At 46.1% G+C, this 288,358-nt stretch overlaps 2 protein-coding genes, 1 long non-coding RNA gene and 1 other non-coding gene across 9 annotated transcripts; 1 reads left to right on the plus strand and 3 right to left on the minus strand.

The window, feature by feature from the left end:
• Positions 1–1,493: 1,493 nt before the first annotated feature.
• WASF3 (WASP family member 3) lies at positions 1,494–135,102 on the plus strand. Of its 5 annotated transcripts, none has more exons than XM_042937545.1 (11): positions 1,494–1,558; positions 62,503–62,599; positions 64,651–64,800; positions 91,000–91,142; positions 112,290–112,424; positions 114,544–114,697; positions 118,639–118,756; positions 123,744–123,919; positions 128,249–128,515; positions 129,918–130,285; positions 132,859–135,102. In XM_042937545.1, the coding sequence occupies exons 4-11, from the start codon at positions 91,010–91,012 to the stop codon at positions 133,014–133,016; spliced, it is 1,509 nt and encodes a 502-aa protein (XP_042793479.1). In that variant the 5' UTR covers positions 1,494–1,558; positions 62,503–62,599; positions 64,651–64,800; positions 91,000–91,009; the 3' UTR covers positions 133,017–135,102. The 5 variants fall into 5 exon arrangements, with proteins under 5 accessions (XP_042793479.1, XP_042793378.1, XP_042793639.1 ...); XM_042937477.1 differs by lacking the exon at positions 64,651–64,800 and adding an exon at positions 17,677–17,899 and having other exon boundaries at positions 1,517–1,558; XM_042937444.1 differs by lacking the exon at positions 64,651–64,800.
• Positions 33,810–33,913, minus strand: LOC122202436. Its single transcript, XR_006194669.1, has one exon. It is a non-coding gene; the product is annotated as a U6 spliceosomal RNA (small nuclear RNA).
• LOC122219502 lies at positions 81,636–82,784 on the minus strand. 2 transcript variants are annotated; one of them, XR_006202429.1, is made up of 3 exons: positions 82,739–82,784; positions 82,109–82,224; positions 81,636–81,770 (listed from the first exon to the last, which is right to left on the minus strand). It is a non-coding gene; the product is annotated as an uncharacterized LOC122219502 (long non-coding RNA). The 2 variants fall into 2 exon arrangements; XR_006202420.1 differs by lacking the exon at positions 82,739–82,784 and having other exon boundaries at positions 82,109–82,294.
• Positions 135,103–183,662: 48,560 nt separating the features above from the next.
• GPR12 (G protein-coupled receptor 12) lies at positions 183,663–185,073 on the minus strand. Its single transcript, XM_042903545.1, has one exon. It carries the CDS (start codon positions 184,665–184,667, stop codon positions 183,663–183,665), a length of 1,005 nt encoding a protein of 334 aa, XP_042759479.1. The 5' UTR covers positions 184,668–185,073.
• Positions 185,074–288,358: the final 103,285 nt, after the last annotated feature.

A 288,358-nucleotide genomic window follows, 5' to 3' on the forward strand; every position in this document is an offset into this window, starting at 1 on the left:
GAGGAAAGGGGAATGCGATTGTCAACTCTGAAAACACACTTTGGGTATCCTATAGCTTCATATTTTTGAGTATTAAATCAATGACCTAAATATGGACAGGAAAGCTAGTGCCTGGGTAAGTGAAGACAAAATGAAGAAAAGTCATTTTAATTTGTATACCAATTCAGCTTTGAATTCAGAGGAAATTTATCACACTAGTACCAATATTTCAAATACAGAGGACTGTAAATAATTCACTAAAATTCTATTTACCTTATTAATTGCCAGTATATTTCATGTTGACACGAAATGGAAACTGAGTGTATGTTATCTCATAATAGAGTTTTCCCAACCCTTCCTTTGGTAGGTTAATGGATTTCACCCGAAGAGGGGCCCATGCTGTTTCTTACGCGTTTCTGGTGGTGCAAATTTTGCTAATACTGTTAGCAACTGCTATTCATTTTTCCTAGCTTGTGGTTGCCTTAAGGTGGATAGTTATCACACGTCTGTACAGACAAGAGCAAGGCAATCTGAATTAGTTTTTCTTGGGACTCTTTCCTGGGATTTGAAATTTTTTTTCTCAAGTTTTTCAATTTCAGTGATAGAAGAATAAAGGCTTGCAACTAAAATACAGATGACTTCTCTATCTAAAGTTTTTAAACCCCTTTTCTTCAGGACTTGGGGGCACGAGGACATACTTGGCTTTTCTTTTTTCTTCTCTTCCTTTCCTCTTCCATTCTTGAGTTTACGCCTGAGTCATCAAGTCAAGTCATCAAGTTTACGCCTGGCTGTGCTTCATTGCCACGGGGCTTAGTTTCAGGGTTATCAGATCTTTAATGGGCACTGTGGATTGTCTCACATCTGGGCTGGAGGGCGACTGGAGATAGGGTGAATCAAAAGGGAAGAATCTGTAGAAGGATAGGAGAATGGGCAGAATGTTAACGGATTGGAGAAGGGCATGGAACCAATAGATGACAAGAGCTATAATCCTCTCAAGGTTGCCTGAACTTAACCCTGTAGGACGTCTGACTACCTACAGGTAGATGGGACTTGTTCGCAGGGGCCCTCAAAACCCGGGTAAGGTTAGGGTACGGGTGGAAACTCAAAGGGACTGCAGTGGGTCCATCGGTAGCAGAGGCGATGGAAGGGCCCCTGATGATAAACTCAGCCGAAAGTAACCCCACCTCTCCACCCCGGGGCCGACTCCGGCCAAATCCTCATCCGGAGCCGCGGGCGGAGGACTGATCGTGAGAGCCACCTCCTCCGCAATCCCCCGCCCCTCGGCGCCGACGCTCCGCGCTCCTTCCATTTCCCCATTGGCTGAGGCGCTCGCCAATCCTGGTGAAGCGGCTCGGCGAGAGGCCTCCGGTTGGTGGAGCCGGCGCTGAGCCCCCCTCTTGCTCCGGCCGGGCCCCCGGCCGAGAGGGGGCGTGGCCGCGGCCGTGGCCGGGCCGGAGGCGGCGTCGCTGGCGCCGCTGCGTGCGGTGTGGTGCGGGGCGGGGGCGCCGGGCGGCCGCGGCGCGGCGGGACCATGGAGCTCGGAGCGCGGCCCCGGCGCCGGCGGCGGAGCCGCGGACCGGTGAGTGCGGGCTGCGGCCGGCCGGACTCCCCGGTCCTGGCCCCTTCGCTGCGCGGCTCCGGGCCGAGGGGCTGCCCCGGGGGAGGGGCGGGCGCGGGCCGGGTCCCCGCAGCCCCGTGGCCAAGTGAAGTTGCTGCATCGCGCCGGGCGCTCTCGGGCGGCCGGCGGGGCCCACTGCGGGCCGCGGCGCCGCCCCGCGCCTTGCCCTGCAGCCCAGCCGCATCCTCCGCGCCGGCTCCCGTGCCGGCCCGGGCTTCCCGCCGTCGCGGCGCGGCCCGGCGGCCGCTCTCCCCCGCGCGGTTCCTCGGCCCTCGGCCCCGGCGCTGCTCGGTGCGCGCTTCCCGGGCTGCGGGGCAGGCGCCCGCCATCCCGGCCGCAGGTGGCGCCCGGGCCTCCGCTCGCGCCCCACGCACGATGCTCGGGGCTGCCCGGCGTCCGGGACCTTCACATCCCGTGGCTCTGCGCGCCCTGCCGGCATGTGGCCCGGTCCCCGCGTGCCTGCCGCCCCGGGTCGGGCCCTCCCTCCACCCCCGGCTTCGCCCTCCCCGCGCCGCTGCGCCGGGTGCCCCCTCCCCCGGGTCTGCAGGCCCGCGGGGCTCCCGGCCTCCGCAGCCAGGCTCGGCTCCCCGAGCGCAGGGCAGGGGGGTCGGGCAGCCGGCGAGGGGGCGCGCTGCAGGGCAAGGGGAGAGGGCTGAGCGCCCGGGAGCCGCTTCGCGGGCATGGATCGTCCCCGGGAGACTTTGCCTGCGCGGCGGGCGGGGGCCGCGGCGCCTGGCTCTCGCCCTCCTCCGCGCCCGAGCTCCAGCGCGTGGAAAACCTTCCCCTCTCCGGCCGTGGTACTTACGGGCAATGGCGATTTCTTCTTGCTTCAGCCTCCCTGCAAGGGATAGTTCCGTGGCGGAGAGCAGAGTTCTTAATTATTAAGAAGCTAAGCGATGGGCTTAGGGATGAATGGGAGCATCTCATTTTTCTTAGCCGCCGTCGGGCGTATTAGGAATTCTTTCTCATTTGGGGGTCAGTTGAAATCGTACTTAACTACCAGCAGTAATTTCTCAGTGTTTAAAAGACCGAACATTCAAAGGTCAGTTTTTGCTTTGTGCTTGCTTCTCCAAATCAAATGCATACGGGGGCACGAAATTTTAAGATTCAGAATCCACATTTTTGGTTTTTCTTGAGGGGAGGGGCTAGCCCCATTTAAACAAATCGGTTTGTCGAAAACTTAAAATGCCTGCGTCTCTATCAAAACTAAGTTCAAAGTGTTATAATGGACTTCTTTTTCTGTCGCCTCTAGGGCAAATTCTGTTGAACCTTGGTTGCTTCTTTTTTGTGCATGCTTTCCTCAACTTTCCTTTTCTAGCCGTGAAACAACGCAGTGATTCTTTAAAGCTAGCTCTTTTATCTACTAGAGAGGTTAAACAAAGGAAAGCTGGGTTTGACCTTTCCCATAGGCAGTTCTTATTGTGTATCTGGTCTCTTTTCTAATAGCCTCCACCTAGTGCTCATTTTTCTTCATTTTTGAAGATCTTAATTTATATTCACAAAAGTTGTGTCCTTTCGGATGTTTAAAACTCACTAGGTTGGGAAGTTTGCGTGACTTCATCATACATTTGCAGTTCGACCTGTATTCACTGTTGTCTTAAAACCGTGAAAAGAAGCTTGTTCTGGAACTGTCCAAGTAAAAATTGTTCCTGCATTTCCAGTTGCTGACGTGAAGTTGCTCTATAACAGCGTTTTATCTGTTTCCTTGAAACTTATGACCTAATAGCCAATGGTGTACTACTCTGTTTTTAAAAAATTCTGGAAAAAAAAAAGAAAAGGTGAAACTGCACTTTACTAAGTGGTGGTGTCGGCATCGTAGCCCCCTGTGTGTTCTCAGCGTGTCTTTGTACACCTGCTTTACCCTTCCCAGAGTAACCTGCATGTGGGAAGTCACTTCTTGCTTATTGGAGTGGTTTCATTAAAACAGTTGCCTGTTTATCAGTATTAAAAGAATTCCCTGTCAGGGCGCCTGGGTGGCTCAGTCGGTTAGGCAACCGACTTCTGCTCAGGTCGTGATCTCACGGTTCGTGGGCTCGAGCCCCACGTCGGGCTCTGTCCTGACAGCTCAGAGCCTGGAGTGGAGCCCGCTTCGGATTCTGTGTCTCTTCCTCTCTCTCCCCCTCCCCTGCTCATGCTCTGGGTCTCTCTGCCTCTCGATAATAAATCAACGTTAAAAAAATTAAAAAAAAAAAAAAAGAATTGTCTGTCCTAGGAGGCCAGTACTACTGGTTTCATTTAGAGTTCCCAGAACTTTTCTTTGAGAAATAATCGCCGAGTATATTTCCCACTTCTACGCTGTTATCATTCCTTATATCTTCTTGGGCCTGCCCCCCACATGGTCGTACAGACTGTTGATGCTCACCTCAGTCCTTTTTGCTCAGAAGCCTGCTTTCCTCTGCAAGGTCAGGTTTTCTTGGGACCTGCCCTGGGGCATTTGGAGCCCAATGCTCAGGGCTGGGTCTTCACCCATGGTGCCTTTTACGCTGGTAATACAGGAATAGTGTATGCCATTCACATGTAAATAAGGCATTATTATAAAATAAATGGAGTGTCACTACGGAGAGGAGATATGTGGAGTAACAAGTCTCGGTCCCCTTTTCCTCTTCTTCTTGGGTGCCCTTGCCCTGTGTCTTTCTCCAGAGGTAACCAAACCTGATCCTATGGGGTGTGGCCTTCCAGAACTTTTTCGATAACTTTTTTTTTCTTCAGAAGCCAGTGAGTGGATGCCCGCTAGGCGCCTAGCGCTATTTTCATACCGGGAGCGCAGAAATAAGACAGAAAAGCTCTCAAGATGTTGTTAGTCCGCCGAGACAAACGATTTCAGTGCGGTGTGATCAGTGCCGTGATGGGAGTTAGTAAGCAGAGAGGGATGCGGAGCATCACGTGAATGGCCTAGTCCATTCGTTTGCTTGCTTTATTCATTCGCTGTACTTGAGCTTATTCCACGTGCTGGGGATACAAAGGCAAAAGGTAGATGCCTCTTTTAGCGTCTGGTCATCGGGTTCTCGGACAGTTTTACAAAAAAATTTTTTTTTAATGTTTGCTTATTTTTGAGAGCGAGAGAGACAGAACATGAGCAGGGGCAGAGAGAGAGAGAGAGAGTGGGAGACACAGAATCCGAAGCAGGCTCCAGGCTCTGAGCGGTCGGCACAGAGCCCGACGTGGGGCTCGAACCCACGAGCTGTGAGATCATGACCTGAGCCGAAGTCAGTTGCTTAACTGACTGAGCCACCCAGGTGCCCCATCGGACAGTTTTAACCGATGGGGCACACATTTAGTTAAGCAGTGTGGTATATGGAAAGTGCTCTGAAAGGGCTCAGCTGCTGGAGCTTAGAGGGTGACTGGGAACCGAAGCTTAGGGACTATTCAGAGAGATGAGAAAAGCCTCCGGGAGAAATACAAGGGAAGGAATTGGTCGGAGTCTGGGTCAAGGAGAGGCTTGGTAAAGGCTGTCAGGGACATGGTATATTGGAGCACCTGACAAAATTTAGTCTGGTGGCGTGACAAGGTGTGGATGGGCTCAGGGAAGCGGCAAGAAATGGGGCAGGAGAAGCGACCCGGGGCTGTGCGGCATAGGGCCTTGCGATTCGTGTCGTAAGGGGTTTGGACTCTTCTGTGGACGAAAGGAAACAGTTGCGGAATTCTGAAGCAGAAGGGCATGATCAGATTTGCCCTTTGCAGAATGGATGGAAGGGAGCAAGGGTGGAAGGAGGGAAGGTCGAGGAGGTAGAATTCCTGGGACTTGGTTGTCGGTTGGTGGGGGTACATGTGGGGGAGTTAGGAGAGGCGGGAGTTCTGGGCAGTGCTGAGTCCTGGGTGGCCAGCCGGGTGGATGATGGTGCCTTTCTCAACGGAGCAGCGGCCGGTTTGGAAGAAACGATGCCCGGTGCACTTGCCTTCGTGAAGTTTCAGGTGGCCGCGGGACACGGTGGTCAGTCGACTGCGTTAGGGATCCGGCTGTTGGGGGATGTCTGGACTTGAGACAGACATCTGAGAGTCCTTAGACCACAGTTCCCAGACTGTGTGCTGATGTGATGCAGTGAACTCACAGGGAGACTGCAGGATATTGAATTGTGGAAGGAAACTCAGCAGTCCATAACATCTGTCCTGCCCTGTGGGGAATACTCGCTCAGAGGAGTCTACGCTTTCCACCGTCAGTTGCATTACTCTCTTTTCGTTGATAACGTTTGTAACGCTGGGCGTTCAGTGGTTGGGTTCCCTGTGAGATTCAGTGTGTAGTAGGACATGCACGAGGTGGTATCCAGTCCAGCTCCAAGGTTTGGGAAATTGTGAGGTGCCCAACAGGTGCACGCGTACCATAAGTAAATACTGGTGGTTTATTCAGACATAAAAATACTGATTTTTTTTTTTTCTCAATTGAAATGTGCTTTTTAAAAATAGGTAGTAAGTTGTTAGGGCATGAATACTTAAGTTATTTGAACTTGTCCAACAATGCAGCAGTCAGGCGTTTCTTTTGGCCCGAGACGCTAAGGGTGCCGTGAACAGAGAAAGTTCCAGAACCTCTGCCTTTGCCCGTATTTGTGAACGGAGGCTGTTGGAGTGGATGGAGTTATTCAAGAAGCACGTACAGAAAAAAGGAGTGTGTCGAATGTGACCTGGGGAGCTCCTGTGTTCAAAAGATACGCAGGAGAGGGTAGGCTCTCACTGTGAGACCGAGAAGGACAGTTGTGGGGGGAGGGGGGCACGAATGGCGTCCGGAAGCCGTGGTCCAAAAGAATGTCAGCAAAGAGGGGTGCTGAGAGCCAGGAAGTCATTAGTGATATAGGAGGTGGCAGCGGTGACACGGTAATGGGGACAGGAGCGGGATGGCCAGATCGTGAGAGGGTTTAACAGCGGGAGCCAGGAAGTATGTGGGGACGGTGTGTGGGGACAGCTCTCGGGCGTGGTGGTGGTGAAGGGTGGCTCCAGGAGGCCAGGGAAAGGGGGGACTTCTTTGTTTTTTAGTGCAAGGATTTGAGCATGTTGAGGAACCAAGGGGAGAGGGTGCTAGCTAGCACGAGATCCAGACAGACAGTGGGTACAGAGTGTCCATTGGCTTCCGCTCTGGGATGTCATTACTGGTTTCACAGGAGGAGTCCCAGGGGAGCCTTACTGCCACGGACCAAGGATTGTACTCGGGTGGGGAGGCTGGTCGGGTTACGCGGTGCTTCTAAACCTTGGTTATGGAGAGGAGAGAAGGGCATTCGCTAGGGAGGCACGTCTGGTTCAAGGGGAGTTGTTTTTTGTTGTTTTTTTTTAAACATTGACTTTATTTTCTTTTAACTTTTTTTTTTTTTTTTTAAGAACGCCTTTCTTTCTCTTCCACTTAAGACATGCTTTTCTTAGGACTGGTTGGGCCTTCTCAGGGTGGCGTGCTCTGGGCATGGCCGTGCCTTTTTCTAGGTCCTGGCGTCCCGTGAAGGTCGTATGGTCCGCGACAGTGCTGTCCTGTTTTGCTTTGAGTGGACGCTTTCTGCTGTCAGTGCTGTGCTGCTTACCTCAAGGTCAGTTTTGTTTGTTTTGTGTAAGAGCCTATCCTCCTGTCTTAGCAGATGTCCCTAGATTAGGATAATTTTTCCACACTCAGATTTCGGCCTTAATCTTTGGAGCCACCCTGTTCTGGTTCTTCTTCCCTGGATCTGTGCCTCTTCTCTTTGAGGTTAGCTCTTTTCTTCTCTTTTCTCCTGTTGATGCTCTGTTTTTTTTTTTTTTTTGGGAGGGGGGTAGGTTTAAACATCCTGAATATCCCAGGGTGATTTCTCCTCTTTCAGGTCTAGTAGGAGCTTCTGAGCCTCAGCTCTGGGCTCAGCATCTGGGATGGCATTTTCCCTTGGGCCTGTTCTTAGGGGGCCCTCCGACCTCTGGGAGCAGTGGTCTTGTATTGATCTAAAGATGTCTTCTGCTGCATTGTATATTTTTGGACTTTTTCAGTGTTTTATTAACATTTCTCTTTAGTTTTTGCTTTATGGTTCTTTTCACATGATTGAATGCCTACTGTGGACCGTTCTGGTTATTGCTGATAACAGCATTAATTGGACAAAGCACCAGTCCTCAATACCTGGAGAGGGAAAACAGAGGTAAATTGTCTTGCAAACTAACTGTAAGCTCCTTGTGGGCAGGCACCAGACGGCATGGCGGCATGGCACGGTGCCTCGTCCACAGCCGGCTGTTAGTAGATGTGCTCCAGCTTTGTTAAGTAACCTCTTAAACACTGTGGCCACTTACAGACTGTTGTTTAGGTCATAACCTTACTGGCCAGTGGTAACACCCAGTGCCTCCTTGGCTTCAGCTGGCCATTTGCCCAAAGCCTTTGTGATCTTTGATCCTTGAATACTTCCTTTTACTAACGACTGAAAGCCATCTTGGATTAAAAAAAATTTTTTTTTTAATGTTTATTAATTTTTGAGTGACAGAGAGACAGAGCGTGAGCAGGGGAGGGGCAGAGAGAGGAGACACAGAATGTGAAGCAGGCTCCAGGCTCCGAGCTGTCAGCACAGGGCCCGACGCGGGGCCCGAACTCACAGACGGTGAGATCGTGACCTGAGCCGAAGTGGACACTTGACCGGCTGAGCCACCCAGGCGCCCCCATCTTGGATTTTTAAAGCTGTGCTCCAGTGCGTCCTGGAGATGTTATTACCCTGCTGCTGTGGTTCCTCTCGCGGAGCGCTGTCATCCATGTTGTGCACACGGGCAGCTCAGTGAAATTGTGTTGCACATAAAAGTATGGATGTGATTGACCGAACGAAGAGCCCATGTGGCCATATTTTATCAGCTAAATGGAAGAAATGGTGTCTTCCTTGCACATGGCAGATACTCAACAAATATGTTTTCATTGACTGAATGTGTCATGGGTTTTGATTGAGGACCATAGGAAAAGCAGAACACTATCGCTACTTTCTAATTTTAGGAGTCCGGACTGAGTCGTTTTGCTCTACTCATGTTGCACTTTTGTTTTAAGCCCCCCGAAACACGTGCATGACACTCCCTCCCCTCTTGTTTTGTCATGTAGTCCTGTGTTAGAGTTATTACCTAGGCACAGTTCGGCTCTGAATTTGACTTTGTAACTCCTTTCGGGGCCATATTCTGTGCAGTTTAGAATTAACACTTACCATGGATTTAAATTGCTCCCTGCGGTGCATGGAAGGAACACTGTCTAAACACTCAGGGAGTGAAGTATCTAGTCCAGTAGAGGGATGACATTAACCAGAAGAGTGGCAGGAAAGTGAGGGAGCAGTTTATGTTTGTGTTTGTATCATTCTGAGAGAGGCTGTTCACAGCTTACAACGAAGGGGAACTGACTTGCCTTCCGTCTCTTGAAAAGTAAGATTTTAATTTTGGCGGGAAGACTGTAGTTTTCCAATATAGGTTACATGCCCATTTTCAATAGAAACAGAAAAACACATTTTGTTTATAACCAAACCTATAGAGTTTGAAACATAACTTGGTTCTCGGTTTTCCATAGTACTTATCTCCTGTTTGTGTACATCTTTTAGAGTTAATTATCCGGTTTTTGATTTAAAAACCGAAATGCACAGAGACCCCTTAATTCCCCAATCACCTGTCTTCAGGTTTTAATTACACACTGCAAACAACATTGTTTCCAAAGGCTTTACTAAAATGTGGATTGTCCTTTGAGATATCCCAGGGAGGAAGATTATTAAAATGTTACTTCTTTTTGAAAGCTAGCGTTGTAAAATTGGAGGATTGCAAGGCCTATCAGTGATAATGAAGTTCATACCTGAGTTTGCCCGTTCTATTGCATGGATTAATTAAAAACTTCTTCCATTTCTGACATGTCCAGCATATTCCATACTACCTGTCCAAAAAAAAAAAAAATGTGCTAACAACAAAACCTCATGGTATCATTTGATAGAATTATAGAGGCATTAGGTATTACAGGGTCTAGAACAATTTTCGTTTTAAGCTACATTTATAGTTACTTATTGTTGCTAGACAGGAGTTTAGAAACGTGTGGTTTCATTTCTTAGGCTATTTGGTTTCTGATGATTGTCAAATTACGTTTGAGATAAAACATATTGCCCTGCATTTTAGTATTCACCCAGCATGCCCTCTGGTTCTGGACCCTGATACAACTTAGACCAACTGTGTACAAGTGAATGTTACAAGTAGGGTTTTGTTGCAGTGTTTATGTTTTATCCAAATACATTTGTTCAGATTTTGTTGTTTGAGATGCTTATGATTTTATTGAATGCAAACAGTGGAGGCTTGTCCCTCGTCCCCCATTACATAAAGATTTAAATTAGCTTATAGGAAATACTCATAGTGATGAAGCTGAATATAAATAACGAGAATCAAAACCATGTGAAGATCATGAATGAAAACAATGAAACCTATTCTTTGAACAAGGGCCCAGCCTCCCAGGTGGGTGTTTTAGTTGTGGAGGGCTAGAATTTTACTTGTGCAAAGCGTCAGTGACTCAGCCCCAAAAGCATCTGTTGCTTAGTGTTTGTGTTCCTCATGGGGTCGTCTTCCACGGGACCCTTCTGGTAGGCCAGCTTTTTCCACCTGTGACTCAGCCTCCATTAGGAAGTAGGAACTTCCTCCTGCTCGGTTCAGCTGGTGGGCCGGGAGAGAGCCAAGTCCCGTGGAGGTTTTATGGGCCAGCACACATCACTTCTCATCCCCCTGGCTGAACTCCGACGCGGCCTCATTTAATGTGCTGAAGGCTAAAAACGTCGGCTGACTCTGAATCCCGTAGGCTGACTCTGAATCCCCGAGAAGAGAGGACGTAGATATTGGTGACATAACTAACCAGTCTGCAGACTGGGAACTTGGCCGAGCATCCTGGTGGTGAAAGGGGGAAACATCGTTAGCTCTACCCTGCAGCTTTGACCATCTGTAGAAAACATACCAGTTTCCTTTCCTTAATACGTTCCCCAAACCCTCACTTGGGGTTCGTATTGGTTACACTGAGAGCCACAGTGACGGGTGTGCAGCCCATAGGACGTGGTTTTTCTGAAGCTGATTATATTCTGTTTTTTAGATGAAGGGAAAACACACCTTAATAACAGCGTTTCTGCAGAGGGTTAAACTCACATGGTTCATGTGCTTTCTGGTGGCAAGTGTGAATGCACTGCATCTCTGTCAAAACAGCCATTCAGGAATATAATGAGCCTCAAATGGATTTTTTTGGTAAAAGGTGTATAGAAGCTGGTTTGAAGTTCTCTTTCCTGATTAGGTTGGAGTGCTGGTATTTTATGTTGTCAATTAGAGGTAGACTTTTTAGAGACCAAAAATGGAGAAATGATTGATTAATTCAAAGTCAATGTACAGCATGCCAAGCGTGTTCCAGAACAGGGGTTGGTAAACAATAGCCTTCGGGCCCAGTCTGGACTTTTGCCTGATTTTGTAAAGAAAATTCTATTGGAGTAGAGGCCTGTCCATTCGTTTACATACTGTCTGTGGCTGCTTTTGTGCTATAAGGCAGAGGTGAGTAGTTGTGACAGGAACTGTCTAACCTGCAGAGTACAAAATATTTACTGGATGAGTCTTTAGAGCAAAAAATCCCGACCCCTCTTCTAGAGGGTAAGTGCCCTTTCTCAGATCCCGTTCGAGTGGGGGGGGAAAGATAATAAATAAGCAGCATAAATACATGTAGTGATAATGGCCATGGAAAAAGTACAGGAGCAAGGGGACAGTGTATCGGGGACTGCCATTCTTGATAGTGTGGTCAAGGAAGTGGTCAGGGAAGGTGTCTCTGGGGTGACAGTTGACAGAGGCGTGATGAAGGTCAAGTGCACCAGTCCGGCAGATATTTTGGCCAAGAGCCTTATGGGAGGAGGAACAGCAGGTGCAAAGACCCTTGAGGTGGTAGGAGGGTAGTATGAGTAAGTGGGGTGTGTGTGTGTGTGTGTGTGTGTGTGTGTGTGTGTGTGTACGTGTGCAGTTACAGAGGTAATAAAGGACCAGATCATGTAGGGTCTGGTAGACTGTGGTGGCACTTTGGATTTTATTCTGAGTCAAATGGAAAGCCATTGCAAGTTTTTGAGCAGGGAAACGATACCATGTGGCTTAGATTTTAAAAGGGTCGCCAGCAGTGTCGTGTAGAGAATACATTGTAGGGGACAAGGTAGAAAGACAGTGTGTGCACCTGCTAGGCATTGCTAGATGCTGAGGGTGTCAGGATGAATCAGATGGCCCTTTCCTCCAGGGGCTGACGGTGTAACCGCTGAGAAAAACAAGTGAAAAGATCACTGTCGTGTGTAGCTGTAGGTGGGAAAGTGTAAGGTGCCGTGGGATTGGGCAGGAGGGGTGCTTGATCCAGAGTGGGAGACGACACCTGCCTGAGAAAACGGGAGGACGCTAATGAAGACTGATCGGAATAGGTGCCCGTTGCATACCTGAGCTCTGAGAGTTTTGGAAGAACCACGCGAACAGATCGTCAGAGATTCTGCCATCGAGCAGAGGTGGCGGTGGGTTTCAGATCCTAACGATTGTTCTCTGGAGCACTGTGGGAGAGTGATTCTAAGATTGCGTCGGGCCCCGATGGGATACGATGCAGTGGGCGCTGAAGGGGCATGGATGATCTTTGCCAGAGAGCAAGACCAAGGTAATATTGGTCCGGAAAAATTGTAGAAAAGTCTCTGTAATTTATCTGTGGAACGTATTGTAGAGCGTTGATAACCTTTCCCATGAGCCCAGCAGCATGAATGAGGTTGCAAAATATACCTCTAAGTAGTTAAACAAATTGATCTGCTGTCTGCAGTTACTGGATCTGACCCAATGAAACTTTGGAGGATGTCTATAGCGATGGTTTTTATTTTTGAGAGAGGTGATATTATCCCATTTTGGATAATAATTAGCGGAAAAAATTGCTGCCATTTTTATTGGTGTAGTGAAGGTTATTCATCTTTTTATTTTCTTTAATAGAGTGTCTAGATCATCTGAAAATAATTTCAGTGATTATAAAAGAAATAGGGAGATGAAATGGATACATTCACAATCGTAGAGGGAGTTATTTTTTGTACTACCCTGGTATTGTAATGAACAGAATTTCGTAAGGATATAGAAGATTTGAACAACACAATATTTGAACAATAAACTCGCCTTGCATGTCTAGACATTGCCCCTAACAACTGCAGAATACACATTATTTACCAGTTCATGTGGATAAGCTGTCAGCTTATGGGATATTTCAGAGGATTGAGGTCAAACAGTACAGTATTCTTTGCGTTAAACTAAAATCAATAGCAAAAAGTAAAATCATTTCTAAATACCCACAAATTATGGAAGATCTTTAATTGCAATGAGAATTTTAAATATTGACAAAATATTTTGATCAGAATTAATATGAAAATACTTCATATCGAAATCTGGGGGATGCAGCTAAAGTTATACTTAGAGGAAAGTTTATAGCCATAAATACATGTTAGGAAAGAAGACTGAAAAACATTCAGTGATCTGTACATCCATCTCACGGAGTTAGGAACAAAACAGCAAACTAAACACGGAGGAAGTACAGTTGACCCTTACCGTGGGGGTTAAGGATGCTGACCCCTGGGCAAAGATTCACATGTAATTTTCGGGTATGGATTTTAAGTCAAGGTCTGAAAACCTTTCCCTGCACCCATGTTACAGAAGGCTTCACCAATAATTTCCTTAAGAAGTTCGGTAGCTTTCAGCTCTTACATTTTGATTTCTGCTGCACTTGGAGTTTATTCTGGTGTGTGATATTATGAATGGGTCTCATCTTATCTTCCACGTGGCTATTCACTTGCCCCAACATTGATGAAGCCCATCTTCGCGCAAGTCATTTGAGATGCCACCATTGTTATATATTACTAGGTTTCCGTATATAGGTTGGGTCTGTTTTTGCATTCTCTGTTTCATTTCCCTGGTCTGTCTGCCTCTTTGAGTGCTACCACCACAATTTTAATCATGGAACTTTGTTCTCGTATCTGGTAGGGCTACTTCTCCCTCGTTCCAGTTCAGTGTTAACTGAGCGTCAACTTGTCTAGCTCCATAAAGAAGCTTCCGAGGAATTTTTATTGCAGTTGTGTTATATTTGTAAATTAGTTTAGGGAGAACCAACTGCCAATCTACTGAAGTTGCGATATCTCATCCATGAATGGTGGATGCGGAAGTCTCACAGGGTGTGCCTTTTCAGGAGTGTGAGTCTGTAGATTTCTTCATGGAAGTTTTGAACATTTCTTGTTAAGTGTGCGTTCTTTTCTCTTGCTGTTACAAATGGGGTTTTCTCTTCCATTACATATCCTGACTGGTTATCGGTTGTGGACACGAAGGCTATTGTTTTTTTGTTTGTTAATTTTATATCCTGCTGCCTTGCGGAATTCCCTTTCTTGAGTTATTTTTTATCACTGATTCTTTTGATTTTCCAGGTTTACTGTCATGCGATCAGCTAGTAGAGAGTTTTATTTCTCCTTTTTCACTGTTTGTGTTTTTAGTTGTTTTCTCTTGGTGAATGCCTCCAGATTAATTAATGCTTACAGTGTTAAATAGTAGACAACGTATTGGGCATCCTTGCTTGGTTCTTGGCCTTAAGTGGGCATGCCTCTAGTTTTGACCCAGTAAGATGTTGGCACCCCCGCTCTCTTGTGTGCGTGCTCTCTTGTGGGTGTACTCTCTTGTGTGGGTACTCCTACGCACATACTCTCTCTATATGTATCGGTAAAGTCATGTTAAGATTCCTATTTATTCAAGAGATGGTTTTCCAGAATTAGGAATGGATACTGAATTTTGTCAAGGGTTTTTTTCAGGCCTTTTTGGAGGTTATTATGTATTTTTTCCTCATTAGATTTATTAGTATGGTGAGTTGTTATTATTCAATTTGCTAATACTGAATAACAATAATAATAATACTGGTGTTGTTTTTTTTTTTATTCCTTTAAGTTTATTCATTTATTTTTGAGAGAGAGAGAGAGTATGTATGTGTGTGAGCAGGGAAGGGGCAGAGAAAGAAGGAGGGAGAGAATCCCAAGCAGGCCTCACACTGTCAGTGTAGACCCTTGACATGGGCCTGATCCCACAAACCACGAGATCATGACCTGAGCTGAAATCAAGAGTTGGACGCTTAACTGACTGAGTCACCTAGGTGCCCTGGGTTTTTTTTTCTTTAATATTTTATTTCATATGTCTGCATCGGTGTTCCTAAGTGCTATTCGTTTGTAAAGGTGTTCTTTTTTTTTTACTATCTTAATTGGGTTCAGGTATTAACGTTACAGTTTTTTATGTTATACTTGATTCATAAAAAGAATTTGGAAGTTACTCTTTATTTTTCATGTTTTAAAACAATTTAATATTGGAACTGTCTGTTTTTTAAGGGTTTGGTAGATTTCCTCTGGGCTCTCTGGTTTGGTCCTCTTTCAGTAAGGTAGTTCTTTGGTAACTTTTTCTGATTCTTCTAGGGAAGTTAGTTGGTTTAAGCATTGTCTCTGCTGGGGTCCGTTTTGATACGCTGTATTTCCTAAGAAATTATCTATTTCATCTAGGTTTTTAAATGTGTTTGCATGCAAGGGGGCAGGGTACTCTTTTATGATTTATAGATTTTATCTTTTTTGTATTCGTGTATTCGCTTCTTTTTTTCCTTTGCTGAAATTAGTGTATGCTTTGTTTTGTTATTTCAGCTGTACAGGTCTGTGGCATTACGTCCTTTAAGTGCAACCATGAGCACCATTCAGCTCTAGAGCTGCTTCACCTTCCCATAATCCAAATTCTGTGCTGGTTGAATATTCACCCCCCGTTCTTCCCTTCCCCCAGCTCCTGGCAACCACCGTTCTCCTTTCTGTCTATGAATCTGATGACTCTAGGTCCCTCATATACGTGAACTCAGTTTTTTTTTTTTTAAAGAATGAGAATTTTTATTAAGTTAATTTCTGCTTTTGTATCTTTACAGTTACCATCTTTAAAAAAATGTATTTATTTTAAAGTAATCTCTAGACCTAACATGGGGCTCGAATCATGACCCTGATCTTAAGAGTTGTAAGCTCCACCAACTGAGTGAGGGGCCTTCTTTGTACTCCTTTTGGTTTACCTTGTTCTCCTTTTTAGCTTTTTGAGTTAGGAATGGAATTCATTCATTTTCTGCTCTTAAAAAATTGACATAGGTGGTTAAGGCTCTGGATTTGTTTCTGATTAGGACTTTAAATTCTTCCATGGAGTCTGATATGTAATATTTTCATTATCATTATTTTTTAGGAATTCTGTGACTTGTTTGTATATTCTCTTTCTTCCAAGAGTTGTTTAAGGTTTTCGGTGGGAAGGCTTTAAAAAAATAATTTCTAGCTTTTCTCTGATTTTTAAGAAAAAAATGTTAATTTTATTGATACTGATAAAAATCACATCAGAAGTGTGGAGCTTGGTGCATTTTCACAAAATGTATTCCATCACCCATGAAACTAGCACCTAGAACATTCCAGTGTCTCCTTTGAGTCATGACCACCCTGCTCTCCAAGGGCATCCCCTATGCTGACTTCTAAACTGATGAGTTTTGCCTGGTTTTGAATTTTGATCATTATAAATGGTTTTGTATTTAGATCTTTTGTTCACCAATTTTTAAAAATTCGTCCATGTTGTTGCAAGTACTCTTGGGTCATTTATTCTTCTTGCTGTGTGTGATTCCATTGTGTGTACCATAATTCATTTATGTTTCTCTTCTTGTACCATTTTACATTGTTTCCAGTCTTTCAGTTTTCTTTGCAATTTTGATCACTGGTTATTGTTGGTAATATTGCTGTTTCATCATTACGTTCATGATTTATTTGTGCCTTATCCTGGGATTAATGTTTTGTGTTTGTTCAAAGGAGGTATATTCTCTATTCTTAGAGCATGGCGTTCATATATGTCCAAAAAAACCCTTCTTTATTGGTTATGTTGTTTAGATCATTTACTTTTTTTTTTTTTTAATGTTTATTTTTGAGACAGAGACAGAGCATGAACGGGGGAGGGTCAGAGAGAGAGGGAGACACAGAATCTAAAACAGGCTCCAGACTCTGAGCTGTCAGCACAGAGCCCGACGCGGGGCTCGAACTCACGGACCGCGAGATCATGACCTGAGCCGAAGTCGGATGCTCAACCGACTGAGCCACCCAAGCGCCCCTAGATCATTTATTTTTAGTCTTTGTTTATTTTCCTTCCTGATCTGTTTTGGGTACTGAGTAGTGCGTGTCTCTTATTTATAGAGATTGTATTTTTTCTTGGATTGGTTATAGTTTCTGTTATTTGATTCATAGATATTAATACTTTTTTTGCATTGTGAAATAATAGCTTTTAGCATTCATCCGCTTGAATACTTTTTGTCTTAACTTTTATCTTGTCTGGTATGATTGCCACCTAATTGCTTCCATTTGCCTGATAAGTTTTTGTGCATCGCTTTATTTTTAGCCTTTTTGAATCTTGCATCTTAAATCTGTCTTCTCGTTACTACGGTACAGGGTTGGCCTTTGCTCTCTGAGGAAGTTTGAAAATCTTTTAAGTAAGCAAGTTTAGTTCATTCACATGAATTGTTATAACTGAGATACTTGTTTTCAGCTCTGTTGTTATCTATGATACAGTTACCGTGTGTATCGAACTTACTGTGTTCACTCATGTGTATTTTCCTTGAGCTTGATAAAGACAACTTCATATCTAGGAAGGAATAAATTTTTGTTCTAGCGGTTACTTTTCAATTATGTACCTGTATAGTACACCCTCCCCCTTTTTAACCATTTTAACCCATTTTACTCTCTTGTATGTCACCTTGACATGGCTTTTTTTGATTCTCACCTGTTACCAATACAGTAGTGATTTTATTGTTTTTTTCTTTCTCTTTTACCTCCCCATTTTACTTACTTACTTAACTTATTTATAGTGTATGCGCTCGCTCGCAAGCCGGGGAGGGGCAGAGGGAGAGAGAGAATCTTAAGAAGCTCCATGGTCAGTGTGGAGCCCTACTTGGGGCTCGATCTCATGACTGAGATCACGATCTGAGCCGAAACCAAGAGTCAAGACGCTTAACCGAGTGAGCCACGCAGGGGCCCCTTCCCATTATTTTTGTTGCAATTTTCTGCTTTGTCACAATGTAGGTTTATATACTTTATCCGTGACCCTAGTCTCGTTTTTAGTTTTAGTTCTGCTGTTGAATACACAGACTGGGCACTTCTTCATCAGTCCTCTTCAGTCATCCTGTGACCGGTGGGAGATTCTGCATTGTGTGAACGGAGGTCTCAGTTCTTGGCTTCCCCAGGAGAAGATTTATGTGCGGATCCACACTTGCTCTGGACTAAAGGTGGCCGGACGGAAAGTAGCAAGCACGGAGCAGTTTATTAAGGACAGTACATCCTCAAGGTGGGAGAGTGGGCAGGCCCAGAAGTGGCAGCTGCCGGGGTTAGAGGGGACATTTCTTTCTGTGTTTGCATAGGTCATGGGTCACAGCTAGGGCCATCTCCCACTGAGGGCTGAGGTTGCTTCCAGTCATCTACGGGACTACTCCCACAGGTTAGGAAGGGGAGCTTTTGGCCCTATACACACACGGTTCTTGCCAGAACTGTCATGGCCATCTCCCCCAGGGAGTGGGGGTTGAAACCACAGTGTAAATATATTAAAATGAATCTACAGGTTACCCTGGGACAGAGGTTGAAGAGGAGAGCCATGTTCTACACCTGTGGCTCTTGGTCTATCAGCCCTGTGTGTTGGAAGCCACAAAGTAAGGGGGAACCTGGGTGGCTCAGTCGGTTGAGCCTGACTCCAGCTCAGGTAATGATCTCAGGGTTCGTGAGTTCGAGTCCCACATGAGGCTCACGGCTGTCAGCTCAGGGCCAGCTTCACATCCTGTTTCCCTCTCTCTGCCCCTACCCCACTCATATCCTCTCTCTCTCTCTCTCTCTCTCTCTCTCAAAAACGAATACACATTTAAAAAAAAAGCCACAAAGTCAGGATGTTGTGCCCTCAGGCTTCTTATGTGTCTCCTGTGTATCACTGCCTTTGCCTCTTACTCATGTCTGACTGCCTGTTCCATTCCTTGGTTAGATGGAGTTCAGTGTCTAGTGCATCCATTGAATATAATGGATTAACTTCTCTCCCGTGCATGTAGAAGTGTGTTAGTTTTGTGTCTTTGGGAGAACTGAGAAGATAGTCATGCCGATCATTCTGTGTCTTTGATTCAGATGATGAGCCTCAGTTGAGAAGGGTGATTGGAATCCTTAGGATGCGTGCCTGTGTAAGCATTTTTTGAGTTCTTGCTTGTTTGAGTATTTTTCATGGTCCCGATAGTTGAAGGACAGCTTGGCTGGGTATAAAAACGTATGTTTCACTAAGTTTTCAGGCTGACGCAGGGCTCCATCTCACAACCGTGAGATCATGACCTGAGCCAAAATCAAGAGTCGGATGCTTAACCAACTGAGCCACCCAGGTGCCATCCCTCTTTTAGTATTTTAAATATCTTTTCCCAGAGTCTTGACTCTTTGTACCCTGGAATACTTGTGTCTTCAGTTACATGATGTTTGACTTTCTTTGCCTGTTTTCTGTTTCATTCACTGTCTGCATACTCATTTCTTTATCTTTTTCTTTTGGTTGTTTTCTCACTTTTTCTTAATGCCTTTTATTAAATTTTCATTTGAAGTTAATTTCCTTTGGGCACCTTTTCATTTAATCTTCTGCAACAGGATTTTTTTCTTCTATTTCTTTCCCAATTAAGTTCAGCTTGCTTTTGTTTCAGTTTCTTTTTCAGTCCATTTTCATTGTCAGCTTCTGTACTAGATTCACATGTGCTTGTTTGAGGGTACTCAGTTCGGTTTTGAGTGTCATACTAGAGTTTTCTTTGGTTTCACAGATGCTTTGGGGGAGAAGTTTTGTTAGTGAAATGCTTTGATTTACATTTTCTGTTTTCCTCTAGCAGTTTTGTGTGGGTATGGACTTCATTTACGTTTTTGAATCCCTGTTTATTTTGTGAGTAGGTTTCTTGGTTGGAGAGCACTCTTTCCAGTTGTTCCCTAAATTCTTTTAATGATGTCAGTTTTGGTGGGCGGGTGGCTTGTCTTATTTTTGCTTTCATTTCTGCAGTTTCTTAATTTTCCTCTTCTTTCTTTCTTTCCCCTTTCTGCCATGTCTCCAAGACGTGCCAGTCTCTCTAAATAACTGACCCTTCTTCACAAACGTTGCTTCTCCAAGGCTGCGACTTCTAGTTCCACTCACTTTCAAGCCCCTCTCTTGTAGCCAGTTCTGTGAACTACCAAGTCTTGATCTGTGTTCAGTGACGTAGCACTTTTTCTCCCCCCAGGGGGTTGAGGGTCATTTAAGTCTTCCACATGTCTCTACTCTGTTTTATATAACCTTTCATCTCTCCAGCCTTGTTCTCTCCAGCCATAGGCTTTCAGTGGTGTAGGGTGGAAGCTCTGTTGGAATGCAGTTTATTTATTTACAGCTTATTTGAAGGCTGTTGTATTCTGCTTCCTATTCCGGCACGAAGGCATGGGTCATATGTGGATATTTTTGCTCTTCTTATAGATGTTTCGGGAAGAGGATGTATGGGGAGATTTGGAATCAGGGTGGCCAAACTCTTGCAAGCCTGGAAGTCCTGCCAGAGAAGCATAGTCTTAACATCAAATATTGTCAAGGAATAAATTATAGGACAGTCTCATTCATGAACATACTTGCAAAAATCCTTAAGCATAACAATGAGATCTACCAGTGTAAAAGGGTAATATGAGCGTTTTGTATTTATTCTAGAATGCGAGGTTGGCTTAATACTCAAAATCAAATGTATCTCATCATATTAATGAAGGAGAAAAACTAGTATAATCATTATGAGATGCAGAAAGCACTCAAATTTAATATTTGTTCATGTTGAAAAACTGTTAAGCAAGCTAGGAAAGAATGATCTCAGGAAGAGTATCTACAAGGAAACTTACAGCAAATGTCATATTAATGGTGTTCAGTGATGAAATGCTTATCTTCGGAAATTGGGAATGAAATAAGAATGCTTGTCCTTACCACATTTATTCACCATTATGCTGTAGGTTATGGCCAATGCAGTAAGAAAAGAAAAGTAAAAGGATACGAATTAGAAGAAAAAAAAAATTGAATGTATGTAGGTAGTACGATTGGTTTGTGTAGTATTGTATATAGAAACATCCAAGAGAATCTACACGTAAGTTATTAGACTTTAGAAGTGTATTTAGCATGGTTGTTGAATTCTCTATAGCAACTGGAAAATGAAATTAACAAAGACATTGTTCTGGCATTAAAGGTCCCAATATATAGGAGTAGAAGTAGCAAGAAATTTATAATACCATTGTGCAGGAAACTATAAAATATTTAGAGAATTTAAGGGAAAGGTAAGGAAAAGGGGACTATATCATGTTCATGAAATGAAAGCCTTAATATCATGGAGATGTCAGTCCTCTCTAAATCAATACATGGATTCTGTTCAACCTTAGACCATAGCCTGAAAAATTTGGGGAGGAATGGAAATTGACTATTTGTGTCTAAAATTTATGTGGAAAAATAGAGGGCCACGAGTTTCAAGACATTCTTGAAGAACAACAAATCCCTGGGCTTATCAGATACGTAGAGTTATTATAAAGCTATAGGATTCAAGCAGCGTGGTATTAATGCGTGTAAGCGTAGGCAAACACGATTAATGAAGTGGAGTAGAAAGCCCTAAAGCAGGCCCAGGCATTTATAGATGTCTGATTATGTTAAGTGCAAAACAGTCTGGAAAGAATGTTTTTTTTTTTGATAAAAATTGTTGTGTGATTGTTAAGATGGCTGTCCCTAATTGACATTTGACCCCTATCCTGTATCATACTCAGAGATCAATTCCACACAGACTACAGGTCTACAGGTAAAAAATAATATAGAAAATCCTCATGGCCTGTGAGCAGGAGAACCTTTCTTAAACAGGACACAGAAGGCCCTGACTATAAATAAACAGATGCTAAGTTGAACTGAGTATTAAGAACTTCTGTTTATTAAAGTGTACCATTGAGATTCAAAAAGTAGTCCATAGGCTGAAAAAGAATGTTTGAATCACATGTAAACTGACATGTCTCCTACCTCGAAAATTTGAAGAGCTGGCAGAGATCAGTAAGAGAGCCAGATAACCTAACAGATCAATGGGCAAGAGACTTGAACTTGCACTTTTCCAGAAGATGTACAAATAGCCAATGAAGATACGAAAAGAAGTTTAAACTCAGTAGTCGGGAAGTGCAGAATAAATAATACTGAGATATCGCCACAGTCTTCAGATGGGCTAACGTTGAAAAGACCGGCAGTCTGTAGCGTGGAGCCACCGGAATGCATATCCCAGCTGATGGGAGTGGAAATTGGTACATACGCGTTGAAGAGCTGTTGGGGGTTGTACCGAAGTCGGAGGTCCACATTCCTCGTGAACCAGTATCTGTCTTCTACATATACGCTCCATAGCTATGCGTGCACGATTGCACCAAGATACGTGTACGGTGGTGTGCATAGAAGCATTATTTGTAATACCCCATTTGGATACATCCCACGTGTTCGTCAGTAGCACAACGATTATGTAAAGTGTGGTGGATTCATCCACCACCCAGTGATAGAAGTGAAAAAGTTGAAGCCGTGTGCGACAGCAGTAATAATCTCATAAATTTGACGTTGAGTGAAAAGATGCTAGACAGCAGAATCCAAACTGTATGCTTTTGCTAAATACGGTTTTAAAGGGGTGTCAGGAACAGGGGAGGTGATTATCTTTGGGGAAGAAGAAGGGATTCCAAGTGAGAGAGGCACGATGGGTACTTCTGAGGGTGCTGGCATGGTCTTATTTCACGATCTTGATGGTGGTTCCCTGGATTTGTCCACTTTGCGTTAATCCTTCAAGCTGCAATTTCTTTAATAGCTAGATTTATTCTATATACGTCACGTTTACACTGGTGTTCGGATATAGATTTCCTTCACAGCTCGTGTTCGGTTTTGATTCAGTTCACTTATAAGTGTTAATCTTTTCATCGAAAACCAATGTGGGTTTTGAGCCAGCTCTCTCCCCCTCCCCCTGTCTATTTTTTCTAGCGGAAGTCCTGCCTCTCTGACAGCTGCAGACCTCATTAGTCCTCCTTGCTTCTATACTCTCGACCAGCAGTTTTCTCAGTGTAGAATGGGACCTCGGGGAGTCTCCAGCACCTTTTTAGGGGTCATTGAGGTCGCACTTACTTTCAAAATTAGGCTAAAATATAATTTGCCCTTTTTACTCTCATTATTTCAGAGCATACAATAGGGTTTTTCAGAGGCTGCATGACAGAGCTAACAGTTACTTGAAAAGACTATTAAAAACTCCTCTTTCCAACTAGATATCTGTGTAAGACTGAATTGTCTCCACACACTGCAGCCAAAACAACGTGTTACAGTGGAATGAATTCAGAAAGCAGATACGAAAATCCAGCTGCCTTCTTTTAAGCCAGATGTTAAAGAAACTCGTAAAAATACAATGGTGCCAATGGTTTTTTGTTTTGAGAAATACAGTTATTTTTTAAGATAACGTTTGTTCACACATAATGAATTTATTTTGTGCTTTTCAGTGCTTTTTTTTTTTTTTTTTTTTTTTGAGAGGGAGAGAGAGAGAGAGAGAGGGAGAGTGAGCGCATGTGTGTGAGCCAGGGAGGGGCAGAGAGAGAGAGAGAGAGAGAGAGAGAGAAAATCTTAAGCAGGCTTCATGCCCAGCATGGAGCCCAGTGTGAGGTTCTGTTTCATGACTGTGAGATCTTGCTTGACTTGAGCTGAAATCAAGAGTTGGGCGCTTAACTGACTGAGCCACCTAGGCACCCCAGCGTTTTATTTAAAACATTTTTCTCATAATTTCTAATATGGTAAATATTGATACATACAACTCATGAACAATCACAGTTTGGGGTTTCAGATGGTAAGAGGTCCTGAACAAAAATTTTAGAGGATTATTGCTTCATACAGCAGTGGTTCACCCAGGGAGTTTTAAAGATACTCATGCCTGTGTCCTGGTCCCATAAATTGTGATTTAATTGGGCCTGGGGTGTTGCATAGGTTTGAAATTTCTAAATGACCTCTAGAGGATTCTGCCGTGTACACAAGCTTGGGAATTCTATTGATTTATAGTTTGGGATGGTGGTATATTGTATGCTTATGTGACTTCTGCTCTTGAGGTCTTGAAAAACAGATAAGGTGCTGGACCCCAGATTTGTACAAACACCTTACCTTGGGGGTCTTAATTTCATTTCTGGTTGTTGCTGTTATGTAGAAAAACAACCGATTTTTCAGAAAATAATTTTTAAAAAGTTGTTTTTTTTTTAACATTTATTTATTTTTGAGACAGAGACAGAGCTTGAGCGGGGGAGGGGCAGAGAGAGAGAGGGAGACACAGAATCTGAAACAGGCTCCGGGCTCCGAGCTGTCAGCACAGAGCCCGACACGGGGCTCGAACTCACGGACCGTGAGATCATGACCTGAGCTGAAGTCGGACACTTAACCGACTGAGCCACCCAGGCGCCATTTGACCCTGAGCTTTTCTTTGTGGGAAGAGTTTTAATTATTAATCCAGTCTGTTAACTTGCTACGACCTAATTCAGCTTTTCTCTTTCTTTTTTAGTTACTTTTGTTAACTTATATGTTTCCAGCAACTTTCCTTTTCATCTGAGTTGTCCAGTTGGTGGCGTACATTTGTTGGTTATTCCTTTATAATTGGTTGGTGGTAATTGATGTTTTCTTATTTCATAACGATTTTGTGCTCTTCTACTCTCTTTTTATCTTGGTCAGTTTCAGGGTTTGTCAGTTTTGTTGATCTGCTTCCATCTAGGTAGGATTTAACCTCAAAATCGTTTAAAAAATGATAATTATCTGATGTCTGTGATTGGACTATGGAATTTTAGGATGATGATTGTCTGGGATTGTTTTTTGAACATGAAATGGATACTTAGTCTCTGTAAAAACAACAAGAGAGAAACTAGATTGAAATACATAAGTAGAGGTGCCTGGGTGGCTCAGCTGGTTGAGCATCTGACCCTTGATTTTGGCTCAAGTCATGATCCCTGGGTCTTTGGATCTGTCTCTGTGTGGGGCTCTTTGACTCTGTCCCTCTGCCCTTCTCCCCTGCTCTCTCTTAAAAAAAAAAAAAAAGTAGTAGTAAGGTGTCTAAGCTAGAGAAAGGGGAAGGATACTGATGATTGATTATAAGTAAGTTATTTAATTATAATCCTTATTTTTTTTTGCTTACCTTTTATTGGGTCATTTCGGGTGGTAGACAAATGAAATTCAAATATTTCAGTGTTCCATGGATTAAATAAGTGAGTAATCTGGGTCCGGACAAGTGTCGAATTGAAGTGCCAATGACAGAAAATAAGGTTGAAAATAATATTTCTCCTCTTCTGAGGAGACATTTCTGTTTGGGTTATTTTGCACATATAACATAATCTCACATATATTGTCTCCTTGCCTGTTTTACCATTATTTATTTATGTATTTTTGGTCTCTGTGAATTTCTGATAAAAACAAAGGAAAAAAAGAAAAACGTAGACCATCTTGCAGTCCCCCCTCCGACCTCCCGTGCAGTGATGTATAGACATGATATGTACCCTTGCAGTGACCCTTTTCTACCAGGGGGTGACATTCCTCATGGTTAGTGTGAACCCTGATTATGCATGGTCATCAGAAATGAATGAACTGGTAACGCAAAGGAATGGATGAATCCAGAAAAAATGAACCACATCATGCTGAAAAACAGACGATTTCCAGACTGACTGCGTTTCTGAAACCTCAGATGTCGAACATTGGAGATGCCTGCATTTCCAGGAATTTCTTACTGTGTATTTTTGGCTTTCTAGTATATAAGATTTCATTAAAAAATAGCCTCTTAAACTTTTCCTTTTAGAAGAGTATTGGGGCAGATCCATTAATATGAATGTGTCTAGAAGTGGGCTTTTTCAGAGGTTCTGTAGCATGACATGGGTTAAAAGTATGTGCACTTTCCGTTTCTGTCAGGAACATTGGAAAGAATCTCCGTGAATGGAGTTACTCTCTCAATGGGCTTTGTATAAAACTGGCCAAGCATTAGATTCATATTCTTTCATAGGTCCAATTAGCATTCAAATATTATTTCTGAAGTGTTGGATTTAATATATTTTAGAGCTTCTTGACCCTCGCCCCCCAACTTTCTCCCTCCCCCCCCCCCAATTTTCTAATTACAGCCTCAAATTATTTCTAGTAATTTTAGAATTTCTTTTCTTGAAGATGGCATTTGTTTTTACAGGCAGTGATGGTTAATGAAACCCTTCCTTCTCTGGAGGAATGGAATATGATTTCCTAAATTGAGTAGAATTTGATTTATCCTAGTCTTCTGATTGAAGTGCTAAAATAAATCAGAAGATTCAGCAAATTTAATTTGAAGCTCCCTGAATTTTTGAAGTGGTAGGCATACGAATGATTAACTAGAAAAAGCAAATTTTTGGAAAGTTGAATGAATAGAAGCCCAGAGTGCTTTGAGTTGACCAGAGCATTTTGATCGGTTTCCCTTCCCTTTCCCCCAGATGCAGAAATGATAAATGCTACATCTTAAGGTTATATTTTACTGCTTTCTTTCTGGTTCTAGAGTACCGAAGTTAATCTAGCATAGTTTTGTAACTTTTTTTAGGCACTGTTATTTTCTTGCTGCTGTATGTAAGTTTCTTCGGTTAGCTTCAGTTTTCTTAATTTGCTGTTTTTCCTTCCCAGTGAGGTTTCCTACATGTATGTATATATTTAATAGCTTTATCACCCAGAGTTTCACTTTGGTTGGTAATTGTTCCTTTGGGAAGGAAAGTAAGGGGGAAACTTCATAAATTCATATTGTGATAGAAGGAAGCAGTAGGACACGAGTTAGCTGTAAATGTCAGAGAAGGACGGGGAGTAGTCACGAGTGACAAGTTAGCGTGGAGAAATCAGTCGGCACCCTTCCGCTCTCGTTCCAAACAGACTCATTCCCTTTGCAGCTGCTTGGTGTTCTAATGAGAAGTTACTGTTAACCTAAAAGAATTAAAACAGCCAATTATATTACCAGCAAAATGGGTTTATCCAGGGATAGTGGAGAACTGCAGTCTGAGACATGCAATCTGTGGAAGGCCAGTCCCCCAGACGAAGGAGAGGAATGTTAATTTATTGAGAAGGAGGAGGAAGTTGGGAGAGGTTGTTGGGAACAGAAAGCCCCTCGGAGAGAAGCAAGAGTTCAGGGTGACAACGGTTTCTCTTTGGCTGACTTGAAGGGGTAGCACATTCCTTGTAGGAGATGCGGTGTCCCATCTTTTCCCGTTGGGACCTGTAATTGACACTGCTTCCTGTAATTGATGTTGAGTGGGCCAGGCTCCCCTTTCTGGCCTCCCTGGTCCTTTTTAGTGAGGTTTTCCTTCGCTCATTTTCACATTACAGAACCACTGCTTTTGTGGGTAAGGGGTCCCAAGTTGTCATGTTTTCAGTGAAGATAATCAGAATTCCTTGGCTTTTTGTTTTTAATTATCTTGTACTAGAGATTCTTTGACAATCGTTTGCTACAAACTGGGCTTTGGTTTCGGAAGAACACAGGGGGGCTGTTTGGGATATTGAGGAGGAAGGGATATGTACTGGTACTTTGGGATAGGATGTTAGCAGGTGTGGATTGAAATATGTTTGCTTTCGGGACTTCGAATCGGGAGTAAAGGCAGTTTCCGTGAGCATTTGGCAGGTTTGTGGCTGTAGACACTGAGTTCTTTAGTATCTCAGATTTCCCTTTGCAAGTCCTTTGACCAAACTTGTTTCACCTGTAGCGGATGTACAGGGTTTAGGGGCTGCCTTCCGCACTTGTTTCATTTCTAGCTCACATGATGCTTCTAGTCTTTTTTTTTTTTTTTTTTTTTTTTTTTTAACTGACTTCCATCATCTGTTGTCTTTTTGAACAGGGGGATGTACATAAACGCAATCATGTAGAGATGGTTCCTGACTAGACCTACCCCTTTGTAGGTTTCAGGCTCGGGACTGATGACTGATGGCCTCTGAGACCGGCTGAGACAGAATTGCAAGCCAGTGGAGCAGGGGCTCTGGGGGCAGACTCATTGGGTTCAAATCTTGGCTTTGCCATTTCCTAGCAGCGTGGTTTCTGGGGCACTTGCCAACTTCGGGGAGCCTTGCTCTTCTCATCTATAAAACAGTAACTACCCCATAGAGTTGTAAGGAGTAAAGGAGAGCATGTAAATAATAAATAAAGGGTTGAGAGTGATGTACCAAGAATAGAAACCTGCCCGGCAGCCGGCAGAATAGAGGACGACAGAAAGAGTAAGAACATTCTTGAGAAAGTTTCAGACCTGCGTGTGCAGCATTGACCACACTTTTGAAGAGAGGGACACAACCACCTAGGTGTCCTTTTTAGCTGTTAGAAGTAATAGGGGAGAATTATGAGGGGATAATTTGTCAACCAGAAAGGTGATGACAGGCCTCTTTGTGGATGTTTAGAACAGGGCAGGAGGAAATTAACGCCGAGTTAGTGATTTGGGGTCTTGGTGCGAAGAGAGTGACAACTGCGGTGTTGTGGTTTGGGCGGAGTTAGTGTGGATAACTTGTCACCAGTTCTCATAAGACTGCATGCTTGTCTAGTGATTTATGGTGTTAAGGGTCTTTACGATCCGGTGGAATTTGATGAGTACGCTCAGAAGGTAGCTTATTGTTCAGATGATTCTCGTTTGCACGGGGGCAAGTTCCAGAGGCACTGGGGAGCAAGCAAGGATGAGAAAAAGTCCAGCGATTTTCCTTCGATGGGTGAGAGAGAAAGATTCACGCGGTCAGTGAGTGAATGCACCAGGCCTGTAGAGAATTCCTGATATGAGCGTGGGGCTCTTTCTCCTAGAGGTCGGGGTGGTGGCTGTCTGTGCCCAAAATGGGAGCGCTGAAAGATACAGAATAGTTCACAGGGGAGGTGAGGTGGAAGCTGGACCCCAGGGGTCCTTCAATCCGAGCGGGAACTGTTTTCTGCTGGATGGTATCTTCGTAGAAAATTCCTTACCCTATTAAAAAAAAAATGTTTACTTTTTAAATTACTAATTTGATTATAGTCTTTGTTTTTGTTGTTTCTTTAGACAGTTTCTCAGAAGAGTGTCCCCCTGAATACATGGTACCCTGGGGTTGGGACTATGTTTTTTTCATTTGTTAATTCATTAAAAAAAAATTTTTTTTTAAAATGTTTGTTTATTTCTGACAGAGAGAGCGACAGAGCATGAGTGCGGGAGGGGCAGAGAGAGAGGGAGACACAGAATCCGAAGCTCCAGGCTCCGAGCTGTGAGCACAGAGCCCCAAGCGGGGCTCGAACTCATGGACCGTGACATCATGACCTGAGCCGAAGTCGGACGCTCAACCGACTGAGCCACCCGGGCGCCCCTAATTAATTCATTTAAAAAAAAAATTTCTTAATAATTTTTGAATGAGCCCGATGTTTTTATTTTTCTTTATTTTGCTTGTTTTACTTCAGGTTTTTTAATTCCACATATGAATGAGAACATACCGTTTTTGTCTTTCTCTGACTTATTTTGCTTCTGCTCTCTAGCTCCATCCATGTTGTTGCCCATGGCAAAATTTCCTTCTTTTCGCGGTTGAGTAATATTCCATCGCTCGTGCGTGCGTGCGCGCACACACACACACACACACACACACCCCACTTCGTCTTTATCCATTCAGCTATCGATGGACACTTGGGATGCTTCCATAATTCGGCTACTACAAATAATGCTGCAATAAACATAGGGGTGCATGTATCTCTTTGAATTAGTGTTTTTGTATTTTTTTGGTAAATACCCAGTAGTGCAATTGCTGGGTCCTAGGATAGTTCTATTTTTATTTTTTTGAGGAACCTCCATAGTGTTTTCCACAATGGCTGTTTGTATTCCTACCAACAGGGCCCTAGGTTTCCTTTTTTTCTACATCCTCACCAACACCTTTTGTTTCTTGTGTTGTTGGATTTTAGGCAGTCTGGCAGGTGTGAGGTGATATCTCTTTGTAGTTTTGATTTGCATTTCCTTGAAGATGAGTGATGCTGAGCATCTTTTCGTGTGTCTGTTGGCCATCTGGATGTCTTCTTTGTGGAAGTGTCCGTACCTTCTGCCCATTTTTTTTTTTTTTAATTTTTTTTTAACGTTTATTTATTTTTGAGACAGAGAGAGACAGAGCATGAACGGGGGAGGGGCAGAGAGAGGGAGACACAGAATCTGAAACAGGCTCCAGGCTCTGAGCTGTCAGCACAGAGCCCGACACGGGGCTCGAACTCACGGACCGCGAGATCATGACCTGAGCCCAAGTTGCCCGCTTAACCGACTGAGCCACCCAGGCGCCCCCTCTTCTGCCCATTTTTTAATTGCATTATTTGGGGATTTTTGGGTGTTGAGTTGTATCAGTTCTTTATGTATTTTGTATGTTAACTCTTTGTTGGATATGTCATTGCAAATATCTTTCCCATTCTGTAGGTTGCCTTTTTGTTGGTTGATTGCTGTGCAGAATCTTTTTATTTTTTTGATGTACTCCCAATAGTTTATTTTTGCTTTTATTTTCCTTGCCTCAGGATACATATCTAGAAAAATGTTGCCATGGCTGATGGCAGAGAAATTATTGCCTGTGCTCTCTTCAAGGATTTTGATGGTTTCATGTCTCACATTTAGGTCTTTAATCCATTTTGAGTTTATTTTTGTATATGGTGAAAGACAGTGGTCCAGTTTCATTCTGTTTCATTTGGCTGTCCGGTTTTCCCAGCACCATTTGTTGAGGAGACTTTTCCCATTTGATATTCATTCCTCTTTTGTAGAAGATTAATTGACCATATAATTGTGGTTTTATTTCTGGATTTTCTATTTTATTCCATTGATCTGGGTGTCTGTTTTTATGCCAGCACCATACTGTTTTAATTATTACCACTTTGTAATATAACTTGAAATCTGGAATTGTGATAGCGCCATATGTTTTTCAAGATTTCTTTGGCTATTTAAGGTCTTTTGTGATTCCGTACGAGTTTTAGGATTGTGTGTTCTTGTTCTGTGAAAAGTAGTGTTGGTATTTTGATAGGGATCCCATTAAACGTGTAGATTGCTTTGGGTGGTATAGACATTTTAACAGCATTTGTTCCAATGGTTTGGATTAACTTTGCATTCCCCTTTTGTATTACATTTATACAGTATCCCCTTTGCTCTTTACAGCCTTGACAGCCTTTTGAAGCTACTGTAGCTTTGTTGTAGTTTGCTCTTGTCATTAGGAGGGTGCGTAAAAACCAGGTCTGTCTCTCCAAAGAGCTAGATAGTAATAGGAGTCAGGGGTGTAGGTCGACACTTTCATACCCTGGAAAGGTTGGGAGTGCAGGAGGGAAAAGGCTCACCGGAAATTTGGTGTCCTGAAAACTCAATTTCAGTAAAGTACATTTTGGGCTCAGTGCATTGAATCTGTGACCTCCTGTAAGATCCTGCATTTTTGCCTAATGTTTACTTAAGCCTCTAACTTTTAAGAGGTACCCCTCCCGCTCTCCTACCAGGCTCAAGCCCTCCCCAGAAGATACTCACTTGGTTTTGCAGGATTATGGAGATCCAGCAAACGTAACAAAGGCATTTTCTTTTTTAGGTGCCTTTTTTTCTCTGGCCTCATAGCTTAGTTACTTATTGGCACGGGACCCCTAAGTTAGAATGCTGGTGTTTTTTTTTCTGTTGCTTTCTCTTGAGGGCTAATGATTTCTGCTGGAATGCAAATGAAGCATCTCAAATTTTCCACATCTTTACTATGAAAAATCCCAGACTGTGGCAAATGAGAATATTTTATTAATTCCTGGAAATACTTGCTAAGAATACTTCTCTAGAGTGCTTATTTGTAGAGTAAAAACTGTGACTTCAATTTCCGTTACCATGCGGTGAACATAATTTTTGTGAAATAGTGGCTGTAAGGATCTAGAATTAACACTATATGGCTCGTGTTCACCAAATCTGTATTTGATACATTCAGTGCAGTATTGCGAGTTCTGGCTGTTTAACCAGCGGAATTATTCATTACAGAAGTTGATTTTAAAAAAAAATTTTTTTTTTTAACGTTTATTTATTTTTGAGACAGAGAGAGACAGAGCATGAATGGGGGAGGGTCAGAGAGAGGGAGACACAGAATCTGAAACAGGCTCCAGGCTCTGAGCTGTCAGCACAGAGCCCGACGCGGGGCTCGAACTCACGGATCGCAAGATCATGACCTGAGCCGAAGTCGGCCGCTTAACCGACTGAGCCACCCAGGCGCCCCTACAGAAGTTGATTACGGACAGCTTATCGGAGTTGACTTACAGTTTCATTCATTGTTTTTCATAATTAACCAGATAAAAGGATGACAAGTCAGTCATTTTCTTTTTAATTAAAGTAAGGAACTTACAAACGATTCTTCGGTTTTATGTTCTGTTATGTAGAGAAGTTCACAGGCAACCAGGACATGGGGTAATTATTCAGGAATTTCATTTGCTAGTATTTGTGTGTTGAAGGTACAGAGGGGAATGAGAGGTTTTACAATGTCTTTGCCAAGTCAGAATTGCCTTGTAAAGGACCTTACAGAAATTCCTAACTGTTTCTGAGCCTTTTAAGCGAAGAAACGGAAAGTTAGTACTCCTTCGATAGTTGTGGTAGGGTGGCTCATGCTAGCTGGCCGAAGGAGTGGAGGGATGCCACTATCCCCTACTCCGGGAGAAGAGAGGAGTGTTGGTGACAAAGCCCTTCCTCCCAATTGGAGCTTCCTTGTTAAAGTACATAATATAATTCTCCCAGGCAATAGTGCGGGAAGCAAAAAAGGGAAGAGGGACTTAAAAAAAAAAAAGGACTGAAGTGAGTTAGCACATGATTTGTAGTAAGTAGTATCTCTAGGTCAGCAAGGCAGACTGAATGAATGGGTAAGAAACTGGGAGATCCGGATACCAGAAATGGATAAAGGGGAGAAAGTGCATGGAAATAAACACAACATGGTTTTGGGATCAAGGTGATACCGGACTAATGATCTGAATTTGCATAGCAGCTGTTCTGCTACCCTGCAGGAAGATACCTCACCCAGCTGACAGGCTCTGACTGTAGTGCCTTCGGGTTTTGAGCCGAGTCACTTGGGTATACCCATAAACTAGTTTAAAAAACGACATGGTTGATTACGATTTGCTTCTAGTAATAAGTTAGAGAGGGGTACTTTTGCTTCGTCGGGCAGCCACCCGGGGAGATTTGAGATGGAAACAATGTATGTTACTGCCCTTGGTGAGCAGATACCCTTTCTTCATGGTCTGACTAGTAAGCTGGTTCCTGGAAGGCAGGAGACTGGTTCTTTTTCATCTCAGAGTTTGACATACCACCTTACATACAGTAGGAACTCAGTTAGTCTCTGTTGATGCTATACATTTGGTAAGCATTCACTGTTGAACCTGCATGTTGCCCATCTGGCCACATACCCCAGAGCAAGCTTATTCTGGGAAAACTATTAACCTCGTATTGCTTTACTGTGTGTGCGTTTTGTTGAAATTAAGCTGTGACCCGAAGATGCCTTACGAAAGACATTGCCTTATTGTAGGTTGGATGGTTTCTAACACGAGTGGAGGATAGTAGCTGTGGGTGGTGCTGTAGAAATCTCAGGTCAGGGGCCTAGGCAAGTTTGAGATTCTCACCGTGCATTCTGTTGGATTTGATTTTTTTTTCTTTTTTGTATTGTTTTAAAACCCCTAGCAACTTGGGATCGTAGGAAAGACAGAAAGAGTGCTGTACTTGGCATGGCATAGAACCTGGGTTTTGTGCTGGTTGGACTTGTGCTTGGACTTCATGCCTAATCTTGACCTTGTCGATGAAGTTTTCTGTAAGGAAGCCATGTTTTATGTTTTTTTCTTTCTTTCTTTTTTTTTTTTTAATATATGAAATTCATTGTCAAATTGGTTTCCATACAACACCCAGTGCTCATCCCAAAAGATGCCCTCTTCAATACCCATCACCCACCCTGCCCTGCCTCCCACCCCCCATCAACCCTCAGTTTGTTCTCAGTTTTTATTTTTTTTTTTTTATTTTTTTTTTTAAATTTTTTTTTTTTTCAACGTTTTTTATTTATTTTTGGGACAGAGAGAGACAGAGCATGAACGGGGGACGGGCAGAGAGAGAGGGAGACACAGAATCGGAAACAGGCTCCAGGCTCCGAGCCATCGGCCCAGAGCCTGACGCGGGGCTCGAACTCACGGACCGCGAGATCGGGACCTGGCTGAAGTCGGAGGCTTAACCGACTGCGCCACCCAGGCGCCCCTCAGTTTTTAAAAAATATGGAACGCTTCACGAATTTGTGTGTCATCCTTGCACAGGGGCCATGCTAATCTCTGTATCGTTCCAATTTTAGTATATGTGCTGCCGAAGTGAGCACCATGTTTTCTGTTTCAAGTAGTTTCATGGTTTGGCTTCTGTTGTTTTTTCAACCATTCTTTGAAAGACCTTCTCCACTACCAGATTGTTAGAAAAAGATCCTTTCGTGTTTCTTCTAGTCCTTTAGTGGCTTCATGCTGTATATTTTTGCTGCATTTAGAGCTTTGCGTAGTATATGGGCAAGGTAAGGACTCAGTTTGGGATCTCCACCCCCCCCTTACTGTGTACTCATTTAATTAATAGTCTTTACCCCAGTGATTTGAAACGCCACCTCCATTTTATACTGAGTTCCTTGGTATATTCATTAGTTCCTGCACTTTCTAATCTGTTCAGTTATTAGGTTTATTTCCTCAGATGTCAGCACCACACTGTTTTAACTATTGTAGCTTTATAATGTTTCAGTATTCTATAGGGATGGCCCCTACTCTTTAGTCTTCTTTTTCAGAAGTGCCTTGTCTATCTTTGCTTGATTTTCTACAAGAACTTTAAAATCGCCTTGTCTAGCCCCTAAGGGAATCGTTGGGGGTGCTGGAAAGAAAACCTTCCTCTGTGATGAATGATCCTGGATTCTTAGAGCCCCATCTGCATTGTAAATCTGGAGACTTGGTTTCAGACTTCGTTCTGACGTTCACTGGTGCTGCAGTGAAAAATTAGATTTGTGTTTTACAGCTTTGCAGATGTGTACAGGTGCTTTTAAAGAATTACTGTGTACTTGCTGTTTTTGTCCCTTTTTCAATCAGTAGATATAACCATTAGAACACTCCTCAATTTTTTAGCGTTGCAGAAGGGCCCTCATACTTGCAAACGTTGGAGACAACTGGTTGAGAGTTCTCTAAGCTCTTCTCTGTTCTAAAATTCAGTTCTAAATAATAAAAGGTGGTATATCATCAATCCAATCAAGGATTGAATTTAAATCTTTGTAGCCACTGAAAGGGCTACTCTACCAAGAGAAGCTGCAGAAACGTTTCTTGGCAAGATCATTTGTCTGTGTCTTTCTTTTCCTCTGTAAGCAGTTGGTGTTTTGAAAGGAAGCATATTGTCTAGATTTTCAAAGTTCTCTAAAAACAGGATGGGGGAGTGCGTTATTTTCGAAGCTTGTAACACGATTGCATTTTAAGCGGAATTAAGTGCTTTGAAAGCTTGAATTTGTGTTGTCATAGTTGAGTATTTATGATTGAAATAACTACGCATATGTCTTCTTCCCTTTCTGTGTGATCATTGTTAGGTCTAGCGAGAGCCTCTGGACAGAATGGTTGGTTTATAGGAGAAGACAATCAAGGCTGTGGTAATTCTCAAAAGTAAAGCTTTACATTTTGAAGGGCAAGTCACATCTATAGTTTGTATGATTCTGTAACAGATGGGGAAATCATGGAACAAATGATGAGAGAAAATTGGCCTTTATCTGTTGGCAAATGGCAGTCAATGAAGAGATGACAATTTTTTTGGCTCCTTTTGGAAAATTACTTTCAGGATTCATTGATTTAAAATTGCTACAGGACTTGGGGCGCCTGTGTGGCTGAGTCGGTTCAGTGTCTGACTCTTGATTTCAGCTCAGGTCATGATCTTGCTGGTTCATGAGATCAAGCCCTGAGTCGGGTTCTGCACTGACAGTTTGGAGCCTGCTTAGGAGTCTCTCCCTCTCTGTTTGCCCCTCCCCCACTTGCTCCCTCTCTCTGTCTCTGTCTCTCTCTCTCAAATAAGTAAACATTTAAAAATAATAATAAAATTGCTACAGGACTTAAAACTCTAAAAACATTTACCAGAAAGTCTAGAATTGTATACTGAATAATATTCTGAAGTTAAGGTTGAGGTTCGGGATATGTTGAGTCTAATTAAACCAGACTCAGTCTATTTAAGATAGGTAAATAATGTTCTTAAGGAGGAATAAACATAATTAGATAAGCTGATCTAAATTACCATTATTAAAATTAGAAAGGTTGGAGAGGGGAGTTTAAGAAAACAAAAATATAAGCAGAAAATAATCCTGAGAATGAAAGTCAGTTTATTGAATCTTCAGATGTTGTTTGTGTGCTGAAAAGGAATAGAATGTCCCAGGAATGTGAGACTTCTTCAGATAAAGCTCTTGAGTTTACATTTCCTTTTTTCAAGAGTACATGTGACTAGAATAAATCAGAATCCGAGCCCCAATTCCACATTCCTGGGAGGGAAACTGGCCCCTTTTGGGTAGCGCCTGTCTCCGTCCAGTCAGCCGTGGCCACAAGGTGGGGGTGGGGGTCACAAAGCCCAGGGTTTCAAAGGGTCATTAACCCCTCACGTTCCTACTAAAGTCAAACGGCACCTTAAAATGGATTTGTGTTTCAGTTGTCATCACAGATTATGTTTTGGGAAATAGGTATTTTTTTCCTTGGAGTTCAGTTCGATCTTGCGGACTCTTTGCAGTCTTAAAAAGCTTTAATTTACAGTCTATTAGAGTGCCCGTGTAGCACCGTCCTGGCGAACACTGGGGTTTTTCATATGTTTTAATCTCCACTAATCTAGTAAGTGAAAATGGTGTAACACATCGTGGCTTCAGTTTGCATTTCTTCAGTATTATGGAAGGTTGGGCATTTTTGCGGATCTGCTTTTTCCACTAGCCATCAGGTGGATGGTAACTTAGTTCCTTTCTGTTCTTGTTCAACCAGATTGGTGGGCTACAGGGCGTCTTTTGTAGCGTGCTACTTTGGAGGAAGTTTCAGCTTGTTCTATCAGCCATCAAATTAGCACTAAAAATGGCTCATCTCAGGACTGGCTCAGGTGGAGTGAAGTGCCGGCAGAGCATTAAAGGGAAGTGGTCACAGGGCAGGTGTCATGGTGGGAACCGTCGTGATTGGTCGACAGCAAACCGTCACTGCAAATCGAGCTCAGCGTGGACGGAGGACTGTATGGTTTAGAAAGTTACTTTATGTAGGCAAGCGACAAAGTCCTCTGAAGGCTTAGAGATCTGGGTCTGGCGTGGCGTTGTCAGTAGGTGCGTTTGTATGAGGGGTCTTGCTGTTTAACATTAGGTGAATGTTCCGAATGAAATCGTACCATGACGCAGCCTTTGGAAAGATTTTTGCACGTATCTCGCGTTTAAACCTTTCCTTTTGTTATTTCTTCAAAGCTCAACAGAGCTGGGCGGGCCGATAACGTGTAATTCTCTTGAAATTTAAAAACAATCACATTACGGTAGGTTGGGTTGGGGTGTAGGGCGTTTTCCACCTCTGAGAATGTTAGAGCTCGTGCTTTGGATTGTCTTGAACATATACTCCATTTGGCTGGATGTTTCTTTAGATTTTAATATTCATGAGCACTGTCATCATGCTTCTTAACATTGAATTAAAGCCAAGGTAGGGCTGTCGAAGGCATTTTCGCCTTTCTTTTGCATTACTTCCTTGACTGGGCTCTCTCCGTTTCTGGGTTTCTGCCAGTGCAGATGAAGGTTGACTTCATTAGCTCTCAGTGTACAACAGTGAATGGAAAACATAAACATGCGTCTGTTCTCGCATGTCGAACTTTCCCCGTCCCCTTTGCAACCAACTCCTTTGGGGAAGCTGAAACTGAAGACCCGTGGCTGAATAGCATTTTAACAGTATTTCTCATTAATATGCTTTGTCAGTCCTCAATTTGCAAGAAAGGCGCTGTCAGGATGTTCTTGGTTTGAAGCCTGGATGCTTTGATTTCCGTCCTGTTAATTTCTTATCCGTGACCCTCTGCTGGGAAATGCCCTCCCCCCCCCCCCTTCCCGTTTGATCACATTCAGGAGAAAAAGTAAAACTTCTGATATCTTTTTAAAATTGTTCACGTATTAATAAGATTGCCACCTCTTCCTCTCTGTGTGAAGATGTAATATAGTATATACTTTTGCTTCAGTAGTTTTTCCGAATTTTGACCTTTTTTATTTGAGAAAAAAACCTAAAGGAAGGCATAAGGTGGAAAGTTGTTGATTATTCTCTTTAAATGTCTTTCCTCTTACAGATGTCATCTTTAAGTGTAGGTTTTAAACCAGAAATATCCCCTACAACTTGACTCACAGAAAGTAATTTGGAAGAGATTTAAGTGCACATCAGATCTACATGAGATCACTGGATGAGGTCACCAAGGGAAAGGTCCAAATAAACACATCTAAAATCTGGTAATCTCGTAATTCTCTGGCATTTTGGAAGATGATAGGTACTATAGAGAAAAAGAAACCATTAAAGATGTTGCAATTTTGTGTGGGGTGGGGTCAGAGAAGATAGTATTTGAATAGAGATTTGAAGGAGGCTCGAGGGGTGTGGGGTGGGTGGGGAGGGACATTCCAGGAGAGGTCATAGCAAATGCAAAGGTCTTCCTCTTTGGAATGGCTGCTCCCTGGTGTGTAGAGGGAATTGGCCTAGGAAGGCAGCCAGGCCTGAAGTAGACTGAGAGAAGGGGGTGGGGGTGTGAGAGAGAGGGGATGAGAGAGATAGAGAGAGAGAGAGAGAGAGAGATGAGGACAGAGTGGTAAAGGGAGGGAAGGAGGCAGGTCAGGTAGCTATCTTCTAGGTCATTGTAAAGGTTTTGGCTTTGACCTGAATGAGGTGAACAACGATTAGAGGGTTTTGAATAGAGGAGAGACATGATCCAACTTCCCCTTTGATAGAATTGCTCTGGTTTCCATTCAGAAGAGAACAGGAGCAAAGGGTAGAGGCAGGAGACCAGGGGGAGTCCTCAGGTGGGAGCTGCCTGATGGTGGCCCTAGGTTGGGATGGAAGCAGTCGAGGTGGGAGGAGTGTTCTGATTTTGATATGTTTAATTTTTTTTAAATGTTTATTATTGAGAGACAGAGAGAGACAGAGCATGAGCATGGGAGGGGCAGAGAGAAGGGGAGACACAGAATCCAAAGCAGGCTCCAGGCTCTGAGCTGTCAGCACAGAGCCTGATGCGGGGCTCGAACTCACAAACCACGAGATCAAGACCTGAGCCAAAGTCGGACACTTAACTGACTGAGCCACCCAGGCACCCCTGATTTTGATATATTTAAAAGGCAGAATCACCCGTGGTATTTGCTGATGGGTCCGATGTGAGCTATGTGAGGGAGAGGGGGGAGAGAAGTTAAGGATGCCTAGTGTTTTTTTGTTTTGTTTTTTAATATTTATTTTGAGAGAGAGAGAGAGAGAGAGAGAGAGAGAGTGAGTATGCGTGTAGGGGAAGGGCAGAGGGAGAGAAAGAGTCCCAAGCAGGCTCCGCATTGTCAGCTCAGAGCCTTCTTATTTTAGATACAGAGAAATTATTTTCCCAAGGTGTTTCTTAATAGGTTGCACAACTTGTGTCCGTATTTTCAGTGCTTCCCTTCAGTTTAGTCTTTTCACAAATTGAACAGTCTGATACTTGCATAATGGGGAGTGGTTTGTAAATTTCGATGGCATTTCGGGTCCTGTTTCTAGGGCCTGTGTGATTTTGCTGGAGTCCCTGCCATGCTGCTATGCGGTGTTGATTCAGTGAGTGAATGAACTTAGGTGAATGTGTGTGTGTGTCTGTGGGGGCGGAGGGTTGTACTATAATGAAGACAGGAAATGTGAAAAATACCATCTTAGCTGGTAGACGGGAAGGATCACTTGTCTTGTGAGATTTTCTGCCTTCAGCGTTGCAGACTTCATCTTGGCTCAAAGCAGCTTGGTAGAAGCACAGGCTTCCATAAGTATGTTGCTTTCCTGTCCTTCCTGAGTTTCCTGGTTCGGGAGTGGGAAGGTACCAGGTTTTGTAAAAGTTCTGCCTCCTGGTGATGCTAAAGGAGAAACCATGGAGGGCCCACGCACTTCCTGTTTATAATTACACTTTGATTTTCCTAGACCATTTACTAAGCCGCCTGAAGTTTGCTTTGTTTTAAACTTTTATTTTACATTATTTTTACTATTAATCTTGAGGCTTCTTTTAAAACGATTCCAGGTTTTTTTTTTACATAGTTTTTTATACACACACACACACACACACACAGACACACACACACACACACACACACACATTGTCTTATTATGTCACCTGTTAATGTTTGTCTTACTAGCATTTATTTCATTCCTGATTGTCTTGCATGTTGATTTATCTACCCTTCCTGGCTCACTTTCCAGTAGAAGCCGAGCTTCACAAAAACAAGAAATTGTCTTTCACTGCATTTTATCCCCAGTACCTAAGTGATAGTAGATAATAGGTATTCAGTAAATAGTCTTGCGTAAAAAAATACTGCAGACCCTATTTTGTATGCTGTAAAATATTCAGTGTCATAAGAAGTTTATCCCATAATTAAAAAGTCTTCTGAAATACTACCTAGGCGGTTGCATACTTATTTTATAGATCTAATTTAATTTGCTTTGAGTTAATTATTTTGTTTGGTTATTTAGTTTCTTCTGTTTTATTATTGGAAATAACATTGAAAGGAGGACATCTTTATATATAGATCCTTGACCACATTTGTATTTATTCCTTTCACGTATCGTAAAGAATTATTAGTTGAGATCATTTAGGTCTGAACATGTACTGACAACAGAAGTGTAATAGTTTACACCTCCATTGACATTTTGCAAGGGCCCCTTTCTTCTAGAATTTGATCTCCAATACTGTGTTCTTCTCGTTTTATACTCCTTCGCTTTGGCAAGCCCATCTCTTGCTGCTTTGACAGCCAGTGCTGGTGATTTGTGGCCTCTTAACCTCAGGCTGTTACTCTGTATGTGCTAGATCCTGGAGATCCCTCTGTACCTCAAGTTCACATTCCCCAACGGCATAATGATTATCTTTCCATCAGAATCTGCTCCCTGCTGCTCTGTTCCCTTTTGAGGTAAATGAAAGTAACATCTTTTCAGGCGCCCAAGATAGAAATGTGGGCATGATTCTCAATTCTTCTCTTTCCTCTTTATCCTTAACTAGTTGGTACAAGCCCCTTTATTTCCATGCTTTTTCCTCCTCCTCTGGTTTAAGCTTATTACCACCTCTTCCTTGGACTATTAGATTATTGCTCTGACTTCCTCTATCACTTTGCTCTAATGGATCATCCTTACTGCCAAAGCTGTCTTCCTAAAAGGCCCATCTTCTCTTGCTGCCCTAATTAAATTCCTTCAAACTCTCCTAGTTCCTTACAGAGTGAAGTTTGAGCAGAGACTTCAGCAGAGACCGTGCTCCGCTTGCCCTCCGCACAATCCGCCCTTCATCATTTCTTGTAATGAGGGATTTTCCTCCCCCTTATTCTCCAGGTGCGTTGCACCCTTGGCGTTCCACGTATGTGTCTTAACTCTTTTGTCCCTCAGTGGCTGGACTCTGTCTAGAATACTGTCCCTCACTTATTCACTTAACATTCATTTGTAAATTCAGCTCCAAGAAGACTTTCTTACTGACTCTTTTCTAGTGATAGCTTCCTTTTCTGTACAGCTGCGGGTGGTGTTTCAGCACTTCTGTGACTGAATATTCAATGTCATTTATAGGTTTGTATGCTAGGCTGTGTGATTGAGTCTTATTTGTCCTTGATTCCATGGCACTTACCGTAAGAGACTATTGTAGAAAAAATATTTAACAAGTATTAGTTGAATTAATGAATATGTCAATGGAAACATCCTTGAAATTGATATCTTTTTAGTGTTCTTCCTTTCTGCTTCTGTCTGGGAAGTATCATTTCCATTTAGTCTGAAGAACTTTAGCATCTTTTGTAGTATGGATCTGTTCAGCTTTGGTTTATTGGAAAATGTCTTTGTTTTGCTTTCTTTTTATTTTTAAATAATTATAGTCTCACAGGAAATTTCAAAAAATCACAGTCCCATGTGCCCTTTGCCCAGTTTTCCCAAATGGGGACATCTGGTATACCTGTTACTGTAGTAGCAAAACCAAAAAATTGATCTTAGTATATTTCTATTAACTATTAAGATTAAGATCGATTAAGATTAAGATCTTACTGTTCAGTGTATTTTCAGTTACACTGTGTGCGTGTGTGTGGTTCTGTACAATTGTATTACGTGTAGATTTGTGTAAGCACTGCCAGTCAAGATACGGTACTGTTTTCATCACCGTATAAGGTCTCCCTTGTGCTTTTTAAAAATAATCTCATCCACTCTACCCCCTACACCCTGTTCTCCATGTGTGTAGTTGTGTTATTTTGAGAATGTTACCTACATTGAATTGTACTGTACTTAGTAAAAAATGGGCAGAGGACCTGAATAGACACTTTTCCAAAGAAGATAGGCAGATGGTCAACAGACACATGAAAAAATGCTCAACATCAGTAATCATTAGGGAACTGCAAATCAGAACCACAGTGAGATATCACCTCATACCTGTCAGAATGCTGCTTTCAGAAAGACAAGACATAACTAGTGTTAGTGGGGATGTGGGGAAAAGGGAACCCTCATGCACTGTTGTTGGGAATGCAAACTGGTGCAGCCACTGTGGAAAACCGTATGGAAGCTCCTCAAAGAATTTAAAAATGGAACTACCATATGATGCGGCAATTTCGGTTCTGGGTATTTATCCAAAGAAAAAGAAAACACTAATTCAAAAAGGTATATACACCCCTGGGTTCACTGCAGCATCGTTCATGATGGGAACAGCCTCTGTGTGTGTGTGTGTGTGTGTGTGTGTGTGTGTGTGTGTGTGTGTGTGTGTAGGGATTATCACTCAGCCCTACAAAGAATGTGATCTTGCTGTTTGCAACAACATGGATGGACCTACAAGGTATTATGCTAAGTGAAATAAGACAGAGAAAGACCCAGGACCTTGTGATTTCACTTGAATATTAAATCTAAAAAACAAAACAGACAAAAGAAAACAAATAGACTCATAAATATAAAGAACAAACTGGTGGTTGCCAGAAGGGAAGGGTGGGGGGAATTAAGAGATACAGACTTCCAGTTATAAAATAAGTAAGGCACAGAGATGAAAAGTACAGCGAAAAGAATATAGCCAATGATACTGTAATAACTCTGTATGCGACAGGGGTAGCTAGACTTACCCTGGTGATAATTTCATAATGTATATAAATATCGGATCACTCTGGTGAACACCTAAAACTAATATAACGCTGTATGTCAGCTATACCTCGATAATAAGAAAGTTTCACCAAACCCAAGATAATAAACTAATTAAAACTATGTGGGTATGGCACTGTTTCTTTAGAAGAGCTGATAAACAAATCTGTCTTCACCGGAAATCATGTTCCGCAGCTGTGATCAAAGAGTGGGAATAAGGTGAAGCAAATCATCATGTTCAGGGTGTCTGAGTAATATCGTTTTGCAAGATGAGCTCCATTTTAATTTACAGAAACACTCTTAGGTAAAGTCAAGTGAATTAAAAATTTTTAAAAGCGAATTAAAAATAAACCGCATGAGTGAACGGATTCCCAGTTCAAGAAGTCCTCACAACTGAAAGCGAACTCATTTTTTTCATTGACTATATAATCTGTAAGTATTTGGGGAAGTTAAAATAGTGTTAATATTTTTTGTTTTATTGCTAAATATCTGTAACAGTACTTAGGTCCACCTAATAAAAAGATGAGTCAGATATATAGAATGTGCTACTGCGAGCGTGTTTTTAAGGCATTCATTATACAGTGTATCTCGTGTCTTACATCCTAGTAAAATATTATAATGAAAACAATCCAGAATGCCCTTACAAATCATTCAGATCGTTGTCTGTATCAATATTTCTTCCTTTTTATTGCTGAGTAGTAAAGCATTGTATGGATTCACCAGAGTTTGTTCAACCATCCGCCCGAATAACATTTGACTGGTTTCTAGTATTATGAATAAAGCTGCTGTGTTCACATACAGGTTTCTGTATGGAAATGGGTTTTCACTTCTGTGGAATAAATACCCAGGAGTGTTTATTGGCCCAGGGTCCAATGGCAAGTGCGTATTTAGTTTGGTAAGAACTTGCCAAACTGTTTTCCAGAGTAGCTGTACTATTTTTATTTTACATCCCACCAGCAGTGTATGGGTGATCTAATTTCTCTGGCTCCTCATCAGAATTTGGTATTATTACTGTTTTTTTTAAAGAACTTTTTTTTTTTTTTTTTTTTTTTTTTTTTTTAATTTATTTTTGGGACAGAGAGAGACAAAGCATGAACGGGGGAGGGGCAGAGAGAGAGGGAGACACAGAATCGGAAACAGGCTCCAGGCTCCGAGCCATCAGCCCAGAGCCTGACGCGGGGCTCGAACTCACGGACTGCGAGATCGTGACCTGGCTGAAGTTGGACGCTTAACCGACTGCGCCACCCAGGCGCCCCTATTACTGTTTTTTATTTTAACTGCTCCTGTAGGTGTGTAGTGATATCTCACTGTGGTTTTAGGTGGCATTTCCCAAACGGCTAATGATGTTGACCAGTGATGTTGGCCATTAATGTTAATGACTGATTGCCATCTGTCTCTCCTCTTTGATGAAATGTTTCCTTCTGTCTGTTGCTCATTTTATACTTGTGTGCTTTTTCTTTTAACTGTTGAGTTTTGTGATTCTTTATATATTCTAGATAGGAGGCTTTTGTGGCACGTTCGGTTTCCAGATATTTTCTCCGTGTGTAACTTGCTTTCATCCTCTTAACAGAGTCTTTGCAGCTCAAGACTGCAAAGTTTGATGCTTTTGTTTTTGAAAGTATTTCTGCTGGATGAAAAATTCTGTGTTGGGGATGCCTGGGTAGCTCAGTTGGTTAAGCATCTGACTCTTGATTTTGGCTCAGGTCATGATCACGGTTCGTGGGAGTGAGACCCACATCGGGCTCCACACTGACAGCATGGAGCCTGCTTGGGATTCTCTCTCTTTCTGCCCCTCCCTTGCACGCACGCACACACACACACACACACACACACACACACACACACGCATGCACGCACGCACTCTCAAAATAAATTTAAAAAATTCTGTGTGACAGTTTATTTTTTCTCCTTCCTCAGCATTCTAAACACGTCACTCCATTGCATTCTGATTTTCACTATTTTTGATAAAATGTCCCTTTCTTACATGTTACTCTTATTGTGGTTCCCTTTTTCCTATTGGTGGCTTTGGCTGTTTTCTCCTTATCTTTGGTTTTCAGCAGTTTGGCTATCATGTGCCTATGCGTGGTTTTCTTTGTATTTATCCTCCTTGGAATTGAGTGAGCTTCTTGGATCTGTGGGTTGATGTCCTCTATCACAGTCTGGAAAGTTCTTAGACATTGTTTCTTCAGGTATTTCTTCTGTCCCCTTCTGTCTTTCTCACCTTCTGGGACCCCAGTTACACTTGTAGTCGAGCCATTTGATATTGTGACACAGATCTTGGGAAACTTTGTTGTGCTTTTTAAATTATTTTTTTCTCTTGACATTTGTAGAACTGTCTGCTGTTTCCAGTTTGCTGTTAAGCGCATTGAAGTATTTATTTCAGAAGTTGTAGTTCTCTTTTCTCCCTTTTCTGTTCAGCTGTTTAGTTTCTGTTTTATTCTGCTGAGATCCTTCCCTGTTCATGTTTACTGCTCATCTTTCCTACAAGATTTTTTAGTACACTGAACATAGTTGGGTCTGCTGGTTGCAGTCCAGGGTCATATATGGGCTTACCTCCGTTGCCTGCTTTTTCTCTTTTTTATGAATCATATTCTTGCTCTCCTGTTCGATGATTTTCTTGTGTGGTGGTCACTGTGTGTAATGAACAGTGAAGCCTGTAGGATACCACACGAAAAGGGCTTGTCCCTCTTTTGGTCATGCTGCTGACACGAGGGACTGAGCTGGGCCTAGACTTTGCTGTAGCAAGAGTTAGGTCCACTTCATCATTAGCTGCAGATATTTTGGGAGTGGGATTGAGACATTGTTTTTGGGAGAGCTTCAGAATGATCCCAGGAAGACCTTGGAGATTTCTGTGCTTTAGAGCTAGGCTGCCAACTTTTTTTTTTATTAAATTTTTTTTTTTAACGTTTATTCATTTTTTGATAGAGACAGAGCGTGAGTGGGGAAGGGGCAGAGAGAGAGGGAGGCACAGAATCTGAAGCAGGCTCCAGGCTCCGAACTGACAGCACAGAGCCCGACGCGGGGCTCGAACTCACAGGCCGTGAGATCATGACCTGAGCTGAAGTTGGACACTCAACCGACTGAGCCACCCAGGCACCCCATAGGCTGCCAACTTTCTGAACAATGACGGACTCTCGGTTTTATAGCTTGGCTGCTAGTTTTGGGGACACTAATGAGTCCTCTTTGCCCTCCGGTCTGTGGCTTTCTTCTCTGGAGATCTTTCTTTGCCCTACTGTTTCTTAGAAGAAGTTTTCTCAGCTCTCCTTTCTTCCTCCTGGTGTTAGAGGGTGCCTGGATATGGAGCCTCTCAGCTCTTGTGTTCTGTCTGTACGTGTGCCATCTACATTATTTGGTAAAGGTCCCAGTGGAAGAGTTGGCAGGTGAGTGCAGACTTGCCCTGTGTCTGGGGCTCCTTGAGATTCTAACCCAACATTTCTGCTCATGTGTGGACATCAAAGGTTTATTAACAGTTCAGCTGGTATTTTCTTACCCCTGTTTACAGCAGGTTCTCCTTCCTGGCACTCTGCTGGGGATGAAAACAGTTGTGGGTCCTGTCTCTCCTAGGAAGGCCTTGTCAATATCTGGTATTTACTTCATTTAGCTTTCTTTCTGTTCTGAGCTTTTTTTTTTTTTTATTTTTTTTTATGGGTTTCTTTCTTTCCTTTTCTTTTGAAACTTTTGGTTTTGTAGCTTTCTTCAGTTTATACTCATTATTATGGAAATTTGCTTTATTAACGTTTCTTATGAATATGTTTAACATTTTACTGATGAAGCGCTGATACTGTGTCTTAATTTCTGATCCTGAGGCAATCTGTTCCCTTAAGCGGTGGTCTTAAAAACCATTTGATTATGTACTTCATAATAAGAAAATGAGCACAGAGTCCCAATATATGCATACCTTTTTTAAGTTTATTTATTTATTTAGAGAGAGAGAGATAGAGAGAGACAGTCAGCCTGAGTGGGGGTGGGGGGAGGTCAGAGAGAAAGAGAAGGAGAGGAAGAGAGAGAATCCCAAGGAGGCTCCACACTGTCAGTACAGAGGCACACGTGGGGCTCGAACTCAAGAACTGTGAGATCATGACCTGAACCAAAATCAGGAGTCAGACACTTAACTGACTGAGCCCCCTGGGCGCCCCTGCATATCTTACAAATTATAGATATATACTAGGTTATTAAACTGTATTTTTCCCACGTTTTAGGACCTTAAACATTATAAGATTCATAAAATTTAAAAATTTTTATATTTACCTGAAATTGTCGATAGTGGATATAAATTTATTTCAATTCATTGCTTTGATGACTGAAAAAATTTTAAGTTGATTTCTATAGATGTGTTCAGATTATGATTGTATTTGACTCATCTAGCTGACAAGAGGAAGTTCCCTAGACAAAGTGTCAACTTTGCCATTTTCTTTGTTAGCTGTGAGAAATAAGCCCACTGCTCCAGTCAAAGGAGGGACACAGAGACTCGGAGCACAGTGAAGCGAGGCTTTGATCAACGTTCTTGCAAGAGCAGGTGTCTGATGGACAGGCATGCTCCGGGCAGTTACAGCAGACAATTTATCTCCTAGTATGCAAGTCCCTCCCCTGGGTCCTCATTGGCTGAGCACTACAGAGGCAAGTCCCTCCCCTGGTGCCTCATTGGCTGAGCACTGCAGGGTTACAGCCTTCCCCGGAAGTCGCCTGTGCCCGTGTAAGGCAAAAAGTAGTCTGATGGGAACAAATGTACCTTCCTTGAGGTGACACACAGACTCTCAGTCCCTCCTCCCTTTGTTCTTTGGCACGTGCTCATTGCAGAGCCCGTGAATGCAGAGGGGAAGAAGAACCAGGAATCGAAGGGTCTAAGGGTTTGGGACTCCATTGTGTGTGTGTGTGTGTGTGTGTGTGTGTGTGTGTTGGGGGGGTTGTACATATTTCCAGTAGGTTGTGAACCTACTGTTAACTAGACAGCAGAGCTTTTATTTGGTATTTCTGAAAATAGATTATCTCTCTTCCTACATCAGCTTATTCTTGTGTTAATCAATATTTAATCCTTTTGTTGTTGTTCCAGGAGCCTCTTTTTTTACCCTCCTCTTTCATTTTTGTGAGAATTAGTTTTATTGAAACTGGTTAAAATGACTTGTAATTCCACTTTGCCTGGGCCCCTGTAGACTGAAACCCTGCAGAACATCTCACCTGCCAGTAGCTCTTGGGGCAGGGCTCTCCTTTCCTTATCCCGTAATTGTATACTGTTGGGAGGAAGACGTTCCTCTGCCCTTCAGGATCCTTCTACCTGGACTTAGAATCAAATTGACATGAGACAGATTAACAGGAGAAAATCAAATTTAATAGTGTACATAAAAGGGGAATCCACACAGACATGAAATTTTGAAGACAATGAGGCAACGTGAAGCTTCTATGAGCTATGGAGGGGGTAGGGCCTGAGGATACAAAGGAGAGGAGATCATTAGGGGGAAGGTGAGAGGAGCTAAGTTTGGAAAAACAAGTTGCCCTATGATACAGATCAGTTTTTTTTTAGGTAAAGGGGAATCTCCCTTAATAGCTCTCTTCCTGAAGCAGGCTCTCCTTTCCAGTGCAATTAAGCAGTTGAGGACCAGGGAGAGAGCTTTTCTTGCATCTGCTGGGTTTTGATTACTTTTAACTCAAAATAATGTTTATGCCCAAGTGGCCCATCCTGGGGCAGCCTCCCCCTGACCACCTCCTATAATACCTTGATACATGACCGCTGACCTGTCGTCCACAGGAAGACACGGTGTCTTACATATGTTAACTATGAGTAAGGCTTATTAATTCCTCTTCTGTCTCCCTATTCATTTTGTGTTTCCATTTCTCCCTGCCCATCGGGGCCCTGCACTTTGTAAATCATTGCTCTAGAAAACTAGAGCCAGTTCTGTATTTGGGGAGCCGCTCTTCCTTTCACATTCTTAGAGCGTTCACTGCCTCTGTTCAGCCAACTTTCCTGTTGATCCTGTTAGAGTAGCTATTCCCCAACCTCCCCCCTGCCCCTGCCCCTGGCAGGCACATCTAGAGCACAGCAGGATCCTTCTGGAAGTCCTAGGGCAAGCCATCTCTGTGTAATGTCATAGAACGGAAGTGAACAGTCATCCCACGGGATTCAATTCATTTAGGCCAAGTAGGCAAAATATTTCCAAAGGCATCATCTGCTGTAAGTGGGCTGGGAGTTCACCTTGCCTTTGCCACTAAGAAGCTGGTGGTAATATTCAGTTATTCCTACTCTCTGAAGAGTACTCATTTGTTAATTGGGGTTTATACCACCTGCCTTCTCTTTGGGCGCTAATGATTAAGTGATGTGCTAAACGCAGAAGTCCATAGTAGATTTTCCAGGGCTCGAACGGCTTTCGGAGGATTGCTGTAGAGAGACTGTGAAGTTTACCTTTCAGAGTGGAGTGCACGGTAAGGTGAGTGGAATGGAAATTCGATAGCTTTCCATTTCCTGACTTTGCAGTGAGACTCTTATTTAATTTCACATGAAAGGGGGTGGATAGTGGTTAACAGCATTGTCTCTGGAAGCAGAGACTTTTCAGGTGGTAATCTGCACTCCATTATGTGTTGTGTGACCCTTGGGCCATTCCCTTCTCTGTTCCCTAGTTTCCTCATCTGTAAAATGGGGTTCATGCTAGCACTTAACCTCATAGGGTTAGCATGAGGATCAAGTGAAAGACACAAGCTTGTAGAGCAGTTGAGCGGCGTGCCTGGCTTATTAGCATTGCAGGCCCAGGAAATGTTAGCTAGCCTGCTCCTCCTTTTTTCCTTTCTAAATGTCCTTGTGTGATACAGTCCTGGCTCACATTTCAGCCCAGCAGAGAATTCAGAACACAAACCCTGACCCAAAAAGATGTTTTCAGTAAGAAACCTCACAGTGTTTATGGGAGCGGGGGTTTTGTTTTGTTGGGTGGTTGGTCTTGGAGGCCAGATGTTTTCAGCTCCTTTCTGCATGAATTTAATCTCCTTGTGTTCAAGTCGTCAGCAAAAGAGGAGCAGGGGCACCCTCTCTGAATCACTTACTGCCTCGAACAAGATGCAGGGTCACCATTGCCACCGCTCTGGCGAATCTCGTCAGTTTCCCTTGCAGATTTCTGCACACCTTCCCGCTTCTGTCTGTCTTTCCTTGACTGTTGCAGGAATGTGGTAAATAGCGGATTGCTTCTGTCTGTCTTTCCTTGACTGTTGCAGGAATGTGGTAAATAGCGGATTGCTTTCTTGCGGGCAGGGTAGAGACTGTCTGGTTGCAAATTCTTGAGGTTGTGGTAAGGGAGGGCCGTGATGTATTGAAATCATATGATCTCGTTAGTTTAATAATATTGTCTTTTTAGTATCTCTGTTTTTTTCTTTTCAGTATTTTTAGGTACAACAGCTCATTTACTTGCCTTCAGAAGGATTTTAATATTGCTGGCCTCTTTGTTAATAGATTTAAGAGCCATTTGTTTTAAGCATCGAAACTGATGAAAATAGTATTTAATGTCTTTGCACTTGTGACACATGAAAATTGATACCATTATACGTCTTTGGTACCTGGATTATATAGTATTTATTTTAGTAAATTTCCATGGCGTTTCCTTTATTTCTGCAGTTGTGAAGGGAGAAAGTAAAACTGGATATGAAACTGGCTGAAGTGCATTGTGGTCTCATGTCTGCGGCCTGCCCCTGAATAGGTTGTTGTCACTTTCATTCTCTCTGTCCACTTTATACGTGGAGTCAGTCACGTAACCGTGACCCCTGTGCCAAAAGGCTCTATGGACTTGAGGTCTGCCTTTGGGAGAAGTGGGCTTTTCTCGACTTGGAGAGAAGAGTGATGTCAGCTCTTCGGGATTATGGTGGGTGGTGGAGAGAACAGAACAGAATCTGGATCTTGGCATCTTCATAGCCTTCGGGGTTGACAGATTCCGCTGGCATTTCATGCAGAATTCAAACCTAACAGAAAACTACACAAGTGAAAGAGCTTTTGTTAAGTAAAAAAAACCCCGAGGATTTCAAACATCAGAATACCTACTGCTGGGAATATCCACATTTCCATGCCTTTTCTCTCGGTGTGTAGATTGGCCATCATCTTCACTTGCAGAAATCAAGCAAGGGCTGGATGGGACACAGCCAGTACGTTGGCCACTTGCCACGGGCATCCGCTTTGTCATTTCTAGACAGGTGGGTTAACTACAGTAACTTGAGAATGAGAAAGCGGCACGTCCTCTGCCTTCACAAAAGCCACGGTCTCTGCATTTCCCCTGTGCCATAGCGGCCTAAGTAACCCTGCCCGATTGTGGCGGGGATGCTTCCGCCTCCCTGTTGGAGGACAAGGCCCCGCCAAGTGCGCGACAAGTGCATTTAGCTTCCTGTAGGAGGTGGTTAGCAGCGACCGCTTACGAAGCATCTCTGCCTCCTTGCTGTATTCTTTGACAGAATGGCTCATCCTCCCCTCGTGCTTCCGGGGGGGGGGGGGGGGGGAGGGCACTGTTGGCCTTCTTACACATGGGGAGACTGAGGCCCGGAGAGTCACAACTTCCCCAGAGTCCACAGCTTCGGGTGGTGGATCCAGGCATGGAGCGCCAGTCTCCGATGGCCACATCTCTGTTCTTTCCCCTTTGTCGTGCAGCCGCTGGTCCTCAGCGCGTGTTTTCTCCAAGATCACATTGGATGCCACTAATTACATGGTTACTACTTAATTACTAGGAGACAATTTAATGCTAGAAATATTTTCAGTGGCAATGAGTTACTTTCTAGGTGACTGAAATTTTATATTCATTTCTGGGTGGTGATAATTCCCCCCCCCCCCCCCCCCCCCCCGCCTTGTGTTTGCCTTCTGTCATAAGCTGTGGTATTCTTGTAGTCTGGTCTGCTGGTGAGCCATTCAGCCATTCCCCAGTTACTTTAGATACAGTGTCCATTAGGGTGACCAGAGGCTCAAGGGAATTGAGCATAGACGTGCCGTAAAATGTTACTGCTGTGTTTGTCCGTCTTCTGTGGACGCACAGGGTCCCCGGTGGGTAGAAGTTTATGGACCCATTTGTTATATTGGCTGGTACTATAATTTATCCTGGCGTGGGGGGGGTGGGGGTGGGAACGGGGGAAATGACTGAAGGTACTTGTTGAATGGCACGTGAAATCTTTCTGTCGGGTTTAGTGTTACATAGCTAGCTTGGAAATATATTTGGATTTGGGGATATGTAAAGATTGTCATGGGAATGAAGAAAAAAAAAAAAGCCTCTGCAATGCAGCACTTACATCTGCTGTTTCCATCTGATAATGCACAGATTTCCCAAGTACTTTGGTGCGGTTAGGTAAGAATTCTCTTTGTCCAAATGGAAGAGTCAGCATAGTTAATGAAGCCGAATGGTAATCCTGATTTGGTTATGATCTGTTTGGTTTCCAACAGGATGTTGATTGCTGACGGGGCTGCCCTAATGTTTAGGATGAGTTTGAAGAGGAAGGATATAAGGTCAAGGGGAGTTAAGAGTCACTGCCGCGGGTACCCGTGTTACTTTCGTCTTTCTCTCGAAATAGCTGTGGACATGCCGAATCCAGGTGCAGACTAAAGATAAAAAATAAGGCAATATCCCTCTCCTGACCGCTCATACATAGGAGGCTCAGCAGGTCCCTGTGTAGGGGCCTGCACGGTATCTGTGGCAGTGGGTTTGCTGTGGTTGATAGGATGGGTTCGAAAGTCAGGGTCAGGAGAACCCAGGCGGGGCTGGAACTTAGGAATCCTGGCGTGAACAGAAAGCAGGTGAATATGGGAATCAAGGCAGGTCACATCAAGGAGATAAAAAACCCAGACAGGCAGCCGGTGAATCAGGACCTCAGGAGCTTATGAAACTGAGCAGTCAGTCGGAAACCAGGGCAGTTTATAGTTACAGGAGAGCAGAAGAGACTCAAACCTGTTCAAGAGGAGAGCAGCTTTAATCACTGTTAAGAAAGCCTCTTTTTTTATTTATTTATGATGGCCTGGGAACGGCTTCCGGGATTTTCTAATCTAGTTGCAAGTGATGCCGTAGTTGGGAAGTAGGAGAAGAGAGACTTTGTCTACTCGATGATTCTTTGATAGGTGGTGCGATAAAAAATAGTTCAGTGTCTGCCCTTCATGTACATGATTCTAGACACTAAGAAATATAAGATTCTCGAGGGGATCCTAATGGAGTTGAGAAGACAACAGGTGGATCCCAAGGTCAACCACAATGGGAAGTAGATGTGTTGGGGAACACCCGGGTAGTACTCTCCGTGAGCTTTGTTGGAGTTGGGGGGAAGGGGTGACCTGGCAGGGCTGGGGTGGGGGAGGGTCCAGGAAGCCTGGTGAAGGTAACAGAGTGTGTCCTTGCAGGAGCTGAGTTTGGAATACAAAGTGGGATTGAAGGTGAGGAGGATGGGGGTGAGCGGCCCTCCCACCTTCATGTGCTGTGTCAGTTTTTGAACTGGTTCCCTAATTTGTAAAATGGAAGTAATTCCTACCTTTCCCGTTTGCGTGAGGGTTATTGTGGAGATTATGTATATGACGTGATTCATGTGAAAGCACTTTGTAAATGGCACCATGGGTTCAAATGTAGGTTGTTATTAATAATTGCCATTTGTGGGGTGCCTGGGTGGCTCAGTCGGTTAAGCGTCCCAACTCTTGATTTCGGCTCAGGTCACGATCTCACGGTTCGTGAAATTGAGCCCCGTGTGTTGCTGACAGCACGGGGGCCTGCTGGGGATTCTCTCTCTTCTCTCTCTGCCTCTTCCCTGCTCGCACGTGCTCTGTCTCTCTCAAAATAAATAAATAAACATTTAAAAAAAATAATTGCCATTTGTAGTAGGAGAGCCTGTTGGAACACGGCTGGGCTTTGTTTCAATTCATTTATCACATGTAAATGACATTGCATTCTTCAATCAAAGGTGTTTCATGAAGGTCATGATTAAATGTAAAGGGAAAGGAGCTGTTTTTAAGCAAGGTTAGTTTATGTCTGAGATTTCATGTTAAGCTTATAAATGCATAATTAATATTGAAAATTAATGTTTAATGTGTATCTGAAGTGTTTTACGTTTTTGGTTAATAAAAAGAGGAGATATATTTCAAGAGTAAGTTACTGAGCTGTGAAAAAAATAGAAGTCCATTTAGTAGCAAAATTACATGATGCTTCTCATTCTACATTCTGAAACAGACTATTTTTAGCATCTCTTTGAATCAGTGATGAATTCCAATTACAGGATTCAGTAATTAAAGCAGAGAAAAATATATAACATCGTTTAGGCAAGAAAATCTTTCACTTGAGTTGGATCTGTTTCAAGTTTTAAGCCATTATGTTCAGGGGCCTCCCCGGAATCATTGATTTGTCATCTTTGTGGGGTCACAAGCAACAGGAAAAGTGCCAGAACATCAGCCAAGGACAAAGTGTCCCACTTTTAAGAAAAGGAGTTTAAAAAATTCTGCGATTCTGGGATGTCTCAGCGGGTGCGTGTGTTGTGTCTCTGTTGTCCGCAGAATTCCGGAAGAAAACTTCAGGGGCCCCTCGGCCTCACCCTGTTTTCCCTCCCTCCTATGGTCAGCCCACTCCCCGACCAGGACCTCTGTCCCTCTGTCCCCTGCGTCTGTCCTGCCTGCTCCTTTCTTCCTTCCAATCTCTGGCTGCTTCTGAGTGTCTTGAAAGAAAACGGCATGATGGTACCACTCCACATTTGTATTTAATGGTTGTAGATTGTCCCATAATGTTGCCAAACAGCTTTTAAAAAGCTTGTTCCTAGTCAGCAATCTTTCCTCAAGCCGGAAGCCTTATTTTATCTCTAGCCAGTTATTATTTATCTTTTTATGCCCCTTGCACAAAAGCTCATTAACCATTTGGCTGAATTGAAACACGTGTTCTGTTGACCCCAATTCTCCTCTTTGCTTGGGTAAAGCCCAGCACTGAAGGTGGTGACCCACGGGGACAATACAGGGTCACAAGTCCAAATTTCCCGGTCAAAGTAGGTCAGGAAGAGGCATCGCGATTTTTTTTTTTTTTAACCTAGGCATTCAAGAAAATTCACTTATTTGGCAAATGATTTTTGAGTGTGGGCCATGTGCCAAGCACTGAGCTAGGTCCTAAGAATTTTAAAATGAAAATGAAAAAATGTTCATAGTGAAGAGTTCAGTTAGGGGTCAAAAGTGTTGGGGCTCACAGGTGGCTGTCTGGGGCCAGACCTCTCTGCCATGAGCATTAAAAACATGACAAATTGAAAATAAAAAAAACTTAACATTTGCATTAGGCAGAAATGTCATACAACTCGATAATCCGTTTTTCCCCTTTGAAATCGGATGCTGTTTATTGTGAATTTCTGAACATTTCAACCTCGAAATTCTTTTTTTTTTTTTTTTTAAACTCCTGTTTTTTAATGTTTGTTTATTTTTGAGAGAGTGAGAGACCAGGGGAGGAGCAGAAGGAGAGGGAGACACAGAATCCGAAGCAGGCTCCAGGCCCCGAGCTGCCAGAACAGAGCCTGACACGGGGCTCGAACTCAGGAGCTGTGAGATCATGACCTGAGCCCAAGTTGGACACTTAACAGACTGAGCGACCCAGGCGCCCCTCATATTTTTCTTAATCCTGTTTGCACATCTCCTTAAATAATTATTTTATAAAATGTCTATAGTTGGTATAAAATGTCTATAGTTGGTAAGTTTCATAAGGCTTTTATGTCTTAACATCATTTTTAAAAATTTTTTTAACGTTTATTTATTTTTGAAGGAGAAAGAGACAAGAGCACAAGTGAGGGAGGGGCAGAGAGGAAGACACAGAATCCGAATTAGGCTCCAGGCTCCAAGCTGTCGGCACCGAGCCCTACGCGGGGCTCGGGCGGGGCTCGAGTTCACAAAACGGTGAGATCATGACCTGAGCCGAAGTCGGACGCCCAACTGCCTGGGCCACCCGGGCGCCCCTGAATCTCTAAATTCTTTGATCTCCTGGCGGCTCGGTGCATTCTGTTGTGATAATTGTAGTTCAGGAAGTTTAAGCCCAAATAACCTGCCCGGAGTCTTGGAGTGTGTGAGTGGGGAAGTCGGTTGGAGTCAGTTCCGGCTTGAGAGCCCCCCCTGCACCCTGGCATCCTGCATGGCGCCTCTGGTTGGTGAGGGTGGAGAAGGGAGAAGGGAGAAGGGGACGCTACCGGGAAGCCGAACGATGCTTTGCAGGGGGCCCTGAGTCGGCCCAGTAGGAGAGCCAGTAACCGTGGAGAGGCAGGTGTGAAGAAAGGCAGGGGTGGACGGGTCGGGGCCCCATCGCAACTTGAGAGACGTGGAGGAGGTCACCTGCCAATGGGCTGCCTGGGAATCGAGCTCCGGAGGGGTGGGCCAGTCCTGAGCAGGAGTGTGCCCGGCGTGGCGGCGGCATCCGGAAGAGAAAACCGGTGGAGCAGACTGGCAGGCTGGCCGCCTTAAGGGGAGGGGTGTGCTGCCTCCCTCGGGCGGCATCTGGTGTGTGGTGTTCTGGGCACTGCACCTCCCGAAGCACCGGCCAGAGGGCCCCTGGGAGAGGCTGGAGGGACTGGAGCAGTTAACTGTCCCCTCCATGCTTGGAAGCTGGCAGAGCTGCGGGTGTGGTAGCCTCTGCCTGGGCTCGGCGGGCGGAGCAGAGCATTGGTTCGCGGTTAGGAAGATGCAAGCTTCAACCGAATAGAAAGAAGGCCTCGGGGGCTCCTGGCTGAGTCCGTTGAGCGTCCGGCTTCGGCTCAGGTCACGATCTCGCGGCTCGTGAGTTCGAGCCCCGCATGGGGCCCTGTGCTCACAGCTCGGAGCCCAGAGCCTCCTTCGGATTCTGCGTCTCCCTCTCTCTCTGTCCTGCCCCCTCCCCCCCCCCCCCCCCACTTGTGCTGTGTCTCTGTCTGTCTCTCAGATAAATGTTAAAAAAAAAAAGAAAGCAAGCCTCATGTCAAGTAGTGTTTCTTAACGCGTGGGGTTACGAAGTCATGGCTTCCCTCTCCCTGAGCAGCGTTCTAGTAGATGCGTTCACATGGGGTGGGGGGGTGCTGGACCCCTTCTGACGCTTGCCTGGGAGTTTCCCATAGCTTCCCTGGAGACGGGCAGGCAGATGCATACTTTTTATTTTGTGAGGAAGCTCTGGATCTGCTGCTCAGGATCCTGACTTCCTCATGATGTCCTGACGCTCCAGCGATGATACGGCATTTATCTTTATATTCCCTTTGCATAGTCTGTGCATCTCAGAAGACAGTAATCAGTCTCGTGGTGTCACTTTGAGCCCCAGGCGGATTTGAAGGCTTTTCTTGTCTATCGCAGCTGGCACTAGCCTTCTCTTCGCTCATAGCGTGTCACCCGTATCTCTCTTGCCACTTGGCATTTTGAACTTGCGGTGTGGTGTCTAGCCGTGTACAGCCTCACCTTCATCTGACTCATGGCTGTGTTTCTCATGCACAGCAGGAAGAGAGTAAATGTTTGGATGGATCGATGAGTGGTTGATGTGACCCCGATCTTTATCGGGGCTATTCGGTTCCTTGACCATCGTTAGCCCAGAGGTGTGGGCCCGCTGTGGATCGCTGCAGAAGTCATGCTATGTCAGGAATTGATCACTCCTCGTGGTTTCCTGGGTAGTTACGCTGTTCGTTAAGTGAAGGGGAAGAAGATGCTGTCTCATGACCCTCGTATTTAGGTCCGGGGTAAGTCCTTTCTAAATGAACAGATTACTCAAAAACGGGCGAAGTTTTCATCTGCGCTCATCGTTAACGTGGTTTTGTTAATTAACGAATGAAAGTGAACCTAGCAGAGAGTGCGATACACGTAGGTGTTCGGTGGATGGCAGTCGGCTACAGTTATTTTTGTTTTACTCATAGCAATATCTCTTGTGCGGCTTGTTTCACATTTTTTGTGTTTATTTGCTCTTCCCCCCCCCCCCCCCCCCCCCCCCCGATCAAGCTTTCCGGAGGCCGAGACCTTGTCTTGTTACTTAACGTTTTCGCTCTCCCTTCTGCAAAAGAGCCCACTAATACTTTGAATTGAATTGTGGGGCCAGCCAAGCGTGTCCCTGTTGGCTCTGATTTCAGAGACGTAGGACTGTTGTGGCGCTGGGACTTGGGGCACAGGTATCCAGCCCGAGGGGCCAACGAGGGGACGCACAAGACTTCTGTGTTAACCGTGTTGTTACACATACGATTCTAGCTAAAAACACTCATAATAGACATTCTGATGAGATCTGTTTCTTTTTTTTTTTTTTTTTTTTTTAATTTTTTTTTTTTTCAACGTTTTTTTTATTTATTTTTGGGACAGAGAGAGACAGAGCATGAACGGGGGAGGGGCAGAGAGAGAGGGAGACACAGAATCGGAAACAGGCTCCAGGCTCCGAGCCATCAGCCCAGAGCCTGACGCGGGGCTCGAACTCACGGACCGCGAGATCGTGACCTGGCTGAAGTCGGACGCTTAACCGACTGCGCCACCCAGGCGCCCCGAGATCTGTTTCTCTGAAGCTAACAGAGGCTACCGGTTCTCAGGTGCCCAACGGTCTTGTAAATAGAACTTTGTATGTGAGTGGTTATGAACATGGATGACGTGATCTCATGGAGAGGGAGGAACGTCGAACTGGAGTCTGCTTAATAAGGTAGCACGGGAAAATGCAGCAGGGAAACAGCTATCTGGAACACGCAGGGGTATTGTATACCTGCCAGCTTCTCATTTCTGGAAAACTGGAATTCGGAAGCTTAAGAGGGATGGCAAGGACCAAAATAGTAAACAAATCCTAGTACAATCAGATTAGGATAATATTGGCGGATTAACGTTAGTCATTTGGACACAACCTGTTCTCAGGTTTCTGAACAGTATCTGTTTTCGTGTCACAGAGTTATTTATCTCATATTGACTTGGATGTTGTGGATAGCTACGAGAAAAGGGCATGTTCCTAGGGACAGCTTTATTATCATTGACCTTTTAAAATGCTCCGTGGGACAAAATGAGGTGTTTCGTGAGATAAATTCAATCCTTTCCCCCAGCAGAGTATAGAGGAATGTAAACTGAATGTCAGCTGAACTGCGTAGGAGGTGAGCGGACTGTAATATATTTGTAATGACCTGAACTCATCATAAAGCTGTTTGGTCCCCTCCTCCTCCCCGCTTCTTTCTGTTTTTAGAAAAGGACACATTTTACGAGACAGTTATTTATCCTGGCTTGATTATCCTGGGTCTGGGATTATTCCCCAAGTTATGACTTGCTGTAATTTCATGATACCATTTTTCTTTCTTCTTTTTCTCTTTTTGTTTTGTTTTTTTTTATACTGAAGAGCATAAGGAATTTTAATTTAGCAGTATTTCAAGAATTAGACTGAGGTTTGGAGACAGCATGAGTGCATTTTGATATCACCATACTGAAAGCAGTATTTGAAACCTGAAGGAGCAAGGGTGGGTACCTCTTTGATGGGATTTTAGAGGGAGGAGTCCTTCAAGGTCACCCTGTTCCTCTTTTCATTTGCTGGTTCGTTCACCTATTCAACAAATATCTGAGTGTCTGTATGTCTTTCTCTTGGTATTCCTTTCCCCAGATACTGATGGTAACCCCTCAACTCAGTATCTCAAGCCTGAAGTGTTAAGAGCTGCACTGTTGAAGCCGTTAGCTGCTAGCCGCGTGTTGCTGTTTAAGTTGGGTTAAAATGAAATAAAATGACAAATTCAGATTCTCAGCCACACTCACCACATTTCAGGTGCCCCATCAAGTGCTCTATGTGTGGCTGGAGGCTGCCATATTGGATGGTGTTCATCTACAGGACGTTTCCGTCATTGCGGGGGGTTAAGCTGGACCGTGCTGTCTTAGCAGCCCTTGACTCTGCCTTCCGAGAGACATCCCAGCATCCCTTCTGCTTCGTCGCCTGATACCTACGTTTGTCAAGTTCGTTCCCTTTAAAAAATTCTCCCATCTTATTACTTCAGGTCCGCATCATCTGTCATCTGGATTAAGGCACCTGTGTTACCAGGGCTGCGGTGTCTTCCTGCCGCTCCCTGCCTTGCGCTTTCTTAATACCGTGTGTATATCTTGATCGCATGGAATGCCAATTCCTTTCTTGTGCAGTTTTCTTCTGGTGGACCAAGAGGTTCTTGGGGTTGCGGGATTGGGCTTTGATCTTCCCGGGGTGGGGACACACAGTGCCTGACACGTTACTACAACAGATGACTGTTCATTGAGCAGCTAGAGGGCTGAATGGATTGGTGAAGGAGGCTGTTGCATTCTGAAGGCTAGGCACAGTTGGGCTGCATGGAAGATAGAAAAGGGCAATCGTACTGGGGGGCCATCATGGGCGCAGGCCCATTGGGCGGAAATTAAAGCACAACTGTGCTCCTAGACTGTCGCCACGGAGAGGCAAACATTTTCAGTACCACTTAGAGCTTAACCATGGGACATAAATAGAATTTGAATTCTGGTGTTGCATATAAATGTGTTTCCCTGCGCTTGCTAATACGACACCTCTAAGTAGAGGTGCTGGCTTTCACGCTTAATAACCTTAAACGGTAGCTTCCGAGGAGTTAAAGATAGGCTCTCCTGTAAAATTAAGCAACACATTCACAAAGCCCAGTTGATTCTTCGAGACTTTTAGGGTTCCCGACTTAAGTTGGACATGGTAGCTGCAGAAGAAGAAAGAAAACTGCATGTGCGCGTGTTCAAAAGGAGGCTGTCCCCTACCGCAGTTCAAAAGAGTGACTGCAGCCAGACAGAACTGCCCTGAGCCCGCTGCTTCCAAGCTGGGTCATCCTGGGCACGTCGCCTTCTGGTCCTCGGTTTCCTCATTTTTTGATGGAGATGGATGTTACCTGCCTTGTGAGGATAAGTTAAAGTACCGTGTGACACGTGAGCGCTGTGCTGAATCCTGAGTAAACCATTCACCAAGTGATAGCTAATAGCAGATTAATAGTTACGTAGCATTTCACGCAAATGGGAAAATTCACGGTTGTGTTTCCCAAAGGAAGAATTCACACGTGATTGCGCTCATGCAGGAAACATGCATAGGGGACACTTTCCTTCCCACTTAGCTAGGTAGAACCATCTCTAAAGTGAAGCGCGTGGTTACTTTGAGAATCACGCAAGTAAGATGATCTGGCAGAGGTAAAGTTTGGCCTGGATACTCAGAAACCCAGGGGTGATTCTCCGCGTTTGGAAATAAGGTGATCGCCAGTGGAAACCGCTTGGGAAAAACTCACTTTTCTCTTTCGTTCTGCATAATCAAGAGCATGCCGTACAGCTGCTCCTAAGGAAGGAGAAGAAAATCATGTGCTGCTTTTAATTTTAAGTAAGCAAACCAGTGGGACGTGTCTAAATGAGAGTATCATTGAACGATCTCTCTATTTTCCCCGCTTTCAAAGCAGTGGTGACAGTCTCAACTGGGAGGACTCCGCTGGCCGACAGATCATTCTTGCACATCCAGAGAATCCTCTTTAGTGGATTTCAAGTTGCTTTCCTCCCACTCAGACATTGCACACTGCTCCTTCCCTGTGCCTACATGACCTTTGCCTGGCCTCACTCCTCCTCAGGACTCTTTGTCCTCGGAGAAGCTGTTTGATGATAAGCTCCACTCCCTTCTGGACTCGCTCTTGCTTTCATGTGACTATCTTATTGTGGCATAATTATCAGTATGTATTGGCCTCTGTGAGTTCTTTGACGAGCATTTCTGTATCTGCAGTGTTTTGAATTTTTTTTTTCAACATTTGTTTGCTTATTTTTGAGGGACAGAGAGAGACAGAGCATGAGCAGGGGAGGGGCAGAGAGGGAGACCCAGAATCCGAAGCAGGCTCCAGGCTCCGAGCTGTTGGCACAGAGCCCGACACGGGGCTCGAACTCACGAACCACGAGATCATGACCCGAGCCGAAGTCGGAAGCTCAACCCGACTGAGCCACCCAGGCACCCCTGTATCTGCAGTGTTTAAAGGGACACTTACTCATACAAAATGCTTCGTAAAGTTTTGCTGAATGAATCAATAATGATATTCACTAACTTTTTCTTCTGTGTGTTGTTCCTAAGTAAACCATAACTCTTGTTTGGGTGGGAAACTATACCATACATACTTACTGCTACCTCCTGGCTCTAGCACATTGATAATAAACAATATTAGACTGTTCTGTAGTCTTACGGCTCTGAATATCCATTATCCTGGAAACACTTTCTAGACTCGATTGAGCAAGTATTAAATTTGTGTTGTTACTATTTTATTCCCATACATTCTAGTAAAGTATTATAGGTGACCACCAGGATTTCTATTGAATTTAAATATTTTTGTGTGAAAAATTAATACAGGTGCTTTTACATTAGAGAGTTCTTTTGTGCATCATCCGTGTTCAGTTCATTGTAGGCATTAACAAAACCTTAAATGTATGTGTGCAGAGCCTATGAACTGAGCGGTTCAGTTGAATAGACTTGTAATATACTTGGCTTTTTGTTTTTCTGCCCTGTAGCTATTCACTGTGATTTCTTGAAGTTAATTTCAGAGTTTATTCCAGGATAGGGAGTTGGAATTATTCAGGAACTCACATACCTTATTAGCTCCTTGCTTAAACTCATTAAAAAAAAAAAACAAAAAACAAAACCTAGTTCTGGGAGTAGCACTCCCTTGATGAAATTGTTGACATGTGAAATTGAAATTTAAAACTTTCTCGAAGACTTGAATGCATTTTACTTACTGTTATTTAATTTTTTTTTTTTTTTTTTAGTTTTAATTCTGATTGCTGTACCATTGATATCTGAGCCAAAGTGGTGATGCGACTACCTGAGGGACATTTCTGCAACCCGTAAGTCAACACTTACACGGTAAGAATGTGTGCCTCTTACGCTTAAAGCCATTTAATTTCTGTAACATTATAGTTTAGAATTTTAATTTAAAATAGAATAGTATAAAAGCCATTTAATTTCTGTAACATTATAGTTTAGAATTTTAATTTAGAATAGTATAAAAGCCATTTAATTTCTGTAACATTATAGTTTAGAATTTTAATTTAAAATAGAATAGTATAAAAGCCATTTAATTTCTGTAACATTATAGTTTAGAATTTTAATTTAAAATAGAATAGTATAAAATAGTCTAAGATTTTAACATATTAAGTATTAATGTATATTAACATAAAAATTAACAGCAGATAATATTTTGGCGCTTCAGATCCTAATCAACAGTTGGATTTGAAAGAGAAAAATATAACTTGGTCTATCAATTTCATGTTAATTTTTGTGTGAAAAACACACTGCTATATAGTTTATGACTAAACTGGGGTCTCACTTTCCTCCCTACATGTTTTGTCCGTTTACTTGTTATTTCCTGGGGTTTAACCAGTTCTTTATTATCTGAATCTTGTTAATAATGAATGGATAGGAGATGTCAAGATAATCAAACCGAAACCTAGTTGGCATTTACCACAACTTACTTTGAACTAAAGTGGTGTTGATTCTAACGGTGGCTAAAATGAGGTTTTGAATTATTTAGGGATTTAAATGATCTGTATTCCTCTATCTTCAAGGGATAATTCAAGAGGAATGAGACACGGCCAACCAGGAAGGAGAGTTATTCCTTTGAGCTGCATTTTCCTTGTACTGAGTGTCTGTAATTTGTTTTATAGAGTTGTAAAAAGCAAATGAGATGATCTATGTGAAACTGTCCTTTTCTTCCTTTTTTTTTGGAAGGGTAGGGGGAGAATAACAAAAAGTCTTGATTTTGACGTGGGATTTAGAGAGAACACACTGCTCTTCTATCCTCTAAGTTTTTTTAATGTTTATTTTTGAGAGAGAGAGAGAGAGACAGAGTGCGAGTGGGGGAGGGGCAGAGAGAGAGAGAGAGAGAGACACACACACACACACACACACACACACACACACAGAATCTGAAGCAGGCTCCAGGCTCTGAGCTGTCAGCACAGAGCCCGACACAGGGCTTGAACTCATGAACTGCAAGATCATGACCTGAGCCAAAGTAGGATGCTTAAAAAACGTAGGATGCTTTTTTTTTTTTTTTTTTTTTTTTTTTTTTTAATGTTGCTCTTCATATCCTTTAGAGGAAAGGGTACTGGAAGACCCGATCTCCAGTTTGGTCTCAGTTTGACTGTGGGCATGTCGTTTCATTAATTTACAATCAGAAAATTGAATTTGATTTCCATACTTTCACCTCACAGGTGACTTCTCACGAGTATGTCTGTGTTTTTTGACTGCAATGAAACTAAGCTGGAAATCAGTATCAGCTTATCTGTGAAATCTCCAAGTATTTTGAAATTAAATACCACATTCTAAAAATCCCATGGGTCAAAGAGGAAGTCGCAAAGGAAATTAGAAAATATTTTGAACTGAAGCACCTGGGTGACTCAGTCGGTTAAGTGTCCGACTTCAGCTCAGGTCATGATCTCATCTCATGGTTGGTGAGTCTGAGCCCTGCATTGGGCCCTGTGCTGACAGTACAGAGCCCGCTTTGGATCTCCTGTCCCCCCGCTCTCTCTGCTCCTTCTTCACTGGTTCTCTCTCTGTATCTCAAAATAAAAATAAACTTAAAGAAAATATTTTGAATTGAGTGAAAATGAAAATACAACACATCTAAATTTATGGGATGCACCTAAAACAGTACTTCTAGGGGAAATTCACAGTGCTAAAGGCTTCTGTTGGGAAACAGAAGTTTTAAAACAAAAATCTAAGCCTTCACCTTACGAAATTAGAAGGCAAAGAGCAAATTAAATGCAGAACAAGCAGAGAAGATACGAAAGATAAGAGCAGAATTCATTGAAACAGAAAACAGAAAAACTAATCAGTGAAACCAAAAGCTGTTTTATTTTATTTTTTTTTTAATGAGATCAATAAAATTGATAAACTTGTAGTTTTTCTTTCAGGAAAAAAGAGAGAGAAGGCAGAAATTTCTGATATCAGAAGAGAGAGACCATCAATGTAGATTCTACAAAAGGAAGTTAAAGAGAATATTATGAGCCAGTTAATATATTTGATTATTTAGATAAATGGACATACTTCCTCAGAGACACAAGGTACTTAACCTTACTCAAGAAGCAGCAGATAATCTGCATAGCTCTTTATTCAAGAAATGGAATTTGTAGTTAAAAACCCTCCCCCAGAAACAAAGCTGTACGCCCAAATGGTCTACTGGTGAATTCTACCAACCTATTAAGAAAGAAATAATACCAATTATATACAAAATCTTTAGAAAATAGAAGGAATGGAACACTGATTTATTTTATGGGGCCGTTATTACTCGGATATAAAAAACAAAGACATTTCTCAACAAAATATTAGCAAATTGATTAAAGTTTATATAAAAAAGATGATACATCATGCCAAAGTACCATTTATTCCAGAAATGCAGGATTGGTTCTTCATTTGAAAATCCGTCATATAATTCACAGTATCAAGAAATTAAGCAGAATTTTTAAAACCTGTATAACCATCTTAATAGATACAGAAAGAGCATTTGATACTATTTATCATTTATTCACGATAAAAACTCAGAACAGTAGAAATAGAAGGGAGCTTTTTCAAGTTGATAAAGGTGTCTGTGAAAGACCTACAGCTAAGAATTATAATTATTGATGAAAGACTTCATGTTTTTGCCTGATTTTAGCTCACTCACCGTTCTTACTCAGAATTGTCCTAGTCAGTGCAGTAAAGCAAAATCAAAAACAAAAACACATATATATATATATCCATATACATATACACATATATATACACACACACGTATGTGTATATGTAATATGTATTATATATAATATATGTAATACGTATATAATATAGATGAAAAATAGATAAAATATATCTGTATAAATATATATATGAAAAAAATACATCTATATGAAAAATTAAGGTCCTATGGCAAGGGACCTGAGAAATGAGCTTCTAGCCTTCTAGCCTCTGATACAGGGAAGGGGACAGAGGAGGTGGGAATAAATGTTAATACCAGTAGACCGTATTTATTACATTTTGGTTTCTGTGATCACGATGTAAAAATCATAAGAACAAGGCCACATTTATATGACTTGTGGTTTTAAGTTACTGTTTTCTCTGGAGTCAAAAGTCAGCATAATCTGTTGAGGGAGCTGTGGTTCAGCATTTTCTTCTTTCTGTTAATCTAGCCAGAAAGCTTTGTGTAGTACTTGAAAGTTATGCCTTGGTTTCACCTTCATTACATAACTTACTCTTTGGTTTAACGAAAAAGACTGACACAGTACTAAGATGTTCTCTTAAATTCTAAGAGGGCATATAGAATTACTTGTTGAATCCGTTACAACTATCATATATCTTTGGATGAGTTAAAATTATTTTGTATGCTTGTTGTACATATCTTAGAATTTGTTGACATGTTTTGCATAATAACGTAAGCCACATATTATGCCTGTTGATTTCTGTTAAGTAATTTCCATACACATACTTTTATGATGGGTGGCAGTTAAGAATTGAGGGAACCCTGAGTCCTTGTCCCATCTGCCTGTTGGCAGACCGTTGTATGGCAAGACATTGTGTCTGTGGATGGTGTTACTGGAATCATTTCTAAGTCTCTTGCAATCAAATAGTTTCTCAGCCTTAGTGGAATGCTTATAAATGTAAACAAATATTTAATAACTGTGTGCATTTCCATTTTAAGTACAGTTGACCCTTGAACGGTGCAACGGTTAGGGGCGCTGACTTCTGCACAAATCCACATACAACTTTTGATTCCGCCCCCCCCCCCCCCCCCGCAGAAAAAAACTTAACTACTGGTAGTCTTGACTAGAAGCCTTCCCAATGATATAAATAGGTGATTAACATATATTTTGTATATTATATGTATTATATACCGTATTCTTACAATAAAGTAAGTTAGAGAAAAAAATGTTAAGAAAATCATAAGGAAGAGAAAATACATTTACAGTAGTACACTATATTAATTGAAAAAAATCCACTTATAGGTGGACTGTGCCGTTCAAACCCATGCTGTCCAAAGGTCAGCTGTACATGTTATTGGCCATATCAGTTGGCATGGCAGAGTGGCATAGTAGAGGGAGTGTAAGTTTAGGAGTTAACAGAAAAATTTGGGGTTCAGATGCTAAAAACATACAGGCTCTACGCTTTTGAGCAAAATCCACTTCAATCCTTGATCCCCATTTCCCTCCTCTGTAGAAGGAGGATAATCTTGACGAGCTGCTTGAAAATATTAAAAATAATACCCAGAGCTTCTAGCAGACAGTGGGTGCTCAAACGGTGATGCTAACAGAGGATCTTACTTACAGAAATGTTATAAGACTTCGGTATCTGACAGAGCTGGTTTTGAATTGGATTGGAAGAATTAATATTCAAAAAATGCCTATACTACACAAAGCATTGCACAGATGCAGTGCAATCCCTATCAAAATTCCAGTGGTATTTTTCACAGAAATAGAACCTGATTTTAAAATTTTCATGGAACCGTGAAAGATCCTGGATAAGCCAAAGCAGTCTTGAGAAAGAGGAGCAAAGCTGGAGGCATCACGCTCCCTGATTTCAAGCTATATTGGAAAGTGATCGTATTTGAAACATTATGGCACTGGTATAAAAGCAGACACACAGGTCAATGGAAAAGAAGAGAGAGCCTGAAAATAAATCCAGACATATGTGGTCAATTTATGACAGAGGAGCCAAGAATATTCAATGGGACAGTCTCTTCAATTAACGGTGCTGGGAAAACCGAACAGCTACATGCAAAACAATGAAACTGGACCGCTGCGTCTATAGCATACACCAAACTTAACTCAAAGTGGATTAAAGACTTAAATGTAAGACCCAAATCCATAGAAGTTCTAACAAGAAAGTATAGGTGGTCTCGGCGATGAGTTTTTGGATCTGAACTTCAAAAGCAAGGGCAACAAAAGCAAAAATAAACAAGTGGGACTACGTCACACTAAAAAGCTTCTGCACAGCAAAGGAGATCATCAAGAAAACGAAAAGGCACATCACTGAATGGGAGAAAATGTTTGCAACTCCTGTCTCCGATAAGGGGTTCATATTCAGGATATATATAAAAAAGCCATACAACTCAATAGTAAGAAAAATCTGGCAAAAAAGGGACAGAAGATCTGAACAGATTGGTTTTCAAAGAAGACATCTGGATGGGCAAGCAGGTATGTGAAAAGATGTGCAATATCACTGATCAGGGGAATGCATATCAAAACCGTAATGAGCTAGCCCCTCACACCTATTACAATGGCTGTTATCAGAAAGACAGGATGAGGTGAGGATACAGAAAAGAAGGAACTCTTGTGCACTGCTGGTGGGAATGTAAATTGGGGCAACCACTATGAAAGGCAGTATGGAGGTTCCTCAAAAAGTTACAAGTAGAACTCCCATATGATTCAGCAGTTCCACTTCTGAATATTTATCTGACGAAAACGAAAACACTAATTTGAAAAGGTATCTGTACCCCCATGTCATTGCATTTTCGATAGTTCAAGATATGCAGACAGCTTACGTGTCCATCAGTGGATGAATGGATAAAGAAGATGTGGTATATGGAAACCAGAATGGAATATTCAGCCATAAACAATAATAAAACATTACCATTTCTAAGTACATGAATGGACCTTGAGGACATTATGCTAAGTGAGGTAAATCAGAGAAAGACAGATACTGTATGATTTCACTTACATGTGGAATTAAAAAACAAAAACAGGGGCGCCTGGGTGGCATGTTGGTTGAGCATCGACTCTGGCTCAGGTCATGATCTCCCAGTTCACGAGTTCGAGCCCCGTGTCGGGCTCTGTGCCGACAGCTCAGGGCCTGGAGCCTGCTTCATTCAGATTCTGTGTCTCCCTCTCTCTCCCCTGTTCACGCTGCTCTGTCCTTCTCTTTCTCTCTCTCTCAAAAATAAATAAATATTAAAAAATTCAAAAAAAAAAAAAAAAAAACCACCCAGGGTTATAGATGCAGAGAGCAGATTGGTAGTTGCCAGAGGTGAAAGGTCAAGGGTGGGGGAAAATGGGTGAAGGGTTCACAAGGTGCAGACTTCCAAATATAAAATAAATAAGTCCTGGGAATGTACAGCACGGTGACTATAGTTAGAATATTGTATTGCATATTTGAAAGTGGTCAAAACAGAGTAGATCTTAAAAGTCCCCATTACAAGAAAAATATGTAATTATATATGGCGACGGATGTTACCTTATTGTGATGATTATTTTACAGTATATGTAAATTTCAAATCACTGCGTTGTACACCTGAAACTAATACAGTTGACCTTTGAACACAGGGGTTCAAGGTTAGGGGTGCCGACCCCCCAACACAGTAAAAAAATCTGCATATATAACTTTTGACTGTCCAGAAACTTTACTAATAGCCTGTTGTTGATTGGAAGCCTTACTGATAACATAAACAGTTGATTAACACATACTTTGTATGTTGTATGTATTAGGTAACTGCATTCTTACAATAAAGGAAGCAAGAGAAGAGTCAGTGTTACTAGGAAAATCATAAGGAGAGAAAATACGTTTACAACACTATACCGTATTTATAAACAAACAAAACCGTGTATAACTGCGCAGTTCAAACCTGTGTCGTCCAAGGGTCAACTATATAATGTTATAGCTCAATTAAAAAAAAGAAAAAAGACTGGCATCTGACAGAATCCTTTTTTCTTTACTTTACTTTTTCCTTTTGGTTTTGAATTTAAGTTCTTCTGCTTGCTTTTCAAGCCTTGATCTCTTTTTCTTTTAGTTGGGCGCAGTACCAGCCTGTAAAGTGGTAGTGGACATAAATGACATAATGCATACAAATGCTTACGTACGCAAATGTTCCCATTTGTCATCTTTAACCGGTTCACTACCATTAGCCTTTTGACTTGGTTTCTTTGGTTGGTTTTTTATAAAGTTACCCCAAAACCCTGCCTGCTCCTTTTGACGGCGCTCGTGATTTACTTGCTGGAATACGTTCCAAAGAATGAAGTTGATAGGTTGCCAGATTTGATGGTTGGAGACCAGGTACCTAGGTTGCAAATTTCAGAAATTTTGCTATCTCGTATTTCTCTTAATGCTTTCATGGCCCAAACAATTGGGAATAGTTAACTAAAAGAGCCATTTAATTGTTCTTAATTTTCTTTCATGAGCACAGTTTCCAGTTGCCAAAACTACTGCCGTCAGGATGCTTTTGTTTCTAAAAACACAGGAACTCATGGTTAGTACCATGTATGCTAAGGAACAGTTGGTAGGTTCTACAGCTTTATTGCTATTTTAATTTTATCTCATTTTATTGTATTCATTCATGTGAAATTACCAACATTTTGGCTGTTAAGACCAGCAAGAGTGGTAATTTCATACGGTTCAACTTGCTGTTTCGGGGTAAGGTGACAATGTGTGCAATTGGCAAATTCCCTAATTTTGTAGCTTATAATTTGTTGTTGCCTCTAAAAACATAAGTTTTAATTCATTTGGAGTCTGTAAATTTGTTTGGTGAAGGTCATTCTCACATGCAGAAGAGGAAGGTAGAGAAAAGTGGTAACTTGTTTCTTAACAACAACAAAAAAGGAGATGCTAATTTTTGAGGAGACTTTAAATTTATGGTTAACTGGATCATTAGAAGCAAAAACTAGGGGTGCCTGGGTGGTTCAGTCAGTTAAGCATCCGACTCTTGATTTTGGCTCAAGTCATGATCTCAGGGTCATGAGATCGAACCCCGAGTTGGGCGTTGTGCTGGATGGGCAAGGCTCTTGCTTCTCTCTCCCTCTCTCTCTGCCCCTCCCCAACTAGCATACACGCACACATGTGCTCTCTCTCAAAAAAAAAAAAAAATCTAAACCTTGAGGTCACAGGTGATACCAGGTAAATTCTGAGTACCTCAAAATTTTTCTTGAATTTTTTAAAAAAATACTTATTTATTTTGGGGAGAGCGCAAGTGGAGGAGGGGCAGAGAGAGGGGGACAGAGGATCCGAAGCAGGCTCTGTGCCGACAGGCTTGACGGGAGCGAGCCAGATGTGGGGCTCGAACTCAACTAACCGTAAGATCATGACCTGAGCCACCCAGGCGCCCCCTTCTTGAGTTTTAAAAAATTCTTTGACATCAGCACCGTTCAGAAAGTCATGTCTTTGGCAAGTGATAAAATGCTGTTGGTGGTTTTAGCTTCTGAGTGTTTATTGACGTATTTTATGTTATTAAAACAAGGCTAATTTCGCTTAACTTTTTTAACATTGTGTTCATAAAATGTGTGTAGGTCGCCTGTTGATTATACCTTGAATAAGGACCTGGCGATTTTGGTTTGAAAGAGCATTAACGTAACAGGTACTTCACGTGGGTTATAGGTTATAGTATCATGCTAAATAGCGTATGAGCACGTCATGTTCACCACAGTGTGGTACTGATAAATGGCTTCTTCCTCTTGCTGTCCAATTAAAGTGAAAAGGAGGTGGTTAAAGGTAGTTAGTTGGTCAGGTGAGCATTTATTTGCTGAAGAGGAACAATATCTAGGGGCGCCTGGGTGGCTCAGCTGGTTAAGCGTCCGACACTTGATCTCAGGGCTCAGGGAATGATCTCATGGTTTGTGAGGTCGCCTCACCCCGGGCTCTGTGCTGAGCGCGGAGCCTGCTTGGGATTCTCTGTCTCCTTCTTTGTCTGCCCCTCACCCCCTCGGAAAATAAATTAATAAACTTAAAAAAAAGATAGGCATAGTATCCAGTGTTTGCATTCTGCTTTATGGTTTTCAGTGCGTCTTCAGCTGGGCCTTCTCATCGCGGCCCTTTCAGGCCACCGGGCAGATGTTCTGGCTGCTGTGTGTTAACTAAGGACTTGGGTGTAGTGGGGTTTCAGTGACTCCCACAGGCCTCTCCGCTCCTGAGGAACTGGGGCTTCTGCTCGTGTGGCTTGTTTGGCTGTGCTGGAGAGAGAGGCCCCTGGAGGAGAGCCAGCCGTGCTCAGACTGTGGCACACTCCCTGATGAGGTTGGTGAGGCAGATTCCCTTCAGGTGAAGGAATTCTGTGGGAGGAGAACTTTCCTTAGGGAACTGAGCTCATTTCTGTTTATTACGCCACTAACCGGCCCTTTGTAAATACTCTTGGAGCGGTGGCCTACCTGCTAAATTTATCGCTTATGTCTGTTTCTTCTGCCGTGATGTTTAGTCCTGTGTCTGTGGCCAACAATAGAGTTGTCTCTACTAGGCCGTCGTGTTAGAACCTAAGCGGTGAAGAAATATTCAGTGATCTCCCAATTAGTTTTCCGCCCTTATCTCTTGTTCGCCTCCACTGATTGATTTTGTAAACGGTTGTATCGAGGCGTAATTGACATACGGTAAACTATGCACATTTAAAATGTACAGTCTGATAAGTTCTGACATGTGCACACACCCATGAAACCACCACCCCCAGCAAGAAAGTGAATCTGCCATTACCCACACAACTCTCCTCGTGCCCCTGGTCATCCCTCCCTCCTGTCCGTCCCCAGCCTCCAGGCCACCACTGATCTGCTTTCTGTCACTGTAGGTTAGCTTGCGTTTCCTAGAACGTTATTGTGAAGGAAGAACACTCCTCCGTGTGTCTCCTGTATTATAAATTCCTCACCACAGCACCACCTCACTTCTGATGATAGACGTGTGGGTTTTCCACACATCAGGCAACTTGACCACAGCAGCTGGATGTCCTGCAGTTTAACTCGTTTATTTCCCTGGAGACCACATCGGATCCCGCAGATGAAAGGTTCTGTCCCACAAGACTTCCCCCCTCGCTCCCCCCATCTGCCCAATTTCAGTCTCAAGCCCAGAATGTTCCCGGTGCTTCCAACCGACTGGCTGTAAATTGGGGGTTCCCATGCCCCCACTTCTTGGGTTTTATTAATTAGCTTGAGTGGCTTATAGAACTCAGGACACCAGTTCACTTAGTAGATGACTAGTTTATTATGAGAGATATTCAAGGATGTGGTTGAACAGCCACAGGCCTGGCAGAACACAGGAGCTTCTGTCCTCATGGAGTTTGGGCTGTGCCACTCGCCAGTACATGAATGCATCCCGGCTCGCCAACCTGGAAGGTCGCTGGATCGTGTCCTTTTGGGTCTTTAGGGAGGTTGATTACCTAGGGACAGTTGGTTAAATCACTGGCTCCTGGTGACTGAACTCAAGCCTCTCCTTTTCCCCCAAAGCTAGGGTGGCTGGGACTGAAAGTTCTAACCCTCTAATCACATGGTTGGTTTCCCTGGCAACCGGCTCCCACCCTTCTGACAGTAGGAGTGTCTTTCCCAAAGTCACCTGGCGAGGTTGAGAGGGATTTGTTATGAATATCAAAATTACAGCTCTTCTGACTTAGGAAATTCCAAGGATTTTAGGAGCTCTGTACCAGAAATGAGGATGAAAACCAAATATAGATCTCTTACTATAAATCACAGTATCATAGGCCCCTGGGTGGCTCAGTCATTTAAGCATCCAACTCTTCTTTTTGACTCGGGTTATGATCCCAGGGTCATGGGATTGAGCCCCATGTGGGACTCTGTGCTGACAGCATGGAGCCTGCTTGGGAGTTTCTCTCTCCCTCTCTCTCTCTGCCCCTCCCCCCCTCAAAATAAATAAACTTAAAAAAACATTTTTTATTTTATTTATTAACATTTTTTTTAATGTTTATTCATTTTTGAGAGAGAGAAATAGGGTGTGGGTGGGGGAGGGGTAGAGAGAGAGGGAGACACGGAATCCAAAGCAGGCTCCAGGCTCTGAGCCGTCAGCACAGAGTCCGACGTGGGGCTCAAACTCATGGACCGTGAGATCATGACCAGAGCCGAAGTCGGAGGCTTAACTGATGGAGCCACCCAGGTGACCCTAAAAAAAATGTTTTTTAAAAAAGATTCTCCCTCTGTCCTTCTCCCCCACTTGTGTACTCTCTCTCTAAAATAATAATAATAAAAAAAAATCACAATATCACAATTATGTAAATGGAATCGTATAGTATACACTCTTTTTTTCGGTCTTTTTTTATTTTTTAAGTTTATTTTTGAGGGAGAGAGAGACAGAGACAGAGTGGGGGTGGGGAGGGACAGAAAGAGGGAGAAAGAACGCAGAGCCTCATGCAGGGCTCAAACTCAAGAACCGTGAGATCATGACCTGAGCCGAAATCAAGTCAGACACTTACCCGACTGAGCCCCCTGGGTGCCCCTGGTCTGGTTTTTATTCAGCACAATTATCTTGAGATTCATCCATGTTGTTACATGAATCAGTACCTCATCCCGTGTTACTGCTGATTAGTAGAGTTTATTTATCTATTCGCTTGTTGGTGGATTTAGGGTGGTTTCTATTTTTGGATCATTTTGGCTACTACAAATAAAGCTGTATGAACATTCGTGTACAAATCTGCATGTGGGCATTATGCTTTTATTTCTTTTGCATAAATACCTAGGAGTGTGTGTTTAACTTTCTAAGAACGTGGCAAACTTTTCAACAGTGATGGTGTTATTTTACGTTTTCTTCAGGGCTTGAGCGTTCCAGTCGCTCTGTATTCCTACCAACAGTTGGTGTGGTTGGTCTTTTTGTTTTTTTTTTTAAGTTTATTTATTTATTTTGAGAGCATGCGAGCGAGCCCAAGCATGAGTGGGGGAGAGACAGAGGGAGAGAGAGAATCCCAAGCAGGCTCTGCCCTGCCAGTGCACGAGCCCCAAGTTGACCTCCATCTTACGAGCCGTGAGACCATGACCAAGAGTAGGATTCTTAATTGACTGAACCACCTAAGGGCCCCTTATTGCATATATTTTAAATCTAGATCTTTTTTTTTTTTTTTGTCATTTCTGGGGATTTGAAGCCTAAGGAGAAGCCTAGACTAGCTTAAGGAGAAGTTCTCACGTAGATTTGTTTTTCTTTCTTCAGTCGTCCCATTCAAATTATAATAGCTTTTGAAATGATTTCCTTTAAAGAGCTAATAACACCACACACACACACACACACACACACACACCCTAGTTCTTACAAGTTTCTCATTTTGATTGAGAGATTCACTTAGTATTGCTAGGGCCTAAGAAACAACAGTAAGTTACCTGTAATCCCAAATCAAGGAATAGGAGATGGTCACTTTCTCTTGTCCCAAAGGTCCTGTTAAACTGGGAAGTTTTCCTTACCGTACCCACACACAACAGCATTTCCCTGCTTGTCCTTAGAGGCTGGGTATATACTCATAGTCTCCTGCACACACCTGTCTGGCAGATGTCAAATGGGAGTTGAGTTACCAAGGTGTCATGCTGAATCATGCCCAGTAGAGGTGTAGGTAGAGTGCTTCCCTGGCCTGGGAAGTAGGATGGAACACAAATATCTGGGTTTCTGGAATAGTTAACCAAAAGCCAGTTGTAAAAGCTCACGTATTTCGAAAATACAAAACAGAATAAGATCAGGACATTTGATGCTTTATGCATCAGCAACAAGGCAGCGTCAGGAGCTGAGGAACCAGACAAAACCCCCTGTTTAGAAAAAATACTACAATATCTTCCATAAATGGAGCCTTGGAAAGACCAGCTTCTTCCTTTCACGATTGGAGTTGACCACTCGCAACAGGTGCGTGGTTCAGTGTTGGGAAGGTAGCAGGAAGGAGAGGGACTATGTTGAAGCATCATGTGAGAAGTCAAGGCTTACTTGCATACCAAGGCAGAGAATTTTTGCTGCCTTGCTGCCTAATACACTGATAAAACACAGAAATGAAATAGCCTTGGCTTGTTGGTATATTTACAGATGGGGCTTATAGGAGGAAGGCTTGCAAATGGGAATGCGGTGGGCAGAGCACCAGCAAAGTCAGAGATTGAGCTAATTTCTCCTCTTCCTTGGCAAATGTCCACGATGTGGGAGAGTTGGGGTCTCTTGGTCTTGCTCTCTGACTGTAAAATGAAGAAGTTAGTCTAGATCTCCCAGGTTCCATTCATCCACCAAAAGTTTATTTTAATAAAGAGCCGGTTTTGTTGGGCTGGTCAAAACAGGGAAGGAAAATAGTGTCTGGCGAAAGCATCTTCGAGGTTCCTAGAGTAGTAACATGCATGGGGATAAATTTGTATGCACAACAAAGAAATAGAAGACAGGCGTAGGCTCCAATATAAAATATATTCTCTAGTCCCAGATATACTGAGTATCTGGTTGTATGGACGCCAGGGCCATTATGGACTTGGAAGCAGAAGACATATTTTATTTTATTTTTTATTTTATTTTAATTATTAATTTTTAATTTTTTAATGTTTATTCTTGAGAGAGAGAGAGGGAGCGAGTGAGCACGCCAGCAGGGGAGGGGCAGAGAGAGAGGGAGACACGGAATCTGAAGCAGGCTCCGGGCTCAGAGCCGTCAGCACAGAGCCCGTTGTGGGGCTTTAACTCAGGAACTGCGAGATCATGACCTGAGCCAAAGTAAGCTACTTAACTGACTGAGCCACCCAGGCGCTCCTATTATTATTTTTAAATGTTTGTTTTTGAGAGAGAGAGAGAGAGAGCATGAGCAGGGGAAGGGTAGAGAGAGAGGGAGACACAGAATCTGAAGCAGGCTCCAGGCTCTGAGCTGTCAGCACAGGGCCCGACGCAGGGCTCGAACTCATGAACCGTGAGATCATGCTGAAGTCGGACACCCAATCGACTGAGCCACCCAGGTGCCCCAAGACGTATATGCTTTAAAAACATTTCATATCTAATAGGAACTTAGTAATTTATTTAAATAAAAAAAAAATCTAGACTAAAGAAGGATATAAAACAGAGCATAAGAATCAGTTTAGCTAAGTGTAGCTAAATAGAAATAAATGGTGGAAGGTTCTAGAACAGAGACTTTTTTTTTCCTTTTCTTTTTTTTTTGGTGGGGGGGGGGGCACTCATCACTCTTCCCCACAATAACCAGGAGAGAAAAGAGAGGAGAGGGACCTAAGGATTTTTCTTAGTGATTGTTCTTTGCCAGGGTCCCCACTCTGTTCTCTATATTCTCACTTACGATAAATTGCTTTTTGTCACCTGTACGGGCTTTGAGGTTTCTCCCCGAAGCAGAGAAACTGCAAGACAGGAGCCAATGGGGAGAGCGTTGGTGGGGAGAAATCTCAACCTAGACATCTGATCTCTGCTTTTTCAGTGCGAACCAGATATCAGCTTCCACCTGAAGTGTCTTTTGGTGCCTTTTTGTAGCCCACAAAAGGCAAAGGATCACTCTGTACCTCAGAATGTCCTCCAACAATAGGTACGGGACACACGTTTCAGGTACATCGTGTTATTCGGCAGACCTGGGTCTCCTGTTGCCCCCCGGATGCTTGCTTGTTGCGGCTGCTTGGCGGTTTTTAAAAATAATGCGATGCCTCCCACGGACCTGGAGTAAGACCTCTGTTCGTCCGCTGATGCTTGTTGAGTAGCGGCTCCTGCCTGCCGGGCATGGCGCTACAGGCCTGTGATGCGGGGCTCCCTCCTCCCCACCGCCCTGCTGCTGAATCCTACCAGTTGTGTTTAAATTTAGTTGCCCGGGTGTGAGAAATACCTATAACGTAGGGCTTGTCACACTGGGTTGTAACTTAATTTATATGCCTGGGTCTCTCACTAAGCCATTAATTTTTTGAGGAAAGGGACTCTTATTTTCGTCTGTTCTTCGTATTCCCACTGGCTAAAGAATAATAAAAACGCACTAAAGGTCTAGAAGATAATGTCACAGGTTGGGAGTTGAGGAATCCTGGGCTCTTCCTTCGGCCTTGGGAATGTAACATTAGTGGGAAATGCCTTCGGGGACTGTCAGTAGGCAGGCAGCGTGCCGTGAAACGAGGGCGCACACACATGGCCCTTGCCCTTTGGAATCGACAGGGCCCGGTGGGCAGTGTTGGTGGGAGGTGAGAGCAGGGGCTTGGAAGCAGTGTGTCACTTAGTTCTGTACGAGCGTGGAGACAGGACCACTCCTGCTTAGATCGCTCTGGAGTACAAATCTCATACATACAAGTCAGCGTGATTGAAAAGCCAGACACGGGCGGCACGCACACGTTGAGTTTGGCGTGTGTGTATCGCCCGAACGGTGTGATTTGGCTCTGCCTCGCGTGGCACTGATTGCCTGGCACGCGGCAGTCAGAGCCAAGGTTACCGGCGCATCCGGAATAGAAAAGACAGAATCATTAACACCGTCAAGTTCTGCAGGCCGTGCGTGCTCTCAGAACTCCCAGGATTGTCTTTGTGGCTGCGGAGTGGAGAAGGGAACCTGTCACGAAGCCTGTTGGTTCAGTTTTGTACACTTAACTCTAACGCTCAGTAATACGGTTTTAAAATCTGTCCTAAAGACTTAATGCAGTTACTAGAAGTTACTCTGCATCCGGTCAGCCCTTCCTACGATTGTGGAATAAGCTGGGGAATGATCACAGTTGTGGGTTTCAATTTAATTTATACTCCCCATGGCAGTATGTTCCACGCATGAAAGCTGTTGTCTGTACTCCTATGGTAGTGTTACTCCTTTGTTTCCAAAACAGTTTGCTCACTTTGGGGTCTGCGCACACAGATACTTAGAGGACCCTCAGATGGTCACTCCTCAAGAATGTCCGTTTGCTTTCTTGTCCCTTTGTGAGTATAGTTAGCCGTTTCAAGTCTTAACAAAAGAGGAAGCTGATGTGTTTGTTCATCTTGTCCTTACCATGCTGCCAGAGAGTTTCTTTTCCAGTTACGATATAAAAAGTTGGAAATGAGCATTGCTTCCATCAGTAAGAGAGAGAAGCCAGATGATCTATAAAGTAATAACTTATCTTGAATTATGAAGAGTAGCAAGCCCTCCTGAGGAGAGCAGGACTCTTAAACTGTTTTGTGTTTTGCAGAGCATGGGACGGGGGGGACAGGTGACCACCATCAAAGTGGCTAAAAGGAGCTCTTAAAGGTTGAGTGTGAGTGAACACATCCGTTCGAATAACCAGGAGCCTAGATACTCGCAAGCTGTTTTCTGCAGGCCTCCACCAGGCACTGGTAAGAAAGAAGAGGGACTAGACAGGACCCCACTGGTGGTGCGGCCATGCGGGGGATGGCCGTACTGGGGGACTGGTAGGCTGTAAGGTCCATTATTCTGCTCCTTCTCTCCTTTGACACAGAAGTTGCTGGGAGGGCAGCAAAGCCCCCAGGACCCAGGTAAATGTGAACAGCCAGATGAAGAAGTACATGGGATGAGGTCTCGAAGGGTCCCAGGGACCAGAGCTTCCGTCCCCAATTCCCACAGAGTTGAGATTTGCCACCCTCCTGGTACATGAATGTGTTCACCAACCTGGGAGATCTCCACACCCCATAGTTTGGGGATTTTTAATGAGGTTTCATCACATAAGCATGATTGATTTCCATTTCCCTTCATTTCCAGTCCCTTTGCCTCCCCCATGAGGGGGAGGTGCAGAGAGACAGGAGGAAGAGAGAGAGTCCCAAACAGACTCCACGCTGTCAGATCAGAGCCCGAGGTGGGGCTGGATCCCATGAACCCCATGAACCGTGCGATCATGACCTGAGTCAAAATCAAGAGTTGGAAACTTAACTGACTGAGGCACCCAGGCGCCCCCTCCAGTATTTTCCCTGGATAATACTTTCTTTCTTTTCCTTTTGGATTTCCAATTACAAGTATGTTACACTACTGATATTGTTCCATACTTCTTGGGTGTTCTGCGGTATCCTCTGTGTTTGTGAAAGCTCATGCTTTCTCTCTCTCTCTCTCTCAAAATAAAGACATAAATATTCTCTTTTTTCAATGTTTTTTTAACGTTTTTACTTATTTTTGAGACAGAGAGAGACAGAGCACGAGCAGGGGAAGGGCAGAGAGAGAGGGAGACACGGAATCTGAAGCAGGCTCCAGGTTCTGAGCTGTCAGCACAGAGCCCAAAGTGGGGCTCGAACTCACGAACTGTGAGATCATGACCTGAGCCGGAGTCGGACGCTTAACCGACTGAGCCACCCAGGCTCCCCAAACATAAATATTCTTTGAAAAGAACACCACTTAAAAAAAAATACTTGAAGAGTTGCTGAGAATTATCCAAAATTGGTGGAAGCAAAAAAAAAAAAAAAAAAAAATTAAATAAGGAAATACATACAAATCCAACAATTTCAGAGAGCAAGAAATGCGAACCCCCCCTCCAATTCTATAAACACAAGAACCAAGCTGCTGAAATACCAAAGATAAACAGGAATATCTTAAAGGCAGCCATAAGGAGAATGAACATTACAAATGGAGGAGCAAAGATAATAGTGGAATAACATCTGTAAAGTACCAAAAGACAAAATAAAAAACCCTAAATTTTGGCAACCCAAATTTCTATACCCATCAAAAATCTCTTAAAAAAAAAAAAAAAAGGACCATGTGAAGACTTTTTAAGACAAACAGAAGCCGAGGGAATTTTTTTTTTTTTTCTAGGATATCTGCCCCACAAGAAATGTTGAAAGAAGTTCTTTAGGCAGAAGGGGTGCCAGATGGCAGTCTGGATCTACACAGAGAAACGAATAGACCCTGATATGGTGAAAAATGAGGGTGAACATGAACGTATCAGCATTGGAGAAAGAAGACAAAAATGCGCCCTTCCGAGGTTACAGCCAATGTTCACACACGATGCACGATGTAGTTTAGTAGTAGTTGAAGGTAGGCCGTGATTATACATAGATCGTAAGACGGTAGGGAAACCACTTTAGAAAGGTTAAAAGTGAGTAAAAGCCAGTTATGGAGATGAGACATCAGAAAAATAATTATTAGAGGACAGAAAGATGGCAAAACGGAGCAAAATGCAGAACATAGAAGACCACTGGCAAGAAGGCTTAAATTCTACCTGATCGTTACACTTGAAAGAAAGTACATGACCTAACCACACCAATTAAAAGACAGAAATCGTCATTTTGGACAGAAAAGCAAGACCAAACCGCATGCTGTCTCAAACCTACCGTAAAGACACGGAAAGGTTAAAATTGAAAGGAAGAACTTACATTGCATAAACACTGGTCAAAAGAAGGGATGACTGAAGTAGACTCTGGGACAGCGATCCAGCTCGGGGGTGAAGGGAACGTTACGTAAGGACAAGGGGTTTATTTCACCAGGAAGACGTGATGATCTGAAATGTGTGTGTAGATTCAACAACAGACCTTCAAAATACATAAAAACTGATAGAACGCCAGGGAGAAATGGACAAATCTATTACTGTGGGCAGCCTCAAACCTCCTCTCAGGGATTCAGGGAACAAGCGTACTAAGAATTAGTTAAGAAAATAGAAGATCACAACATCATCCTCATCAGTCACCACAGCTGAACGCACGTCTGTTCGCCAAGACGTACGTGTGGAATGCTCACCAAGACAAATCATGCTTTGGGCCATAAGACACGTCTCAACAAATTTAGACAAGTCCATACAAATTATGTCTTCTGAATACAGTGAAATTAAACTGAAAATCGGTAACAGTAAGTGAGCTGGAAAGATCCACCAGTGACTTAGATTGCTGAGATGACAGCTCATGCCGGGTGGTTCGGTGTGGACGGGAATGGTTGGGAGAAGGGACACTACGAGAACTTCACACCGTTTTTAAACATTTGTTGAATTGCTTTTGTAACCTTTTTAGAAAAGACATTCCAATTAATCATTCTATAGGAAGACTTCAGAGTTTTATAATACGGAATTTCATTTTATGTATTTTTTTAAGTGTTTATTTATTTTTGAAAGAGGGACAGAGAGAGCGAGCATGAGTGGGGGAAGGGCAGAGAGAGAGGGAGACACAGAATCCAAAGCAGGTTCCAGGCTGTGAGCTGTCAGCACAGAGCCCATCGTGGGGCTTGAACTCACGCGCTGTGAGATCATGACCTGGGCTGAAGTCGGACGCTTAACTGACTGAGCCACCCAGGCGCCCCAGTGTATGGAATTTTAAAAAAGAGGTTAGATAACTTATTGGAAGAGAGAAAAGTTGCCTTTAAGTAGAAAGCACACTGATATTACTTGAAATTCTTTAATCATTTGACTTGAGTTAGAAGATTACCACTCCGGGAAGTGAAATGCCAGTGTTTGGACATTCAGCTGCCATAGTAAGTCAAGTTGCAGGAGAAATTCAGGTGTAGACTAATTGGACACTAAATAAAATTAGAGGGAAAAAATTAAGTATCTTACTTTAGGAATGAACGTTAGATTAATATTAAAATTTAATAATACCATCAGTATGTTACTTTTTTTTTTTTTGCCCAGCACACATTTTCATGTGAGCTGTAAGGAAGGCAGGGAAGGTGTAATCAGCACACACAGGGACTCAGGCTTAATTTGTTAATGCAGTTCATAAGTTGGAGTAAAGAATACGTTTTTGCTCTATATTCGACATTGTCTTCCCCATTGTTACCCACTTTACCCATATTATTCTCTGCTGGTCACCGATCCTTTCAGTTTTTCACTATACCTTGCCGATCGTTGTACTCACCCTTTCTCGTTCCACATTTGAGGACCACAATGGAGAGGGTTATAGGAACAGTGAAACGTGATGTGATACAGTGATGGAGAGGCTGGGGGGGTTAAGAGAGTCCGCATAGGAGACATCTACGAAGTGAAATTAGCCATGTGAGTTTCTGTGGACATGTACAGCTGCTGGGTAAAGTATAGCTGACTGTGTGTGAATTTATGTGTTTTTTTTTTTTTTTTAAACCTTGCCTTGTTGGAAAGAACACGTTGGCGGCCTGTCCACGGGTGTTAGAAGCCAAGGGGGTCGAGAGGGGAAAGGACACCAGAACAGGTGCTGGAGGCTAGGTTCTGATGCTGCCCATGGTACAGAAACGTGTGTCCGGCCAGCCTGAGGCAGCGAGCTGGAACTGGAGCCTCAAATGAACACTGTGATTTTCAGAGGGTTGTCAGATCCCTTAAAAATTGGGTGGAAGAACGGCTCGCCAGCCTTGAGAAATGGCTTGCCATCTGCCTGGGGCTCCAGAAATAAAAAACCCCAAGCTCTCGGTGAGAAATTAGAACCCTCGTCCTGTGCCAGGGTCTCTGTCAAAGCAAACACAAGGTTGCTGTGTCGGGAAACTCCTGAAAGGAGGTGCGGAGAAGAAAGCCCCACCGTGAGGAACAAGTTAACGCTGAGATAGATGCTCCAGGAAATCGGCAGGTGCGGCGCACACACGCGCGCGCACGCGCGCTGACCGAGCACGCTACGTAAGGTGGGTAATCAAGTACCCGGATCCTGCCGGAAGCGGGCAACAAGATGCGTGTCGCCTGGCTTGCACGCGTGCTCCTCCCTGCCCTTTGTGTAAACGCAGCCCTTCCTCCTGGTCACAGTCGGCTTCCTGTGCCCCAAGGGGACTCTGGTCCCTGGCCCAAGGGGTCCGGGGTGCTGCCCGGAGCCAGAACCTGCAGTTCCCTGGGACCTTGACCGTGGCCCCTGCCGGAATGAGCCCTTCCTGGCCCTCCAGAGTCCTGCGGGCAGGGGCGGGAACGCAGAACCCCTCAGTGGGCTCTTGGCAGTGATGGTAAGTGGGTCGTGGCAGCTTCCGCCTCCTGGCTCCTGAACCCGCGTGCCCTTCTTAGGGACGCGGTGCCACAGAGCGGTCTTCGACCTCGCAGACCGCATCGTGAAGCGTGGCACCCATCCTGTCAGACCGTCTCTCGAGCTTCCGTGTGCTTTGAGAAGGCGGTTGCGGCACTCGGGGCGGGGGGGCATCTGCATCTGGACGGTGTGGTGTGTGTTACCTACCACCCACCGTGTTGGGTCCAGTCCCGAGCCTCCCCGCTGTGAAGGGGGCCCCTGGTCAGATGCGGCGACGGAGGCGATCCCATCGGGCAAATCTGATGCCGCGGCCTCGTGGATCTTGCCCACTCGGTACTCCGCGCCTCTCCCGTGGGGGGCGGGAGGGGGGGGTTGACACGATCCAGGAGCCTTCCCACTGTGCCCGCTCCCCAGTGCCTGCCCCGTATGCTTGTATCCAGACTTCCTTGTCCCTGCTGCTCTCGTTCTTTTCCTTCTCGTCCCCTGACCACACAGCGGGCAGCCCAGGCATCTGGATTTTCAGCTCAGGCTCCGTCTCCTTTCCGCACGAAGTGGGGTGAACTGTCGTGTCGCACCTCCGCGTGCGGGAAGGTTTTCCTCTCCGGTGTCTTCAAGGGCAATCCCCAGTTGCTGCTGTAACAGAGCCATGGGCGCTCTTTGCTTTCGTCCCTGACGTCAGGCTGACCCGTCTGTCATCCAGGCTCGTGCCTGCCCCGCTCTGCCCGCTAGACGTACAAGTCGGCGTTTCGCCGGGGGCACGGGCATCGAGTGCGCCGGCAGCTGTGGTGGGGGACGTGGAGGAGGTCTGGACTTCCTGCTCGTGGGAGTCACTTGTGCCTTCCACGCTGGCTCACTCTGGGGAGTGCCCTTTCCATCCCCTGGTGGACCGGTTGACCTACAAACCCAGGTCACCGGTGGGGCGGCGGGGGCGGGGGGGCCTTGGATGCTTCCGCCCTTGCTGTTCATGACCTCTACCAGGGCCTGGTAATGCACACGCCAGGAGCTGTTCTCAAAGGGCGTATCATCCTCTGTTGTGATGGCGTGGCCTTACTTCAGAATCCCAGGGGGATACGCTTGATTCTCCATCTGGCGCTTGCCAGGGGCTCCTTACTGCACCTGTTCCCGCTACGGACCCCTCCGTACCATCCAGGGTCACTGGATCCTACAGCCTAAACATCCGGGCCGCTTGTGCCAAGCCCGGCCCTGCTGCAGAGAAAGCCTCTTGCTCTGGGCCCCACTCCCAGGTGGCAGCCGCTGTGCCACCCGGTCTGCGGGCCAGAGCAGCATCCCAGCTGCGTTGCCCCCACGACCCAGCCGAATGGGCGCTGCACTTCCTTCTTTGTGGATGTGTCTTTTACTCAGGAGGGGCTCTCCCAGCATGCCCCCAACTGCCACGCCCCTAGAAGCTTCACCAGAGTTGCCACATCCAGGGCCTTCCCACGCTTTGTCTTCCACGCTCCCCCCGAAGCTTGTGTCTCTGGGGCACAGCCACCCACCGCTTGCTGGTCCTCCCCGGGCTGCCTGATGTCAGTCTCCCCCGCCAGGCCCGGCACCAGTTCCCCCGTTGGCACGCGGGAAGGGACGTGTGCAGCCCGCGCGGGTCACCTGCCAGCCGTGGGGGCGAGGCCTGTGCGGCATCCCCCAGTGGTGTGCTGACCACTTCCGGAGGGAGCTGGGGGGTGGTGGGGAAGTGTTTGCGCCCAGCATCCTCATGGGCATCCGTCAGGAGTCCGTGTTCCAGTTCTCAGGATCCCTGAAAACCGCAGCCTGGATCTGCATACTAACAGGATGCTCTGACCGAGCATTCGAACATCTTGAGCTCCGTAGCTGTCACGCAGTCCAGTCCGCAGTTCCATTTCAGGTCACTACAGGTCACTGATGAGGACCGGTTTACACCCACCAGGAAGGCTCCGGTGTTCTCTCACTTAGCCATTAACGGCTTGTTAACAGCTTTCGGTCCCTCATTACCCTTACGCAGGCCATCAGTGCAGGCTAGCAGCCACGAGCCAACCCTGCTGTTGTTGTAGATGTTTTTTACCTTCTGGATCTTCCACGGGTCCACACTGTTATTCCTGTCGTGGCATTTCCCTCCACCGGACAGTTTCCAGGTCACTTACGGCTCAGTCCCGTAGCAGGTGAACCACAGTCTTGTGGCAGGACTCTTCACGCCTGCCCTTTCAAGACAGCCGCCTCCTCTCCTGCACAGTGGTCTGTGCACGAGGCCCGTATCCCTGGATTACTACCCGTTTTTCTTAAACCACTCCCAGAGCCGCTCCTATTTGTCTGGGTCCTCGAGAGAAAGCCATCAAGATGGGGTCATACCTGCGAGGGTTTGGTTACGGGAACTGTGGTGTGGAAGGAAAGAGAGGAAGCGAGAAGAGCCCGAAAGAGGCATCAGACCGGGATGCAAGCCTGACCCCCCGCCCAGTGAAGTGGGGGGTTGGGTAGGAGTGTCCTCTCCTCGTTGGCCGTGCATTCTGAGGATTGGGCAAAGCCTTGGGGTGTCCTTGTCTGCCTCTTGGCTTTGCCAGTTTGTCTGGGACTTCGTTCTCATTTCTTGGCCGTGACTGTGGCAGTCTCCACTTCCTGTGGCAGAGGGGTTACCCATGCCTGCTGTTCGAGAGAGCAGCAGCTGAGCTGGGTGTGGGGTCCCACTTCCGAATTCCCAGGGAAGGGCTCTGGCCTGCTTTCAGCCGCGTCTGGAATCTAGTTCACGGTTATGTGAACCAGGTTGTCTGTCTCTAAATTGAAACATTTCCCAGAAAGGTTGGGCGAACTACAGGTTTAATAGCAATACCTTACGTAACCTCTAATAATCCATAAACGTATGATTAGCAGTCTTTGATTTTTTTCTTAGCGCACAGGATGACTTTGAAGAATGCTCCGGATGCATCCTAGTTCTTCAAGCGAAGGAATCGAGAGGCATACTTAAGTGATTTGTTCGTGACTAATTGGGTTAGTTCATTACGTGTCCGTTTTTGTCATTGCGGAGCATTTTCAAGAGTAATGAGTGACCCAACGTTTTCCCCTGTACCTCTACCCTGCCGTTCAGTGTATTCAAAACTGGATTAGCGTCAGATAAAATAAAGGCCGGCCGGGGGAAAATTCACGTGTCAGGGAACTTCACCCTGAATCGGGAAGTCATGACAGTCATTGCTAGGCAATTAGAACTTTCCAAAGGAACTACAAAGCCATTTTTCTAAAGTTGAGAGGAGAGTAGCGTTTCCTCCCCGTTGTATCGTTTGTGTTTAGACAAGTGTGGGGGTGCCAAAGAGACATATAACGACCGTGAGAAGTGAAGGCTGGGATTCATTAGGGCTGAAATACTGGAACAACAACAGACGCAGTGCCCAAGGAGAGGGCCAAACAGAGACGTGTCTGCCTACACGTGTCGGCGTGTAACCAGCAGACGGTTTTTCAACGCTCAGGTTGTGTTGGGGACCCTGGAAGTCGGTGTGGGACACACAGAACTTGTAGGCTCGGTCCCTGAGTTCAGAAAGCTTCTAGTCCACTTCGGGAGGGAGTCCTTGCCTGGGGCCAGGCACGTAGACTCCTGCAGTTCGCTTGCAATGGTAAGCAGGGACACAGATACATCGCTGCCATGTTGCTTCCTTGGAATCCTTCTCAGACTTCCCTGTTGTCTTAAAATACAGTATGCTGGGGCACCTGGGTGGCTCAGTCAGTTGAGCGTCCGACTTTGGCTCAGGTCACAATCTCGCGGTCCGTGAGTTCGAGCCCCGCGTCGGGCTCTGGGCTGACGGCTCAGAGCCTGGAGCCTGCTTCCGATTCTGTGTCTTCCTCTCTCTCTTCCCCTCTGCCATTCATGCTCTGTCTCGCTCTGTCTCAAAAATAAATAAACGTTAAAAAAAAGATTTTTTTTTTAAAATACAGTATGCTAATCGAAAAGGTGACATACGGGCTGGCCAGCAGATCAGGAGGTGATACCATAAGGTAAACGTTACAGATCCCAAGATGAGGAGACTGCGCGGGGGGAAGCACTGGGTTTGGGGGGTACCTGGAGACAGAGCGAAAGAGGAAGCTGGCCTTTATCGCAGCTTCTGTGGGGAAGGATGGATAAGGCAGGCTGAGCAGGTTTGGGATTGGCTACTTTGAGTAATTTCAGCAGGCTTTGGGGCGTAATGTTGTCCCCGGTTGTCTGGCACCTGGTCCTGGGGTGACTGGGGCAGTTGGACGGTGGCATGGGGTGTGAGAGCGGATAGAGGAGGTGCGGGCTGTGGGTTGATAGGTTTGCATATGAGAGGCGAGCCCCTGGGTGAGTTTACCAGCTCTAGGAATTGGCTAATCCCCGGAGGACCGATGCCTCCAGGGACCTCCGTCTGGCTCCAAGATATCAAAGCATCGGAATGCAGAAATAAAAGATGTGGGTACTGTACCCGCTTAGACTTAAGCTTTTTTTCTTTGGTGCCCTAATAACGTCTTAAGCAAGCCTCTAGGTGAGCCCTTTCGGTGAGGCCGCAGTACCCATGGAGCCTCCCAGGACCCACCGTGTTGAGCCAACAGTTCACTGCGTGAACACAAGAGGGGGCTGTCTTAAATACGAAACTGAGGGCCTTTGGCGGGGGGAGGGGGGGGTGGGGAGGGTGGGTATCAGAGTGGGCCTTGAGCACCTCTGACTGAGAACACGGGGAAGATTCTGTGCGCGTTTTCAAGATTCCCTCGAAACAGACAGCCGGTGGTAGCTCCCACATATGCCCTGATGAATGGCAGGTGTATCCGATATTGGGGACCCAGTCCAGGGAAAGAGGGGAGGGAGGTATTACCTAGCTGTGGCCGTGTTTCGGACATGTTGGTGGGACCTCTGTGATACGTGGATGATTAGATTTCTATGCGTTTGAATAAATCGTAAGAGATGTGGTGGTGGGCTGGGGGAGGTGTACCGGGAAGGTTGCTGGGCATGTCAGAGGCTGAAACACACGGGTAAAGAGTCACATTTCATCCTGGATGAACACAGAACGAATGTGCAGGAGGGGCGTGTTATATGCGCAGCCTTCAGCTCCTAAATCTTACATTTACCCCAAACTCTCATAAATCCCTCTTTTGAGAAATTATTTAAAAGCTAATTCACACTTGGGCCAGTTTCACAAATCGGCGTTACAAGCAGGCTGCCCTCGAATTCAGAGTCTTCTAGAACATCCGGTTCGCTAGCTTATCTGTGCCGTCCTTAGAAGCTTTTGCCACCACATCCCTCTCCACCCCCCACCCCCGATCGCTCCGTGCTTCTTTATGGATATCATGGTTTTTGTTGCTTAATTTCCTTCTCGCTTCCCTGGAGTGAGTCCCCGTTTTCAGTAGTTTTCTTTCCCACACTCTATGCTTTTATTAAGTTTGTTAATGAGTTTTCTCTTTTTCCCTTATGACAAATTCTGGCTTTCTAGTTCATTTTATTGTGATTAGTTACCATCCTGTCCTGTTGTTCTAATGTGGCTCCAGAAAGAAATGACAACTCACAGTAAATCTTCTGTTTTTTGCCTTGAGACTTGGACCTCTAGAATTTTCATATTTTAGCATTCCTTCCTTGAGTGTGTACATCTTCTTTCACATAATTTCTATGCGGATATTGTTATCTTTTGTGGTTCAGCCTTATCGTCGGCTAGTAAACCGTTCCTTTTACTAGTATGATAGAAATAATAGTTAACATTATAACAACATGTAAGATGTCATTAAATTAATAATCAGTCACTTTTTTTTTAGTGCTGCTATATTTCAGGCTGTTCTAAATGATTAATATATGTAATCGTTCATTAGATTCGCACTGTCTAAGGTAGGGACTGCTGTATTCTCCCCATTTTACAAGGAGGAAACAGGCACAGAGAGGTGAAGGGGGGTGCTATAGGCATTGCGCCTGCGTCAATGGGAGTAGTATTTGAATCTGAAAATAGGGTCAGTGTGTTGAACGACCACCTTCATGGATATAAGGCAGAAATAGTCGATTAAACGTTGGATAATTGGACAGAACTTTTCCTTTACAGCTCTCACCCCCTTTTGCCTTCTTTTGCTTCATTCTCCACATTACCACACAGGACCCTTGTTCACCCTTCAGATTTCAGGTCCCGCGTCCACAGGAGCTTGTCCGTGACTCTAGACAGCTGAGCACCCTGACCCCACAAACGATTTTCTAACCCCGAATTCATTAACCTGCACGGTTGGGTCAATGTCTCTCTCCCTCGTAGAATAGAGCTTCAATGGGAAGGGGGGTTCCTTGTCTGCTTTGACTCCCCATTGGATCGTCAACCTCCTACACCGCCGGGTGGGTGGTAGGTGCTCTGTAAGTATTTATTAGATATATGAGCAAAAGTCTTAAAGAAAGGAGGAAGAAAGGCAAAGATTTATTATATGCTTACCACATTCCAGGATCTTTAGGTACAGCGTACCATTCAGTTGTTGTACCAGTTGGAAATAAGTTTCACACCACATAACAGAAAGCCCAACTACGGTGGTTTAAACAAAGAGGATGTTACTTGTCTCCCATAACAAGAATTCAGATTGGCACTTCAGGGCAGGTTTGACCGCTGACCAACATCCTAGGCTCTTGTGTTTCTGTACCTCCAAGCTGGCCAATATGATGATCTTGTTAAAATAACGGTTATGTCCCAGTCACTGGATTTTCTACTGTTGTATGAGCGGTAGGTTGGTTGTCTAAGTAGTAGGTTTGAAACTCTATATGCCTCCTTCAACAAAATGTTGAGATTTCATGTTATTTATAATGTACTTTTTGTGGAGAGAAGTGAAAGGGATTCCCAGGTTTCCCCACATTGGGGAAGGCTTTCCTGAAGTGTCTGGTGATCCTTCACTGTGCATTCTTATGTCCGGGGCATTAAAAGCCATGTGGGAACTGTGCGGGGAGAGATTATTGGCAGGTGTAACTGGTAGGTGACCCGGTCGGCATTTTCCATAGGGGGGAAGCCCTGGCCCAGTGTCCCATGTTTGTAGATCTCTCTTCCAGTATTCCCAGGGAGGGATGTCCCTGTCTCTTTGGGTGGGAGTGAAAACCAGGCTGCCAGGGCTCTGGGAGCCATGTGGAGAAGCCAGCCAGGGAACGAGGGTGTGGGGAGAAGCCCCATCTTACATTCAGTGTAGACTTTGATTGAATACCCCTGGTCTCAGTGCATTTCCTGCCCCAACCTTTAGCTCTGCTTTGTGTCTCAAGTCCAAATCCTGGAGTTCACCAGAAAGTAAAACATGCTGGGTAGGGTGGAGTGGAGGCAGCCCAGGAAGGGAGAAGGAACTTGTAAATGGATTTTTAAAAGCTAGTCCTCCTGTTGTCATATTCCTTCGTGTGGATCCTTGTGGTTCATCTAGTTCATTAGCTTATCCCACTTGGGAAGCCATCCCCTCCTCCCCCACCTCTGTCCGTTTCATGCATACGTGTCACCTTCTGTTCCTGAGCTGTTGTTGGGGAAGGTGGGCAGTGGGCTCACTTCCTTTCTCCCTTCATTGGCCTCCAGGGTATGGTCTTGTCTGTGTCTTCATCTGATTAGGCTCTGTCCAGTTTGGGACCGCTATGTCCTTTCCTGCCCTTAGCACTTCTGGGCTTATGCCTTTTTGATCTCTCATCATGTTAGTAGAGAGGGAGGGAAAGTATAAATGCATGCATTCAGTCATTCATACTTTACTGGAAATCTTGCTTACATTATCTTTCTATAAAAGTCGGGTTGTATGCTAAATATATCTTGGCAATCGATAAACTTTTATGAAATTAATTCGACATCTGCTGTGTTTCTAGCTGATTGTCTCACGTAGAAAGGATAATGAAAACTCTAAGTTTCTTAAAATGTGACTGTGAGCTTTTAAAAAAATGTCTTTTTGATTTTCAGATCGTGAGCCATGCCTTTAGTGAAGAGGAACATCGAGCCCCGGCACTTGTGCCGGGGAGCCCTGCCGGAGGGGATTACCAGTGAACTTGAATGTGTAACCAACAGTACCCTTGCTGCTATCATACGCCAGCTCAGCAGTCTAAGTAAGTCGTCTTCTGTCTAGAACACTTTTTTCTGATTACAGATGGCATGTGACGAACTTTAACGTCAGCACATTGGTTTCACTTCAGTCGCTAGTTTTGTCCCAAGAAGAGACCGCAGCTTTGAAGGAAAGAGCCCACCCCCGCCCCCTCCCGATTTTCCCAGAGTGAAATAACTCACTGGTCTTATGATACCAACTTTATGTGCTGAAGACGTAAAGTTCAAATTGACCCATTTACAGATTGTTAGATAAGACTGAATTGTGGATTCAAAGTAGTGTCGGTTCTTATTAAATGAGGATTACATGATTGGTACTTTTTTTAAAAATGTGAATTACTTTGTTAAGCTTGGACAGGACTGATTTTTTTCTTTTTAACGGGATAAATTAAAACCTTGTTAACACTTGTAACATGCCTGGCACAGAGTAGGTGCTCAAGTATTTGTTGATTAACTAATGCTCCAAGTGAATTGACGATTAAAGCCAAAAAATTGTGAGATTTGCTGATTTTCACTTACTAAAATGCAGGTACCAACTTCCAAATTGAGGTCAACAGATAAACTGTTACATATACAATACTGTGTATGTATTACATGTGCAGGTATATAAACGCAAGCAAATATAAGGAAGAAAGGACTTTCTATTATTTTAATTTTGAATATGAAGGTGAAACACCCAAGAAATAGTTCATTTCTTAAGACTCAGATATTCACGAAAATGCATTTTCCTTCAAAGTTTCTTGAAATCGGAATGTTTTCCCCCTAACTCTTACATTTAAATCATGATCTTATTATTTTACTTTGTCCCACTCCTTTTTGGTTTAGATGGTTTACACCGCATTTGGGTGATGGGTTTTCACAGTAAAATGTTCCAGAAGCTCTGTTAATAATTAGAAAATCCTCCATGATTTCACCTACTGGTAGCCTCAAGCATAGAAATATGCTTTTTAAGAACATTCAGGTACTTTCTGGGGTGCCTTGGGGGCTCAGTTGGTTAAGTGTCTGACCCTTGATATCCGTTCCGGTCACGATCTCGCAGTTCATGGGTTTGAGCCCTGTGTCCGGCTCTGTGCTGACAGCACAGAACCTGCTTGGGTTTTTTCTGTCTCTCTCTCTGTCTCTCTGTGCCCCTCACTCCCCCCCACCCCCCGGCTGGTGCTCACTTGCTGTCTCTCTCTGCTCTCTCTCTCTGTCTCTCTCTCTCAAAATGAATAAATAAACATTAAAAAAAAATAAAAACACTCAAGTAATTTTATTTAAATTTTGAAGAAGAAACATTCTGGAGAAGTATTTTTTCTTTAAAAGAATTGTACAGTGTTGTTGTATTTTTCATATATCTATAATCATTGGCTGAGGCAAAAGTAACTTGAAAATTACTTAAAATCTGTTTCAAAATAGATATCTTTTGGAATCTAAACTAATTACAATTGATTTTGAGTAGCGGTTGTTGATAAAATGTATAAATTGGTATAATTGCAGGAAAATAGCTGGTAAATTATCGAAGGCTAGAAATGTTTCTGTTTGAATTCATAATATTTTTGTAAGAACACTCTGGTCTCTTGTTTTTATGGCTGAAATGTCTATTGACGGAGAGTGTAAAAGATGGAAACCAACATAAATCGTTGAAGTTTCAGTAGTCAGGCTGCATCTCATGCTGTAATAACACTCAGCATAGAGTTGTTGGTCATGTTTATGGTGTCTGTAAGTAAACCCCACACGTTTTATGTTCTGTTCCCCATAGTCTGCTCATGGTAGGCAGAATAAGAATGGCCCCCCAAAAAGTCTGCGTCTTAATCCTTGGAACCTGTGGATACGCTATGTGACATGATGGGGAGATGACGGTTGCTGATCAGCTAATCTTAAGCAAGAGGTTAGCTTGGATTATCCAGTGCAATCCCAGGGTTCCTTTAAACGTGGAGGGAGGAGGTGGAACAGCCCACATCAGAGCGATGTGATGTGAGAAAGACTGAGTCAGCCGTTGCCGGCTTAGAAGATGGCAGAAGAGATCGTAAACCGCGGAACGCAGGCCACTTCTGGAAGGTGGAAAAGACCAGGAGAGAGATTCTCCTCTGGGGCCTCCAGGATGAACGTAGCGCTGCCAAAACCTTGATTTAGCCCAGTGACATCCCTTTCAGACTTCTGACCGCTCGGTTTCATTGCACCCACCTAATCCACCCAGGGATGGGCACCGACCGGCCTCAAGGACAGTCAGCCTTAGTTAGGCTGCCCCAGTGGCTCCCAGCCCTGTCCCTGCTAGAATCACCTGGGGAGCTTTAAAACAAGGCGCTAGCAATCCCCCCAGAGATGATGATTGGAGTGTGCCCTCGCAGTGTGATCTAGAGAATCTGGTACCGTGTATCCGCATTGAAACGATGAGCCGGGTCAGCCCTGTGCTTGCAGGAAGTTTGACCTAAGAAACACGGCGAGCTCGCTAGGTTGTTATGGGACCTGCTGCCGAAGTGTCCCCCAGGACCGAAGCAGTGATGGCCACCCGCAAGCTGAAGCTGGGGTTGTGGGCAGAGTTTAAGAGAAGGCAGAGGAAGCCAGCTGGTGAAGGCAGGCGAAAGCATGGGCAGAAACGGGAGCGGACTGGGAGAGAGACCGCAGGTCGCAGCCTGGCGGAGGCAGCACCTGGTCCCTACACCTGCGCGGGGGAGCTTTCCCTCCGGTTCAGGGGGCGGTGGTCGGGCATCCTCAGAGCACACCCGCTACCTTCCCCTTCCTCGTGATCCATGCTTGCGGCCCAAAGAGACTTCCGGAAAGGGGACTATAGTGATACGTACGCCAAGGATGTAATTGTAGGAAACTAATACACCTAGTTACTTACTGGTAGTAGAATAGCACGTTGTCGGTTACCAGTGATTTATTCATGAGTGATTGTTCACTCGGGATCCCCTAGGTGCAACGCACAGCAAATAAAATCGACTTGGTACCTGCGTGGAATTTTAAAAGCATATGTAATTGGCGGTGATGTCCTAGAACAGGAAGCATATGCACTTACCAAGACGATGCTCTAGCACTCACATGTGTAATAAATGACTGCTCCATTTGGGGTGACTCCGTTTTGTGGGGGGCTTGCACGGAGTCGAACTATATGACAGGAGATATTTTTTGATCTAATTTTTTATGATCTAAACTTGCTAGGAAGAATCAGAATTTTAAAATTACGTTTTTATATTATTTTCTAATTTTGTAATCCTTCATCAGGTATTTTTAAAATGAAGTTTTAGGAATGCATGAATCTGTCATTCAGAGTCTTCTAAAAAAAAAAGTCTTCTACTGAGTATTAATTCCCAAGATAAAGTCAAAAAGGAATCTGTTTTTTTATCCCACTAGGCAGTAGGCCCAGATAAGTCTTAATCTTCCCCGCTTCCCTACCCACCGTCCCACACGCCATGACCACCCCTCGTGGGGGTTCCCCAGGTTAGGAGCGGGTGATAACATCACCTGAACTTCTCATGAACCATATAGAGAGAGGCTGGACTCCGTCTACAAAGGCCACGGTGGGCGGAGTCCCATGGGAACTTGAAGGATTTGCCTTGACCCTACGCACACTCCTATGTGCCTGAACAGCAGAGACTTGCCCCGGGCGACCTTCTGCGATGGTCCAGGGTAACTGATTCTCCAGTAGGTGCGAGGGAGGAAGAACAGACCAGGAGTCCGCAGGAATTTGGTTGCTCTTTTCCAAAAAGGAAAACTTAGAAATCCAGGCCCCGTTTCACCAGATCATTCTGATTCTCATCACGTGTCTGGGGCAGTTCAGCATCATGCAGGTATCACTGACTTGGCATAATCAAGAAAAGAATGTGGTCCCGGATACCAAATAGACCTCTGAAGCCCCTAAAATGCTGCATAACTTTTGGGAAATCTGTAGGTTTTTACCAAGTACCGTGTTCCCATTATATCCAGATGAGACACTTGACTTTAAAGGGTGAGAAATTTTGTCCGCTCTAGATTCTTTTAACCAGGCTTTTCAGGGAATTGAAATCTTTTCAATGAGAAAATATTGATTATTGTAATGAGTTTAAGAACAGTCACTGAAACGCAAGAGCAGATTTGTAACTTGAATCGCCTTATAGTTAAAAGATCAAAGCTTTCTCCAATAAAGAATTAGTAATTTTCAGATTTTTTTTTTCTTTTGTGTGTTCCTGACTTCTAATAGGAGTGATCTGGGGGAAGTGGGAGGAGACAGGGAAGCCATTATTTAAAACAGTTTTGGTTAGGGGCGCCTGGGTGGCTCAGTCGGTTAAGCGTCCGACTTCGGCTCAGGTCATGATCTCGCGGTCCGTGAGTTCGAGTCCCGCGTGGGGCTCTGTGCTGACAGCTCGTAGCCTGGAGCCTGTTTCAGATTCTGTGTCCCCCTCTCTCTGACCCTCCCCTGTTCATGCTCTGTCTCTCCCTGTCTCAAAAATAAACGTTAAAAAAAAATTTTTTTTTAAACAGTTTTGGTTAATAGTGTGTTACTTGGTTTTCTAACTATGGAATATTGACTCTTTTTCCTTCAAATAATGACAGTTTAGTGTAGCAATTAAATCAGTGCTTTTTCATCATTTTGCTTGATTAATAATCTGAGTACTCTTGGTCCTATCAGCTAGTTGCTCAATTAAAATTACAGTATCTTGCAATCAAATTCCTACTGATATTATAATGTAATTTTAATATAATTTGCATTAAAAAGGACATGGGAATATAGGACATTTGTGCCAAGGATGACATAAATCCTCTTTAATACCTCTAGGCTGTTTTTTACTACTTCTTTTCTCTTTGTTCTTGTGATAATAATGGTCTTTCTTTTCCCATCTGAAGAAGCCTCCCAGGATGTCACAAAGAAAGGGATCAGACCTTTAGTGCAGCACCCCCCACCCCAAGATTTTTGCTTGTATTAGAGGGCATTAATGAGATAATACAGAGAACTTACAGAGCACAGGAAAGCACACAGGAAAAAAAAATTGCAAAATTTTCATTAATCAGAGAAGGTAATCGGTAATGCCTTGTATGCATCTTCATAAAAATTGTATCTTATTATACATATGGTTTTGTAGCCTGTACTCAATATATAGTAAGCATCTTTGTTGATTCTTCTAGGACATAGTTTTTAATGGCTAGAGATTATTATATTGATATACCATAATTATTTAACCATGTTTCTACTGTTGGACATATAAATTGTTTCTTTGTTAAGGGGTGACACTGTCATAAATTCCTGTATAAACCAGTATATACATCTCTGGTTATTTTTGGTATTAAAAATTTTTTTTGAGACACCATTCATTTTAAATATACCTCTCCTTTAAAAACTTATTACAAAATCAGCTGCCTGGGTGGCTCAATCGGTTGGGCATCCGACTTCGGCTCAGGTCATGATCTCACAGCTCGTGAGTTCGAGCCCCATGTCAGGCTCTGTGCTGACGGCTCAGAGCCTGGAGCCTGCTTCGGATTCTGTGTCTCCCTTTCTCTCTGCCCCTCCCCTGCTCACGCTCTGTCTCTCTCTCTCTCAAAAATAAATAAACATTAAACAAATTATTTAAAAAAAATTATTACAAAATCAATTTTTCTGTTAATTTCAATGTTTCAGGTAATTGCATGAATGAGAAAGATCTGTTGACCTCTCAAAGATTTTAATAAATGATTAATATTTTTACTAATAATCCTTGTGATGCATACTGTTTCATATCAAACCAAATGCTAGGTCAGCATAAAAAATGCTACCTATTAATGGGGAGATACCCGGGTGGCTCTCAGTTAGGTGTCTGACTTTGGCTCTGGTCACGATCTCATGGTTTGTGAGTTTGAGCCCTGTGTGGCGCTCTGTACTTACAGCTCAGAGCCTGGAGCCCACTTTGGATATTCCCTCTCTCTCTCTCTCTCTCTCTCTCTCTCTCTCTCTCTCTCTCTCTCTGTCTCCTGCTCCCCCACTTGTTCTCTCTCTGTCTCAAATATAAATAAATAAATATAAAAAAAAGATTAAAAAATACTACCTTAAGGGCTTGCTCACCTTTGGTTTATCTAATCAGATCTAAAATTTGGAGTTAGATTAATTGATTATATCAAGTGCAGTTCTACTCAGAATAGAGATCTAAATATTTTGAAGGCATGCACTAAATAGATCTCTAAGATGTTTGTAGGGGGATATGGGGGAGGAAGGGGAGATACCCAAATGCAGTAGGTACAAGAAATAGATCACAAGTACATTTCCATGCAGTGTAAGGCCAGGGTTAAAAGGCTTATGTTAGGAGAAAACGTACTGCTGTATCTGGATAGAGGTTGACTGGAAGAAACAGCAAGAACTTTAAAAATTTTAATGCTTCAAACTGAGATAAATGTTTGCATTTCTTGTGGACTCAAACAGAAAGCCAGTGAAGGGAGGTGAGCAATGTATACTTAGGAAAACTAGGAGATAAAAGTTCTGTCAGCAAATTGGAGGCAAGTGTAAGAGGCCCCTCTCCCGAGAGGCAGGATTGTTAGGAATTCAAGCACTTTGCGGACGCATCGTTTGACCTGAAATATCAGAAATACTTCCTTCCAGGCGTTATAGAAGTAATTATGACTTAGATTGTTTTTCATTTCTCCTTTTTCTAGATGGACCTCTACATAGCAGAGTTTAAATGTAAGATAATTCATAGGAACACAAGTTGGAGAGTCTAGCCAAATCTGTATGTTTAGTCCTATCATTGAACTTCTGGTTTATCATCTGTATCCTTCCTGTTTCATGAGTATGTAGGCTTATGTGATTTATAGATGGTTTCCTTTTTCTTTCTTTCTTTCTTTCTTTCTTTCTTTCTTTCTTTCTTTCTTTCTTTCTTCTCTTGAGAGTATGCAGGAGTGGGGGAGAGGAGCAGAGGGACAGAAAGAGAGAGAGAGGGAGAGAGAGAGAGAGAGAGAGAGAGAGAGAGAACCTCAAGCATGCTTGACGCCCAGTGCAGAGCCTGATATGGGGCTCGATGCCATGACCCTGGGATCATGGCCTGAGCTGAAATTGAGTCGGACGCTCAACTGACTGAGCCACCCAGGCATCCCTAGATGTTTTTCTAATTGTTTTGCCTTACTAAAGCCGACCATCTGAAAACTTTGAGGGAAGATTTTAAAGGTTTTTAATATTCTAAAATTTTGCTATGCTCACTCCCACATTAGGAACACGATTGTTATTATCAGCGGCCTAAAGTAGCATTCTTCTGTCAAGCGTGCCCTTGTATAAGACTAAACATTTGCTATCTCATTTCTGCTATTCTACATACCTTGTCCAGTGAAAAAATACAAGACATTCAGAAAAGGAGAAAAATGTGACTTCATAATTAAGAGAAAAAGCAACTGGTGGCCGCAGGACCCACAGATGACCCCAGTTTTGGAGTAGCTGAAAAATGCTATGAAAAATATATTGAAGGCGACTTCCAGGTTCCAGCCTGGCATTGAAGGGGCTCAGAAATGATTGGTGATAAAAAATCGCAAGAAAAAGCTGAACAAATTGAAAACCCAGAAGCTTCTCTTCAATCTGTCAGAGAACGGAGGTCACAGTTCAAACCACTGCCCCCACGTGTGGAGAGACTGGTGAATTGCTGAGGGCTCAGTGAGAACAAGTTTGAGAATTAAAAGCTCGGGGGGGGGGGTCCATTCTTCGTGGGGCTTCCACACTGCCGTGAGTTTTACTGTCAGGTGCCCTTCTGTTCTCACGGTAAACATTAGAGCAAAATCCCCGAGTTTCCATCAGAGGAAACCGATGGGCCACCTACTCCAGCCCCTTCTCGCCTTCCTTTCTCATCTAAGGGGGAGCGGAGTGAGACCCGGGGGCCTAGGCTCACTGAAAGACTGACACCGGGTCATAGGGCTACCATCAGCAGGTGAAGGGATAGGAAGATGGGGAATATACGTGGACACGATGGGGTATTTATTCAGCAAGGAGAAGGAAGGACATCCTGCCATTTGGAACATGGATGTACGTGGGGGACTTTATGGTAAGTGAAATGAGCCATACAGAGAAGACTGTATGATCTCATTTATGTGCAGAATCTTTAAAAAAAAAAAAAAAAACGAAGTTGAACTCCTAGAAACAAATAGTAGAATGGTTGTTACCGGGTGAGGGCTGTGGGGGAGGGGAAGCAGGCAGATGCTGGTCAGCAGGTACAAGCCTTTAGCTTTTGGTTACAGGATGACTAAGTTTCAGGGATCTGATGTACAGCATGGTGACCATAACTAAAAATACTGGATTGTATGTTTGAAATTTGCTAAAGGAGTAGATGGTAGGGGTTCTCACCAAAAAAAGAAAAAAAAGAAAAGGTTTGTGAGGTGATGGTATGTTAATCAATTGTGCTAATCCTTTCACTAAGTATATGTATTTCAAATCATGACATTGCACACTTTAAATATATACCGTTTTGTCCGTTACACATCAGTAAAGCTGGAACCAAAGGGCATAGGACTGTAGAACACTTTCCCTCCCCCCACACCTTCCCAACACGTCACCAAAGGCCTTCGTATCCCAGTTTCCTTTGACCCTGTACAGCATGTCTGGGTTTCACCAAAAAAAAAAAAAAAAAAAAAAAAAAAAAGAAATTAAAAGGTAAAAAACCCAGTTTGAAGAGGCAGAGTAAACCTCAGAACCAAAGTCAGATACGGTAGGGACATTGTAATTATCAGACCAGGAATTTAAAAGAGCTGATTCATATGTCAAGGATGCCAATGGAAAAAGCAGACAGGATTCAAAAACAGATGGGTCATGTCAGCAGAGATTGAAGTTATAAGAAAGAGTTAAAAAAATATATTGGAGGATAGATCAAAAAACTAGGTGACTGACATACATGAAGAAATAGAGAATTTATTTTCTAAAAAAATTTTTTTAGTGTTTATTAAAAAATTTTTTTTTAACATTTATTTATTTTTGAGAGACAGAGGCAAAGCATGAGCAGGGGAGCGGGGGAGGGAGAGAGATACAGAATCTGAAGCAGGCTCCAGGCTCTGAGCTGTTCGTCAGCACAGAGCCCGATGCAGGGCTCAAACCCGTGAACCGCAAGACCATGACCCGAGCTGAAGTCGGGTGCTCAACCGACTGAGCCACCCAGGTGCCCCTAGTGTTCATTTTTGAGATAGAGACAGAGCACGAGCAGGAGAGGGGCAGAGAGAGAAGGAGACACAGAATCCGAAGCAGGCTCCAGGCTCTGAGCTTTCGGCACAGGGCATGACACCGGGCTTAAACTCACGAACCGTGAGATCATGACCTGAGCTGAGGTCAGACGCTTCACTGACTGAGCCACCCAGGCACCCCAGAAATTTCAACAGAGAAATGGAAACTATAGAGAAAATAAATAGAACTGAAAATGCCAGTATCAGAAATAAAGGAATTCACTTGATGCTCCCACTTGCAGAACGGACACAAGCAGAAGTGGCTTGGGGACAAACCAGTAGAAATTATTCAAACTAATTCACAAGAGACACCGAATGATAAAAAAGAAAAAAAAAAGAACAGAACAACCAGAATACGGGCTAATACCAGAGGGTCTAATACGTATGTAATTGGAGTCCCAGAAGGAGAGGAGAGAGCAAAAATAAGGTAGACAAAATAACGGATGAGAATTTTTGAATATTGATGGTAGATATCAACCAGCGGGTTCAAGAAGCTCAGCAAATTTGCAGAAGTGTAAATTACACAAAATCCCCTGTAGTCACATCCTAGTAATATTGCTGAAAAAACGAAAGTAAAGAGAAAATCATAGCAAGAGGAAAAAAACACATTACGTATAGGGCGGGCACCGTGTTAAGAATGACAGCTGATTCTCATCAGACACAAGACCAGAAATGAAATATGAATGAAATGAAGGGAAATGGAAATGAAATAGACATATTTTATTTAGACAAAATCTGAGAGAATTCATCTTCAGTATATCTCCATTACCAAAAATGCTAGAAAAACTCTTTAAGCTAAATGAAAACGATACCAGATGGTAGCCTGGATCTGCAAGAAGGAATAAAGATCAACAGAAGGAGTAAATATGGGACTAAAGAAAAATGGGCATTAAAATGATATATTTGTATCTCTTTGCTCAAAGGCTGTTGACGGCTGAAAGTTTATTGTAGAGTTCATACCCCGTGAAATTAAAATATATGGCAGTAACAGCTATATGAGTAGAAGTGGGGAAATGGAACCTAAGTTGCTGTGTTTTACATTGGTTTTGAAATACTGTACTATTTGAAAGTACATTGTGATGAGTTAAGGATGCCTATTTTAATTTCCGGTAACCTCCAGGATAACACACAGAGGAGATAGATGGAACCCCAAGGTAAATCGTTTGGTTTTCCCAGAAGAAGGCAGGAGAGGAAGAAGAAAGGAACCAAGAACAGAAAGGACAAATGGAAAACCAATACCCAGGTGATAGAATTAAACCCAGCCATATCAAGAATTACATTAAATGGAAACATGTTAAATACCCCCTTAAAATTTAAGGCAGAGCTTAATCAGGTCAGGTAAAAAAGCAAGACTAAAATACATGCATTATTAAGGATGAAGACACAGATTTGAAGAAAATAATATAAAAACTATAGCATGTGAACATAAAGCAGAAGGAAGCTGATGTGGGTATATTAACGTCAAATAAAGTAAACTGTCAAACAGAAAGAAGGAATGTTCCATAGTGATAAGAGCTCATTTGTCAAGAACTCACAATTCTACATTTTAGTTTAAAAGAACGTGGCGTAACAATAGAACCAAAAGGGAGAAATAGACAAATGAAGAATGACAGTTGCAGATTTTAACAAAAACCTCTCGGTGAATGCTAAAAAAAAATAGACAAAAATCTGTAAGAATATAGGTGGTTTGGGGCGCCTGGGTGGCTCAGTCGGTTGAGCATCTCACACTTGATTTTGGCTCAGGTCACGATCCCAGAGTCATGGGATTGAGCCCCGTGTCGGGCTTTGTGCTGAGCGTGAAGCCTGGTTAAGATATATATTCTCTCTCTCTCTCTCTCTCTCTCTCTCTCTCTCTCTCTCTCTCTCTCCCCCTCTCTCCCTCTCTCCCTCTCTCCCTCTCTCCCTCTCCCTCTCCCTCTCCCTCTCCCTCTCCCTCTCCCTCTCCCTCTCCCTCTCCCTCTCCCTCTCCTCCCCTCCCCCAGCCCCTCTCCACTGCTTGCACACTCTCTGTCTTTAAAATATATGTAGATTTGTAGGTGGTTTGAACAACACTACTAAACAATCTGCTTTAATTGACCTTTATAGAACACTCAACTCCCAAATTATAGAATATACATTCTTTTAATGTTCACATGGAATGTTCACCAAGATGAACATAGGCTCAGCCATAAAATGCTACATTTGAAAGATTGACATCCTGAAGAGTATGGTGGTAATGAGACGGTAATTATAATAATCTTTTAAGAGAATTCTCACATATCAGAAGATGAAGCAGGATCTTTTAGAATAATCCCTGGGTCGAAGAAGAAATCAAAAAGGAAATTAGAAACTGTTTCTGATGTGTGATAATGAACCATGTATTTCTGGGATTTACTTAAAGCAGTGCTTAGAGGGAAATTTGCACCTTTAAATGCTTATGTTGGAAAAGAAGAGGGATTTAAAATCGTGGGCACATTGCTCAGGTGAGCCCTCAATGTTGCTCTGCGATCCTGCTGTAATTGCTTCGTTAATCCGTTTCCCTGCCCTTAGGGTGTCTCTTCTGTACCTTTTCCACCTCAGACCTCCCCTCTGAGCTGACGACTTGTTTCTTACTTCATTTGGAAAAGGAAAGCAGCCAGAGGAGAACCAGACATCCCCTTCTGCCGGCTCAGTCGGCCAATACCAGACAGAACCCGGATGTGCTGGTCACCCTCCTTTCAAATGGTGACTGTTGATGTTTCTTTCAGACACACCGGACCCGAGACCCTCCTGCTCGCTCCAGGACGGCGTTCACCCTCTCTTTTTCCTGCAGTATCTTTCTCCCCTCCCTGCCTCCATCATTTCTGCCAAATAGTAAAATATGGAGAAATCTCTCGACTTAAACCTCCAACCGTCCTCTACCCGTTTCCCCATTTCTTGGTCCCCTTCACAGCAGGATACGTTGAAAGGACCCTTCCTTCCTCCACTGCCTTCACTTCCCTCATTTTCTCTTGTCCCCATTAAAGTCTTGTCCCATCTACACTTAAAATTTGTGCTTGTCCGCACTACCAGGGGCCTCCCCATTGCCAAGCCCAGTGCTTAGTCTCGAGTCTGGAGCAAACTTCTTGACCTGGCTTCTGGGCCAGCGCGCTCTGGTGCTTCTCCGTCACAAGCTGTTCTTTATTAGTCTCCTTTGATGATACCTCTGCACGTGGGAACGCTCCAGGGCTCGGTCACTGACGCTCTTCTCTGGCTGTTCCCATTCACTAGGCGATCTCATGACTTGAAACACCGTCTTTACGCCGATGACTTCCAAACGTGGGTCTTCAATTCTCACCTCTTCCCTAGATTTCAGACTTGTGTACACAACTGCCTACGAGGTATCTGCGCTCGGGTTTTTGTTTTTGAAAGTAGGCTTCATACCCAGCGCAGAGCCCAATGCGGAGCTTGAACTCCCGACCCTGGGATCAAGACCTGAACTGAGATCGGGAGGCCGACACTTAACCGACAGAGCCACCCAGGCTCCCCTGATTCACTTGGCTTTCTGAGGCATCTCACACCCTACATGTCAAAAGCAGAATTGTTTCATTCTTCTTTCTTCCCTGCCCCCCCCCCCCGCCAGTTCTTTTCTATTTGTGACCCCCTTCTCTCCTACCGTGTGCCTTCGGAGTAGGGAGCACATCTCTACACCTGTTGGCACGTCCACAGCTGAGCCCCCATGGTGTCCCTGCTCAGTGCGCAGCAGCGGCCTCCGGTCTGGTCTCCCCACGCCACTCATCACCCCGCTTCACAGGGAAGGAACTTATTTGCCTGCGCTCTTCTCCCACTTTTCCCTCCATTCACCGGACTCCAGCCACATTGGCCTCCTTGAGGCCGCCCTCCCACACCAGCTGGGGTTCTGCCTTCCGCCTGGAAGGTTCCTCCCTGAGATGAGATCCGCGTACGTTTCCCTGGCCTCTGGTGACCGCCTACGGGGCACCCCCCTTCCTACCACTCTCTGCGCCCTCGCTGTCTTACTTTCTTCACAGCACGTGTCATCACGTGACCTGTGTGTGACGTCAGCTTTGTGGCTGTGTTCGCTGCCGCGTTCCTTCGGGCGACTGGGATGGCACCCGGTGCGGAGGGGGTGTTTATGGAATAGTTCCTGAGTAAACTGAATATGCTTAACAGTCAGCTTCTATTATCTTAGTTCTTATGAAATGCTAGAAAGAGTATTGTGAAGAAGTGTACAGAAAAGTTCACCATGGTTGCCTGTGGGTGACGTTTCTACTTTTCTGAGTTTTCCAGATTTTCTATCATGAGTGTATATTTTATACTCCCAGAGACACTTCAGTCATAAGGTGTTCACTAGGTTTTTTGGCTTTTCCACAGACTGGTCAACACAACGAAGACAGAAGAAAGAAATCGGAGTGTCAGCAGTAGATGGATTGGGCTTGGGGCCATTTCTTTCTACTGTTTACTCTTCCGTGTTTTCTGTATTTTTTATGATAAGCATGGATTGCTTTCATAGAAGGAAAATAGAACTTTAAAAGGGGGGAAAGGGGCGCCTGGGTGGCTCAGTCGGTTGAGCGTCCAACTTCGGCTCAGGTCATGATCTCGCGGTCTGTGAGTTCGAGCCCCGCGTCGGGTTCTGTGCTGACCGCTCAGAGCCTGGAGCCTGTTTCGGATTCTGTTGTCTCCCTCTCTCTCTGACCCTCCCCCATTCATGCTCTGTCTCTCTGTGTCTCAAAAATAAATAAACGTTAAAAAAAATTAAAAAATAAATAAATAAAAGGGGGGAAATCCTTAGGGCCCCCAAATTATAACTTGGTATTTTTATGGAACTCAATGGTCATTGGACTTCACTGCAAACACTACAATAAGGTTTCTTTTTTACCTTATTTTGAAATGACTTCAGACTTCTAAAAAGGTCAAAACAGTAACGAGTTCTCAAACTTTCACCTACATATTCTTTTTCTCAGAGACTCTTCCTCCTGCCCTCCCTTCTCCTATACACACATGTACACATATATATTTAATATTTTATGTGTATGTTTAGCCTTTTTAAAATATTATATATTTTATGTTTAGTATAATATATATATTTAATTCTCTTCTTGAGCCTGAAGTAGTTCCTCAGTCTTTCTTTGACTTGATGATTTGATATTTGAAAAGGGAACTGGCCGTTTCTTTTGTGGAATGTCCGTTGGTCTGGGTCTCCTGAGGTTTCCTCATGATTAGATTTAGGAAATTGGCAAGACTGTGACGGAGTGATGGTACGTCCTTCTCAGTACGTTTGTTCACAAAGCACACATTCTCTGCTTGTCCCATAACTGCCCATGGTGACTTCGCTCACGCTTTGTTTTCCATCACGTTGGCGTTTTGTCCGTAGATTTCCGTAGCTAAAGTTGTGTCTCCTTCTGTAATTGGTAAGGATCTGTGGGGAAACATACTGAGACTTTGTAATAGCCTGTTTTCATCCACTGCTTTCCACTAGTCTTAACATCCGTTGATGATTCTTGCCCCAAACACTTACTGTTGTGGTGGTTGCAGAAAGGTGATTTTGGTGGTTCCCTAATTCTGCGTTTATTAGTTGGAATTCTGCTGTAAGTGCTTTCGTTTCTTTCCTTGTCATTCATTCATTCAATCAGCTTGAACTCAGGGATTCTCATTTTATTCTGTGGGCTATCATCCATTATCTTTCTTATTTATTTTGATGCTCACATTTTCCCAGATTTGGGCAGTGGGAGTCCTTTCACGCAGACCCCTGTGTCCTTTTGACATGTCTCTGCCCCTCTCTGAGTACTCCTGTATGTTTTTAGAAAAGCACAGCAAAAGGTGTGCTAAGCTCCTCTTGGCCTTATCCACCCTCAGCCCTAGAATCATTTTTCCAAGAAGCCTTGTTATTTTTAGTGGTGAGTGAAAAGCCAGAATCTCGACCAATCAGGATCGAGGTGCTAGGGGTGCGCACTAAAATTTCTGAAGGACCTTGTTAGGACTGGTTTCTTGTTCTACAGAAAGGACTCCTATCAGACAACGGTGGTTGTTGCCAGTAAATCGTCGCTTTTGAATACAATTGAAAATCCATGCATAATTTTGACTGCTTCGGCAGCTTAGAGGCATACTTCCCAACCTGACATACCTGGACACGAATTCATAATGGTACCGATAAATCCATAAGTAGATCCTTTGTCAGTAAAGAATGAATAAATTACACTTAGCTCAGCGTGGTCTTCAATTCAGAATGATTTTAGTTTCGCTATTAATGGACTTGCCACTTCCAAGAGCACGTAAAATTAAGCTTTTCAAATAAGTTGCTGTTTGCAAAACTGAATACTGTAATTTGCAACATTTTAGTCTCGTTCATCAGGAAAATATAGTTTCTCCCATTTTCTTCAGTCACTTGTTGGCTTGCAGCAGCTGGCAAAAGATGAAGTATGCGGTCCTCAATTTCTGTGTCTTTTTTTTTTTGTTGATAAATTAAGAACCTCCGGGGCATCTGGGTAGTTCAGTCGGATAATCGTCTGACTCTTGATTGCAGCCCAGGCCGTGGTCTCACGGTTCTTGAGTTTGAGCCCCACCTCGGGCTTTGCGCTGACCGTGTAGCACCTGCTTGGGATTCTCTCTCGACCTCTGCCCCTCTCCTGCTTGCCTGCGTGGTCTCCTTTTCTCAAAACAAAACAAAACACTAAAAGAACTTCCTACAGAAGTATAGTCAATGGCATGGTTTTTGGTCTTTGGTTTTTGTTTTTTTCCCAAATAGGGTTAAGCATTAAAGGCAGAGGCCACATGTTATTTATCCTTGTCACCTTCTATAGTATCTAGCAGAACGTGGTTCTCAGCAATAGTCGCTGTGCTTGGAGAATGCTGGCGTGACTTTGGCAAGGGACGAGAGTATATACTCCCATATTCTTGGTGATACATGCTGTCCCTGTTAGATCTCTGTATAACGGAAGGGAAAGGGGAAGGATTTGGGTGGGCAGAGGTGGGAATCACACTGGAATATTTTTTATTTTTCTTTTATTTTTTAATGTTTATTTTTGAGAGACAGAGTGTGAGCAGGGGAGGGGCAGAGAGAGAGGGAGACACGGAATCCGAGCTGTCAGCACAGAGCCCGACATGGGGCTCAAACCCACGAACTGCAAGATCACGACCCGAGCCGAAGTCGGGAGCTCAACCAACTGAGCCACCCGGGCGCTCCTGGACTATTTCTTTTAAACTATGAATGGCCAGATGGAGAAACAAAAATTAGTTGGCTCTACTTGATCGTGTCTCGTATTCAAAATAAACAACTGATAGGCTTGGATAGATACCCTTTCGAACCTGGTACTTTGTCTACAGATCATCCAGCCTGAACGGGCGTTTTCCTGAATAGGTGTCATAAACCAGAACTTCCAAAGGATGTTATTAGGTGGTGCCAGGCCCAGTCCGTTTGAAAACATGGTATGCTAGATGCTTCTCTTACAGATTCCTATTGCATATGAGCATATTAAAGATTTGAGATACCCCAAGGCATAGAAGCACGTTTGTCGAATCTTTTCAGCCCAGCATTCCCCAAACTTACTTGAGCAGGGAGCATTTGTTGGTTGTGCACGTGTTAACAAGAAAACACTGGTAGAGATCCTGTGTTTTTTTTGTTCAAGAGGTACGTGCTGAACACTAACTCAGCACAGGCAATGAAGAGAGAAAAGGCTTTGCTCATACCCGCAAAGAACTTCTGTAAAGACAACGTTTGAGTTACGTGAAGAGTCCTGTGACTGAGGTATGCCTAGGGTATTGTGGGAACACAGAGGGAGGCATGATCTTCCCCCGGTCTGCATCCAGAAGGATTGATTTGGAGTTAACATGTTTTTATTCACTTATTCCAAAATCTTTTTGAGCACATACTATAAGGCAGACCTGCCCTAGACCTTGGAGATTGATACAGCAGTGCGCGGGACCCAGTAGAGCCCTTGTCCTCTTGGGTCATACATTCTGGCGGAAGGAGACAGGCAAGAAACACGAGGAATAAGCACACGTGTCCGGGGAAGCTCAGTCAGTTAAGTGTCCGGCTCTTGGTCACGATTTCGCGTTTCGCTTCGTGAGTTTGTGTCCCAAATCGGGCTCCGTGCTGATAGTGTGGAGTGGGATTCTCAATCTCTCCTTCTCTCTCTCCCTGCCCCTCCCCCACTTGTGCACGCTCTCTCTCAAATGTAAAAAGAAAGTACGAGGCTACAATTATAACATGGTGGTAAATGCTGAGGAGAAAACTACAGCAGGGAAGGGCCAAGGGCGTGTGTGTGCCTCTAGTGTGGTGAAGTGATTGCAATCTTAGCTAAGGTTGCTAGAGACGTCTCACTTCGAAGGTGACAGTTGGGTACAGGCCCGGATGAAGCGAGGGACCAAACCGTGTGAGTTTCTGGGACAAAAATGGTCCAGGGAGAAAGAACAGGAAATGCACCCCCCCCCCCAAAGGCAAGTATGATTGGCACGTCTGAGAAACAGCAGGAAGCCAGAGTAGTTGGGGGAGTGGAATATGTGAGAGGGTGGCGTAGTGGATGAGGCCAGCGGGGTAGGTGGTGTTCATCACGTGACCTGTGGCTTTTGCTCTGGGTGGGGGGACAAAGGGCGGAAGGGTTTGAAAGCAAAGAGCGGTGGCACCACCTGTGGGGAAGGGCCATGGGCACCGCAGGTAGTCCCTTCGGACCGGAGCACAAAGGGAGGGCACAAGTGAGGTGCACGGGGCCTTGTGTGGCCTGCCAAGAGGCCTAGATTCTATGTTGAGATGATGGGGAGGAGGAGGGACAGTCAGATCTTTCTTTCAGAGAGATCACTTGGCAGTGGTGTGATGAACAGGTTCGAGGGTGGGAGGCGAGCCTGAAAGCAGAAAAGAAAAAAAAAAACCCAACAACTGTCGCTTGTTTAATTCAGGAGGGAAACGGGAGAGTCGGAGCTCAGGGGCGCCGGGAAGAGGCAAGTGACAAGGTCTGGTGTTGGGTGAGCCGTAGCGGGAGGCAGCAGCCACGGATGACCCCGTTTCTGCGTGGGCTTCCCTTTAGGTGATTGATGCCTCTCCACACGGGCGTGCAGGTTTGAGTTAACGTGAAAATGAATTCCTGTTCGCACTTGTACAGCATTTTGGGATTCTGTAGGACGTCAACGTGGAGATGTTCATGAGCCAGTTAGGCACACAAGTCCGGCACTCAGCAAAGGGTTCTGAAGGCAGTGAACACACGCTAATTCTGGATATCCCATCTAGTTACAGAGTTTAGAAATATGTAATTTGTGAGGACTTTATTTCATTCCCTTGCCTTTGTCGAAACCGTTTTGTATGTTGTGGCAATGGAAAGTGTTGGCAGAATTTTAAGCGACTCTAGAGGATCATACACTAGATAACAGACTTTAAGAGAAATGATTTCTTGCTCAGCTGACATCAGTGGCCTTGGGGATCCCCCTTCCATTTTTGGCAGAGGGATGACTTTTTAGATACAGAATGTTTTTACTGATTCCTTTATTGCTCTCATTTTTAAAGAAAAAGTTCCACCCGTTAGGACAGTCACACTATGGGAATTTATGAAATTATACTGCTTTTAGATTCACAAGAAATGCTTATCTGGTGTCTGGGAGTGACCATTTAGGCAGCAAATATTTTAGTCCCTTTAATTAAGTAAACAGGAAATTAACGAGTGGCTTGTGGCCTGAAATAATTTGTGGAAGTTGCTAATTTCTAGGCAGGGAAGTTCAAGGAAGAATATGATAAAATCAGGAGATCAGAAGCTAGAAGACCAAAGTTCAGTTTCATCTTTTTCTGCCACTTACTAGCCATGAGATTTGGACAGATCACCTTTCTGGTGGTCAGGTTGGTCATCTGGAAAATGAAAGCAGTAACTCGCTATTGACCTCATAAGCCGATGCGTTCTTTGAACAGGCGTTTGTCAGGACTCATTGGTCTAGCTAGGGCTGGGCTGCAACACTGAACAGACAGGCTTCGTTCTTATTCTCACATTTTGCAGTGTCGTGAATTACAGCAGGCAGTCTGCAAAGTGGAGATCAGACTGTGTAAATTGTAAAGCACTATGAAAACATCACGGTTATTCTCGCTTTAAGTAAGTATTCTTTCCAGAAGAATTAAAATGAAAACCTTACGCTCTGTGAAAGATAGTCAGGAGAATAATAAGACCTACCACAGACGGGGAGAAAATGTTTGCAGAAGACATAATCTGATAAAAGGCTGTTGTCCATACTATACAAAGACCTCTTAAAATTCAATAAAAACTAACAACCTGATTAAAAAATGGGCAAAAGACCTGAACAGACATCTCACCAAAGAAGATGTACAGATGGCGGTCACAGCACATATGAAAAGGTATTTAATATCGTATGTCATCAGGGAAATGCAAATTAAAATGAGAAGACCACTTCACACCTTTCAGAATGGCTAAAATCCGGAACACCGACAACACCAGATGCCGATGAGGGTGTGGAGCAACAGGAACTCAGATACACGGCTGGTAGGAGCGCAAAGTGATACCGCCGCTTTGGAAGTGAGATCGTGACCGGAACCGAAGTCGGACACTTAACCCACCGAGCCACCCAGGCGCGCCCCGACTGCCTGTTTCTTATAAAAACAAACATATTCTTACCATACAGTCTGGCGGTCCTGCTTGTTGGTGTTTACCCAGATGAGTTGAGAACTTTTGTCCGCACAGAAACCTGCCCACAGCTGTTGATTCCTCACCACCAGACACGAGAAGCAACCCAGGTGTCCTTCAGTAGGTAATGGATGATCACACTGTGCTTCGTCCAGACAGTGGGACGTTACTCAGCGCTGAAGAGAAACTAGCTGTCTTGCCACGAAAAAGCATGGAACCTGAAGTGCTTATTACTAAGCAAGTACGATTAATTGTAATTAATGACGATTCCTACTATATGACATTCTAGGAAAGGCAAAACAAGACAGTAAAAATCAGTGGTTGCCAGGAGTTGAGAGGGGGTGGGGTGAGGGAGGTAAACAAGTGGGAGCATAAAGGATTTTCAGGGCAGGGAAGCCATTTTGTTGAAACTGTCATGGTGGATACATGTGTCTTTCATGCGTATGTCAAAACCCATGGAATGTGTGCCATCAAGAGTGGACGGACCCTCCTGGAAACTAGACTCTGGATGTCACGATATGTCACTGCGGGTTCATCAGTTACAACAAATGCATCACTCTGGGGTGGGATGTTGATCGTGGGGAGGCTGTGTGTGACGGGGTTAGGGAATATACGAGAACTTTTCTGTGCTCTCTGATAAATTTTCCTGTGAACCGGAAACTGTTCGTAAAAGTCAAGTCTTATTTATTGATTGATTTTTAAAGCGGTATCTCTGGCAGAGAGAAGATGCAGCTCTGCCTCGCACAATCAGGGTAGACGGTTATTAAGTGTTTGTTGAATGAATAAAGGAACGATGTTAGGATTTGGAAATTCAAGCAGGTACTTATTCCTGTCTTTTCAGAAATGTTTTTTATTACATTTTTTACAAAGTGGGAGTAGTTGTGTCTGGCACTCATAAGGATCCATGCAGAAAAAATTAACTCCGAATGCAAAATAGTGATTTTTTGAGAGTGCCAGATTTTTAGAGAGTGCTTAGATTTCAAAATATGGATTAGAACAATTTAATGCCACTAGAGAATGTTAGGCGCAGCATAAGATACCTAGTGTTTCTGATTGTGAATGAAGCGGGATCTTAAATTTAGAAACCAACATGATTTATTTAATTCTCACAGGAAGTAAAAGGAAGGTTAAGTTCCTGAGATTCTATTTATACATAAAGCATGCAAAATGTGAGCAAATTTTTTCCCAACGAAGTTTAATGGGAACCACGTTTCACGATAACTCACGTAGCAAATGAGTGAAAATTCCATAGTGTCTTAAAACTTTACAACTTTGGGTCAATTTCAGATATACATGAATTTCCACAATACATTTTCAAAAGTTGTAAAGGCCTTTGACCGTGACGCTTTAATTTTATAATCATTTGCACGAAGTCCCACGTGTCGACAGTCCTCAGCAGTGGCGAGAACGTGTGAAGGCTGCCTCAGCAGTTCTTAACAGATGGCCTTCTCCATTCATTCTCTCCTATAGGCAAACATGCTGAAGACATATTTGGTGAGCTGTTTCACGAGGCTAACAACTTCTACATCAGAGCAAATTCTCTTCAAGACAGAATTGATCGCCTCGCTGTCAAAGTTACCCAGCTGGATTCAACAGTGGAAGAGGGTAGGTAATGGCACGGAAGCCACGAGCTAGAGGTGATGTTGACAGGACAGCAGTAATTAATTGTGGTGTCATCACTGTTTTTTCCTTGGGGTAGTGTACTGATACTTCATCTTGTCCTTTCTGGAAGAATATTAAGGGGGGGGCGGGACCCCAACATTGGGTTACTTAGTAATTAAAAGATTCTCGTCTGCCTTATATATGCCATACTCATTTTAAAAATTTTACACATAGAGTATTTGTGTTTAAAGCCTTCTTTGAATGAATTCGGTATTAGAAACCCTAATTTAGGTCATTGGTAGTTATTCTAAAGATACTTTCTTAGCCAAAACTCACAGAATCACTCAAAAGATGTGGTCCAACTAAGAGGGAGGGTGATACGTACACAGCATGACTGAGCGAAGGCTTCTAGCTGCTACGCTTGTTGGGGTTGATGCCTGTAAATAACCTTGGTTGATCCTGCTGATTGCACACCTCAAGAAGTAGCATTTACTGAAGGCCTTTAGCGTCAGAGTTTTCAAATAAAGTCAGTATCGGTAAGCACTGTGTAGGTAACTGATCATCACTTGGAGGACTTACCGTGAACTTGTGACAGTTTCACAATTAAAATTCTGCAACTCCGCTTTAAAGATTTCACTTTCTGTAGCTTTCCAATGAGAGACTGAGGTTAGACTAGAAGGAAAAAAAAACTTGAAAAAAAGTGTAAGATGTGTCATCTCGTATTTACTTGAGGAAAACGTTCAGAGTAGCAATTCCTGTGGTAGTTACCGTGTCTCGTTGCATTAAAGTGATCTTAGCATCTGCTTTTTCTACTAGACCTATAATAGTAGTGTCAGTAAAAGATGAAAGTTTTATTTTTTTTTTTAAATGTAGCATTTTATGCAATCCATCCCTCATCATTTATGTTCGGGGCTTTCCAGAGGTCGTTATTAAATTAGTGAATTAGAAATTTAACAAAAATGCAGAGCATTGAAATTTTAATATCCACGATGAACATTCTCTAGTCTGATTTTTATGATTGATCTTGTTTGAAAAAGGAAAAACCTGGATAGCTATGCGGTCTATTCAAATGAGAAATTTTAATCATCTTAAGCCAGTCATTCATTTTTCAAATTGGTATCACAAATTATTTTTAATATTTATTCATCTGCCTTCAGTTTTGTTTTTCTTTTTTTCTTTTGTGGGCTCTTGCCATTGGAACACCAGTGATAAACCTTGGGCTGGAAAAGATTAATCTGTGCATTAGATTTCCTAAGATTTTGCAGTGTGTCTATCTCATAGCCTCAAAATCATTTCCAGTCAAGATTTACCTGATTACTGTCCTTGGCATGGATGTTATAGTAGAAAAAAACATTTGACCAAGTTAGGAAATCTGTGTTCTATCTCAGGCCTACCTTTTTTTTGCTGGGTCACCTTGGAAGGGTCACTTAACACCGTCATGACACTCCCCTTCATTGGCCAAGTGGTTAATGGACCAGGTTGGCCAATTCAAAAAGTTGACGTCACAGTTAGATGAGTTAATACATGAGGTACGGAGCGTTGTGCAAACGAGAAATAAGTATAGTCAGCCCTGATTTTCTCACCCCTGAGTGTAGTTTTTGTGTCCTGCTACTTAATTTCTAGGACTGTAGAAAAGCTTTGCTGTCTTTCTTTAATATTCGCGTCAAGAAAACTTAATGCGCTTTTTACACTTGTGTGTTTTTTGCAGACGTATTTCGTACATGTGTTACAATTCAACTGGTATTAACTGTTTGAATGTTTTTTTCCTTCTAGGATACCCAGATCTTTGTACTTACATGCCTGTTACACTCAACTGTATTCCTTGTGGTTTCTGCAAAGTGCTAGTATAAAGAATGATGCTCTAATGCTAGGTTCAAAGAAATAATTAGATCACTACAGAAGTGGGCAAGATGTGATTCGACTTCATTTTATAGAGATAACTATTATTTATAAGAGGGAAGGAAGGCACATGCTATTTAATGCACAGGCTTTTAAACGAACAATAAAAACATGATTTTGTTATCCTAGGGGATATTTACGATTATGTCTCAAATGATGCTTATTTCTGCACAGTGAAAAATATTTCTGTATAACTCAACTCGGGGGGCTTTTCTCTAAATAGTGTCACTACAGGATATCAACATGAAAAAAGCTTTCAAAAGTTCCACAGTCCAAGACCAGCAGGTGGTTTCAAAGAACAGCATTCCTAATCCCGTTGCTGACATTTACAACCAGAGTGATAAGCCACCTCCTCTGAATATTCTTACGCCGTACAGGTATGGCTTCGTGCGTTCCTGGTGCCGTTTTTAGTCTAGATAAGCTGAGACAGGAGGGCAGTGCTGTGAAACTATTTACGCTGTGAAAATAATAATTGTATTATATATACAACAAAATTAGTTACTGGTACAGAACTGTTAAAGGGTTCATATTTGAAACTGCAGATAAACTTACCGAGAGAAGCGTGAACTGTTGTGTTAGCTTTTGTATCTGAAGTAGACACCTGTAGTACCTATCTCCTTTTGTAGTTATCTGAGCGTAGATATCTGAAGTCGAAGCGGACACATCATATGGTATCGTGTGTGATGTTTTTCCTCATATCCAGAGTCAATTTTAAAGGAGCTGCCTAGTTCATGTACAATGTGGCAAAATGCCGGTCTCAGCATTTCAGCACTGCAGAAAAACGTATTCCGTGGCAGTAGGGGTTTCTAAGAGGGAAGAATATAGTCAACGAATTAACCCGTTACTGTCAAATGGTAGGACGCGTTATTAGGACCAGACTTCTGACAAAAAAGACTGGAGAATCAATGGCGAAGAAAATGAATATTAAGAAACTGAAAATGCTGTTTAAAAACACCTCTCCTAGCTGTTACCACATTCGTGTTTTCTTTCCATATTCTGTCACCTTGTCTCCCATCTCCCTTATCTGCAGACCTTCTCATTGTCCCTCATTGCACACAGCTTGTTCTTCTCCCACACTTACCCTGCTGGTGAACTCACTCCCTCACAGCACAGGCTGTGGTAGGTAGGGGTGGTCTTCACTGTCCTCGGGATCAGCTCCGCTGGGTGGCGTTCTTGACCGCTGAGGGAGTTCTCTGCTTCCGGTGCCGCCATCTTGGTTGGGCCTTTGGTGCTTCTCAGAGAGTGCTCAGACGTGTTTTGGTCTGAATTCCTGTCCCTTCTCAGGGTCCAAAAGGAGATGTTCGGACCCACCCTCCACTGAAGCTCTGCTCGTAAAGTAGCAGTTCCGACTGTACCCCCTTCTTTTAGCACAGACAGAAAGATTCTCTCAAAAAAGAAGTCCTAGAAATCCCCTGGAAACTGTGATGGGAGAGGGCCAACCTGTCACAGTTTTCTGGGAAATATGTCTGCTTTTCTGGAAGGTTTAGCACACGCGTCTAAAAACTGATGGTCTATATGACTAGTAGTATTGTAAGTCTAATGTTTTAACTTGTGTTTTTGCTTTTGTTCATAGGCATTTTTCTGGGGCAGTTTCAGTTTTACTTAGCACTGGAAGCCCTGAGGGCGGGCCTGTTAAAACTTTCCTAAGACACCTCACTAAATATTCTAAAGGAAAAAGCCCATAAAACTCAGTGAACTGCTTATATTTGATAAATCAAGATCATGATTAGATAATTTGTGGTGACAGAAAAATTCTAATTACATAAAAAATGACTTGTATGTATTGGATGTGTGCATTCAGTTTTATGGAAAATAAAAATGTCTCTGACTTTTTAAGAGTGTGTTTAAGAAGAGCAGTGCTGGGGCGCCTGGGTGACTCAGTCATTTAAGCGTCCGACTCTCGATTTCGGCTCAGGTCATGATCTCACTGTTGCGAGATCGAACCCCACGTAGGCCTCTGCGCTGACAGTGTGGAGTCTGCTTGGGATTCTCTCTCCTTCTGCCCCTCCCACCCCTCAAAATAAATGAATAAACTTTTAGAAAAATAGAAGGGGCGCCTGGGTGGCTCCGTGGATTAAGTGTCTGACTTTGGCTCAGGTCATGATCTCACAGTTTGTGGGTTCAGGCCCCACTTTGGGCTCTGTGCTGACAGCTCGGAGCCTGGGGCCTGCTTCGGATTCTGTGTCTCCCTCTCTCTCTGCCCCTCCCCTGCTCACACTGTGGTTCTCTTTCTCTCAAAAATAAATAAACATTAAAAAAAAATTTTTTTTTAAAAGAACAGTGCTGACTCAGATGTACTTTTTGATAGTAAAATAATATTTGTGGTATATAAAATACTAAATAAAGATTGTTATATGAGCATTACGATGTGACCAGAAAATGACGTATTCACTTGCTGTAAACACAGGATATTGCTGCTTATATTCTTGTGTTTAGATTACTGTTTGTTTATTTACATGAGCTTCTGCCTTCATTAAAGTATTAGCTCCCCTCTTCAAAAAAAAAGTGTGGATTTTGTATGTCTTAAATTTTGCAGCAAGTTACTGCTCAGTTTCTTCTGTATCTTCGTCTATATAGAAGGCCTTGTATCTTAGGGAAACATACATGTTTCACAATAACGTTCTTAATAAAATCTCTATAATGGAAGTCTCATACCCGTTAGGAAACTTGGGAAGGAAGCGAATTGCCATGATTAGTGATTTTCAGACAGTTGAACGGGCCAGAATAGCCCCTGTAGGAACTTGGGCCTTAGTTTGAGATGATGAGAAGTTCACCAGGAGCAGGGACTTCAAGGACAGGCAGGGTTTTCCCCTGGACTCATTCAGTTAGTTTTCTTTGACTGTTTAGGCAGAAAGTTTTTTTTTTGTTTTTTTTTTTTGTTTTTTAAATTCAAGTTACTTAACATACAATGTAGTCTTGGTTTCAGGAGCAGAACCTGGGGATTCATCTCTTACATGACACCCAGTACTCATCCCAGCAAGTGCCCTCCTTAATGCCCCTCACCCATTTAGCCCATCTCCCCACCCACCTCCCTCCAGCAACCCTCAGTTTGTTTTCTGTATTTAAGAGTCTCTTATGGTTTGTCTCCCTCTCTGTTTGTATCTTCTTTTTCCTTCCTTTCCCCTATGTTCATGTGTTTTGTATCTTAAATTTCACGTATGAGTGAAATCACAGATACCTGTCTTTTTCCACTGACTTATTTTGCTTAGTATAATACACTCTAGTTCCATCCACGTTGTTCAGCATAAACTTATACTCCTCTCACTGTGCCTCATTTCATTTTGCTTTTCTCTGTGCCTAAAACGACTTGTTGAAACACTAATTTGAAATGTAAATGTTCTGCTTCCTCTTGAAGGTAATCTACAGGCCAAATACTTTATGATTATTTTGAGCCTTACTGTTGATTTATATTACACCTTGGGATTTGTATTGGCTTTATGATAGGTGAATAACTCCTATAAACACCCGGAATATTCTTTCAGACCACAGTAGTTACAGCAGGACTCGAAAAGGAAATGCCACGAGTGAATTCTCTTTGTGGACTACTTCTACTTCGGTCACACTTACACACCTTGAACGTGTTGCTTCTTTCCAAATTGAATTTACAGATGTTGGGCCAACCTGATGTAAAAAAAAAGGGAAAGCATACTTTCTAATTTAAAAAAAATTTTTTTTAATGCTTATTTTTGAGAGAAAGAGAGAGAGAGAGAGAGAGACAGAATATGAATGGGGGAGGGTCAGAGAGAGAGAGGGAGACACAGAATCCGAAGCTGGCTCCAGGCTCTGAGCTGTCAGCACAGAGTCCGACGTGGGGCTCGAACTCACAGACCACAAGATCATGACCTGAGCCGAAGTCGGACGCTTAACTGACTGAGCCCCCCAGACGCCCTGTGTACTTCTTAATTTTTATCCTAATAATATTGAAACTCCAGAAAAGAGGTGAATATATATACACAAACCAAGAATCCATCCATCTGTGTGTATGGCCCCTGTTGGAATAAGCAAAATGTTTCCTGAAATAATTGAGGTATTAGATATCGTTGTTTATGAGCCATCTTGTGATTTTTAGGCACTTTTCTGTACTTAAACCTGAATTGGCAAGAGTACTTTTTGCCTGATTATTCTAGAAAACTTTGCCCTTCCTGCATGTTTGCAGTTTTTGTCAAATAAGGAAATCGGAGAAACGTAATGTATAGGACAGTTAAAATGCCCCATGCAGACGTTATCCTCTCATGAGTTGAAATTAAATTAGTATTAACCCCATCTGAAAATGTCTAACAACCTTTTCCCCCCCAACTTGTAATACATTGATTTATAGAGATGATAAAAAGGATGGGCTGAAGTTCTACACAGATCCTTCCTATTTCTTCGACCTCTGGAAAGAAAAAATGCTCCAGGACACGGAAGACAAAAGGAAGGAGAAAAGGCGTCAAAAGGTAAGTAATTCTAGGACGGGAACGTGCATACTTATGTGTCAGGGAGCTTCTTGTTTAGAAATAAGTCAGTAAGTTCTTTATTTAAATGGTTGAGAGGCTGGATTTAGGGCAGAAGTAGGTTGCATTTTTTACGTGAAGATACTGACCATTCAGTCTAACACAGTAATACTGTATTTCAATAAATGCTATCTGATTTGTTCCCTAATACTTGCATTGCTTTAACAGAAGTAGAGGCTAATATTTCAATTCTGTTTGTAACTGTGTTTTATAGCTTTTCTCCTGCTGCTCTTTAAATATATATCATGGAAACATCAGATACAATGATCTGTTCTCATCTCTTGAAAGCATTCCTAATTGGTGGGTTGGCACCTTGCTGTAATTAATACCTTGGTGAGATGTTCACGTTGAATTGAAAAGCATGTGTGATCTGTACATGTAGGGGAGAGTATTTACTAAAAAATGAGACTCCTTTTGGTGAGGTGGTCGCAGGCAAGAGAGTTGCAAGTCTGAAGGTTGACAAACATCCACATTATAAGCACTCTTAGAAGAATAAGCCACTCTGGTCAGGTGTAGGGACTTCTGGGTTTTTTTAATGTTTGTTTATTTTTTGAGAGAGAGACAGAGTGCGAGCAGGGGACGGGCAGAGACAGAGGGGGAGACACAGACTCCGAAGCAGGCTCCAGGCTCCACACTGTCCGCACAGAGCCCGACACGGGGCTGGAACTCACAGACCGTGAGATCATGACCTGAGCCGAAGTCGGCCGCTTAACCGCCTGAGCCACCCAGGCTACCCTAGGGACTTCTGTTTTAAAAACTGTCCTTTGGGGCCCAGAAATTAGACTTAACCCACTGAGAGTTAATTCTCCAAAGGCAAATATTTGCTAAGACTCATGTATATAAAGTATGTTTCAAAAAAATGAGCACCTGTTTTGCTTGACAAAGATTAGGGTGCTTTGGTGAGGACAAATTCTTGGTATCTTGTGGGGTGGTGGCATTAATGTTTGGCAGTATTTACATGTACTGGCCCCAGAGAAGTGACAAGTTTGGGATGGAAGAGAATCTGGGATGTGAAAATAGGATTTAAGAAAGGGACATGGAAAGAGTTTGCAGACTGCAAATGTAAGATGTTCTCACGGAATTCCAGGGAAGAATTCCAGAGGTTGGTTATTCATAGTCTCTCCCTGCACTCTCCCCACTGTGTCGGGGAAATCAATTGGGAAATTTGGGGAAGAGTATTCCAGTGGAAAAGTATTCAAGGGAAGAAATTACAAAGTATTCAAGTGAAAAGAAGAAAGACCCTAATCTCTTGACAGGAAAAGAAACATTTATCTAAAGGCCCATTGGTCTCAGTCCCTATACCTTTGTATATTAACAGAGGTTTAAGAGTATTTTCCTTTAAAACATAATGTCCTTTTAAATGGCCTTCTAGGTTTCCCTTCCCAGTGATATCTTGGCAAAAATACCTAATTTTTTCAGCATTGTTCTTCAGGGAAAAACAGTGTTAGTCTATGGATGACTATCACGTCTTCAAAATGACGCCATTTCCTTGGCTGTTTTGTCTCATTGCACATTCCTCCGACACATAGAATTCTGATAAGGACTTCTTATTCACTTACGTAATAATGCGTCTTGGATGCCTTCTAACTGCTGGATAAACAGTGGTGAAAAAGGATTATCGCCCTCAAGGAAATGACAATGTAGCAGGGGAGACAAACACGAAGTAATCATGCAGCCCGCTGGAACTCATAATGAGGGAAAGAAGTTTGAAAATTCCAGTACAAATCTGCTTTTACTAGGTAGGAATGTAAAATGAGGCCAGATAGCCTTCATTTCCCAGGGTTTCATAAGCACGGGTCGCTGCTTTCAGTTTTGCACTGACAAATCTCTCTGAAGAAAAGTTAGTTTAGAAAAATTTAGGGGGTGAGAAATCCATTGTTTCTGAACTTGGTTTCCTTAGTTTGCTGGTTTCGAAACATTTTTAGAATTGCAAATAAATAGGTAGTTGTGAGCGTGTCGTTACGGTGCTGTAAGCGTTGCGAAGGAAAAGTGTGGTGTGCGGTGGGGTGAGGGGACGAGGAGGGGACGGCGTAAGTGCAGTGGAGTGTCATTCATTGAGCCCCAGCAGTGGGGAGTTAGAAGTCAGCTAAGCAGAGTTGGGGGAGGGTGTGTGTGTGTGTGTGTGTGTGTGTGTGTGTGCGCGTGCACACGTGGAAGAGGGGTGGATGCTAGAAGAACGGAGGACAGAGGAGGTGGGGTGCATTTGGGGTAGAAGCAGCCAAGACCGTACTGGGCTAGGAGACAGTTGGGCACATTCTGGGACTTTAGGACAGTGTAGTTGGAGTATAGATGCGTCACTGTTAAAACTTTGTCAGAGTTTGTGCACGTGTGTGTGTGTGCGTGTGTGATGTGCATGATGGTGGGTAGATTTGGAGGCTGAACCGCTGTAAAGACCGTTGCATATTCGTAGCAATACCTGAATAGTCAACATACATCACTGAAAAGTAAGGGTGAGCGTTACTGATCAGTGCAGTGGTCCTTAATCAGGATGCATATTGCTTGAAGTCCATTGAAGTCTCCCTCCTTTGGGTTTCTACAGATATGCAGACAATACATGCTGGTTGTAAAATGCTCAAATTACACCGAAGTAAATACATCAGAAAATTTGGGGAGAAGTTTCTTCCCTCCCCAGGTGTCACTAATCAGTAGTAACAGTTCAGGGCGCATATTTTAGGTCTTTTGGGCATTCGTAAATATGTGCACACACATTTCACCAAGTATTTTTACGTGCGTAGAATTGTACCACTCTTGACGCACACACACACGCAGACGTGTACGGATATTGACATAATTAAAGATCTTCTTCGTCTTTTTAATAGTTGTATGGTACGCCGAGGTATGCCCACTACAAAGACTATTTACCCAGTAGCGTATTAGGAAATAGAATGTAAATAATTGCTTAACCGCAATACTGCCGTACTCATGTGTCGATATCTCTTCTCAGTAAATTCCTACAAGGCAAGGAGGAGTTTTACATTTTGAAAGATACCATCATATTGCCCCTGACCATTAAAAGACTGAACCAGTGTATACTCTTAACAGACTTCTTCTAGACCTGGATGTTATTATTATTTTTTGGATGAGCTCACCCCTCCCCCTCATCTAATTTGCATCACACATCCTTATTAACCATCTGCATGTGTTCTGTGAGCTCCACGTTCACATCCTCCGCCAGGACATCGCCTGTGCCTCCTGAACCCCTCTGCAAATAGTCCGGCTCCGCCTCGGCACCCACCGCGAGCCGTCAGCCGCCCCTTTTTCCAGGACCTGCCTGAGCAGCTTCTGTTTGCCATCCCTGCCCTTCCCCCTTTTATCTTTTATTTACTTTTATTTTATTTTTTTGCCTTCCCCTTTTTGATCCGTTCTCCACTACCTAGAGGGCCCTTCTCACATGCCTGGGCAGGGTGTCAGCCCCTCCCTTGTCCCATTGCTCTCGGGGTGAAGAAAAACACTTGTGACACAGCCATTAAGGCCTTGCAAACCTTTTAGATCTTGGAGCCATTCACCTTAACTCACCATTTCCCTTCTTTATTCCTCCTGGCGTGCCGCTGTCCGCCCTCCACGGGGCCTCTGCACGTTCTCTCCCCTGTGGGCATGCTGCTGACCCCTGCTCCTTTGCAGAATTAATGCCTGCACACTGCAGATCTGACCTCTCAGTCACTCCAGGACACTCCCTGACTTCCAGACTAGGCAGCATTCGGTGTATGACGCACTTAGTTTCACCACATTTCGTAGCTAGGCGTTTATTTGTGTGATCTTGTGGGCTTCGCCCACCGGATTGCAGGCTCCATGAGGGCAGATTCCGTGTTTGTGTGTTTGCTGTTTGTATCAGCAGCGCCTGACACGGTGTCTGGGACGGAGTAAGCGCCCTGAGCCCACCTAGACCTGGTCATATAGTCAGCCTTTGCCAAGTGCACACTGTCTGTAAAGCCGTGTGTGGAGGTGCTTTAAGAGGAGCGTAGGAGTTAAAGGCACACAGTTCTGATCCTTAAAGACCAGGACGTCTTACTCGGGAAGCAGGAAAAACACGTAAACACACGTAGAAATAACCGCCTTCACCTTTAAAGAAACACCTATGTAGGACCTGTGTATTTACTGGAGACATTTTTGCTGGCAACGTACGGCTGGCACAAGAATGATTCTTTGTATGTGAAGGTAAGTCCTAATCACGGTTTGCTTTGTGTTAAGCTAGTTGCAGGATTAGCTTAAATATTCTGTAATGATCTTCTAGAGACTGGAAATAGAGGATTTTGAGTTATTTCGTGAAACAGCATGGCCTGTTAACAACTCAGTCAAAATTGTGCAGTGGTGGGAAATGATTTCTCTGCATGTTAGATATTTCACGTGTATAATACACATCTGAAAGGTACAGCACATTTAAAACAAGCTAAAAGCCTAGTAAGGTGTAAATTCTCTTCTTTAATTTTATTTATTTATTTTGAGAGAGACAGAGGGAGGGCGCCAGCAGGGGAGGGGCAGAGAGAGGGGGACAGATGATCCGAAGTGGGCCCTGTGCTGACCGCAGAGAGCCTGACGCAGGGCTCATGACCCACGATGTATGCTGACCGTGAGATCATGACCTGAGCGGAAACCAAGAGTCAGACACTTAACCGACTGAGCCACCCAGGCGCCCCTTAAGGTGTGAATTCTCTACCAAAAATGATGGTTAAGCAATTCCTGTAGTTAGCTGCAGTACAGTCAGTAGCTTTTGTTTATTTAGGTTACATAGTGAAGTACCCGTTCCTTCTGTTGGGTCTGCGTTGGGTAAGAGAGTATATGCTTAGAATTTTCTTCACGTTAAAACCACCGGAAATGGGAATGTCTCTTGTTTGCACACCACGCTTGTTTCCTATGCATTACGACTGCATTTAACTTCTGTTTTCCTCTCCCTTCTGTCTTGGCATGCTTGCCCTCTCTGCCTGGACACCAGGAGCAAAAGCGTATAGATGGCACAACCCGTGAGGTGAAAAAGGTTAGGAAAGCCAGAAACAGGCGCCAGGAGTGGAGTATGATGGCATATGACAAAGAGCTTAGACCCGACAACAGGCTGTCTCAGAGTGTGTACCACGGAGCGTCTTCCGAGGGATCCCTGTCCCCAGACACTAGGTGTGTGTGCGTGTGTCGTAGCAAAGCCTCTGCGTAGTGCTCGGTTTTATTGTACGTTGGAGACGTACCAGTGGCTTTCGTGTTCGCGTGGCCCACGGTATGTTTCAAAGCTTTCCTTAAAAGTCAATTCTGTGTATGTTTTCGATTGTGAAATAATCCTTTAAAACAGTTTCATTTTACATTGGGTCACATCGTATGCTTCTCCACCACTCTGACTTCAGTTTATGGTTCCATTAATCTAGACGCTGTGTTTTAACGTTGATACTAACTTTGGGCTTGATAACCGTCGATGACTGACATTTTTATTTTAATAATTATTAATTCTTTCTCTTCTGCTTTAGCTTAGAATCTCGAATTTCCTTTGCCACCTGGTATCTAAAATTAATTAGTAGGTAGTAATTGATGTGCCTGCGATGCAACTTCATTATTCTTTAAATAACCTTTTCTAAGAGTGGTGAGCAAAAACGATAGTGTTTTCTTCAGTGCACTAATCTTGTGTATTCTAATTTCAGGAGAAGAGTTCTGTTGGAGTTACTTTTAAGAATTTGTAAGCATTTAAGTAAAAAAAAAATATTCCTTGCAGGTGTGAATGACATGGTCACTAAGTCACCATTTGTTGCAAAAGGGATTCACCGAACGACAGAAGCTGACTAGTCAATTTTTACTTCTGGTTTAATTTCCTGTTTCTGCTTTTGTAAGGTCATGGTCTGCCACTTGCCTGCAGCCTCAGAGTCTTCCGTCAACATTTCAAAATTCCAATAGAGAATTCTTAAGGGACACAAGAATGTTCTAAAAATAGCCAACAACCTGGACATCGCATTACATTTGTATCTTTTTTTTTTTTTTAATGTTTATTATTGAGAGACAGAGAGAGACCATGAGCAGGGGAGGGGCAGAGAGAGGGGGAGACACAGAATCCAAAGCAGGCTCCAGGCTCTGTGCACAGAGCCTGATGCGGGGCTCGAACTCGGGAACCACGAGAGCACGACCTGAGCTGAAGGCAGACGTTTAACTGACTGAGCCACCCAGGCACCCCACATCTGTGTCCTTTTTAAATTTTTATCTCTATAACCTCGGCGTCTAGTCCGCTCTGCACAAGTGGCTTTGTCTTCGGTAGTTACCACGCCCAGAAACATCCCTGCCCCAGAAGGGCTGCAAGTCTTTGGCTATGTTAGGAGGCAAGTTCTAGGCAGTTTTTCTGTACTGGCTGTTACCTGTTCAGCATTAGAGAATTAGTGGAGCTTTAACTGAGTGCTTGCCTCAAGTTTGAATCTCTGTGTCCATATATTTCCATAGAAAATAACAACAATGACGGTCCAGGGGTGAGGGGTCCAGGGGGACTCTAGGGGTGAGGAGGGGTACTTGAATACGATAGCCTTGAGAGTGCCAATTGGCTTTTTGGCATTTTTTTTCCAACTAATTTCGTTGTGCCTGTTTACTCATAGGAAACCTATGCTTTATTTTATAATACTCCATATACTTGCTCTCCCATTTCAACAGATGCAGGTGGAAAAACGATTTTTTCCTCCCTCAGTTGAGGGATGGTTACTCGCTCCGGCATCCGAGATTCCGTTGTTCCGTGTTGGGTATAAAATTGACAGTTGCTGAGATTATTTAGTATTCAGCCTTCGTATTTATGTGGTTCAGGTGCATCTTCATTTTTCTTAGTTTGCAGAATGCAAATCCCATTTCCCACAGCCTCTTGCTATCTGCACACGCGAGATAATAGATTAAAATTCATCCGTGTACTTGGATTCTGTCCCTTAATTTAGAGACTTTTTTATTTTACTAAAGTGTATCACTTTTTCTTCATATAAAATAAGCTTTTTATATTTGGAAAGCACCAACGAAAAGTAAAATATTATCCATAATCCTATCATCCAGAGAAACCCCTTTCTGCATTTTAGTGTATTTCTTCCTTTGGTCTTTTTTTCAGTACACGTCCATGTTTTTTCTCTTACAAAATTGAAATCATGCGCCATGTTTTCTGTCTTTTGACTTTTATTATTTCATATTTATGTTTTAAGTGTTATTTAGAAACAAGGTTTTTAATGGATATATTGAGGACAACTGCCTGTTCGTGTAAGTAGTGTGTTTGAATCCCATCCAGGTAAACTAACCACGAGATTTTGCTCCGCTGATCAGGAATGGTTTGATTCTAAGCATAAATTTAGGATGAGAATTGACACACTTACCTCCTGCTCTCCCTTGCCCTTCTCAGGGGTAGATGCCTCCGGCCCAGGTGTCCTTGCGTTTGTCTCTTCCTGTCCTGCGCCCGTGTTACAGCCGTCCCGCTGCCCACCTGTCTACCCACAAGACCCTGGGGGGACTCTTTTGATTCTCCCGCTGCGTCTCCACTGCCTGCACTTTTCTTCTTCCTTTTTCCATGTGGTCTTCACTCCTACCAGTTCTCTTTTCTGTAACGGACAGTCAGTGATGATCATGACGTTTCAGGACCACCCCACTCGTCTCCACGTTGGTACAGCATCTTCTGGGGCTGACTGCTACCTTCCCGCGGGGATGTCTGGCCCCCACCGGGCCCCCGAATCCCCACCTTTCCTCCAGCCCACTGGCGCCCCCCGCCTCAACAGAGCAGCCCTACCCTCCAGACCTCGCCCGTGCTGTTCTTATCCTCAGACGCACACCCCCTGCTCCTTTACTCTCTCCTCCGTCTGGTCTTCCTTCCCCTTTCACCAGCTCCTTTGGGCCTCTGTCACAAGGCTACTCTGTGGGAGGAGTGCCCCGAGTTACCCCAGGATGTTTACAGTTTCTGGCTCCCCATCTCCTCAGAAGCACTGCCTATTTTGCGAGATGACCTCGTTTCCTTGAGAAAGTGGTGCACGCGCACACACACACACACACACACACACACACACACACACACGGTCAGTCACGCACCACCAGTGGCTCCAGTGTCTTCGGGGTTTCCATTTTTAAAATGTGCTACTTCTAAAGCTAGGTCGGGTGCTTCCCCCATTAAGAGTGTTTTTAACTCGCTAGCAGTTTGCATGGTTCAAAAGACATACTCGTGTTCACACCGTAATCTAGAATTCACACTGCAAGTAGGAAGCAAAAAGTGAGTTATTCGTTATTCTCATTTTATTGCAAGTAGGGAAGGGAAAAAAAAGCAAAAAAGCAGCCTCTTGTCATTTAGAATGCTTTTCTGTGCCGTGCGACGCTCCGGTTAAGGAAGCTACCGTCGGGATTTCAAAGATGGAAATTCAGTTGGTGTCTTCCCTGCTCCCCCCCCCCGCATCCCCAACGTGTGTTTGCCTGTTTCCTTCAGAGAGAGAAGCACAAGCTGAATCCTAACAGAAACCAGCAAATAAATGTGAGAAAAGTAAGAACAAGAAGAGAAGAGTGGGAGAGAAGGAAAATGGGCATTGAGTTCATGAGTGACACCAAGGAGCTGGCACAGGCAGGGAGCACGGCCGAGGACAGAGTGCCCAGGGGGTTCGTCACTTTGCACTCTCGGACCCCAGCCTCAGGTTGCCCGCCCTGCTTTGGCTGTCCTGAGAGGACGCGCGGCCCCCTTACTGACAACGCCTCCTGTAACCTGTCCTGTAACCCTGGGCCAGGAACACGCCGCTGTTGTTACTAATGCCCGTGGCCTGTGTGGCTGCGACACTCACGAGTCCCCGCTCCCTCCGTAGGGCCTCGCTGGTGTCCCAGCGTCCGCACCTTTCTGAGCTCTGCTCGTCTAATCTAAGACCTCCATTCCTTCCAGAGTTTCACGCTCAGCTGTGCGCTCAAAGAGAAGACGACCTTTCCGTGTTACCCCACGCTCTTTCCTTTTTGGCCGAGTACAGTTCTTCCGTCGAAGAACACTACGGTTCACTGTATTGCATTCTGGATTTCTTTCCTTTTCTTTCCCGTTCGTGTTCATCCGGGTCACCTGCCATTTTGTAACTTCTAATTATATGCTCTCACTCTCATTGCCACCGAAATCCTCTGCCTTAGGTGCGGTTTTTTAATTAAATGGGATCTGTCTTGTAGCCTTCTCTCTTAGAAAAAAAAAAAAAAGCACGCTGAAATACTGTGGAAATGGGGCTCTGCTGCTCCCTGCTTGCCAATCTGACTTACCCACTTCAACGCTGTGAATCTGAAGCCACGTAACACTGGGGCTTGCTGCTAAAGTCGTAATGATGTTGTTGCTGGGAGGCTCTCATGGGGCTGGACCTGGCTGGTGCTTGTAAAGGAAACACAGTGTGTGATTTCTGTACATCGGCAAGGTGGTTGCTCAAATAGAGGTGTATGCCTGTTGGGGTGGGGTGGGGGGATCCTCCTAATTTAATTTGAATTTCTCCCCCCCTCTTCCCTGAACGCCAGGTCGCACGCGTCGGATGTCACAGATTACTCTTACCCGGCGACCCCCAACCACTCTCTGCAGCCGCAGCCCGTGACCCCTTCTTACGCGGCCGGCGACGCACCACCGCACGGGCCGGCAGCCCAGGCCCCCGAGCATGAGTACCGACCCCCCTCCGCCTCGGCGAGGCACATGGCGCTGAACAGACCCCAGCAGCCGCCGCCGCCACCCCCACCACAGGCCACAGAGGGGTCCCAGGCCTCCGCGCCCATGGCGCCAGCAGACTACGGGTAACCGGGACTCCTGCGTCCTGCCGCGCTTAATGTGGCATCGGGAGTCTTGCTGTGTGTGCTCGAGAAGGTGTAACTGAACGATCACGCCTTAGGGGCCAGAAGCAGCCAGGGGCGGCTGGGTGTAGATACTACCAGCTAAGCCACATTCTGCGTTAAAAGCCTCAGTGTCCCGCTGCTCCCCTTTCCGTTACAGATGCATCTCAGGTTCGAATCTGTAGTCATGCACACCCCCCCCCCCCGCCCCTTCATACATACCCCTGGCTACGTTCGAATGGATTGCGAAGCCAAGGCGTTGATCGAGGGTGACACGCTGATTTTGTGAACCTGTCCCAGATCTCCGGGTTTCTGGACGTGCGCCGGGTGAACCGCAGAGAGTTCCCGTCACACGTGAGAAAACCATACAGTGCAGCCCCCCGTGAGCCGTGTTCGCACTTGGCCCCGTGGTCCCCTTTCTTGACGTGTTGGAGCCCAGACATCATTCCTCCCCCGGGTCCTTTTGTTTTCCGTGTCTCGGGTGGGATTCAAACGCCTCCTAAAGAAAGACCCTCACGTTCAGGAGTTTATTAATGTAAGCACCCGTCTCTGTTTTGATAGGCGGTCTTTTGCCCTGTCTTTTCGGGCTTAACCGTAACCTTTGAAGAGTTAGGCCCTCCGAGACCGTGTCCGGGAAGGTTGAGTGTGTGTTTGTGTTAACATGTGTGTTCTTCAGAGCAGCATGAAACACCTGAATGTATGCCCTGCCCCCCACCCCCCGCCAGCTTTTTGAGGTTCCCTCTGTGACCACTCAGTCCTGGTTATTCCCATCCATCCGTTCTCTCTCTCGGAGTGTGTTCTGAGGCTCTAGCCAAGGGTCAGGCAAAGAGAGGGTCTGTGGTCCAGTTGGTTAGGAAAAGCCTTAGCTAAGTAGAATTCAGTGGATTTCTTAGCTGAAGGACTTTTCACAGATTTTGATACTTCCATAGGCACTGTCGGCTTGAGGCACTTCCGTGGGACGGGCTAGGAAATACAGATTTTTCCGAATCTGACCACAGAACCCTTGTAAGACCGAGTGCGTGAGCCGCCCACCTTTGAGATGCCCAGGAGAAAGGGGAGACTTGAGTCACTGTTCTTAACCTCTGCCGTCAACCGTTTTATTCTGGCCTGCCACAGAGAGTTACTTTTTGAGTGATTTTCTTTTCGGTTCCTTTGAGTAGGTGATCTCGAATCGCATCACCGCGAATAATGTAGACATGTGAGAACGGCTGGTGCGAAGCGTGGATGTTCGCGTCCTACGGTGTTACAAGTTCAAAGGACAGTGTATACTGTGTTGGAGGGAGGCCCCTGTGTTAGGTGTATTAGACGCGCAGAGGATGTGGCTGTTGCTGCTTTAACGACTCTTGGTGTTTCCTCTCTTTATTAGGATGCTCCCAGCACAGATCATTGAGTATTACAACCCCTCAGGACCGCCGCCTCCTCCGCCGCCCCCCATGATTCCTTCAGCACAAACTGCTTTCGTCAGCCCTCTCCAGATCCCCATGCAGCCCCCCTTCCCTGCCTCTGCGGGCTCCTCCTACGCGCCTCCTCCCCACCCTCCCGCCGCGGGGCTCGTGGTCACGGCCCCGCCGCCTCCGGGCCCACCGCCGCCCCCGCCGGGTCCTCCTGGCGCAGGGTCTTCTCGATCCTCCTCCCCGATGCACGGCCCCCCAGCAGCCGAGGCAAAGCGCCAGGAGACGGCACAGCCACCCATAAGCGATGCTCGAAGCGATCTGCTTGCCGCCATTCGAATGGGTGAGTGAGCGTCTCAAACACAGTCTTCCTTCTAGAAGGAGATCTCTTCGTGGCTCCGACCCCAGCTACAGCCTGGCCCTCAAGTGTCTACTCTCCACTGAACTGTGTCTGAGGATAGGGTTCGAGGACACTTGTTTGATTTTTTTTTTTGAAGTTTATTTATTTTGAGAGAGACGGAGGCAGTGCGAGCGGGCGAGGGGCAGAGAGAGAAGGAGAGAGAGAGAGAGAGAGAGAGAGAGAATCCCCTGTGCCACCAGCTACGGAGCCCAGCGCGGGGCTTGAACTCCTGAACCGTGAGTTCGTGACCTGGGCCGAAACCAGGAGTCGGACACTCAGCCGACTGAGCCACCCGGGCGCCCCTTGATTTTGTTTTTGGTAAACTGTAGATATGTTTTTGCCAGTGCAGGATAAACACACAGTAATAAAGAATTGAGAATTCAGGAAACCTTTACTTGACTAGAAATAGCTCATAAAAATGATCACTAATTAATGAGATCTTCCCTCTGCCTTCTACTCTGGGGGTAAATGTATAAACGAGCGAAAGCAAGCTCGTGCATATGATTTAGTTATTTTTAAAAATCTAAGCTGTGTCCTAGACTTCCCATATTTTTAGCTCGATGTGCTAAGCCGGTAAGCTTTTCAACATTTATTTAGCAGCAGAATTCTTTTGTCAGATTGAAGTCCTACACTGAACCCCAGAACATGAGACATACAGAAATAGAGCATCTCTGGTCCCGTCAGGTTGGAGGAGCCCAGACGTTCACCCGTTTTGCCCCCGCCCCCCCCCCCCCGAGCCACACACTTCCAGTCTGTTCCACCCCGTTTTTTGTCAGCCCCAGGCACAGCCCAGGCTGGTTGAGGGGCACTGACAGGGCGTGAGGTATCCCAAGAGCTCCTCGTGCAGTCGGGAGATGCACCGTCTCCTGGTCACAGTCTGGTTGTTTCCGTTCGGAAGGGACTGAGAAGGGAGCCCGACAGCAGCACCCCTGGCGTCCTTCACAGGACGGCGGGGACGTGACTGCCTCTGCTCTGAGTGCCCACAAATCAGACTGGAGTGTGACACGCAGGCCCGGGGTTCTCGTATGTCTTGAACGTCTTGAACGCCATTGGCACACTTTGATTTTGTCGAGGAGAGAAGATCCCAGAGGTACACGACCCCGTCGCAAGTCAATTTAGGGTCATAGCAGGACAGTGGTTTTGTTTTCTGACACCCGTGAGCCCCTTCCAGTAAGAGTGATAACATAACTTGGGTCTAATCACGAGGAAACCTCTGATAAGCCCACATCAAGGGACAGTCTACAGAAGAGCTGCCTGTGTTCTTCAAAACCGTCAAGGTCATGGGGCGCCTGGGTGGCGCAGTCGGTCAAGCGTCCGACTTCAGCCGGGTCACGATCTCACGGTCTGTGAGTTCGAGCCCCGCGTCAGGCTCTGGGCTGATGGCTCGGAGCCTGGAGCCTGCTTCCGATTCTGTGTCTCCCTCTCTCTCTGCCCCTCCCCCGTTCATGCTCTTTCTCTGTCCCAAAAATAAATAAAAAACGTTGAAAAAAAAAAAATTAAAAAAAAAAAAAAACAAAAACCGTCAAGGTCGTAAAACACAAAGACTGAAGAACTTCCCAGAATAAGGGACATTAATGACAACTAACGTGATGGGTGTTTCCACGTCACATCCCAAGCCTGGTGGAAAACTTTCTTCATTTGCTGCTGTTAGGTCTGCTGGCAAAATTGAAATAAAATTGTGCAGTAGATGGTAGTATATTTGTGTCTGCACTAATAGCCTGATTTCGATCATTGTCTCTTAGGAATTACACATGAGGTATTTTAGGGGCAAAAGGACATCATATACTACCTTATTCTCAAGTGATCCAGGAAAAAGTATGGGTGTGTGAGCAAGAATGCCAGAGAAGGGTTGCTAGTTAAACAAGACGGTCAAATGGAAGCGGGATGTCGGTTGTATGGGGACGTTTTTCCGCTAGTTTTACAGCCTATAAATCTGAAATCGTTTCAAAAGAGAAAGTTAAAGAATTAGCACATTCAATCATCTTTGTATCCCACTTTGTTAATAAGAAAGCGGACGACTGTATTTTGTATTCATTTTCAGCAAATCAGTGAGACAAAGATCTCTTAACTCCCCACACCGGCCAAGGGCTACTGGGGCAAAGCACTGCTTTCTAAGCCTTGGGATTACAGCAGCGTCCCGGAAGTGTTCATGATGCAGTCCAGTATGGTAGCCCCCGGGGCCCAGTAACTTCACCCTTAATTAGCCACATGTGGCTAGTGGCTACCCCACTGGACGGTGTAGCTCCAGAACTTTCGTGACGTTCGTATGTCCTGATTCGAACACGCTGCCGTAAAACACTTTGCTACAAAAAACGTTTCCGCTTTGAGTGCCAATTTTGTTGGTCACGAAACTTCTATTTCCCAAGCTTTTCTCCCCTCAGGTTTCCAAAACTTTCTACCCTGGGTGTCAGCAGGAAAAACAAAAAAAAAAAAGGCCGCTAGGCCTGTTAGTTTGTGTTTCCTTCGTGTGGAGCCGGCAGAGGGATTAAATTCTACGCTCCGTGTCGTGTCTCTAGGGATTCAGCTGAAGAAGGTGCAGGAGCAGCGTGAGCAAGAAGCCAAGCGCGAGCCAGTTGGGAACGACGTGGCCACGATTCTGTCCAGACGCATCGCCGTGGAGTACAGCGATTCTGACGACGACTCCGAGTTCGACGAGAACGACTGGTCCGACTGAGGCGGGGCGCGTGCGCAGGTGGACGGCGTGGGGGCAGGGCTGCTTGCCGGCAGGAGACCGTGCGTCGGAAAATGCCTCGCAGATTTTGTGGTCTCCGCGCCCACGTAGTGGTATTATAACCCTGTAGCTTAGCGACTTTTGTATTAATAATGTGATATTGCTTTTGCACATCCAAAAATTCTGGGTTTTTTCAGTATTTACTGTGTAATACTTAAGTGCCACTACACATAGCAAATTGTGCTGCACACGAGGAAATATGCTGTAACTATTGCATTGTCCCGAAAACGGCATTTTGCTTCCTTTCTCTTGGCCGTGAGCGTATTTAGTGCAGTTTGCGTTTCCTCCTTTTGGTCGCTATAATTCTGCAGACTTGCTGCGTGTTTGTGAAGCTGCCTGGTGTTAGGTCTTTGCAAGATTAATGACCGTGTGTCAGAGTGATGTCTTCCAATCAGTACGTGATACCGTTTCACCTTCGTTTTGTTCTGTTCTGTTTGAAACGTGTTTCAGAAGAAGTTGGTTCTAGAGGGAAGGATTCAACAAGTAAGGAGGACCCAGTGTTTCTGCTCGCAGTGTCTGGGCTTGTGCCTCTGTGTGACTCAGAACGATCTGTTAGATAATTGCGTTTCCTTCGCACCGGCCCTTTGCAGGCAGGGTTCCCCGCGGGCGTTCGCTTGGTCCCTGCCTGTCGGCAGTTGCCATTAAGAGGTTTGGGCAGCTGCGCAGTGATGAAATGAACAACAGGGTTCTTCTTCCGTCAGGGCCATGGGGTTGTGACGCTGGAAACGTGTGACAGCGCTTACGGCCTTGGGTGCCAGCCGGCCAGCACAGACACGGTGGTCCGGGACCCCCGGACCTCAGGGAGAGGGCTTCCCGTGGCTCCTCGCGCCGCGTGCTCTGAAGTTGAAAAGCTTAGATGGAGGTGGACGTAGATGCTGGCAGCTACTTGCTTTTCCCGGTGCCGCGGCCACATTAGGGATCCATCACCCGAGCGGGGCCGTGGCCCTGCTCCTAGAAGCACACGGTTCTCTTTCCTCGCGTGGCCGTCGGCACAGGGGATTTTCAAAAGTACCTCAGGTCAGAGTAGGCTCCTGGCTGCACCGGATCACTTGCCCCTCGCCTTCGCCCTTCCCGCTCTGCTTCCCACACGGCAATACGACCGAGCCATGGGGTTGATCTTCCTGAGGAAGGCAGACTGCTGGAACGCTCACGGATGGCAGCTTACGTCTTAGAAGTTGGGGTGAGGGATCGCTGCTTGTTCGGAACAGATAAACGCCCCCGGGCTTTGATTCTAGATACGACTTCACAAATAACACTAAGACACTTTACTTACTAGGGATTCTTACCCGAGTACAGCATTTCTCACGGATGGCGGTTACTCGTGACTCTCGGTCGTGACAGAGGAGTCTTCAGCTCAAGGCAGAGCTGGCTGGTTCATGGTGGTCGTCTCAGCAGGACCATGACCGATGGGTTTTTGTTACCGAGTCCTCCTGAGGACTCCAGCGGCACCCTCGAACCGGGTCTCTGCGTCCCTGTGTGGACATTTACGTGGCTTGTGGGCGTTCGTCCTATAAAGCCGATACCTTGAATTTCAATCACGTAGAGTTGGAGACTCCGAAAAGCCTAATGTCTGTGTCCCCTTCCCAAGACCATCCTTCTCACATCAGGTTACCTGAGTCTTTTCAGCGGGACTGGCTGTTTTGACACATGCTTCTCGAGTTTCCGTGTCTTGGAGCTGGACGCCATAATTTTACCGATTATAAGCAGTAGTTAGTAATGAACGTTTAAATTTCTCCCTTTGATTTCTCTCCCTTTATTTCAGTGTAAAGGCCTCCTGTGTTGGCATTATTCTTGGGACTTTTACCATTTGTACTCCTCTTTTGTCTTTATTACAATATTTTGTTTGTATTGTTACTTTTGGAGTAGGAATTACTTGCACAATTCTAGAACTTCTGTCTGGTAACGCTTCTTTGTTTTTTATGTCCCTTCTGTTCTCAGGACGAAGAGAACACATAAAGCTACTACCCATGTCAGAATTTCTTCTATTTATATCTTATTACAATAAAATTACTGGCACTTTATTCATAAATATTCATAAGCCTATTAATTATTAGTCGTCTTCCTGTAGTGGAATCAACAAGTCACTTTCAACTTGATTTTCCGACTAGTGAAAAACCTTTTGCCCTAGGGTGTCACCTAGCCTTTAACAGAATGGAAAAGGACTAAATTTCCATTTCGATTATTTTTACAGTATTTTTCTCAGCAAATCGGATTTCTTCGAAAATTTAAATCCAGACTTTTTCTAATGTGCTAGTACATGAAAAGGAAAAAGTGAATATTTTGATTTTTCAGTTTTCCATTTTCAAAAAATATTTACCAAAACAAACGGAGAAGGACATTCAAAAGGGTATTTCATAGCTGTGAATTTTACATTTTAAAGTAGCAGTCATCTATTGTAAGGTTATTTTAAATCATCCTCCGTTTTGTTCCCCCGCGTGTATTTTAGATTCATTTCTGATCAGCTTTTTTCTCACATCATAGATTAGGCAGAGGGGATGAGAAGACTGCTCGGTACCACACACATTAGCTACACAAACATAACGTGGTTGCTTTTCCATCGGTGGCCCCAGACCGTAGGATTTGGTACACTTCTGGTTTTCCTTTCGTGAAAGTATACTGTTAGGAAATTAACATTTTCATTTCAGTAAATGTTTAGAATATCAACATCTTTTCTGAGCACCAAGTGGCTAGGCTGTGAAAGTTTTGTAATAATTTGCAACGGAAATACACGATACATTTGAATCCATTAAAGACTAGTGGGAATGTATCAGCCAGAGTAGCAAGTAAGTTTTGTTTTATAAATCACAGTATCTGTCACCTTGCAGTATTATTACCAATGCTGTTGTAAATTGAATTGAAAATGGTATTAAAAAAAAAAAAACAACCTCCTGTTAAACAATTTTTATCTGTTTGTATATCTTACTATAGATTATGTACAAGTAACATCTAAATAAAATTACACTTTTAACCCTAAAAGGTTTTACTCATTGGCAACAGTGTTGTATGTTTAACCTTTTTTGGAGGGGAGAAGTTGGGGGTTTGGCAGAGTTTTTAAAAAAATTTAAAAAAAAATTTTTTTTAATGTTTATTTTTGAGAGAGAGACAGACAGACAGACCGTGAACAGAGGAAGGGCAGAGAGAGAGGGAGACACAGAATCCGAAACAGGCTCCAGGCTCCGAGCTGTCAGCGCAGAGACTGATGCGGGGTTCGACCTCACGGACCACGAGATCATGACCTGAGCTGAAATCAGAGGCTTAACCGACTGAGCCACCCACGTGCCCCTTAAAAATTTTTTAATGTTCTTATTTATCTTAGAGAGAGAGAGAGAGAGAGAGACAGTACGTGAGCTGGGGAGAGGCATAGAGAGAAGGAGACACAGAATCTGAAGCAGATCCAGGCTCTGAGCTGTCAGCACAGAGCCCAATGCAGGGCTCGAACTTGTGAACCTTGAGATCATGACCTGGGCTGGAGTCGGACACTCAACCCGCTGAGCCACCCAGGTGCCACAAGGGCAGAGTTTTCACTTAGCATTTTCATTATTAGATAGCAAATACTCCGATTTCCATTTAAATTTCTGCATAAGTTTTGCGTCACCAGGATTTGTGATTGGATCCTGGGAGGGACCCGGCATAGTGAGAAAGGAAAAGCCATTCTGGGAGCAGCAGGCCGTGTGCTTCGCCACGTCTAGTCTTGATAATAGCAGTGATGAACGTTCGGTAGCATTTATTGTTCCTGGGATGCTTTTCTCCAGCCCTTACAAGTAACACATCATGATACACGTCGTGTACGTATATAACACATCATATACATTCAGTATACACATCATAAATTAGAGTTTAATATTTGTAACTAACGTTTAATATTTTTGAGGTAAACGTGAAATGCAGCATCCTAAGTATACCACCCGATGAGTTGTCACAGTGTGGACGCTCTCGTAACGCCAATCCCATCGCTCGTAACGCCAATCCCATCGCTCGTAACGCCAATCCCATCGCTTGTAACGCCAATCCCGCAAAGGTAGCCAGCACTGCCGTGACCCCAGCATGTTGCTCCATATCCTTCAGAGGCTTCTGTCCTAGTCCCTGGAGCAACCACCGTTGTGGTTTTGTTTTGTTTTTTTAAGCTATGGATTCACTTTAGCCTGTTTGAGAACTTCACATATGTGGAGTAAAATAGTACCATTTTCCATCTGGCTTCTTTTAGCATAATGTTTTTGAAAGCCATTAATGTCACGGCATATGTCAATATTTTATGCCTTTTTTGTCACTGAGTAGCGTTCCATTGTATGAATATCCCGAAGCGGGTTTATCCACGCTCTTGGTAAGACTCCATACAAGTCCTTTCTGGGCGTATCTGCTCATCTATCTTGGATAAATACCCAGGAACGCGACTGCTGAGTCACAGGTAGGTGTGTGTTTAGTTTTATAAGAAATTGCCAGACTTTTGCAAAGTGGCTGTACTATTTTTAAACTCCCCAGCAATGTTGCTTCATATGCTTTGGTATGATTTTCCTTGTATTTATCTCGCTTGGAGTTCCCTGAACTTGAATCTGTAATTTATGTCTTAAATGAAATTTGGAGAATATTTAGACGTTACTTTTTCAAATATATTTTCTGTCCCTTTCTTTCCTTACATTCCTATTACACATACATTAACCTTTTGAGGTTGGCCCACAATTCCTTGAGGCTCTTTTGATTTAAAAATTGTTTTTCTCTCTGTTTTTCTCTCTTCAGGTTCACCGACTCTTTATTCTGTCTCTTACAATTTACTCTAAAGCCCATCTAGTAAGTCTTTTCTTCTAACCTTCTTTTCCATGTAGAATTTCATACCCTTTTTTAAAGTTTATTATGAGAGAGAGAGAGGGAGCATGAGTAGGGGAGGGGCAGAGAGAGAGGAGACAGAGAATCCCAAGCAGGCTCTGGGCTGTCAACATAGAACCCAATGCGGTTGATCTCATAAGCCATGAAATCATGACCTGAGCCAAAATCAAGTGTCTGATGCTTAACCACCCAGGCGCCCCTCTTCTTTTTTCTTTTTTAATAGCTTTTTTTTTTTCTCTGCTGAGATTCCCTACCTGTTTGTTTATTACAAGCTTATTTTCCTTTACATCTTTGAACATGGTTATATTAGCTCTTTAAAAATCCTTGCCTGCCAATTCCGACATGTGGATCTTTTCAGGATCCGTCTCTAGATTGCCTTTTTCTCTTGGGTGCATGCCTCATAGTTTTGGATTGTATCCTAAACTTTATGAATTCTACATTTCAGGGACTCTGGAGTGTGTTATGTTCCTCTGAAAAGTACTGATTTAAAAAAAAAAATTTTTTAACGTTTGTTTATTTTTGAGAGACAGAGCGTGAGCAGGGGAAGGGCAGAAACCGAGGGAGACAGAGTCCAAAGCAGCTCTAGGCTCTGAGCTCTCAGCACAGAGCCGGACACAGGGCTCGGACTCACAAACCTTGAGATCACACCTGAGCTGAACCGACTGAGCCACCCAAGCGCCCCTGAAAAGTGCTGATTTTTAAGGGAGGTCGTTAACAGGGCTAGAATTAAGCTGCCACTTCTCCTTACCCTGCCTATGATGGATAACCCCAGAACTCTCCTGAGTTCTTTTAGCTTAGCCAGGCCACTTTGAGTTTGCCTTGCTTTACACCTGGTTTATAGGATCAACCAGAGATTTGGGCAGTTTTACCCAGGATTTTTGGATCCTCCTTTCTGGCTCTCTTTTCTAGTATCTTCTGTCACTTTCTGCCTGTTCTGATCACTCTGAACTTGGTCCTCTTACTTGTTAAGCCAGCAAGGCTGTGGGTTTTCTACTCCAGCTCAGCTGCCCTACTTGGCAGGTGGAAGCCTGTCCTCGGGCAGAAAAGCCATTAAATGCACCCAAAGATTTTCCTCCTAAGCCTCGGCCCTCCTCTGGTGTTCTGGTTTTTCTCTCCAGTGCCTTCGATAGTCGTGAAGTGTATTTTGTCCACTTTGTGGTTGTTCTCTGTAAAGAATTGCTCTAGAATGGGCCAGTCCTGCATTCTCAGGAGCCTCCCTCCATAAATATTGGATGCAATAGCTTCTTAAAAACATTTTAAAATATCATTTAAAGATGAGGACTGGGGCGCCTGAGTCGCTCATCGCATGATGTGCTCTAAAACATCAGCCATCTTGACCGCCTTGCTCTAAACTGTACAAGCAGAACACGGCACCTGAATGACCTGGAGCCCGAGACAACTTTAAAAAATCGCTGGCCTTGGGGCGCCTGGGTGGCTCAGTCGGTTGAGCGCCGACTTCGGCTCAGGTCACGATCTTGCGGTCTGTGAGTTCGAGCCCCGCATCGGGCCCCTGTGCTGGCAGCTCAGAGCCCGGAGCCTGTTTCAATTCTGTGTCTCCCTCTCTCTGACTCTCCCCCATTCATGCTCTGTCTCTCTCTGTCTCAAAAATAAATAAACGTTTAAAAAAAAAAAAAATTAAAAAAAAAAATAAAAAATCGCTGGCCTTAACCCCAGTCTCAAATTTTTATGTTCACCGCAAGGACCTTGATGTTTCCACGGAGTGTTAAAACGTTAAATGTAGGAATAAATCGACGCAGACAAAATAATTTCTATTTCTGACTCTTGGTTCCTTTGAAAAAGGGGTGCCACTACTTAGAAGTCTGAAAACGGCCACCTGACATCATCGCCGTCCGATTTTCTTGTCTTTAGACCGAGAAGTGTTCGCACTGTGATAGCACATTGAACTGCGGTCCAATTCTGCGTTTTATGAAGACAGTACCAATACGGAGGCCTGTCAAAAGCTGGAGAAGCCTCAGCTATCTAATTTGGAGGTGTGAGTACCTTGTAGAGGTATCTTGACGGGGACTTAGACGCTTAAGAGGTTCGCTTTCAAAATACACTTCCTTCACGGCTGACGCGTGGACGTTTCTTTGCCAAAACACAATAGCTCTCTGTTGCGAATATTTGCATGTGTCATTTTTCTAAATCCCCCCCCCTCCCGCATTCATCCTGTGTACTTGTGATTTGAATAATTGGCTTCAAATATAGCACCGTGATTAGTTCGAGGTGGTGAATCGGTGGATGATTTGCCACGAAGAAAAATTAAGAGAATATGCCCTTTGAGAACAATTTAAAACCTACCAAGTGGTACTTACCATGAAGTGACATTTAAAAGCATTTAATATTCTAGGATGTGCTGCAGCTCTTCTGGCCTAAAACCAGTTTAAATAGAAGTCAAGCGATTTGAGAGTACGTAAGCCTACACATCCCGAAAGTGTGAATATAACTTAGCACTTCACATGGGTAAGATGTTACTTTTTGTGGTGTGCGTGACGGTGGCTCGCAATGTCCCTTCTTACCCTTTTGAAATCAGGACTTTATGATCTCGATAATTAGGGTGTCAACGTAACGCTCCTTTGAAAGGTCTTTTAATATTTCAAGGACCTAGGCATTCATTTGATTTGCAAGCTAGAGTTTCAACAACCTATGCACTGAGGGCTCAAAGAGCAGCCCAGTGAATCACCAGTGGATGGTTCACCGTGGAGGCCCCCCCCCCCCCACCGCCCCGGATCGCTGCCCCACCCGTGAGCACCCACACTCATCAGGAATCAGGAGTGATTCTTAGGAACACCGAAGTGTAAGAACATCGTCTTAGCACCTGACCTTGCACGGTTGCTAGGAGCCCAAAGATCACCTGCAGTGACCCAGGACTGGTCAGCTGACTGGTGTCGCCACGGGGACCCCATGCTGAGCCCCGGGACCCCACGACACTCTCGTGTCTGCTCGGTGGCGGACGAGCACCTCCCCGGTGCCGACGGGGTTCGGGTGAACGGAGTAACGACTGGTCGTCTCTGGACTGCAGGTGCAGGGATGCAGAATCACCATCTTTGATTCTGCACCTGGTGGCCCAATTCCATGTTCCTTGCAGAGAGCCTGTCCCCTCGTGTCCAAACCTCCCCAAGCTTCTCACTCATTTATGTCATTGGGTCTTGGCTGCACAAAGCGCGTGGGAGACGTTACGGTCCCAGAGCAGATAATTTAGAAACTCCTTCCAACTCTCGTCCTCAGTAGCTGGGGAAGAGAAATGTCGGGGCCTGACTTTTGCCTGTGGGCTGTCGTTATTGGTGTCCCTCCCCAGACGGGCCTTGGTCTTTCCCCGGCGGCCGCGGGAGAGGCTCGTCTGTCTGTTGTTGATTCTCTGTTGTTTGTCGTGCCATGGGGGTCCTTGGGGCAGGAATGTGGCTGTGGGCTGCACATCACCCAGCATCTCCAGGGTTCTCTTGGGGTTGCTGTAAGCACAACACTCTTGAGAGCCCCCTTCTCCCTTCACGGCCTGACCTCTCCCTTGGTCTGTTTGCTTTGGCCCCCTGGCTCTGGGCAGTGGTGCAGAGAAGGAAGGTTCCTCTCTCCCTGTGTCATCAGTCTGTGGGCGGCCAGGAGCAGGCGGGTCCCTAAGCGGTTCCCTGCAGGGGGCTCCCTAGGGGTGTCCTTGCCTCGGGATGGGAAACAAAAGAAACATTCTTGGGTTGGCCCCACATCTAGCCATCGTGGCTCTCTGCCCTCTGCTAAATGGCCAGAGGCTGGTGTACATCCTGGTGGGCCCTCTACCCTGTGATGAAGGACCCTCGTCTGGGTTCAGGGACAGCACGGGAAGCCCCGTGGCCATATCCGCCCCTTCCCCGCACGCCCACTGGACTCACTCCCAGCCTGTCTGTTCTGAGGCAAGAAAGAGATTTTCAAAGTAGCTTAACACAATTGTCTGCCTTCAGGACTAATGAGGGCAGGAGGTGGGGCTTCCTGTGTTCAAACTCCTTCTTGGTTGTGAACTAGGGAGCAGTGAGAGGTCAGCCTGTGGGAGGGAAGGACAGTCCCACCCCCCCTCCACCATGGCCTGGGGCCACTAACACAGGGCCAGGGCGAAGCCCGAGTCCCATTGGATCAAGCATAGAGTGACACAGCCATCAGCCCTAGTGGGGGATGGCACTCAGTGCCTGACTGCTCAGACTGGTCCCCTGAGGGACAGATGATAGCCGGGGAGCAGCCGCCGTGTCCCCAGGGCCCCGTGCTCCTCAGTGTGCTTGGGGTCGCTGGAGGGAGGCCCGAGACCGCCCCTCGGGGTGTGTGGTGCCCAGTGTCAGCCTGGCCCTCCTCTGCTGGCGGGGGGGGGGGGGGGGGGGGGGGCGGCACTGGAGTGCCCGTCCCGTCCGGATGAGGGTGTGTGGGCCACAGCTGCAGGGGACAAGGGTCAGAGAGGTGGGAACTGATTGCCCTCGGATCCGAGGCCTGGCACTAAGACCGCTCTCCGACGTAACATAGCACCTCTACGAAGCAGGAACCGAGATCATAGGCGAGGAAACGGGGCCCCGTGATCTGCCCACGGCTCCCAGAGGTGAGGCTCCAAGCCGGGCCTCCCTAAAGCGACTCTGCGTCCCTCCTGCTTGGAGCGGCCTCCCAGGCCTCGCGGAGGACCCGCGGGACGCCGTGGTCAGCCTTCACCCCTGCTGCGCCACAAGGCTGACGCGGGAAGTCATGGGTTGGTTCCCAGAGGGTCAGCCGCACGTGGGTGAGCTTGACGCACGGGGACAGCGTGGCCTCCGAACAGCCCAAGAGGCCCGCTCGGTCCCTAATTTGACCCAAACACAGATTGTGAAATTCAGAGGCCGTGTTCCTTGCCCTGCCCCTGACTCCCCACCCCATCCCCGAGCTGTGCCTGGATCTCAGTGGTCGAGGCAGCATCCGAGATGGGGCAGGCGGACCTCCGCCCACCTCACTCAGTTGTTGACAAGGTTCGTGCGCAGCGGAATCGTCCTGGCCTCAAAGCCACGTTGTCAAAACGTCCTGCTCTGTCCCCAGTGGTGTCGAGGGGCAGGAAGCTGGCTGGGGCCCTGCAGGGCCTGCCTGGGAGGGAACTCAGCCTGTGCGAGGGCCCCTGTGCTTGGAGCCACACTGGCGTTCATGGGTCTCGGGGGCTCCAGGCCATCCTTGGAAGTGACCAAGGGTCCCACCTGAAGGAGGGGGGAAGGGGCCACACCCTGGGGAGGTGTCACAGAGGCTCAGCGCCTCCGAGGTCTCTGCAGAGCGACCGCCCCAGGTCCCCCGGCACTATGCAAGCCCCCGCGTTTGCAGGCCTAAAACCACAACCACTGGAAATGTGCCTTTGAAGGAATGGCCTCACCTCCAGAGGCCCCTACAGAGGACGAATCCGTTCTGAGCTCTGGTACCGTGGCCTCGGGAGGGCTTTACACAGGCATCGGAGCCTCCTGTACTGTAAAGGACAAAAGGAACGGAGCGCTGTGACTCCTGTCTTCCCTCTTCCGGGCTGTCAAGGGCAACCAAGTGGGGTATAAGTCCACGCACCGGGACCTGGATGTAGGGAGCCTCCCCTGCCCAAAGCAAACCGGTGCTCACAGACCTTCTTTCCCAGGGCGCCTCCCAGTGCTTCCGTGGGAAAACACCGCCTCCCAGTGGCCGGACGATTAAGTGTTTCTCTGAAGATCAACTTGGCATTCATTCAGTCACTCTTCATTCACTCTTTGTCCTTTCCATCAATCGTTCACTCCTTCCGGAGACAGATCCGTGCTTCTCATGCACTGCTGTTGGGAGTGAACTGGTACAAATCCTCCGAAGGGCTATTAACAAACACCTATGGAAATTAGAGCTGTACCTCCCTGTCACGGAGCAAGAGCGTTTCCAGAAAGGTACCCATGACGGATTGGATTAAAATGTTACAACGGTATTTCTGGACTCGAATTCTCTTCCAGGACCTTGCCACTCCGTGTCAAGAGGTGGGTTCTATTCCCCTTCCTTTGAAGCGGGGTGGGATTTGGGGGCGGCCTCCTGCCCCCGACTGCCAAGGGCGAGGGGGCCGGCCTGGCTCTCTCAGAATGCCCTTCTGGAGCTCAGCCACCATGCTGCGAAGAAGTCCAGGCTGCCTGCAGGGGCCCCAGGCAAGGGTCTGGTCACAGCTAAGGCCTCAGCCAACCGCCAGGATGGCTTGCTGGCTCCGTGAGTGGACGAGACTTCATCCGAGGGCTCGGTCCCCACCCTGAACTGGCACCGCTGACGGCCTGTGGAGCAGAGACCACTGTCCTCACGGAATCCTGCCAGCGGAAATCGCAGACTTGTGAGCCAAAAAGATACATGCCATTGTTGCAGGTTACTCAGATTTGGGGTAACTTGTTACCCAGCTTTAGAAACTGAGACAGATAGATTACGCTCACTAGAACTATTTCATGGGCTAAATGACATAGTCACCACGAGATGATCTGCGATCACAAAAGGTGAGAAACATCCTACTGTTCTAGCAACCGAATATGGGTTAAATCACAAGAGACACCGACGGAGTCCTCTGCAACTGTTCAAAGAACGAAGATGTTTGAGGGGCGCTTGGCTGGCTCAGTTGGTGGAACGTATGACTCTCGGGGTCTTGAGTTCAAGCTCCATGTTGGGCATGGGACCTAGTTAAAAAAAAAAAAGAATGAGAATGTTTTAAATGATACGACCTTCGAGATATCGTTAAAGTGAGAAAACAAGGAGCAGAGAAATGTGCATATATGTGCCATTCACTAGCTAAAAAGGAGAATTGACGTAACATTTATACTACGGCCCTGCTGTCAAGGCAAAACAGTAGCATGAGGATAAAAGAGTGAAGCTTCTAGAATCCGGCTGCTGGGGTTCGAGTGAAGCTTCTAGAATCCGGCTGCTGGGGTTCAACTCCTGGCTCTGCTCTGTGACCTTGCAGCTCACTCAAATGATCAATTCTTCAGATTCCTCCTCTGAACAGTGGGCGCCCACCCGTGCTTCCCTCGAAGGGTGGTTGAGTTGTTGGCGACTGGCTATTGATCCGTTCAGATTTTCTACTTCTTGTGGCCGTTTAAGCATTTGAAATTCTTAGAGAAATGTTTCTGTTTCCTCTTCTATTTTCCTGTTGTATTTTTGTTTATTTGAATCTCCTCTCCTGATTAGTTCTCCTGCTGGCTTGTCTATATTAGGAGACTTTTCAAAGGACCAGTTATTTGGTTTTACTGGCCTTCCATTTTTCTATTATTCCCATTTCACCCATTCTACTCTTTTCTTTGGGTGTTGTGTTTGCTTGTTTGCTTGCTTGGGTTCACTTCTGGGAACTTACTAAATGGGAACTTCATTTGCTGTTTTCTCATGAATATTTTTAAAACTATGATTTTATCTCTAAATTTCTTTCGTTTGTCCTATACATTTTGACATGGAGTATTTTTCATTTCGATTAAAAATATTTAATAATTTCCTTTATTATTTCTTCCCTATTTCGAAGATTATTTCATCATATTACATTTTGTTTTCAGTTTTCATTCATGAGGGATCTTATAAATTGATCCTTTTGATGTTGATTTCTTTTACATAAGGTCAGATAACATAGTCTGAACTTGCTGTGGAGGCTCTGGAATATACTGAGGTTTCCTCTGTGGCCTTATGCATAATCGACATTTGTGAATGTTCTGTATGTACTTGAAAGCAACGTGTATTCTTTCTCTAATATTTAACTGATCAAGCTTTGTTAGGCACATTAATCAAATCTCCTATACGTTTGGTTCTTACTTGTCTGCTTGATCTGTTTCAAAGAGAGCATTTTAAGTTGTAAAAATTGTTTAATGTTTATTTATTTTTGAGAGAGACGGAGACAGAATGTGAGTGGGGAAGGGGCAGAGAGGGAGACACAGAATCTGAAGCAGGCTCCAGGCTCTGAGCCGTCAGCACAAAGCCCCATGCGGGCTGTGAGCTGTGAGATCAGGACCTGAGCCAAAGTCGGACGCCCAACCGACTGAGCCACCCAGGTGCCCCATGAAGAGAGTATTTTAAAATCTCTAACTCAATTGTCCGTTATCTTTTTATTTACAAGATTCTTTCTTTTCTTTTTCTTTCTGATTTTAAAAATTTTGGACTTTAAACAGCTCTGGCACCAAATTTGCTATACCAGCTTTCTTTTGCTTTATTTTTGCCTGGCGCTTGTTCAAAAACTTAAAAAAAAAATCTGTATCCTTTTGTTTTAAATGTGTTTCACAATAGACATATCACATATATAGAGATATTCATGTCACTTGTTATTTCTTCTTTTTTAATCTTTATAAGTTTGTCTTTTTCTTGTCTTACTATACTAATGGGTGACTATGATAAGTGAAATTTACTATAGGTATGTTATTTAAAAAACTTCATCAGGGGTGCCTGGGTGGCTCAGTCGGTTAAGCGTCCAGCTTCAGCTCAGGTCATGATCTCATGGTTTATGAGTTCAAGCCCCACGTCAGGCTCTATGCTGACAGCTCAAAGCCTGGAGCCTGCTTTGGATTCTGTGTCTCCCTCACTCTCTGCCCCTCCCCGGCTCATGCTCTGTCTTTGTGTCTCTCTCTCAAAAATAAAAAGTAAAAAAAATTTAAAAAAATAAAAAACTTCATCAGATTAATAAAATTCCCCTCCATTTCCTTTCTCAATTTTGAAAAAAATTATAAATAGATGTTGAATTTTATCAATGACTTTCTGTATTGATGTCAACATTCCTATGAACTTTCACCTTTAAGCTGTTAACTACAGATTACATTATTTTGTTAATATTTTTTAGAAGTTTTGTGTTTATGTTCATGAGTAGATTATAATTTTTCTTTTTTTTTTTTTTAAATGTTTATTTATTTTGTTTCTGAGAGAGAAAGAACACAAGCGGGGAGCAGGCAGAGAAAGAGGGAGACAGAGAATCCCAAATAGGTTTTGTGCTGCCAGCACAGAGCCTGAGACACGGGGCTCGATCTCACAAAGCCATGAGATCATGACCTGAGCCAAAATCAAGCGTGGAATGCTTAACCAACTGAACCACGCAGGTACCCCTGTAGTTTTCCTTTCCTAAGCTGTCATCATATTTTGGCATGAAGGTTATGTTTGCCTCATAAAATAAGCAAGAAAATATTTGCTTTTTTCCCCCCTATTCTGTAGAAGAGCTTGTATAAGACTGAAGTTTTGGTCCTTGATATCAGGCGCGGTAGAAATGGAGGGTGAAGCCACGTGAGTCTGAACTTTTCACTGAAGAAGGGCTTTGGGTTGCTGATTCAATTCTTAAATGTTCATAGGGCAACTTAAATGTTTTATCTCTTCTTGAGTCATTTCTGATAAATTGTCTTGTTCTAGAACTGTGGCCATTTCTTCTACATTTAGAGAAAAAGTTTTCATTATATGCCCCCCCCAGGTTAACCTTTTATATATTTATTTAGCAACATGTGTATCTTACACACACACACACACACACACACACACACACACGCCATATTTGGTAAACTCGTATCAGTTATATTATGCTATAAATCTCATTCTGTATTTCTATTTCTGTGTCTTTTGAGTGGAAAAAAATCGTATGTAAATGTAGTTCTTATCCTCTTAATGTGAGCAGCAACTATAGTGATTTCCGTTCTCTCCATCACTGAAATAGGTCTGTGCTTTCTCTTTTTCTTATCCGGGTTCGTTGGAGGCTCATCAATCCCATTAGTGTTTGAAAAAAAAAAACAACAACAACAAAAAACAAAAACAAAAACAAACAAAAACAAAAAAACAAACCAAAAAAACTTTTAGTTTGTTGATCTTCGCTATTGTAGATTTTTTTTTTTCAATTTCATTTGTTTCTGCTCTGAATTTTAGTGATTCCTTATTTCTTCCTTCTTTGGGTTTATTTCACCATTCCTTTTCTAGCTCCCGGAGATGGGATCTTCATTATTTTTCAGCCTTTCTTCTCTTCCAACATACATATTTTAAGGCTTTGGTTTTCCTCTAAATTCTGCTGACTTAAATTCCATTAGTTGTGACATGGCATTTCCCTGTTTACATATGTAAATTATCTAGAAGCATGTTTCTTAATTTCCAAACATACGAGGATTTTTTTTAGGCTTTTGGATTTTCCCGCTTCCATGTGGGGAAACCGAAAACGACAGAGACTAAGTGCTTTGCTGAAGATCACATACCTAAGTAGCAGAGCTGGGATTTGAACAGGCTGACTCTGGAAACTGTTCTTTGAATTGAACTTTCACCTCTTTCTAATGAACGGGCTTCTGTCATTATGACACGGGCTTCTTCCTGGTGAGTGTCTTTGCCTTAAATCTGTTTTGCCTGATACACCATGCTCCACTAGCTTTTTTTTTTTTTTTTTTTTAATGTTTTTATTTATTTTTGAGACAGAGAGAGACAGAGCATGAGCAGGGGAGGGGCAGAGAGAGAGGGAGACACAGAATCCGAAGCGGGCTCCGGGCTCTGAGCCGTCAGCCCAGAGCCCGACGCGGGGCTCGAACTCACGGACTGTGAGATCGTGACCTGAGCTGAAGTCGGACGCTTAACCGACTGAGCCACCCAGGCGCCCCTGGATTGACTTTTTTTTTTAATTATTCTAATTTTTCTTCAGTAAGTTAGAAGCGTATACTGTTTATATTTTGGAGTCATTACTCTAAAAATCACAATATGGAAACTTAATTGATCAAAATCTAAGGTTAATCAATAATTTTTCTCAGAGGGAATTTAAAAAAATGGTTGTGCCGGCCAGGGTGACGCACACGGGGTCCAATCAGAACGCACGGGAGCCAGTTCCCTCGTACAAGTGCACAATGCCTGAGTGTCAGCCCCGGGGACAATGCCAGAGCCTGCACTCTGTTTATACTCTGCTGGCTGCCGTCATAAAACACGGGGGGACCGGGAAGCTTAAACAACAGAAATTAATGTTCTTGCAGTTCCGAAGGCTGGAGGTGTGATTTCGAGGGTGCCAGTGTGGTCAGGTTGCGGTGAGAGCCCTCTTTCCCCTGGCGGATGGCACCTTCTCAAGCGCGTCGCTGATGCCTCTTATAAGGGCGCCGATCCGTCATGAGGCCCCCCTCTCGTGGCCTCACCTCCACCCAGTCACCTCTTCTTCCAGGCCCCATCTCCAAACGCCATCACAGCGTGGGTTACGACGCCAACATACGAGTTGCAGGGGAACACGGTTCATTCTGTAGCCACCCCTGTCGGACTTCGATGCTTTTGTTCTTTTGCTTTTTTAAACCTCATGAGACAGTATTGTTTCACGCAGTGAATAGACGCGCTTTTAGATCTATCCCAATCCCCATCATTATTAGTTTGGCTTATCACTTCTTTGTATATTTCCGGCCTTCCGCTTGGGATCATTTTGGTTTTTTTCCCGAAGTATGTGGCTTTAGAATTTTCTTTAGTGAGGATCTGCTAATGGGAAGGTGCTGTGTTCACCTGAAAATATCTTGACGTCACCCTCTGTTCTAGTTACTGAGCGCCTGCCTGTCTGTCAACCCCAGACGCCACCCCCACCCCCCAACACACACATACTCTGCTTTGTGTCCTGCAGCCGGGACTCTGCCAGCGACATTGCTGCTTCTCCCAGCTGAATCCTTGTTAGGGGACTCTATTAGTCAGGGTCCGTCGGAAACAGAGACAGAAACGTCCCTGCTTATTGGAACAGGGCCATTCTCGTATAGCGAGTTACTGAGTAGAACGAGACAAGGTGGTTAATTACTAACAGGAGTTAGGAGGGAGCCCAGATGTGGAAGGTGCAGAAGGACAGCTTTTCTAGGCTGAGAAAGAGAGGACACTGGAGGAACTGAGGACAGGATGGGGACCCCCTCCAAGGCTGAAGCCTCTTCAAAGACGCCTCAGAAACGTGCGGGCTGCCCGTGGCAAAGCACCAAACAAAGGAAACAAAAACCCGCAAGAATGTGGGCTGGCGCTGGTCTGTAGAGGGAGCCCACCATTCCTGCAGGATGTGGGCAGGCTGGAGCTTGCCTATAGAAGCAGCCTGTTCTAGAAGCAGCCCACTTTGGTAGAGGGCGTTTCTGGGACAATGTTGGTCAGCAGAGGGGGAGAGGCAAAAGACCCGGAATAGCCAGCACAATGTTGAAGAAAAAGAAAACAAAGTCGGACCGATGTCACCCAACTTCAAGACTCACGATAAAGGTACAGTAAGCCAGACAGTGCGCTACTGGGGAAAGAACAGGCGAGGAGATCAACGGAACAATATAGAGAGTGCCAAAAGAGATCCAGTCAAGTTCTCAGAGTTCTGGAAGCTGGGAAGTCTAAGGTCAAGCTACGTGTCCATATGCATCGTCTGGTGAGATCCTCCCTCTTGGTTCATAGATGGATGGTGGGTGGTCTTCTCATCGTGTCCTCACACAGCAGAAGAGGCGAGAGAGTTCTCTGGGGTCTCTTTTATAAGGGCAATAATTCCATGCAAGAGGGCCCTACCCTCATGATCCAATCACACACACCTCAACAGCCACGCCCCCGAACTTACCATCTTGAAGAGCAGGTTTCACTTAATTTGGGGGGGGACACAAACATTCAGTCAATGGCACAAATATAGTCAGTTGATCTTTGACAAAGGAGCAAAGGTAATACATTGGAACAAAGACAGTCTTCAACAAATGGTGCTAGGACAACTGGACGATCATGTGCAAGAAAAAAAAACAAAAGAATCTAAACCCAGGCCTTACACCTTTCACAAAAATTGGTGCAAAATGGATCGCAGACCTCAATGGCAAATGGCAAAACTATAAAACTCCTAGAAGATAACACCGAAGAATCCAAGGTGACCTTGGGTTTGGTGATGACGTTTCAGTTCCAACACCAAGAGCATGATCCGTGGCAAGAAAATTTGGCAAGTCGGTCAAGAACTTTTGCTCTGCGAAATCCAGCGTTCAGAGAATGAAAAGACAAGACACAGACCGGGAGGAAATATTTGCAAAATGTATACCTGATGAAGGACTTGGAAGACAGCGGGGAGTCATATTTGCAACGTCTTAATCAAATACCTGAAAAGTTGTCTTCCACTGTGGCTGCTGGGAGCGCCTGTCCCTCATGTGCCCTTTGCTGACTGCAGGACCCCGGGCCAGTCTCTGGGGCTCTCTTTCCTCACCTGTAAGGTGTTGAGAATGGTACCTACCCCACAGTGTGGTTGTAAGCATCAGGGAACCTGACTTCGGGGGGAACCAAGAGGGGGGGTGGCTAGAAATGCTAGAAAGGCAGGCCTTTCTGAGAAGCTCATTTACAGAGAAGTTCACGGGCTTTCCACACGGTGTCAGTGGTGCCTTAGAGCGCCTGGGAAGCTTTTCTGTCTGACCGGGTTTGAAAAGACAGGACGAGGTATCCCCGGGGCCCAGGGTCCCTCAGCACCCCTGTGGGTCCTCCCACCCACCTTGACACCTCCCTGCCCTCAAGTTACCTGGCAGGCAGCCCTGGCCCCGGCAGGTGGCCTCCACCCCAGGGCTCACGCTCCTCACAGAGCCTGCCGCCTGCCAGGGGGTCCCAGCCCCCATTGGCCGAGCCTTCTTGCAGTTAAAGAGCCCACGCTGGGGTCAGAAGCCCGCTGGGTGGGCTCCCTGGGTGACGGGGCCGGCTGGCACCTGCTTGATGACCGAGTCTTAAGCAAAAACGGGGGACTGCCAGAGCCCTGGTTTGTAGCCGTTGCCCATTTCTGTGGTCTAACAAGTCTGAAGGCAGCCACCTCGCGCCATCAACGCGGGATTACCCAGGACAGGGTGGAGACAGGAGCGCAAGGTGCCGGCTGGAGCCCGCGAGGCCCCAGGCTCCTCGTAACTGAGACGGGAGCGACCGTCCCACCTGCTCCTCAGGGCGGGCGCCCTTGAGGGTTGTGCAATGCACCTGGCACCATGTCTGCCCTGTATCAAGTGCGGAAGAGACGTTCACTGCCACTGCCGATGCGGCCGTGGCTTCTACCGTTTTCTCCTCCCCCATAGCGTCCCCTGGATGGAGCTACTCCTCTCTCTCCCCTCCTTAAGCACTCTGCTTTCCCTCCCTCCTGCGGCCTTGCCATGGGTTTGCAGGGTCATCTCCCCCCTCAAGAGTCAGGTGCCCCTGGAGGCAGGACTGCCTGGGGTTGAGCCCCACTCTGCCACTCACCAGCTGGGTCAACTTGGACAAGGAACGTAAAACCCCCTGCCCTAGACGCCGCCAGACGGGCGTGATCACCGGTTCGTGTTGAGCAGGACCGTAGAGGGCATCGCAAGGCTCGGTGTCTCCCGCGCTGGCGTTCCCGCTGACCACGGCGGCCTTAGGAGTCTACACCGTGGGGTCAGGTGACTCCTGGAAGGAGGGAGCCGCGTCGCTGGGCGCCTCCCGTGGCTCCTGCCTCTCGCGGGGGCTCTCTGCAGGCCGCGGGCGAGGCCCGAAGGGCCCTTCCCGAGACCCGACGGCGGCGTGCAAGGCCGCCCCGACGGCCAACGTCTCGCGTTGGCGGTCCACCCCTGCAGGCTTTCTCACCGCATCCTCTCGGGGCCCTGAGGCTGGGGCGTGGCTGCTGCGGACTCCGAAGAAACCACAAAAACGCGTCGCGAGGCAGGCCAGTGTTGGAGCTGCTGGCTTATGGTGGAGACCGAAGAAACTGAGGCCAGAGGAAGCAGAGCAGCGGTGGGGGCTGCCGTGGCCGCAGACTGGGGGTGGCAGGTGAAGGTGGGAAGTCGCCTGCCTTCCTGGGCCCCGGCTGTCTGGGTCGACGAAGCCCCGCTTTACCCAGTGCCCTCCTCCGTCCCGTCCGCAGTTTCATCAGGCTTCTCTAGTTTTGCGCCTCAAGGGGGCCGACTTTTCTCCCAGAGGTGGAGTCAAGCAGGCAAATGCTAACAGGCCGCTGATATTGGAGGTAAGCTGTGTTTCTGTAAATTAACGCAGCGGGCGGGGTAACTCTGTTGGCCTGGGAGGATTTTCTTTTTTTTTTTTTTTTCCTGAATCAGCGGGTTTGATCGTAAACACGGCGGGTGTGCCCAGGTGAGCTGGTTCAGTAACCACATAGCTCCGTCAAAAGCAAGGCGGGCCCGGGTTCCCTTTTTTGCTGGCAAGTTCTAACGCTGTGTCGCAGCGAAAATCCCCCTGCGGAGGACCCGCGAGTGCCGCCGATTTCGCAGGGCCTGCTTCTAAGGACGCGCCGACTCGCCCCTGAATGTGATTTCGTCTACGCCGCACGTGCGAACCCTCCCTCCACTTGCGCGGCCTTGCCGCTGGCTGAGCGCACTCCTGCCGTGTGCCCTCTGCCCGCCGCGGCCTGGGCGCCTGCATTCTGAGCAGGAAAGTCTTCCAGCCGGAGGGAAGCGCACTCCTCAGCTTCTGCGGTTGTGAGAAGTCGTGTGTTATGTGTCTTTCTCTGACTCATTTCACGCAGCATGACATCTCGGACGCCTTCCGTGTTGTTGCACAAGGTCTCATTCGGTTTGGGCTGAGTGATGTTTAGTGGCGTCCAAGATACCACATTTTCCTTATCCATTCGTCTACGGAGGGACACCTGGATTGCTTCCCTGTCTTGGCTACTGTACCTAATGCTGTAATAAACATAAGGGCGCAAATATCTTTTTGAATTAGTGTTTCGTTCTCTGTGGGTAAATAGCCGGTAGTGGAATTATGGGATCGCGTGGTAGTCCTATTTGTAATTTTTTGAGGGACCTCCATACTGTCTCCATAGTGTTTGCACCGATTTACGTTCCCACCAATAGTGCGCGAGGGTTCCCTTTTCCCCACATCCTCACCAACACTTGTTTCCTGTGTTTTTGGTTCTAGCCATTCCGACGGGTGTGAGGCGATATCTCACTGCGGCTTTGCTTTGCATCTCCCTGATAATGAGTGATGTTGGCCATCTGGTAATGTGTCTGCCGTTTGTATGTCTTTTTTGGGAAAATGTCTATTCAGGTCCTCTGCCCATTTTATTTATTTAAAAAAAATTTTTTTTTTTTTAATTTTTGAGAGAGACAGACAGACAGAGTGTGAGTGGGGGAGGGGCACAGAGAGAGGGGGACACAGAATCCAAAGCAGGCTCCAGGCTCCGAGCTGTCAGCACAGAGCCTGACGTGGGGCCCGAACCCACAAACCGCAAGATCATGACCTGAGCGGAAGTCAGACGCTTAACCGACTGAGCCACCCAGGCGCCCCATTCCTCTGCCCATTTTGAATTGGATTAGTTTTTTGTGGGGTTTTTTTGGTATTGAATTCTCTAAGTTCTTCGTGTATTCTGATGATTAACCCCTCATTGGATATACCATTTGTGAATATCTTGTCCCATTCAGTAGGTTGCCTTTTCATTTTGTTGATGGTCTCTTTCACCGTGTAAAAGCTTTTTGTTTGTGGTGTAGTCCCAATAGTTTATTTTTATTTTCCTTGCTTTTCCATTTTCTAAAGGGTGATTTTGGAGGTGCAAATGTTTTAAAATGTATACTCTGCCCAAATTTTCCTTTATCGTTTTTGCCTCTGTAAAACTTACAAAGACCTTCCCAAACCTGAGAGATCTAATTTTTTTCTTTTCGTTCAGAGAGAAAGTATGTGATGGTAAGAACTCTGCATTAACTGTCAGGAGACCTCCATTCTAGTCAGTGGTATGTTGGGCAATAATACATAACCAAAATATTACATCTGTTATTCGAAAAAGACCGTCAACGTCTTTAATGTTGTATTTGTTTATCTTTCCCTTTTTCACTTCCAACTTTTGCTTCATGCGTTGTGGAGTTCTTTGGTAGATGTATACACATCCAGGAACATTATGTCTTCTTGTTGAAGTGTTCTTAAAACGCTTGTTTTCAAGTAGTGTTTTCTTTGATTTTTCTTGTTCTGAAGCCTACTTCGTCTATGATGAAGATAATCGCTCTAGTTCCCTTATGACTAGACTTTACGTCAATATCTTTTCCCATCCTTTTACTTTTAGCCTGTATGTTTGTACTTACAGTACATTTCTTCTAGAAAACACAGTTGGGTTCAATCTAATATTTCCTGCCTTCTAATTGGAGCATTGAGTCTACTTATACTTAATGCTTCATTAAAGTGTTATTCAATCTTCTTTTAACGTACTCGTTGCTATAAGTTGGATTTATGTCTGCTGTCTTGCTGTTGGTTTTTATTTATCCCATCTGTCTTGCTTTTTTCTTTCCCTGCCTTTGAATTAGTCAAGTATTTTCAGGTATTCCATTGTATATCCTCTGTTGGGTGTCCTGCTACGCCTCTTTGTTTTGTTTGTTTGCTTTTGCTCCTGGCCCTGGAACCTAGGGATGCCACATATATTCTTGACACATCTGTGTACTTCAAATATTACATTTTTCAGTTCTAGAATTTTCATTTGATTTCTAAAAAAAAAGGTTCCATTTTTCCTACCGACTTCTTATCTGTTCACTCATTGTGTACCTCTTTTTCTTTACTTGTAATAGCTGTTTTAAAGTTCTCCTTTGCTAACTCAGAGAAAAAGTAAACAGAGATCCCAATAGTTCATTGTTGCTTTTGTTTCCCTTGCCTCTCGAGACACGTCGAGTAGGAAGTTGCTGTCCAGCTGAGGTCAAAGAGCTTTTGCCTTCTTTCTCCTCTAGGATTTTGATGGTTTCCTGTCTCCCATTTAGGTCGTTCATCCATTTTGAGTTTCTTTTTGTGAACGGTGTAAGAAAGTGGTCTAGTTTTATTCTTCTGCATGTTGCTGTCCAGTTCTCCCAGCACCATTTGTTAAAGAGACTGTCTTTTTTCCACTGGATATTCTTTCCTGCTTTGTCAAAGATTAGTTGGCCATACATTTGTGGGTCCAATTATGGGTTCTATATTTTGTTCCATTGATCTAAGTGTCTGTTTTTATGGCAGTACTGTGTTGTCTTGGTGATTACAGCTCTGTAATATGTCTTGAAGGCCAGAATTGTGACGCCTCCAGCTTTGGTTTTCTTGTTCAGGATTGCTTTGGCTATTCGCGGTCTTTTCTGGTTCCATACAAATTTTCGGATAGTTTGTTCTGGCTCTGTGAAGAATGCTGGTGTTATTTTGATAGGGATTGCATTGAATATGTAGATTGCTTTGGGTCGTATCCACATTTTAACAGTATTTGTTCTTTCAATCCATGAGCATGGGATCTTTTCCTTTTTTTGTGTGTGTCTTCTTCAATTTCTTCCATAAGCTTTCTATAGTTTTCAGTGTATGGATTTTTCACCTCTTTGGTTAGGTTTATCCCTAGGTATTTTACGGGTTTTGATATAATTGTAAATGGGATCAATTCCATGGCTTCTCTTTCTGCTGCCTCGTTATTGGTGTATAGAAATGCAAATTATTTCTGTGCATTGATTTTATATCCTGAGACTTTACTGAATTCATGGATCAGTTCTAGCAGTTTTTTGGTGGGCTCTTTGGGTTTTCCATATTGAGTATCATGTCATCTGCAAAGAGCAGAAGTTTGACTTCCTCCTTGCCAATTTGGATACCTTTTATTTCTTTGTGTTCTCCGATTGCTGAGGCCAGGACTTCCAATACTATGTTGAATAACAGTGGTGAGAGTGGACATCTCTGTCGTGTTCCTGACCTTAGGGGGAAAGCTCTCAGTTTTTCCCCATTGAGAATATTAGCTGTGGGTCTTTTATATATGGCTTTTATGATCTCGAGGTACGATCCTTCTAGCCCTATTTTCTTGAGGGTTTCTATCAAAAAAGGATGATGTATTTTGTCAAAAGCTTTCTCTGCATCTATTGAGAGGATCGTGTGGTTGTTGTCCTTTCTTTTATCGATGTCATGTGTTACATTGATTGATTTGCGGATATGGAACCAGTCCTGCATCCCGGGAATAAATCCCACTTGGTCACGGTGAATAATTCTTTTAATGCATTGTTGGATCACGGTGGCTAGTATCTTGTTGAGAATTTTTGCATCCATGTTCATCAGGGAAATTGGTCTATAGTTCTCCTTTTTAGTGGGGTCTCTGTCTGGTTTTGGGATCAACGTAATCCTGGCTTCATAGAATGAGTTTTGAGACCTCATCAAGATAGAAACTTGTGCACAGTGAAGGAAACAATCAGCAAAACTAAAAAGCAACTGACAGAATGGGAGAAGATATTTGCAAATGACATATCAGATAAAGGGTTGGTATCCCAAATCTATAAAGAACTCAAGCTCAACACCCAAAAAACAAATAATCCAGTGAAGAAATGGGCAAAAGACACGAAGAGACACTTTTCCAAAGAAGACATCCAGATGGTTAACAAACACATGAAAAATGCTCACCATCACTCATTATCGAGGAAATACAAATCAAAACCACAATGAGATACCCCTTCATACAAGTCAGAATGGCTACAATTAACAACTCAGGCAACAACAGACGTTGGTGAGGATGCGGAGAAAAAGGGTCTCTTTTGCACTACTGGTGGGAATGCAAACTGGTACAGCCACTCTGGAAAACAGTATGGAGGTTCCTCAAAAAATTAAAAACAAAAGTACACTACGACCCAACAATTGCACTACTAGGTATTTATCCAAAAGATATAGGTGTGCTGTTTCAAAGGGGCACACGCACCCCAAAGTTTATAGCAGTGCTATAGACAATACCCAAAGTATGGAAAGAGCCCCAACGTCCATCGCTGGATGAATGGATAAAGAAGATGTGGTATATCTATATATACAATGGAGTATTCCTCGGCAATCAAAAAGAATGAAATCTTGCCATTTGCAACAATGTGGATGGAACTAGAGTGCATTATGCTAAGGGAAATTAGGGAAAGACAAATTATCACATGACTTCACTCATGCGTGGAACTTAAGAGACAAAACAGATGAACATAAGGGAAGGGAAACAAAAATAATAGAAAACCAGGGAAAGGGACAAAACAGAAGAGACTCTTAAATATGGACAACAAACTAAGGGCTGCTGGAGGGGAGGTGGGTGGGGCATGGGCTAAATGGGTGAGGGGCATTAAGGAGGACACTTGTGGGCATGAGCACTGGGTGTTAGATGTAGGAAATGAATCACTGAAATCCTGAAATCCGTATTGCACTAGACGCTAACTCACTTGGATGTAAATTAAAAAAAAAAAAAATGTTCCCCTACGTGAGCAATGAAATCCTGAAGTCTTTATTGAAAAAAAAAGAAAGAAAGAAAAAGGACACAGAGAGTAAGAAGAAGACGGATTTTCTGGATCACGTGATCTATTCTTATTTATCTCACATGCCTCTCTGCCAGGCTCCTGGAACGCCTGATACGGTGTAACCCTATCCTTTAAAAATGCGAGCAGAGGAGCAACCCTAGATGCTTTAGCATGCCTTCACCATAGAACGACACCCCACAACTCCTAAATACCCAACTCCCACCAGCATAAATCCTGCCTTTCGAGTTTAACATTCTGTACAAAGACAGCGTAAATGCTCTTTTCTTACAAAGTCGGTAGAGCAGGTGTGTAGGGTAAGGCCACAGTAGAATAATCTACACAACACCAGAGTCAGCTCACTGAGGGCGGCTCACCAGAGACCCACCCGGCTGTGGACACAGCGCTGTCTACAGGAGTTCCTGGCTTGCTGCTCAAGGCTGGTAACAACTGCACCCGGGCTTGTGGTCCTTCAAAGGGTCAGAAGAAGAGTTGCAGCCGGGGTGGAGGCCAGCCCAAAATGAAAGGACAGAGACAAGTGAGCAAGTGGCCTGGGAATCCCTTATTCCCATTCGAACACCCACGCCACACCCATTGAGTCAAGAATCAGGGGGAAGAACTTCTAAAAGCTCTGCTGGTGATTCTAAGATGCGACCGGGGGGTTGAGAGCTCTGCCTCTTTCCTCGCCCCATCCCCAACCCCCTTGGGGCAAAACGTTCTGTGAGTACAAAGGCGATTGTATTTTCTTTATGGGGAGTGACACAAGCGGATGGTCCCCGAACTTCAGCACGCATCAGAATTACCTGGCGGGCATGTTAAAACACAGATTTCTAGGGCCCACTCCCTGCATTTCTCACTCAGTTGGCCTGGGGTGGGGTCATAACCAACAAGTTTTCGGGTGTCACCGATGCAGCTGGTGGGGCCCACCCTGGATGAGCCACCGCTTTCTGCAAGGAAGCATTTCTGCCCCCAGTCACTGTATTGGTCCTCACCCCGCCAAGAGGTGAGTCCCTCCCTCTGAGGTGAGGGGCGCAAGCCCGAAACAGAGCCCCCATTTTAATGCATCTCATGGCAATTAATACAACTGGATTTCTGGTGGGGTTTGGAAAAGTGCTTGAGGAGTGGTCACAGATCACCCGGTGCACGACATTAGGAGCTCTGGGTTTTCCCTCCTCCACCCCCCCACCCCCCACCCCCACTGCCTTGGAGCACAAACCCCTGATCTCAGCCTTTGGTGGGAGGAGAGAGCTGAAGGGTTGACAGTCACAGGCTTAGGAATTCCGTTGCTTTTCATGCTGTCAGGTGGGTCACGAGCCCTTTATTTGCTCATCTCTCTGGACTTGACTTCTTAAAATTTTTTTAGGTTGACATTTATTTATTTATTTATTTATTGAAAGAACGATAGAGAGAAAGCAGGGGAGGGGCAGAGAGAGAGAGGGAGACAGAATCCCAAGCAGGGCGGAGCCTGATGGCGGGGTTCAGGCTTCACAAACCCGTGAGATCGTGACTGGAGCCAAAGTCAAGAGTCAGACGCTCAACCGACTGAGCCACCCAGGCACCCCTAAAAAATTTAAATCTGTTTTTATTTTTACTGTGGCAAAATCACACGACATTTGCAATCGTCATCATTTTGAAGCATTCCGTTCGGTAGCATTAAGTACATTCCCATTGTTGTGCAACCGTGACTCTTCATCTCTGGAATTTTTCATCTGCCCAAACGGAGGCTCTGTATCCATTGAAAACGAACTCCCCATTCCCCCTCCCCTCAGCCCCTGGCGGCTACATTTCTCCTTGCTGTATCTGTGAATTTGACTCCTTCAGGTCCCCCGTATAAGTGGACTCATACAATATTTGTCTTCTTTGTGCCTGGTTTCTTTCACTTGGCACGATGTCTTCAATTCTAAACCGGTCTGTGATCTCAGTCAGAATTATTATACCAGGATGGGGTCCGACAGAAAACTTTGGACTCAGAGGGTCCCAGTTTCGAGTCCTAGCTCTGCCTCCTTTGGTGATGTGATTTGGGACGACTTACTTAATATGCCCTGGGCCTTAGTTTTCCCCAAACTCAATTAGGAAGTCTTATAATATTTATCTCATGAAGTAGCCAGGAGGACTACGGGACAGCAAATATAGGACATATTAGGTAGTGAGAGCGAGCTAGCTCTCCCCCCAGCCTGGAGAAACAGAAGGCTCCAAGGGGTTAGGTGACCCTCCTTGGGGTTAGGTAGGGGAGTGGCTGTAGATAAGGTCCCATCCTGAGTCACGCTGCCTCCTCCTGGGCTTGTGTTTTCTGTTTCCTGCAAGGCAGAAGTCTTGTTTCTACAAAGCGAGCTTGGCCAACATCCATGTCTGCAATGCTGGCGTGTGTAAAGAACTGCTTTTGCCTTTTAGAGTATTTTAAAATGAGCTATCTGCTCTGTTCTCCCCCCCCCCCCCCCCCCACTCTCTTGAGTTTAAAATGCAGTGCTAACAAAATATTTTTGGCATAGTAAGCATAATATATTGAATGGTTTTTATAAAGGATTAACGTAACTTGGAATCCTATTAAGCCTAAGAAAGCAGTTCTCATTAAGATTCCGAATTATGCCATGCAGTACAGTTTTTATGATGATTAGGATAGGCAAAATAGCAAGGAAGCAGAATTTTCTTGGCATAATGCAAACTTGATATCATGATCACTTACAGCCATCTGTGGTTGTTCATGAGGCCTTGGGTACTGGGAAAAAGAGTGTCCTGGGTGCCCTGAGGCCATGGTTCCCAATGTTGGCTGAACATGAGAATCACTTGAGGGGATTTTGGAAATCTCAAATGCCCAGATGATGCAATTCCATCAGAATTCTGGGGGGGGAGGGGGGGGGGGTTGGATCCAGGAATCTGTATTATTTTTAAGTCCCCAGGTCATTCCAAGGTTCAGCCACTGTTGAGAACCCTGCTCAAGTCTCAGTGGTAACCCACTTGCCTTTCCTTTTATAGTCTTCCTCATACAGATCTTGTACATATTTTGTTATATTTATACCTAAGTATTTCATTCTGGGGGATATTAATGTAAGTGGTATTATGTTTTTAATTTCAAATTTCACTTGTTCATTGTTGGTATATAGGAAAGTGATGAACTTTTGTGTATTAACCTTGTATCCTGCAACCTTGCTCTAATTGTTAATTAGTTCCAGTAGGTTTTTCTTTTTTCTTTTTGACAATTCTTTCAGAGTTTCTACATGGATCGTCATGTCATCTATGAATAAGGACAATTTTATGTCTTCCTTCCCAATCTGTATGCCCTGCCCCCCTTTTCTTGTCTTACCGCATTATTTAGGACTTCCCGTACAATGTTGGAAGCAGTGGCGAGTGGAGATATTTTTGCCTTGTTCCTGATCTTGGCATAAGATCATGAGGTTTTTACCATGAAGTATGATGTTAGTGTAGGGTTTTGTTGATGTCCTTTACCAAGATGTGGAAGCTCACCTTTATTCCTAGTTTGCTGAGGCCAGATGTACTTTTGCAGCCACTTACAAACTGTCTCCCGTAGATTGAACCAAAGCTGTCACCCACTCAGTTTGCATGGGTGTGTGTGTCCGTGACTTAGTCTACAGATAGGTTCTATCCCGTATAATCCTAATAATCATACTCTCGTTCATGCTACACTCATTCATTGAGTGTCTGTCATGTAGACACAACATTAAACAGGATAGAACACACAGAACCTACACTGTTTCGTTTCTTTTCATTTGAATGAAATTGTTTTATTTTTTTTCTGATTATAAACACGCTACCAGCAATACAGAAGAGATTGCAGAATAAAAATAAAAATGTCTCTTACATACCACCCAAAGGCAGCCACTGTCAACAATTTTTTACATGTTCGGCAATGGTTAAGAGTTTTTAATAGCAAAAAAGAAAAATTAAATGAAATTGGGAACAGTGAGAGAGTCCAATTAAATTCTTTCAATTGATTTTTTTATTGGGATAAAATATGCATAACATAAAATTTATTCTTTTAAAGTGTGCTATTTAATGGCATTAGCTGCATTCGCAGTGTTGTACAGCCGTAGCCACTATTCACGTCCAGAACTTTTTTATCACCCCAAATAAAAACCTCATACCCATTAAACACAAACTCCTCATTGTCCCCATACGCCCGACTCTGGCAACTTCTATTATACTTTCTGTCTCTATGAATTCACCTATTCTAGGTACCTCATATAAGTGGGATATACGATATTTGTCTGTTAATATTTTTTAATTTTTATTTTATAGAGAGGGTGCATGGGAGCGGGGAAGAGGGACAGAGGGAGAGTGAGAGAGAATCTCAAGCAGGCTCCACGTTCAGCACACAGCCTGACACGGGGCTAGATCTTGTGACCCTAGGATCATGACCTGAGCTGAAACCAAGAGTTGAACATGCAACTGACTGAGCCACTCAGGCACCCTTGTCTGTTAATATTTTGACAAATAGCCACATAGGTATCTCTTTTGTATGTTTGCACAGGCACACACACAATTTTATGTTTATTAAATATTTCAACTCATATGATAATGTACCTTATCACATAATAATTTTCTATAATCTTCTTCATGTAAATAGATATATATATATATTACATGGCATTCCACCGATGTCCTCTTGACATATATTTAAGGTTCCTTCACCCCATTTTATTAAACAATGCTTACAATTATTGTCTTTGGATTTATATCACTTTGCACTTGACTGATCATCGTTCGGGATAAATTCCTAGATGTAGACTATTTGGTGCAAGACTATGAACTAAATTTTCTTACATGTTGTCTTAAAAGCAATACATTTTCCCTGGGGCCAGTGGCTCTAGAACAGTTGGAAGTTTATTTATTTATTTATCTATCTATCTATCTATCTATCTATCTTAAAATTTTTCCACAATGACCAATTCAGGAAAATGATGTCTACACATAGCTAGGACCCAAGGGTACAAGAACATCGGGCTCTACGGGTCCCCAACAGACCAGGCTGAGCCAGTCACCGCTGAGAAAATCCAGACACAGAGAGATGAGCGGTAATGACACAAGAAAGGAATTTATTTCAATGAGGCCAACTGGGAGAAGACAGAGGACAAGTGTCTCAGGGACTGCCTTCAAAGTGCTGACAGTACTTCCAGGTTTATATTAGGAAAATATGGGACGAAGGTCAATGAGTATGTGCAGGTGGGCAGAGAAGGCCAAGTCCTCAGTGTCTTGGGGTCAGTCACGGGTGGAGTCTGCTGGCTCGGGGCACTCCTTATTACTTGAAGGAATAGTTTCCGTTCCCATAGGGGACTCTTTGCCATCTGTGTCTTTTGCCTGAGTCAGGAGATAAGATGGAAAGAAGAACTTAATCCATTAGAAGGTAGAAACAAAGGTCAAAATTGGTAGGTAATCGAAGTCCTCTTTCATACAGGCAAATGTGGTCCAAAATTAAAATACTGAAGTTTTATTCATGGAAAAAGTATACATTCTTACAAACAGAATATATGTTCATGGAATAGAAGGATGTTATTAGAAATGGATTAGCTTTTTTTTTTTAGCAACAAAAATATTAATATCTAGCAACATGAGGAGAGTTTGGGAATCTTCTTTATGAAATCAGATTAAGGGCTGCAGAGAGGTCATAGAGTCTGGATTTGAACAGGTTTGGTGGAAACAGTGTCACTTGTTGCTGTGGTTGACCGCGATTTACTTATTAGATTTGCCAAAGGGAAGGTTAGGGGGAAATGAAGACGCGTAGCATCACATTCTACACATTCCATTGTATGGATGCCTCTCAGTTTGTCCTATTAAGAGACATCTTAAGACTATACCTTCAGGGATCATTTCTATAGTTTGGCTAGGTGCACGAGTACCGTTCAATTGTGGGTAATCAGTAATACAGTTGCCATAAATATTCATGTGCTGGTTTTCTGTGTAAACGTAAGTTTTCAGCTCCATTGAGTAAATACCTTGGAGCGTGATTGTCAGATCACGTGGTCAGCCTGTGTTTAGCTTTGTACCAAATTGCTCAACTGTCTTCCAAAGTGGCTGGGCCATCTTGCATTCCCACCAGCCATGAACGAGAGCTCCTGTCCCGCTACACCCTCACTAGCAGTTGGCGTTGTCAGTGTTCTGGATTTTGGGTTTCCTAATAGGCATGTAGTGGTATCTCATTGCTGTCCCCATTTGCATTTCCCTGGTGACCGATGACTGTTAACGATCTTTCATATGCTTATTTGCCACCTGCGTGACTTCTTTGGTGAGATGTCTATTCATGTCTTTTGCCCATTTTTAAATTGAGTCGTTTGTGTTCTTATTAAGTTTTAATGGTCCTTTGTATATTTGAGGTACAGGTGATTTGTCTCTCGTTCTCTAATAGTATCTGTTGCAGAGCGGAAGGTTTTCATTTTAATGAAGTCCAAATTACCGATGTTTTTCCTTTCGTGGATTGTGCTTTTGGTGTTGTCTCAAAAAAGTCGTCAGCGAACCCAATATCACCTGGATTTTCTCCTGTGATGGCCTATAGAAGTTTTATAGTTTTGCATTTTGCGTTTAGGTCCATGATCCACTTTAAGTTGGTTTTGGTGAAGGGCGTGAGTTCTGTGTCTAGATTAATTTTTTTGTCTGTGGCTGTCCTCGACTACATCTGCCCTCCCTCCCCTCTTCCACTCACTTGACACTGTGGAGCCCGATTTTTTCTTTGCCCTGAATTCTAACCTCCCGTCTGGGGCTGTACGTAGTGTTGGACCACACCTACGTTTAAGGATCCAAGTCCAAGTTCAAGTTTGGCTGAGATCCTGATTCAAACAAACTAGAACCAACACTGGGGTTGGTTTGGCTTGACTCTGAGTGCCTGCGATGTCTCCTGCCCCTCAAGGTCACTCTGCCTGGGTGGATGGGCAGGGAGGCCTGCCCCTCAGGGAGTTAGCCTCTGATTTCTCACTTGCTTTGTTCTGCCCATCGTTAGCAACCTAACAACACTTCATGGCTGTCTACTCGGTAAAACATTGCTTTTGCATGTGGTTCCTGCTCAAGGAGTACTGGGTTTGTTGGATTTGTTCCTCCTGGCCACCTCCCAGCTTTCTAGAGAAAAGAAAAAGGTACAGAGATCAGACAGAGAGAGAATAAAGGTTGAACAGAGGCAGGAAATCAGAGCAATGATGACTTAAAACAAGATAGTTCCCCTGAGCATCTCCAGAGCCATGGAGGGTAGGTTGGAGGAAGAGTGTAGATGTTCTCTCATACATTGAATGGGGCCAATATTGACTAAAATAAGGTGATATGTGAGGGATAGGTAACAAAATGACGATAGTTTAAATAAATAGAGGGCAAAACCCCTTCCATTATTTATTTAAGGACTACTCAGAATCAAGTCATTTAAGGGCAGCGCGTCCATGACTGGTAGAACTGTAATTTGGTATCTGAAGGGCAATTTGTCAATAGTCAGAGGAATCAGTTTAATTGGGTACACTCGGGGCAAACAGGTGTGGTATACCTGAGACCTAGATCTTTCTGTCATGATTCTGAGCACATGGCTTTTGAGTCATGGTTCAGATAACTGCTGTCGCTCCAGCCATCAAATATGCATCCCAGCCAGTGAGAAGAAAGAAGGAGGAGGAGGGTGCGTTTCTTCCTCTTAAGGACATTTCTAGGTGGCTGTAGACACCAATGTTGCTTATATTTCATTGGGTGCTTTAGGTGCAAGGAAGGTGAGTAAGCGTCACTTTCTTCTGGGTGCTCATGTACCTAGCTAAAGCTTGAGGAAAATGGGAAGAAGAATGGGAAGAAGAAGGGAAAAGTCACGTTCGAGATAGAACCTTGTCATGGCACCCTAAGCGACTTTTACTTTAATACTAAAACCACGGTGAAGAGGGTGTCAGGAAATTCAGTTCATCTATTCTCCAAGAGAGGCTGACCAAAGTACCGGTAAAGCCAAAGTCACCTCTTAATAGAAACCCCAACAAATGGAGACCTTTTTGGATTTTTTATCAGTTTTGATATTTCGTGGCACTGTTCACCCTCTTTAAGGCTCTTGAAGTCTTTACTCTCTGGAAGAAATGATCGCTGAATCATGGGACAGTGACCGTCCAGTGATCCTGAATGGAGGCAAGGCAGCCAGGCCCCTAGCCTCACTCTCCTCCTGAGCAGAGTTCAATGCTCTTTAGCAGGGGCCGGATGTGGAAGGTCATGGAAAATGTCGTCACTTATAGGTGCATAGGGTTTCACAGACGGTGGTGTGTGTCCGAAGCCTTTATTTCCCTCTTCTTGGATTGGGTTTTGAGACAACGTGTGGGTGGATCTTCACCAAGAGGAGCCCACGCCTGTCCTTAAAATGCCACTGAGCCTTTCCTGTCTCCCAGGGTCTATCCCATGAGTGCCCACCCCTCCATCAGCAGCGATGGAGCCACTGCCTTCAGCATTTTGCTCTGCCTGCCGAATTTCGGTCCCGTGGAAATGGTCTTGTTTTCACAAAAAGTGTGACTTCTGTCCCTCCAGATAGCTGCGAGTCCTACCTTCTGTTTCGGAAGTTCTCGATAACAGTGCAGCATCCCAGCCATGTGTCTTGGGCAAATCGTGACTGACAAGAAAGGCCTGAAGCCTGAAATATTGCCTCTTTCAAGCCCATTAAAACACATTCAAGGTTACCTCCAGAGTGGCTGTCATCCCGGTGTGCCTTCTCGAGTGACATCGGAACAGTAGGAGTGACGGCCACTGTGTGAGTGACAGGGCTCCGGGGTGTGCCACTCCCTCAACACCCACCACGAGTGGCCTCGGTTCGCTGGCAAAGCGAAGCAACGAGAACCAGCGACAAGTGTGGACGGAGAGCAACGTGAGAGCCCGTGGGCCCTGGGTCATCTGTGATGCGGTCACAGAGTCTACGTAGAACGCACGCCTCAAGCTCAGCCAGTGGCGTGTTACGGCAGCCCAGCTTCCCAACTCGAGGAGGGCCCCACCGAGGTTACACAGGCACGCCTCTGCGTTCGTCAATTCTAGCCCCACGATTTTAGCTGGGTTTGGCTAAAAGGGATGCTTTGAAGACGCAGCCGCTTGACATCTCTGATGAAGAAACTGGTTTGGATCCTCTATTCTGCCTTTCTGCCAACCGTCTGAACCTCACTGGCCATTTCTAACCAGGGAGGGGGGGCCCGAGCTTTGCTTGGGTGGCTCCCCCAAGTCCAGGCAAATAGCCTCCTGTTCTTCTGAGCTGAACCCACTGCCCTTCGGCATCTTGGGGGCCGGGGGACCCACCCCGTGGCAGTTCCGGAGGCCTCCTGGACCAGTGCCGGGGCTGGTGGTTCCAGGTGGGTGGACTGGGGCGCGGGGGTTCTGGGCAGCTGTGGATGTGGGGGCTTTGCCACGAGGTCTGGGGGGGGGGGGGGCTCATGCGGAAGGAAGGGGTTTTATACCTTCACGCCAGGTGATACATGTTATTAAATAAGATGATTGGGAGCGGATGCCACGGATGAGACCTGCTTCAGGAGGGGAGAGCTGCCATGAAATCCGCAGGACTCGGGTAGAGGCCGGGCTCCGGGACCTCGCCTCCAGTTGTCGCTTATGACAGGGACGAGTTGGCAGAGTTGGGACGAGCAAAGAAAAGAGTTCACTTCTTTTGGTTTTGTTTTTAAGTTTATTTATTTTGAGAGAGAGTGTGGGGGGGGGGAGGGGCAGAGAGAGAGAGAGAGAGAGAGAGAGAGAGAGAATCCTAAGGAGGGTCTGCACCGTCAGCACAGAGCCCGAAGCGGGGCTCAAACTCATGAACTGTGAAATCATGACCTGGGCCGAAATCAAGAGGTGGACACTTAACGCACAGAGCCACCGAGGCGCCCTGAAAAGAGTTCACTTCTGAAAGGGGTGTGGGGGGGGACCATCTCGGTTGACTGCCACCCTGGGAAGGGAAGAGGGGCCCGGGGAAGATTCCCCTGTGGGGACGGGGGGGCGCAGAGATTAGGTTTGGAGAAGAGGCATGCCAGAGGGGCATTTGGGGGAGAGACAACACTTGACCCCGTGGACTCTTCCCTTGACCCCTCAAGTGCCGGGCGAACCAACGTGTATCACGATACGCCCGGGGTGAGGGCTGACGACGGGACCAAGATTTATGTCACGTTTGCAAAGGAACAGCTCATATCTAGACGACACTGATGCTTTCCAATGCGTCATGCACTGACTATACACCGGGACAGCGTACCCCAGGGTTAAAAGCACGGGCTTTGGAGCCCAGCAGATTGAAGTTGAAGTCCTCGTTCTCCTACCTGTAGTCAACAGTCGATAAATACACATGTAGTGACACAGACTCTTCCAGGCACAATGCCAAGTGTCTGGGCATTCCATGGAAATTGTCGTATCGACTGTGGGGCCTTTAGCAAGTTGTCATTCCTTTAGAGCCCTGTCTGTAAACGGAGATGACACTACAGACGTGATTATCTTCATCGAAAGGTTGTCATCAGGGTTAAATGAGAAAATGCATTTAAAGTATTTGCATCATATCCAACTAGAAAAGCCCCGGTTTAAATGTTGTGTTTTTTTTTTTTTTTAACTTTTTAATGTTTATTTTTGGGACAGAAAGGGAGACAGAGCGCAAGCAGGGGAGGGGCAGAGAGAAAGGGAGACACAGAATCCGAAGCAGACTCCAGGCTCCGAGCTGTCAGCCCAGAGCCCAACCTGGGGCTTGAACTCACGGACTGCGAGATCATGACCTGAGCTGAAGTCGGACACCTAACCGACGGAGCCACCCAGGCGCCCCTAGAAAAGCCCCGTTTTGATATGATCTAGCCTTCTTCTTCAGTACTCCATTAATACTGAGAAAAAAAATACTCTCACATTCTTTACACCTTCAACGTAGTAATTAGCTCATCAACTCGCCTCCTTTGCTTCAGGACAAATAACCCCAATTCCTTTGATCTTTCTTCATTGGCTGTATTTCCTGACCCTTTAATCACCTTGTAAACAGGATTTATTCCAATTTGTCTGCAACACTTTTTGAGTATGGTGTCCCCAGGTGGGCGCAATGGATGAACAGAAATGTTACTGGTGGGGAGGTGAGCAAAAAAGGAGTTCCCCGCCCCCCTTCCAATTTCACTTGAAGCTTTTCTCCCCACTCACCTCTCCCCCCACCCCGTGTTCTAGGGTGAGACACCAGTAGCTTCCTCTGCGTTATGACCCGCAAAACTAGCCACTCACTCAACAGAATCATCAAATCTTAACTATGTAATGCATCTAGAATAGAATCAAATGTCTATGAAGAACATTTGCATGCATTGCTGGTAGGATTGTAAATTGTTATCTGGAAGGAAGTTTGGAAATATGATACAATAATTCTTCTAGGATCTTTTTTTTTTTTAAGAGAGAGACAGCAGGGAAGGGGCAGAGGGGGAGGGAGAGAGAGAATCTTAAGCAGGCTCCCTGCCCAGTGCGGAGCCTGAGACGGGACTCTACACAAGGCTCTATCCCAGGACCGTGAGATCATGACCTGAGCCAAAATCAAGAGTCAGACACTTAACGGACTAAGCCACCCAGGCGCCCCTCTTCTAGGATTTTTAAAGAAACATCATAGGTGTGGGCGAACGTGTATGCGGGAATATTCCTTGAAGCATATTTCCAATAATAAAATTGCAAATGATCTGGATAGTCCACAGAAAGGAAATAAGCAGCAGTGTGTCCATCTGATATATAATTCCATAGAGTCAGTGAAGAGCATGTGGTTAAGGATTACGTGACACCTAAATGTGTTCGCTGCATATCAAGGGACAAAACAGCGTGTTTAAAAAACGATGCTGTAAAACAGAATGCAGGTAAAGCACTTAGCATTCTGCGTGGCTCTGTGTTCGCTATCATCGTTTGTAACAATGCGATCTGAGGTTTTAGAGAAGCGTTCATAAATAATGGAAGAAAATGCATTACAACCTCAAGTGGTTATCAATGCGTAGAAGAGTTATAGATTTATGTGTCTTCCCCCGTGCTTCTCTGAATTTTCTGAAGTGTCTGTAATGAACCAGTATTTCCACTTTTGTGTGGCAAGAGTCTTGCTGAAATCTGAGTGGCCCGTCTCTATCACCTGAGAACGGTCGCCCACAAAGAGCCCTGTGCCAAAGGTGTCCCAACCCTACTCCGTTTCCTTGAGCTGTGATGTTAGACATGTCTCTTTCTTTACTCCTCTAAGCTTTGTTTACCCATTTGTGGAATAATGTCTGACTTCTTTAGGTGAGGGGATCCGTGCTTGTGTTGACACTAGGGAGAATTTTCGTTCATCATCATCAAAATAGCTCCACTTCTGGAACCCACATGGAGATGCTGGGTCTATCCATGCTCTCTATGGTGGCATCTTACACAAGAGGACATTTAGGCTTAGAGAAATAAGGGGCCCCTGGGTGGCTCAGTCAGTTAAGCGTCCGACTTCAGCTCAGGTCATGATCTCGCGGTCTGTGAGCTCGAGCCCCGCGTCGGGCTCTGTGCTGACAGCTTGGAGCCTGGAGCCTTGTTTCTGATTCTGTGTCTCCCTCTCTCTCTGCCCCTCCCCTGCTCACACTCTGTCTCTCTCTCAAAAGATAAAAAAGAAATAAAATGACTTACCTGCGGCGACACAATGAGAAAGTGGGAATTCCGGGATTTGGACAGGTCTCTCCTACTGCAGGCATCAACCACCTACCTTAGTGCTCAAACAAGCAAAAATCTTCAAAGGCAGGATCAGAGTTCATTTTTTGAGACACATGTACATTTTATTTTTTGGCCGCTTCATCTGTGGCTCAATCTGGATGGCCTTTGTCTATTTCATGTTCTTGTACGTTCTAAAAGTATGTAGTATGCAAAAATTAATCGGATCAGGATTCTGCACAAATGTAATGAGATGAAATTTTGTCACCTTTTCAAGGTTTTGCTTTGCTGAAACCCTAAACTTCTAGAGTCAACCTCCCCATTCTAGAGATAGGCGAGCTCCTGTTTCTGAACGGCACATGCAGGTAAATTACAAACAATACATGTATCTATTCAATATGAAGAAATAGGCAGCTTTTTATGAAGCCAAGCTGATGTATCATTCATACCTCATAGACAACGGTTTTGCTTTTAACTAAGCTATTACGACATGAGTTAGAAAACTGCGCATTTTCAGTTCAGCATAGCGCAATAGGGATGCTTGACAAAGAGCGACTTGTGCCATTTAAAAATTAACATCAGTCGGTTGAGCGTCCAACTTCGGCTCAGGTCATGATCTCGCAGTTGGTGAGTTTGAGCCCCGCGTCGGGCTCTGTGCTGACAGCTCAGGGCCTGGAGCCTGCTTCGGGTTCTGTGTCTCCCTCTCTCTCTGCCCCTCCCCAGCTTGCGCTCTTTGTTTCTCTCTCTCAAAAATAAATAAACATTAAAAATATTTTTTTAAAAAAAGCAGCAGCATGAAAGTTAATTACAACACCTTCACATAAGCAGTGGGTAGTTAGCATGACTGTGAAAAAGAGTCCCCTTGGGGCTCAGGCGCAATCACATCTCAGAGGTTAGGCTGTTTGCTTTCATTTGAAGGGGCAGCTCGTCCCGCTGAAATCATCTGCTGGGATTAAAGTGAATTAAATTCCCTAGGGAAAGCAATATCTGAAAAATTCTACAGAAATTAATTATCTTGCATTTTCCTTCGGTTACGTAAATTATCTTGCATTTTCCTTCGGTTACGCAGACATCAGTGGTTGTGGGGGAGGGAAATGCACAATGTCAAAGATGAAAGTATTCTGTTAGAATCAAGAAAATGGACTCTTTATTGCCAGTGATCTGGGGAGCAAGCCTGGAATGTATGTATGACGGTCACTCTTTTACCGGCCGAGTGTCCAGTGCCCCAGCCCGGTCACCAGCAGGCAGGAACCTTCTGGTCCCAGCTCTCTCGCCAGCCCCGGAACACAGGGGTTTCATGACTGACAGCACGATTTCTGATTCCAACCTAGTCACATGAATGCTGTCATCGTTCCTTCGGAAGCCACAGTCCACAGCACTAAAATTCATCGTCACTCTCTCCCATCCTTCCTGCCCTGCCCACCTGGTGGGGGCGGCGGGGCGGGGGGGGGGGGTGAGAAATAATTTGTATGAATGAATTATATATGTGTTTCATATTCTGTATATTTACATATTCTTTAAACCTTATTAGAATTGGTAAAATGAATTTCGTTCATTCACTCATTCATTTCTTCAAACCATTTAATTGAGGTACGATCCACATACAAAACCCTGTGCATACTTAATTCATATAACTTGATGTGTTTGGAGATAAACATACACCTGTGAAACTACCACCACAATCTGTGCCATAAATCTACCCGTTACCTCCAGATGTTTTCCTCCCGAATTCTCCTCCTCCTGCCTCTCCTCTCCCCTTCCCTCCTCCCTCTCCTCCTCCTCCTCCCTTTCCTCCTCCTTCTTCTTTTTCCCACTCCCCTTCCTCTTAAATATTTAATACGAGATTTACTCTCTTAGCAGGTTTTTAGGTACATAATACAGTATCGTTAACTCCAGGCTCTCTGCCGTATGGTAGATCTCTAGGATTTATTCATTTTGTATGACTGAAACTTTGTACTCGAGTAGGCTCATTAGTTAAAGGGTAAATGAATTAAAATTATTTTAATGTTTTATTGTATTTCTTTTGAGGGAGGCAGTGTGTAAGTGGGGTGAGGGGCAGAGAGAGAGGGAGACACAGAATCCGAAGCAGGCTGATCTGAGCTGAGATCAACAGTTGGGCACCTGGGCGCCCCGGTGGCTCAGTCGGTTAAGCGTCCGATTTTGGCTCAGGTCATGATCTTGCGGTTCGTGGGTTCGAGCCCCGCGTCGGGCTCTGTGCTGACAGCTCGGAGCCTGGAGCCTGCTTCGGATTCTGTGTCTCCCTCTCTCTCTGCCCCTCCCCAGCTTGCGCTCTGTCTTTGTCTCTCTCTCTCAAAAATAAATAAACATTAAAAAAATTCAGTTTCTCAGTATCATGAGTCATATGTCAAATGCTCAATCACCACAGGAGACTAGCAGTTACTGAATTGGCTACATTTCCATAGTCAGAGAAAGTTCCATCAGAAAGCCCTGCTCCAGAGTTTTTCTAGAGGATAAAAATAAATAAATAATACAGCTGGTACAACTTTTAAAATAAGTAGCTATTTGAATTTGGTAGTTCTATACTAAACATTTACCAACTAAATTACATAATGTAAAATATGTAACAATATGTCATCTAAAATATGCAACATAAATAAACATTGACATTAAACAATAACGCACTAGGGGCTCCTGGGTGGCTCAGTTGGTTAAGCATCCGATGTCAGCTCAGGTCATGATCTTGCAGTCCGTGAGTTCAAGCCCCGGGTCGAGCTCTGCGCTGACAGCTTGGAACCTGGAGCCTGCTTCGGATTCTGTGTCTCCCTCTCTCTCTGCCCCTCCCCTGCTCACCTTCTGTCTCTCTCACTCTCAAAAATGAATAAATATTTTAAAAAAAACACACTAAAAGACAACTACCACCTGATCTCACTCATGTGTGGAATTTAAGAAACAAAACAAATGAACAAAGGGTAAAAAAAGAGAGATAAACCCAGAAACAGACTCTTAACTATAGAGAATAAACTGAGGGTTACCAGAGAGGAGGTGGGTGGGGGGATGGGTGAAATCGGTGATGGGGATTAAGGATACGCTTGTCGTGATGAGCACTGAATCATGTACAGAACTGTTGAATCAATATATTGCCCTCCCCAAATTCGGAGAACACTGTATTTAGCTATATACTGGAATTACAGTGAAAAACTTTAAAAAGAGAAATTAAAAAATAACACTGATTCCTGAATTGTATGCTTTTAAAAGTCTATACAACCCGTGTTGGGAAAAACAGTACGTGTTTTTGAGCAGGTTTTGCCCTATTCCCACTATTTTATTTCATATCTCTGGCAGAAAAAGCCAGCTTGAGTTCACATGTCCTCAGCAGTTTTTCACTGACAAAACTTAAACGAGAACACATGGATTATAAGTGTGTGCTAATGCATGTGTGTGCACACACCCACACACACCCCCCACTGACGTACACTTTACTAGATGTTGCTCGTGGTAAGGATTGTTATTCTTGGATCTCAAGTTCTGTGAGTCAGCTGTGCTGAAATAGGCTGCCAAAATTCATCCTTTTCAGTGAAATCTTTTATGAAATATAATATATGGGCCATCTTCTTAAAAAGCTTGTAAACTTGGCAGGCTGGAAAATAGACCATGTATGTTTTTCCCCCTCGGTAGAACTAACAAAGCAACTTGCCTGCTTTACAAAAAAAAAAAAAAAAAATCCCGTTTTTGTTGATTGGCTTATTTTGAGAGTGTCTTCAGGCTGACTCTAATTCTGTCATTTCAAATGTCTTCTGGGCTTCCTTTGAAAAAATTATTGAGGCTCACGAATTACTTTCGTATTTAAAGGGCCAGCTGCCCCCCCCCCCCATGCAGTAGAGTGGTAGGGTGGAAGCTGGGAGGGAGGGCCACCCTCTGTGCAAACATTTAACGCTTTCCATTTAAGTTGTGTCCCGGTGTTCAAGCAGAGACAAGGAACCTTCTTCCAGCGTGTGGCAGAAGACGGTCTTGTAGTTCGAGGTGTGGCCACCAAGAAATTATGAAATTCCCTGTCTTCTAGCAATTACCTTTGGCATCACGTAGACAGACCTGTCAAGGACAGACCCCCGGGCTGGTGCTCAAGACAGATGGAAAAGAAGGGTGTCTGGTGGTTAAGAGGGGGTTGTGGTGTCGGACAGACCCGCCCGCCTCACAGGTGGAGGATCTTGGGCACATGACTTAGCGTCTCAATCTTTAATTTCCTCCCCCATGAAATAGAAAGAATAGAAGTGCCTGCGTGTTGCTGAGTCATTTGTAAAGAGCTAATTTACGTAAAGTGCCCAGTGCGATGGCTGGAACAAGAATAACCCAATAAATTTCGTTATTTCATATCACTTTTATTTTTTATTTATTTTTTATTTTTATAGACAGAGATGGTGAGTGCGAGCAGGGTGAGGGGGCAGAGGGAGAGAGAGAGAGAGGGAGAATCTTAAGCAGGCTCCGCACTCAATGTGGAACCCAACATGGGACTCAATCCCACCGCCCTGGGATCGTGACTTGAGCCGAAATCAGGAGTCGGACGCTCAATCAACTGAGCCACCCAGGTGCCCCGCTATCACTTTTAATAATAGTTGTATCATTAGGATTTCCAGAAGCCTGTCACCCCACTTGTCACGTGTGGGATTTCTTTGCCCCTTGTCAGACCGGAAAAGCACGCTGTGCCGTCTGCCATTGGCTGCCCACTTTCTGGCAGGATGGGAACAGGTTCGGACCTCTGCATATCCCTTTATAAAACTTGCCAGCTTTCATGTGACAAAGAGTCACAGGGATTAGTGTATTTGTCACCTTGTGTGCTGATATTTTGCATGTGCAAATAGCTTACAATCCGTATTGAAAATGCAACGGCTTCTGAACTGCAACACCGCTTATTAAGCCAGTCAACTGTTGGAGAAGGTTGGCCCAGAAGTGTGTTAAGCTCCAGGATACATGGGACACAGGATTAGGGGACAGAGAAGAAGGGTCCTGAGACTTGCTTCCGGTTTGCATTTGTGAACAACCCCTTCCTGAAGGCTAGATTTTATGTTTTCAAATACTACCTTGAAGATGTGAAGAGCCAGTAAGTCGATACACGTAAAGCCCTTAAAATGGTGCCTGGGACAGAGCGCTCAGAAAGCGTTAGCCTTTATAGCAATGATCACTCCTCAAATTATCGCTGTAATTTCTAATAGTCGGTGGTAACAGCAAATTATTCCGTCACAGGAGGGTACACTAGGCAACGCTTTTCACATATGAAGCTTTTCCTTGTCCGTGAACATCTGCCCCAGAATGGAGTCCTGGACGAGGAATCACGATTCTGGCTTCTCATTCTGGGCCTGCCACTTCCAAGGCAATGACCTTGGGATGTCAGCCTGCGTCACTTCAATGTCAGTGAAGTGAGGTCCTCTCCAGCTTGAGAACATGAACTCTATGCCTCCTGAGATATCCAAAGGACCCACGTAAAAATAAAAAAAAATAAAAAAAAAAACCTGTGCTATGTTTATGTTTGAAGAGTCTGCATGTAAATTAGCTGCCTTGTTTTAAAAATAAATCTTTCTAAAGAATTTTTTATTCATGCAAATGCATATGTTTACAAATGCAAACTTGTGGTTGCTCAGCTCTTTTCCTGAACAGACATTTTATGGATGTCAATAAACATAAATTTTTAAAAATCTGGCGTTTACAAGGTTTACAAAGCACCTAAATGCGAGCTTTTGTTGATCATGCTGAAGTTCGTTTCAGTGCCGTTTTCAGAAAATTTTTCAGGAATTGGCCCTTGAATGAAATGTCATTAAAAGAAATTCTGTACCAAATTATTTCCACTTCACTCCTTGGAATCCATCGTGGTTATTCCTTTCAGAGAACCCTGTGTTATCTTTACACTTAACTAGGTCCAGCCTGCCCTTCGGGACCTATTGGCATCCAGCTGTTCTCGTGAAGCCTGTCTACACTCCAGAACGTTAGGTATCTGCTTGGCACTCCTCTGACACTGAACCCAGGCCACCTTCGGAGTCACCTGAACTGCTCATGCACAGGCCACTCTTGGCTCATCTGACTGGGCACTTCTTAGCAGGTGCTGCCCATTTCTACGCGTGCACAGTTCCTAGCACAGTGACCCCCACAAAGGCTGTGTGACTTGAGGCAAATCACTCACCCTCTCTGTGCATCAGTTTCCTTGCTTGTGATGGAGAACATCAATACATGATGTATAGCGTTGCTGAAAAGATCACACGACGATGTGATTTAATGCAATGTGTAAAGCTTTTAGCTCGGTACTTAGCTAACTAAATGGTGGAACTTGTATTAGCAGGAGTAATAAAAATACTAATGAAAAGTAACATCCAAGTAGGTTCGTACCAAGCCCCATATTAAACCTTTCACATGCTGTCATCCAGCACCGGGAAGTGGGTCTTGACTCACACACGTCTTAGAGAGTCAGGACAGGCAGCTTCAGAGAGGTGAAGGAGCACAGCCAACGCCCCCCAGTAGGAAGTGACAGGGAGGTGACATGAATCCAGGTGTCTGTGTCCAGAGCCCGTGTTCCTGATCTCTTTATTAATGAAGGCCATGCAACTATTGGTTGACGTCTTTTCTGCTTGCAATTAACAATGAAATTGTTGGGGCGCCTGGGTGGCTCAGTCGGTTGAGCGTCCGACTTCGGCTCAGGTCAGGATCTCGCGGTCCGTGAGTTCGAGCCCTGCGTCAGGCTCTGGGCTGACGGCTCGGAGCCTGGGGCCTGCTTCCGATTCTGTGTCTCCCTCTCTCTGCCCCTCCCCCGTTCATGCTCTGTCTCTCTCTGTCTTAAAAATAAATAAACGTTCGAAAAATTAAAAAAAAAACAACAATGAAATTGTTAAATTGAAAATTTTCACTCCAGTAGGAAAGAAATGTATTGTCAACATGGCCTGTTTAATCGATGTCACTCTGTCAGGTCTGCAGGTCGAGGCGGGTACCCGGAGGCCCGTAGGTTTTCTTGCTGAAACCTCTTCGGACCAGTGGTGCCTCCTGAAATAGGTCCGTAAGAACCAGCTCATAACTAGGTGGAAGGGTGTGAAAAGTGGAAACTATCTTCGCACTAAGGCTGGGTAGGGTGAATTCAGCTTTGGAATACACTGCATAGAGGGGCGCCTCGGGGACTCAGTCAGCTGGGGGTCAGATTTCAGCTCAGGTCATGATGTCACAGTTCGTGAGTTCGAGCCCCGCCGTCAGGCTCCGTGCTGACAGCTCGGGGCCTGGAGTCTGCTTCAGACTCCCTCTCTCTCTGCCCCTCCCCTGCTCACACTCTGTCTCTCTCTCTCTCTCTCTCAAAACTAAATACATGTTAAAAAAAATTTTTTTAATAAATAGATAAATATTAAAAAAATTAAAAAGAAAGAGAGAAAGAAATACACTGTGTAGAAAGAACTCCCAGGATTCATCAACCATTCCAGGCCTGAAACAATGACCTTTTGAATAAGAGTGACCTCAAATGGGCTGCCCTAGGGCCCCCAGTGGCCTCTGGTTTTCACCGAGTTAGTGTTCTCTTTGCATTAAGTGTGCTGGGTGGGGACGAGGTGGGAGAGGAAGCCCTTGTCTCTGTGGTGCACTTGCTGTGGGAGGACGACACTCGCGGGGCGCGGGGGCCACTGGGCGCAGCCTGCCGCTTTCAGCAGTGGCTCCTGGGTCAGCAAGACCAGTCTTCCCCATGGCTTTAGTCATAACCTCTGGATTCGGGTGTTTCGGAAATCACTAGATTTTCACTGGAAGACCACCCACATTCGCGGTGAAAACGCACCCACGTACGAGAACAGTCCATGCACTGTACCCTACCCCCCCACGCCGGAGTCATCTGTCAGAGGATAGCATGAGGAGTGCACGGCACGGGTAGAAAGGGCTGAGAGGTCCTGGTTTTGCCGAGGTATTAATGCCAGTATTATGTTGGGTTAGAAACAAGTGGATGAACGAACGCAAAGCAGAATCAGACCCATGAATACAGAAAACCGATGGTTGCCCCAGGGGAAGGGGGTGGGGGGATGGGCCAAACGGGTGAAGGAAAGTGGGAAGTACACGCTTCCAGATGGTGTAGATAAGCCACAGCACGGGGAACATAATCAGTGGTATTGTAATAGCGCTGTATGGTGACAGATGGGACAGCGACACTTGCGGTGAGTATAGCCTAGCACAGAGATGTCTGATCAGTCTCTTGTGCACCTGAAACTAATGTAACATTGTGTGTCAACCATACTTTTAAAAAAATCGTTTTGGTGGGGGGGGCGCCTGGGTGGCTCCGTCGGTTAAGCGTCCGACTTTGGCTCAGGTCATGATCTCGCGGTTCATGGGTTCGAGCCTCGTGTCGGGCTCTGTGCTGACAGCTCGGAGCCTGGAGCCTGCTTCGGATTCTGTGTCTCCCTCTCAATGCCCCTCCCCCCTCCTCAAAAATAAATAAAAATTAAAAAAAATTTTTTTAAACCTTTTTAAAAAAATATTACACTAGTAGGTCAGGATTCAGTTAGCTACACAACGCGCTACTCAAACTCAAGAGTGCATCAGAATGATCTGGAGGGCTTGTGAAAAGATGGCAGGGTCTCCCACCCCAAGTTTCTGAGTCAGTAGGCTTAAGGTGAGGCCTGAGACTCTGCATTTTTAACACCTTTCCAGGAGACTGCTGCTTTTGCTGGTTGGGCCCACACTGGAAAGCACATTGCTACACAGCAGACCCTCATTTCTGCTCTAGGGAGCTCTACGTTTAGCAGGTTACTGTCTCCCAGCTTGAGGTATGGGGAGGAACGGTAGATATGGAAGAAAAGATCAGCGAAATAGTCAAAAAGATGGAAAATAAAATAAATCAGAGAAAAAATGCTTTAAGTAATCGGGATAGTTGTATTTGAGAAGAGAACTCTATTGTTTGATCAGTGTTTGCAATAGATGAACGTTCACTGTGGCGGGGGCATTCGCTGTATCTCCAGGGGCTGAGCCAAGATAAATAGAATTTGCATGTAATAAGAAAGACAGATTAGGGATATTCAGACACTGCTAAGCAGCGAGGGAGAGGGTGGAATTTTAGTTTCCAAAGATACTTGGACTTAGATGATGCAGAGTCAATATTCAACATGGTACTCTGTACCTTGTCTTCCAATGGTTAGATGCTACAGTATCCGAGACTAAATTTGGTTCCAAAACATCCTGGAAGGAGTAAGGATATATAGTTGCGTCAGAACCAATGTTCCTTCAGGTTGTAGGCCAGGGACCACGATGTCTGGGAAAGACGGGTCAATATCCACCTCATGTGAAAGGCTTATGGTATCTTCCCCCAACCCAAGCAAGAATCCCATAGATTCCAAGTATGCTGTCTGGTGAGAAACGCAAATCCAAGCCTTTCAGAGAATGTTGGAAAGATGTCCTTTTACCTTTTAAAATATTCTGCCTGTAATTGTCTATTCAAACCCTCACCTGCCAGGAAATCTGTGACGCAGTCAATGTTTTCCTTTCTGCTCCACGCTTATTTCCAGTTGAAAGTTTGTTCACGGCTGCTTGATGTTACCATTTGAATTCCAGTGATAAAAATTTCCCGGAGTTCTTCTGTAAATATTTTATACTGTGGACATATTGAAGTTATATATTAAAATCCACTTCAACTATGGACTTGGACATTCGTCCGTTGGATAAAAAGATATTCGCACCTCCTTGGGCTGAAAGGAAGGACAACGGTGGTAATGACCGTTGGTAACAGTTAACATTAATCGTATTTTTGGCGTTAAAAAGTAACAAAAGATTACAGATAAATATCAAAACGAAGACGAGATATTTTTGAATGTCTCTGGCTAGAGAAAGGTTCTGTGGGGTGAGTTTAGCTGAATTGTAGAACACAGAGAATCAAAGTTTCCACCTCACTTATCTCAAGGTGAATTCATGCATGTACATGAACCACATATGTCATAGAGAAAAGTGTCCTTTTTGGAAAACATGGCGGTGAGAACAAATCTTTGTTGCTACTGCTGTGTGTGTAAACATGCAGAGTTTCGGGTATGCTCCTACATGCATCTGGAAACATACTGCACAGATGCATAACATTCTGAAAGAATTACCTTAAGATAATGGTAATCGGGATTTTAAAAAGTGAGAATCCTAACATGGAAAATATATGTATAGATATTTACAAGACACGGAGAAATCCTAGGAAAAGTTCAAAGTTCATGTCCATTGAACATGGACTAGTTATCTATCAACTTCTGACAAGAATAAACACCTTTAAGGTATATATGTGTGTGTGTGTGTGTGTGTGTGTGTGTGTAATATACATATATAAAGTATATGTATTTAAAAATGTTTATTTGAGAGAGAGAGTGTGTGTGTGTGTATGTGTGTGTGTGTGTGTGTGTGAGAGAGAGAGAGAGAGAGACAGAGAGAGAGACAGAGAGGGGCAAGGGGAGAGAGAGAGAAGGAGACAGAGAGGGAATCCCAAGCAGGCTCCACACTGCCAACGTGGAGCCTGATGTGGGGTTCAAACTCACGAACTGTGAGATCATGACCTGAGCTGAAACCAAGAGTTGTATGATTAACCGAGCCACCCAGCCACCCCAAAAGTGTTTAGTTTTTTACTTTATTTATTTTTTTAAAATTTATTCATTTATTTTGAGAGAGGAGAGAGTGCGAGTGGGGGAGGGGGAGAGAGAGAGAGGGAGAGAGAGAGACGGAGCATGAGTGGAGAAGGGGCAGAGAGAGAGGGAGACACAGAATCTGAAACAGGCTCCAGGCTCCGAGCTGTCCGCACAGAGCCCGACGCGAGGCTCGGACTCACCAACCACGAGATCGTGACCTGAGCCGAAGTCGGACGCTCAACCGACAGAGCCATCCAGGTGCCCCACACCACTTATAACTTTAAACAGGAGGCTTTGTCTTAATTGTAGAAGTAAAACTTAGTGACAGTAACATGTCCTCAATCATTTCGCTCAGCTCTCATGTCCAGTGAGGGATCACAGGCAGCCTGGTGCAGGGAAGGGGTCAGGCGTTGGCTTTGGGAAAAACCTGGCTCTACCCTGGAGCTCTGTGACCTCAGAGAAATTGGTTAGCTTCTCTTCACGTTAATTTTCTTACCTGTAAGTGTATTTTAGTGAATCCAGCAACAAAGCAGGGACAGCATCCGGCAGGGAGCCTGGCACAGAACGTGCAGAGAGAAACAGCACGGTCATTATCGCTAAGATTCCTACTATTAGAGATATCCAAGTGGACCACCATTTCTAGAAAGGCAGCATTTATTGCTTTAAACCTCATTATGAGTCTTTGCCCGCACATGTCAAAACCAACTCACCTTAGTCATTTCTCACAAGGGGACGCTGTCTAGTTTTCCGTCATTAAAAAACGAACAGACCCATCACGTCCCATCCACCAACTCCATCAAACGTTCAAAAGGAATTTTTTAAAGGCATCAGGTTGATTAGATTGGTCATATGGTGACATGGATTAAAAGTCCCGCTTCTGAGATATTTCACTCTCCCGCTTCCGCAAGTAACCTAGGGGAGGAGACCCAGATTCGAGTATGGGATTGATTCACCCTTGTGCTACATACGAAGGCGAGAGGGACATCAGTATGCAGGCTGACAGAACGGCCCCGAGACCACCACGGGCATAACGTTTGGGACAAACCGATGAGGTGAATTTATTACCAGTGATTCCCCCACGGACCCTGAAATACTGGTCTTGCCACCATCCGAATGGGCTTAGTTGACATCCCGTCCCGAAACCTTTCGTTGATTGTACAGGCACCACTACGAATCCACGGCAAATGGAGGGAAGGTATGTGTGTCTAAAACATCTGTCTGACTAAAGGAAATGGCGCTCAGACAACGATTTTGCAGTGTGTTTAAAACCGAGTCTTCTGTGTTATTTCTTGACAAAAATCTTTGCTCTCTGGGAACAGGCAATGCAGTTTTTATTGCGTTTAAGTTGTTTTTTTGGTGAAAAGAAGGAAAAGGAATTCAAAGTTAGCTTCTCACGAACAGCCACATGGTCACTCCGCTGGTGAACTTACAGAGGGTAGCTTACAGATATCACCGTCAGATACGCGTGGTTTATATGCACTCGCCAACTTAATCGTTAAAATAGGAGACCACCTGTTTCAAATGCACTTTGTAACACAGACAGTATGAACCAGAAATATTTGATCTACAAGATTTAATGCTATTCGTCTCAATCAGGACTATTAATACATTCTTAGATATAGAGAGATAGGAAACGTGATGTTTTCATATTTCGCGATAGCTTCCCATTGCTTTATTTTTCAGAATATTCTCCAATAAACGTAACCTACTTTTAATAGATGTTACTAAATTTTTTCTTTTGTTCCCTGAAAACAATCAGACTGTGGTTTAAGAAACTACAATGGCCGGTCTAATCAATCCTACTTCATATGCAAATCAAGACAATTTTCAGAATTCGTTTTAGAGACACATTGAAAACCTATATTGAAAGCGGACTCATCTGATTCTGGATTTACACGGCAACATTTGAAACTAGTGGTCTAGCTAACACAGGCAACCTTGCAGAAAGTCACAACATTCACAGAAATACCAAAGTAATTCTTGTGAACAGTAATTGCTCCAAGTAAAGAAAGAATGAACAAGAATGGGTACACGGTTTCCGTGTTGGTCACTGATCACTGAGTTCACGTTAATAAAACCGGGTCTCTTCCAAACAGAATCACGTGAACTATTTGTGTTGGCTCGAAAGAGATCATCTTCAGTTACATACATGCAGCGTTGAAAATCTACCTTGACATTAAAAAAAAAAAAAAAATCTGGAAAAAGTCACTGCTCCTCCATTGATCGCAATAATTCAATTTTATTGTAGAGTCCAAGTAAACACTCCAGGACCAGTTTACTTTTGATAACATCATGGCCACAGCACACACTTTCTTTCCCACCCGCTACCAATCCTCCAAATACAACAGAAAACAAAAATCCCTGCCTCTCAACAAAACAAAATAATCATTTATTTTATTTTATTTTTTTTTAAAGGGCGAAGACACTGGCAACATTATTTCCACTTCGATCACTTAACTCATCTAAACGAATGCTTCAGAAATGCTGGGTGCTCCTGCGGCTGGAGAGAAAAATCCGGTCGAAAGAAGTTAAGGACAGGATCTCAACCACTGGGCCGGGCAGTGAAAGTGCTTGGTAAATGCAGACTTTAGTGCGCCGTGTGTCCCCTGAGGGGGAGGCTGCTACACGTCGCTGGGGGACCGCGCTCTCTGGGAGAGACTGGACGGGATGCAGCCGCAGCAAATGAGACAGAGGGCTTTCTGGATCTCTTGGTTTCTGAAAGCATATATGACAGGGTTGATGATGGAGTTGTAGGTGGCCGGCAGGAGGGTGGCATAGGTGTACATGGAGGGGTAGGTGTAATCAGCTATCAAGGAGTAGAGCGTGAAAGGCATCCAGCAAGCAGCGAAGGTCCCCAGAATGATGGCCAGGGTGGAGACGCCTTTCCGGGTGGTCACGTAGTGGGAGGTGGCCAGGAAGTGATGCTGCAGGGCGATCTGATGGGCGTGCCGCATCACGATCTTGCAGATCTGGATATAGAGCTGGAGCATGAGCGCGAACATGAAGAGGAAGGAGACGGAGAGGATGGCCGCGTTGTTCTTGGTGAGAGGTCTGACCACGCTGCAGGTGGACTCGTCTCTGAGGCAGTTCCAGCCCATGACGGGCAGCAGTCCCAGGCAGATGGAGGTCCCCCAGAGCATGACGAGCATGACATAGGTGAACGTGACCGTCCTCTCCGAGTGGTACGTCAGCGCGTAATACAGGGAAAGGTAGCGGTCAACAGTGATAGCCAGCAAGCTGCAGACAGAGGCAGAGAAAGAGGCGACAATGAGCCCGATTGTGACCAGCTTGGTGGCTTCTGACTGAAGCAGGTAGGCAAAAACAAAATTGATGATGAGTCCGACGCCGGCCAGTAAGTCTGCCAGAGCCAGGCTGCCTATGAGCAGGAACATGGGTGCTCGCAGGCTGGGGTTATGGAAGATGATAAGGACCACAATGGCATTTTCACAGGAGATGAGGGTTCCTGAGGTACACAAGACAATGTCCCAAGGGTTGACAACCAGCTCTGGCTCCGGCTCGACAACAGGAACCTGGGAGGAGACGGCAGCCGAGACGTTCTCCGCAGCGCCAGCATCTAAATAATCCCGAGGCAGCCCGCTTAAATTGACCTTCAGGTCTTCATTCATTTTAACCCCCGTCCTCTTCAACGAAAAGACAGGCTTTTTAATGTTGAGACACAGCAGGGGGACAATCCAAGATCATGCAAAACACACACACACACACACACACACACAGAAAGCCAGCCCCTGCTCAGACACCGCCATCAAATGCCACACGCTTCACCAACTCGAAAGTGTCACGGAACAAAACAAAGGGCAAAGTCTCGCCGGCTGAGGACCCGCGACCACAGATGCCTGTGGGCGCTGGGGACGACACGAGATCGGACTTGGAAACACGAGCGTGAGCGAGGCAGGCACACAAGGAGCCGCGGCGGACCGGTTGCTAAAGTGCGGGCAACGCACAGCTGAAAACCACGTCCTGCATGCTGGAACCGAACCCCCGTGCCACCTCTGGGCTGCTGCCGGGGCAGCCGCGCCGCAGCCACAGGTCGCGAGCCGGGGGCCGCCATCCTCGATGGAACATTTCAATCGCCCATTTCCATCGAACTCCCCCTCCCCGCTCCAAAAAAATCAAACCAAAACCAAAAAAAAAAAAAAACCAAAAAAAAAAAAAACCCTCGCGCGCGTGCACACACTCACCCCCCTCCCCAAGCCAGAACAAAGAGGGGTCCCAGCCGCCCCCCGTGCGCACGGGGCAGTCGGGCCAGGGTCACAAAAGGCAGGTGTGTGCAATGGGAGTGTGGACACAGACAGACAGACACACGCCCATGCACCTGCCGCCGCTCCCCCCCTCCCCCGGCGGCGGGGACGGGCGGAGGACGCGCGGGGACGGGCAGGGCGCCGGGACAGGCGGCCCACGGGGGCGGGGGGTCATCGAGGGGGTCACCTTGGCGCGACCAGGCCGAAGGGGCTCCTCCGGTGCTTCCGAAGCGCGCGGGCTACTCCTGTCGCATGCCCGCGGCGGGGCCCGCGGCGGCGAGGGGCGGTGGCCGCGCCCGGGAGTGGGCGGGGGGGGGGGGGGGGCGCGCGGGGCGCGCGCTCCGCGCCAGGTGAGCTACGGGCGGCAGGTGAGCGGCGGGCTCGGCTCGCGTGCCCGGCTCTCCCCGCCGCGCGCCCGCCCGGCCCACACGCTCCCCGCGCGCGCGCCCCCGCTCCTGCGCCCGCGCCCGCCGGTGCGCGCCCCGCCGCCCGCCCGCGGGAGCCCCGGGAGCCCGGCGCGCGCCCCCAAGGCTCGGGGCGCACCTGCAGGCGACGGCGGAGCGCGCGCGGCTGCAGCCCCCCCACCCCACCCCCCTGCCCCGCCCCGACCCCCTCCGGGAAGGAGAGGACCCGGAGGCCGCGACTTGCACGCTCGCCTTCCCGGCCCGCTGCCCCCGCACCCCACCCCAGCTGGCCGTCTGGGGCTTGCACCGGGTGACGGGCAAAGGAGCACTGCCCGGGAGCCCGGTGACCTATTTATTCCGTTCCTGAGGTCTTCCCGGGGAGTCGCAGTCTCCCGGCCCCGCTTCTCCACGCCTTTGCCTAAACTGCCACGTTCATGGCCCAAAGGATGGCTTAGGGTGGTATTCAGGAGTAGCGTTTGGGATCCACGGAGGGCAGGTTAGGGAGGCTGATCCTTCAAGCAGCAACATGATTGGCCAGCTAGTTTAGAGTTGCCGTTGACCACACTGCATCCGGATCCCCAAAGGGTTCCTTTCCTCAGGTGTGTGTTAGACCTGGTGCATTATGACTGTGCCCCGGGGCACATTTGCTTAACCGCATGTAAGGTGCTCTTCTGTGAATCATCATTCTCATCAAATCGCACTTATGAAGTGCTCCTTGAGCTGTTTTCAAATAGAAATCGTCTACTGAATTCCTGCAGAAGCTTCCTGCAGATGCTGGCCGAAACCCATTCATCTGGGTCCTGGAGTGGCAGTGTTAATTTATTTTTTTCATTTCAACACATCGGTAGGTTCTAAGATTAAGAACCTGATAGCCGTCTGCTCTTATGAGCTCATGTCTCCTCTGGCTGCAAAACCTAGAGCGCCTAGTAGATCTTAAATTTAAAAGTGAACTCCCAGCTTAAAGATGGGAGAAAACAAGGCTGGATATTCTGTTTTTGTTTGTTTGTTTTTTATTTATTATTATTTTTTTCCCCTTTCAACAGTGAAGGTTTCCTGACTGCCTTTCTCCACCGCGCGGTAAGGGTCCTGTGTGAACAGAGATAGTCCGCGGAGCATGGGACCCTACAACTCCTCCCTACAGGGACATCATCCTCTGGCCATCCTGCCTCTCTCCGGTGCTCACTGTCATTTCTTATCCCAGCCCTGCAGATTCACCTGCCCTTGACTTCCTCTTCTCCCTTTTCCTCCCTTTCCCCCATCCATGAGCTCTGGCCTCTTCAAGATCACCCTGTCTCTCCCTACATGCCGGTTCTCAGCTACAAATCAGCAGTTCTGCGGTGGGGCCCAGATTCTTCGTTTGCAATCCTCTGTCCCGGAGAGCCCAATGTTCCTGGTCCACGTACTCCCCTTGGAAAAACAAGGTTCTATGGAGTTTGTAGAACTCCTGGGGCACCTGGGTGGCTCAGTCAGTTAAGCATCCGACTCTTGGTTTCGGCTCAGGTGGCGATCTCACGGTTCGTAGGACCGAGCCCCGCATTGGGCTCTGTGCTGACAGCGTGGAGCCTGCTTGGGATTTTCTCTCTCCTTTCTCTGCCCCCCCCCCCGCCCTGCTTGTGTCCCCAATCTCCCTCTCTAAAAAAATAAATAAACATTAAAAAAAAAAAAGGAACTGCTTGTACCTGGTGGGAGGCATCAGACACCTGTACCTGCCAAGAGCCATGCTAATTGCTGGGCGCAGATTCACTAAGATGTGATCTCCCTACTCACAAGCATGTATCTCGTGCTGGTGACAGACACATAAAAAGGAACAATAATGTCGGGCAGCAAATGCTGTAATGAAGGGATGTATATCTTCCTGTCAATTTCTATGTGATGAATCAAAGCGCTTTTAGAATCAAGGGTTGATAACCAGCTGCTTAAGCATACACAACAGTTTCAGCACGGTGCGGTTCAAACTATCTGCCACTACTTGGGAGCCTCGCATCCACACTGCAGTTCGCAGTTCGGGGAAGGCTAACGCACAGGGCTAGCCAGACACTGTTCTGGTCGATCACACGGAGACAGTCCCTGCCCTACAGAGCGGACAGGAGTGGCATTCATTCCCTCTTTAGTGTGTTTGGGAGTTGTGGGGGGCGGGGGAGAAGCAAGCGTTGGGAAGAGAAAAGGTAATGAGGTGGGTGTGTTTCCCCACAGTGAGATCTTGAATTCAGGGAAGAAACTGAAGGAACGTACACGGGGCTGGATACGCTAAAGGGCAGATCCCGGGGGCTACGGCGATGTGGGCACCTCCTCCGGATTGCCAACATTAGCTGTGCCTTCCCAGTTCTGCTCGCTTCCCCCTCCCCCCCGCCCCTCGAGCGATCGCTTGTAACACCAGGAAGACTTTAAAATTTCCTCCCAGTTCTAGGTTTATTTGTGCATTTGTTAGGACTTTTGTTGCCAAAGGGCCGAAATCCAATTCAAAGTAACTGAGTTACAAATGGAAATTGTTGTCTGACATGGCTGGGAAAGATTCTGGAGTGGCTCTTGGAAAAGCAGAAGCTGCGGGAACAGAATTCTGTGTGCCAAGGCTCGCCGTCAGTCCCTGTCTCTGGCTTATTCCTTGTCTTTGTTTCTCTGTGTTTGGCCGCCTCAAACTGACTTTCCCCAGACAAGCATCTCTCATGCGGCCATGAAAGCGGCCCCGGGCAGCCCTCCCCACCCTCCACCCCCAACCCCACCGCCCGGCTTACGTGCTGAGACCATCTTCCGAGCTGGGGCGAGGGGTTCCCATGGAGAGCGCTGGCCCCGCCTGGTGTGTGCCCAGCCCTGCACCAACCCACGGCTGACGGGATGGGATGAATTAGTTGGCAAGGCCCGGATCACGCATAGAGTCCTGCGGTGGGGTTTCCACGTGTACTTTGCCGAACGGGCATTTCCCCACAAGAAAAGTGAGCTGGGACGCCAGATGGCCTCTGCGGCTCGGAATCCGGTGGGCTGATCGGGAGGTTTTGCGTGGCCCTCGGTGACGTGGGTCGTAGAGCTGCAGTCTGCAAGGCTGCCTCGTCAATTCATTCACCACTCGTTACAGGACACTGGAGCGGATGCCTTCCGGACGTGACATGTCTTGCCTTTTCATCGCTTACCGTTTCGGTCACCTCTCTCTATAGCTCTGGCAAGAGACGGTGAGCCTGAAGCACAGCCTGGCACTTTCACAACCTATACGAACAAGTACTGTTTAGTGTGAGAAAGACTGTGCCCGTGTTAATCACACACAGCATCTTGGCTACCTTCAGCCCTGTACCTACATTTCCTGGCCCTTCCTCGTCATTGACTTTGTAGACCGTGGGGCCGTCCCCACAGCGGGATTATTATTGGCGGGAGCAAGTCGTAAACTGAGCCAGTACTGTGGGGAGGGCACGGTGCCTACGTTACAACGCGACTAATCAGCTTCTTTGCTGCCCGTGTTAATGACTGCGAGTCAATTTCTGTATGTTTGATTAATTGGTGCACTGATCTGAACCAGATTATTAGCCACACTTCGCGCTGCCTGGCCAAGGGTCGTATCACACCTGAGAATAAAACGCGACTCCAAATTAACATTTCGTTTTTATTCTTCTTTATTTTACAGTCCTTTTTTTTTTTTTTTTGGCTGGGTGACCTACATACAGAAAGCGCGTATTTCCCAAGCACACGGTTTGATGCAGAGATGCCCAGTGGATATGCCAACGTCCTCTCTAGCCATCCTGAGAAATAGAACATTGCCAGCGCCCCAGCTGTCCTCTGGCCCCACGCCAGTTAGTACCCCCACTAGGAAAAGAAAACCATTCTTCTCAACTCTCACCCTGTCGATTGGATCTGCCTGTTTTTGAGCTTTACGGGAACGGAATCCTACATTCTGAATAGTGCTGTGCCTGGCTCCTTTCAGTCGACATTATTTCCATGAGATTTACTGACTCGTTTCATGGAGCAGTATCGCACTCTTTTTCATCGCTGCGTAGTATTCTATTGCATAATATGCCACTTGTTTTCTAATACATTCTCCTACGGGTCCTGAGCACGTTGGGTGATTGTCTCGTTTCGGCTATCGTGAAGAAAGCCATGATGAACATCCTAGAACATGTCATTTAATGCGCATATGTTTGTATTTCTATCAGGTATACTCCTAAGGCTGCATCATTTTACATTTGCATTTTAATATTTAATCCTCCATTGAAACCAACCCTGACTTCTCTTTAAAGGCAGTGAAGGGCCTATGACAAATCATAACACATCCCTCCTTTTCCCTTTCCAAGGCCCTCTACCCTTCTCATTTTAATGGAGAAGGAACCTATTTCATGGGACTATCAGGAGATAGAGAAAGGAAGGACGCATCACACAAAGACAACATTCGGGCTGAGATTCTGTGTGAGAAAGAATTCTGTTGTCCGTGCTAACATTGCCTCTGTACAAATTTTTGTGTTTTTAAAAATGTATTACTTAAAAAAAATTTAAAAAGTCTTTTTCTGATTCTAAAACAATACATATTCATTACAGAAATCTTGCTGCCTGCGACTAAAATTAAAAAGTAAAATTACCCATACTCTCAATTCCAGAAAGAGAGACATTGGGAACTTTTTTTTGTTGTTATACATTTTTTTAAATGTTTATTTTTGAGAAAGAGAGAGAGAGACAGAGTGTGAGCAGGGGAGGGGCAGAGAGAGAGGGAGACACAGAATCCGAAGCGGGCTCTGGGCTCTGAGCTGTCGGCACAGAGCCTGATGCGGGGCTCGAACCCACGAGCCATGAGATCATGACATGAGCCGGAGTCAGACACTCACCTGCTGGGCCACCCAGGTGCCCCGTGTTGATACATATTTTTAATGCATTTGCTGGAGATTTTGTTTGTTTGTTTGTTTTGTTTTTTTCCCCAGAGTAACTTGAGGAATTACAGTAAAACCTTGGTTTGCAAGCATAGTTTGTTCTGGGCGCGTGCTTGTAATCCAAAGCACTTGTATATCAAAGTGAATCTCAAGAACCTTTGGCCCAGTTGTGATCATGTGACATTTATCAAGTTAAAGTTCATTACAAATGTTTGCTCATCTTGGGGAACTCTCGCAGAGCACGTTACTTGCAATCCAAGATTTTACTGTATTTTATTGTCATTACTGCACGGAAAAATACCTTTCCTGCACCGCCTCCTGCTGTCTCTCTTTCCCGGTCGTAGCTGAATGATGAACGGCCCCCAAAGATATCCTCGCCTTAATCCCTGGAACCTGGGAGTATTACCTTATACGGGGAAATGGATCTTGTGATGCAGATGTAATTACGCATCTCCGGATGGGCAGATTTCTCTGGATTAGGCAGGGGAGCCCTAAGTATAACCCAAAGGTCTTTTCCAAGGATTGAAGACAGAGGAAGCGGGGCCAGGAGCCAAAGGGTGTAGGCAGCCTGGGAGCTGGAAAGGACAATGAAATGGATTCTCCCTGGAGCCTCTGAAAGGAATACAGTTCTAGGGACCCACTTGTGATTTCTTGCCTCCCGAATACATTGATGGGGTTTTTTTGCTGATCCACACAATTACTAACTAAAGTCCATAGTTTCCGTTAGTGTTCACGCATAGTGTTGTACGTTCTGCAGGTTTTGGCAAATTTATAATGCCGTGTCTCCATCATCATAGGGTCATACAGAGCAGATCCCCCCTCCTGAAACTGCCTTTGCTGCACCTGTCCCTCCCTCCCCACCCCCAATCCCTGTTCACCACTGTATGGTTTGCCTTTTCCAGAATGTCATGTAGTTGGAGTCATACTGTGTGGAACCTTTCTGAGCTAGCTTCTTTCCCTTAGTAACGTGGGCGCGGGCATTGGCCACGGGGTGGGGGTGGGGGGGGCCGCCGAGCCTGCACCTCGAGTCCGCACTCCATCAGAAGCATAGAGTGGCAGGAGCCGGGCACTGTGTCCATCCCAGGGCCGCCCCCTGATGGGCAGGGCTAGCGTTTCCTCCTGAGGTAGATGGGCAGGTGATGCGAAGGAAGCCGAGCTTGAGGCACCTCTCTGGGGACTCCCCACATCACTAGAGGATGCTTGGTGCACGTCTAACTTTTCGCCGTCAAGCCAGCGAAGGCCCGGGCCGCCACTGCTTGGGTATAAAGAGGAAGCGTTCACCTGGACCTTCATTCAGCTTGTAAACAAGAGAGATCACTCTCACCCAGCTTTGTAACAAGGGCCCCCCCACCCCTACCCCATCCCGAGCTGGGCATCGTAGCTGTGAACTGTAGCAGGTTGCTGGCTCGAGCGTGCCATGCTCCCCTGGGCAGAGAGCCTGGACAGTTAGCTTCTTGGGCCGTGGCCCCCCTGCTGCGTTTGTGCAAGAAACGCAAGGCGAGAAGCGGGGTGATCAGGCTTGCTGTTGGTTTTTTGAACCACTAAGGAGCGAGCACCGTTCACACAGCCTAAATGCTTTGTATTTGAGATGAAGAATTCAATGTCTTTGCAGGCCAGCTTGACAACACATACCCTCTTTGCAAAGAAGCCTTCCTCGGGGATCTATCACTTGGTGCAACATGAATCACGCGTTCTCGATCTCTCTCTTTCGTTGTGACCTACATTTCATCATACCTGATGGATGTCCCTGTGAGGGTGGGAGGAAATGTGCACGGTGAGCAAAGATACAGCCTTCCCTGCTGATGTGGTTTTAGAATCGTGGCACGCGCCTCCTGGTTGTGCCTTTTTACTTTAAACGAGGAAAGGGAAGGATGCTCCGGGGCTAGCTGGAAGGAGGAAAACTGTGTGTTTGGATGATGTGCTACTTTTCTTCCAATTCTTCTTTAATATGTCAGGAGGCCCAGGCGGACGATTATAATCAATAAATTTTAGCCAAAACATGATTGTTGGACATGTCCCCCCTCCTGTGGCTCTTGAAATGCTGGTTTAAAGTGCTGGTGGATAAATGGGGCGCCTGGGTGGCTCAGTCGGTTAAGCGTCCGACTTCGTCTCAGGTCATGATCCCGTGAGGGTCGAGCCCCGCGTCGGGCTCTGTGCTGACAGCTCGGAGCCTGGAGGCTGCCTCGAATTCTGCGTCTCCTTCTCTCTCTGTCTCTCCCCACTCCCTCTCTCAAAAATAAATAAACATTAAAAAAAATTTTTTTTAATAAAAAATAAAAAAAAAAGTGCTGGGGAATGAAATGAGAGAAGGAGAGGGGGTGAGAAGGAGTAACCCCCTAGGGTGCCAGCCCCGTGCGCTGCCCTAGGCTTGTATAGAACGCACTGTATCTTCCCCTCCGCGACACAAACAGGTTGGGGATGATAAATGCACAGCCAGACTCCCGCAGGGTGTGTGCGCAGGGTGCGACGCTGTGTGACGAGAAGAGCTTTGGCAGTGGTCTTGGTTAACAGGGAAGGAGAATTACTAGTTCTGTGCATGATGCGTACCTGCTCCCGGTAACGTGCGGTGGGCAGTTAACGCACGCTCTGCTCGGTCCCGAAGCTGAGCTGTCCTAGCTCTTGATCGTTCTCCCTGGAGGCTCACATCTCTGATCGCTTTACGGTCAACTGAGTTTATATCGCTCATGTGAGATCAGGGGCCCCCAGAAATTTGGATTTCTTGGGTTGGTAAATTCCGCCAGCGGCAGCAACAGCAACAACAAAATGGAGAGACCGACATGGGGTTTCCAAGGTTTTATTTTGTCAAATAAGTTCATTTAAGCAAGCCAACTTCAAATTACCTTTATTATTCTTTTAATTTTTGTTAATGTTTATTTATTTTTGAGACAGAGAGAGAGAGAGCGTGAGCAGGGGAGGGGCAGAGAGAGAGAATCTGAAACAGGCTCCGGGCTCCGAGCTGTCAGCACAGAGCCCGATGCAGGGCTCGAACCCATGAGCCGTGAGATCATGACCCGAGCCGAAGTCAGACGCTCAACCGACTGAGCCACCCAGGCGCCCTGACCTTTATTAGTATTTTATATGGCATTTTTAGCACGCATGTGTGTGCACACTCACACATGGGTGTATGTCAAGCAAAAGGAGAGTGCTTTAAATGAAATATATCTGGTTCTATGAAAACCTCACTGCATTTTTCTGACTTTTCTAGAACACTGATGTTCAAGATGGATGGAAACTGTTGCCGCCCAGACTAGTCAGAGGATGCCTCTCCACCGATGGACGTGATGATCTTATAGCTACTCAAAGGAATCCTAGAAGACATTTAATACTTTCTGTCACATCAACAGAGAAAATGTATACAGTTTCCAATTATCCACAGTTTTCTTTTAGGCGCTCAGGAACACTCTTCGCCTCTCCAGACTCACAGCCCACATTTATGGACCCCTCACCCTGTGCCATGAGCTCTATGCTTTATGGGAATTAGAAAATACTCAGGGCCGCAATGTTGTATGTTGTCATTGGGGAAATGGCCAGGCCTCCCCTGAAGGCCTACATAGTGACCTTAATTTCTCTGCGAATTTACCCTGGTCTGGGAAGCTTTACCTTAACCAGATTGATACCTTCCTGTCAAAAGCTATCACAGGATAAATATTTACTGTCTCGGGCGCCAAGTATGAGCAGACCTGTGTGGCCTTGAGCAAATAAACCCTTCACCTATTTGTAAAATGAGAAGGGTAAGAGCATCCACCTCCTAGGGCTGGTGTGATGCAGGATGAAGCACCCAGTCCGCTTATCCCAGCCCGGCACAATACACAATAGTTGTGATCACTGCTGTAGCCATTGTCAGTGCGTCATCTCCCCGTGCCCTGTGTGAGTGGGGATCGAGGTGGCTCTCATTCTCTCAGTCGCACTGGCCAAGGGCCTAGCCATCGTCCTTGGAGTCATCGCCCACAGACCATCCAAACTGTCAGGACATCCTGTGGACTCCACCCTCCGCATACATCCAGAATCGCTAAGTGTCGAAACTCAGAAGCAGCCAAGATGTCCTCCAGGAGGTGAATGGATAAATAAACCGGGTTGGGCACCTCCAGACACTCACTGGCATATTATCCAGCTCTAAAAAAGCCCCACGCCCAAAACACTCTCGAGTCACAAAAAGACATCAAGGAGACCTAAATGCATATCACCAAGTGAAAGAAGCCAGTGTGAAAAGGCTATACGCAACCACATGACATTCAGGAAAAGGCAAAACTTGGGGGAAAATAGAAAGATCAGTGGTTGCCAGGCATCGCGGGGAGGGAGGGATGAGTAGGTTGAGCTCAGAGGATTTTTAGGGCAGCGAAACTATACTTTATGGTGCTGTCATGGTGGATACACGCCCACTATACACTTGTCAAAACCCATACAAGGTACAACACCAAGAGCGAATTCTAAGGTGTATTATGGACTTCAGGTGATAACGACCGGTCAGTGCGGGTTCATCGATGGTAACAAAGGCACTGTCTGGTGAGGGATGTTGATAATAGAGAGGCTCTGTGCGTGTGGGGGAGGAGGCATACGGAACCTTTCTGTACTTCCTGTTCGATTTTGCTGTTAACCTAAGATCGCTCTACAAGATAGTCTATTTAAAAAAAAAGCGAATAAAGAAACATCGTAAGAGATGAATGCAAAGAATGCATCAAATATTCATCAAGCAAAAATCGTAAAAGGAAAAAAGATGCCACTTCTTACCTCCTCCTCCGCTGCTGTCACCCTGATGCAAATGACAGTCATCCCTCACCTGGATTATCCCAAGGGTTTCCCAGCTGGTTTCCTACACGTGCTCTCGTTCTCATCCAGCTTGTTCTTGATGCACGTCAGTGAGGTCGTGTTTGTCCTCACCAAAGCCCTCAGTGTGGTCCCAGCTCACCCAGAGAGAAGCCAAGTCCTTCTGCTGTCCCCAACCACCCAGCCCTCCTGCCACTGTCCTTCCCACCAGCACCAGGCTCCTCCCGATGCCCCGTGACTAGCCCCTGCCTCCCCAGGTCTTCCCTCGAATGTCATGTTTCAGTGAGGCTTCAGCCACCCTGTCCGCACTGCAGGCCCCCAACACCCAATGACCCTCCTCCCGCTTTATTTCTCTCCTTAGCCCTGATCACCGCTGATGCGCCCGGAGTTTCATTTCTCTCCCTTGTTGTTTATCTGTGTCCTCCCTGCAACACTACCCCCTCCGTTTGGTTCCTTGTTATAGCTCCAGTGCCTAGAATGTGGCCTGGTGCAGAGGAGGGCCTTCTTTCTGATGACTGGGTCGTGGAATTGAGATGGGAAGTTAGAGAGATTGGACGTTGCAAGGTTGGGCTGAGACCCTGCATCTCACTGTGGGGCACGTCTTCCCAACGTATTGGGGACGTCAAGGGACTAATGACCAAGTGAGCCTCTCCCTCGGCAACATTGGGTGGGCCTCAGCTGACCGAGGAAAACTGTCTGTCAGAGTGGGATGTTCTTTCCGACACGCAGATCTTGTTCAAGTGACCTGCCTCGATGCCGATGGCAGATGGTGCTCTGGCCGGGACTGTGTCCCTCCAAAAGCCATCTGTTGCTGCCCTGACCTCCAGTGCTTCCAGAATGGGGCTGCCTTTGGAGACAGGGTCTTTGCCGAGATGACTAAGTCAAAAGGATGTCATGTGGGTGGCCCGAATCCAGTCTGCCTGGCCTCCTAAATGAAGAGGAGGTTAGAGCCCAGAACACACAGAAAGGGGGGAGCCCAGGTGAAGACAGGGAGAAGACAACCATCTACGAGCCAAGGAGAGAGGTCTTGGAGGGATCCAGCCCTGCTGACCACCTGGACCTCGGACTTCCAGCCTTCAGAACGGTGAGACAATAAGTTTCCGTTGCTTCAGCCACCCAATCTGTGGCGCTTTGCTATGGCGGCCCATGCAGAGGAGTCTGAGCAGAGGGACAGATTCTGACAGGAAGTCGGGTTTTTCTGGAGGGCTCGAAATTGGTCTGGGGCACCGCTTTCCACACCGTGTCAAGGAACATAATTCCACAGATGCTATTACATGCTTGGAAAGGATACCAGGTGCTGTAGGGGCCCGGACGGTCCCCTTGCCCCTCAGGGCACACTAGCTAACTCCCAACCAACCAGCACCTACATCTCTTCGCTGAGGACTTCCTCTGGTGCCACCTGCACTGCAGATGGGAAGTGCCAGGAAGCGTATGCCCTTGGAGCAGCCATGTGCCCGTGACCGATGGGGACCGGGGTATCTGTACCCCGGCTCCCGCCTCTCTGGGTCTCGGGGAACTGGATTAATCGCCATAATCTTCTCACACTGAAGGAGCCACCACAGCCGGGATGATGGGCAAACAGCCGTGGTTGTGTTGCCCACTCAGTTTCAGGGATGCCGGGGACTCCAGCTTGGACAGCTTGCCCTGGGTCCTATTCTCGTTTGGAGCCTTCAAAGTCAAGCTGTGCGGCTCGTTTCCCGGTGGGTGAACCATGTCCCTGGTGCACGTTTTTCTCTGACTCTTGGAAGGTCTAAGCTCCAGTCACTGGCGGTGGGGTGGCCTTCGTCAGCTGGGGCTGTCACAGCGCCATGCCACAGACCGGACGGCTGAAACAGAAGTTTATTTTCTCGCAGTTCTGGAGGCTGCAAGTCCAAGTGTAAGGTTCTGGCTAAGTTTGGTTTCTGGTGAGAATCCTCTTTCTGGATCGTAGATGGCTGCTTTCTCACTCTGTCCTCGCACGGCCTCTCTTTGGGGCACGTGTGCAAGTGGAAAGAGCGCGCAAGCTCTCGGTGTCTCTTCTTAAAAGGACACTAATCCTATTGGACCAAGGCCCCACCCTTATGACCTCATTTAACCTTGACTGCACTACAAAGGCTCTTTTTCCAGATTCAGCCACGCTGAGGAGCTGGGCCTTCAAATTACGAATTTTGAATTATGAATTTATTCAGTCCATGACAGGTAATGTGATGTAAAAATTTTTTTTAAGGTTTATTTATTTTTGAGAGAAAGAGAGACAGAGACAGAGCACAAGGGGGGGAGGGGCAGAGAGAGAGGGAGACACAGAATCTGAAGCAAAGCTCCAGGCTCCGAGATGTCAGCACAGAACCTGACACGGGCCTTGAGCTCACGAGCCACGAGATCGTGACCTGAGCCAAAGTCGGATACTCGGCCTCGAACTCATGAACCACGAGATCGTGGCCTGAGCCGAAGTCGGATACTCAACTGACTGAGCCACCCAGACGCCCCAAGGTAATGTGCTTTTAAAAACCTGCTTACTGGGGCCCCTGGGTGGCTCAGTCGGTTAAGCATCCGACTTCGGCTCAGGTCACGATCTCACGGTTCATGAGTTTGAGCCCCGTGCCAGGCAGGCTCTCTGCTGAATGCAAGGAGCTCGCTTCGGATCCTCTGTCCCCCTCTGTTTCTGCCCCTCCCTGGCTCCCACTCTCTCTCTCTCTCTCTCTCTCTCAAAACTAAACTTTTTTTTTTATTTAAATCTGAGTATTGCCTGGTTTCTCTTTCTTTCCTGCCTCACTTCTCTACCCTTACCAGTATTTCCTGGGCATATACCCAAAATGCATTACTTATACTAAATCTTTGTCTCAGAGTCTGCTTCCTGGGAAACCCAAACTGAGACAGAAAAGCTGAATGCTGCGTGTCCTTCTAGGAATATCGCAACACTTGGTAGCATATTGAGGCTCTAAGAAATCTTCCATAAAGAAACATTTCTTTGAGTTTTATCCAGAGTTTCGCAAACTTTCTAAGCCAGGAAACCCCTTGGAATGTTCTTGCATTTAGTTGGAAATGGTGCTGTAGGGCTGGCAGAGTGCACGTAGTCGGTCGTGATCGTTGCTGGGCGAGCAGGGTGAGGTCCAGGCGGACCCACGGGCCACCGAAGACGTTTCAGGTGGAGGGAGAAAACAATATCTTCAGTCCAACATCGGATCGCACGTATTCATATTCCGACAATTTAACAGTGTTATTTGGGGGCTGATATTCTTCCTATTAAAATTAAATGGCATGAAATTTGAATTAGCTCAATTGAATTCATTTCCTTCTCTAACGTATTTATCCATGACTCAGAGGAGTTCAGGAAAAGGCCGTCTTGGGCTCGTTCAATGATATACAGCTCTGTGCTCCCTAATCTGGGCTCTGAAAGTACCCCCGGGGCCAGGAGGAGATGGAAACACCACAACTGCCACCCTTCGTCTACTCGGCTTGGAAACGGGTAAAAATGACACCAGCTTCATGGGGGTTGTATTTTGAGATTAAATTAACACATGTGACACTCTTGGAGCAGGGCCCGGCCAGAATAAAAAGGAGCTCGTGAAATGCTCAGTGTTGTCATTCCTGAGAGTGTCCTTCCACTCAGGCCCAAGGTGTACTCAGGCCCAAGTACTAAGGGATTGGACTGGGAGCGGAGAGACCCGGATTCTTGTCCCTAACTCCAGGGTAACCTAGGCCTCTTCCTTTTCTGTGAGTTTTAATTTTCCAATCCATGAAGGAGCCGTGCCTTTCCAGGTTGGGGGAGGTGACAGGCACAGCTGACACCCCGCGGTGTGAACCGGGCCGTGGGTCTCGCTTTTCAACCCCAGCACTGCTGAAGCTTGCTTAGGCCCCCAAGAGATAAGGACAATGAGCTAGCAGATTTTCATATCATACACTTGCTCGAAGGTCTCAAAGACAAGGTCTCTGCTGGCTTTCTGTGGTTCAGCCCAGTCACTGAGCCATCCACGTTTCTGGTCGCGCTGCACTGACAGGAAGGTTCATTGTCCAGGGTGGGTGTAAAGAGGTCAGGAGCTCTCACCGGACGAACAGAACATTCTCACCTTGCTCTGCTGACACCCATGGGGCTCCAGACCCTTGATGGTGCCAGGTCTCGGGGATTTCAGACCTAAAGGTTGTAGACACAGCAATTTCCTCACAGAAATTTGCGAGTGGAAGGAACCATGGCAGCCAACACTTCAACTTCATTAAGTCACAGAAGAGGTGACCCAGAGCTGAGGAAAGGGTTCATTCCCTCAATCCCCTCTGTATTCTCTCTTCACTGCCCACGCCTTTGACTTTGATTATGTTCCACTGAGTGCCCACCCCTCATTGCCCTTGAGGTAAATCTTATGGTACCTTGGGGGAGGGGGGTTAAGTTAACCTTAATGAACCAGAATGACCACCATTCTAGAATTTTCTCTCAGTCAGAAAGTGGGATGTTTTACTGAGTTTTTTGAAGAATGAGTCAAATGACAAAGATAACATGACACTTAGTTTTCAAAACAAATAAATCCTGCACGTGTATGTTAAAGGTTTACCCTTACTCAGCCAGTTCTTCGTTGAGAATCAACAAATCTGGGGTGGGGGTGGGGACGGGGGTTTTCAAACTGCCCTTGCAATCCATTAGCGGATTATGAAATCAGCAAGCAAAATTTCTTAGAAAATAAAATTGGAAAAAAAGTGAATACAAAAGAGTAATTTTTTTTTATATAAAACTTTTGCATCAAATCTATATAAACATACGTATATATGTGTACTCTTGGAGTAGCAATTAACTCAACTGTGGGGTGTGGTCAAAATAATGTGACAAACACTGATAGGGTCCATTGCCACCATTTTTCAGATGAAGGCACAACGGGCCCCCACGGATCAATCGCCCTGCTCCCGCTCACCACCTGGACTTGTCCTAAGCTCTCCGATCCGGTGTGTTCTCTGCTGGGTACCTGACTTTCTCCACTTCACCGTTAAAGCACTAGGTCGTCATAACGGTCACCTCGGGTCCCCACAAGAGTCTGTCATTACTAAACAATTAGATTTTGCTTAGCAAATCATATTTCCTTTTGCAGGAAAACGGACTAACCCATCTTAAAAGATTTATTGTGAGGGTTGACATGCAAGAGCTTTTCTAGCGAGTGTTTCCTCAGTTAAGAATGATCATCTATTAGAACCGTCCCATCTCAGTCTCTGAGGATTCCAGTTGACTATATACACTTTCATAGCCTCCTGTCCCCCTGCCCCATCCCTTCCCAGCCCCATTTCTTAGCATCATGTTGAACACACATGTCCACTTGGGTCTGTCTTAGAATTGTCTTGACTGGGGCTCCTGGCTGGCTCAGCTGGTAGAGAACGCAACTCTTAATCTCAGTGTCATGAGTTCAAGCCCCACACTGGGCATGGAGCCCACTTAAAAAAAAAAAAAAAGAATTGCCTGGGTGGGTGGAGAGAAAATTCCAGAACTGCTGCTGCTGTTCTGGAAAGGTCCCAATGAAGCCTGAGTGTTACGGGAGCCCATGCTTTAGTCTAGTTTTGGGGAAGCATTCTTACATGTGCACACCACATTTTGTTTATTGCTTCCATTTTGTTTTCAAATTTCTGTAATACATACACCCAATGTGGGGCTCACACTCATGACCCTGAGATCAAGATTTGAACGCACTGTTGACTGAGCCAGCCAGGCATCCCCTGGGGCACTGTTCTTGAGCTCTGGTGCATACTGGCTTAAGCCAGATGTTACTGACCAATTAGATGGGGCAGCCTACCCAACTTCAGTCAGCAAATTATGATGTGTTTTGACCTTTGGAGTCAAACGTATGTGGGCTCACATCTCAGCTCTACAACACATTGACTTATAACCTTGGGATGTTCTGTAATCTCACTGAGCTTCAATATTTTCATCATTCATTCGGCAAATATTTCTCGAGAGTTGACTATGTGCCAGGCATTGTGCTAGGAGTGAGAACAGAACAAAGCAGTGCCTGCATTGATGGAACTCAAAGTATACAAGGAGATTCATTGCACAAATAGTCATTTAATTGTAATTGTGGAGAATCATCAAAGCAATGTTATAAATAGAAATATTAAATATCATAGAAATGTTAATAAAACAGAAATATTAAATATCATAGAAATGTTAATAACATAGAAATATTAAATATCATAGTCATTCAATAAAAGAATAAAAGACTTCATAAAAATATTTTAAGACATATCAAGATAGTAAATATTTAAGATAGTTCTTTGAGACCAGGAGACCCCAACCTGTTAACACTGGGAAGACAGGAGAAACCACATTGAAGAAGCGATTTTTGAGGCCATCCCTGAAGAAGGTGACAGCCATTTACATTCAGAGAGGTAAATGTGGGGGCCAGGGGAAGACCACTCCAAGTGGAGGACAGCACATACCAAGGGCCTGAGGTTACTGAGGTCACAGAGTGTTTGGTGCAGGCAAAGAAGTGGAGAAAGCCAGTGCAGCTTTCGAGCTGGAGGAAGAGAATGGTGAGATGTGGAATGGGGGTAGGTGGGGGAGGGGGGCTCTCAGGAACAGGAAAATAAAACCTACCCGGTAAGGGCTTCTGTGAAAATTAACGAGTTAAGGTAGCTAATGCACCTAAACTACTTAGAACATGAAAAACGAACAGCTATGATTAGGGGAGTATTTAATAATTTACAAACTAGAGTTGGAAGCCCTTATTTTGGAACGCACCAGAATTTCTGTGGCCAGTGTTGCTCCCCACCTGAAGCTCAGAAAATAGCATTGGCGTCACCCCCTCAGGCCCCACCCCCAGGAGGCACCCCCGATTCCTCTTTTCCTTGGAGCTCGCATTTGATCCATAGCTCTACTGCCCACGGACCTCTTTAACCACTCCACCTCGCCTGTCTCCACTACTTACACCCTAGTATCCATCCCAGACTTGGGGCAACTGTCTAAGATGAGGGTTTACATGCAGGACATTTGTCACATTCAACAAACACATCCAAGGGTGGGGACAAAGAACGCAGTCCTGGGCAGAGGGGGAGCTGAGGTTCAGGGGTACCAGAAGCCTCTGCCAATGCCATGGGGAGCTCTGGATGGCTCTGGATGGCTCCAAATTGAGGCAAGGAGACCAGGCTTTTGCATTCTACTCGTCAGAGACCAGTCACTGGCTGCAGGCCGTCGCGGGGTGAGACAGCCCCCCAAGAGGGGGCAGCCGGCCCTCTTTCCAGCTGGAAGGATGAATGTTCGGGCCAAATGCCTCCTCTAGAAGGTGAGCTCCCAGGGGTCTGGCAAGTCGTCTTATTTCCCAATGTGTCTCCAGGGTCCAGAATATTAGGTGCTTAAAAATATATGCTCACTGAAAGTCAATTATTAGTTTATAATTCCACTGATCATTTTGAGAAATGGGAGTGGGATATGAGTTTCTCACGGGATTATTGGTGGGATTATAAAAGGAAAGAGCATAAGAGAGGACAGAAAACAGAGGAGATATATATATATACATATATATGTATATATATGTATATATATAATATATATAACATGTTATATTATATAACATATATATACATATTATATAAACATATATATATACACATATATATATATAAGTTTATTTCTATTTATTTTAAGAGAGATAGCAAGCAGGGAGGGACAGAGAGAGAGGGAGACAGAATCCCAAGGATTCTGTCAGTGCAGAGCCTCACGCGGGGCTCAAACTCACCAACAGTGAGATCATGACCTGAGCCAAAATCAAGAGTCGGACACTTGACTGACTGAGCCACCCAGGTCGCCCTAGAGGATGTATTTTTAAGGAGAAAACCTATATAGTTTTATTACTCTTGCAGACATCATATGAAGGATTAATTTTTTAAGATTTATTTATTTCTTTTGAGCGAGAGAGAAAACGAGCTGGGGAGGCGCAGAGGATCCAAAGCAGGCTCTACACTGACAGCAGGGAGCCCAATGCAGGGCTCAAACCCAATGAACTGTGAGATCAGGACCTAAGCGGAAGTCGGATGCTTAACCGACTGAGCCACCCAGGTTAATCACGCGCCTTGTGAAGCATCACTTCGGTCTGGCCACAGAGGGGCTGCAGATGCCAGAACCAGCAGCATCCACGGGGCCAAGAGGCCAGGGTGCACCGACATTTGAGGTAGATTTGATCTTCATGGAATTTAGCAGTTCAGCAGCAGTGACCCACGTTCCCTGGTCCATTTGACACGGTGTCTGCTTTTATTTATCCTGAAGAGAGTTGAGAAAAAAAATCACAAAGGAAACCAGTTGCACCTGTTTCTATAAATGATAACTGTGTCCTAGTTTTCCCGAAGCTGAGATTCACTTGCTGTTCCTTTTTCAGAGTCATCGCTGCTGTGAGTGCAAAATGTTTACACCCAAAAACAAACTGGACAAGATCGTTTTGAAGGTTTTCTTCGTGGAGGCACTCGGTTCCTTTTTTTTTTTTTTTTTTTTTTTCCCTCTTGCTTTCTAATTTTAGGTATGTTCTGTCGTGCGGGGCTCAGGTCCGCCCTGGAAGCAGAATGCACTCCTGCCAAACAGGAGTTGTCTTTGTTAGTATTAGAAATTCTTGGGGCAGCTGGGTGGCTCAGTCGGTGGAACGTTCAACTCTTGACTGCCGCTCAGGTCGCGGTCTCGTGCTTCGTGGGATCGAGCCTCACGTCGGGCTCTGCGCTGATTTAGTGGAGCCTGCTTGGGATCCTCTCTCTCCCTCTCTCCCCCTTCCTCCCTCCCCTACCCTCTGACTCTCTCAAAATAGGGAAATCAACTTAGAAAAGAAGAAATGATTTTTTTTTTATCGTGGTAGACATACAGAATCTAAACTGTACCATTTTATCTATTTTTAAGTGTGCGTCCTATACATTCACTTTATTGGGCAGCCATACACGATCCACCTCCAGAACCCCTTCATCTTCCCAAACAGAAATCCCTCAGACGAGTGGAATCGTGCAGTATCGGTCCTTCTGTGTCTGGTTTATTTAGCGCAATGTCCTCAAGTTCTTCCTTTTTTTTTTTTTTTTTTTTTTTTTTTTTTTGGCCAGTAGCTCTTTTTTAGTTTTTATTTTTAGTTGTGGTAAGACACACGTAACGTAAGTTTTACCATCTTCACCCTTTCTAAGTGTGTAGCTCACTAGCGTTAAGCAAATTCTCATTGGTGTGCAAATTCTCACATCTCCAGAACTTTCTCACCTTGAAAAGCGGCAACTCTCTGTCCCCGTGAAACCACCGCGCCTCCCGCCCCTCCGCCCAGCCCCTGGCAGCCGCCTGCCTTCGGACTTCCTGTCTCTGGGGATTTGAGTGCTTTAGAGACCTCAAGTAAGAGGCATCCTACGGTATTCGTCATTTTGTGACTGGTTTATTTCACTTAGCATCATGTCCTGAAGGTTCATTCATGTTGTAGAATGTGTCAGAACTTCCTTTTTAAAAAAAAAAATTTTTTTTAAATGTTTACTTATTTCTGAGACAGAGAGAGACAGAGCATGAGTGGGGGAGGGGCAGAGAGAGAGGGGGACACAGAATCGAGCAGGCTCCAGGCTCCGAGCTGTCAGCACAGAGCCCGACGCAGGGCTCGAACTCATGGACCGCGAGGTCATGACCTGAGCCGAAGTTGGACGCTCAACCAACTGAGCCACCCTGGCGCCCCAGAACTTCCTTTTTCTAAGGCTGAATAACGTTCCCTCGTATGCACGCACCCCTGCGCACATCAGTGGACACCGGGCAGTTTCCACCTCTTGGCGGTTGCGAGTGAGGCTGCTTATTTGGTTGCACAAAAAGGTTAGTAACTCTTGAGTGGATTGCATGAGACCCAGAGCCACGATCCACGGCCGAGGCCACCTGAGAGGCGTCAAATCAGCATTTGCTGTTGGAAGCAGCCGATCACGTTCTGCGGGATTGTGATTTGAAGACTTCGGATCCTGGCCTGAACAGTCGGCTGTAACTCCGGGCTACTTCGGAAAGTCGCCTGCAACCAGAACGCAGTTCTTGTGGAGTCTTGTGAGATCGGTTGCTTAGGAACCGTTTGACAATCTTCACTGATTTAACCAATAAATGAGGGGCGAGGGAGTTGGAGCACCTAACTATCCTTTTTAGTGTTAGCTCATCAAACACCGGAGGCCCTATATATTTTTTTGCAGGTCGCTCAGGTTGTGTCTGCAAAGCTGCGCGAGACAGAAACCTGTTTTCAGAAGCCTCCGGTCCAAGTCTAGGCCACTTCCCTCCGTGCCGGAATGTTCTCTGTGCACAAAGGGTGTTGCAGCTATAAGACTCTAAAGTACAAATCAGTTTGGCGGTTATACCTGAGGCACTTAAGAATGGTAAGATTGGGGAAGGAGAAGGGAAAAATTCCAACGTCAGACCAAGCGCATGAACAAAGGAAGACGTAAGCAAAAAGGGGAACAAAGATGCAATGATTGATTCTTATGGGGCAAGTCAAAACCATTGGGAATACCAACTCCTGAGGCCTTATCTACAATTCCAGTGTCCCCGGACCGAGGACTTGTTATTATTCTTTCTTCTCTCTCTCATTTGCTGGCCCCTGACCTGAAATGGGGCGAGGCAAATTAGGATCCCTCTTCATGACGCTTTGGGTGGCCGTTCACAGTCTTTGCCACAGAAACGTTAATGAGTTTCATTATGGGGTACAGTCCTAGACCCCGGGGGCTGGTGCACTGCATACGATATTTGCACTATATTACCTTCCCCAAATCTGCAGACTTCTGATGCCTGAAACACATTTGGCCTTAAAGGCTGTGTGTGAGAGACTGTGGGTCTGTTCAGCACACCCAAGGGGCAGAGAAAAAAATAGCTACCGAAAATGACTTAGCAAAGGAGCCGCTTGGATTGCTCTCGGCAGGCTGTGTTATCTGCCTGGTTCTCTCTTTGGGAAAGGAAACAACCTAGTGATAATCAGATACGCTGCCTTGCTTATTTTCCGGAGGAAAAGGCGTCAGATGGGAGTTGTTTTCCTGTGGCACCGAGCCCTGAGCAGAAGCGTTGAAGGAAGGGAAAGAGCAAGGAAACGGAGCTGGCCCCGCAGGGACCAACCGTGGTCCTTCCAGCCCCGCGGCACCTGTGCCCACGCCCGCGTGTGCGCGCCCTCCTGTGTGTGAGCGTGCACGTGTGTGTGCACCGGGGGCTGGCGAGTCCTTTCCTTTGGGGATGGGGAACAGAGCAGGAGCTGTGGACATGGAGGTGGGAGAGAGAGGGGAGCACCCGCGACTCATGCCTGTTCTGGTGAGACATAAAAATGCGAGGCAGGCCGACGCAGAAAAAGGGAAGGGCTGAGTGTGTGTGCACCTGTCGGTCGCCGTGTACCCTCCGCTTGCAGACATGGTCAGCGTCTGAAGCCAGACACGAGGAATGCCCAATACGCACCCCCCACACAGACTAATTATGTTTCAGCCCCGTTCCTTCACCGTCTGCATCAGTTTCCGACCACAAATCAGGGCGCTGCCTGTCTCAGAACCCAGGCGAAAGTTTCAAAGCTGAGGACCACGAACGACGAGAGCTCTGTATTCTGAAGGAAAGTTCTAGGGGCGCGAGGGTGGCGCGGTCGGTTAAGCATCGGACTCTTGATCTCGACTCAGGCCATGATGTCACGGTTCGTGGGTTCGAGCCCCGTGTCGGGCTCTGAACTGACAGAGCACAGAGCCCTGCTTGGGATTCTGTCTCCTCCTGCCTCTATCCCTTCCCCGCTGGCCCTCTCTTTTGCTTTCTCTAAATAAATAAATTAACTTAAAAAAAAAAAAAAGAAAGAAAGTTCTAGACTCATCCATGTGGTTAAAATACGGCTAGGTCGGTCCGATAACCACAACCCCAGGCTTAACGAGGGGGCTGGAGTTTTCTTGAAGAGAAGTCTTTGAAAGGAATTCATGGGCACAGAGTAGAGCGGTGGCCCCTCTCCATGGCAGAGCAGAGTGGAGACAGTGCCTCCCCCTGCGCCCCTGCCCCCCACCTCCTCAAGCCAGGCAGGGGAGCCCCCAGACAAGGCGTCATAGACTGCCAAACAGTCACTGAGCTGGGGAAACAACCCCTATGCCCAGCCCATGCTGCTTCCAGGGCAGACAGCTCTTGAGAGTGTGTGACCTGTGTCCCTGGGAGTTTGGGGTACTCCTGAAGAGGCGGACTAGAACCAGGTAGGAGAGGGGAGAGAAGGCGCCAGCGGGGGCCAGACAGCGGGCAGGGCAAGGAATGTCCCTGCAGGGGGAAATGAGGCCCACATCACCCTGAAGGATCCCACCCAAGAGACGTTTTAACCAGGGCTGTGGGTACATCGTAGGTCCAGAAACTAAAGGAAAGGTCACAACAGACTAGCCCAGCAGTACAGCTCACACAAGGGAAAAGCAAGGATTCGAAAGTCTTTCAAAACCGAAGCCCTTTGCCAGACGAGTGGGAGCACGAATGGCACCTCCAAGCTTAAAGGCCCTTTTGCCTCTTGTCTTGTGCCCCTCTCCCATCCCATCCCAAACCTGGAGGAGGCAGAGGGTGTGGGGAGGGGCTGAAGTTAAAGATCAGACCAAGCTCCCCCTCCTTTCCTTAATTCCCACCCCACCCCACCCCCTGGCCAGGCTGTGGGCGGGGCCCGAAGGAGAGGGAGACCGAGGTCGCTGGTTGCCCCTGCTGAAGGCTGTCCCTCTCATGGTCTTTCCCGGTTGGGGTACGGAGTGCTCCCTGGATCTGTGGGTCCACGTTTTCCATCCATCCTGGGAGAAGAAAACTATCTCTTCCTTCTCTCTGTTCTTTCCTCCTGGAATTCTGACTAGATGTCTGTACTCTCTGACAACTCCAATGTCTACGGTCCTCGGCCAGCTAAATCGGCTGCCTCTTGTTCCTGTTGACTGTCTGACTCCCAGTGCCTTGCTCTCTTGTGTCTGGTTATCTTGGGCCGTGAGCCCATCGCTTGATCTTAATCTGCGTCGATACTGTGGGCCCACACTGGGGCGTATGGAAGCTCTCCTGCGGTGAGTATTTGCTTTGTCTTTGCTCAGTCTACACGGAGAGCTTCAGAGATCTCTCTGATCTTCTGTGAGACCAGCAGTGTGTCTGTCGTGTCTTTTCCAGGCTTCTGTTGTCTCCCAAGAGGAGACTTCTTCGCCCTCCTAGGCTGTTGGCCCAATTGACCGTTTTAGTCACTATTTACAGTCACAGAGAAGTGTTTTACATGTACGTATACATCTTAGCACAAAATCTTAGCAGCAAAATCATGTTGTTTGCTATTGTTTCTTGCTGCTACTTCCCGTGATTTGGGGACAAGTGACTTAACTTTTGGAAGCCAGAGGTTCCTCATCGGTAAGTGGGAATGTCCATACCCATTTTGTAGAATAAATAATAAAACAGCCCGAGTAAAGCAGCTGGCTCGATGCCTGGTTGGTTGAGCGTCCAACTCTTGACTTTCGCTCAGGTCATGGTCCCAGGGTTGTAGGATCGAGCCCCGTGTCGGGCTCCGTACTAAGCATGGAGCCTGCTTATGATTCTCCCTCTGTCTCTCTCAAACAAAACATGTGGGTGGCGTCCGACTCTTGGTTTTGGCTCAGGTCGTGATCTCACGGTTTATGAGTTTGAGCCCTGCATCAGGCTCCATGCTGACAGCACAGATCCCGCCTGGGATTCTCTCCCACCCTGTCTCTCTGCCCCTCATCTGCTCTGTCTCTTAAAATAAACTTAAAACAAAACAAAACAAGACAACTATGCAGAGTCTAGTGTCATGGAGCAGGAAGCAGGGCTGTAGGGAGGCAGGGCATGAGCCTGAAGACGGGGTTGGGTGTGAAGGTCACCAAGGAGGCGTTGGGGGCGTTGTCCCTGGTTGCACAGCCTGCAGTCTCCGTCATGTGTGCTGTGCTGTTTTCCCACCACCTGGCCAGGTCCCCCAGCTCAGTGTTGCTGGGGCATGGGCACCAGTAAGGCTGGGTCAGGAGCCAGGAAGCAGAGAAGATGCCAGGGAGGCTCCTGTGGTAAGGAGGGCACTGGGTATGCTCTGGGGGTCAAGTAAGCTTGAAGAACCAGGAACGTCAAATGTCAAGGCAGCAGAAGTCCACAGCCCAGACTGCCGAAGATCGGCATCCAGGGAAGAGACCCCAGAGCCTCTGGTTTTCGAGCCAATATTCTCTGCACCGCTGGTGTATCTCACGGTGGGGTCGACCCTGTGACCGCCAAGGTGCAGAGCTGAGCAGGGTCTGCTCCTGCCGGGGCCGAGCTGTAGGAAGCCGCACGCCCACCCGCCTCCTCCCTGGGTCCAGCCCTGCTTGAACTGCCCTGCTCGGGCGAGCCCTGCCGTGTTGGCCTCACAGTATCCTGGGCAGACGGCACTGTCAGAGACTTGTACACGTGACCCAGGGGAGGCGACAGGGCCTGGAGACTCCAGGGCTGATGGATTCTCTTTGTCGCCCAAGCAGGTCCACACCAAGTGTGGACACCTCGACTCTGGAATCGAGGTCTGAAAACTGGCAACAAGAGCAAGACCAAAAGCATGGTATGGACTTTAAGTATGGCCGGTGGGCAATCAGAAAGAGAGAAAATGCATGAGCATATTTGGAAATATAGTTTCCTTGCATTATGACAGAGGCACGTGAACCCCCAGCTCCGACAACAGGGGGTCAGCTCTCTGGCTTTAACAAACTCAGATGAGCAGAGGCCAGGAGAGTAGAAATCCTGGGAATTAAAAATGCAAGAGTCAGCCCCTCAAAAGCATCTCTCTAAACAGCTGGGTTTTAGCTGATTTTGTATATATTAGTATGTCTAGTTTCCATTTACTGTTGCTTGCATAAAACATTGAGGCCTTTTTTTTTTTTTCTTAGGAAGCCTCTAAACTAATTTTCCGAAGACAATTCTAAAAGCCTTGTTCCCAAATGCTTAGGGGGAAACTGCCCACCAAGGTAGTTATTTTGCAGAAAACAAGGTTCCTTTAGACACGTATTGTGGGGTAAGTAGATGTTAAGCACCGTGGAGCTGAGGGGTGCAATGAAGGGGCCCCCTGTCCTCTTAAAGCTCATTATTTGGTGAAGGGGCTGAGCATAAAGCAAATAAACACACAATAATTGCAATTGTGTACAAGTGCTATGAAGGATTTTTTTTTAGAAGGAAATTCTGTTAGAACAGAAGCTTGACGTGGCCCCTGGGTGGCTCCGTTGGTTGACTGTCCGACTTTGATTTCGGCGCAGGTCACGATCTCACGGCTCCTAGGATCAAGCTGTGGGCTAACAGTGGGGAGCCTGCGTGGGATCCTCTGTCTCCCTCTCTCTCTCTCTGCCCCTCCCCAGCTCGAGCTCCTAGCCTCCCTCTCAAAATAAGTCAGTAAACATTAAAAACCAAAAGGAACAGAAGCTTGACGATTCCATAAGTCCTACCTCTTCCGTATGTCAGGTGCCTTATACCCGCTCCGTCTCCCGGAGCCGTGACCCTGGTGGTAGGGTGGGCCGGTGAGTGGAGGAGAGATGGAAAGCAGAGTTGAGAAGCCTGCATCGGAGTTCGGGACCTAAGACCGGACGGCGAAGTCAACTCGACACGGAGGCCAGTGTGGCCTGGCCTCAGTTGTGTCTTATGGTGGGAGTTCCTGCGTTTCTCTGGGCTTCTCTTTGGTCCATTCGCTCCCACACGCTGCGCTGGCTTCTGTGCAACTTTGGGCCACTAGGACCAAGAAAACCCTTAGGTTGTCTGAGTGCTAGGTTTCGAGAGGCGTTAAAGGAAATGTCAACAGCCCTGTAGTGGCCTGGAGTTGCCAGGAGCCACTCAGCACTTGGCAGGGGGCTGGCGGCCACTGCCAGCTCTGGGCGTACGGGCACCCCAGTCCTCGGCCCCAGGGAACAGGCACCCACTGCTCCCAACCCAGGCCCCATCTCCAGCGTAACTTGGCCATGTTGATGTCGCCACTGAGCAGCTCCCCTCCACCTTACGGCTCTGACTCACTGTCACGTCTCTGTGCTCTGTCCTTGCATCAGTGTCTCTGTGTCTTTTAAGATCCTGTGTTACAACATTCTAACTCTCCGGGACCCTCTGCCCTGCTTAGCCCTCACCGTGTATACAGGGTCAGTCTCGAGCAGAGCTTTCTGGGTCGAGTGCCCAGGGCCCCCTGCTACCGCCCGCTGTGCCTTTCTGTGAAATGGAAAAAGGTGCCCCTGCAGGGAAGACGATTACAAAGAGGACTGTCTCTGAGCGGATGAATTCAAAAAGGAGGCTCGGTCCCCAGGCTCTTGCACCTCTAGCCCGTGCATGGCTTTTTGCAGCTGAGCGTGGCCTGGATCTCAGTGCCCATTGCCCTCTGGGGATCGAGGCACGCCCGCACAGTCACTCGCGGTGGCCTTCGGGTGTGCGTCTTGGGTCCCATCAGCCTGACTCTCCTGAGGGGTGGTCAGGTGGTGATACCTGCCCTCTGGGTAAGAGAGCTGTGGGCACAGCAGGGACCCGTCCTCCCAACTGGGCTGTGGACTCTGTGACCATGGGAACTGTCTGACTTTCAAGGTGTCCTCCTCAAAGGAAGGGGGGATGAGCACCCTATGGACCCAGGGAGTACTGGATACTGTGCGACTCGGATAAATTAATTAGCACCCTGTTTTGGGTTTTTGTGGGTTTTTTTTTTTTTGTTTTTTGGTTTTTGGTTTTTGTTTTTTTTTTTTCTGCAGTGGGAACGCATTTTCCATTCACCAGTAATGAAAAGAGGTATTCTTGTATTCTTTCCTCGTCCCCTGGGCTTTTGTTTTCAGAGTTGTGGGCTCCCCTGCCCTAGGGGACGTCGACAGCTTTTCTGTTTCAGGCTCAGTGGGGTAGGTGGCCCGCCCCCAATCACCCTCGCCTCAAATGGCACAGCTCTTTCTTTGAAATAAGGGTTACACAGTCAAGGGGAGAAAGGTGAGGGTGTTTAGGAAAGGAGACAGGTTTTGTAAGGTCCAAGGGAGACAGAGGCTTGCCCTGTGCTTCTAGCAATGCCTGGGGAGCAGGACCCCGATGCTGGAGGCCAAGGCACCTTCATCTTGGGAGCCATGGTGAAGGTTCTTCTGCATGGCCAAGCAGGGGTGGGGGGGAGGCGATCCCACCAGCAGAACTTTCCACTTCCAAATGGTGTGTGAAGGGCAAGACAGAAAACACAGACCACAGTGCACCGGGCCGGTGGCTGTGCTGCTGAAAGGAGACTGCATGCCGAGTTGCAGGTAGGTTGTTTGGGTTTATTTTAAACACACAGAGAATGCCTTCCTCTGGCAGCAGCTGTAAACTTTTATAGCAACAGAAAAGCTAGAACCTAGAAGAGCTCTAAGCTACAAGCAATCTATTTGTGTGTGTGTGTGGTCAGATAGTTCACATAAATGTTTCCTAAGGTCAGTGCCTCTTCTTACGGTTTTGACTTTTAGACAAGGACAGATGGCCGGCATTTGGGGTCATGTAGGTCCAAATTCATTTTAGAGTCAAGCGATTGACGCAGCTAAGTCTTTTCTAGGTGGGAAAAGACTGCAAGCCGCGAGCAAATTCTGACACCCCTGCCCCGTTTTTCCTGCCTGAGCACTAGAGTGACCCCAGGGAGGGAGAGGGGTGCCATGACATAGCATGGGGAACCATGGCGGTCAGATAAAACCTGGCCCCACGTTGTCACTCACTCCTCGCTTCAAGCGAGTGGTCACTTGAAGCCAACTATGGTTGGGTCTTTAAAAAAGAAATGGAGTACTTCCTGCCCCTAGGGGGTCATGGGGCAGTTTGTATCTGCCGCACCTGCTTCTCCACCACTGGCTCCTGGGTCCACACAGCATTGTGGTTTGCCTGAACCGCTTCCAAGAGCTCCCTTGCCAAGCCAGACATCCACAGATGTCTGGTGTGAAGGGCACGACAGAAAACACAGAATGTGGTGCCCATTCTCCACACTGTGGCCAGAGGGAACTTTTCAAGTTCACATGCGGTCATCTCACTAGACCCAATCTATTGGGAGCCCAATAGTGCTCCAATCTATCATCCTTTTCCATGGCTTCCCATGGACCTGGGCATGAGGACCCAGATGCATAATTGGGCTTACAGGACCCCGCAAACCTGCCTCATTTTGCTCCACAACCTACTTTGTTCTCAGAGCTCCATCCATCATTCTCTTCCTTTCTCTAGAAAACACCAGAACTTCTCCCATCTTGAGCCATTTGCACGTACCATCCCTCTCCACGAATGCCTTCCCCACCCATCTAATGCCCATTCCTCCTTCAGCCCTCTGGTCTAGCCCCACCTCCCTGGGCAGCCTTTCTGAACCTCCTGGACGGGGTCAGACCCTGTTTTTATCCATCACTCGTGCGAGATGTATCTCTGCTTTACGCATGCCATGTCACAGCTTTACGTCACACCCATGAGTGTGCATTGGGGATATGGTTTCATTAATGTCCTTCCCCCACAGACTCTGAATGCCACATAGGCAGGGACCTCCGTGAGCATTCAGAGCTCTATTTTTTGCTCACTGCCGCGTCTTCAATGCCTTGTGCTGTGGCTAGAATAAGTAGGTCTTCTATACCTTGTCAGAGGAATGAATGAGCATAGAACCACCGGGCATTTATCAACAGATGGCCCATGAGGCACTGACAAGAAACCTTTGGATCCTACGGTCTGAAAACAAAAAAGGCCATTCGATCTCTAAGGACCTGTCGGGTCATAAAATTCTATGACAATGAGGATTTCTAGCCCAATGACCGATGAAAGGAAAACAAAAGAAATAGGCTCTCAGCAGGGAAGAGAACAGAAAACATGGCTAAAAGGTGCTCTTTTCTCCCCAAGCTGTTTGTAGTGATTTCTGTCTTACCACTGAGGTCTAAGAGTATGTCTCATTTATCTTTATACCCCTGGTGCTCAGCATGTCACAGGGGGCAAATAGTAGGTACTCAATAAATGTTGAACGGAAAAGAGCAATTCATCACTTGGAAATGAACACAGTGACATTATTTGCCATTATTGAATCAGATTTTACGTTCATAATTGATCGTGGTCATTGAATTCTTTTATTGTGATTTCATTAACTGTTCAGCAATCCATGGGCTTGTATTAACCTCCCGGCCTTTTTCATGTAATTGAACGTAATGGCTTGAAAGGGTTTGTGATAACAAGGTTAGGAAGGTTCCATGCCCTCGATTTGATGGTCTGCAGTTGTGGTGGGCAGTGTGGGTGGGTTTGCACGTCCCTGGGCAGTCAACTCTCGATTCCCCTGCACTGCCTGTCTGCTCAGCTCCTTCCTGCTCCCTCGGCTCAGCTCCTGTCCTGACATTACGTCACGGATTGCGGCAACCGCTTCTGGGTAGAAACACAGAGAAGCTTTGGAAGCTACCAGCTCTGCTTCTATGAAAATATATTTATTTCACCTGGGGCTTTCCTCAACTCAGTTCAATCCATTTTGCTCCGAAATGTCTGCCACTACTTCCCGGACGGTTCTTTAAAAGAGTTTTAGTAGGGTTGATTTAACCGATTTGTTACCCAGAGACCCAGAGCAATGTGACTTTACAAATATTTGGATGGGCACAGGTCAGGGCCCCTCTGTCAACTTCCGGTTCCTTCAATGAACCCTCTCTCCAGACCTTTGCTCATACTGGGACATCCTCTTTCTTGCCGTTCCTGCCTGGATGTGCTCAGCTCCTCCCTGGGTCCTCAGCTTGGACCGTACTTCCTTCTGTAAGCCTTCTTGAACCTTCTAAGCCTGCGTGAGGCGTGGCTCCTCTGAGCTCCCAGCGCCTGTGGGTTCCCCCAGAACAGTTTTCAGCATTACTGTGTTACTTACTTCTGTACCCCCTTCCTCCTCCAGTTGAGTGACGGCTGTATCTTAGCCACTGCCAAGTTCCCGGGACCTGGAAGAATGCCTGGCACACGGTAGGGACTTACAGAGGCTATTTGTTGACTCCCAGATGAACAGGCTCACTGACCTTGGGTGCAAGCCCCCCGGAACCTGGCTTTGTCTTTGGGGCCAGAAGTTCGGGACTAGCCTGGAGTCAAGGGCTGGCCTGGAGTTCTCCCTACATGTGTATCTGCCTGGTTCAGCGGAAAGTGGCCTTTTTGTTTATTTCATTAGAAACCTCCTTTATAACAATTTTTTTTATTTTGTCATATATACCTTGATGACTATCTAAATGCTTATTCCTACAATCTTTTTTTTTTTTTTTTTTTTTTATTTTATTTATTTATTTATTTATTTTTTTTTATTTATTTTTTTTTAATATATGAAATTTACTGTCAAATTGGTTTCCATACAACACCCAATCTTAATAAACATAACAGAGAAAGTCAACGACGAAGACACAGAAACCAGTTAACTGTAAAATGTCATAGCAATTTTGATTACCGTAACCGTATATTCCCATAGCATTTCTTACTAGTTGTAACCAGATTTTTCTGCCTCCTTCTGCTCTTCAGGACACAGAATACACAGAGTTTCTTTCTTCTCTTTCTTTTCTTTTTTTAATTTTTTAAATGTTTATTTTTGAGACAGAGTGTGAGTGGGGGAGGGGGCAGAGAGAGAAGGAGACACAGAATCCGAAGCAGGCTCCAGGCTCTGAGCTGTCAGCCCAGAGCCGGACGCGGGGCTCGAACTCATGGACCGCGAGATCATGACCTGAGCCCAAGTTGATGCTTAACCGACTGAGCCACCCAGGCGACCCACATCGTGTTTCTAACAGTGTCCTCACCCTTTTAATGTCAAGGGATGATGACAGGATGCATTTGTTTTTTTCACGTAAAAACATATTTCGTGTCATTTGTAAAAACTTTTGAAAATCAAGATGTGCATGGTTCACAGGCACATGAGCAAAAGGTAGGCCCCCTGGTGAGCGAACACACTGCCTGCCGGGCCCCAGAGGATTCTCAGAATTGCTGGATTCCTTCCAGCAACGCTATCCATCTTATCCCTGAGGAGGACGGAATGGTTTTCACCGTAACAGGTAGATCCGCCAGAGAAACAGATTCAAAACTCACTCTTCCAATCTCGAAAACGTTGTTATGGCTTCCCTGCCCTTAAGAAAAATTGACCTGTGAAAATCCACATAAAAGCATGGGGTTTGCACTACCAGAGATGAGCCTTTGAGGGCTCCTGGGGGGCTCGGTTGATTGAGCATCTGACTCGATTTTGGCTCAGGATCCAGGGAATGAGCCCCACATCAGGCTCCAGTGGAGCCTGCTTCAGATTCTCTCTCTCTCTCTCTCTCTCTCTCTCTCTCTCTCTGCCCCTCTCCCCAGCGCTCTGTGCTCTCTCTGTCTCTGGAAAAAAAAAAAAAAGGAGCCTTTGCATTTTCTGAAATCCTTCAGAACTTCAGGTGCATTGCTGTGTGGGGGCCTCAGGTAAGGAGCCTCGTCACTCCCTGGGGGACAGGTACTGAGCGCAGGCCTCTGTGTGCAAGGACAGGGCCAGACACGAGGCTTTCAAGCCCTGGAAGCCCCTCTCTGCTTTCTAGGGCGGGACCTGCTCATACACACTGCAGAGAACCACGGAGGGATGGGAAAATGTGAAGCTCAGATAAGGGAAGGAAGCTCCCATCGCAGGAAGCCAGGGTGAGGGGGTGTCTCACGGGTTCTCAGCGTCTTGGTGCCATCCCTGCCCCAGGCCCTCCCCTGGATGGGCCATCCCTGCCCCAGGCCCTCCCCTGGATGGGCCATCCCTGCCCCATGCCCTCCCCTGGATGGGCCCTCCCCAGGCCCTCCCCTCCCCCTGCCCTTTGGATGCCACGCTCCTGCCTACCCTCAGATGTTAGCAAAAATGCCATTTCCTTAGGCATCCTTTCTCGATGACAGGCCTGGACCTAACCTAGGTCCCCTTACTGGTCCCTCCCGGTATCCACCTATCCCAGAGTTGTGCCAGGTTGACGGAAGCCCGAGCATTGTGACTGCTGCTGGGATCAACCTTCCTGGAATGTGTTTTGCACCTGTCCATTCCTTCTACCATTGCTTGGCATGCTCTTCACTTTCCCCAAGGAGTTCACCACCCTCCCCGACCCGGGCTAACACTGCCTCGTCCCTTGAGACAGGCCTTCAAGCAGCCCCATCTGTCTGTGTCACCCCACTTAGCACAATGAAGCACAACCACAGTCTTCCGTGTATGTGTCTCCAGCCCCCTCGTCCCGTGAGCTCCAGCCTGGTCACCCAAGACCCACCACAGAGTCGGGGTTCTGTTACTATCCTTGGATGAATGACATCATCCAGTCAAAGTCCTTTTGGATCGAACGAGAGCATGAAGTGCAAGGATGGGTCCTTGAAGGTCAAGCATGACCTTGACCAAGGTCATGGCTAGTTTGTCGCAAAATTAAGACCAGAAGGCTGTTCCCATGCCTGTCCCACTGTGTCTGTTGGCACTTCATTTCAGCATGTTTTAGTGTAACAACGTCGAAAGAGAGGCTTTAAATACCATAGACGTATAATATAAATCTACAGCAGGCCCTAATGAGGACCCACACAAAGATTCATAATATGGATCTTTCTGAGCCCTAAGCCTAGCCCTACAGATTTGAGAGCAGAGTGTTATTCAGGATTAGTGACTAGAGTGTAAATAAAAGTGTAGAATGTCCTTTCGGGCGAATTGTGAACTTAGGGTGCGAGAAGGGGAGCGTTCGTTCTCTGCTTCGTTTATTCACTCGCTTTAGATTCATTGAGTGTCTATGATATACCCAGCACGTGTTAGGGGCATGCGGTCCAGGGACCGAAAGTGGAGACGGGGACAGATCACGTAAGTATGCGTGGTAAGCGCCATGAGCACGGTGAGGCGGGCACACAGATGGGGGGCACCCGGCGCTCAGTCGCTCTTTTTGAATAAACAAAACCAGCTGGAGGATAGGTTGGAGAACCAGGATGCGTGTGGCGGGTGAGTGGCGGGGAACGAGGCTGGGCAGGAAAGTGGAGACTCGAGCAGGAAAGGCCTTAATGCCAGTGAAGCTGAGGTCTGGTGACTTGGGGAATCTCTGTCACTCTACTCTGCTCCCGAAGGTTCTAGTGCTGGAGGATAATCTCTCCGTGTGTGTGTGTGTGTGTGTGTGTGTGTGTGTGTGTGTTTGCACGTGCGTGCATTTGCATGCAGGACAGAGTGGGACAGAGCGAGATTGTCAATACTGTCCCAGCTCAGTTTTACTATTCGTGATAATTAACTGTTCCTCAGCAAAGCCTTACCAAACCATAAGGCCACACTGTGGAAGAACAATTAAATGGCCGGATGGTTCCAGATGCACACCCTTCAATAGCCGACACCTGCCGTGTTTGAACCTCATTCAGAGGGATTGAAACAGGCCTTTGCGTGGGGCAGGCATTGCATAATCCTCACAACATGTTTGTGGACACCCCAAACATTTCTCCCTTGCTTTAGATAACTTTTTTCCTTAAACAATGAGTACTCACTTAGAAACTAGTCTGACTGGAAGCTCATGACAGAAGTCACTGTAAACCCCGGTCTTTCTAAGGCAGACAAGGCCGAGTCAGTTTCCGAAATCAGCTCTTTCCAACGGCTCTGCTTAAGGGAGAAAGTTTGTGCTCCAGGCTGGTCTTGAGTCTTATGCCGTGCCTTTCATGCCTTCTGTATTTTGGTTTGCTTTTATTTTCCCAGGTCCAGGGTGTGTCATATAATTTATTTTCAAATTCTGAAAAGCTTAATTTTTAAATTGGAGCAAAATTGGGGCGCCTGGGTGGCTCAGTCGGTTGAGCATCCGACTTCGGCTCCGGTCACGCTCTCGCGGTTTGTGGGTTCAAGCCTCGCATCAGGATCTCTGCTGACAGCCCGCTTCAGATTCTCTCCCGTTCTCTTTGCCCCTTCCCCTGCTCACACTTTTTCTCTCTCTCAAAAATAAATCAACACATAAATAAATTGGAACCAAATTTTCAGGCACTGATTTCCAGCTTTCTTTCAAAACTTTTTTCTTGATGTCTTATTTATTTTTGAGAGAGAGAGACTGAGTGTGAATGGGCAGAGAGAGAGGGAGACACAGAATCCGAAGCCGGCTCCGGGCTCCGAGCTGTCAGCACAGAGCCCGACGCAGGGCTTGAACTCACGAGATCATGATCCGAGCCAAAGTCAGATGCTCAACTGACTGAGCCACCCACGTGCCTCTGATTTCTTTGCTTTCTGACAAAGGTTACCTATATTCTCACGTCACTGTGATTATGTCTTTGGACAGTGGATGTTCTGGGTTTGCCTTTCCCTTTCATAGCCAAACAACATAACTCGCTGCCCTCCCCCTTCAACTGCACAGAGCTCAATGCCCGCCCCCTTGTTCTGCGGCTTTCCTGGGCAAGAGGCATTCACGTTGGGTGTCATCGTACCTCTGATGTCCCGGCTGAGTTGGTTTGCCCCATGTCTCTGTCATTTTGCCCTAACGTGTGAAAGCTGCTTGGACCTCCTGCATTGTAACGAAGGCCCGTTAACAGGTGGTCAGTTGGTGTGGCAAACTTTCATTCCAAGTTTGGAGATAATGGAGAATTATAATGAACAAACGAGTTAAACAATCAAACAGATGAACCGAGAAGAAGGAAACAACCCGAACGGGGGAACAGTTGAGAACTCAGCCATCTTGATTGTTGGATGCTGGCTCTTCCATCCATAAGAGTAGTTTCTCAGGCCACCTAATCAGATGGTTTTGCTCTTCGACTTTAGAGAACTTTCCCCCTGGTCCTCTGAAATGATCAGAGCCCCCAACCACTTCCAGGTCAGAGGGCAACTAAATACCTCTGCTAAGGATTCTATACCCACTTGCAGTGTGTTTGGGTCCCTCCCCCTGACTCACCACCCCACCCCCACCCAACCAGCAATTCTCTGGCACCAGCCAGGTATCCTAGAAGTCAACTCAATTCTGACACCATCTACCTGGAGACAACGTCAGATCCCGCAGGGTAAGGGCTCAGTCCCACAAACCTGTCATCCACTTTATTTATTTTTATTCATTATTTTTTAAAAATATTCTGGTTTGGTGTTTTACTCATAGTGGACTCTTTTTTTTTAATGTTTTATTTTATTTTTGAGCGAGAGACAGACAGAACACAAGCGGGGGAGGGGCAGAGAGAGAGGGAGACCCAGAATCCGAAGCAGGCTCCAGGCTCCGAGCCTTCGGCACAGGGCTCGAACTCATAAACCGTGAGATCATGATCTGAGCTGAAGTCGGACGCTTCACCAGCTGAGTCACCCAGAAGCCCCAAGCCTGTCACCCACCTGAAATGCCAGTTGCACACTTCTGTGCTTCTGATGGCCATACATCAGAGACCCCCACCACCTTCTCCTGGGCTCACAAGACTCAGGAAACAAATTTACTCACTAGATTACTGGTGTATTGCAAAGGATGTGAAAAGATACGCGTCAACAGCCTGCTGAAGAGATCCGTAGGGCAAGGAATGTGGGAAGGGGCTTAGAGTTTCCACGCCCTCCCTGGGTCAGCAACTCCCAAATCTCCATGTGGCAACTAACCCCAAAGCTCTCCAAACCCTGTCCTTTTGGGATTTTATGGAGGCTTCATTCCAGAGGCACAACTGATGAAGTCAGAAGTCAGGGACTTATGGAGGACACCTAAACACTTCTCTCTGGTGCTGGATGTCTGAGAAGACATGTGCATCAGACCACAATCCTCCGTGAAAACCCCAGACTCCAGGCAAAGACCAGGCTCTCTTTCCGGCTCCCTTCTGAGTCTCCCCTACACTCTGCTGTATCTGAGCTCTCTCTCCCTCTTCAGTAAACTCTGCTCTCACTTCCTCCTGGCTTGCGTTTGGTTTCCATTCTGCACCAAGCCAAGGACCCTCTTGGCTGGTCCTGCGGGACCCCCTTTGGGTCCTCGGACCTGGCCAGCCTGTATCACCTCTGAGGTCTGGACAGCCCCTGCAAGCCCACCTGTGACCCCAGCCCTCCCCTTGCTACAAGAAGGATTAGAGGACATTTATAGAGAGGTGCAGGGTGGCCAGACCTCCCGAATCCTAGTAGAAGAATTAAAATAAGATTTCAAGCAAAACACTAGTGACAAAGGCAACTGTCTCTCTCTTTTTTCTTCTCTGTCAGGAACAGTTACTTGCTGATTTATCTCTTCTAATGATATTTGGGGTCTGGAGGACATCCTGGGGCTGTTGGCAGCTCTGGTAATGATACGGTCTGAAGGTTTTTAAGTGTCATTATTCACTTCCTGTGAAGAAAACAGTTAAGGTCAATTTTTCAAAATAAAATACATCGAAAAACATTCCTACTGTCAGAGCAGAGGTGTGGCTAATGAAAATGGTTCTTATCACAGAAGGATCTCTTCCTTCCTTCTTAAAGCCGTAGAGTTTGGCCAAGGGAGATGGACGAGAGGGAGGTTCAAAGCCTTGATGGAGAGACGGGGTGGGGGGTGGGGGGGGACACCTCCTCCGGGAGGGAGGCCAGGATGGCCCTTCTTCCAGGGCTGAGAGGAGGATGTTGCCCCAAACGACCACATCTCCCTTTGTTCCTTGGAATGGGAGTGTGTGTGTGTTGGGGGGCGGGGAGCGGGGTGGGGGTTGGTCCTCAAGGAAGATGATGTTGCACCTGAGAGACAGTTGCCCCGGGACCAATGGATTCCAAAGAAGAAAACCCTTGTCAGGGACTTATGTTGCTCGCCACTCTGCGGAGGGCTTCCCGTTCCCGTCATTGTGACAAGGTGACGCTCTAGGTTAGTCTCCTCGCCACAGCAAGACACTCGTGCGACCTGTTCTAGGCAGAGTGAGCAGATACGGCGTCTGTGGGCTTGGTGCCTGCACTCTAAGACAGAAGACAACACAGAAGAGGCAGTGAGAATATGCCATATTCAACCACCCTTCCTCAGTGGCCTCATCTCTGGGTAAAGATTCTGCCTGATCCCCCCACAGGGACGGCCACAGAAATAATACTAAGTACTCTCTAAAAGGGACAGGTCCTCTCTAGTGACGCTGTGCAAGGTTTCTCCTATAAGACTTGTATGACCTGCTGTGTTCATTTGAGGCGCCCCACACAGCATTTATCCCTAGGGTCCCTGCTCCCTTTTCCATGCATCTGTGAGAAATGGAAGTGTAACCTACAGGGCCTTGGGCTTGACATGATTAGACGCTAAGACCTAGGAGACAGACGTCCAGGGCTCTTGCACAGAAAGGTTCATCGTATATAGACTCCGGAGAGTGGGAACCTTGTCTTCGGTTCCAGCTCCAAGCAGAGGAAGGATGAGTTTTATCCCCTTCAGAGTAGAAACTGCTGGTCGTGGCCAAAGGGACCCATGGGCAGACCCAGGGCGCTTGCATGAGACTGGGACACACAACCTTGGACATCTCTAGCCTTTGGAAGCTCGCATCCAGGCAAAACGAAGCCTTCCTTAAAACTCAATTAAGAAAGGGGCGCCCGGGTGGCTCAGTCGGTTAGGCATCTGACTTCGGCTCAGGTCATGATCTCGTGGTTTGTGAGTTCGAGCCCCGCGTCGGGCTCTGTGCTGACAGCTCGGTGCCTGGAGCCTGCTTCCGATTCTGTGTCTCCGTCTCTCTCTCTCTCCGCCCCTCCCCACTCATGCTCTGTCTCCCTCTCCTTCAGATATAAAGGAACATTAAAAACATTAAAAAAAAAACCAAAAACAACTCAATTAGGAAAGACTCAATTAGGAAAGACTCAGTACTTCCAAATTTTACGGTAAGCGAGCATACAAGCAATTATGCAGGTTTAGTAATTAGGGCACAGACTCCAGGAGCAGGTATCTTGGCATGAGAGCACCTAGAGATACAAAATCAAGGGTCCAGACTGGGTTACAACTATTTCTGCAGCCTTAGAGAGGACTGGGTACCAGAGGTGGAACGGGAAACAGTATTTACAATGCTTTGTAAGCATGTCACCTGTCAAATCTCCCTTAATGCTCACCCACATACGAGGTGGGTACTCTTTTCTTCTTAACTGAGGCAGACACAGGTTACCCAACCTGCCCTAAATCTGGAGTCAGTCTGGATATGACAGAAACTCTCTGAAGACTATGACGCAGACAGTTTCAATGAGTCCCCTCACTCTCTCGAGTAGGGAAGTGAGAGACGAGGTGGGGGACCTTCTAGGCACAGCTACAGAATGGGTCGTGGATGGAGAGACCCAGCAGCAGTATTTGAATCAAGTATTTGAGCATTTGAGCTCTGGTCTGCTGGGTTTCTGTAGTAGCTTTTCCTTTCTGATGCACCACATAATGTCCAAATTATTAATGGTATTTCACCAGAATTTGGTACCAACGGGGTTTGCTTCCTCTCCCCGCTGAAGAGAAGCTTATGAACTTCCACAGCCTGAAGCAGTTTCCATTCGACTGGATCCTGAGTCCCTCGCTCCCTGTCCTGCACGTGACCTTCCCGTGGGCGCCTGAAAGCTGTGGGTCGGTGATGTTGACAACTTCCGGCCAGGATGCATGAACGGATTCCCACTGCAATGCACACGGAAAAGTCCTCTGGGGCCTGGAGGGAATCGCCTCACGCCATAAAGTCTCTTTTTCTAACTCAGAACAATGTAGAGAGCAATCAAGGTCTGGGGAGAAGGCCATTAGATGCCATCCCTCCAAGGCTGGCGTGAAGGCGTCTGGTCTGACAGCAGCCGGTGTTTATCGCGAGTTTCAGGCAAGTCTGGGCTCGTGTGGCCATTTATAGCTCAGGCTGCCAGGGGCCTATTTCTGTGACAGAACAAGGGGTCTCCTGGGACAGAGCAAACCCAAGGGAAGGGGTTCCATGTGCAAGGATGAAGATAACTGCCGGGCTGTTGGGGGCACGGCGGGGCCTCTAACCCCCCTCTGTCCTCTGGCCTGACCCCATGAACTTGTTCCACGCTGAGCCTGGGAAGCAGGTGTGGGCAAGACCAGGAAGAAAAGCCTTCCCCCAAATCACGGTGAATCGGGGGTACCAACACAGGAAGGCTCCCCGAACTGGCGAAGATCCCAGTCTGATCTGATGCACTGGAGACTCCGGAACATTCTACGCAACGGCACTGGCGATCCAGAGGCTTTGTGTTCGCAGCGAAGGCGCCGATGGCAGCCCGGTGCCGACCCAAGGGACGGGGCATCTGCAGGAGCTGTGACTGTGATGGGAGGTGCCTTACCAGGTGACCTTGCAGGGGCTCTTGCTGGCCTTTTGGCGCGGGCGTAGCATCTGAGGCCCCAGCAGCAGCCACTGTAGGCACTCCCCTATGACAGGAGAAAAATGGCATGGGGTGAGGGGAGAAGCCATGCTCTGTGTACAATTTCCGTGACCTTGATTTTGACCCCGGGCTTGGGGAAACCCACACGCTGTAGTAGTCTAAATCCACAGGTGGAGGGAGCATTCTTTTCTCCCCTGGCTCCTAGTGAGAGTGGAAACCCCACAAGACCAAGCTACGAGGGGCGCTCACACCTCCCTAGGGTATCGGCAGTTTCAGGGATCCCTTTCTGGGGGTAACGGGGGTAAGACTAAGACACGTGCATGCCGTCAGCAAGGCTATAATTTAGCACGCCCGGGGCAGGATAACTTATCGTCCCCTCCAGCCAGCATTCTTCACGTACCTGTTCAGCATTCCCTTGGGAGAGAGAGCATCGCGTGAGGCATGAGTAAGCAGGTGTCACCGCTGGCAGGAGTCAGCGCCCCTCGTGCAGGTGGGACAATTCTCCACGTTCCCAAAGGCCCCTAGGGGGGCAGTATCACCCTGTCAAGAACCAGCGGCAAACACTGCTGAGCAGAACAGAAACTCTGCAGGTGACAGGTCTCCCCCTCTTACAGGGAAGCCTCTTAAACATCCGAAGAGGTCATAGCTTTTGGAGGTCTCGGCCGCCTCCAACGTGACGTAGGAAAACACTCCTTCAGTTCATACCGAGTGCGTGCTTCAGTTAAGAGCGGGTCTGGAAAGTCAAATTTTCTTTGTCTCATCACACTCAGTGCAGCCTCATTGAGCCTGGCTGCCTGGCGGGGCTCCCTTTAATCTAGCTCTGGGGGGTATTGCTCCCCGATCAGCCAGAAGGTGCTTTCTGGCTAATTTTCCACTCGCTTGAATTCTACTTACTGATTTGTGAATCCACGGCCTCACCCTCAGGTTTTGGTTGAGGACACACGTTTTTAAAGTCATCCGTTCGCCCTGTGTTCTCCTCTTCTTCCTTCAGTGGTTCCACCGTCACCCCCGTCGATCACCTCTGTATAAAAGAGTTCCCTCGAAGTTCAGCTTCATAAGCCCATTGACTATTTGATTTTGTAGGAGATATTGATTTGATATTGATTTTGTAGGAGATATTGATTTGATAACTGTTTTTGCTGTACCTACTGCACCAATCGATTCCGAAAACAAGTTTCTAAAGTGAACACATGTCTCTCGATGCTTGTCCTCCTTTGGGGGCTCCCCGATACCTGTGTGACAGAGGTCTGAATTCTCTGTCTTGATATTCAGGCCTTTCGTGACCAAACTTCACCTCTTTTTCCACCGTCCTCCCCATGATTCCCTCCCATGTACCTGGCTGTGTACCCACACTGAAAGTGATGAACATTCCAGGATGGCAATAAAAACCTCCGAGAGACAGACACCCAATTATCCAGCAGGCTCCCGAACACTGAATTTCCTGATCCATCTGGGAAAACAATGATGTGGTAGTTCTGTCCCAGCTCATAGTACTAAATACTTACCAATTCAACAAGCATCAGACCCAGTGCCCCGTTCAAACCATCCACAGTCTCCTCACGGCTCAGCTCCCTCCTATCACCATAGCAGCCCACACCCAGTAACAAACAGTGAGGATCTCTGACAAGAGAATGAGGACATTACACTTCAGCGTTCGGGGCCCCCTGGGTGGCTCAGTCGGTGAAATGTCCCACTTTGGCTCAGGTCACGATCTCACGGTTCGTGGGTTCCAGCCCCGTGTCAGGCTCTGTGCTGATAGCTCAGAGCCAGGAGCCTGCTCTGGATTCTGTGTCTTCCTCTCTCTCTCTCTCTCTCTGCCCCTCCCCTGCTCTCTCTCTCTCTCAAAAATAAACTTTAAATAAAATTTAAACTTCAGTGTTTGTACTCTATAGGCTCATGTAGCTGCCTAGTTTTTCTCTCCTCAGCCTCTTGTTACGCTGTGATACACAACCTGTAAAAGCCCCGTCTGAGTTAGGACAGAGAAACTTCCCTGTCTTCCAAGCTGCCCTTGCTGGAGTCACAGAACCTCCCCAGGCTTAACAAGTGCACACCTCAGCAAAATATATAACATGAGAGTTTGTAATCATTGGGCAACAGGTAGCACGGAGCAGTAACCTCTGAGAGAAGGGAAGGAAATAAACGAGTCTTACCGTGGCCTCCGTTTATTGCCCGTAGAGTTTCCAGGCTGATGTTCAGAGATGCCGAGTCCGAACGGAGCTTGACATTTTGGCTGAGTTGAGTAGACAGAGTTCAAAGTTTAGAGAGGCCAAATTCTAGAATTTTCAGGGCAAAAGACCAGAGAGGAGGGAGCTTCACAGAGAGCTCCAAAAATCCGAAGAGGGGGCTTGTGGAGTACGTGGATGAGGGCTTATCTGTGTATGTATTGCAAGGACACTACCTGAGGCCAGGAAAAGGACCATCAGAAAAGAGTGGGGGTGGGGCGCCTGGGTGGCTCAGTAGGTTAAGTGTCTGACTTCAGCTCAGGTCACGATCTCACCACGGTCTGTGGGATTGAGCCCTGGGTCAGGCTCTGTGCTGATAGCATGGAGCCTGCTTGGGATTCTCTCCCTCTTCCCCCTCCCCCTCCCCCACTCTCTCTCAAAATAAATAAACTAAAAAAAAGGAAGAAGAAGAAGAAGAAGAAGAAGAAGAAGAAGAAGAAGAAGGAGGAGGAGGAAAAATGTGGGCAAAAAAAAAATCAATGGAGATCCCACAAGGCCAGGAATAATTTGTGTTTCCATCAGCCAGGGTGGAAAGACCTCATCGTACAGTGGGTATTGAGTAGAGCCTTCAAAAGATATTGCCTTAGTGGTGGGACCAAATTAGCCCTAGATCTGCCCCCACAAAAGATGAAAGCCAGCCTTGAAAGAATTAAATCGCTCCCCAGAACAAACTCCAACAATATACAGAGGTAAACAACATAACCCATAAAATTTGTGCTCTTTAGTATACAATAAAAAATTATCAGGAGTGCAAAGAAGCAGGAAAATGTGAGCTATAACTACAAGAAAAAAATAATAATATAAATAGTTTTTTTAACAGACACAGATATGATGGAATTTACGAAACAAAACAGATAAACATAGGGGAAGGGAAGCAAAAATGAGATAAAAACAGAGAGGGAGACAAAGCATAAAAGACAAATACGAAGAACAAACTGAGGGTTACTGGTGGGGTGTTGGGATGGACCAAATGGGTGATGGGTATTAAGGAGGGCACTTGTTGGGATGAGCACCGGGTGTTATATGTAAGTGATAAATCACTAAATTCTAGTTCTGAAATCACTATTACACTGTATGTTAACTAACTTGAATTTAAATTTTAAAAAATGATAATAAAAAGACAGATATTAGAATTAGCACGCAAGGATATTTATCCAACTATTATAAATACACTCTTGGGGGCGCCCGGGTGGCTCAGTCAGTTAAGCGTCTGACTCTTGACCTTGGCTCAGGTTATATCTCAGGTTGGTGAGATCACATAATAGTAGAAATATTTAAAATGAAAGCAAGTAAAAAGATTATAAAAAAATTGAAAAAAGCATCAGTGAGCTGTGAGATCATATCAAGACTTGAACACATGTATAACTGGAGTTATGTGGGGGGGGGGGGGGGGGGCAACCAGAGTGAGAAAGAAAAAAAAATATTTGACTAAATAATGACCAAAAAGTGTCTACATTTGATGAAAAATAGACAGTTATCTCACAAACAGTTATCTCAACAAACCCCAAGCAAGACAGTTATCTCAACAAACCCCAAGCAAGAGGAACACGAATAAAATGACACCAAGGTATATCATAATCAAACTGCTTAAAACAAATGATGAGGAGAAAGTCTTAAAAGCAGCCAGAGAAGGCCTATTACATAAAGGCCCTGAAGACTGCAGATTTCTTATTAGAGATCACGCAAAGCAGAAGACCACAGAGTGAACGTCGTTCAAACACTGGAAGAAAAACTGCCAACATAAAATTCTATACAAATTCTATACAAATTCTAAACAAAAACATCTTCCACAAAATGAAAGTAAGCTAAGACTTTTTCAGACGTGCCAACGTCGAGAGAATTTATCCTCAGCAGACTAGCATCAGAAGAAATGTTTAAAGGACTTTTTTAGGCAGAAGGAAAGCGATCCCAGATGGAAATTTGACATTATGCAGAAGAATGAAGAGTGATGGAAACGGTCAACATGTAGGTAAACAGAAATATACATTTCCCCCTCATCTTTCAAATCTCTTTAAATGATAATGGACTGCTTCAAGCAGAAGTGATAACAATGTATTATGGAGTTTATAATGTATGTCGACTTAGAATGCAGGGCAATAATGAGAGCACACAGGCCCAGAGGGGGAAGTGGACGCATACCGTCTTAAGGGTCTTAAACCATACGCAAAGTGGCATAACATTATCTGCAAGTAGACTTTCAAATAACTTTGAAATGTTCAAGTAACTTTGATAAGTTAGAGATGCGTATCGTAAACCCCAGAGCAACCACTAAGACAAGACAAAACAAAGAGTTATAACGAATGAACTCATAACAGAGATAAAATAGGATAGGGACATGTTCAAGGTCATCAGTATTTAACATCCATATATCAGGGAGGAACAAACAGCACTCCAGAGAAAACACGGGGACCTGTGTCCACTTATGTAACTGTAGCCAGGTCATGAAATGCAAATGTCCAAGGTATTCTAAGATAAAAGATAATGTCGATGTCAGTGGCACCACCAATCTTAGATAAAGACACAAATGTTGTTAGAGAGTGCTATTATCTGTCACAAAAGGCATCATCCAAAGACACAAAGAGGGAGGCATCCAGGCCGAATCAGTGAGACAGGTGTAAGATATTGACTCCACGTTTTGCCCTTCAGCTGAGGACTCAATCTAATTTTTTTTAATGTTTATTTACTTTTGAGAGAGAGAAAGAGACAGAGCATGAGCAGGGGAGGGCAGAGAGAAAGAGAGAGAGAGAGAGAGAGACACAGAATCTGAAGCAGGCTCCAGGCTCTGAGCCATCAGCACAGAGCCCGACGCAAGGCTTGAACTCAAGAACCATGAGATCGTGACCTGAGCCCAAGTTGGACACTTAACCGACCGAGCCTCCCAGGCGCCCTGTTGAGGACTCAATCTAGATCAACCCAATTCCATTTTGAGAATTCTTTTTTTTTGTTCCCAAAGATATATCCTCTTTGTTTTGAAGGCAGAGAATTCTTTTCAAAACCTCTATACGAGGACGGTCTTGTACTTTCCCAAGTCAACATATTTTCACATGTTCTTGTCTTTCCTCTGCCTGCAACACGTTTCTCCATGTTGTCTTCCTGGCAAAGTCCCGATCGTCCCGTAAGGTTCAGTTAATGAATCGCCTCTCCTGTGATACACTGCCTGCTCTCTGCAGGCGATTGCCACTGGGTTCCCGTAGTGCCTGGAGCACGACTCCAGCTTAGCATTTATCACACAGAACTGTGTTTTCCTATTTATTTCCCCCCTGACGAGTAGGTCTCAAACTTTATCATGCACTAGAATTGCCTGCAAGGTTGACTGCCACCCCTTTCTCCAGAGTTTCAGATTAAGTCTGGGATGGGGCCCAAGAATGTGCATTTTTTAATCTAAGGGTGGGGGAGAGGCAGCGGGAGGGGGAGAGAGAATCTTAACCAGGCTCTAAGCTCAGCACGGAGCCCGACACGGGGCTCCATCCCACGACGCTGGGATCATGACCCGAGCTAAAATCACGAGTTGAACGCTCAACCGACTGAGCCACCCAAGAACGTGCGTTTGTAACAAGTTTGCAGGTGACGCTTCATATACATTTTTGTAGCTGAATACATTAATTCATTAAAATACAGTCTATTAGCACCCTTAGAAATCATTATTTGCCAAATAACCCTGCGCGGCAGAGTACCTATGTAAAAAACAACAAAGAAATATTGAAGTATTTATGATTTACACCTTGTGATAGTCCTCTCCCACAAAATAACTTTGAGACCATTTTAAAAGTTAAAGCATCGGGGGCGCCTGGGTGGCTCAGTTGGTTGAGCGTCCAACTTCAGCTCAGGTCATGATCTCACGGTTCGTGAGTTTGAGCCCTGCGTTGGGCTCTGTGCTGACAGCTCAGAGCCTGGAGCCCGCTTCGGATTCTGTGCCTCCCTCTCTCTCTGCCCCTCCCCTGCTCACGCTCTCTCTCTCTCTCTCTCTCTCTCAAAAATAAATGAACATTAAAAAAAAATTAAAAATAAAACAAGTGAAAACACTGGTAAAACCAGACACTTAAAAATAAAAATTGAATAATAATCATAAAAGCAGTTTCAAGTAGATAAGCAGAACACTGGGGTACATTTCTGAAACCAAAGGCAAAAATTACCTCTGTGCTTCAGAACCTGAAGCAAAATGCTGAACACCTTGGGCGGCAAAGAGTTACAAAAAAGAAGTTAAGGGAGAAAATTGTTCCGAGCGCTTTTAATTCATCGTCTAAAGGCGGAAAATGGGAGCCCGTGGTGATGTCCTGACATGCCTCTTAGACCTTCCAAAGAGTTTTGAAGAATGCACATCCAATTATTAAACATTATTAAATATATTAAACATTATTAAGTAGATTAAATATATTAGCTCTAATACGCTGAAATGGGCCAGAGTGGTTCCTGTTTTCTACAGCTGCATCCTGTCGGGCAAACACCCACGAGCAGTAAAATATAACCCATGGAGCTGTCAGGGTCCCTGGGCTTCAAGAAGCCCACCTCTCCTAGGATCTTACAGTTTTTCCCTGAGCCTGACTGGTGGGCATTGTCCCTAAGGGACTCAACAAAGTTTGGTTTTTGAAACCTTCCTGTAGGGACCCAAATGGGGCTCTGCCGAGCTATCTCCTTAAACGACATCTTGTTTTTTCTTTAAAAAAAAAAATTTTTTTTTATAACGTTTATTTATTTTTGAGACAGAGAGAGATAGAGCATGAGCAGGGGGAGGGGCAGAGAGAGAGGGAGACACAGAATCCGAAGCAGGCTCCAGGCTCTGAGCTGTCAGCACAGAGCCCGACGCGGGGCTCGAACTCACGGACCGCGAGATCGTGACCTGAGCCGAAGTCGGACGCTTAACCGACTGAGCCACCCAGGCGCCCCAACATCTTGTTTTTTCTAACCACAAATAGCATGTGGTAGAAAACATGGTATAATGGACAATTATTTCTGTTGTTAACCCCGTTCACAGGTGAGACTACTGAAGCTGAGAGCGGTTAGTGACGCCTCCATCGTCTCAAAGTTGGTGCTTCCCCGAGTCAAGGGGGGCCCGTTGCTGCGGCCTCAGCTGTAACCCTGTAACCCAGTGTCTCTAGAAACTGTCAGCTCCAACTGGGTTTCAACAGCATTGTATTTCTTGATCTAAGAACGCTGCCTATCTATTTTTGTGTCTATATTTGCACGCTTGACAAATGGCAGCATAAAAAAAAAAAAAAAAAACACCCCGGGGCGCCTGGGTGGCTCAGTCGGTTAAGCGTCCGACTTCGGCTCAGGTCACGATCTCGCGGTCTGTGAGTTCAAGCCCCGAGTCCGGCTCTGGGCTGATGGCTCGGAGCCTGGAGCCTGCTTCCGATTCTGCGTCTTCCTCTCTCTCTGCTCCTCCCCCGTTCATGCTCTGTCTCTCTCTGTCTCAAAAATAAATAAACATTAAAAAAAAATTTTTTTAAAAAAGGTTTAAAAAAAAAAAACACCCCGTAAAGAGAAGTGTATTTTTGAGAGGGAAAAAAAAAAAAAAATACTAATCAGGGCAGAGACCGAACTTGGTAAATTTTCAGTAGTGGCTCTAAATACGGGTATTAAACTGCTCGGCTCCTTTGAAAACAATCCTGTGCTGGGACACCAAGAAAACCCTATTTACCATCTGCTATGCTCTCACACCAGGCATCTTAGGAAGTGTCACTTTTTAACAAAAGCGTCGTCATCAATATCAGGTCAGGAGAAGTAACGGGTCATTAACTCTAGTTTTCAAAGAGACTGTGGAATTTTTGCCTCTGATATTCTACTCATAAGCGAATGGATATGTATTAGAAAGTAGAACCAAGCATTTACTTAAAAGTTGTGTGTTTTCCATTTCTTATCAAATATGCGCAGTATTTGGGCCTTTCTATCGTGGTTCTGTTAAGGACAAAGAACAGATCCCTTCGTCTCCTCCCGTGAAAGCAGACCTCATGCGCAGAAGCAAGCTCCGCAGCCTGGTTGGGTAAATGCAGGTTGTTCCCTGTGGCTCAGCCTGGGCCACCTCCCCAGTGATTGATGAAACTCTGCAGGGAACCAGCTCTGGGTCAGCTGGGTTGAACATTTCAGGACACAATCAATTTTCTTTGTCACTTTCTCTGGTTTATCTGATCACAGTCTCTTTCCTCTCCAAATTTCACTTTACACAGTAATCAGGCTGGAGATTCGATCATTTATCCCTCACACCCTCTGCGGTAACTTTTATTCTGTAGTCTGTGATCCAGGTCATCGGTCCCCCTAGAACCCCTCGCTGTGTGATCTGTGAACTAATCATCCTGGGAATGCTTGAAGCCATACTTCTAGAAAGCCCGGGAGGGTAGTGGTGGAGGTCAGCGGGAGGGCGTTCAGACCTAGACCGCGCTCGTATTTCCTTTGGCAAATAAACAGTTTGTTTCTCTCATGAATAGCTATTCTTGACTGAGGGCCTCGTAGGTTCTAGGTCCGCTTCATATATGATGCTGCCTTAAAAGTATTACCCAAGAGCCCTGCAAGGGAGCTGTTATCCTGATTTTTACGGCAAAGAAATTTGAGGCTTAGTGAGGGGAAGCAATCCGCCCAGGGTCATTCAAGTCTGCTGTTCTCCTGGCTGTTTGTCCCTGCTCCTAGGGCTCGTGGGCCTAGAGGCTGGGTTCCCGTGGAGTCTCCTTCTCCCTGCCCCATTGCCCCCTCCCAACGTCAATGCAAACGGAAGATCCAGGACTCATGCCTGCCCTTGGTGTCCACGACCCTCTAGCTTCTCTGTGCACTCCTTTCCTCTCAGCCACATGAGAAGCTTCCTGAAGGCAGGGACCCCTGGCGTCCAAGGACTCGGGGCGCATGCCGGATGCTTGATGGCCAGAGTGCTCAGCCACCTGCGTATGCTTTTGTACCCAAAGACTGACTTCAGTACATGTACGTGCTCCCGAGGTGAATTTTAATTTCATTTATGTTTTGCTCTTCTCTGTTTCAAAAGCTGCTTTCGTCCCTTCCTGAGGTTTTGTGTTCTCTTTCTGGAGATCATCATGAACCTGCTCTCCTCAGCCCGCACTAGGTTACCTCTGAGGGGAAACTCTGAGCCCAATAAGAGTGTGTAAACATTCATGCAGCTGCCGGACCACAGGTCTCTGTCTCTGTCTGGCTTCTGCTCAAGGGGCCACCATAGCCCGGACAGAAGAAGGGCCCAGGGTCAGTTACAAAGCGCTGTGAATCTCCTAGGCTGCTGAGACAAAGGACCATGAGACTGGAGGCCTTAAACAACGGAAATTTACTGTCTCACAGCTCTGGAGGCTGGATGTCAAGGTCAAGGTGTTAGCAGGGCCCTGCTCCCTCTGAAGGCTCCAGGCCTCTCTCCTGGCTTCTGCTTCTGCAACCTTCATATGTGGTGGCCTGTGTGCCTAGCTCTGTGTCCAAATTTCCCTTTTATTATGGACACCGGGGGGAGCCCTGGGTGGCGCAGGAGGCTAAGTGTCTAACTCTTGATTTCAGTTCAGGCCATGATCTCACGGTTCACGAGATCAAGCCCTGCATTGGGCTCTGAGCTGGTGGCACAGAGCCTGCTTGGATTCTCTCTCTCTCTCTGCCCCTCCCTACCTCAAAATAAATGAATAAACATTTAAAAAAAAAACAGATACCGGTTACACAGCATTCGGGGCCACCCCACTCCTGTGTGATCTTATCTTATACATCTATAATGGGTTTATCTCCAAGTAAGGTCCCATTCTGAGGTGCCGGGGGCTAGGAATTCAACATAGTAAGTTTGGAGGGGCACAATTCTACCCATAACAAAGTCCACGTCTAGAGAGGACACTTTTTGAGTCCAGTGGTGAAAGCAAACTAGGGGTCAGGGGATGACATGGGCCAGGGAGATGGTTCAGGAATCAGGTGAACTTTCCAGAAGCCCCCAGGACTCTTTCTCCGCGGCGCTGGCTTCGGGACATAGCAAGATTTTAAAGAGGCAAAGAAGGGTCAAATACAGTCCTCCTGAAGGCCCGGGGTGCGCGGGCTGGCCTTGAAGTGTTCCTTCAGGTCAATGTCATTTAACACGCATGCTATGTGCTGGGAGCTCGGTCCACTGTTTCCGCCCCTGAAAATCTCACAGTTTTGTGGTTCAAAGAGGCAACACTCTTATCAAGTTCAAAAACAGTTGCATTATTTTTCTAACCACACGTACGTCTCGAGCTAGACAAAAAGCTAAAAAGCAGTGAAACCATCATCTGGGTGCTAAAATCGCAGAACAAAATGTGTGAGCCTTCTGTGGGTTTCAGAACAAAGAGCAGGGGGCTAATAGGGGAAAGAGCGAGCGGGCAGGGGCCGCCCAGACATGGGAATCGGCTCTTGGGGTCCCTCTCCACAGATCATCTTACATTTAAAGAAATGCCTCTGTGCTTAGGCCCTGCAGATGCCAGCGGGTTGCAAGTTTATGTGTCGCCTGAGGTTCAAGGCAGGGGCCTCTGCTCCAGGCTGCTCGAAGGTACAATCGTCAGCTTGTAGGAATTTACACAATACAGTCTCCAAAATACAGTTGAGTCGAATACAGTGCGTCTTGTTGGGAAAAGCATGGATTTGGGAGGCAGACACCTCCACCTCCGGTCTGCCATCACCCCGCCACGGCGCCCCCTGGTTGGGGAGGCCGAGCCTGCTGTTTCTTGGTGACAGAATGGGGACCACATAAAGACTTCCTGGAATTACGAAGATCGTACATTAAAGACCCTCGCCCAGTCCCGGCACGTGGCAGGCTCTTACCAAAATGTTCCCTGGGTTTGTACTCACAGATGCATCCGTCTCTGTTGGGGTTTCCCAAGGGTGATGGGCCGGAGCTGGGAAATGGGGGCCCGGGGCAGGAGATTGGCCAACGAGGGGTGCGGACGCAGAGAAGCGGAGCCACAGGGAACCTCCACGTGAGCAGCTCAGCAGCAGCATCGGAACCACGGTCAGAGCGAGGCCGTGAAGGCGGGGAGGCTGTGACAGGCAGGTGTGTCTGTTTCCAAAATCCTTTTTGAGTCCGTCTGTTTCTAGCCACCCCGCTGCCACCGTCTGAGGTCTGGGCACCTGGGATCCCCCAAAGGCCTGCTAACTCATTTCCCCACCTCCCCCGCCTCGGTCCATCTGGGCTCGGTCCTCTGGGGCCCACAGCCCTCACGACTGCTCACTGCCCTCAACATCAAGCCACGCTTCCTCCCGTGGCTTACAGTGCTTGCTGGATCTTCTCCCTCACATCCCGCCAGCTAGCCTCCTTGCTGACAACCGTCTCGAAGACGCTCAGCGCCCCCACCTTACTTTGTACCCGGTGCTCTCCGGGCCTTTGCACGTTCTGGTTCCCACGTTTAGAACACTCCTACCCCTCAGCCTGTTTTCCGGTGCCTCCTATTTGCCTTTTCGACTCCTGATCATACATGCTTCTTCCTCTGGGAAGTCCTCCTGGCCTACCTGCCCGGGCCCAGACCGAGCCGCTAACCACTCGCGTCTCCAAGTTGCGTGAAGGCACTTCACACAGTAGAGGGCATGCGGCGGCATTCGACAAACGTTGGCTGAATAAGTAGGTTCGTGGCAGAGGAGCTGAAGGCTCACTGGCAGATAACGCTGAAATAATTTACTAGAAGCTCTCACCGAGGTTTTTTCCACAAGATTCCAGCAGGAAACCGATGGCTCCAAAAAGACAGGGTGATCTAGAAGAGTGTGACCAAGGGATTTTTTTTTATAAAGGTATAGACAGAGTCAAGGGAATCCAACAAGGGAGGGCAAAACACCTGCCCTGGGACTAAGGACAGCGGGAAGTCACTACCTCCTCGGGCCTGACGGACAAAGGAGGAGAAGGAAGTTATGGAAACTCAGAGCTGTGAGTCAGGGGAGAGGCTTGCAGCGTATGAGCTGGGGCTCTTGGCAAAGGAATGTAGCCACTGCCCGCCAGGGCCTCCCTCTACCTCCTCCCTCTCAGTCGTGCCTCCATTGGCCAAGTCCAACGGGTAGCCAAGGACAAGGAGCCCCGTCAATGTGGTCGTAGACCTGTGGGCTCCAAGCAGAGCGGAGAAAGATCGTGGGTGATTGTAGGGAGAAAAGGAATCTCCAGTTGTTCTAATAACTTACCTAATAGCCTGTCCTAAGCTTTTATAGGTAAAGGATTCCACCTGCTGTTGTTAACGTGTCTATCCCTTGGAATGGAATGATGTCAACCAGCCAGTTGAGCATAGATTCAGTAGAAATGATTTTTTTTAACGTTTTTATTTATTTTTGAGACAGAGAGAGACAGAGCATGAACGGGGGAGGAGCAGAGAGACAGGGAGACACAGAATCGGAAGCAGGCTCCGGGCTCTGAGCCATCAGCCCAGAGCCCGATGCAGGGCTTGAACTCACGGACCGCGAGATCGTGACCTGAGCTGAAGTCGGACGCTCAACCGACTGAGCCACCCAGGCACCCCTCAGTAGAAATGATTTTAAAAAGACTTTCATCTTTTCATCGAAAAGATTAAGATTTAAAAAAAATTTTTTTCTTTAACGTGTATTCATTTTTGAGAGTGAGAGAGACAGAGCGTGAGTGGGGAGGCGCAGAGAGAGAGGGAGACACAGAATCCGAAGCAGGTTCCAGACTCTGGGCCGTCTGTCAGGACAGAGCCCGACACGGGGCTCCAACTCACGGACAGTGAGATCATGACCTGAGCCGAAGTCGGACGCTTAACCGACTGAGCCGCCCAGGCGCTCCAAAAGACTAAGGTTTTTTTAAACTGAGTTCTATCTTGGACTCAGTGTCTTAAATGTAATTTAACAAAAAGTTGACTTACAATTTTATTTTCAGTTTCAAATACCTGCTTTGAGGTTTGTCCCATCCCTGAGATGCAACTCAGCTTCCAACGTGCAAGTGAATTTTTGCCCACCGCCAGATGGGCTCAGATCTGAGCAAAAGGGCCTTTTGCCTGCACCGAGAGGCACCTCTTCGTGGGGTGTGGCACATCTCAACAGGGACAGGTGTGCATTTCCCCACCGTCTGTCCATCGGTCACGGCAAGTAGATGTCAGACCCAGAGAGAGCTTGCAATCTGACGATTAATGTCACATGAAAGATGTCGGTCTGGAGTCAGGACTCTTCCTGCTTGAACAGACGCATGCTTCTTCACTTGCGAATCCATAAATAGCTTCCTGTCTGCTGAACCCTGGTGTGCTGGGATAATTCAAAAGTCAGACAGCATGCAAAGGCTCACTGTGCGTACTAAGTGCTCACCACGCCGTCTGCTTTTGTCTGTGTTTGGGTGCCTTGGTTGTTAGCTCAGAGACCTAACAAGTTAAGGTTGCAGGGGCCAGAGGCTACCCAGGCATTATCCCATCTAATGGAAACCTAATATCCCAGCAGATATTAGGTTTCCAGAACCTTATCCCAGAAGAACCACAGCTGAAAGACTTTGGCATTTGCCACCTCCTGGACTCTTCAGCAAGCTCACGGTCCTCTCCTTTGGGGACTCGAGCTTTGAAGAGCCACACGTTTGTGTGATGTAATGCCTGCTCTGTTTCGGGACTGCTTTCGTAGACCGCAGACACCTCTGTGTGGGGCGGGTCACAGCTGCCCTCGCTGGGAGACGCATGCCTCGTGTGTGCGTGCTCTGGACTGCAAGTTTACATCTCCCCAAAGTCACAGGTCGAAGCCCTAATCCCCAGTGTGATGGTATTAATAAGTGGGGTTTTTTGTGAGGTAAGGAGGTCATGAGACTGGAGTCCTCACGAGGGGATCAGTGCCTTTAGAAGAAAAGACCCGAGAGAGATGATCTCTCCCTTCCCGATGGGGGGACATGGCAAGATGGCGGCCATCCGCATGCAAACCGGGAAGAGGGCCCTCACCGGACACTGGATCTGCAGATGTGGACATCCAAGCCCTCGGAACTGTGAGAAGTAAATGTGTGTTGTTTGAGCCAGCCAGTGTGTGGTATCTTGTTAAAGCAGCTTGAACTGACTAGAACAGTGGGTATGTGGGGTACATACCCCATATGATGGACACTAGGTTCAATTTTTTTTTTCTAACATTCATCAAGTGAAGCAGTTTGCATCTGCTTTGCTACCCTACGACCCTAAAGAAGCTGTGCGTGTCCAGGAGAACGGGCCCAAACATGCATTCATGTTGGATCGTCTAGTCCCCTGTTGGCTTTTCACTCCAAATGGGGCCTATGGAAGAAAAACTTTGCACAAGAAATGTAGGGAGCAAAGCTGGGGAAGGGAGGGGGAGGGAGAGAAGGGGGTTGTGTCGGGGCGCCCACGTTGGCCAGGAGCGAAAGGTCCCTTTGTGTCATCGGTGCAAAGAGAGGCCAAGGCCACATGCATAGAGTCTAGAGCAAGGTGGATGTTACAGATGCAGAACAAGAGGGTGCAGTGAGCTTGGTCTCCCCAACCGATGGGGCAAGTCCAGGAACTGAGGGGCGGTGGGAGTTTGCTGTCAGGACCTACAGAGGTGCGTGGGGAGATCAGACACCGGCAGAACCTGGGGAGCTCACAGGCAGTGTCTCTGCCGGGCTGGGGCTCCTTGTGAAGCCCCTCCCATCTGAAACTAACCAGCATGAGACAGAACGGGAAAGGGTGGGGGGCGACGTGGCATTGGGGTCCTTGAAACTGGACTCCATCCCAGTTCTACACGGAACAGCTATGACGACAGCAGTTACCGATCTTTCCCGAACTTCCATTTCTTCGTCTGTAAGACAGCAGACAGCCTTCCTCAAAACCTTTCAGCAAGGGCCAAAGGTGACCTCACAGTAGGTTCTCAGTGAATGGTAGCAGTTGCCATTATCAATGCAGGAGTCAGTGAGCTGAGTAGGGTAGATTTTCCAGAATCCACAAGTGTTTGCTCATGCAAAAAAAAAAAAAAAAGTAGAAATGTTTCCAGTCGTATGTTCCGGTGACACTTACAAAGCATTGCCGCGTCTGGAGGGCTGTGAGCTCAAGCATGACTAAGCCCCAGGCTTCCCTGGGGGAGCTCCACAGGCATGGGGAGGGTCCTGGGGGCACAGGGAAAATGTCCCCGCTCCTCCCTCTCCCCAGAGTCGGGCAGAGTCTGGAGAGATAGGACAAGAAAGGCTATAAATAGCCAAGCAAATCAATAAACAATGCACCCAATTAAAAATAGTTTTAATTATCTGAGCCTGCCTGGCCACCAGACACTCAGTCAAACAGAGTAAATGTAATTTTCTTTAACCACCACCTGCCCTAAGGTCAAAAGTGTTTACACATCATCTCTACGTGCCTCCAGAAAACGCATCTCAGATCTCACGGGTCTGTCCCTGTCAATGCAGCACGCTGCTCGGTCTTATCCTGGTTCTTAGGGAAGCTCTGATTCTAGGGCAGTGGGGTTTCTGAGATGCCTTCTGCGGTGCCTTTAAGCCCACCCAGGTTTCTAGTCCTGTAAGTATGGCGGGTGGTGGTTTCCCACACTTGGAAAGCTCCCCTCTATCTGGCTCTTGAGAGTGAGAACCATGCCTCTCCATGTTTCCGTGGGGCAGGCCAAGGTAGTGCCGCTCTCGGACCTGGGCGAGAGGGGCCCCTGCCATGTGGCCCTGCTTCAGAGGGCCCTGCGTGTCACAAACATAGGGACAATCAACTCCTTAAAGAACATGACACCTCTGTCACTCAGGACCCAGTGCTCCCCCCAAACCCAACCCCCATTCAGGCCCCAGCAAGACACTTTGCTCTCGTGTCCCAGGGCGCAAATACTGAGCAGATTCGCATGCTGATGCCAGAGAAGGACAGTTCCTCAGAGTTGGGGAGGCTTCTAGAGAAGAGAAAGGTTAATTAATGAACTTGGCCTCTTCGCATAAATACAATCGATTCCTGCACAGCAAAATCTCATCTCCCAGGGGTGCTGATGCCCATGTCCTGGCTTCTCCTCACATTCTGATTGCTGGCTCCAGGCCACATGCTGACTAGTACGGCGTTCACTGTAGAGACTGTACAGGTTCCCAGCAGGGAACATTTTGCACTCTGGAACTCTCCTAGGGCTCTCAAAGGTGTATACGCATAGGCGCAAAGTCAACATGTGCCATCTAATGGCACTGAGTCTCAACCTTGGCAATGAGATGGACCTTGAATGCTAGGATTGTAAATGGCTTTATTTTTAATATTGAATAGGGTTTAATCACTGTTTCGAAAATATAAATGAGAGTTGCAGTTTTGTTTAAGTCCTTTTGACTTACGCTTTTGATATTCATGAGTTGTAACCTATTTGCTTTTAAAATTCCTAGATGACTTTGCATACTTGAGGGGGAAAATGAGTGTTTTGAAGACACAAACTAATTTGAATTTACATTTTCTTATGAACTGACATTCAGATTCCAGACACTTTAAAAATTTTTTTAATGTTTATTTTTTGAGAGAGAGAGAGAGGCAGAGTGCGAGCGAGGGAGATGCAGAGAGGGAGACACAGAATCCAAAGCAGGTTCCAGGCTCCGAGCTGTCAGCACAGAGCCCGACGCGGGGCTTGAACTCATGGATCATGAGATCGTGACCTGAGCTGAAGTCGGACACCCAACCGACTGAACCACCCAGGCGCCCTTAAAATTCCAGACACTTTAAATACAATTCTATATATTTTTTCAGTCCTTGGAGTGAATCATTGCACATGAGTGCAGTGGAGATTGAAGTAAGTAAAGTAGGTAAAGAAATACAAAAATCGGGGCACCTGGGTGGCTCAGTTGGTTAAGCGTCTAACTTGGGCTCGGGTCGTGATCTCACGGTTCACGGGTTTGAGCCCCACATCAAGCTCTGCGCTAACAGCTCAGAGCCTACTTTGGGTCCTCTGTCTCCCTCTCTCTCTGCCTCTCTCCCTCTCAAAATTAAACAAACATTATTAAAAAAAAAAGAAGAAATACAAAAATAGAGCTCAAAAAAAAAAGATAAAAAATAGAAAATCTACAATCCGCTTAAATTTTTAAAAACTGGAACCAATGAAATTTAGCAGACCTCTGGTGAGCCTGCCTCACATCAAATCTACAAACAGTCTATAACCAATTCTTTATTTAATAAAGATTTAATTACTAATCAAAGCAACAAGACTGTAAATAGGCTTTCATTTCTACTCTTGTTAGGGCCAATAAATGTTCATGGTGGCCCTGGATGCTTAGATTCTCTTATTTTTTTTTTAATTAATTACTTTATTTTGAGAGAGAGCATGGGGGAAGGGCAGCGAGAGAGAGGGAGAGAGAGAATTTTAAGCAGGCTCTGCGAGGCCCGACTCAGAGCTCGATGACCTGAGCCAAAGTCAAGAGCTGGACACTCATCGGGCTGAGCCACCCAGGTGCCCCCTGGCTGCTTAGATTCTTATCAGCAAGCCTGCCCCTGCTGGGGGGGTCCATGGGCATAGCAACCCATGTTCTGACCCTGGGACTTAACCAGGTCACCAGGCCACCAGGCCACCACCCATTGGATCAAATGCTCCCTCGGGCAGTTTCGATTCAAGCCTTACAGAGACTCGGTTGGCCAATAGAACACTCCAGTAAGAACAAGAGTGTAATACATAGTCTCAACGTTTCTGGCACAGTGGCTTGCATCAAACAGACCTTAATAATGCTTTTTAAACTTTCCTGAAAATCACCACCAGGCGGGCGATTTGCCCACTTGCACTCCGTGGGCAGGCGGGACCACCCACCCCACTCTTTACATAAATGTACACGGAACGCCATTGTGGCAGGCGCTGAAAGGGACCGGAGGTGAAGACGAGGCCCTCGACTTCATGGGGTGTGGTTAGTGGAGAAGGCAGATGTGATTCAAAGAATCAGGCAAGGCGACCGAAGAGAAAATGTGCGACTGTTCATCCCAGAGAGACCCATAGCGAGAGCCACCTGGAGGAGGGAGCAGGTGGTGATGGCATCCTCCGGCTGTCCCCGAGAACCTGACCTTCTTTATCCCTGTCTCCTCCTTTCTGATTGTCGCTCTCAAGGCTGGTCTGCCTTCTCCCCTCTCCTTCCCTCTGTAAGCCACCCCCGTGGTTTTCTGTGGAGCAAACGTGAAATTCTTATTAAGAGGTGTCAGTACTCAAATAGATGGAAATTCAGAGGAGGGAGATCGCATCACAGAAGCTTAGGTTAAAAAACAATAATAATAATCACGATGAATGTCCCTGTCCTCAGAGAAATTGGCTTGTGTCTCAGGGTATGAGAAGTGGCTGCCTGGGGAATCAGGGGTGTAAATGCGCTTTCATGCGATTTTAGTCGGTGCTGTAAAAAAATGCGCTTTCATGCGATTTTAGTCGGTGCTGTAAAAAAATGCGCTTTCATGCGATTTTAGTCGGTGCTGTAAAAAAAAACCAAGCTGTGAGAAGACAGAAAAACTCGGCGGTTGGAGCTGCAGATGGGTGGAGGTCTCACTGATTCCTATAGAAATAGAGCATTTAAAATTAGCTTGCTATAAAAATAATCAGGGAGGTGGCGTTGATTTACTATCTATATTCCCCACTGCTCGATTCAATTTCTGTTTTGAGAAATCCATCCCGTTTCCAGTTTCCCCCGAAGACTCAGTCCCAGCACTGGGCCTCAGGGACAAAGGCCGCTGTAGCTTGTCGGGGGTCTAGGGACCCTCGGACCTGGCGCCTCTGAGCCTGGCCTCCTGACCTCTGAGTCTCCCTGCTGTCTGTGCCTGTCCAGGCAAAATTCTGAGTTTCCTCCCTCAAGGCATCTTGTTACATTCCCAGAGAAGTCCAGATGCCCTCGAGCCTTTTTATTTCATTATATTTTATTTATCTCCCCACCCCCCACCCCAAGACCAACTCCTACAGCCAGGCCCAGGTCTGGATCATCAAGAACTAGGGAGATAAATATCTCAGTACAGTTGAAGGGGAGGGGCTCAAGCCAGAAGGCCAATGGCCTTCCGGTAATCATGATCCCTTGTGTTTATAAAGTAATGTCGTGGGTATAAATTTGTTCCAAGAAGTGTGAACTACAAGAAATGTTTGAGTCCTTCATTCCTGGTCATCCCACACCTGGCCCAGCCCCCACCACCAGGGCCGTGACAGAGCAGACCCTGGTCACCAGGGGAACAAGAGGCTCTGCTGTCCTTGGAAGAAGTCCCTGCCCTTCCTCTGTGACTCTTGCCCGTGGCCTTGGATACTGGCCAGGAAGGAAGGCTTGCTCAGGATCAGCGCTGAGGCTCTGGTCCCCTCGGGGGCCAGCAGCCACTGCCCCAAGGGTCCGACCACCTCCAGGGGGGCGCCCCTACAGCAGAACACAGACCCCTCTTCACCCCCCTTCCCCCAGCCTCGGAAAACCCTACCGTCCTGTCATAGGGCCTCTGCCCCTCACAACCTTCAGAGGCTTCTTTCTCTGCGTTTATAAAGCCAAACTTAAAAAGAAAAGAAACAGAAACAGAAACAAAACCTAATGCCCACTCTAAATGCCCAACGTAGAGATGCCCAACTCCAAATCCAACGCAAAAGAATGAAGTTGGGGCAAGGGAAGAAGGCAGAGCACAGGGTTTCCCTCCGGGGTGCCGAGGGCGAGGCTTTGCGCCCTGTTGGAGCCCCCGTGACAACTTCAGTTAAGCTCAGGCATTGACTGAGTGAGACGGGGTCCCGAGGATACATCCTGCCTTGGCCCTTTTCACCCACCACCCAGTCACAGTCCCTCCAGAGGGGCCTTGTCATGCGTCCCAGGGGGGGTCCTCAGGACCCTGGCCCTGGGGGCGGGAGTGGGTGCCTTCTGAATGGTTGGGGGGTGTCCTCAGACAGTCCTAGGGACCCTGCAGGGCCAGGAGGGGCTCCCGGGAACCAATGCGGGGCTTCCCTGGCCGAGCCTTGGCTCAAGTTTCAAGGGAAAGGGCATCTGCCTTCGGCGTCCAAGCAGGTTGTTGATAAAAATCCTGGCGAGTAACAGACTTCAGAATGTTTTGCTTCTTCCCTAGAGGAGCCGAGGGGTGTGTTTTTCTCCCCTAGCGGGGTGATGGGGTGTGTGTCTAGCTCTAGAGAGGAAGTGGGGGAGGGCCTTTTATGCAGGCCCAGGGCTTCGGGGTGAATAATCCATAGCCACTGCCCTCAAGGATTGCCAGTGTGGCGAGGGTACCCCCGGCACTCAGGACAGGTGCACCAGGGCACAGAGGGCCTGGGGCAGGGGAGATGACAGGCCACGCCCGCCTCTGTCAGATGTCCAAACGGGGCGGAAGACGGGGCCCAGCTGTAGGGTCTCACTCAAGCCCATGTCAAGAAACACAGAGTTGGTCGTTGACCAGGTACTTAATAAAAGTCAGCGGACGGGTAAGCAGATAACAAGCCTCACAGCTGAGCGGAGGCTGGGCCTCGTCCTAAGTTCCTTCCAACAGCCCCAGGGAGTGGGATCCAGCCCTGGCTTGCCTAAGTGATTCGGTGAATGAGGGAATAAGGCCCAGGAGCCCATGTCAGGGGGCCGGGCGGCTCACAAACAACCCCAAGGGAAGACCATTCTTTTCTTTTTCTTTCCCCTTTCAGTTTACGTTATTTCCTCCTGTGTTTATTACGGTGATGGAATTCTTGCACGGAGTCGTGAAGATCCTAAAAAAACAAGACTTACAGGTTGAGAGCCAAGGCTTTGCGGACGGTGAACAGGCAAGCAAAGAGGTCGGAGGTGGGATGGACTTTGCATCAGCCTGTGGTCTGGGAAATCATAAAGGAAATCATCATTCACGTAAGTCGCGATGGTGTGGTGGTCGGGTCAATAATAATATTATTGCCGTTGATAATCAGAAGGGAATTCTGCGGATGGGCTCGAGGACATCTTGGGGTCCGGGATGGCCTTCCAGGTGCGTGAAACCTGGACGTCTGGCCTAACATCTGGCTCCTCGAGAGAGAGAGAGAGAGAGAGAGAGGGCAGACGCACCCCAAGGGTCCCAACAGGCCCCAGAGGAAAGATGTAGAATAGACCGCAGGAAGCACGTGGCCAATAGCACTTCTCCCGTGGAAGTTTCTGACCTGGGCTTTTCTTTCCCAAGGCTGAGTCAGAGCTTAGGCTAGAGGGCAGGAGCCTTCCCACATCCTCGCTTTCTATCTGAATGTGTCTCTTAATGCTAGAACGTTCTTCCAACGCCTGACCGTGAGCACTTAGAGAAGGGGGCCGAGGAACACAAATCCAATTTTGATTTCGACTGGCAAAATGGCGGGGAAAGCATTTAATCTCCCTGGGCCCAAGCTGACCCACATAGCAAGGCAGAGAAAATCATAGTCGCCAACGGTCTTTTCCAGGAGAACACCCTGAATTGGCGTGGAAGAGGTATGTTGTCAGGTGCGAGACTTCAAGAAACTCTGTTCCAGGAAATTGCCTCCGAAAGCGAAGGGGTCTGATTGCTGGCAGCCGAGCTGTTTATGAAGCTGCCAGAGCAACTAGGCACGCCAATACCTAAGACATGTTTGGGGGGCAGGGGAAAAAATCTGGCTGGGAGAGAGCCCGGGACCTCCGCCACTGCCACCACCCCTGGCTTTGGGGAAAATTTGTATGGAGTGTTCTGGGATGTTGGAGCGAAGTCCTCCTTCTTCAGTCGTCCCTAAGAAATCCTCAGCAAATTGTCCCTACTACTCGCTTTGCTATATGTGGATGGATTTTGGTGGGGAGATCGGGAGACACTGAGTTCCGCGCTAAGGCTGGGATGGCAGGAAAACTGAATTTTGTGCGTATGGCTGCCGCTGATAACTAGTTACATCCGTAAAACTTACAGGGTGAGTGCCCCACACATGGGGTCGATGAGCGTTTTTACCCCCACGAGAAAGGAATTGTCTTCACCCCGTTTCAGCTGCGCTGTGCTTCCTGTGCCCGTTTCTGGAGGGCTGGGAGCGGCACCTGCACCCACGGCTCCTTGGTTAGGTCTCCCCTAACCAAGGGCCCCCTGGGGTCCCCACATTCTGCTTGCAAGGGGGGGGCGAGGAACACAGGTAGCCCCCAGACACAATGAGGGACCCGAGTCTGGGTCCCTGCAGGGGGACTGCGCTGCGGTCCCACACGCAGCACAAGTCAGTACCACACTTGGCCGGACGGCTTGCGTGATGCCACCGCCTCCAGGCAGTCTGCCCAGAGTGCCCAGACACCTGTACGTATTCCCTGACCTCATCACTCCTGGAGGAGCCCTAGCTTGTTCGCTGCATGTCCCGTGTGGCGCTTTTTAATTTAGCTTTCGGTGACTTTTATGCGTTTGGAATTGTTACCGTTCCACTGTGTGCGGCTGCAGCTCTTCAAGGACAGGGCTCCCCGTTCATCCCCGCATCCCTCACTGGCCTAGACGCGCCCTTCTGCCCGGACACCCTTCATATGCGCATGCACAAAACTCCCCTCCCAAAGAGCGTCTGATAAGGGTTTTAGAAGCTTCGGTGCCCAGCCCACAGGATATGCTGGTGGTTAGACTACACATAGCTTACTGCCCAAACCCGGGCACCCTGAGTGTCAGATGTGGGTACTGTTCACAGCCGACCAGGACAGCAGACCTAGGATGGGGTCTTCCCAGTGCAACACTTCCCAGTGTTCCCAGGAACACCTGTTCCTGTCACGCCTCTGGCCTCCGGTCTCCCCAGCACGTGCCATCACGCAGGGTTCTAATGGCAGCCCTACCCCCTCCGAATTGTTCCAGAACCACGTTAGCCTCGAAAACAAAATAGTGTGCTATCCCTGGGAATCACAGGGTATTCGAAGTAGAAGGGATCTTTCAAAAGTTCTAATCTCATTCCTTTACAGATGAGGAAACTGGGGGTAAATTTGTGGAGTCAAGACCAGAACCCTATTTCCCAAAACTCCGGAGATTTTTTTTTAAGTTTATTTATTTATTTTGAGAACGAGAGAGAGAGAAGCGCACGAGTAGGGGAGGGGCGGAGAGAGGGACAGAGGGGATCCCAAGCAGGCTTAAACACAGAACTCTTGCGTCCAGTGGTGAGCTCTGGGAAGGTGACCGCAGAAGAGAGCAGCCGCTGCTCTCAGGGGATCACAGCGCACAGGGGACAGGAGTGGAAGCAGAGCTGGCCGAGGCTGTGAGGGGCCGGGGCCAGGGCGCGGAGAGTGTCCCCGGAGGTGCAGGGACGTTGAAGCACAATCCTGAAATGTGAGCAGCTTTTCCCCTGGCGTCAGTTACAGCTTCTGGATGGATCTCAGAGCCACTCCCTCTGGAAGCATGAGGAAGGGGAGGCGGGCTAGACGTCAGGAATTTTGGAAATCAGGGATGGTTATTTCAATTTTAAAAAACAGGAAGGGGAGACATGGGTTCCGGTTCATGGGTTCGAGCCCCGCCTCGGGCTCTGTGCTGACGGCTCGGTGCCTGGAGCCTGCTTCGGATTCTGTGTCTCCCTCTCTCTCTGCCCCTCCCACACTTGCACTCTGTCTCTCTGTCTCTCTCAAAAATGAACATTAAAAAAAAAAGATTTTAAAACATAAAATAAAAATAAAACCAATATTAGGGGCACCTGGGTGGCAGACATGTTTCAAAACTATGCACCAATTAGACTCATACTGAGCTTTCTTGAAAAATCTAGAAAAACTGGGGCACCTGGGTGGCCCAGTTGGTTAAGCTTCAGACTTCAGCTCAGGTCATGATCTTGAGGTTTGTGGGTTCGGGCCCTGCATCAGGCTCTGGGCTAACAGCTCGGAGCCTGGAGCCTGCTTCGGATTCTGTGTCTCCCTCTCTCTCTCTCTCTGCCTGTCCCCTGCTTGTGCTCTGCCTCCCTCTCTCAAAAATAAATCAACATTAAAAAAAATTAAAAAGAAATAAAAAATAAAAATCTAGAAAAATGTTAAAGAGCTGACTGGGATTGAATGCGGTTTTCAAAGTCAGATGGTCCCACGTGCTTGTACATTTTTTTTGGTTCCACGCTCATGAGCAATTTCTTGAAGCTCAGTGTTTTGTCCGTAGACCGGAGATAGAAACATTTATCTCAAAGAGGTCATTGTGAGAATTAAGTGAAAATGTGAAAAGTCCTTTGCACAGGGTAAATATTCAATATGATGTACTCCTTTGCACAGGGTAAATATTCAATATGATGTACTATAACTCATAAAACAGCACATATAATTTATAATGCAGTACGATGAACAATTAGGAACAAATTGTGGTTCACTCACAATGTTCTACTAATTTAATTTTTTTTTGAGGCAATTATCGCTCTAGCCATAGTATATCAGGATTTTAGCAGAGACTTTGACAAAAATCCTTAGTAACATTGTTATGCTTGTGACAGGAATTCTGGGTAATGATTACAACTGGGGAGGGAGGGGGAAACAGATGAGCGACAGGCACATGGGGAACTTTGCCTCTATCTGCAGTGCTTTATTAATTAAATAATTCTGAGGAAATACGGCAAAATGTTTGGGCGGGTGGGGAATGCTCACTTCTGGCCAATAGCATGTTTTTCTTTCAACGATGACTTTTCCCTTAGAAACTCTTAGAAACAGCCTGGATCCCGACCAAACCACCGGTCTGAGTCTGTTCCGGCTGCCCTAACACAACACCAGAGACGGGGTGGCTTACGAACGACAGAAATGTATTGCTCACGTTCTAGAAGCTAGGAAGTCCACCATCAAGGTGGCAGCACGCTTGTGCTCTGGTGAGATCCCTCTTCCTGGTTTATAGCTGGCGCCTTCTCACCCACATGGGAGAAGGGATCTCTCTGGAACCTCTTTCATTAGAGCGCTGATCACATTCAGGAGGACGCCACCTTCGTGAGGTCACGCCGCATCTCCAAATACCATCCCACCGGACATGAAGATTTCAACACAGGAATCTGGGGGAGGGATGCAAAAATTCTGACCTTGGCACTGCTGGTCGAAACTCCTTCCTGGGCAACCCTGGATCTTTTGTGAAAGACCATTACGTTTTGAACAATGCAGTTCAGCACATAACGCCCTGGGGCCAGCAGTCGAGCTGGGATTGGGAGCTATGATCAGGAACCAGACGTCGCATTTTATGACACCACCCGTGTGGCTCCTCTTGGGGGAATGAGGAGACTTCTATTGGAAGGCGACTCCTGAGCCCTGACTCGTCCAAGTCAGTTGAGATGCAGAACATTGCCTTCTCCAAATAACTGTGGGTAAAGTCTTTCCTAGAAAGCAACCAAGACTTTCAGAGAAACGCTTTGTAAAATTTGACCCTGACATTTGAAAATAACTCCTTCGACAGTGAAATCAATTGTTATTGAGTATTTGTATCGCCAACCACATTAGACTGGCCCCTGGTTTTCGTTTCTTCCTTTTTATAAATAAAATGCAAGTTAAATAGACCTCAGTTATATGAAAGACAGCCCTGGACTGAAATACAGTCCAAGAAGTATTTCACTACACAGTGAGAAGATACGTTTCAAATCCAGTTTATGCCTGGTCTGACTTGCTATGGCTGAGATAATACATTTTTTTTTTTTTTGCAATAGGGCTGATATGAGAGGAAATAAGCTTTGTACCACGTCTGAGGGGTAAGGGTACACTTGCTGTGTGTGGAGCTGTGCCAATTAGCTGTTGCTGCATAATAAACCACCCCAAAACTCAGTGGCTTAAAAAAAGAACAGGGGCGCCTGGGTGGTTCAGTCGGTAAGCTTCCGACTTCGGCTCAGGTCATGATCTCGCGGTCCGTGAGTTCGAGCCCCGCGTCGGGCTCTGTGCTGACAGCTCAGAGCCTGGAGCCTGTTTCGGATTCTGTGTCTCCCTCTCTCTCTGATCCTTCCCCGTTCATGCTCTGTCTCTCTCTGTCTCAAAAATAAATAAACGTTAAAAAAATTTTTTTAAAAAAGAATAATACTTATTATCATTCAGAGTTTATGAATCAGCTGGAACGTTCTGCTCATCTAGGCTAAGCTCTGTCAACCTCGGCTGGTTCCTCCGCTCTTCAGTTAGCGGGAAGTTGGATGGGGCGGATGAGTTAACCTAGGGTGACTTCATTCACGCAACGGTTGGTTAGCTGGCTGTTGACTGGGGCATTGAGATAACTGAGGGTTCGTGCATGTGTACACATGAGTCTTGAAGGAGATAAAGAACAGGGGTCACCACCAGGGGAAAAAGGATGCCACGCAAAACAGGACTGTGGGGAGGCCACTGGGGACAAATGTGACCTGTGCTGCCTCTTTGCCCATCGCCGTGGTCTTTATCCTCAGAGGTTAAGAGGACAGACTTTGAAGTCAGAAAGCCCTGGGTTAAAGCCTCGATCTGGGGAAAGATCCTAACCCGACTGCAACTTAGTTTTCTCATCTCTACAGCGTGGACAGCGTTAACGGCCTCTCAGGGGTAGGAATAAGTGAGACAATGTGCCTGAACTCGTGAGCATGGCCCTTGGCACGTAGTAGATGCTCAACAAGTGGGTGAAAATGTCAGATTCTCAACCTTCTGGGGATTTAATTGCCCCCATGACTCTAGAGGTCCCCAGATTCTTCCTCTTCTTTTGCATATCGACGTGAACAACTTGGTGTGGTCCCGGTGCGGTGGGACCCACCTTCTGTTTATACTATCATCAGCAAAAGGCAAGGGGAAAGGGGTCCTTGTTAAAGTCTTGATTGGAAAGACACTGGTCCCATCATTCGCCTGTAGATTGGCCCCTCAGAGAGAGATGGAAGGGAGGTATCAGCTGTGCCTGCTCGGTGAGATTCCAGCCCTAATTCCCTGGTGTCTTTCAGGAAACTGTCATGAATTAGGGATCCGATTGATCCCTACCATTGTTCACCAGCTGTGCCCAGAAGAGCAGTGCAGACAGTGATGCCCAGGCTGAGTTTTGGACAGAAGCGTGTGAGGCATCTGTCCAAGGTGACGCTCCACGGGTACTGGGCCCTGTGGCCCTTGGACTCCCCCCCCACGCTTGCCTGTGGGCTTACAGGAAGCCCGCTGCTGACTACCATTCCTCTACTTAAGAAGGTGGCCTCTGGTTCAATGCAACAATCCTTGGGAAAGGTCATATTGGAAGTGACAGACACATTCCATTTGCGTAAATAAAGGACTAAAGATCTGCCCCCACAACCTCCAGGGAGCTGTGAGCACAGCTTGGAAACTACTGGAAAAACCCATCTCTGAGATTCAGCTGCAAAATCTAGGCTCCCCTCTATCCACCTCGCTGAAGCAGATCCCAGAAGTAATGGCCCCAACGCTCACTGAAGAACCTACCCAGTGTCTACCCACCACCCGATGCCACATCCTGGCATCCATACCCGTGTTGGCCAAACCTCAGCCCCTTGGAGTTTTCCTTCCCTACGGAGCACTTCTGAGTGGACCTGAAGCCATTTCATCACAGCTGGAAACAGGTGCTGGAAGCAGTCTCTCAGAGAGTCCACAGCACGCGCACACACACACACACACACACACAGCCTGGAAACCTCCACATTGCCATCCTGGCTGGCACATGGCCTGCCATTGAGCGGGCGCAATGAGAGTTGCGAGCACACGGCAGATTGGGGGTTATTTTTAAACACCCTTGCCGGGAGGCAGCAGTGACCTTAAAGTAGGTTGTCTCTCTTTTTCTGGCATTTCAGTTTTATTGTAAAAGCATTTATTTGTAGAAATAGAGAAGGTTAAGCTGCAAAAGCACACATGTTATGCAAATGGCAGATGTTGGATGTTTCCCATATGGGCAAAGGGAAAAGGGGTGGGGAGGGGCCAGAGGCGACACCCCCTTGGGGTGAAAAGGGGAACAAGTGGGCACCCCATCCTGAGAAGGACCATCCTTATGAAACGTGTTCCTCCTCAGACCCAGGGACCCCAGGGCTACCAGGAGCTTCCTGAACACAGAAAGGATCACTTCCAGGACCTTCCAGGAAGAGAAAGCAGGTTTTTCCGGTGGGACGGCACCACCAACCCCCTCCCAGAAGTCCCCTTGTTGGTGGCGATTGCCTGAGAAATTTAGTGGCATTCCTTGCCAACCCCTGGCTGACTCCATCCCATCAAAAAAGAGAAGATATAAAAAGGAATCCGCTTCTACTCAGAGAGCCAAGAAATAGGGTGAATGCCTGAAGATTTGGGTTTCTTTAAACGTTTATTCATTTTTGAGAGAGAGAGAGAGACAGAGATCAAGCAGGGGAAGGGCAGAGAGAGAGGGAGACACAGAATCCGAAGCAGGCTCCAGGCTCCGAGCTGTCAGCACAGAGCCCGATGCGGGGCTCGAACCCACAAACCGTGAGATCGTGACCTGAGCTGAAGTCGGACGCCTAATCGACTGAGCCACCCAGGCGCCCCAACCTGAAGATTTAAGTGTTCTGCAAAGTTAGATCCCTGAATAACAATAATCATAACACAGCAGTATACTAATATATTATACTAATATATTATTACTGTACTCACTAGATAATATGTGGATTGAATATAAAGTGAAATAATAACTTGGTATAGTGTCTAATACTATTATTAATATATTATTATCATTTCAGTAAGTAGCTCTGCAAACATTTATTCGATGTCTTTTATATACGTCACCACCATACCAGACATTGGGGGTCCAAAAGCCTCGGGCCGTTACAGTGTAGGGGGAGAGATAGATGCATAAACAGATAACCAGTAAAGTATCAATGGAGCCATGGAAGTGAGTAGGACAGAGGAGGTGACCAGCCAGGGGACAGAGGCAAGGGGGTGAATTCACAGAGGAGCCTCCTATGGCCAGTGCTTGTGGGAGGTACGGGACTAGTGACGGGATGGGAGATCGTGTCAACAAAGGTCTAGCACCTGGACCGTCCTCCAAAATAGCAGCAACTGTTGGGGCGCCTGGGTGACTCAGTTGGTTGAGCATCCGACTCTGGCCCAGGTCATGATCTCACAGTTTGTGAGTTCGAGCCCGGCATCGGGCTCCCTGCTGTCAGCACAGAGCCTGCTTTGGATCCTCTGTCCCCCTCTCTGTCTGCCCCTCCCCTGCTTGCTCTCTCTCTCTCTCTCTCAAAAATAAACAAACTTTGAAAAATAAATAAATAAAACAGCAGCAGCTGTTAATGCTTTGCCCTAGGCCTGGAACCTTCCTGCTGAAGGCCTTACGTGAAAACCGGCGTGACTCCCCCAGGAGATGGGGTTTAAGGCGTGCACGTCCCACGATGGGCATCACCCTCTTGTACGCCTGAAACTAATATAACGCTGCATGCTAACTGGGATTTAAGTAAAAAACAGCGACAACAAAAAGTTTGCTAGACGGATCTGCTCCCATTACCACTCTCTTCCCAGCAAGAATCCCTCCCACCTCTTTCCTACCATCGATCCTACGATCGTCTTCCGACCCAGACATCCCGGGCCTGCTTTCTGGAGGCAAACCAGAAGGAGATAATAAAAACCGAAGCGAAAACGCAACACTTGCAAATAAAAAGCGGCATCGTCTCTTTATTCTCTGGAGCCGTCATGAGCCAGGATCGGCACGCAGGCTGCTAGTTTCTGAACCGTGAACTGAAGGGTCCCGGAAATGCTCCTTTTCTTCCCCTACAGAAATTTGCTAAGCGCAACATGATTCCGGCAATCTAATCCTCTCAACCCTCATTTTTTGAAGATTCCCTGAGCATTATACCGCGAAGCCAGACCATGAGCGTCGAAATCAGGGATGAACGGTTACGCTCTTTCTTCCCCATAAAGAAAAAGAGAGTAAATCAACATATTTAATTATGCTTATCTCTACGTGTGACTGCGCGCTTCCCTTAAAGAGATGGGATTTGCGCGAGTCTCTGAGGATTTAAGCTAAACTTGTAAGGCTCGAGACGAGCGTGTGTTTTACCCCCTAAAGAAGACTTGGGCACATTGGGAAAGCCCTTGTAACCCTTGTCACTTCTTCCCATTTGCTCCTTCTTAATGAAGGGCGAGGAAGGATTTAAGTAGCAATTCGCACCGTTTTTCACTTAGTTGTGTTGGGTTTTCTATCAGAGGAATAAAACGTCCACAAATATTTTTCTTCTGCTTTTCTAATATGTATACCTATTATTTCTTTTTTTTTTAATTTTTTTTTTAATGTTTATTTATTTTTGAGACAGAGAGAGACAGAGCATGAATGGGGGAGGGGCAGAGAGAGAGAGGGAGACACAGAATCGGAAGCAGGCTCCAGGCTCCGAGCCACCAGCCCAGAGCCTGACGCGGGGCTCGAACTCACAGACCGCGAGATGGTGACCTGGCTGAAGTCGGACGCTTAACCGACTGAGCCACCCAGGCGCCCCTGTATACCTATTATTTCTGATATGCTGCTTTGAGCAGACGAAGTTGTCAATAGAGGTGTTCCGAGGGGAGCTCGGCAGGCAGAACCTGACACTTGGACTGCTGGGACCCGAGTTCAAATCACAGCTTGGAACCTTCCTTGGCCGTGTGATCACCCAGGGCCCCTGTTTCCTCCACGGAAAGGGGGAGGTGATGGTGCCTTGCTCATTGTCCTGGGGCCTAGATGTAGCCTCTGGTGTGGTAGGGGGCAAGCAAATGGCAACAAATCCCGCTGTCTTCATGGTGATTGCAGTATGCACACCTCTCTGTTCCGTTGCCCTTTGGACAACCTCTAAGATTTCACACTAACGGTGACGGCCGTCGGGGGTTCTGTGTGGCCGAACCACTCCTCCTGTTGGCCTCCAGATTTCAGGCCAGCTGGTAACTAGACACAGATCCCGAAGGAGAGTCACATCCAATATTCATTTAATTGCTGTTACGGTTATATTGCAGAATGCAGTCTGCACCTGCTGCCGGGGTGGGTCCCCTTTCCATTTGTTCTGTCCCTGCAGTCTAGACCTTGAGACGTGCACGTCGAGGGAGCGGGGTTGGCCTACATTCACGCAGCCGAGGAGAACTGCAGCCTGCCCCCTTTCTCATGGTGTCTGAATAACTAAGACTCTGAGAGCCGAGCCAAGGGGCCAAGAATGAGCAGTTACATTCAACGTATTACCACCAATCATTTGGGAAACGGAGATAAACGAATGTCAGGTTCTCACTATTTTCTCACGGGGAAGAGAGGGGGGGGAATGAGAAGGAAACAACCAACCAAACAAAAATAACTAATTCTTCTTCACTGAGACAAGGAGCACTGAGGACATCCCCAGGTTATGGACCAGGGCAGGAATATGAAGGGGAAAGAGAATGGCTTTCTTTCTACTGGCTCTTTAAGATATTCCTCTTTTTATTTATTTCAAGATATGGTCCCCCAAACAATGGATTCATAAAATTCAATTTAATACACCCGTCTTGCACATTTACCGTATGTAGGTGCACCTTGGCAGAGTTCATTGTATTGCTTATTCGCTGTGCATACAACGGTGTGGCAAAGCCTCCTTCAAACTTGGAAAAGACGGCGTTATGCCAAGGTAACTGTCACAAGACTTCTCAGAGCCTTGAATGTTCTAAAGTGCTCCTTGGGGTTCCAGTTCCCCTAAAGCAACACAAACCCATTACAGCCGTCTGATTATGTCTGATCATTCGCTGGGTGGTCAGGCTGTGCCCCAGAATAGAAAGTCGCATGAGTGTGGCCAAGGTTAAAAGGCAGATAAGTGCATCCAGGGAGGAAACCGGTGCGTGATCTAAAGTCGCTGAGCACAGACCGTGCTTACGCCAAGCCCACGTGGGGCAATGTTTGCTTCTAGCAAGAGGAGACAGTGCCTGACATCCAGCCCCGTGCGACGCATCGATCCCCCGCGGCTGGTGGATGGATCGGTCACACAGCCGACACAGGCAGCGTGATTGCACGAACCCCACTTTGTCTGCCGTGGAAGGGCCCCGACTCCTTCTCTGGGGGGCTCTGAAATACAGAAAGCTGGGGCTGCGCCTGGGGGCCACTGACACAGGTGTCTCAGCAGGGCAAAAGAGCACACACTGAGTCCACAAGAGGGAAAGGTTCCCCCTCACAAGGACAAGCCCAGCACAGGCCGTGGGAGCCTGACTATCTCACAGCATGGGCATGTTCTGATGCAGCCAAGTGGGAGTCAAGGGCCTATGCATGACCCCCTTTCCCAACAAATCACACCCGGAAATCCTGAATGGGGAAATAAGAATAGTAATACCTGAGGACCCTGACTTCAAAAAGTAAATCGAAGCAAGTGGTTTGTGGAGAGGAGTCAAAACTTCAAGGAGGGTCCACCAAGGCGAGTCTCCATTCCTCCCTCCCTCTCACAGCTTTGCTCTGAGGATGGCCTCTAGCCACTGAGCAATGTGGCAGGCGTGGTCCTGTAGGCAGCTGAAACTTGCAGAGAAATTGTATCTTTCTGGTCGGAGGACCCAGAGACATCTCCTGAGGGCTGGAGTGTGGAAGGAAGAGGGCCGAGTGGAGGAAGCCAGAAAGAGGGGCTCTCCTAGGTCCGTATATAAACCTTCCCAAGTCCTAACGCTACTCCCCACAAGCAATACGCACGCACAAGACAGACACACACCAGCACCGTGAAGTTTCTGAGAACTAAGCTGGGTCGTGAACTGCGGCCCACAGAAGGTGAGACAGAACGCGTGGTCTGAATCGAACTGAGTTGGTTTCCTGCTAAAACAAACTCCAGCAACCTCCTTAGCGTCACGACAGGACGGAGTGTCCACAACATAATATTCGCAATGTCCTGCGCACAATCCAAAATTACCCAATATGCAAAGAACCAGGACGATGTGACCAGTTCTCAAGGGGAAAGAGAAGAGCAGATGTCAATCCCAGATATAGGGATTATCAGGCCAAGACTATCAAGCAGCATTAAAACTATGCTCCATGAAGTGAATCAAAACACACCGGAAAGGAATGAAAATACAGGGGTTCTCATCAGAGAAATAGAAACCATAAAAAAGAAACAAGTGGAGAAATTTTAAATACAATATATGAAATTTTAAATGCAACATCGATATGAAAAAAATTCAGTGGGAGGCCGAATAGCAGAATAGAGACGATGTTGGAAAGTCAGTGAAATCTTATCCCAGACGAAGACAGAAAAGAGTGAAAATAAGTGAACGCCCAGGGTTCTGTGGGACAATACGAAACGTGGCAACATGCGTTTCACAAAGTCCAAGAATGAGAGAAGAGAAAGATTAGAGCAGAACATTACCTGAAAAAATTATGGCTGTCAATTTCCCTAACCTGTTGCGAGACACAAATTTACAGATTTGAGAAGCTCCGTGAGCCCTGAACAAGACAAACCCTTTCAAAAATACCTGCACACATTGGAATCAGATAGTTAAAAATCAACGATAAAGACAAAAAAAAACTCTTGAAAGCAGCTAGAGAAAAAGGACACAGTGTGTACAGAAGAACAATCATTTAAACTTGTGGATCTGTCTTCAAACACCAAGAAGACCAAAGAAATAGCATCCTCCAGGTGCTTGAAAGAAAAGAATTGTCAGCTCAGAATTCTGAATCCAGCAGAAATATCCTTCAATAATTAAAGCAAAAAAAAAAAAAAAAGACATTTTCAGATGAAGAAAAACTATGGAAATTCAGCAGCAGCAGACCTGCGATAAAAGAAATGCCAGAGGAAATTCTTCCAGCTCTTCTGGAAATGATACCAGAGAGAAGCTTGGGATTGAAGGGAGAGCCTCAAAATGGCGGATATGTGAATAGTATAAAAGGCCATTCTCTGGGGCACCCGGGTGGCTCTGTCGGTTAAGCGTCCGACTTCAGCTCGGGTCACGATCTCGTGGCCCGTGAGTTCGAGCCCCGTATTGGGCTCTGTGCTGACAGCTTAGAGCCTGGAGTCTGCTTGGGATTCTGTGTCTCCCTCTCTCTCTCTGCCCCTCTGTCTGTCTCTCTCTCTCTCAAAAATAAATAATTTTTTAAAATTTTATGTCCTCTCTCTGTCTCTCTCTCTCTCTCAAAAATAAATAAATGTTAAAAAAATAATTTAAAAAATAAGATAATACAAAAATAAAATATGTGTGACTGTTCAAAGCAAAAATTACCAGATTATCTTTGTAGTTTACAATGTATTCAAATGTAATACAGAAGACACCGTAACACAAAGATCAGTGTGGGAAGATTAAAGCTTACCAAGTTTCTAATTTAAGTTTCAATATTAACTCTAAATAGACTTTGAAAGGTAGATTTGTATATTTCAATACCTAGAGAAACCACTTAGGAACAAAATGTAGCTCCAAAAAATCAAACAAATAAATTACAATGGAAGACTAAAAATTTTCTTAAGTAATCCCACAAAGGCAGGAAAAGATGAAGAGAGGAATCAACAACCGAAGAGACTAAGAGAAAACAAGCGATAAAATAGTAGACTGAACCCCAATCATATTAATAATTATGCTAAATACTAATGATCTAAACTCTCCAATGAAAAAAGATAATTAACAGAGAAGATTAAAAAGCACGACCATCCTATATTCTGCCTACATGACACACACTTTAAATAGAAAGGCACAAACAGGTTGAAAATAAAGGAGGCACCATGCAAACAGTCGGCATTAAAAGGTGAGAGGTGCTATTTTAATATCAAGTGGAATAGACTTCAAAACAAAGAGTATTACCAGAGATAAGGATGGACATTCCATAGACATAAAAGGGAAAGTTCTTTAGAAAGATGTAACAATTACAAATGAGCGTGCAGCTAATAACACAGCCTCAAGGTTCATGAAACAAACATGGACACAATAAAAGAAGCGCTCAATTCCAAAACGATCTCAACAACTGATAAAACAACTGGACCAAAACAGAATCAGTAGTGACGCAGAGTATCAGAACAACACAACTCACCACCTTGATCTTACTAACATTTCTGATCTACCATATCTAACGGCTGCCAAATAACCTTTCTTTCCAAAGGCGCGTAGTATGTTCACCATAACGCAAGTTCCAATACATCGAAGAGCATTGAAAGAACACAGAGCGTATTCTCTGAGCAGAGCCAGATTACATTGAAAATCAGTAACAAGGTGATATCTAGGAAAACTAGTATCTGGAAAGGCAACAACACACTTGTAGATAATTCAGAGGCTAGAGCGCACCGTGGGTGTTCCAGAGGAGGTATAAAGTGTGCAGTGTTTGCTTAATTTAATTGAGCACAAAGCGTTTGCTTCAGTGGAGTCCTTCGTAAGGCTAGTGCTTTATGGAGCTCGTGCTGGAAAGCTTGCCTAAGAATTCGCCCCTGAAACCATGGTATCTTTTCTTTTAGGGAGAGAGTGATGTTTTCATCTGTACGTGTAGAGAATGTTCTAGCTGTCATAAACGCTTAGCAAATTCATACTGATGGGAGATTGCCTCTGTCGTCTGTCCACGGCCATCTAAAATTGTTGACTTTTTTGTTGGTGCTTTTCCTGGGTTGAGATTCTTCTACATAGTTGGCTTGCGTCCCAGAAAAAGCAATTCATCAAGTAATTGCCGAGGGAGCCAGCCGCGGCTGGAGCACCGGGCACGGCAGAACCTGGTCTTTCTCGGGAATTTGTCACCGAGCTAATAACAGTGTGCACCGCGGGCACGAGGGTGGAGTCCCTCCGGTGGCCCCCACCAAAGAGTGATTGTGTTGCAGATATATTAGACGAGCTCTTTCTCCTTTTTTGTTTTCTTAAAAAAAAAAAAAAAATTCCTTTGAGCTGCTCACCCTGGGGAGAGTGGCTTGGTCTCATTTAAAAGTAATGATTTGCTGGTGATAAGCTGTGAAAGGGGATGGTGGGCGGGCACGAAGGGTTGAGAGAGGTCTGGGCGGAGGGGAGGTTGGGAGAAGGGCCCCCCGCATTCTCTGGCTGAAGCTGCAGGTTCCAAAGAGCCTCCCAACACCCCCAGTCCCCTCTGCCGCCTGATTCCCTCAAGAGCATCCCCTGCCGAGCTAGCAGTGACCTTGCGCCTCTCCACCCCAGGCATCGCGGCCCAGACAGCCACTTTGTGTCTGCACCTGTGCTATGTCCTGAAATCAGTCTGTGTCCCCTTAAGAGATTTCTGAAAACGAAAAGGTGGGATCTCTAGACAGATCCAGAGCTCTGGCACATTATTCCAACGGCAGTGTTTGTCAGTTAAGATCCCTCGGCCCAGAAAATAGCACCGACAGCTTGGAGATTGCCCAGTATTTCAATATTCCTGCTTAAAGAGACACCGCCTTCCACGAGGGGACTAAGGCAGATTTCCTCCCTATTATCGCCTCAGGTCGGTGCCTGGGGACCGGAGCCATGCCACCTCAGGATCGCTCTGTCCTGACACGCCTGTGATGGGTCCGGGAATCTGGGGCTTTGGCAAACTCCCCTGGGAAGCCCTGTCTGCAGCCAGGCTGAAGGAGCCCTGTTTCTTACTCTCTCCCTGCAGGGACGTCTCATCACCAAGCCCTTCTGGCTCCTCAGGCACCTGTCCCCCGGCTGACCGGTTGTACCTCCGACAGGAGAGTGCGTCTGTGTGTCGTGTCCCCTCTGGGCTCTAACCACTTGGCCTCCAGTGCTGGGGGCTCTGTGAGCTACTGGCCGTCCACAGGCCCCGAGGCTGCCTGCCTTTGGGGGCAGGTGGTGCGGGTCCCCTCTTCCGTGGGCACCTCCTTGCTCCAAATGAACCTGTTTTCTGGCATCATGGCATCACCTGATGTGAACGGATCTCCCGGGGATCTGAGGTGAAGACTGTAGTATATTTATAATTTTTTCGCTTTCGTTTTTAAAATGTATACAAACTTCGCATTCATCTGCATAATAAACCTACATAATATAAAAAACCTGCCGTCCCACCCAGTCCAATCTTAAAACATCTGATGCTTTTTTTAATGTTTATTGATTTTTGAGAGAGAGAGAGAGACATGGCACGCACGAGCCGGGGAGGGGCAGAAGATGCAAAGCAGGCTCCGAGCTGACAGCACAGAGCCAGATGCAGGGCTCGAACTCGCGAACCATGAGACCATGACCTGAGCCAACGTCGGAGGCTTAACCGACTGAGCCACCCAGTCCCCTCAAAACACATGATGCTTTTCATGTGGTGTTCATCTCGTGGGTTTGGGTGACCTGGGCAAAGTATCGTGTTTCTGGGGCACGTGGGCCCCAGTGTGAGATGCACAAACCTAGGAGAAAGGTTTGCTCGTCCTAGGCTCTGTGCTGAAAAATGTAGAAAGACCGAGCATAGGCTCCTGCTGGAACTGAGGAGATCTACTTCAGGCCCCGAACATGGGCCCAGGATAAGCAGCTAAGGGGATATGTGGAGGAAAGGGCAAGGAGGAGCCCAGGGCCCCCAGGAGCCCGTCTGGGACTTTCTCTGACTGTCCTCGCGGGTCACTCGACGGTAAAAGCAGAGAGAGGTGTTTTGCACGATCCTCTGGACAGCTTCGCCCAGCTAACGAGGCCACTGGTTTTCCTTCTGGTAATCGATGGTTAACGGACGGTCCAAGCACACCTTTCTCGGCGTGGTAGGACCGACGTGAGGACTTGGCATCAGTAAGCCGCTACCCCGGGTTTTGAGAGGCTTCCGGACGATGCACGCTGTTTTCCGGTTTTGAATGGTCCTGTGCTTTTCCAGCAACAGGATGTCATCTGGCTTTGAACCGCATCCAGTTTCTCAGCTAGTCTGCTTTCTCCTTTAAGCAAGTGGCTCTCAATTCCCTCCCGATGGATAATTTATTACCGTGTCTTGGGTGGCCCTGCTTTTAATTGCCAGCTACTCCCCACCCTCTCCCCCCCCCCCCCCCGCCCTTAAACATCTTGGGCTTTATGACCCAGCCCTCTGTCAAGGCCAGATCACGGCTTCCAGAGAAGGGCCGGAGCCGAGCTCTGCCCATCTAATTATGACAGCCCCATCCACAGAGCAGCAAAGGCCTGCGAAATAAACAGTCCCCGCTGCCCTTTTGTTGTTTATTTTAGCCGCTTAGAGAAAAGTCACAGAGGAGAGTTCCTGCACTTGTCATCAGGTTCCTGCAGCCGCGTCTGCATCTGGCAGTCGTGCACGTAGACAAGATTGTTCATGTTCACCTTTTAAGACAGAGGAGTAAAGGGAGGTGACATGCAAAGAACTATATCCAAGTGATGTAATCTGTTAAAGATGCCTTCTCTGTCTTCCATTTTTAGCAGGCTGCCCTCAAGTCTGTGAACAGCCTCCACAATTCATTTGCTCATTCGGTTCCTCCTAATATGTGGTCCCAAAATAGATTCAGTGTTCTTGCCTTGACTATGGCGTGTTGCACCAACGGGATCCGGGGCAGATTCTCTGTGCGCTGGAGAATTATGAATGCGAAGAAAGGCCGGTTGACAAACCCCGCCTGAAAAAGAAGCAGAAAAGGATTTCCAGACTCTAAAAGCAAGATTAAAATCTCTGTTTCACTCACAGGACACCAGCCGCTGAGGATGGAGGCTCGAATCTATGGGGAGGCACTGATAAAAATTCTTATAAAACGCTGAACATTTTCCTGCAGTTGTGGTACCAGGAAATCATAGAACAAGTTCCTGAATTTTTTTTAATTGCTAAGAAATATAGAAAATTCATACCTCACCATTTCTCAGAACTCAAGAGTGAAATAAAGAATTCAGTTTTGCTTAAAGGCTTAATGTGCAAAGCAGTCTGTTTGGCAAAGTGAGTTAGTTGGGATTTTTTTTTTTTTTTTCTGGGTTCCAAGACTAAACACCAGCCACAGGGAGTTAAATCTTATGTTTTTGCTACAGGAGGCTCTGTCCTTGGTCCTTATCCAGCTCAGGTGGTTCTGAGCTGGGGTGTAATAAATGCAAAGAATTATGGTGAGGTCCCGGGCAGGGCCATTCTGGGGCCTGGGTGCAGGTGCTAACTCAGTCTCCTCACTTGTGTTAACTTGGACAAATCACTTAACCTGTCTGCAGGCCTCAACACTCCCAGCTGCAGTGGGTAGAAGACTCCCTCACGGTGGGAGAGAGGATTAAATGGGGGTGACCCACGATAAAGAAAGCAGGGAACTTCCGTAACCCCAACATGCCGTGACTTTTCACACGGTTACCACTCCTTCCATTTGGGGACATTTTCCTCTGAAAACTCAGGGCTTTCCACATGACACTTCTGTTCCCTTCTCTTTTTCTGAGTGATACTTTTATAGCATGATTTGACAGCATTGTGTTGGTGGTTTAAAATTTTTCTTTTCCTAAAAGAAGTAAGAGGTGGGAGGCAGAGGGAGAGGAGTCAGAAAGAATACCGCGACCTCTGGCCCCAGGCAGCGTGGGGAGGAGAACCTGAGACTCCTATTGTCTGGGTTAGTATCTGGTTCTGCCACTTCCTGTCTGTGTGCCTTGCAAAAAATATCTGTTCGGGGCTGAGTTTCCTCCTCTGTATGACGGTGATTCTGGTGGTACCTGCCTCATAGAGCTTAATGCGAAGTAAACAGACGGGGCATAGAAAACACTGAGCACAATGCGTGGCTTACAGCGAGCTCTCTAGAAATGTGCACTATTCATTGCTCTGTCTACCTGTGCCCTCAATAAAGATTTGTTGAATAAGAGAACTCATTAAGTCATAAATAAAAAACCAAAATGGAGGAAATTAAAGGATGAATCCCTTCCAAACATCTTCTCCGAATCCCAATAATGCAAGTTTGCAAGGCAGTCAACAAGCCTGGATTGATCTGGCCCCAAGCAGTCTCTTAAGCCCTGTGTGTTTCTCCTTCCACCCGCCCCTTTCCAACCTCACCAGACTCGAGAGCAGTTCTCTATATGCTCCGGGGCATTCCGTGCTCCGAGATTTTAGCTTAGAACCCTGCCCTCCCTTTATTTACCGAGGGAGTCCTAATTCTTCGAGGTTCCATTCAAATGCCGCCTCGCCTGTATTTCCTGAATTATCCGGAGTCAGATGTAATTGATTTTTGAAAACAGGCCAGCAGAATTTTATTGCTGTTATTGAAGGTTGTTTGTTTTACCAGCTGGGACCTGTCCTCTTGATTGCTTGTCCCTCAACAGTCCCTTTGGTCCAGCTGCGGGGAACCAGGAGATCCATATAAGCAGCAGACTTTCCCCAACACCATGAGGGGACACTTCCACATGCTCCCAGGCTTGGTTTCTTCCTTGCAGTGACACCAACCACTGGGGGAACACATGGGTTATTTGTTGTCTTGTGTGTATAACGAAGGGGCTGGACTCGTTGGTTAAGCCTCCTCCAGCTTTAAAGTCCCATTGCTCCTGGGGTTAGACGGCCCTCACGACTATTTGTCACAATTCCGGCCTGATCTCTAGCTCTGAAAGATAGCACAAAAGACAACAAAAACACACACAAAAACTGTGCAGTTTGTCCCCCAAGGGGATTCTTGATTGTCCCTTAGAACTGCCTGGCCTGGGGCACACTCAGCAGGGTCTCAGGCTTATATAGATTCTTTGGGACCCCTGGTTATGATCTCATCTCCCATATCTTCAATGTGATCATGGGACTGAAACCAAGTGATTTATCCTAGAGAGGGGCTGTGACAGACAACAGGTAGGGGACAGACACGTGAGCTCTGTGACATCTGGAGGGGTATGTGTTTAGATGCAGTGGATTCCAAGAGTCACGCTTCGTTTGAAGGGAAGCATTTTCCATTCCCTGGTATCATCCCTCACCTCTACTCACCGTAGACAATGTGTGGAGGAATTTTCAGTCTATACTGTCCCTTCATAGAGGTAGAGTGGGTGGTTACGGCCAAGTCCTCATTCCCCCTGCAATTCTTTGCAGGATAAAATGCCATTTTGTTACACTGTGATGGAGGTTATGATTACACGGCACGCTGAAAAGGATTGATGGCTATTGAAACTACAGAGACTGAAATCCAATCTCACGATTTTAGAAGTTCCATTATTCCAGGCCAAATGCTATTCTCAGGCGTTCGGCTTGACGTGCTATAGCCATTGCCTCAGACTAATTATAACCCATTTGACTATCTAATTCTAACGGTCTAATTTTATCATTCTGTAATTAAGCTTCTCCTGGCAGCCTGTATTTAGCCATAAAAGGGAAATATTTCCTTCCCCGTTTTCAAAATTGGTTAAGCGAGACAAGGAACGGTAACTTTACCCACTGAGCTCCACGTTTCTTTTGAGCAATGGTTTTTCTCGTTGACTTAAAGAGCTCATAGATTATCCAGGAAAAAGCTTTTCAGGTATAAATGGTTTGAAGCAATTTTTTTTTTTGAAGGGCAGGAGGAAATTAGTCAATATTGATCAGACGCTTTAATCACTGCTTTGCAGCCAAAGATCCAAAAGGAGAATGAACAGCAATATGTCCTACAATGGATACTTCCGTGTATCTGAGAAGCAGATGCTGTTTGTTGTTTATACAATATCCAATGTACTCTGACTGCACCGCCAATGGAAGGGATGCAGCTAAAGAACTACATTTCCCAGTCTTCCGTGCAGGGAAGGATGGCTATGTGACAAACACTGGCCAGTGAGATGTCAGCAGAATCGTTAGGCGGGGCTTCTGCAAAAGATTATCATAAGAAAGGTGGACTCGAAGGGAGGACTGTTTTGGGGGCAGCTTCTTTCTTTCTTCCCAGAAAAAGAACTTGATGACTGGCGCTGAAGCAACCTCCAGTGATCCAGAGGGAAAGGTCAAGAGAATTGCGGGGGACTTGGCCCTGACATCCTTAAACCAATGCCAGCACCTGCCCACCTCTGGACTTTTTATTGTGATGGAAAAATAAATCCCTGTGTGGTTTGTTTAAGCTATTCCGATTTGGCCATTTGGTTACATTCATGCATTTATGTATTTGTCGCCGACTTTATCGCTGTGTATAATGCCTGGAAGGGAACAAGCGCTTGGTGAGAATTTGCTGACCACTGAAGGAAGGCGGCAGATTCGTTTACTGATACAATCTGCAAGCTGGTAAAAGCCTAATTTGTCACTGGGTCTTCTCCAAGGTACAGCCCACTCTCAGAGGGTACTGAAAAGCCAACTTGCCAAAAAAAAGCACATTTAAAATTCTTCATTTAAACCATGAAATCTTCACGATATTTCTACGCGGGTGTAAACTTTTGGTAGCTGCTGATGACCTTTCATTAACATCGTTCCCAAATCATGGAACAAAAGGGGCACTTTAGAGATTCCTCCCGGAATATCCCCTACCTGTGTCTAAGCCAGAGTCCAGTCTTGAGCCAGGTAAAGCCCTCCTGACAGTGGGAGGGACTGATCACTGCCCTCGGGATCCTGGAAGCCAGTCCGGCCCTCTGCACTGTGACCCCTCCGGGACTTTCATAGTTGGAGAGGGTTGTCATAGTTCCTCCTGAACAACTGGCCCGGTGAGAGGCAGACACACTCGGAAGGCTTCTCTCGCCTCCTTGTCTAAAATGAAGGTGGGTGGGCCAAGGGTTAGCACCTCAAGGTGCTTTCCCTCTTGAGAAACCATATTCCGGGGATTTGGACCGTTCCGTGCTCCTTCTTCGTAAAGCTTCTGAGTAGCGTGTGTCATGTTACTCACTCAGTAAATGTGTTTTCCTTGCTTAATTCTGTCCTTTGGGTATGTAGTCCCAACCGGAGCACCCGGCTCCCTTTGCCCTCAAATTGTCCCCCCCCTCAGGACTGCTGCATCTGAATCATACTGTACGTAGGAAAAAAGAGTGGAGATTCTTTGGGACACTCCTACTCCCACGAAAGCAGGGCTCTCCTACTCCCACGAAAAACCTGGCTGTCCTCTAGAGACCAAGTGATCCACGAGGATCCTTTGTTTTTCTAGAAGAGGTTTCCTTGTTGTTTGCCCCCAGACGTCCGATGGGCTGTGACTGGCACTACTCTCTCCAAGCCTGGATGGGAGGGGTGGGGAGGACAGGCCTCCACACTCCGTGGCAGCCTCTGGACAGACCCCCGGAAAAGCCCACTAACTATTAATTTAGGTCAAATCACTGAATTATCAACTCATCTTTATATACAAAGAATGGAACTGGAATAGATTTTAATAAAACAATGAGGAGCTTTCTATTGTTAGCGCATATCGTTTCCCGGGCGATCAACGCAAGCATGTGCTGTACCGGAGGTTGTTTCACGAAAGCCAGTCAGGAAGAAAAAGCATACCTCGCGATTACGCATCGCTTTATGGATTTACAAAGCATCTTCACAAACATCACCCTTACCTCTTCACTGAACTCCTCTGTTTCTTCGTTTACTTAACTGTGAGCTGGGATAATAAAACTTTCCCCAAGGAGTCGTTCTGAGATGCTGTGTCTAAAGCTCCTAGCCCAGGGCCTGGCACACAGGAGGCCCTTGGTAGGTGGAGGTTAGTGTTTTCCCATTGGATCCTCAGCTTTTCAGGGTCCGCTCACTGTTCTTCCGTATCCTCTCCAGCACGCAAGCCAACGTCTCCCAGCACCCCCCGAGGAAGGGCGTTCTTCTTGCTCTGACCCTCCGATGCGGGGCCTCTGGTGGGCCTGCCCTCTCCATCATGGCCATACGTCCTCCACAGACGCCCTCGTTCACTGTGGAGTGTGGCTCACGGTTGCCATCACCCTGGCCTTGCCAACTTCCTGTGGCTTCAGGGCAGGGCCTACCAACACTTGGCTTCTCATGTCCTTCTACTTATTCCCTCCATATTGCTTGACCCTTTGGCCGCTCTGGATGTTCTCTTTCCTGGAATGGACCACGACACCTTGAGTTCAAATCTGTCACTCGTGAACCCTGACTCCTCCACCCCCAGTCCCTCAGGAAATCCCAGCCCCCACGCTGGCCCCTCGGCCCCAACTCTCTGATTTTGCCCCCTGGGCACACTCCTCCTTCCCCACATGTCCTTGCCCATCCGGCCTGGGGTTGGGCACAGCCATCGATCTCTTGCCAGTATTCTTAACTCCCCTTCTCCATTGCACGTCCGGCCCCCAGCAACCCACAGAGGGTTTCCATCCATCCAGTCTGTCCGTAAACACCGCAGTGTTTTGGGGGATTGCCACCCGTGGACTTGCTCTCCTTAGAGGGAGTTTCAATGTCTCCATCAGGGACGACATCAGCCACGCCAACGGGGCCCCCTCAACCTCACCCTCATCCCACAAGCTCAGGGGTTTAGATGTCGCCTCTGTGCTTTTTAACACCTGGGATCAGGTGCCAGGGGCTGCAATGCAAGGAAGTGGCAGAACCCCAAAACAGTCCTCCTTCCACTTATTCCTCATAGAATGGGTAGCCCCCGCTACCCCCCCCTCCCAGACCAGGCACTTGATGGTGATTTCCGGACGTGCTGGGACCAACTTTGTGCCACATGCCCTGTCGCCTTCCACCAGCTGCTCCTGGGGTCATTGCACCAAGATACCATCACCCCATGTGTTGTCTGGCTTCCATCCCCTGCCCTTCCCCAGGCATGGGGCCTCCCCCCGCCCCCCTGCATGGCCGCTTAACTGCATCCTCTCGAGCCCTACTTCATGGCGGCCTGCTTTGTGTCCACTGCTGCCCCTGGAAGGGCTCTCTGTCTCCTACCCGCTTCGCCTTGCAGACCTCCACCCTTCCTCAAGCACAAGTGTAAACAGCCCCGACCTCAGGCAGCCGTCCCAAGTCAGGTGTTCCTCGTGGCTGTAGACCCTGCCAGCGGACTGTCCTTGGTGCTGTCTAGGCCTCCTACTGGTGGGGCTCAGGGAAGGCGGAGACCCAGTGTCATTCATTCTACACACACGTGGAGCACCGCTGGGTGCCAGGATCTAAGGCTGTCTCTAGGGGGTGGCCGTGAGCACGAAGGACAGAGGTTCCTGCCCCCCGCGGAGCTGATGGTCCAAGGAGTTGAAGACCCTGCAATCAGCAATATACTAACAGGCAGGTAAATCCTAGGGTGTTTTAGAAGGTGATCGGTGCCCTGGAAAGAAAGAAAGATAAGAACAGAGTCAAGGAAGGGGTGCCCTGGTGGCTCAGTCCATTAAGCATCGGACTCTTGGTTTCAGCTCAGGTCATGAGCTCAGGGTTTGTGAGTTCCAGCCCCCCATCAGGCTCTGCTCTGATGGCACAAAGCCTGCTTGATTCTGTCTCCCTTTCCCTCTCCCTCTCCCCTGATCACTGTCTCTCCCGCTCAAAAATAAATAAGTAAACATTAAAAACAACAACAACAACAACAACAGGTGTCCACCTGGGTGGGTTAGTTGTTAAGCATCTGACTCAGGTTGTGTGTGATCTCACTGTTGGTGGGTTCGAGACCCACATCAGGCTCTGTGCTGACAGCTCAGATCCTGGAGTCTGTTTCGGATTCTGTGTCTCCCTCTCTCTCTGTCCCTCCCCTGCCTGCACTCTCTCTCTCTTTCAAAAATAAATAAAAACACTAAAAAAAAAAAAAAACAGAGTAAAGGAGATTAAGAGTGCCCTAATGCAGTCCCTGCCTTAGAGTATTTGTTTTTATTTCCATTTTTTTTAAGTTTACTTACTTATTTTGAGAGACAGAATGACAGAGACAGAGAGCACTAACAGGGGAGGGGCAGAGAGAGAAGGAGAGAGAGAATCCCAAGCAGTCTCCACATTGTCAGTGTGGAACCCCACAAGGGTCTCCATCCCACGAAAGCGTGAGATCATGACCTGAGCGGAAATCAAGAGTCAGACGCTTAACCGACTGAGCCACCCAGGAGCCCCAGTTTTCATTTCCATTTCATTTTTTTTTTTAATTAGAAAAATGGCACATGTTCCTTATACAAACATCAGTCATTGCAGAAACACCCCCATCGCGGGCTCCAGGAGAATCTGAGCTTGTTATAGGAGCAGCGGGTCCAGGAGGGCCTTCTGGAGGCAGCAGATCTGGGGAGGAGCAGCGAGTCCCCGTGTGCACCTGGGGCTCAGTGCGCTGCCTGTCCTGGGGAGGTCTGGACAGGCAAACTGCGGCCTCAGCGGTCAGGTGGCCACCAAAGGCCACCTGCCCACTCTGCTGTATTTGGAAGAACTTTCCGTGCTTTGATGACACCTGGCAGCGTGAACGGAGAGCCTGGAATTTTCCACTTGTGAGCATCAGTGTAATGATGGTATGGAGTTATGGGTTTGCCTCTCTGCACGGAGGCATCTGGACCTTCACAAGGATGCCAGGTGCCCGGTTATATTCAGTGTCACCTTGGGCCATGCAAGATTTGCACGGTCCAGAGACCAAACGGCTCATTCTATACTACATTAACTAGAAGTGGACCTTAGGGATCCCAAGGGGGACATCCTCTACACCTTAGTATCTACACTGTCCCTGAGTTGAATTCCCCGGGGCCTCACCAGCTTGCGGTATCAATGGGATCACACCAAGAGTAATGACAAGACCGTCACTGCTCCGGCCCCACCCTGTGCCCCTATTAAGGTTTTAACCACTCCTTCTAGGGCATCCCTCGGGATATCTCACTTGGCATAACCAATTCTTCATCATCCTTCATCCCAGGGCTGCTCTCTGCTGTCCCCAAGGCCTCACCCCGGACACTCCCCTGGGGTCCTCACTCCTGCATTCTGATTCTCCAACTCTAGAGGGCAGTCTGCATTCCCTGAGCCTCACTGGGCAGGAGACCGCCCCTCCGTCCTTGCTGCTGGGGACAGGCCTCTCCAGAACGGCCCCTGGAAACCACTCCTTTGGTGTTATTCTGTAGCCACTTTCCCCAGAGCTTGGACCCAAGTCGCTGGGCCCTGTTGCCCCTTCTCCCCACCCTGGTTTTCTCAGGCACTCAGGCACAACCTCCTCTCGTTCGAGCGGAACATCTCCATGGCACTGCTTCCAGGCGGCTCTTGCTTACAGCTCCACACACAGGTCTGGATCATAGTTTAGAAGCAGAGGAGGGTTTTCAGTGTGTGTGTGCACGTGTGTGTTTGTGTGTGCACATGCATGGGCTGTACAGAAGAGTTCCTTGTTTCATAAGCTGTCAGATTGCCTTTCTTTGAATAAGTTCCACCTAATCGTTTGTAACCATTTCACAATTAACGAAAAGAAATAAACAAGAATTCAGCTCTTTGTACTGAAGCTGGGTCACAGGCCCCTCCCTGGCCAGGCTCCTCTGGGAAGGTGTTTCATAAGCATTCTAGCACTTGGAGTCCGGTGGCTTTTTGCTTTTTCTTTTCTACTCTTTACCTATTCACCTTAGTCCGTGTTATGGGCTGACTTGTATCCCCGCCCCATGCATATGCTTCCGAATATGACCGTATTTGGAGAGAAATTGATTATTTAAGAGGTAATTAAGTAAAAATGAGTTCATCTGGGTGGACCCTAATCCAATCTGACTGGTGTCCTTTTAAGAGGAGGCAATTTAGACATAGATGCACCCAGAGGAAAGACCGTGTGAGGACACTGGGAAAAGAAGTGACATCCACAAGCCAAGGAGAGATGATGCATCAGGAAAAATCAAACGTGCTGACATCCCAGTTGTAGACTTCCTGCTTCCAGAATGGTGAGAAAATGAATTTCTGGTGTTTAAGCCTCCCAATCTGTGGTACTTGTTATGGTCACCCTGAGCAAGCTAATACGGTACTTTTAAAATGTTTTGTTTTGGGGCGCCTGGGTGTCTCAGTCGGTTGAGCGGCCGACTTCGGCTCAGGTCATGATCTCACGGTCCGTGAGTTCAGGCCCCGCATCGGGCTCTGTGCTGACAGCTCGGAGCCTGAAGCCCGTTTCAGATTCTGTGTCTCCCTCTCTCTGACCCTCCCACGTTCATGCTCTGTCTCTCTCTGTCTCAAAAATAAATAAACGTTAAAAAAAATTTAAAAAAAATGTTTTGTTTTGAATTTAATTAACAAAACGCATCATTTTTAATTGTAAAATAAGCATAAGTTCTGTAGGTATCTTGCGAAAGGACATAGGCTACTTTGCTCAAAATTAAGGGATTTAGTTATAACCGCTTCTGACTTTAAATCTTTAACTGCCCTTTTACCTTGATTCCTTATTGAGTCTGAACCCTTAATAATAATAATATCTTCTCATTGCCTATCTGGTCTTATACTTTTATCAAGACAAGCCCCATATCTGATCTTCTTTTCATTCAAGGTAAGTAGATTAGCTCCACTTTGCAGATAAGGAACCTGAAGGCAGAGGGTTCCCAGGGCTCATCCTGTCCCAACTCACCAGAGAGCTCTAGAGAGAACATAGTCCAGAATTCTGGCCAGACCCTGACAGCTGCTTCCCTCAACAGCCATCCGAACGTACAAACTAGACAACAAAGATCCCAGGCATTGAGAACATAGCGAAGCTGGGTGTGGTGCCTGACGCAGAATATTGCCAATAAATATTTAGTGACTGGCTTGACTTTTGACCCCATAAACTCTTGTGGATGATTCTCCCCACCAGACTTTTGTTCAGATGAAAAAGCAAATTTCAAGGTGGTTCCCCCCCCCCCCCCCACCATTGAGAACGCAGCATAGCGTAGTGGTAAGACAATTAAGCTGGGCATCCGAACTAGGTTTGGATTCTGACTCTGTCATGTTCCAGTTGTGAGACCACTGACAAGTCCGTTATTTCTCTGGCCCTTGGTTTTCTCGCCAGTAAAATGAAGGTGTTGGATCAGAAAATTTTTAAAAGCTCTTCCAGCTCTATAATGCAGAATTCTAAGAATTTTTATAGGAGATGCTTGTAGGTTCTCAGCTTCTCTAGTCTCTGCTTCTTCCCACTTTTCATGCATATAAAGTGAGTTTGACCTTCCACTAACAGTCATCCCTCAATTATCCACGGGGAAGAGGGGACACTTCGTGTTGACCAGAGTTTTGCTAGCCTGAGGCCAAGGTCCTACTTCCTAGGGCAGGAAGGAGCCTCGGGGCTCTCCTGTGGCCCAGTCTGACCAGTGGGGTGGCCGAGGGACTTGGCTGGTCCTCGGCAGTCCTTTGCCTCCATTGAGGGCTCCAGACTCCCAGCCTCACCGTTCCCTGAGCCGAGCATTGTGGGGATGGCTAGTGTGCAAACCCATATCCTGGGGCCGAAATGGCTGAAAACTGGGCACGGTCCCTTAGCAGCACACACGACAGAAACTCCACACACCTGGAGCTTATCAAGGTTTCCCTTCTGGCATCTCTGTTACTGTTGCCTGTTGCACATTCGGATCCCAGGGTCCCTGAGGGAAGGCACTGTGGCTCACGTTTGCACTCTGTATCCCTAAGGGCTCAGTGAGTGCCCCTGAACAGGGATGTTGCGAGAACACACAAATGCTCTCCAAAGGGAGAGCCGTTCCTTGTCCCTGTTTTGGCCTGTCCCTGTTCCTGTCTCCTGCTTTGGCCGTTCGATGCTATTTCTAAACTGGATTTCTCACCAGCTAACAGATCTTGCTTTCAAGAGCGGAAATAAATGGGACTTAATTCCCCAGTCCTCTTCCAGGTGATTGGGGTTACGTGACCCTGAAGAAAGTCAACATGTGAGGAGCTTCCAGATGGCGTCCCCACTTCCTAAAGTAGGACAAATGTGAAAAGCAATAGGACTGAAGTAGCCTCCGTCCAGAGGGGGAGCCGTGGCTGCTGCAAGGTGCAGGGGCTCAGCCTCCCCTCCCCGGTCCTGCCCACTTTACTGGAGCCGCCGAGTGTGAGGGGAGTTTTCGTGAGTTGCCTGGCCCTATGGCACAGCCCTTTGGTGGGGGCTGTGCTGCCCAGCTGATGTTCAGGTTATGGCCTCACAGACGTCAAAACAAAACGTTGGCTGGTCTGCCAGTTCGATCAAATAGCCAGAGTTTGAAAACTGAACAGACTGGTTGCTTCACTACATCACGAATCAATGGGCTCCTTTAACTACAGAAATGGCCTTGACCCTGAACCGGCCAGTTTGAAAAGGATTTATCCCTTCTTTGTTCCTTGTCCCCGTTTGCAGTCTCGAGCTTAAACACCAGTCTAGCCTCTGCTTGAGAGAGTGGCTGCGTCCCTGTTCCGGACACAAACCAAAACCGCTGTGGGCCCGTGGATCAGTCGTGCTGAGGCCAGGCACGGGGCTCCGGAAGCAGAGCGCGCTCGTTCACGCTCATGTGCGAGAAGGGAGAACGGGGGGGGGGGGGGGGGGCAAGGGAGCGTGTGGGTAGCATATGTGGAATGGGTCAGAGTGCAAATCTGTGTGGGCTAAAGACCTATTCAAGCTCAAGAAGGGTTTCGATGACTCTCTAGATCACTGCCGGGAGATGGGACGTGAAAGATGCTGCCAGCATCCGTCCTTCTAGGCTGGAGCTTGAATTCCCACTTGTCTCGAGCCAACCCCGTTTCCAGGAGCTGGTACCGCTGCACCCTCTCCCTCACCTCCTTTGGATAGACTTCCCTGGACACGATCCAGCTCTGCGCCAGCACCCCATCACCTCCGCCCCGGATCTCTGAAGCCCTGTCCAATCTTGCTCTCTCAAGCACAGAATCTCACGTTTTGCCCAGGGCCTGACTGCAGTTGTGTGGTGCCCCATTTTGGGCTTGATTTATGGCAGTAAGCCCCTTCCCAAATTCTGCACGCATTTGCCGAATAAAGAGACGCTATTTGCCTTGTGGGAGCTATTTTTGGAAGTCATGAACCGAACACTCAAGTGGATTACTTTGGGCTGACTCAGAAAATTGCGTACGTCCTCGAATACGGAGGCCGCCTCCCTCTCTACGTAATTCGCGCCGTCTCCACACCATTGCCAGATAGCATTTCCCAAACACGTTTTTCTTTCTGCGGTTCCTCTGCAAGCAACCTTGGCTCCCCTTAGAAAGCCACACTCCTTAGCCCAGCGGCAAGACCTCCCCGCGAAGCCTGCCTCTCTTCCTGTCCCGGCACTTGGCTACGTACCACCTGCCCAGCTAGCCCGGCCCTAGCTGTCTCTGAGCTCTCATGCCCATGCTACCTCTGTGTTTCTGTCACCCCTCCCAGTCATTTCCCGTAAGCCAACTCCTCCCCATAACGCCAACACTGTACCCAAATGGCGACTTTATCGGTAGGTCCCCCTGGAGCATTCAGTTCACAGTATCTGTCCCTCCGTGGACTTACGGGACCGACAGCCTCTGCTATTCATGAGACGCTACAGTTTTATGGCTTCGTGGGTGATTCACCTCCATGTGTGGAACTCCGGCCCACACTGACTAGATTGTCAGTCCTCCTGCTGCTTCTCTGTGCCTCCCACATGCCTCTAGGGGTGCAGCCTTCTGCTTCCAAAAAGTTGGTTGAATGAATGGTTGAAAGGCCAAGACTTCTCCTCCTTCTCTAGACTGACCAAGGCCTCCCAGGGCTGCTAGAAGGAAGAAATAGAAAGACATCCTCTGCCGGCATGCCTTGGGGGCAACACAGGGTGGTAGGGTGCCCGGGACTGTCCTGGGCTGAGGAGGGTGGGAGCCAGCTCACAGGCATCTGGGACGGCCCCCTGTGAGTGCTGAAGCAGGCCGCACAGGCTGGGGACCTGCGTGGGTGCCGGAGAGAGTGCCCCCACGGAAGGGCCCTGGATCCCAGCCAGTTGGCACGAATGCTGTAACCGTAGCAGCCACCGGGGCTCTTTTCCATAAGAATTAGTGAATTATATTGTAGAGAGTATCTTGTTAAATGCAGATTTATCCTTCAACTCTGAAAACACGATCTGTTGCTTCTGTGTCAAACCATCTGGCTTCGTAATATCTACGGACAACATATTTTCCACGAATGAGTCTTTAAATCTCCTTTGGAAAATATCTCTAACTGGCATTTCCCCATCAGATGTGCATTATCCCTGCATAGCAAAATTGATATGCCCTTAGAAGTTGGTATGAAGGTAACTGCCACGTCGTGAGGGCACATGCGATGTGTCATGATATACATTGTCATTAATGTGTTCACTCCTTTGGCTATTACAAAATGGACAAGGCTCAGGCTTAGTCTTGAGCCACCCAGGTGCCCCATCGGGCTCCGTCTTGAAGTATCTCTAGTAGATCATGGGCTTCCCCCCCGCCCCGAAATTGTAACAAAGAGCTGGTTGTCCTCCAGTATCCAATCCCCGCCTTTTACTTAAGAAGAACCTTGATATTTAGCTGCACACAAAACTTCTTGGCATAGGCCACACCTGTCTACCTCCTTTGGAGGTAGGTGTGCTCATGTGACTAAGCTCCGGACAATTAGATATAAATGGAAGTGTCATGTGTGACTTCAAGTAAGAAAGTGTGCCCTTGCTTCTTCCTTTTTCTTTCATCTTCTTGCTGGTTGGAATGCCAACATGATATCTGGGGCTCAAGCAGCCACCTTGCACCTTGAGGCAATACGCTAAGGAAGGGGAGTAGCTAGATAGAAGAAGCCTGGGTCCCCACTCACTGGGAGCCAACATATTAACCCCGGACAAACTTCTAAATTTACACGAGACAAACTTTTCAATTGTTTAAGCCATTGTTATCTTGGTTGCCTGTCTGTGCAGCCAATCACGATTCTGTGATGATTGTTTTATGTCTGTTCCTACCCAGATCCTATCGGACTGCATCTCTTGTCTCCCTTGCCCTCTGGCTTTTGACTACATCTAGCCAATGGGAGACACTAGCAAGAGAATGGAGGGCAAGAGTTGAGAGAGAAAGAAGGATATTTTTCTTCCATGCTTACCCCCATGCTTCCATGAAGCTTCCCTGCTTCAGTGCCTCGATACAGCAGTTTGTTCCTTCTCACACTACGCTTCTTCCCAGGGGGTTCCACCTTTCTGTCTCTGTTTTTCACTGGGCTCTAGCCATCCTGTATTTTCCTATTTTCCCTCTAGACCAGAAGTAGTGATCATTTCTCAGTACTGCTAATCTCTGGGATGCTTAGCAACTTTAATTGTGCCTACAGCTCTCTAAATAGTTCTTTTATTAATTTTTTGGTTATACATTTGAGTAGAGTTCTCTTTCCTTCTAGGTCTCTGGCTAATGGGCCAGTGAGTCAGAGACCACTGGGACAACCGCAGTGGTGCTAGTCAGCCCCTTCATAACCAATGAGCAAATTAACATTTTACCCGTTTACTTTACACAGACTCTTATCTGTGACCCACGAGAACCACAACTATGAGCTCACATGGGCTTACCTACTATTAGACATGGTTCTACACTCAAGGAGTTTTCGGTCCACTCAGGGACTGTAAGGAACAGAGATAGGAGTTAATTTTCACATGGCAGGAGAGTGCAACGGTTGTCATCGTTGGGGTAGAGCTGATGTGTTGGATAGTAGTGAGAAACTAGGTAAAGACCTTCAAAACCAGGCAGCAAAAATTGAATTAAATTTGGAGCAATGGAAACTGATGAACATAAGGTGACATGATAAAAAGTGCTGTTTTCTCAAAATTTATTTGGCAAAAACCCGTTGGCTTATTCTCCCTGCCTTCTGTTTGCTCACTCTTCCTTTCATGCCTTGTAAGTGCTACTTGAATTAACTCCATGAGTCTAGATCTCCTCCTGTCCCCTTTGGCTCCTGGGTGCCAAAACGGATAAGTCAAGCCTACCCTCCTTTACAATGACTTAAAATGCCTTTTGCCACCTGGCTCCAGCTAATCTCCCTGGTGTCATCTCCAGCCACTTCCACCCACCTGCCTTCTGCTACAGCCCCCACGGCTAGTCATTATTTTTTGAACGTACCACATGCATGCAAGCTTCTGAACCTTTGCATGTGCTGTTTCCTCCGGCCCAGCACTGTCCAAGAGAACTTTGTGCAATGATGGAAACGTTCTAGATCCACATTGTCCCACATGGTAGCCACTAGCCATATGTGGATGCTGACCACCTGAAATGTGATCAGTGACTGGGGAACTGAATTTCTAATGTTACTTAATTTTAATTAATAAAATTTAATTTAAATTTCAATAGGCACATGTGGCTAGCAGCTACCATATGGATAGACAGCCCTCATCAAATTATTGTCGAATCTTCTCTCCCCTTATCCCCATGGGGAGATCCAGAAAGCTCCTACGTACTATTAAGGACAAATTTAAATGTTGCTGCCTCGCTAGAGCTTTCTGCCCCCTCATTCTCACCCCACAATAATTAATTACTCCCTCAGCTGTGTTCCTTTAAGCACCGTACGCATGCCTATATCGATCACACAGCACAGGGCCTTTCTTCCTTCCTTCCTGGCACCTTATTCTTCCAACATTCTAAGTGTACAGTACTAATTGTATTTCTCTAGGTGAGCCATGTCCTCTTGCCCTGAGGCTTTTGCATACGTTGTTGCCTCTGCCAAAAGCACGCTTCCTTACGTATCTCCACTGGCCAGCTAATGCCTTCAGATTTCAACTTAGATGTCTCTTATTCCAGGAAGCTTTCCCTTATACCTTCCTGTGTCCACTTAGGGCTTTCCTTCCTAGATACTCTCACAATGTTCTATGACTACCTATCCTAGTTCTCTATATTTTACTTGTGTTGGTAGCCTGTTTCCCCCTCCCCTTCAAATCTCTTTGAAGCCAAAGACCAACTGTTATTCAAACAGCTATTACAGTACCTGGCACAGAGAAATATAAGCTGAATATGACCAAAATGCTCCTTTTGGGATGAAGTGGAGGGAAGGCGGGGCAGGGACGGGGGCTGCTGTCCGTGGTGCTGAAATAGCCCAGCTGGCTAGCGTGCAAACTACTGTATGTGCAAACTACTGTATGTCCAAACCCGGAAAGGTAGAAACCAAGTTATGGGGTATGTTATGGGGAGAGAAGAGAGGATATGAATAATGGGAGAAAGACAAAAAAGAGAGAGAGAGAGAGAGAGAGGCAGTGACACAGCCACTCCTCAGGAAAAAAGACTTTTTTGCTATCATAGCCAAATCATTGCTATTAACCGAAAGAAACTACAACCCCAGATGAGCTAGTGAACCCATGAAGGGAGTAAGGATTGTGTGTGCAATGTTCAGCTTGAACAAATACATTCACACAGGCTGGCAATGCCAGCTAGGCAGTAATAGAAAGACTGAAGTGACATTCTCAGCTATTCTTAAGTGCTAATAGTTTGTCTTTATTTTTATTTTCTCCTTCTTAAAATATCTGTTTTTTTCCACTGCCCAAAACAAATTACAATTTATGTCCTTTATGTTTCATAATTTGGGGGGCTTATTTTCTGTGGGTGTTTTGCTTTTTGGGTTTTGGGGTGTTTTGTGGTGGTGGCGGTGGTGGTCATTTTTATCATGTCATTGACATCAAGTTCTCCTAATCTCTCAGATGTTATTCTTCCCTTTTCTCATTTTTTTTTTCAAATTTGCAACACTCTTTCTCTACTCCGTCCTTTAACACTCTCAGCTGATGACCTCATTTCTTGTTTCACAGAGAAGTTGAAACCAATAAGAAAAGAACTTCCTTATTCTTCCAATAAAAACAAAAATACCAATATAAATGTCTTTTCATCCTTTCTTCCTCCTCATCGGAAGATTTGTCCACATGACTATTAAAGACCAAATCCCCCAGGAGCTATTCCCTCCCATCTGTTTGAGGACTTTGCTCCAGCACTTACATCCTGTCTGCCTTGAATATTTTCCCTCTACTAAATCTTTCCTGTGCATACAAATGTGCTCTAATACTTCCCATCTTTTAGAAACCCTCCCTAGCCTCTATCCTATAGTGACTGCCCCAATTTGTCTGTGGCTATGCTTTCTGTCTCCATTCTCTTTGATCCATTCCTGCCAGGGATTTGCCTTACCATTCTACTAACATCACTATTCTAAAATTCACCAATGATCTCCACATTGCAAACCCAGTTATCAGTTTTCACTCCTCTTTTTCCTTGACTTCTCAACCATCATTTGATATAATTGGTCAATTCTGCCTCCTTGAAACCCTTTATTGACTTGAGTTTATTTGTTCTTTTTCCTGGTTTTCCCTCTACCTCACTGCGTGTGCCTTCGCAGTTTTCTCTACTGGATCTTCTGCTTCTTCCAAACCTCTAAGAGTAGGCTCCATCTTTGGTTATTTTCTCTTCACTCCATATATTCACTTCCCTGTGATCTCATCCAGGTCCATGGCTTTAAATACCATATACATGAGAGCACCTTCCAGATTTAATTCTCTATCCCCCTCCTCTCTCCTAAATAGAAGACACAGCTCCTGACATCTCCAATCCCACGGCAGAAGGGTAGGATGGCCTCATATCTATTTTTCCAGGACAGTTTTGATTTGTAACTATTGTCTCTGTTAAGTATTAATAGAACTTCTTCCATTCAAAATTGTCCCAGTTTGGACAACATATCATTTGGCCACCTGTGTTTAAGTTTCCATGGCTGCTATAACAACATGCAACAAACTTGGTGGCTTAAAACAACACAAAATTATATTTTATAGTTCTGGAGGTCAAAAGTCCAAAGTGGATCTCACTGGGCTTAAAATCAAGGTGAGTCAGAAGGCTGAATTCTTTTCTGGAGACTGTAGGGGAGAATCCATTTTGTTGACTTTTCTAGCTTCAAGAGGCTCCCCACATTCTTTGGCTCATGGACCCTTCCATCTTCAAAGCTATCAGTGGCTGGTCAGTCTTATTCATATTACATAACTTGGACACTGATTCTCCCTCCCTCTTCCACATTTGGCTCCTACAGTGGGCCCTACCAGATAATCCAAGATAGTTTTATTTCAAGGTCAGATGATTATCAGCTTTAATTGCATCTGCAACCTTAATTTCCCCTGGACATATCAAAATGCACACTCACAGGTTCTAGAGATTAGGATGTGGACATCCATAGGGCACCATTATTCTGCCCATCACACCATCCAATAGACTTCTCAAACTTAGCATGCCCCCAAATTGGCTCTTGGCTTTCACCAAATCTCCCTCTGCAGCTTATCTCAGCAAATTGTGTACCATTCATCCATCTGCTCAGGCCAAAAGCTTTGCTGTCATTCTTGAATCTTTCTTGCTCTTAAACTATATATCCAATCCTTCAACTAATCCTGTAAGTTCTTCTTTTACCTTTAAGACATATTCAAATACATTTCATCCCCCTCCGACCCATTACCATCTTACTCCAAACCACTGTCTTCTCTCACTTAGACTATTGCTAGGCCCTGCGTGGTCTCCAGCTTCTGTTCTGCTTATGCTGTTTCCTGCCCCAGTTTATTCTCCACAAGGCAGCCAGAGGAGTCCTCTTTAAACATAAATTATATTATGGTCACTCCTCTGCTCAAACTGCTGTGATGATTTCCCCACACTTGGAATAAAAGGTCAGCGTCCTCACCATGACCTGAAAGGTCTTTCCCAGCATGGCCTTACACCCTGTTCTGCCTCATTTGCTACTTTTGGCTCTAGGACACTATAAATGCTAAATCTCCTACCCCTTTGCTTCCTGTGACTCTAGGGAAAACTTTAAGGTGATTGTCAGTCTAGCAAAGCCGAAGCTGGGTTAGCGTTATTATCAAAAGGGAACATATGGAACTGTTTTGTTCTTTGTTTGTATTTAAATATTTTCATGACCAAAAAGAAAATGTTACTAAGGCTTAGATCCTTTCTCTGGGCTTTGTGAAATAAACCACCAGTGACCCAATAGGGTCAGTTCTGTGCCAGAGTTTTGGAGAGGATTAAAGCATGACAATAACTAGATTTAATAATAGCCTTTGCACTAGACCTTGGGGGATTTCTGGCAGCCTCAATTACTCCAGTTCTTATTTTCTTTTGCCCTGTATTATCTTTAGTCGCCCTTGAATGCAGAGAGACTTCTAGCTGGAAAATTTTTATTTCCCATTTGAAACTTGCCACAAAAAATGTCCCCCTGTTCCACCATATATTCTGTATACATGGACAGATATTCTATAGAGGGTGTAGACTGTATTTCATCTCATGTATTTCCACTTGCTTAATTATTGTTTTCTCCTCTTAATTGCTCACAGTAATCTAACTCTACTGTGCTTGCTAATGAGCACAGCTTAGACGTTCCACATGTAACGAGCTACAAGAGTCGTTCTCTCATTATCGTCACTAAATGTTCCCATATATATTCTCACTTGACATGTGCAGAAGCAAAAATAATAAAAACTATAAAATTCTTTGGAGATATGATGAAGTGTAATGTTCATAAACAGAAAGTTGTGGTTTTAGCGTATACTTATAAAATGCTAGCTTTGAAAGGACCTGGAAAGATCACTTACTTAGACCCTTTGTTTTATGTATGAGGAAACTGAGGCTCAGCGATATGGCATGGCTTTGCTGGAGTCACACAATCACAAAGTGGGACCAGAACCCAGGCCTCCCAATTCCCGGTCCTGTATGGTGCCCGCTATAGAGTCTTTGTTCTTAAGAATGCATTTGCTTAGCCTGCTATTTACATGGACTAGTATGTCCACTGGGTCCACTGTTATAAATAACAGTGAAAATTTGAAAACAATCTAGATAACCAACATTAAGAAAATCATAAAATAAATGGTGATATGCTTAGGTAATATTACCTAAATATTATGTAATTATTGTACTTTGCTTGTTGTAATTATATAACATTATGTAGATATTAAAAATCATTTTTAAGGATGCCTGGCTGGTTCAGTTGGTATAGCATGTGACTCTTGATCTTAAGCCCTATGCTGGGTGTAGAGATTAGTTACAATAAAATATTTAAAATAATCATTTTTAGAAACCATGTAATGACCGTTTGCGTCCTCACAACATAATGTTGAAAACCAGGCTACCAAACTGAATAGATAGAGTGTGACAGCAATTTTGTTTTATATACACAGTAAGAATAGAACACATCAAAGAGTGGCTTTTTGAGATGACAGGATTACAAATTACTTTTGTTCCCTTTTAAAAACATTCCTGCTTCGCAGATTTTCTCCAATTTGCATGTCTTAATTAAACTTATAATTAGAACAAAATTGCGGTTTTGTGAAGAGAAAAAGATGTGATCAAGCCTTAATAACTTGAAAGAGATTTTTCTCAGACTGAGAGATGGCAATTTTAGAGGATTATGAAGAAAGTCATAGAAGCTAGAGCTGTTGGCACAACTGCCATTACATTACTAAGTGGCAAAACTTAGGCTTAGTAAAGAAGACATGTCAGCACCTGATGTTCTTACATTTCTTCCAGTTTTTTCTTTCCCCGAGCAATATGTGCTGAGGGCTCAGAGGCCATTGCTGTGAGCATGCATTGTGTGTGTTAGCAGCACTAATGAGGCAGGATGTAGCTTTCCTTCCAGTGTATGTGTATGAGTATAAATGATGCTCAGGGACAGGCTACCCTAGGATGCCGAAAGAATCATGGCTCCCCACCCAGATATTCCACGGACTAGAAATAAGACAAATTTAAATTAAACCAACCTCATATTCTTTGTATATAAAATAGAAAAGAAAATATTTGTTGATGCCCAAGGCTTGAAAGGATATAGTGAAAATACCATAGGACATAAACGGTTCTCTCAACTTGGAGTTCAATTAGCAGTAAGTTTCAAACACCATAAGTGATTTAACCTTCATTCTAATAATCTATACTATCTCCGGAATTTACACAAAAAGAAAAATAAAAAAGAAGAACACACTATATGCCTCCAGATATGCGTTCCTAGATTATTTCAAGCAGCAGAAAATCGGGAGTAACAAAAAAGTCCCCAAATAAGAGGGTTTGCAATAAAATTAGAGCATATTTGAAATGATATTATGAAGGAAAGCAAGATGAAGAAATGCCTATGATATAATACTTAAAAATCAAAACATAAAAATGTATACTTTTTATTATTTTGAACATAATTATATAAAATATATGCAGAAAGAAAAAAACGCTATCTATTTTGTTAGAATGATAGGATTGTGAGTTACGTTCTCTGTTTTCCAAATATTTCTTTAATACTGAAATAAAAATGACACCCTACTCTTTTAGTGGGGTCACCTCTTGCTGGGCTTGATAGTTTAGAGTTGTCATGTGTTGCGTCTATATGTTGCAGTGGCAGGCAGTTTCTGGCGTCAGTTTGCATTCACAAGGCTAGTCCTATCAGTCCTCTAGTGGTGTGGCCTTGGATAGCTTAAGCCTCTGTTTTCTCATTTTTTAAATAGGAGATCATGAAAGCTTCTGAGCTTTGTAAAGAATGTTTCAATTGTTTAAATCTCCCAGGGCGAACGAGACGGTTTCTGCTACAAAATTTTGTGGAGAAAGGCATTGCACTCTATGCTGTGGGCAGAGCCAGACTATGAGGTTCAGGCAAAACTTTAAGTAGAGGCAAAATCCTAGTCAAGAAGTCAGAGAAGCAGGTCCAAAGGCCTCACCCACTCCAGGAAAAGGACTAAACCCTGTCAGAGAGCAGCAGAGAGGAAAGGAACTATAAGTTGAGAGAGGGAAAGAGTGTGTTCCTGGGGCAAGGGCCTAATGCTGATTTTTTTTTTTTTTTTACCTTTATCTATCTGTCTGTCTGTTTATCTATCTGCAATTTTTGGAAAATTCCGGACCTATCTTAAGTAGAAAGAATGATGTAACAAATCCATATATATCCATTACCGAGCTTCAACAAAATGAAGGTTTCATCTGTTATTTCACCCATCCCCCCTCTCTGGATAGTGTTGAAGTAATAATTTTATTACCACATCTGTAGGTACTTTCATATGTGTCTCTAAAAGATACAGACTCTTTTATTTAATATAATCACAAGAAGATTTTCATACCTAAAAAGTTAGCAATAGTTGTTAAAGGTGTGGTTTGAGGACTTGTCCCACAGAGAAGTGAGCGGGAGGGTCTGATGCACTTGAACGGTCAAAGGGGTGACCCAGAAGCCCAGGCCCATTAGTCTGACATCACCCCTTCCTCCAGCAGGGCAGAGCAGGCTGTTCTGAGAACGACCTGGGTGACCACCAACCAGGTGGGAGGTTGGCAGATTCAGTACAGAGTTTTGCACTATGGAGGTACTGAAGACCAAAGTCAGGACTCAAACTCTGGAGGAGTCCTTCAAATAGACCCAAACAAATAACCTAGAAGGATCCTGGGGGGCGTGGTTTTCAAGCAGAGTACACAGGGGCCGGGAACAATATCGCATGAAGAAACCATTTCATGCCTGAACAAGTTCTCTGCTAAGGAGGTTCCTTTGCTGATCAGGGAAGCATCCGTGCGGAGATATGTGGAGGTGCGAGAACAGAGGATGGGGACCCCAACACCCCCACCTCCATCTGACCTCAGATCAGCCACTTATCCTCAGATGCATCATCTGCTAAAGTTACAGGACAACACAGGTCTTCTCATGAAGTAAATGAAATTAGGTATGGGACAATACCTAGCACAGACTGATTAAAATGTATTGAATACATTTTAGTTGATATGATCTAAATATATCTGCCAAACTGATAGACTAACATATTGAGAAACTGACAAGATATTATCTGTCAGGAATTTGGGGGAAAATGGATTGTCATATTTCTGCATATCGGTGTATGCTAATTTACATAAATTACTTTGTGTTCTCCCAACAACCTAACTCTAAGCCTGTGGAATAGGTTAACCTCTAGCCAGCAAATTCCAGTCCAGGACTGACAGTTGCTGCACCAGGTGGGACAGTGGCATTCTTCAGTACAGGAGGGACATCTGAGGAATTATCCTCCCGAGCATGTCACCAGAGGTAAGGAGACCAAATGACAAGTATCCCAGATCCTGGGACCATCTAGTGGCCCTAAGAATGAGATTCTTCCCAAACATAGATTTTTCTTTTATTGTTTTCTCTTGAGAAAATGAGACTTAGAGACATCTTGAAGGGTGATTCATAGTGGCTCCATTTGCATAAAATCAAGGCTCAGAGCTTTAGTCTCCCAGGGGAAATGTTATGTGATGTGACATTATTTGCTATGATTCACCACTGCATATCAAAGAGGAAAGATGGGCGGTGAGAGGCCCCCGATTTTGCGGGGAGCAGAAAGGGAAAGGGTGAGGAGGTCCTGTCAGGGCAGCATCGAGGAGTCAGCGGGCTGATGCAGACCGAGGTCCTGGAAGGTGAATTTGTCTTTTGCTGAAACACAAGTGAGTTCAGCTGGGGCAAACAATAACCTTTAATGTATCTGAGTGTCTTTCCCCTTTTAGCTGCCCCTGGCAAATGCAGCTTGCCTGGCGGCAGGGATGGGAGTTTCTGGATCTTTACCCAACCTTCCTGCTCCCCAGGAGGGCCATTCTTTGCTCCCCCCCCCCCCACAGTGATGGCTGTGACTCTTGCCTGATGAAATTGCCATTCTTTTCCAGCTCACCGTCCACCGCCAGTTATGAAAATAGGAATGCAATGTTTGCCTGGCACTTGTCAGCCCAGAATTGTGACTGAGTGAATTTCTGTAATCCTCTGTTGTCATGGAGACGTGGAAATAGAAGCCTCCATATTGGGTGCACCCAGGCAAAACCACAAGAATGGGGCAGTTTGAACTAATGGTTTCCTCTGGCTCCTCTGACATTAAAATTCAGGCTCAGGAAGGCTCTTGCTTCGCATAAATCACACCCGCAAGCAGGCTCAGATGTGTTGAGACCTTACCACTATGCTCACCGGCCCAAATGTGCCCATCCCAAACCATCATAAATCCTTCTTTCTCTTTCCCTCCACTCTTGCCTTCATTTCCCCCAAACACACTCTGTTGCATTCGACTGCCTTTAATAAAGGATTGTTTTAATGGGATCCCAGTTCCCTGAGAATTCCAGGTCCCTGATATTAAAGGAGCCCCTGGCTCTCTCTAACCTTTTCTCAAACAAAAGATGAAATGGGAATCCCAAGCTCCTGCACAGAAGCATCCTCTTGGACAATTGGGATAGTGGATGTAAAAGCACATTCCTGAGAGCAAGGGTTGGTGGAGGAACTCTGTCTTGGGAAAAGAAGGTACCATTTATCACCTCTTTTGTTTCTGAAGGACAGCGGTGTTACAGGATACCGGGGGGAAAGTGGCAACCGTGCTCAGGTTGAGATTGGACCTGGGAAATGGAGGGGAGTAAAAAGACAAACCCCAAAGTCTGAATAAGCCAGAAATGCCCACTGGAGATAATTGGGGGGAAATGGTCTGGGGTGAAGGCGGGGAGGTGCCCATGTTCATCACAGGTAGATAATCTGACAAGTGAGAAGGTAATAATAGGAAACAAGCTGTCTGGTTCGTAATCTCCTAGCCCAACTGAATTGAAATGTAGCTTTGCTCCTATCAACTGCAAGGGGTCACAGGGACAAACTTGGAAGCCATGGGTACATACAGGCTGGTGGGCTTATCCTGGCACTCCCACCTCTCATCTGGTGTGTTTTCCCTTCAGTGGTACTGCTCCTGAAGCTGTAAGTGATGTAAGAAGAAAAGCACCATGGCCCTCAAAAGAGCTTACAATGTAATAGGGTGGTATAGACAATCAGTATCCTGGAGGGACGGAAAGAGGGCAGGGAAATGCTGGGATGCTTTGAGGTGCTGTTCTGTGTCCACACTCAACCTTGGCTCCTGGCTCTAGTCTCTGCCCTGAAGTCCTCCATCTTCTTGGAAGGATTCTTTGTCCACGGGACACCCACACCCTAAAAGTTCGGCTGAACTTCAGCAACCACTGGAGGGCACTCCCTCCACCAGGGACCTTACCCACCAGGACCTGTCCATCTATGAGCTGTGACTCCAGCATCCCGTCCTCCCCCTTACACCCTCCTTCTAGTCCTTTTGCTTTTTTACTGCTGATGCCTTTCTTCTTCCATCTCATCACATTGTGGGTCCTTAGACAAGCTGTGTTCTCTGTCTTCAGCTGCCCCCACCCCCAGCTTCTGTTCCTTCCCTGTCAACCCAGAGTCTGTGTCCACCACTGCGACTTTCCTCTCCCCAACCCCCAGCACTCTCCTGGCCTCCCACGGCACCTGACCTGAAAAACCACAACCTTAAGGCAACCCAGCCATTGGACTCCTTCAGCCCTATGCCCTGGCCCCTGAGCTCCACTTGAGAAAATCATGCCCCGGGCACACCCATGCTGCAACAGATGGTTCTCAGCGCAAGCCCTGCCCACCTCCTGCGTCAGCTCCCTTCTCCACCCACCCCGACCTGCTCATTAAAGTTATCTATGTGCCCAAACCCTCCAACCCAAGTTTTCCCTCTCTTCCCTCCTAGCAGACAATTTTGCTTCCCATTTCACTGAGAAAATGATCACCAAACAAGGACTTTCCAAGCAGCCCCCTTCCAGGGAGTCTTACAGATCTGTCCCCGGTGGGCACCCGCCTCTGACTCCCTCTCCCTCTCCCCGCCCCCAGTCAGGTGGGCATGATCTTCTGCTGCCAAAGTTCATCTTCCCATCAGTGTTACTTCCTCCAAGATCTTGTTCAGTTAACCACTCCCATGCTGTTTGCTGAGGCTGCAGCTGTAATCCTCCCTGAAGACTCTTTCCTTAAAGCCACATAGTCCTATCTCTTCCATCTTTTAGAAAAACCAAACAACCTCAGTCCCCAATCCGCCACCCCCCAACACCCCCCACCCTGCCAGCTACCATTCATTCTTGA

The sequence above is a fragment of the Panthera leo genome, chromosome A1 (genome assembly GCF_018350215.1).
Source record: "Panthera leo isolate Ple1 chromosome A1, P.leo_Ple1_pat1.1, whole genome shotgun sequence".
NCBI lineage: Eukaryota > Metazoa > Chordata > Mammalia > Carnivora > Felidae > Panthera > Panthera leo.

Coding starts and splice junctions, on each gene's coding strand:
- WASF3 (XM_042937545.1), top strand. CDS start 91,010: ATGCCTTTAGTGAAGAGGAACATCGAGCCCCGGCACTTGTGCCGGGGA. Junction 91,143..112,289: donor ACGCCAGCTCAGCAGTCTAA/GTAAGTCGTCTT, acceptor TCTCTCCTATAG/GCAAACATGCTGAAGACATA. Junction 118,757..123,743: donor AGGAGAAAAGGCGTCAAAAG/GTAAGTAATTCT, acceptor CCTGGACACCAG/GAGCAAAAGCGTATAGATGG.
- GPR12 (XM_042903545.1), bottom strand. CDS start 184,667: ATGAATGAAGACCTGAAGGTCAATTTAAGCGGGCTGCCTCGGGATTAT.